Source organism: Pantherophis guttatus, chromosome 8 (assembly GCF_059756535.1).
Source record: "Pantherophis guttatus breed Tessera chromosome 8, ASM5975653v1, whole genome shotgun sequence".
Taxonomy (NCBI): Eukaryota; Metazoa; Chordata; class Lepidosauria; order Squamata; family Colubridae; genus Pantherophis; species Pantherophis guttatus.
Genome location: NC_142070.1, coordinates 22,956,355 through 23,182,587, shown reverse-complemented (window position 1 = coordinate 23,182,587; position 226,233 = coordinate 22,956,355). Strand labels below are relative to the sequence as shown.

The 226,233-nt window shown below is 38.3% G+C and overlaps 4 protein-coding genes across 8 annotated transcripts; 1 reads left to right on the top strand and 3 right to left on the bottom strand.

The window, feature by feature from the left end:
• Nucleotides 1–31,571: 31,571 nt before the first annotated feature.
• Nucleotides 31,572–100,531, bottom strand: NPNT (nephronectin). Of its 4 annotated transcripts, XM_060686925.2 has the most exons (14): nt 100,033–100,406; nt 89,251–89,351; nt 69,811–69,861; nt 66,233–66,325; nt 64,169–64,261; nt 59,185–59,304; nt 57,575–57,694; nt 53,921–54,055; nt 52,325–52,447; nt 50,819–51,280; nt 41,844–41,939; nt 39,796–39,894; nt 36,453–36,709; nt 31,572–33,033 (listed from the first exon to the last, which is right to left on the bottom strand). In XM_060686925.2, exons 1-14 carry the CDS (start codon nt 100,101–100,103, stop codon nt 32,938–32,940), a joined length of 1,917 nt encoding a protein of 638 aa, XP_060542908.1. In that variant the 5' UTR covers nt 100,104–100,406; the 3' UTR covers nt 31,572–32,937. The 4 variants fall into 4 exon arrangements, with proteins under 4 accessions (XP_060542908.1, XP_034298119.1, XP_060542910.1 ...); XM_034442228.3 differs by lacking the exon at nt 64,169–64,261 and having other exon boundaries at nt 100,033–100,399; XM_060686927.2 differs by lacking the exon at nt 69,811–69,861 and having other exon boundaries at nt 100,033–100,393.
• A 9,582-nt stretch (nt 100,532–110,113) lies between these two features.
• Nucleotides 110,114–155,000, bottom strand: GSTCD (glutathione S-transferase C-terminal domain containing). Of its 2 annotated transcripts, none has more exons than XM_034442224.3 (13): nt 154,772–155,000; nt 153,319–153,473; nt 151,081–151,497; nt 149,937–150,389; nt 141,727–141,981; nt 140,998–141,091; nt 124,881–124,996; nt 123,737–123,781; nt 120,947–121,075; nt 119,778–119,911; nt 117,829–117,859; nt 113,488–113,557; nt 110,114–110,744 (listed from the first exon to the last, which is right to left on the bottom strand). In XM_034442224.3, exons 3-13 carry the CDS (start codon nt 151,489–151,491, stop codon nt 110,608–110,610), a joined length of 1,875 nt encoding a protein of 624 aa, XP_034298115.1. In that variant the 5' UTR covers nt 151,492–151,497; nt 153,319–153,473; nt 154,772–155,000; the 3' UTR covers nt 110,114–110,607. The 2 variants fall into 2 exon arrangements, with proteins under 2 accessions (XP_034298115.1, XP_087731607.1); XM_087875481.1 differs by having other exon boundaries at nt 154,700–154,786.
• Nucleotides 154,831–168,110, top strand: INTS12 (integrator complex subunit 12). Its single transcript, XM_034442226.2, has 7 exons — nt 154,831–154,914; nt 157,124–157,293; nt 158,578–158,718; nt 160,091–160,278; nt 162,655–162,814; nt 164,076–164,228; nt 166,378–168,110. Exons 2-7 carry the CDS (start codon nt 157,138–157,140, stop codon nt 166,939–166,941), a joined length of 1,362 nt encoding a protein of 453 aa, XP_034298117.1. The 5' UTR covers nt 154,831–154,914; nt 157,124–157,137; the 3' UTR covers nt 166,942–168,110.
• A 1,014-nt stretch (nt 168,111–169,124) lies between these two features.
• Nucleotides 169,125–222,198, bottom strand: ARHGEF38 (Rho guanine nucleotide exchange factor 38). Its single transcript, XM_034442222.3, has 14 exons — nt 221,826–222,198; nt 207,772–207,962; nt 204,009–204,132; nt 199,276–199,423; nt 194,402–194,419; nt 188,298–188,497; nt 184,942–185,075; nt 181,886–181,990; nt 180,193–180,315; nt 177,730–178,065; nt 175,426–175,566; nt 173,984–174,182; nt 172,179–172,441; nt 169,125–171,487 (listed from the first exon to the last, which is right to left on the bottom strand). The coding sequence occupies exons 1-14, from the start codon at nt 222,028–222,030 to the stop codon at nt 171,302–171,304; spliced, it is 2,373 nt and encodes a 790-aa protein (XP_034298113.1). The 5' UTR covers nt 222,031–222,198; the 3' UTR covers nt 169,125–171,301.
• Nucleotides 222,199–226,233: the final 4,035 nt, after the last annotated feature.

Below are 226,233 nucleotides of genomic sequence, written 5' to 3'. Positions count from 1 at the left end.
TAGAAATTGCTTTTTTATTTGTATTATGGCTTACAAAGATGGCTCACACACACAAACACAGTAATGAAATATACAGAGTTGACAATACAGTGTAGCCAATGCCAAGCCACCAAATATTCCAATACCGAAATAATATTATAGGACAGGCGTATCCATCTTTCTAGTTCAATGTTGGGCTAGAGATGACTCTGATTTATTCCTGGTCAATCTCTAATAAAGTTGCTATGGAATAAAAAGATAATTGTATTATGATGATCATGATTTATTACTTGATTGTATATACTCTGAGAGCTTACACAGCGTACATACAATCAAGTGATAAATCATGATCATCATAATGACCAGAAACAAATTCCTTGTGTGTACACTCATACTTGGCCAATAAAGAATTCTCTTCTCTTCTCTTCTCTTCTCTTCTCTTCTCTTCTCTTCTCTTCTCTTCTCTTCTCTTCCCTTCCCTTCCCTTCCCTTCCCTTCCCTTCCCTCCCCTCCCCTCCCCTCCCCTCCCCTCTCCTCTCCTCTCTTCTAAAGAGAAAGTCCTGTAAGCTACATTGAGCAATTAAAGAAGTAAATAAATGCAGTAAATAAATAGCAGAAAGAAGAGATTGTGGTTTAGCTGTACAGCTTCTAAACTGTATATTGTATGCAGAGATTCCATGGGTCATTTTTTGGTATCAGCAATTAATAATTGATACAAATTTAGACACTTGAATTTCTGAACCATGATTTATGACTTAATATATGTAAATCAGGAGTGGGTTCTACTTACCTTTACTACCAGTTTGCAACGGGGCCGCACATGTGCGCTTGCTTTGCTCGTGCGTGCACGCTCTTCTGTGCATTTTGCGCAGAAGCATTTTGATGACGTCAGGGTCAGTGGGCGGAGCCTCCTGCCAGTTTTACTACCAATTCTATAGAACCAGTGCAAACCAATGGCAACCCACCACTGATGTAAACCCAGCATCTTCTACAAATTATAATTATAAATCATGGTGTAGCACACAAATATAATTGCTTAGCTCTTCTTTTGTTCTATATGTTTCAGATTCATTTCGTTCCTTTGGTTTCATGAGAATCAAACATTATACTTTTATATAAACTTTTTCAGAGTTTATTCCCTTTTTTTGGCAATAACCTCCCTTAACTGGACTCCTCAAGATGTACTGGATTATATCTCCTATTATCTCCAACCACCATAATAACTGTAATTTTTAGTCCATCAGATCTTGGCTCCAGATTGGGAAAAACTACTATAGCATTTGTGCCTGGAGCCAATACCACCAAACTCTCAGTTGCAGGAGTGGGTTCTACTTAACTTTACTACTGGTTCACAACAGGGCCGGGCGCGCGCTTCTGCGCGTGCGCAGAAGCTTCCTGATGACGTCAGGGTCGATGGGCAGAGCCACCCGTCGGTTTTACTACTGGTTCTTATAAACCGGTCCAAACTGGGGGCAATCCACCACTGCTTAGTTGAATAGTTAAGAATCTGCTGCCTTGCAAATTTTAAAAGGGGAGACATGATGAGATACTTACATGTCTACCTTTTAGAAATAGTTGGAAGGAGTGTCCCAATGACCATTGGAGCTGCTGAAAGTGCAGCCATCAAGAGCATTTTGAAATTATTCATTAAATCATTATATTTTGGAGACAGGTATAATTGATAATTGAGCCTTCACAAGCTCATATTTGTCTGATAGAAACCGAACACAGATTTATGTTAAACTTCGAATGTATTTCTTTAAAAAAAATGGTGGTGGATTAATAATAGTATTTCTGTTTCCAAGATTCCTTTCAGTAACCCATGACTTACCAAAACAGTACTGTACAAAGTGGATTTAGAAGCATGCTTATTATATTAATGAATATTAATAAGATCACTTTATAGACCAGATGATATAAGAATGACTTTGTTTTCTGTGCAATCTGATTTAATTTACACATCTTAAAAAACAGGTACTATTTCTTTTGGAGTAAATGTACAGAGTTTCTTAGTTTACTCCTAGCACCAGCTAAACAGCAACCACGTGCTTCCACCTTAAAAATAAACTAGCATATGAAGTCTCAGAGGTCTATTTAAATAACAACTTACTCCCCTATAACCCCATCCAAAATATCTTGGAAGTATCATTGGATCAAACACTCACCTATAAGATGTACTAGTGAGAGAATTCAGAAAAGTTATGAACAACTCAATCCTACTAGTGCAAGCTGACCTTCATCACTAAAATTCAAATTCAGGAAGCCCATACTGACACTTGCACAACATCTGTCCAACAACTTTACTATCTATTCCCAATGGAAAGCCAAATAGGTCGTTGCACAGCCAGACATAGGAAGACATATAAATGACTCCATAAAAAAGGTGCCAGGCTTTGAACTACCATATCAATGGATAACCCTGAATAGGATTCATATCTCACACAATATCTGTATAAATGGGGCATCATATCCTTCCCTCGTGACCATGGGATCCCATATCAAAATATAGAGCAGACCATGACCGGCTGTAAACTGAGGGCATATACTGGCCCAGTACCTGACCTTTTTCCATATAAAGGATGAGGCACTTCAATGGTTATATGGCCTAAATATTGGTATTTGAACATAGATCTTTTTAACATTTATATTTTTTGTGTTTGATTAATTTAGGTCAGTGACGGCTAATCTTTTCGGCACCGAGTGCCAAAACTGGAGCGTGCATGCACGCCGGAGCACCAGAACCCGGAAGAGAGCAGCTGGCAAGTGCACATGTGTGCGGCGGCCAGGTGCTCTTACAGGTTCTGTCATGCACATGCGCGCCAGACAGATGGTCCACAGAGAGGACTCTGCATGCCACTTCTGGCACACATGCCATAAGTTCACCATCACGGATCTAGTTGAAAGGTTAATATATATAGCTAGTCCATGTATGTAAGGTAAAGGTAAAGGTTCCCTCGCACATAGGTGCTAGTCGTTCCCAACTCTAGGGGGCGGTGCTCATCTCCGTTTCAAAGCCGAAGAGCCAGCGCTGTCCGAAGACGTCTCCGTGGTCATGTGGCCAGCATGACTAAATACCAAAGGCTCACGGAACGCTGTTACCTTCCCACCAAAGGTGGTCCCTATTTTTCTACTTGCATTTTTTATGTGCTTTCGAACTGCTAGGTTGGCAGAATCTGGGACAAGTAACAGGAGTTCACCCCGTTATGGGGCACTAGGGATTAGAACCGCTGAACTGCCGACCTTTCGATTGAGAAGCTCAATGTCTTACCCACTGAGTCACCGCGTCCCTCCATGTATGTATGTTATGCTAAATAAATAAATGTGTGGAACTTATATCTTCACTTCCTAGATATAAGTTTTGAAGTTTTATTAATAGAAACAGCACATAGATAGCAAACTGGAAAAAAAATTGGAATTAGTAAGCCTTGTTATACTTTATGTATGTATGTAAGTAAGTCACTAGCAGTGGTTGTGGTTGATTCACGTCAAATGGTAGTACACTGTAGTTAACTAACTTTTCCACTTTTCTCCATAATCCATAATTTGGGAGTTACCGTAGTAATACTCTTGCACTCTCTCACTGAACATCTCATTAAGTAATACTTTAGTAAGTTATTAGGAAGCAGTATTGTGGCTATTACTGAAAGCATCTATAGTTGTCACATTACTTTATCACTTGTTATTTCTTGGCACATCAAGCTATCGAAAACTCTTTTGTGCCTAATTGTTCTTGTCATAAAGGATTCTTTATGAACTTGTGAATGTTTGATGAACTGCAGTTGACTATTTTGTTGCTGCCTCTAGATCCTCATGACATGCTGCTTTTGGCTAAAGATATATGTGACCATGCATCAAATAATGGCACAAAGTCCAATGAGGGAAAGGAATTTGTTCTTTGTTTGAAAGTCAATTTTTTCCTTGAATGAGCACACTTGAAATGGTACATTGTTTTATGGCCGGCTTTAGAAACTTGTATCCTCTACGAAATCTTGAAGAATAAATTTATTCAAATGCAATTAACAAGAAAATGGTAAAGGAATTTGTTTCTAACTTGACCTTATTCTCTGTATGGAGGTAAATCTGTGTGAAGGTGAATCCAAGATCATCCATTGAATTCATAGTTTATTGAGAAAAGTAACTGTAGGTATCTTGTGAGGAGACTTGTGAGGGGAATATCTGGTCACTTTTTATTTGCCAACTATGTATCTAGGTAAGTTTCCTCTTCAACTCAACTTGCTGTTCTCCTTGAGAAATAAAAGAAAGAAGGGATTGTTTTTACAGTATTTTAAAAGGAAGGAGTTGTAAGGATAAACCTTGGGGAAAAAAATAGTTTGGTATTTGTTCCCTCTTCCAGATCCACTGTTTTGTAAATGAAACTTCATTTCAAAATTCAGATAGGGGAATATTTAATCTAGAATTATACATATTTAGAAACAAAGTTTTTAAAAAAGGAAAATCTAATATCTTGGTACACCACTGTGCTCAGATATATCCTTTTTTACAACCAGCAAAATCAAATATAGGAAAAAATTATATAACTCTGTATATAACTCTGTATATAACTCTGAAATGAAATAATTAGAATGCTATCTAAATTTAACATCATGTAGTGTTTTTTATTTATTTTTTATTTTTTTAATCTCATTAAATGTCTTCCTCTGATGGATCACTTGATTTGGAAGAATAGTGAGAAACAGCCAGTGTGTTTAATTACTATTTTTATATTGTCAATGCACATGTTCACTATGCCTTGTAATTTAAAAACAACATATTTGCCTGAGACACAGAAGTCTGATTGATGGGTAATACTCGGTATGTTTTGTGAAATTTACAGATCAGTATAATACAGGCATTCTTAAGCAACTGCAATTATCTTTATTAAAGTAAAAACCGTAGAGAAAGAAACTGTCTTAAAACCTAAGACTTTGACAATGACCATTTTTCTTAAAAATCTAAAGGAATCTAAAGGATGAAAGATTGATTGGAATGTAACTTAATATTTTTTCAATTAAATGGCACCAGCCTGTTGAATATGAAAGCCATGATCAGTGATTAGTGATAGAAAACTTTACTCGCATTCTGGAGTTCTCTAAACCAGATCTTCCTACCACCAGAGTCTCCTTTCCCAATACTGGGGACTATTTATTTTATTTATTTATTTATTTTTATTTATTTAGTTTGTCAAGTATGTATGCGAAAATAAGTGTAAGTATGAACTTAACATATAAACATATAAGTATAATCAGGTATAAGTATATACATAAGAAATGAGTATGTGGGAAATGGGAACAGTAGGACAAACTAGGACAAGGTTTGGTGGAAGAGCAAAGATTTGAAGTCCTCTACAGCTCTTCAATTTCCAGCATCTCTGGATGCTTTCAATAGGCCTGGAAAAAAACTTACTCAGAATTCCAGACACCCATTGCTAGGGAATGTGGATAATTGTGAGCTAAGTGGACTAATGGCAGTAGAAATATTTGTCATGTGAACTTTGAGAATTAGAATTCCCATTTTTCCTAATTCAGAGAAGCAATGGAAGCTAACCCTTAGACTCTCAGATTCCAAGATTTTCCAATAGATGTATGACATAAGTCAGGGATCCCCAACCACTGGGCTATGGACCAGTCTCAGTCCATGACCCGCTGGGAAACAGGCAATGCAAGCAGTGGGCAAGTGTAAGATGCCTCATTTGCGCATGTGAAGGAGTTAGGTGTGCGCATGAAACTATCTGTTCTGCCCCAGCTACGGACCCCAAAGAACACAGCACACACAAAGTCCGTTCAAACCTTAGTTTACTAAATAAACCATTTTTTTACAACAACGGCTGTTAATTAACTGCATTAACAGCCGCCAAGAATTCAAAGAATAATCCTGAAAGCTTACTGTTTTTGGCAGAATGCCCAGAAGCAATTTGCAGGAAGCTGATAAAATAAGCAAGACAAGACATGAAGGTATGTGAATGGAGTTGTTCCCTGCAAATTGCTTCAATCGGCATTCCTCCTTAAATAGGCTAAGGGAATGGCCAATTAGCCCCAAGCCTTACTCTTGAGGAAGCCTCCTCCTGAGGAGTCACTCCTGCCTTTTGGCAGCTCTGCGCACCCATGCATCGAGAAGAGGCTCCTCCTCTTCATCCTCTTCACTTAAGGGAGCTTCTGGAGGTTCTGAAGGCCCTGACTGAATCCCCGCCCCTGGCACCACATCTTCTCCAGCCTCCTTTTTGTCCTACTCGAGTGCCAGCTGCACGGGCTGCTGGTGCAGCACCACACCAGCCTCCTCACTGTCGGAATCAGCTACTAGCTGCACTGGCCACTGACGGGCCACAACACTACCCCTCCCCCTGCTGCCATGGCTGCTGCCGCCGGTCCGGGAAGGCAGAAAGGTTTAAGACCGCTGACATAAGTGAATAGACATTAACACTAAAATATTAACAATATGAATATATCTCTCGGCATCATTTTTTTTTCTTTTACTGGTGCTTCTTCTTTATAACTGCTTTTATTTCAAGAAATTACAACCTAGACTCAATTTTTTAAAGGATCATTTTCCATATGTAGGTTTTGGTATTCCAGTCCAACATTTCTGAATTTCAGTGCTTAAAATACTCTGCATTTTGTCCACAATACTACCACAATTTGTCAGTTACAACCCCCTGACAGACTACTTATTCATTTTAAAACTGTACACATGTAATATCTAATTATTCCTCTTCTTGTTTATGAAGACCAGGGGTGTCAAACCAAGGCCCGCGGGGTGTTTAGATCTGGCCTGCAGGACCACCCTGGAAAAAGCAAAGGATCAGCCTGTGGTGCCTCTGCCAGCAAAAATGGAACTCGGCCCTCCTGAGCTCCATTTTCACTGGCAGAGGGTTGCAGGAGACCGTCACAACCAAAAACTGAGCTTGGGAGCCTGTTTTCGCTGGCAGAGTGCTCAAGCCACCACAGGTGCCCCGAACACAAGTGATATCAAGCTGGCCACACACACTCCTGCTCCCCCAAAGGTCAAACACAACCCTGATGTGGCCCTCAAATGAAATCAAGTTTTTAAAAATGTGCTTCTTTTGTCATTTTGTTCATTGGTTCCTTTTTCAAGGAGACCTACGTTTAGCCTATAGCAGAATGAAAATCTTGTAAATTTGGTAAATACTGAAATTACATAGCTGCAGTTACCCAAATCAGCACTGGAATAATAACATCCTTGTTTTAAAATGCTGTGGACTATTCATAAAGACTAGGCATGCTTTTGAAATTGCTTGGGAGAAATTATTTGAGCAAAGCAACTTTCTGCTATTCATTGAAGGACTCTTACCATTGTCATGGATCTGAAAAAAAAGGTTGATGCTTCTTTTAAGGGCACCACTCATTAAAGTTAACTGTTAAAGCAATGTCTTCTTTTTCTCAGATTCACATGGAAATCTGGAAAACGTTCCCTTAATAATAGCAATAGATAGTGTATTTGCATTTATCCATAGTCTAAAACGGCTAAGCCAGCTTCTAATGAATCCAAGCCAGCAGACAAAGAAAGGTTTACTTTTGTATTAACTGGTTTTTCTAATTGATCTGTACCAGTGGTGGGTTCCTACCGGTTCACTCCGGATCTTGTGAACCGGTAGTAGCAGCGGTGGGAGGCTCCACCCACCCGCTGTTCTGTCCCCGTCGCACGCACACACACAAACAGATAGCCAGGAGTTAATGAATCAAACAGTCAGGAATTCCTTTAAGATAACAGTCTTGGCAATGACCCATGAACTGCCTGCCAAGAGATTTTACTCACTAAGGAAGGTTTTTTCTCCTCAGTCCGATATACCAAATTAATTCCACAAAGCAAAGAATTCTTAAAGTCCAGTCCGAAGAAATCCAAAAAGAGATTCTAACAGGGTTCTAGAAACACGATATGACTTCTGAGCTTTTCAATTTGTCCATCACAAGGCCAGAATAGCCAACACACACCCTTTTATCCCTTGTGGGGTGTGGTCCAGTGACTCAGCTCAATCTCTGGCCCACCTATGCCTCTTTCTCTGCTGCGCACACTTATCCTTCCGACGCTGTCTGGGATCCAGCCAAAACTCATCCCCTCACTCTCTATCTGGGGCTGCTCCAAAGTGCCTTGCTCCTGGCATATCTCTTGGCCTTCGGAGGAAACCTGAGGCATTGCCAGAGAGGAGGGTCCTGGAGAGGGAGGCCTTGCCAAATCCTCTCCTTCACCTTCTGAGCCCCCTCCCTCTGTTAGGACAGGCTCGGGGGTCAGAGTCACAACACCCACCCGGACATCATCACAGATGCTCTGTGCATGTGCAGAAGCTTCTGCACATGCACAGAAGCATCACGTGTGAGCGAAGTGTGCATGTGTTCTCCTGTTGCGAACCAGTAGCAAAAGTAAGTGGAACCCACCCCTGATCTGTACCAGCTTATAATTTTTATAAATGAGTCATCAAACTCTACGATTCACAACTTGTTTTCTTGCCTTTAACATCATAAAGGATTTGACCAACATTTCTAATGGGCTATTTTCTTCTGCCCCCATATGTAATAATCAAGAAGCAGACGTTCTGTTCTGTTGCTCTCGCTGAAAAATGAGAAGGTTGATAACAAAGTTTTTTGGCCAATGGAACTCCAGTAATGAACTTTAGCACTTAGTTAAAAGTATTTTTAGAGGTATTCAGGCAACTTTGTTTAAATGGGTGAGATTATGGAGTGAGTATAGGATATACATTCTTCTTCAGCATATGTTACTCTTAATGTGCTGTTAGTTTGCAAAAATGGCCTTGTTTTATTTTTCAAATAGTTTACAGGATGGAAAATGAACCTAGATACTTTCATAAATGAATTAATTTATGCTACTAAAACTTTGTAGAAAATTGGAAGTGGATGTAGACACTTCCAATTTCCTACAAAGTTTTAGTAGCATTTTTGCTCATTAAAAGTGAAAGAATAAATTATACAATCTAGTCTAGTTGTGTTTTTTCTCTCTCGCACACAAAAGGCATTTGAAAGGACAAGAGTCCAATCTTCTCTAGACTGCTCATCAGCCAGATGATGATCTCCAGGTTTCTCCTAAGAACTAAGAGTTAAAAATTGATCTCATTAGAAGATATGATTAACCATTCTTTGTCCAAAACACTTTCTCTTCTGCTGCTTCAAGAGGTAAGTTACAGCAGTTACGTTTTTGTGGGGCTCTGCATAAGTAGGAACTCTACACTTTATGTCAGTCCTGGGATGATGCTATTAATAATACAACTATTGTTTTCTTTTGTGATTCTATTATGGGCTCCTATTTCTGACACTGGTACATTTTATAGCTGTTTAGTCACTTCAGAATACCCACACACGCACACGCACACACACTGCAAACAAGGAATGGGAAGAGATTTTGACATTTGATAACATTATTTCGGAAGAAGAGGATTTGAGCTGGCTGCAAAGTTTTTGTAGGCTGAGAAGATAATTGAGGCAGACTAGGCTCAAATTCCATGCAGTCTTTGAAACATTTGTTATGCTGTTGCTATCAATTCACCTGCAAGTCAAGTTAGTGCATAATAAAGTGGGTACTACAAGAAGGCAATTTTTAATGGCTCCTCACCAGTGGTGGGATGCGGCTGGTTTAACAACCAGTTCGGTGAGCGTGTGCGCGCATGCAGCGCTGAAAATGGAGCATTTAGAAACTCATCTGCTTACCTTCTAAGTCAGCAACGGTACGTAGAACAGCAGGGGGGCGGGGAAATCAGCTGTGCCACACGATTGAGATGAGCTACAAAGCAGGAAATGAAGGACATGATAGAGTCGGGGTGGGTGGGCAGGGCCAACTGATCGTTGGCGCTACCAGTTTGGCCGAATCAGTCCAAACCAACTGAATACCACCTCTGCTCCTCATGCTAGGTTCATCTGTTATCCCACTTGGAGACATTATGTAACGACCTAACTCTCTGGAGAAGGCTCTAATGCTGGGAAAAATGGAAAGAAGAAATGATGACTACCAGAAGCATGATGACTGGACTCAGTTATATTGGTAACAATATTGAAAGACCAGGTTAAGGAGAGATCATTATGGGGGAGAAAAGTGGTCTCCAAGAGTAAACACTGACTTGAGGACAAATAATTAATCAATCAATCAATCTGTAAATCATCAAAGTTTTTCTTTTACGCTACTACTTGGAACATCCATAGTGGTAACAGTCACATTTATTTCTGTTATATCATAGATATATCAACATCTTGGAACAATTTGTTATTCCATACAAATTTTCATGGAAGTTGACAAACTGGATTATCGCATTGTGTTCAAGCACAGTTTGTTGAATCTTGTATCACAATAAACTGGGTTTACTAAATTTACTAAGCCAAATCATGGACTATACAACACAACGTCTGTCAGACTACAGTTTTACATATTGCTGACGATGCTATCTGTTAATCATGCCTAATATGTCTCAGCAATTCTATGGACCAGCAGTATTGTGTGGTTTATTTCACTTGTTTTATTTTCTGACTGGTGTTAATTTGGATATTGTTATAGCCACTGCGTTTTTTGGGCAGCCTCATTCCTTTTTACCATTGACCACTCTGAGCATAACTGACTTTCCAGTGAATTTGATCATATGACATAGCTGAAATAAGACAGAATTTTGTGAGTTGGCCTTACTGTGATATGTCTGGTTTTATACATCCCATAACTTGATGGTTTGTCACCTTTGCTGTCCAAGGAATGCACAAGAGCCTTCTCCAACACAAATCAAATGAGTTGATTTTTCTCCTGTCTAGTTTTTTCATGATCCAACTCTTGCCCATGATCCAACCATAGGTAGCGATTGAAAAACATGGATTAATCTACATTTAGTTTCCAGGCTGATGTCCTTCTTTTCCATGCTCAATTATTTCTACTCAGCTGTGTGACCCAGTGTGATTTGATGCTTTATTTCTGGACTACATTCACAGCTTTGATCTTTCATTTGATTTCCTCACTGTCAGTTGTCATTTTGACATTTCCATTCCTTACAGAAATCACAGGCTTCATTTTTCTTTTGATATTTAAGAGGAGACCCAGTTTCTCACTTTCTTTTTTAATCTGTTTGATCAGATGTTTCAGGCCTTATTTGGATTCTGACAGGAAAATTGTGTCATTAGAATATCAAAGATTGTTGACATTTCTTTCTCCAAATTTTACTAGCCAAAACAAATGCCATTTTAGGGCCTGGTTGAAAAATGCCCAAGCTTTTCAGGCCAGTGAGCAGCTTTTGACAGTATGCTTTCAGCACATTCATAAAATTATTACCATAATGGAATAGTTCTTCAGAAAATACACATTTTAATTAGAAAACAAAACAGTAAAATTGGTCCCCACAAATACTTGCTACCTTCCAGGATATCATTCTACCACTGAGCTTCTATAATTCATGCTTTTTCTAGGCAAGTAGATAGTCCTTCAAATACTACAGTGGTCTGGAATATCATTTTTTTTCTAACTCCACATCTGGGGTATATTCAGATACCATGAGCATTCTTAAAAATAAAGAGGATATTTGAGGTGGTGCTTCAGAATGCTAGCATTCATTTTAATTTACAACAGTGTTTTAAAAATTAGGAGATAGCCTGGGATTAGTTTAATGAGTACCTAAATAAGTCTAAAGAAGAATTTAGACTTTAACCCCATCTACCCCTATCTATGGCATTCTGAACTACAGTCAAAATACGTAAACACTGGAGGGCTTTGACTCTGGGATAATGTCACAACCTTCCCCTCAGCTGTCTTTGAAAACTGATACCGGAACATTCCTTACCTGGAGAAACAATGTCCCTGTGACTCTGGAGATACAGAAACAACAGAGCATTTAAGTCTTCATTGTCTGTACTTCAGAGACATTCATAATAGTCTCATTTTACCATTATCCATTAAATACCCAGAGTGCATAAGACCATGCTAGACCTTCCTGCTGCTTTCAGATATCAACCATGCTACAACATACCATTGTTACTAGGTTCTGTGCAACACCACTTAAAATTTATTGGATTACTGTGCCATAAACAAGACTTAATAATCACTCAGTTTGACATACTAGAATGCTCTGTAATTTGATAAATATAATCTTCCGGGTGATAATCTTTATATTCCCCTATATCCATCCAATGTTCCTATCCCACCTTTTAGATTTTTAGGCTCTTTTTTATATATATTTTAATATATTTTACATCTTTTAGCTTTTCATAATTGCTATTTTTAGACTCCCATATATCTTCTATGCTTTTTAACTCACTGTACCCCATCCTTCTTATGCTGGTCTATGACCATAATAAAGATTTGATTTGATTAGGCTGATTATAAAATATTTTTCAAATTAATAACAAAGCTTCTTCTTGCTTAAGCTTTCACAGCGTCTATCTGCTTCTTCAGGTATATGAAAGATTAACCTTAGGAGGGATTTTTTTCATTCATCTAATGCTGTAGAAAGGGAGAATAATCAAAGAAGTTCACTGTTTAATTTTTAAGAAATTGTGTTAAGCTTCCAATCAATTCAGGTGGAACAGTCTCGTGATAAAACAAATCTCTTTGTTCACAAATAAACACCTGAAGGACAATAACAGTTTGTACAATGATTGCATATACATCTCTGGTGTTAAATTTGTGTGTATACTTTCATTCAACTCTCGCCAGTTTATCCTAAGCCAGTGATGGCTAACCTTTTTGCCGTTGTGTGCCAAAAGTGGGGGGAACGCGGGGAGGTCGCCCACTTGCCTGCCCCCACCCATAATTCAATGCACCATGAGCACATGCCCTCCCGCTTTTAGCATACGATGGCCCAGTGGGCCCGGTAGGCTGGTTTTTCACCCTCCCCAGGTGCCAGAGGATTTCTAGGAGCCTGGGGAGGGCAAAAACAACCTTCCCCACCCTCCTGGAGGCCCTCCGGAGGCCGGAAACAGCCCATTTCCCAACTTCCAGTGGGACTGGAAGGCCCAAAAATCAGCTGGCCGGTGCACAGATGCACGCTGGAGCTGAGCTACTGCAACACTCGTGTACCCACTGATATAGCTCTGTGTGCCACCTGTGGCACCCGTGCCATAGGTTCGCCATCACGGTCCTAAGCAGAGTGGAATGTGGCAGGAAGATTATGGACTGCATTAAAATAGAAAATGACCTAATATATCAAGTCTTCTCTTGTGAATAATGTTATTACATCCTGCTGCCAAGGTAGACATAGCAAGGGAGCTGTGTAATTTGAAGAACACATTCTTCAGTTCCAGATTTTATAATTTGAGCCAGCAAAATAATAATGATTAATTGGCAATTAAATCATTTATTTCATGATAATATATTGCATTCTCATGGTCATTACTGTATACTTGCTTCAGTAAGATGCTGTACAATCTAGAAGTAATGCTCTTCACCATAGGAATCTGTTTCTAACCATCGTGATCCCCAAATGATTATATATGCATCATGATCTTATAATTCAAGCTCTGCTGTTTTGTACTTGTGTCACCAAGTCAAAGTCAACTATTCAAGGAGTGGAATTTTTGCTGCAGTGTCTGGTTTGTCCTATGCCCATCCTTGCCCTTCTTCCATAGATGTCTATACAGTATTCTTTATTTAATTGAGGCCCGGCAGTAAGATAATTGACATGAGAGCATTTTGTATTATTTCTGAGATCCTCTTTCTGGAGCAGGAGGGTTGAGCATGGTTTGCAAAGCAGATTCAAAAAGGTGTTTTTGAAAATGTAATCCATTGCTTCCAAGCTTCACAAGCCCTACTTTTTTTTTCTATAAATTAATAAACTGCAAGAAATTCAGAGAGATTATATTTTTTTCATCACTTTGTTTTCACAGCAACTCTACAGTTAAGTTGCCCCAAGAGGTAGTGAGTTGCTTAAGTCTTTCAGTCAATTTCAGAGTTGTGTACAGATGTCCCAGTCCTAATCTGATTCTCTAATATATGGCGTATAAATTCTGCTTGCAGGACCAGAAACATCCATAGACTTAGGTGGCTTTCTAAAGTCAAACAACAGTGATATTCAGACTGGCTGTCCACCCCGCTTCCCCTTTAGCAGCCTTATTCCGTGATTTATTCATTAGATCAGGAGTGTTCAAAAAGGAAGTGAATAGAGATCATTTATGCACTAGCTAACCAAGAACAATGCATTCTTTCTATTTCCTGCGAGAAAGTTGGAAAGAAAATCTCTTTTATGAGTAGCTAGACAATATTGATGGCTTGTGGAGAAAATTTAAATGCTCTTCAGGTTGCTAAAAATTGTCTCCCGAACCCAGACTTTAGATTTTCAAAATTTGGAGATGACCAGGTTATTTAGCTTTTGATTAAAAGAGGCCTGTGAGAAGAAGTCTAGTCATAATCAGATGGTCCACTGCAGCGCCTTCAGAATTTCCTATAGGTAAAGCCCAGTTTTGTTTCAATATGTTAGAAACAGTGTCAGCAAAGATTTATTTTTAGAAAGCATTACAAAAATAATTGCTTTAAGTAGTTGATTTATCAGTAATTCTCATCCTTTTTTTCTTTTCTTTTTCCTTTCTCCAAAGGTACATACTTAATGTAGCAAGGCTTTAGTCAGACAACTGTTCTGACCTAGGCTTGCCCAGCAGCACAAAGCCTAGTCCTCCTCCTGATAAACCCCTTTTATTTAATTTACAGTGAATTCCTCTCCAGCAAAGTCATTCCTCTCCCACAGTCTTTCAAGATAGTTGACAATTATCGACCTTTATCAGGCTTGTAGAGTGGCCAGGCCGATATCTTTCAGACTCCACACTGTAACCGACAATACTTGGCAAGAATGCAGGAACAGATCTTCACCCAAATGAACTCCCCTCCCCTTCACTCAGCTTTATTCCCTATGGGAGGGGCCATTCACCATTCACCTGTGGCTTTACTCCTGAGTCGACCCTTGTTCCTTAGCTGTTCCCTTCTCCTGGCAATTCTGAGCATGTGCATACTGAGAACAGGATCCAGCTGTTCTTCTGCCTCACTGATGTCCGACTCCAAAAGCAGCTGACAACTGTCAGACCGCCCTGGTCCCATCTCTGCTTCCGATGCAGAGCCAAACTCCAGGACTGGCCCATGTTCCTGCTCAACCTCCTCACTGTCCAAATCTGCTGCCAGATCTGCTGGCTGCTGGCTGGCCACAACAACAGAAAAATTGAACAGGTTTGTCTGTTTAAGTTGTGGGTTTGTTTTTTTTTACCACGTGCGCTCTAATCACATAGAGGATTTGTGTTTAGGCTATTTAACATTAAGAGTTTAAAGCATGGGAAAATACATGTGCAAAATGTTACAATATGATTTGAGTGCCAGTTGGTTTCAAGACAGGATCTCATCTCTTTATTCCATTCTCAAATATCTAAGGAGGGCCAGGCCAGTTGCTATCTTGGCAGGAAACTACCAGAGACTGGGAAGTTGCAAAAATAATAACGACTTCAAATCATGTCCACATTTTTGCCAAAACTCCCTACATGGATGTCAAGCTCAGCTTAAAGAAGATTTGACCCATACTTTTTCAGGGCTACCTAATTTTGCTGCATCAAGGGACAGTACCAGGATGACCTTATCTGAAGCTAAGCAGGGCCAAATATGGTTGTTTTAATACATAGATTACCAACAAATCCCAGGCTAATTTAGGAATTTGAAATTATATTATAGAAAAATGCAATGGCAATTTTTTTTTTCTTCCATTCAATCGTGCCCAGTTCTCCGAGATTGTCTGGACAAACTGCCTTGCAGGTTCCTTGGCAAGGTTTTCAGATGTGATTTGCCTCCATCCTAGGAGGCTGAGAGAAATTGACTTGCCTAAGATCATCTAGCTAGATTTGTGCCCAAGGCAGGACTAGAAGTCATGGTCTCCCAGTTTCTAAACACTACACCAGAGGTGGGTTTCAGCAGGTTCTGACCAGTTCTGGAGAACCAATAGTGGAAATTTTCAGTAGGTTGGAGAACCGGTAGTAAAAATTCTGACTGGCCCCGCCCCCATCTATTCACTGCCTCCCAAGTCCCAGCTAATCAGGAGGGAATGGAGATTTTGCAGTAACCTTCCCCTGGAGTGGGGTGGGAATGGAGATTTTACAGTATCCTTCCCCTGCCATACCCACCAAGCCATGCCATGCCCACCAAGCCACACCCACAGAAGTGGTAGTAAAATTTTTTGAAAGCCACCACTGCACTACACCAAACTGACTTCTACATTATTACTTCTACTTTATGGCTAAAAATCCCTACTTGAACCTAACTGTGAATTCAGCTTAACTCAGAGGAGGTCTATTCTGTGACCGATTCCAAATGTCAAGATAACCAGAGTAGAGTGTGGTAAGAAACCATTCCCTTCCTCTGCCCCCTTCTGTATAGTCACAGGAAACAAGCTTTTGTTTTCAACCCCACATTAAACCAAAGCCTGTTGTCACCACAATGAAATATGACTTTGACCAGATTTCATTGTTTGTTTGTTCATTTTAATAAAAATAACCACTGAAAACAAATTGCTACATGCCTCCTCCGCCTCCTGAATAAACTACAGCAAAGAGAGATTTCTCCGGGGCCAAATAGAAAGCATTACAGAGATGATTCTTCCCAAGAGCTGTGGGAGGATTTAGAATTCCTGGAGAGCCTGCAAGGCCAAATGCACCACATACCATAAGGAAAAATGCGCATGTCTAATACAACCTTTCCTTTAGATCTGATTATTCCATCAACATCTAAACTTAAAAGTAAAGGTTCCCCTCGCACATATGTGCTAGTCGTTCCCAACTCTAGGGTGTGGTGCTCATCTCCGTTTCAAAGCCGAAGAGCCAGCGCTGTCTGAAGACGTCTCCGTGGTCATGTGGCGAGCATGACTAAATGCCAAAGGCGCACGGAACACTGTTACCTTCCCACCAAGGTGGTCCCTATTTTTCTACTTGCATTTTTTACGTGCTTTCAAACTGCTAGGTTGGCAGAAGCTGGGACAAGTAACAGGAGCTCACCCCGTTATGCAGCACTAGGGATTTGAACTGCTGAACTGCCGACCTTTCGATCGACAAGCTCAGCATCTTAGCCACTGAGCCACTGCATCCCAATTTATGATATACTAATTACATATGTCAATATAAACAAACCCAGAATTTGTCTAGTTGAAGGACCTGTTTTAGGCATCTCTCATATCTGCCAGGTAATAGCATTTGACTGATCTCAGAAAAAGCTGGTTGGGGAATTCTGGGAGTTGAAGTCCTCCAGGCTTAAAGTTACCAAGATTGGAGACCCCTGCTCTAAAAGACCATAAATATACTTTGCTTTTAGGAGAACTTTTAAGACATTACTCTTGGCTGGGCTTTCAATCCTTGATGAGTTTTATTGATATCCATCTTATGGACTTCAGTTGCTTGATATTGTTTTTATTATTATTGGCTTTTTAAAAAATATATTTTAGATTAGTTCTATTGTTATATTTATAACAATAGATTAATTATAATTAATAGCCAGGTGGAGACAAAGCACTGACTGATTTGTGTACTCAGAATCCCAAAGTTATATGGCAGAAATCAATTTATATCCCACTTTAGATTGCTTTGGACAAATTGGGATGTGAACGTTGTATTTTGTGGAAGTGTCTCATCCATTCTCACTGTAGATGATGGCTAAAAGAGGACACCAAAAAGGAGATGTATCAAATTTAGCAAAACAACAAAAAAACATAAAATCTTGAGTTAGTAACTCATAGAAACTTTGAACAGTAAGATTTATATAAAAGCTGTTAAATGTCTTTTTTTTTTGGGACAGGTGAGTAATCTTGGAATGGAACGCAAGAACTGAGGTGAGATAAATATTGTAATAATACCTTGGCAGAATGTTTGGGTATTTTACTTCTATTCATGATTTTTTTTAAAAAAGGAATTAGCTTTTAAAGAAATAATTTGGCATGCCATGTGAAACGTTAACATGATGGGATCTACAGGTAGGTTTCCTGTATCGAATAATTCCTGTTTATTTGACAGCCCTGTGAAAGTAAGTTGGTTACTCATGCCAGAACAAACATCCAGGAAATTATTTTGTGTCCCAAGGACACAAAACTGATGTTATTGTTAAACATTGGATCAAGCAGAACCTATCAGATATAGCACACATTAAGATAATGAGCTGCAAAGATAAACTCTTAATTTTTAAATACACACCCTTGTGTATAAAAGCTTTAATAAATCTTTTTTACACTTCTTCAAAATGTGTGTTTCTTTATCACCACCATAAATCATGACCAAAAAAATCATATAGAGCCATAAATGCTTGGCCTTCTCAAGACGTTTAGTATAAGGTGGTCACATTAACCTTTAATTACTGTTAATACTACTTTATAATGCCTTGGTAAGGCCACACTTGGAATACTGGTTTCAGTTTTGGTCGCCATGATGTAAAAAAGATGTTGAGACTCTAGAAAGAGTGCAGAGAAGAGCAACAAAGATGTTTAGGGGACTAGAGGCCAAAACATGGGTATGTCTAGTTTAATGAAAAGAAGGACTAAGGGAGACATGATAGCAGGTTTCCAATATCTCAGGGGCTGCCACAAAGAAGAGAGAGTCAAGCTATTCTCCAAAGCACCTGAGGGCAGGACAAGAAGCAATGGGTGGAAACTAATCAAGGAGAGAAACAACTTAGAACTAAGGAGAAATTTCCTGACAATTAGAACAACGAATCAGTGGAACAACTTGCCTCCAGAAGTTGTGAATGCTCCAAAACTGGAAGTTTTTAAGAAGATGTTGGATAACCATTTGTCTGTAGTGGTGTAGGGTCTCCTGCCTAAGCAGGGGTTGGACTAGAAGACCTCCAAGGTCCCTTCCAACTCTGTTATTCTAATTAAATAATAGACAGGAACAGCTTCTTGGCATTATTATTTATTTTAAATATATACATAGATATCTCCACTGTTCCTTACATAATTCCAGATAAATTGTAATAGGTAGCAATATATCTTTAGCCTAAATACAAAACATCAGCAGGATAACCTATCATTCCTGATGTTGTCTGTTGGTCTAGCTAGACCAGTCTCAACTTTTGACAGCTTGAGGAGTGTAGACTTCAACTGCCAGAATTCCCCAGCCAGCCAAATGCTGGCTGAGGAATTCTAGAAATTGAAATCCAAACCTCTTCAAGTTTCTAAGATTGAGAAACACCAAAGCTTTATCCTTTGACAGCAGCTCTTCAAATCACATTTCTTGCCTGCAGTGATATTATTGGCAATGCTGAGTTCTTTACATTAACTTTCATGTCTTCTTCAAATGAATCTTCAGTCCTCAGGAACCTACCGGCTTAAAACACTAAACAGCCTTATACTAGAACTGCTTGCTGACCGTGAAATCCAGCTAATTGGGACGTGAAAAAGGCTTTTTTCAGTGCCATGAAAAAGGCTTTTTTCGGTGCCATGAAAAAGGCTTTTTTCGGTGCCATGAAAAAGGCTTTTTTCGGTGCTCACTTGGCCCTTTCTGTCAGCTCTGTATTACTGCTGTCAATGATTAATTATTGTTTTTACAATATTGGACTTCATTTTTATTGGTTCCATTTGAACACTAACTTTTTTTCATTATTGAAAAAAAGGGAGCATTTTTCCTAAAAATGGTGGCAACATGTTGCATATTCTGCCACAGAATAACCAACATTTACCCTTATTTGAAATTAATAAGCAACCTTCTTTAATGCTATATCATAGAGCAGGGGTCTCCAACCTTGGCAACTTTAAGCGTAGCGGACTTCAACTCCCAGAATCTGGGAGTTGAAGTCCGCCAGGCTTAAAGCTGCCAAGGTTGGAGACCCCTATCATAGAGAACAAAATTGTCTCTAAGCAAAGTATTCAAATAAATGCATTCATTTTCAAAGAGCACAAGTTCAGTTAACATGAGAACAAGGATTATATGTACATTCTCTACTATATGTAAAAATAAAAAGATTATGGGAAAGACTGAGGATAGCATTCTTTTCATGAGCAGCATCTTGATCAATCACTTTTCCATCATTTTGGAATTGCAAATACTTGAATTTAGACTTAGAATAACTTATTGTCACTTTGAATGTACACTAATCTGCATACATTAAAATGAAATTTCATTGCATACTGCAGTATAATCCACTAGCATTGATGTCCCAAAGGTGCTTTTTCAAGAGGCAACTGGATTTTCTTGTTTTCCTTTGAAGACGTTTCACTTCTCATTCAAGAAGCCTCTTTAGGTCTGACTAGATTGTGGAGAATGGAAGGATTTGTACTCCTTTCAGACAGCTGGTCATTATAGCATCAGTAGCATTGATGTTTCAAATGTTAAGTTGGCCTTTCTGACTTTAATTACATTATACTTCTTAACAATCATATTGATTTTATACATTCTATACATTATCATATTCGTTCTTTCCATTTTCAAATTCACCCCTATTTTTATTATCCATTATTTCTAGTCCCTAGCCACCTATATCATTTATTCCAGATTATATAATATTCCGTATCTTCTTTTTCTTTGAGCTCTTTTGTTAATTTGTCCATCTTGGCACATTCTAGGATTTTTTTATCAATTCTTCTTCTGTTGGTGTGTTTTTCCTTTTCCAGTTTTGTGTGTATGATATGCGTGCAGCTATTATAATATGTAAAATCAAATATTTTATTTCTTTGGTGTATTTTTCTGTAAATATTACTAACTAGCTGTACCCGGCCACACGATGCCGTGGCTCAGTCTTGTGGGTATACAATATTTTTTGACCAAGTGCCAATAATTTCCCTCTGTAGCTGAGGTCACGCCTACTTTGCCTCCATCCCACCGATCTTTTCACTCGATCGATTGGATTCAGACCTGAGTTGCCTTTCTCTATGTTTCTTTTTGGACTTTAACGTCACTTAATCAATTGCTTTTTGGACTTTAACGTCGCTTAATCAATTCTAACCCTAACCCTAACCCTTTAGACTTTACCTATTTGGTGCTTGTATTGGGAGAGCTGCGCGTCGTGGGATTGGCGGAGGCCTCTGGCCAGGCTGGCATCGATGAGTTTGCATTCCTGGGGCTCCGGGACGGTGGCCGCTGACAAATATTTTGAATCCAGCAGCCATCCGGAGGTTTGTCTTTGGACGCTTCCGAGGATACTTTGCTGCGGATGAAAGAGCTGGTTTCCCAACTTGGCGGTATAACCGCCTTCACCTTCGCAGCTCTCCACACCACAGGTGGCATCAGGGTCCCTGCCAAAGGTACGGCATACTCCGTTAGTCGTGAAGATGTTTGTGGGTTTGGTGGCGGCGGTGCTGAGGGGAAAAGACCCGGCTCACGCCTGCCATTGTGGTGCTGTGACATTAAAGTCCAAAAAGAAACGTAGAGAAAGGCAACTGAGGTCTGAATCCAATCGACTGAGTGAAAAGACTGGTGGGCTCTGCGTATAGCGTGTGTTGCTTTTACATCCAACAAATGGCGCTGTTTTTCAAAAAAGCATGTTTTTACCTATCACAGGTGTGACATCTATATAATATAGGTATATAAAAACACGCACATATTCGAATGCAACGTCGTGTCAAAATTTCAAAGCAATTGGTGAAGAACTTTCGGAGATTTAAGATTTTGAACAAACGAACATTTACATTTTTATTTATATAGATAAGAATGTCTCTGGTTTTCCATCCATAGTTTGCTCTGTTATTTTTTCTAACCATTTCTTAATCTTAGCCCAGAATTTTTTTTTTCAGCCGGACATGTCCACCAAAGATGGTAATATGTTCCGTAGCTCTTATTACATTTCTAACATACATTTCCGAAATTTATTTGGAAACATCTTCGCAAGTCTAGCCGGAGGTAGATGCCATCTATAGAACATCTTCAACTGGTTTTCCTTGCATGCCGCGGACATGGTTAATTTTGTATTTATTTGCCACATTGTTTCCCATCTCTCCAATTCTACTGTATGATTTAAAAATTTTGCAGGTTTTTTTTTTCCATACTAAGAAGAACTTTAGTTCTGCCTTAGTTGATAACTTGGACATTACCAACCACACAACCATATATTTTCCAAAAAACACTCTGAAGGCATATATACCTCAGCTACATAGCCATTTATTTCTTTACAGACTACTTCAATCACCAGATTCTACACAGTGTATAACAAAGCCAGAAAAGCAGAAAATAATAGAAACAAATTATAATCCAAAAATGAAATGATCACAATTAATTGATTAGCACCAGTGGCACAGTGGAATAAGAATGTTTTCACCAGCTTGTGGAATTCAAGAAAAAAGCACTACATATACTTCTGGGAAAAGATTTTAGAGAGTATTGGGGCCACCATACACATCAAGTCTGCCCTCTGATTTAGGTCTCATGTGCTTCCTGTGAGCGAGAGGTCTCTTGGAAGACTCACTTGATGTATTTGGACCAGATGAACAAGATCAATTTGAATAACACAGATGTAATCCATTAATATGCTGCAATAGGTCTTTGTGGGCAATAATTTTGAATTGGACACAGAAGCTTATTAGAAACCAATGCAGGAATGAAATCAGTGTTATCTTGCAATGGTGGAGTTGTGCACCAGCTGTCTGGCTACCACAGCTTCCACATTGCCTTCAAAAGCTGCCTCATGTGCATTGCAGTACATTTGTTTGATTGTTCATTTATTAAAAACATTTCCATGCTACCACAGTGAAAATGACTCTTGGTGGCTCACCTAGAAAATACTATTTACTATCAAACATATCCAATAAAAAATAAAAGCACAACAACATGGTAACAATACACAGACAGAAGAAGCTAGAAAAGATGGCAACATCAAATCAAACCAAATCAGATTGTCTAAAATAGGTTGGGATTGGATTAGATTAGATTAGATTAGATTAGATTAGATTAGATTAGATTAATAGAGTTGGAAGGGACATTTTGTAGGTCATCTAGTCCAACCCCCCACCTAAGCAGGAGACCCTACCCCATCCCCAACAAATGGCAGTGCAATCTCCCCTTGAAAGCCTCCAGTGATGACGCTCCCACAACTTCCAAAGGCAAGCTGTGTTCCATTGGTTGATTGTTCTCATTGTCAGAAGATTTCTCCTTATTTCTAGGTTGAATCTCTCCTTGGTCAGTTTCCATCCATTATTCCTTGTCTGGCCTTCAGGTGCCTTGGAAAATAGTTTGACCCCTTCCTCTCTGGGGTACCCTTCAAATATTGGAACACTGCTATCATGTCTTCCCTGGTCCTTCTCTTCACTAGAATAGCCATGTCCAGTTCCTGTAACTGTTCTTCATATGTTTTAGTCTCCAGTCCCCTAATCATCCTGATTGCTCTTCTCTGCACTTTTTCTAGAGTCCCAACATCTTTTTTATGTGTGGTGATCAAAACTGGATGCAGTATTCTAAGTGTGGTCTTACTAAATCTTTATAGAGTGGTATTAGTTTCCAAGAGGTTTTGAATGACCATCAAAGAGGAAGCTAACCTGATCAAGAGGAGGCCATTCCACAGTGTCCATGGCCAACAGAAAAACATTGCCTCCTTGCCTCAGCTCCCTGAATCTTCTGAAAGTGTAGGTTTTGGAGAAGCTTCTTCCTGGTAGATCTAATCAGGCCAAAACCGGTTAGTGAAGACAGTTGTGTAGTATCTGGGAACCAAGTCCTTTAAACTAGGCCCAGAAACTAATTGGTAACCAATGCAGGGTCAATAAAGCTGGTCTGAGATACTCTCAAAATCATGTTTCCAAAGCGGTACGAGCTACTACATTTTGCACAACTGTAGTTTCTGAACAATATTTAAGGGCATCCCCATGTAAAGTGCCTTAAAGCAGTTTAGGCCGAGGTGATGGGAATAATGGCATGGGTTTGCATGCCAAGAAAGAGCCTATCATGTAAGGAGCAAGCATATTTTTGGCCCTTTTGAATGTAATTTCATTTCCTCCTCAGCCGCTGTTGCTGATTTTAGGGAAATTAAAAAAATAATAATACAACATAACTGGAAAAGAGCAGAGAAAATGGATTGTAGAGCACGTTTAGGTTAATAATTTAAGAAAAATGTGAGGTTTTCCTGCTTTTTTTACCATGTTCATATCAATTTTCCTTCTTATCTGTACGCAAGTGACATATGTATGGTGGTTGATCAAAAAATATCCTCTCATTGACCTTCACGGTGTTCTCCAGTTACTAAATATATTGCCTCTACTCCATGCAGGGAAATCTGTAGTTCAAAATTATTATTTTTTTCTTAATAATTCACCCTAACAGAACAGTGAAATTCAACTCTTCCTCTGATTCTCTTGTATATTACCTTTTAGCCTCAATTTAATTGTCCAAATTAAATTAAGTCCATAGTCACAAAATCCCACCAATCCTGCAAAGATATCGGTACTTTGCAAACAACTCACAGCCTGCATAATGTTTTAATGCACGATTAATTTAATAGCTCCCCCCTGAAGAAATTAGAAACCAGCACTGCCGTTCAAGCAGCCATAATATCTCAATTATAAACAAGGCAAGCTGATAGAATGGTAGATGGAGGTGGCGGTTTCATTCAGTCATGGTTTAATGGGGCTCATAAATACTGTAATAAAGTCAATGTGTCTGGCTTTTATGTAAATTGCTGCCCAGGTTCTTTTCTGCCTTTAGCTTGAATTACATAACACTTTTTAGAAGTATGCTAGATTATTCTGCAAGAGCACATGGGAAATACCATGTGGTTAATACTGCCCATGTCCCCCATTAAATATGAAGAATTAAGTGTGTCATTTGTCCAAGGAAATTTCCTGTAGAGATTTGCAAATTGTTTTTCCTGGCTCACAACAATTTCTCAACTGGTCTAGGGCAAGGATAGAGTAGAAAGACTTGAGCTGCCACTGCAATATATTCATTTTTTGCCATGTATAAAATCTGTGACATTTCTGCTTCTTACTACATTTGTCTCCCTGTCACAATATGATTACACTCCTGTATGTTCCTGCATTGTTATAATGCAAAATTGTAACCTGGTGTCAGAATTTTGGATCTAAAGCAACATGATTCAACATTTGGCTCCACGCAATTCATAAAGTTCACCCATAATAATATTCTTTAAAAAAAAAAAAAAACTGCTTATTTAGCAGTCTGGAAAAAAAAGTCTAATCTTCCTTATTCTTTTTTTTTTTTTTTAATTTGATTTATATGCCGCCCTTCTCCGGAGACTCGGGGCGGCTTACAATGCGTTAAGCAATAGCCTTCATTCTTTTGTATATTTTATACAAAGTCAGCTTATTGCCCCCACAAACTGGGTCCTCATTTCACCTACCTTAGAAAGGATGGAAGGCTGAGTCAGCCTTGAGCCTTGGAGAGATTCGAACCATCAGAAATTGCAGGCAGCTGTGTTAATAACAGGGTGCACTAAACCACTGTACTATCAAGGCTCTTTTCTTGCAATTTAATTCTTGCAATTAATCTCAGCCTGATTTGGGATTATTGAAAGGAATGAAGAAACATCTGCTTGCCTAGAACCTTGCATATTTCTAGAGTTTTGACTGAAAGAACGTGTGTTACGGCAATGACTATTTACTTGTGATTATGGTAAAAAGAACACTTAAGAAACGTAAGCTCTTTAGAAATGTCAACTGAAGCCCAGCACAGCATTCAGCATGCTGAAGCCTATTCAGATCATGATTCTTAAGCTTAAATCTTAAAATATACAGTTGGGAACTATATGCCTGAAGAAATAGCCTCGTTAGCAACTTTTAGAAAACCATTGCAGTTAATGTATGTCTATTAGAATTAATGTTTCCAGAGTTATTGCTTCTCTTAAATTGGTTATCCTTTTATATCAACGGGCCATGTTCACAAACCAATCCAAAACTAAGAAAAATAAAACTTTTTTGGTTTTAGAAATTTTATCATAATTTTTTATTTTAAGTTGCTGTAAATTGAGTTCATTTCTTCAAACTTATATATCCTCTGTAGCAGCCTCTCTCTCTCTCTCTCTTTTTCTTCTCTCCTTCTGAGAGAAAGGAAGAGAGACGAAGAAGGGAGAGACACAATATTCATGAGTGCCCAGCATTTCTTCTATATCCAAAATAACTATCTTGGGACTCCATGAAACCTTTTTCTTTGCCTCTTCCAAAGCCTCTCTACCTCATAGTGACTAAAAGTTGATGGCACTTTGTTCTGCCATTTTGGGTATAAAATATCATTCTGAAAACAGTTCTAGGGACGCGGTGGCTCAGTGGCTAAGATGCTGAGCTTGTCTATCGATAGGTCGGCAGTTCAGTGATTCGAATCCCTAGTGCCGTGTAATGGGGTGAGCTCCCATTACTTGTCCCAGCTTCTGCCAACCTAGCAGTTCGAAAGCATGTAAAAAGTGCAAGTAGAAAAATAGGGAACACCTTTCCTTTCTGTTCTGTGCAACTTTGGCGTTGAGTCATGCCGGCCACATGACAATGGAGACGTCTTCGGACAGCGCTGGCTCTTCGGCTTTGAAATGGAGATGAGCACCGCTCCCTATCTGCTAGGGGAATATTTACCTTTAAAAACAGTTTTACTAACCTTTAAAAAGACAAAAGTAATCCATCCTCAATTCAACTCACTTTCTATCATTCTTCTTCTACTATCATCTTCATTTCAAAGCACAGTAACAAGAACTACATCATCATCATTATCTTGGACAAAGATCAAAGGAAAATCAAGCAAATGGCCCTGCAACCCTTACAGTAACTCTTCAAACAATAGTTGAGGAAGAAAAAAATAGTCTGTGATAGAAATAAATGAATTTTAATTCAAAAGATTTAAAAACTGGTTGAGCCGTTAAAGAACTAACCTCCCATTACTGCAAGACAAAACTTAATCAAGAAGTACAGTTTAAGAAATACTGTTGATTTTATGGTATCTTTTGGTTGTATCCTTCATCCAAAAATATCCAACATATAAAACAAGTGAAACTATGTTATGTTAAAGCCTTATTCCCACCAATAAAGGAAATAAGAACATCAGGACATTGATATTAATGTCAAAGTATTGGATAACCTAAAGGCAAGAAAGGTTGTGTGGCTATGTGCATGGGTGTTGTGTATTCTTTGAACTGATTCCATTTTTTAATACTCATATATAATCCAGATTTAACAGACATACTTAATACCTATCCACACTGTTTGCATATAGTGAGAAATTCTTAGTATATTGTTTTGTATAAAGTTCCTGTGTTAGTTCATGGTTTATGAATGTGTCTTGCATATCTGAACAACTGAGTAAAACATAATTAGATTAAACAAGGATACCATATCATTTTAATAGGGTGTGTATATCAAAAAACTATTTTGACAGTTATGAAGACAGTAATCAAAAGAAGAAAAGATAGATAAGTTATTATATAGATGCACCTAGGTGCCATTAATTAATCATGGACTTTAGGCATGTTTAAATACTAACATTTCTCAAAAAAAAGAATATATGCCAATTAAATATAGATGAAAGATTCAGATGTGCATCTTTTAGATATAGCTCAATTTGTTGCTCTGGAGCATTTTCTCACCTTCATAAATGATGATTTAAAAATCCATCTACTGCACATAACATACTCTTTCTAAGACCACATATACGGTGAGAGTCAGGTAGGTCTGTATAAATTATCATAAATATTGTGTGACACAACACCATGTTCCTTAAATATATATGTATTCTACTTATTTATTTGTATACTTCCACAAATATACCTACAACTTAGGAGTAATAGCTTACATGAAAATCCATTATTGCTGCTTTTATGAATTCGGAGCATAACAAATAATTTTAGAAATTGATGCATTAACCTGTCACAAGAAGTTTCCAGAAAATAATTCTCAACAGAAAATCTTTTGACAACTCAACAGACACTGAACCAAATATATGCATGTGACTTTAGCATCTGCTCTTCACATTGGTTTGATCATTCAAAGGGAAGGGCATTTCTCCAAACACTAAGTCCATTAGTTATCTTCGCATATGGTGCTCATGTGATTCACTCAAGATTTACGAGTTCCTATTTTGCTATGATTCTATAAGCAGGACAACCAAATATGGAAGCAATTCATGCCTCTGTGAGTTACATTTTACTTTTTCAGAAGCCAATCTCTTTCAATTCATTGCTATTAGAAGCAGCAACCCATATCTTTATTGGGGAATTGTTTCCATCTAGAAAATAGTTAACAGTCTGCCTATTGAAAGAGGAGCCTGATATAGATGAGGTGTATAAGGGCTGAATCATAACACCTTCATTTTGAATTGCCTACATATTACAACACAAACATGACATTCCTAGCTGATCTTATATCTTATTCACTCCAATAGAAGCCCATTAAGTGGAATTAAGATTGAGTAGATTCATTGGAAAATCAAGGATTATATCAAAAAAGTATACATTCTTATTTAATTAAATAATTTCTAAGTCTGCACTACTATTAATCTTCTCATCGTTCCTATCACCCATCTCCTTCCACTTATGACTGTATGTCTGTAACCTTGTTGCTTATATTCTTACGATTTATATTGACTGTTTCCTAATGATTTGATTGCTTATTTGTTCCCTATGACTATCATTAAGTGTTGTACCTTATGATTCTTGACGAATGTATCTTTTCTTTTATGTACACTGACAGCATATGCACCAAGACAAATTCCTTGTGTGTCCAATCACACTTGGCCAATAAAGAATTCTATTCTATTCTATTCTATTCTATTCTATTCTATTCTATTCTATTCTATTCTATTCTATTCTATTCTATTCTTAGCTTTAGAAAATATAAACATGCATATAGTTTTCATATAGCATGATCAAGGCATAATTTAAAGAGAGTATTATTTAATACTGCCAGCATAATTCAGGAATAATATAGAAGTATTTGGCCAAATATGAAGCACTTCCTCATTCTATATCCAGATATCAAGTGAAGATTTCTTTCTCCATTGCTCTTGATAAAACCAATTCACTTAAAGAGGATTTTGGGCAGGGCTGTTCTCCTGTAGCTTGCATTCCAAATCTATTTATTCTACAAAACGCTTCGTTTACTCCATTACAATTGTTATTACGTCAAAAATGTTAAGTTTTTGTAACATATTCAACGCTTTCAACTCTGTGAAAGAGGACAAAATTCTTACTTTCCCAGAGTCATAGTTGATTATCAGATATGCAAATCCACTGACACTGAGGAGCACTAGTTTGATTCAGATTTGCATGTCTATCTTCTCTGCATTGTAGTGTGTAACAATAAATCTGTGGTCTCTGAAGCTTTTATAGAGCTGTACATATGAAAAGGACTTTAAAAATCAGTTTCAGTTTATAAACATGTAGCTTTTGTTATTGTTTCATTTGATAAATTTAAATTGATTTTTTCTTTTAATGACCCTTTAATCTCTTGCATCGGGTGGAGTATGGGTGACTAAACAGAGCTCAAGCATTTACTGGCCAGATGCCTTTCCTGACACCTACGTGGAGTTCACAGCAGACAATTATTTGTTGCACCCAGAGTGTGATGACCCAGGGCACGGCACAGAGATAACACAAACAGCTGGCAGCTCCTTTACTGCTCCAAATCTCCCCAAATGCTCCCACATTACGGACAAGTCCTAAAGCAGAGTGAGAACAACACCCACACAAACCTCAAACAGCCTGTGGCTGCAATTAATCCAGCCTAGCGCTGTCTGCACCAAGGCTACACAACAATAAATCCCAAATGTATTTTGGCAAACCAAGAGCCAAGTAAGGAGTTCAGGGAGCAGAAGATCCAGATAATTAGTCCAGAACGCCAATAAGGAATGCAAGGACTCTTGGCAAGTTCAAAAGTTGGCACACAACACTTCAGGAACTCGGTGTTTGTTCCCGATAAATGCCCCTCCCCTTAAGGTGTTCCTGGTGAAGCTAGGTGGGGCACTCTCTTCTCTGCCTGCACTGATCCTGCCTTCTCTGCACTCTCCTTGCCCTTGCATCAGGAGGGAGTGGTTCTTGCTCCTCGTCTCTGTCTATCCCTCCTCCCTGCAGGCCTTGCTAATTCCGAACAGCCTTGCCTGGACTGACTCTGCCCTTCCCCAGTTTCCTCCAAGGCCAATGGAGCTGCCCTCTCACTCGCTATCAGTTTTTGTTCCAGCTCATCTTCCTCCGCAGATTCAGACTCCGATAGGGGCATGACATACAGAGAGAAATATCTACCGCTACCTAAGATCGAACTCACAGCCTTCTGATTGTGAAGCAAGAGCTCCACCTCTAGGCTACCATGCCCTCATAAATTAAAATTGATTACAAGTAGTGTAATATAGTAACTATATTACTATTACAACTCTAACTCCAAAGGAAATCATAGTTATATCTGTAGAGGGGTTCATTTATCATTTTTAGAGATTTACGCTTGATGGTCTTGTACTATGACAATATTGAAACGTAACAATTTTACTTTTTTAAAAGTTTTAAAACAAAAATTCATTATTTGTCCAACTGAAAAAATACATTTAGGATATCAGTTTTTTCTTATTTAAAATAGCATCCTTTTGATCAGAGAAATGTAACTTGCCATATTGACATTCTACATGCCGTATTTTAGAAAGCCATACAATTAGAAGAAGAAAAATCTTGCCAATAGCTTGAGTAGGTCTAAGACAGGGGTGTCAAACTTGCGACGACAAGTTGTCATCACATGATGTATTGCCACATTTTCCCCCTTCGCTAAACTGGGGTGGGTGTGGCCAGCGCATGATGCACTGTGGGCCGTGAGTTTGACCCCCCTGGTCTAAGATATTTCTGCTAAAAACATTGGCTTGACTAAACAGGCAAATTGCAATTACAACTGGGGGAAAAAACTGCTCAGCTGTTCCAACGACTGTAATGGAATGTATTAAAGACCATTGATTTACTTTTATAGTGCTTCTTTTCAAAGTACTATGCCTTAATAAACTCTTTTTCTGTCAAAAATTATCATATCTATAAATGGTTTAGTCTGGATGTTGCGAACTTTTAATAAGTGTAAAATTTTAATGACTTTAACTCTTAGATATCCTGCAATCTTATCCAAGAATGTCCCTGTGAACTAATTAGACTTTGATCCTTGAATATATTTTAGAAATAAATATATATAATTAATTGGGTGAGAGGGGTGGTTGAACAGCTTTTAGGGGCACCATATTGTTGACCTCTGGTGTATTGTGAGAAATACAGGAAGAAATCACATGTTAGTAAGAAGCAACTTCAGATATGGAGTAAGTTGAGAAATAGAGCTAAATTATTTTGGACTTATAAAATGGGATAGGTTGGCCACCTCTTTTGTTTCTATCAAGCCACACTGGGAACAGCTGAAGATCTACTCATTTTGAGGCAACGAAAAAGAGGATTTTCCATGGCAGTCCCCACCACCTGGATAGCTTCTTGGGGAGATTAACATGCCAGCAATGTGATTGCCATCTGGATGCAAGGGGAGACTTTTTAAACTTTCCATTTTTGCAAATAAGAATTAAAAGATCCAAATTCTAAGGCATCGAAAGCTCTTTGGCTTTTCTACCTCATTTGACTGCATTTTTGTTGTGTGTTTTTCTCTATGCTATACTGTGCAAGACGGATTTTTGATCAATCTGAAACTGAGCCATTTTGCAACCCTCCTGTTATGTTCAGGAAACAATTTTTCTTCCTTATGATGTGGATTAAATCATCTGCCCAGAAATAAAGACAACACCGTCTGAAAAGAGGACACAGTAGATAGAATTTATGCAATAATGTACAGGTAGTCCTCGATTTACGACCACAATTGAGCCCAAAGTTTCTGTTGCTAAGTGAAACTTTTGTTAAGTGAATTTTGCCCCAATTTAGGTCTTTTCTTGACACAATTGTTAAGTGAATCACTCCAGTTATTAAGTTGTTAAGTGAACCTGGCTTCCACATTGACTTTGCTTGTTAGGAGGTCGGAAGAGGTGACACTGCAACTGTCATAAATATGAGTCAGTGGCCAAGTATCCAAATTTTGATCAGGGTTGCTGCAACGCTTGTAAGTATGAAAAATGACCACGAGTCACTTCTTTCAATGTTGTTGTAACTTTGAACGGTCATTAAATGTACTGTTGTTAAATTGAGGACTACCTATATAATTCTGGTTAATACATGACCAGTCATTCTGCGTTTCTTTGCTTATGAACCACAAAAACCTATTTTGTTTCTTACGAGAATATGAATAAGAGAGGAAAAATTGCTATCTGAGAAACTTTCCTTGAATATATTAAAAAAATTAAAATCCATTAAGGCCAAGTTGAGCTGCTGATACCAGTCATGAATGCTTTTCTTTTCAGAACAGGATTGCTGAAGTCTAATTCTCCTGAATCTGGTAATACTTACATTATATTCATTTTTGCAATCATGTAAAATATTCTACTGTTTGAGTTTAGAAAGGCAAGGAACATTGCTGGGTCTTATATATTTTAAAAAGAACTGGCTATTGGACTACCAGTCTGTTTTGCTGGTTTAACTGTAACGTGCGCAAATGCTATTTCATCTTACAACTAGAGTTTGCAAATATACAACATATATAAATACATTAATAATAATAATACATATTTATACAGAACACAGCACTACCTATATTAAGGATTGCAGTGCTACTCTTTAACTGCCTTTTGCAATAAGATAACGGGATAAATGTTATTTATACACACAGAGACACACAAAACACTCTACTTTAAAAATTGATGCAGTACAATAATAATGGGTGTAACTTCAGCTCGTGACACAAAATGAACCATAATCATCCAATGGAAAACACAAAGAAGACATGGATTCAGATGTTGACTCTTTTTGAGGACGTTTAGGCAGTCTTTTCTTCATAAAGGACATGTATATATCCTCCATTCAGAACCTCCTAAAGCACAGGCAATGTTAACCAATGTTAATGGCTTCTTCTGTTTAAGCTTTCTTTGCTAATACAGAAAATCTGAATTATTTATATGGAGATCCACTGTGATTTCACAAAGACAAAGGAGAAGTTATAAATCATCCACATGTCTCAAATGATAGGCATGGACAACGAAAGTCTGTTCTCTTCACCCATCTGTACCACTAATGGTCCTGAGAACATTGGCCTTTTCTCAAACTTATATCATCCAAACCAATTTCCCCAGTTCTTCCTTTTCCTTTTTCGCCTTTAAAAATAACCTGAGAAAGGAAAAATGAAAAAAAATAATAAAATAAAGACATATGAGATTGATTGGCTTCATGTATCATGTTAAACGGTTGCTTACTTAATAAGTAACAAAGGCTTTAGCTATGAACCATGATTTATGAAACACAACAATTATGCTCACATATTATACTAAGCCACACTGAATTTTGGATAAGTAATGTGTGAACTTGGCAACTTTCAGTTTATAGATTTTTGTTCCTTTAGTTTGTTATATGATCTAGGATGTTTAGAGAAATATGGAATATAGCAGCCAAATACATTTGCATTTACTTATGATATACATTTATTTAGGTTTAGCTCTAAATTAATCACAGATTATGATGGATTTATAACAATAAGGGAGGTTTCTAAATCTTCTTTATAAAAAGATTAAACTAGGAAAGGTGTCTGGACCAGATGAATGATCAGGTTCTTATTATAAATTATTGGAGGATGAACTTTTACAACCTTTACAAAGCATGATTAATCTTACAGAGAGGAAAGATGCCAGAGAATTGGAAAGAGGCCAATAGAGCATTAACATCCAAAGAGGGACAAAATTTGCCTTTAACGAGAAACTATAGGTCGATATCATTATTGAATAACAACTACAAGTTGTGTGCAATTATTTTGGTTAATAAAATAATTTTCAGTGATTCACTGAAATAATTTTCAGTGATTCACTGAAATAATTTTCAGTGATTCAGTGAAATAATTTTCAGTGATTTTCAGTGATTCACTGAAAATAATTTTGCAATAATTTATTCATGGAGATCAACATGGGATTTTACTTGAAAAAGAGTTAAAGGACAATTTTAGAAAACAACCCACCAAATCTTTCCATATGCATGTGTGCACTAGTTTTGCTGTAGTTTTCATATTCAAGGTTCCCTTAATTTTTCTAAATGTTGGTCCATTGGTCCCAAAAGAAAGACGTTTGGTCTCAATTGTATATTAATCTTTAAAATATTCTAAATCAGTTTATATACTTGAATCCACAATATTGTAGGTTTTTTTACATGTCCACCAAATACAATAAAATGTCTCTGCTGTTCATATTTCCAACATGTATTTGAAATGCTTTCATACATTTCTATACTTCTAGACAATTTTTCCACTATCATATACCAGCAGTACATAATTTTGTAAAAATTCTCTTTAAGATTATAACTTAATGTAAACTTCAATCACCTCAACGACCACCCCAACGATGCCCTTGAAGTGATGTCCCGGTGCCTGGAGGCCGTGCAGGTCTGGATGGGGAGGAACAGGCTCTGACTCAACCCCTCCAAGACTGAGTGGCTGTGGCTGCCGGCGTCCCGATATAGTCAGCTGGTGCCATCGCTGACTATTGGGGGCGAGACATTGGCCCACACAGAGAGGGCGCATAACTTGGGTGTCCTCCTGGATGCCCAGCTGTCTTTAGAAGAGCATATGACGGCCGTGGCCAGGGGGGCTTTCTATCAGGTTCACCTGATACGTCAGTTGCGCCGCTTTCTGGATCGGGACTCCTTATGCACGGTCACTCATGCCCTCATCACTTCCTGCCCAGACTACTGCAACGCTCTCTACATGGGGCTCCCCTTGAGGAGCACTCGGAGGCTCCAACTGGTGCAGAATGCGGCCGCGCGGGTACTTATGGGAGCGACATGGTGCTCCCCCGTGACACCTCTCCTGCATGAGCTGCATTGGCTTCCAGTGGTCTTCCGAGTGCGCTTCAAGGTATTAGTTCTCATTTTCAAAGCGCTCCATGGCTTAGGGCCCGGTTATTTATTTACGAGACCACCTTCTGCCACCGATAACCTCCCACCGGCCAATACGCTCCCACAGAGAGGGCCTCCTCAGGATGCCGTCGGTCAGGCGATGTCGGCTGGCGACCCCCCCGGGGAAGAGTCTTCTCTGTGGGGGCACCCGCCCTCTGGAACGAGCTACCCCCAGGGATACGACTGATCCTGGACCTCCGTACCTTCCGCTGGGCCCTGAAGACTTTTTTATTTCAGCAAGCCGGGCTGCGTTAAACATTTTTTAATTGGGGAATTTTATGGGTAAGGGGTTTTTAAATTGGGGAAGCCAAATGATAAATTTAATTTTGTTTTATAGTATTTTAATGTTTGTATTGTGTGTTTTTAATTTTGGCTGTTCACCGCCCCGAGTCCTTCGGGAGAGGGGGCGGTATAAAAATTTAATAAATAAATAAATAAAATTCTTTCAACCACTTATTTATCCCATTGTTCCATATATATAAATTACTATCAAAAGTTTAACTCCCTGTATACAGTAATTCTTTTCATCATTCTTTCATTTGCTCTGTTTCAAATTTCAATTGAAGTGTATACATTTTAAAATTCCAAGTCCATCCTTTGTACACAATTCCATTTCAAACTCTGTCTTACAATATTCAAAAGAATTAACTCCTTTTTGTCTACTTTAAATATTTCTATCAACTGTAAATAAGAAAACCATTGGCAACTGTCTCTCTGTCACCAATTGCTCTTTTGATTTTATTTTGTATTCTCCTTGACAAGTTTCTAATTTTTCACTATAAGTTAGCCATTTATATTTGTTTATTTATTATTTCTTGTCTATCAAATGCTTCTTATGCTGAGAGCCACAGAAGTGTTTTCAGGTACAACCTGATTTTTTATCTATTCAATTTTCTCAATAGGGCACATCTAACATAATGATTTTTAAAATCCACATTAACCTTCCTTCTATCATACCACAAATAACCATGCTACCCGCAGCTCTGTAGCCACATGTGGCTCTTTTATCCCTCTGCTGTGACTCCCTGTCAATGGTTGGTGCCACAATTTGGAGAGGAGCTTCCAGTTAAGGGGAGGAAAGCATGACGTCCCAGGAGAAGACTCTCTGGCCAGGGGTGGCCAGGGGTGAGTTTTCTGGTCGGCTCCACAATTGATAGGGCTTTTGGTTAGGACAAGTAGAGGAAAAAGGGCACCACACTAGGAGGAGACTCTATAGACTCTATAGTGGGGGACCCCAACTTCCGGTCGGCTCAGGAATTGAAAGGGGGGTTCCTGTTAGGACCTTTGTGGCTCTTTGAAGGTTTAAGGTTGCCGACCCCTGCCCTATGACTATCATTAAGTGTTGTACCTTATGATTCTTGACAAATGTATATTTTCTTTTATGTACACCGAGAGCGTATGCACCAAGACAAATTCCTTGTGTGTCCAATCACACTTGGGCAATAAAGAATTCTATTCTATTCTATTCAGTGCAGATACTATTTTGATAATTAACATTAAACAATCAAGACATTCATTGAAAAAATTGTAACACATATAGAGATTAGAAGGAAATGTAACTATTGAATATACTAAATATAAATAATATTGTTCTCTCCCCCTCTCTCTCTCTGTTTATTTTTTCCCTTAGATCCCAGAACTATACTCACACTTTTGATGCCAGGTCCTTTCAACGTTATATGCGTCTGACTCCAACCATGACCTCTGTTCCTTCCCCAAATTGCTGGCCCATGAATACCGGTCTTCCTTAGGAAGACTTGAAGCAAACCGGAGTGTAATCCAGACACTTTATGCTGAAAGGATAAGCACAGATCTTCGGAGCGAGCTAAATGGCCAAGTGGGAGAACCAAGCGGGCAAATCGACCTGCCTTCCCTTTGGGTTGAGAAATAGATAAATATTGTCCACCTGTTTAAAACAGAGTAGGAGGAGAAAACAAATTATTTCAACATGCCCTTGGAAAAAAAAGGAACGTGATAACAAGGAATTAAATTTGTGGCTGCCACAAAAGGCTAATACTGACCACCCAGCTGTAACACTGTAAGTAATGTGAATGCAGCACTGATTTGATTGATTGATTTCAAATTATTTATACATTTCCAGGATATAGAAATAAAATAAAATAAAATAAAATTAAATAAATAAATAAATAAATAAATAAATAAATAAATAAATAAATATGGTCTACCCTAAAGTGTATGTGTATGTATGTATATACTCTTTTGGATGTATATATATATATCCAAAATATATACACATACATACATACATACCAGGGGTGAAATCCAGAAGGCTCTAACAGGTTCTGGAGAACTGGTAGCGGAAATTTTGAGTAGTTTGGAGAACCAGAAAATACCATCTCTGGCTGGCCCCAGAGTGGGGTGGGAATGGAGATTTTGCAATATCCTTCCCTCGCCATGCCCATCAAGCTACGCCCACAGAACCGGTAGGGAAAAAGTTTGAATTTCACCCCATACATACATACCTACATACATACATACCAGAGGTGGGTTTCAACAGGTTCTGACCAGTTCTGGAGAACCGGTAGCGGAAATTTTGAGTAGTTCGGAGAACCGGTGACTGGCCCCGCCCCCATCTATTCTCTGCCTCTCAAGTCCTAGCTGATCGGGAGGAAATGGGGATTTTGCAGTAACCTTCCCCTGGATTGGGAAGGGAATGGAGGTTTTACAGTATCCTTCCTCTGCCACGCCCACAAAGCCACACCCACAGAACCGGTAGTAAAAATTTTTGAAACCCACCACTGGTACATATGTATATATATGCCCTGTTTCCCCCAAAATAAGACATCCCCTGATAATAAGCCCAATCGGGGTTTTGAGCACATGGCATTAAGGCCAAGAGCTTATTTCAGGGTTCAAAAAAATATAAGACAGGGTCTTATTTTGGGGGAAACACAGTACATAAATTCAGTTAAAAATAATAGAAAAATTGACTCAGATCTGAGAAAGCGTAAGTAGAATAACATACTGTATATATGAGTGCGATCATCTATGTTTTTCTATAATTTTACAGAAGATACTTTATCCAATTCAGATAATTGGTAAATGATAAACACTTTTTTAAAAAAATCCAAGCTGCAATAACTGAATGTTGGGTCTTGAGAAACATTTTTTGCAAAAAAAGAAAATTAAATAAATCTTTTCTCATCAATATTCTTTAATTATATTTGATCCTATGATTTTCCATTGATGGAAGGACATTTTGGGGATCATATTTCCCAAACAAAACTAGGGCTGCAACTAAAGAAATGATACCAAAGTATTAATAATTTGGACTCATTCAATGAACTTCCATTGTTTACTTTAGAATGTTCATACACCATTTATTCTAAGAGGGAAGATAAGAGCTTTGCATTTGAAACTGTAATCTTAAAATATTTCTTGCTGGAACAATTCATGTTTCTGAGGAAGTTAAGAGTACAGAAAATCTTCCACTTTCTCTTTTGGATGTATGCAGGGTTGTATCCATAGATTTCAGATAACTTTAAAACATTGGTGGGTTTCAAAAAGATTTACTATCGGTTCTGTGGGTGTGGCTTGGTGGGCATGGCATGGCTTGGTGGGCGTGACAGGGGAAGGATACTGTAAAATCTCCATTCCCACCCCACTCCAGGGGAAGGATACTGCAGAATCCCCATTTCCTCCTGATCAGCTGGGACTTGGTAGGCAGAGAATAGATGGGGGCGGGGCCAGTCAGAATTTTTACTACCGGTATTTCCGTTACCAGTTTTCCAGAACTGGTCAGAACCTGCTGAAACCCACCTCTTCTTTAAACATGTCCATTTATGCAAACATCATCCCACTTCCTGTAAACATAGTATCTAGAGCCATAATTCCAGAAATATACCTAACATTTGCCATTAGTTTCTCATCCATATACTTCTTCATGCCAGGATAAATAATAGGTTGTGCAAAAAGTATCAACTGGAAGACTGGAATGAGTCAAAAAGGTAGTAATTTATTTCACTGTCTTTTGAGAATTGAGAATTCAAAAGTCTATTAAAGTTGCCATGCCACATAAGCATGCTATCAATATAATAAATGCATTTATTTTTTGAATGTATTTTTAATATTTCAAGTTAGAAAAGTTCTCCAAAGAATGTATACTTTTATACAAATGTGGTACTAACAAAACAAAGGCATATAATTAAAAGGCATAACATCTTAACTAGCCTTCCATACAGTATATACTGTACATACTGTACTTGTAGTGTGGCTATATTATTTAGTTGAAATGCCCAAAGTGATTCTTTTCCAAGCCCTATTCAAGTGATTTGAGATGTCTCAGTGCAATTAATTATATAAATCTGTATTCAGAATCACAAATTATTAGTAAGTAATTTTCCAAAGCTTCAGCTTCATAATAGGCCATACATACAGTATTTAGATTTAGATATATAGCCCTCATCAAACACTGACAGTTACAAAGAAAAAAAGTAAATGTTAATATGATTTAGGAACAAAAATATGAATGAACATGCAAGAAAATTGCCTTAAGAGCAGTGGTGGAATTCAAATTTTTTTACTACTGGTTCTGTGGGCATGGCTTGGTGGGTGTGGTGTGGCTTGGTGGGCATGGCAGGGGAAGTATACTGCAAAATCTCCATTCCCACCCTACTCTGGGGGCAGCCAGAGGTGTTATTTGCCGGTTCTCCGAACTACTCAAAATTTCTGCTACCGGATCTCCAGAACCTGTCAAAACCTGCTGAATAGCACCCCTGCTTAAGAGGTATTACCATGTTCACACACTGCTTTTCAAATGTTTTCCATTCAGGGAGCAGTCCAAAGAAAATGGCCCTTGAAAATTTACATACACAGGAAAGCTAAAACAAAACTTTACATTCTAACAGAACACTCCTCAACTCCAAATAAATATCAATTGCCAGAAACTATATGCCAATATTTTTTTTTCTTATCTCTGATTCTTTGCTTATCATATAGCACTATCTTAAATGGAAGGAAATCGAGCAATACCTGAGGAGTCTTTAACAGGTTCCCAGTGTAAATCATCATTTTTTTGCTTGATCCATCCACACAAACCACCATCAAAGTTGCAACTATTGATCAGAATACCTAGAGAGATAAAAAAAAAAAAAAGGCCTTCAAACTTGAGACAGGTTAACTCACTCCTCTGTAAATATGCTGGAACTTTCATTCCAATACTTTGAAGGTCCTAGATTGGTAGAAGCTAAGCTAAGTGTGAGGTTATTTATGTGTAGTCACTTTTCACACAAATAATGTAAAAATATATCAATCACATTTCCAAAAAGGAGAAGCTTTTATTAATCCATCAGTTGATGAAGACAAAGGAATTCTAAGACATTTTCTTGCTGTGCTCTTCTCTTCATTTCTGCTTTTAGAAAAGTATGGGATACCCAATTTAGTTAAAATTTATCATATTGGTGCAAATTATAAAGTTGTGTAGGTTTCATTAGATTTATCTTACTATTTTCATTCTATCATACCACAAATATCCATCCCACCCAAATTTTGTGCACAAAGAGGAAATGTTTGAGATTTTAAAATCACGAATTCTTGCAATTGATGTGGGGAACTTCAATTAGTGGACCAGAGGAATGCTGTCGATATAATTTACTTGGACTTCAGTAAAGCATTTGATAAAGTAGACAATAACCTACTACTAGATAAAGTAGAAAAATGTGGGTTAGACAGCATCACCACCAGATGGATTTGTAACTGGCTGACCAACTGCACTCAACATGTAGTCCTCAATGGAACTGCATCTACATGGAGGGAAGTATGCAGTGGAGTACCCCAGGGCTCTGTTTTAGGCCCAGTGCTCTTCAACATCTTCATCATTGACTTGGACGAGGGGATAGATGGGAAACTCATCAAATTTGCAGATGACACCAAGCTGGCAGGAATAGCCAACACTCCAGAAGATAGGCTCAAGATACAGAAGGATCTTGACAGACTTGAACATTGGGCGCTATCTAACAAAATGAAATTCAACAGTGAAAAAAGCAAGGTTCTACATTTAGGGAAGAAAAACAAAATGCACAGGTACCGTATATGTAGTACCTTGGTCAATAGTAGTAACTGTGAGAGGGATCTTGGAGTCCTAGTGGACAACCATTTAGATATGAGCCAGCATTGTGCAGCAGCTGCCAAAAAAGCCAACACAGTTCTGGGCTGCATAAACAGAGGGATAGAATCAAGATCACGTGAAGTGTTAATACTGCTTTATAATGCCTTGGTAAGGCCACACTTGGAATATTGCATTCAGTTTTGGTCGCCACAATGTAAAAAAGATGTTGAGACTCTAGAAAGAGTGCAGAGAAGAGCAACAAAAATAATCAGAGGACTGGAGGTTGCAGGAACTGTGTATGTTTAGTTTAATGAAAAGAAGGACTAGGGGTGATATGATAGCAGTGTTCCAATATCTCAGGGGTTGCCACAAAGAAGAGGGAGTCAAACTATTCTTCAAAGCACCTGAGGGTAGAACAAAAAGCAATGGGTGAAAAGTAATCAAGGAGAGAAGCAATTTAGAACTAAGGAGAAATTTTCTGACAGTTAGAACAATTAATAAGTGGAAGAACTTGCCTGCAGAAGTTGTGAATGGTCCAACACTGGAAATTTTTAAGAAGATGTTGGATAACCATTTGTCTGAAGTGGACTAGAAGACCTCCAAGGTCCCTTCCAACTCTGTTATTCTATTCTATTCTAACTGCAATTTAACTAGTGCTTTCAAATCTAATCAATAGCTGAAGAAAAATGGTTACTGTGGAAAGATCAGTATTTTGAGGAATCTGGGGAAGAAGATATGTTTTATATGTTTCTTTTACTACTTTCCTCAGAATTCAAAGAATGGCTTTCAGTAAGTAGAGTTCTCATTTTATACTGCAAGCACAACTGGTTTGTACACTTTATTAAAGTACACATACTGTATGCTTGATGGTGCACATATTCTTAGGAATGTGGTACATAACAAACAGTAATGTTTTCCTCTTAACAGTGCTTTCTAGAATGCTAGCTAGAATCCAAAGTGACAAAGTGCTTACCTGGATCATCATTTGCTTCATCCTCATTGGCACTTATCCCTTGTTCAATTTCAAATGTTTCTAAGAGATGATTGTTCACTCCAGGCTGGCGGGGAACTGGAAGAGGAAACCATCAAGACATTAAAGAAGAAACAATAAAACAGAGAAGGAAGTAAACCGGAGATTATTACATAGATTACCTACCAACCTATTGTCAAGTTTCACTGCAAAAGCCATTTGGGTGAGCTTGTAAGAAATACAAGGATTTCAGCTAAGTAATAATTATAGAGGCCACAACCAATTAGTATGACTCATGAAGAAGACTATAGAGCACGGGTGTCAAGCTTGCGGTATCATGTTGCCGTCATGTTATCGCGATGTTTTTCCCTTTCACGGAGCTGGGTGGGCATGGTCTGCATGTGATGCATCCGGCCTGTGGGCCGCCATTTTGACACCCCTGCTAGAGAAGAGAGCCATATTCAGGTCCTCTTGTATTTCCTTCCTAACTGCTTTTGAACAGGCTAGTTCACTTCAATCATTGTTTCTGCTTCCATTGTCTGCTCTGTTTTCATTTTTTTTTCTTAATATCCTACCACATTACAGATAATCAGCCATATTGCTAGAAATATTTTTATACAAGTGAGATGTGTCTTCTAATCTGTTTGATGCTTCAACAACTAAGATGACCTTTTCTCCCTATGAAAGAGAAGCGATGATATGAACTCCCAATTTAAACAACACAATAGTGATGTTTTAATGAAATACTGAATATTGACGTAGACATTGCTTAAGAATTTTGAGCTTGTCAACACAAAGGAAGAAATTCTTGTACTTACGCCATTTTAATTTTCTGGAAAAACATAAATACTATAATTTCAGTACAGTAATGATATCGAATTTATTTTTAGTGGCACATAGCATTATTTATTTCTTAGATATATGTGCTGTCAGCACAACCCGCAAGGTAGTTTGCAATAAATATAATTGATACTAAAACCAGAAGTAAATAATAAAATCAACCTCTGGTATTTAAAATGATGGAAGATGTGAATCATTAAAAAAAAACCTGAATAAAATATCAGTAATTAGCCTGTCTTAAAAGCCTTGTAGAAAAATATGTTTTTAAAGATCCTTTTTATTGGGGGAGAAAAAATCTGGAACATCTGCTGTTCTCACTGCTAAAAAGAAAAACTTGAAGGATGCCAAGGCCTAGATAATTCATGGAAACTGTTCTTTCACTAAGATAGTTTTGATTTTTAGTTGTAACTGTTCAGACACAGGCCTGATTGAGAGCAGTCTGCTTGAACATCTAATATGTGATAGGCTTTTATTTGGTATCTGGGTCAGGGGTGAAATCCAGCAGGTTCTGACAGGTTCTGGAGAACTGGTAGCGGAAATTTTGAGTAGTTCGGAGAACCGGTATGGGAAATTTTGAGCAGTTCGGAGAACTGGCAAATATCATCTCTGGCTGACCCCAGAGCAGGGGGGGAATGGAGATTTTGCAATATCCTTCTCCCAGGAGTGGGGTGGGAATGGAGATTTTGCAGTATCCTTCCCCTGCCACGCCCACCAAGCCACGCCCATAGAACTGGTAGCAAAAAATGTGGATTTCAGCACTGATCTGGGTAAGAATTTTGCCCTTCAGTATCCCCCACTGTGATGTGATATGAGGCACAATAGTTTTATTTTCCATTATTTTGTATAGCATGCATTTATGTTTTAAAATTAAGACATGAAAGACAAAATGCACATCCAATGAGCCATTTTAAATGGCAAACTTGTTCTAGCAAAGGCTATCTGGTGAGCCATCACTGGAGAATCAGTTGCCTGTGGGCCTTCTCCCTTCCAGGACAATCCTTCCTCTCTAATGCTCCTTTCCAATTTTCAGGAAAAGGAGAGGGACTGTCATTGTTCCTACTCTACTCCATATGCAGGAATGATCAAATCCCAATCCTGCAGTATTCCTCAGAATTTCTCTTTAGTTTCTCCAATAACAATTAACAAATGGATTTTCTACAGGGAAAAGGAGAATGGGAGGGTAGCTACAGTGACCATTGCTACTTTTCTCTTTTGCCAGTAATGTCTTGAACCTTCTCTAGAGTAAAACTGTAGTTGGAGTTGGCAACCAGACATTTTGGAATTCAATTTATATCAGCTAGTACAAGTATCCTTGTCTTACAACCATTTGTTTAGATCCCTGGTAGCACAGTGGTTAGAATGTGATATTGAAGGCTAACTCTACCCACAGTCTGGAGTTCAATCCTGATGGGGCTCAAGGTTGACTCATCCTTCCATCCTTCCAATAAAATGAGGACCTAGATTGTTGGGGACAATATGTTGACACTATAAATCACTCAAAGAGTGCTGTAAAGCACTATGGAGTGGTATATAAGTCTATGTGCTATTTGTTTAGCAACCATTCAAAGTTATGACACAGTTGAAAAAAACAATTTACAACCGATCCTCACACTATATGATTGTTGCAGTGTCCCTGTAATCATGTAATCAAAATTTGGATGCCTGGCAACCAGCATGTATTTACAATGGTTTCAGCATTCTGGGTTCATGTGATTGCCATTTGAAACCTTTCCAATCACTTTCTGACAAAGCTTTGCTTCTGATTCAAGGCTAAGTTAATGGAGGAAGCCAGTGTGGGTGCTCCATCACTGGAAGTTTTTAAGAAGAGCTTGGATGGCCATTTGTATAGGGCAGTGATGGTTAACCTTTTTGGTGCCGAGTGCCCAAAGCCTCCTGCACCAATCTGGAAGCCAAAACGGGACCCGGGGGCATCGTGTGAGGCCCCCCGCACCCCATTTTGGGCCTGAAAAGCCTCCTGCACCAACCTGCACCCCCATGCATGCATCCCACCCCTCCATGCATGCACACGTGCATCCCCGATGCACCCCATCCCCCACGCAGCATAGACCCGCTGGTCAGTGGTGGAATTGGGCTGGGGCGACGGCTGGCATGCCCGCAGAGAGGGCTCTGCATGCCATAGGTTTGCCATTCACGGGTATAGGGTCTCCTGCTTGAGCAGGGGGTTGGACTAGAAGATCCCCCAAGCTCCCTTCCAACTCTGTTATTATGTTATTTACTTAACAATTGTGTGATTCGTTTAACAACCAGGGCAGAAAGGTAACAAAAACTAGTGTGACCCACTTAATGCCTGTCTTGCTTAAAGACAGGAGTTCTGGTCCCAATTGTGTTTTTAAGCCAAGAATTACCTCTATAGTAAACCTAACCCTAACTGTATGTAACACATACCCTTATACATAGTCATCATAAAGTTTGTGACTTTGTTGGGAATCAAGATCTGTGTATGTACAAAGTATGCTTCCTAAGGCTACATTCTTGTTGACAATACAATAGAAGAGGCAAACAATATGCATACTAGAGGTAAGTAGAGAGAACATCTTTCCCAATTAAATCATTATGACATTCTCTTTGAAAAAATAATCTAATTCTTTGTAACAATAATAGCATCAACACATTTAAATTTAAAATTACCTTTCAATGACGACAACTTTTATCTCAAAGTCCCTCCTAATTTGGAGCTAGACCTACAAAAAGATCCAAACCTTTTGAAAGAATAATGCCTTAGGGCCTTTGCCACATGAAAGCTTGACAAATTGATGTAATCCAAAACACGAAAGGAATTTCACGTGCAAACTGTAGAGCTGGGCCTTTGATTTCATGTATAACAACTAAAGAATAACATGCAATTATTATAGCTTTAGACTACTCATATCAATATCTCTAAATGCCAAACTATTTGTGCTGTGTAACTAATATTTCCCAGACAAACCAGCAAAAACATGAGTGTTGAGCCCTTGATATTAAGGTTGTAATTCTTTCAGATTTACAGTCTGGATTTTTTAAACTTCTGAGCAGACATGCCTAGGATCTTACAAGATAGGGACAATAAGCCTATGCTGATATGTATATATAATGAAGCCTTTACAGAAAAAAAAAAAACCCTTTTCCTTTGGCTATAAAGGTAAAGGTTCCCCCGCACATGCATGCTAGTTGTTTCCGGCTCTAGGGGGTGGTGCTCATCTCCGTTTCAAAGCCTAAGAGCCAGCGCTGTCCAAAGACGTCTCCGTGGTCATGTGGCCGGCATGACTAAATGCCAAAGGCACACGGAACACTGTTACCTCCCCACCAAAGCTGGTCCCTATTTTTCTACTTGCATTTTTTACGTGCTTTTGAACTGCTAGGTTGGCAGAAGCTGGGACAAGTAACGGGAGTTCACCCCATTACGCGGCACTAGGGATTTGAACTGCTGAACTGCCGACCTTCTGATCAACAAGTTCAGCGTCTTAGCCACTGAGGAATTCACTATTCTACACTAAAAAACACAGTAGGTAAAGAGCACCTAGCTATATATAAAAAGGAGAAGACTGCAGAATGAACTAATTTGAGTGATTTATTAGCTAACATTCTGTGGATTCATTAAAAGGGTTTCCTCAATTAATTAAGCATCCTTGCATCTCTAAGCAACTTAATGGATTTCTAAGTAGCAGGCCATCTCTTCCCCCCTCCCCCATTCCCCAAGCCCTGTTATTTCACCTCATTCTGGTAGTCAAGAATGACTGGTTTCTGGGGATATGAATGAAAAACACAAGGAGTATATATGAAAAATAAAAGCTGATATGAGAATTCACCTACAGTATAAAAGTCATCACAGCTGCCTAGCTAAAGCAAGCAGGCACCCATATTGGACAGTAGCAATATGGGAAGATGAAGGAGGTATATGATCTTTTTAGAGACAACAGCAAATCTATTATTTGAATTGGTATGCTAAGAGTCACAAGGTGCATGATTCAGAGAAGGAGAAAAAAACCAGGATGGAAGCATGGTGAAATTCTGTATGGTAGAGATGTCAACATCCAAAATACTTTAGAAGATATTCCCTATTCACAAGGACCTGTACAAGATGAAAGATGAAATTTGACCGACATTTTTATTATTACAAAGTTGATGACGGGAAAGAACAGAATGATCAACAACAAGCTACATGGATATAATTACAACAGTGATAGGTATATTGCAGGGGTGAAATCCAGCAGGTTCTGACAGGTTATGGAGAACTGGTAGCGGAAATTTTGAGCAGTTCGGAGAATAGGCAAATGCTACCTCTGTCTGGCCCCAGAATGGGGTGGGAATGGAGATTTTGCAGTATCCTTCCCCTGCCATTTCCGCCAAGCCATGCCCATCGAACCGGTAGTAAAAAAATTGGATTTCACCCTGGTATATTGTGAGGAAACCTGAAAAATTAGGATGGGAACAGATCATCTTGGTGGATGGCTACATGTGTGGTTATTAAGATTAGATGCTGACTTGAGGATGCATAATCAATTGATAAGTCAAAGCATTTCCAGTTCTTCCAAGCTCATCCTAGTCTGCCTGGCTAAACAGAAAGTGACGAACCTTAATGTTTATCCATTATGAAGCAGGAACATCTGTATACATGGAATTGGAAAGATAAACCACTGTCAATTGTAAGCACTTTCAAAAGCCAGAATATAGTTAATTTCACTGCCCTTCATTCTGAAGGAAAACATTTGCTTAGATTCATAAAAGTAGTCAGAAACTTAAATTGTGAGTTCCAAACCTGTTCCAACTTGATATGTTCTCAAAAACCTTTCCACAGGCTATAATATGTATTATATTGAGACAAAATGTGTGTGTGTGTGTGAATTATTTTTAACCCAATATAGTGCACGTATCTTCCTTTTTTTCCTGTTCACTTACGTCCAATTCTCAGAGACCACCTGGACACATCCCTGCAGTTTTCTTGGCAAGGTTTTTCAGAAGTGGTTTGCCATTGCCTCCTTCCTAGGGCTGAGGCAAACTGACTGGCTCAAGGTCACCCAGCTGGTATTGGGTCTAAGGCAGGACTAGAACTCATGGTCTCCCAGTTCTAGCCTGATGTCTTAACTACTACACCAAACTGGCTCTCTGTACCTATCCTGCCCAAAAAACATGATTTACAAACCAGTGGATATGTTTATACAGCATGGTAAACAGAAAATATATATATTGCAAACTCAGTCCTTGATTTTAATACATCACTTTATCATTTGAAGATAAGAAGCTATATATTAAATTCTGGAAAACTGAAAGAATGATTGCAAGATATGCACATGATGAAAGATTAGAGCAAGTAAATGAAATTGTGTACCTAGGTGGGATGCCTATTAAAAACAGGGAAATGGGTAGAGAAATTTTCGAAGATGTGTCCATATTGATAGAAAAGAATGGGTAGCAACAACAACTTATTTAATTTATTATTTATGAATCGTCCAAATTCAATATTGGACTAAAATAGAATAGTATTATTAGCATGTACTGTATGTATGCAAGTATAATTAAAGAGAAGGAGGAGAGGAGAAATATTGTGATGCTGTTGCATCAAATGATGACTTCAGCCTAGAAAATGTTTTATAGACTCTTTAGATTTTAGCTTTACAGATAGATTTATGTCCGTCCATATGTCCGTCCGTCCGTCCATCCATCCATCGTTAACCATCCATCTCACAAGCAAGTGAACCTGGGTGGTATACAACAAAACTAAAAAAAACTTATCTAAAAACAATTTAAAAATACTAAAACCATTAAAGAACTGTAAAAACAGTAAAAACAAGACTGATAGATGCAGGGATGTTAATAGTAATGGAGGTACCTCATTAGTTCACCTGTCTCCTGCGGCCTTAGGCCTCCTGGCATAACTAGATCTTGAGGGACCTTCAGAAACTTAGATGTAATGAAGCCATCCTCACCTCAGGAGGGAGGGAAACAGCGTAGGGATTGTAAATATTCTAACAGATTTTCCTGAACATTAGGTATTTTGTGAATGTGCCATATTGCCAATCATAGTTCAGATTTGTTGAATAGGGAGGATCTAGCCCAATAACTCTCAATGCAGATTAGTATTTGTTGAAATTTATTTACAGCTTAAATATATCACAGGCTTAAACATACAAAGTAACTGACCTAAGTCATTTCCTTTCAGGTGTGTATCTAGAACTGCCCGATGTCCATGTGGCTGGTGCTTTTGTACCCAGGGGGAGGAGTTAAGGTAAGGTGGGATTGTGGGAGTTATGGGTTATGTGGTGATGTTAACCCTTGGTGAACCATGGAGTAGTGGGAATATGTATAGGTTAGACATTTTACGTGACAAGATTTTTTTCTATCATAAATACAAAATAAGCATCCACTCGCATTGCACATTAGACAATATGAGCAATGCAGAACAAAACAATGATATCTGTGCAATTTACATATTATTCACTTTTTCATTCACTGGATTTATGTACAGTATTTATTTATTTATAAAATATATTTGCTGCCCATCTTGTATCCAACAACTCTGGGTGGCAGAGTCCTATCCTGAATGTTTGGTAACAATGTTTGCAAAATAATTTCTAAAGAACCCTTAATAATTCTTACAGAGGATTATGAAGTAATACATCTTTTCCCCCCGAAAACATTGAGTATTCTTAGATAATGCCTTCATCTTCCTCAAGCGGAACTGCTGCGTTTTCTGCCCCTAATTTATGAGGACTTTATACCTATAATATATATTAAAGGTGGGAGATTCAAACAAACTGCTTTTTTGGTGGAGGAAGAAAACTGTCTTAAGAAAGTATTTCACTAGGAGTTGCTGAAATCCAGCCAAAATCACTCCCAAAGTTATTCAGGAATGCACTTGTCCATGCAAGATAACAAAATTCATATTCTATTAGCTATGCAATGTAACTGTTCTGGGCACCAAAGACTTTTCGAAATATACTACAAACTCTATAATTAACATCAGTTGAGATGCTAAAGATGAAACAGAGCACTGGAGTATTTCTTGGCATGCATTGCAAAACATGCAAGTCATCAAATGTAATTTGTGGCACGAAGCTGGCTTGGCATGAAAGTACTGTAATATTTGTAAGACATCTCTCTAAAATGATGCTCCCTAATGAAGGAGCACCTTTGGAACCACCTTGGGAAGCCTAAATGTCTCCCATTTGATGAGCAGATTTCATAAAGCAGAAATCAACAATTACCGGTAGATTTAACTTGACTTTACATTTGATTCTTGAGCAAGTAGCCACAAGATGGCTTTGAAAATTGTCATGAAACAAACATGTCTCTCAAAAACTAAATTAAACTTGGATCCAAAATATTAACCCATTACATACTTGGTATTGTTTTTTTTTTATTTAATTCATAGCCAAATTTCCCATATCACAGAATTCCATTCAATTTTCAAATGTCCATCTCTTATGATTGGACATGTTGAACTAGATTTTTCTAGAACAGACCACAAGCTACAAGTCCAGCATTCTATTCCCACAACAAACAAATGCCCAATGTCGGAGAGAAGTCAACATACAAACAAAACATGATGAAAGTAACAGCATCCCCCAACACGTGTCCCTTACCACATAATATTCACATTGCCTCTGATAGTGGAAGTATATAACTATCATGATTAGCTGCTATAGATTCTCTTATTCTCCATAAATGTGTCTACACTGTTTGTGACAGTATGGGAAATCTTATTTTGAGCATCAGGAAAACATAAAGTTATACAAAATCTTGTGATAACAATATTCCAAATAGTAATTATGTGCTTTTAAAACCATCCTTCAGTGCATAATCCTGGTATGTACTAAGAGGGATAGAGAAAAGGTTTTTACTACACCAGACATAAATGTATTCATTTGTATTATTCCTTTCTTATTCACTCTTTAAAAGTAGTTTATAACAATAAGTGATAGTATAGAAATACCGTGAAACATAATTTAGAATTTTAGATTCTAAAATGTCACCTTGTGGATCAATATTAAAAACAGGTTGTTTAACCCCCACAAATAGTTTTGTCCTAACCCATCACTTTCTCCCTCTCTTCTCCTATTCCTGCTCCCTGACTGATGAATTTAATCTAGTTAATAAACTAGATTTCACATGAACACATAAGAAAATCTAGCCTTACTTACTAAATACATCTCCTCGGGGTTTCTGTGGCTCAATTGGGATCCAATTGTCAACTGTAAATCCTGGTTGTGGTGTTGTTTCAGTAGGAAAAGGCAGAGGCTCCTCAGTTACTACTTGTGGCATTGATGTTGTTATTACAGGCTGAAATGGTACTGTGGGTTGTTGGGGAGGACTTGTCACTGGTGGAGATCTTGTCACTGGCCTGAAAACTGATCTTGTCGTGGCAGGTTGTGTTGCCAATCTGGTATATGGTTTGTATGTTGGTTTCACAGTTGCTCTAGCTGTTGTCTTCACATAAGGCTTTGGTGTAATTACATATGGTATATATGGCAATTGGATGGGATATTTTGTACCACCAGATTCAGGTATTCTGTTGGTCATGCCACTGCTTCCTTTCAGAAAAGTTGAATTGCTTTTAAATACACTATAGGGGTTAGATGGATCAATCATAACTTTAGGAATCCCTGGAAAGAAAGAACCGAAAAATGTGCAAAGTTAAGAAATGATGCAGTGTTAACTCTAACAAAAGCAACAACAAAACAAAACAAGAAGCAGGATTTCTAGATTAATATCAATATTATGATCCTTGCTTATAGCTCTGTGGATATCATTTTCTATCTTTAATTCATGAGTACAATTTTCATATCTATATGGGATTATCGAATATTCAAAGGAATGCATTTTTCCCCATAAGTTGGATATGTAGTCTTCAAAATAAATAGGACATCTGTAGTTCCAACAAAACTAGATAGTACCAGTTCGTAGAATTTTCTTGAAAACTACTGCATTTTAATAGTAACAGAAATTATTCAGGTGTATCCTTGTAAACATGAGGCTTCACAGTTTTAAACTTGTAAAATGTATAAGCAAATACACATGGACTTAAATCAGTGGTGGGTTGCCCCCGGTTTGCAAGAATTGGTAGTAAAACCGGTGGGAGGCTCAGCCCACTGACCCGGACGTCATCATAGGTGATCTGCACATGCGCAGAAGAGCACATGCGGGCGCCATGCGAACCAGTAGTAAAGGTAAGTAGAACCCACCCCTGGCTTAAATATTATGAAATATGAAATATTAAATGGTTGAGTTATTGGTTCAATAGAAGAAAGCACATTCTTCTTGGCGCATACATTGCTCAAATTACCTGATCACAGAACCTTAGTATTCCAGCCACTACAAACATCCTACCAACTTTGAAAAATATATTTTTACACCAGCCTTTTAATATGGCTACCAAAATGGTATAGATGTCCAGGTGGCCACCGGATAGTGGCAAAGATTTGGGAGTTTACAGTGTTTTCCTATGACCACCCAGTGGTTATCTGGATTTAAGTAGTCCAAATGTCATAGTCTAATATTAAGGCTCTTAAAACTTTCAGAATACTCTTCTTTTCTTTACCAGTGTTAGTGAAACTGAGATAACCACAAATGGATCTAAAAATTAGCTTCACAAAGAGGTCATGTCTAATTTGGATTCAGAATACAAGATTAAAAGGATCATTACATACTTATGCAGTTTAATCCATCACCTCTGTACCCTTCTTTGCATTTACATTTGTAAGACCCTAGTGTATTGTAACACTGGGAATAACCTCCACACTGATATTGGCCGAGAGAGCATTCATCTATGTCTGTAAACAGAAAAAAAAGAGATAAATTCCATTTTAATGATAACAATCACGCATTTGCATTTTCAAATTAACATTCTTTCTTGTAAAAAAAATTGAAATAAATCCCATTCAGTATTAAAATGCTGAAATGCTAACAGTGGAAATTAAGATAGTAAGCAAATTATTTGAAGAGCCTTGAATGTATCTGAAATTTTAAGAAGGTCTCAGGGGACTTATACAAGCAACAAAATAATAAAAGGTCAGAAGTTTTAGATAGTTGAGTTTTGACTTCTAAGCTTTTCTGTGATAATAGAATACTACAGGCTACAAAAAAGAACCACATATTACTGGATGGATTCACATTGCTTGAAATTAATGGCCATACTGTCTGGTGATCTTAAAAGTTGAATCCTAAATGTCTAGATCGCTGGGAAAAATTCTATGAACTATGGTTTACTAAGCATAGTGGCTGGGTTTCCAGTTGATGGTATGCAAAATTAAATATAACCACGCTTTATCTTTTTGAGATATTTGAATCCAGCCAAAATTACCTTATCCCCATCAGCCTGGTTCTAATAGGACTAGTTTTTAAGTTCCCCTTCACTTTCTCCATAATTCAGGTCTGTGAGATCTGGGCAGAAAAAGCCCATATAATCAGTAAAAGGTAAAGGTAAAGGTTCTCTTCGCATATATGTGCTAGTCGTTCTCAACTCTAGGGGGCGGTGCTCATCTCTGTTTCAAAGTCGAAGAGCCAGCGCTGTCCAAAGACGTCTCCGTGGTCATGTGGCCGGCATGACTAAACGCCAAAGGCGCACGAAACGCTGTTACCTTCCCACCAAAGGTGGTCCCTATTTTTCTACTTGCTTTTTTACGTGCTTTTGAACTGCTAGGTTGGCAGAAGCTGGGACAAATAACGGGAGCTCACCCCATTACGGGACACTAGGGATTCAAACAGCTGAACTGCCGACCTTTCGATTGACAAGCTCAGCGTCTTAGCCACTGAGCCACTGTGTCTCCAGCATATAATCAGTAGATGATGGTAATGAATGTAAGTCTTCTATAGCCCAAATGACTTTCATGAATTTTACAGAAGATAAGGAAGTTACCTCCTACAGCTCTCAATTTAGTTCTGGCATAGATAAATGTGAGTTCACTTTGATAATTCAAAATACTGGCTATAGTGGAGATCCAAAGAGCATAGATTCAGAATTCTACAGTTCCTGAAATGTGAAGTGAAGTTGCAAATGCATTTGGCTAAACATGGTTTCTGAATTTTTGTAGAAGAGATGTCTGATACAAAATAGGATGACAATATTCAGGCAAATACAGGTGTCAAATCCCTTCAGAGCTTCCCTGTTGCCCATGGCAGTTGAAGAAAGAGAGAGCAGAGCAATCCTGCTTCTCTTTCTGACTTATATTTTTCAAATGTGTGAAGTTGACTTTGGTGCAACAAATGTTTATAAATGGTTTTCTTTTATGAATGATTTTCATTACCATGGCATTGGTATCTGCCTCCAATGTACATCAAATCAAAGCCTTTATGACACTTGCAAATATAACTTCCAAAAGTGTTGACACATTTCCTGAATCGGGGACAGGTAACGCTCCCAGTGATGCATTCATCCACATCTACAAACAGAAGTCCATTAATAATCTGTAGCAATGAGTTTGATGTATTCAAATTCAAAAACACATTTATCTTGGATAATCTGAAAGGATAATAGTCTTCTGGGACATTACTTTTTATGTATTATTAGTGCTGTGCAAAAATTACAGTTAAATTGTAAGATAAATATACGGATAACTCTACTTTTCCTCCATAAAACCCATCTTTTCATCCCTAATGTGGCATAACTTTATAAAAAGCAGGTTTAAATCCTGTGAAGAACAATTGTGTGCAAAACATTCTGAATGTTAGAAAAGGAATGGTAAAGGAAGAAAATAGAACACTGAAATGTTTAATTTAAGAAGAGGTAACTAAAATCTAGTATCCTTCAAAAGCACGATTTCTTCTGATTTATTATAATTTATCCTGTTGCACAAGTGAACTTTATTGGCAGATCTCCATGCTGAAAATAAAGTTCAGCCAAGGACACTAAATGGCTATTGAAAAGAATTGGTTCAATCCAATCATTGGGAGGTTACATACCCAAACTATAATGCTTGTCAAAATCTTTATTAATTGTTTCTGGAAACTATTACAAAATGGAACTATGTATTCACATAATGATTTATAGAGAACATTTCCAAGACTCCATGCATACCAGATTCTAGGGATCAATATATGAAAAAATTTCACAACACTGAAAGCAGGGATTTTGGCTACTGAATTCAATTCCCTGCTTTATTATGAATCCAACTGAAAATATCTGCGATAGATCTTTATCCAGTTTCTGTCTGAGCACAATAATATTAACCCCATCAAGTGACAACATCTGACTATAAATCAGCTGTGGTGGTCCCCGTGGCTTTTGGCACACTGGGTGCTATAATAAATAATCCTAGATAGCACTTAGAAAATCAGCGTATTGACAAAATTTCCACCTGTCAATTACAAAAGGCCATACTCCTTGGATCCGTACATACAGTATACTGCCCCGATGCATTATGATATCCTAGGTTCTTGGAAAGAACTTGGTAAACCAATACCAACTAAATAACTGGCAACTCTGATTTCACATTGCTGTGTATATAATATAATTTGGCTAACAGTGCGACCAACCACAATAATTTTTTTAAAAAAATTTGATTTATATGCCGCCCTTCTCTGGAGACTCAGGGCAGCTTACAATGTGCTCAGCAGTAGCCTTCATCATTTTGTATATTTTATACAAAGTCAGCTTATTGCCCCCACAACTGGGTCCTCAATTTATCTACCTTAGAAAGGATGGAAGGCTGAGTCAACCTTGAGCCTTGGCTCATACAATTTAACTTGTATGCTATCTGATTCTAAATGACTCTGGGCTGCTCATAACAGTCACACAAAGGAATTACAATAAAATTGATAAAAAATAAAGATATAAGAGGGCTAGAGCGATGAAAAGTGGGGTTTCACTTTTCCTCACCAAAGAGTCCTCCACTCCTCTGTTCGCAACAGAATACCTTATGCCACCAGGCTTGAAATTTTGGGCTTAGACAATTTAGAACTACGCCACCTTCGGTCTGACCTAAGCGTAGTACACAAAATTATCTGCTACAACATCCTACCTGTCAATGACTACTTCAGCTTTAATCACAATAATACACGAGCACACAATAGATACAAACTTATGGTAAACTGCTCCAAACTCGATTACAGATAATATGACTTCAGCAACAGAGTGGTCAATGCCTGAAATGCACTACCTGATTCTGTGGTTACTTCCCCAAACCCTCAAAACTTTAACCTTAGACTGTCTACTGTTGACCTCACCCCATTCCTAAGAGGTCTGTAAGGGGCATGCATAAGTGCACCAACATGTCTACCGTCCTTGTCCTACTGTCCCCATTTATTCATATCCATTTCCTCTACTCATAATCATGTTTATACTTATATCTGTTATCTTATACATGCTTGACAAATAATAAAAAAAATAAAGAGTCATGTCTTCATGTCTCTATTAATCAAGAGCAGGTGGGGGTATCTTTGGAGGAACCTCATTCCAGAAAGCAGGGGCAGCTACAAAGAAGGCACAACTCCAGGGTTCTAAGAGATGACTTCATTTAATTGAGGGAACCCACTGAATGGTTCCTTCAAAACTGGTCCATTATCAAACTGCCCTTAGCATCAAGTTTTTCCCAATTTTCAGTCAGAATCTGCCTTTCTGAAGTTTAAGTTCACATTGTAATTGTAAATGGCCATAGGAGGAAGCAATGAGGAGGAAGGCATAAAATGAACCATACAATCCCAAAGCAAACTCTGCTTCTTGCATACTACATCACAACACAAGTATAAAAAGGCAGAGATTTCGTCTTGATGAACCAACACACATTTCATCATTTTGGCATCATCATAGGAACAGATACCTATTTCTGTAATAGTTTCTAAAAACAGTTAAGTTTTACTTCCGATAAATATTGTGATATGGAGAAAGTACTTAAAATGATGTGATGATTTTCTATAATATTTAAAGTGAACAAATTCATTTCACTGGTCATGAGATGTTCTCCTTTATATTCTTTCAGTTGTATAATGCTCTTTATTTCCAAAATCTATTTCTGAATGAGCTGTTGAAAATCCATGAAGATTCTTTACACCAAGAGCCTTGGTGGCACAGCAGACTAAAGTGCTGTTAAATAGCACCAGCTGCCTGCAATTACTGCAAGTTCAAATCTCACCAGGCTCAAGGTTGACTCAGCCTTCCATCCTTTTGAGATAGATAAAATGAGGACCCGGATTGTGGGGGCAATAAACTGACTTTGTATAAAAAAGAACACCGCTTGGGGGGGCCGAAAGCCCTACTAAGCAGGTATATACAAAAGTATGAAGGCTATTGCTTAACGCATTGTAAGCCGCCCTGAGTCTCCGGAGAAAGGGCGGCATATAAATCGAACTAATAAATAAATAAATAATACTTCTTAAAAATCTTTCAGGTAATTTAACATTTTCAAGAACCGGAATGACTTTTTGCTTCTCTTTTTCCGCCCCACATCATTATTGAATTTAAAACAAAAATGACACTTTTTTCCAATCTTTTTTCACTACAGATATCACTAACTCTAAGAATGTTAGTATGGTTTTTTTTCCATTTTATTCTTCTATATTGTTTTAAAAGTTCAACATGCATAATAATTAACAGAATTCTAACACCCAGGAATATTTAAAAAATCGCACTAGTATATAAAGAATGGAGAACTGTTGTTTCTAAGAATTTGACTTTGCTTGAATATTATTTTGACACAAGTGTGATTTGTGCTCAACATTACCTAGTAAATATATTATTATAAAGGAGGGATATCCAACCTTGCCCACTTTAAAGAGTGTGAACTTCAACTCCCAAAATTCCCCAGCCATCATGTCTTAAAGTGGCTAAGCTTAGATACCCCTGTTATAAAGGCTTCTTTAGTTTCTAAAATTCCCTCCTTCAAACAAAATTTATACTGAAAGGCTGACCAGAATTCCCACATCTTGTGGAAGAGAGAAAAAAAAAATTTTTTTTTTTGACTCACCAATGCATGTTCTGCCATCTGGTGCTAGCTGTAACCCTGGTGAAGGACAGCGACAATGTATTTCCCCCTTAACCACATCACAGCCATACTGACAGTTTGCCATTGAACACGTGAGAGCATCTATGGAGAAATTAATATGCTAATCAAATGCTTCAGAATGTTCCACGCTGTCAAGTTATTTTTAAAATAGGTTGCCATGCACTTTTCCAACAGAAAAAGCCAATGGAAATATTGCTGTGCTTAGTTTGCTGAGATCTTTCCTTCCTGATTGCAGACAAAACTCTGTTATTTTTCCCTGATGTACTAAAATATAGTAGTCAAATTTATTATTATTTTAATAATAGAAAGGTGGAACTTCCTTTCTACTATTAAGACTTGTAATGGTGCAGTGGTTAGAATGCAGTATTGCAGGCTAACTCTGCATTCCCACTTCCTGAACAGCTCAAGGTTGACTCAGCCTTCCATTCTTTTGAAGTCAGTAAAATGAGGATCCAGATTGTTGGGGGAAATATACCAGGACAAAATTTTCATGTCATAATGCATTGAGTACCAAATTTGATGAGTTTCAAAGCAGTTGAGTAACAAGGTACCAATGTATTCTGGGAGAAAGGAAAAATTAGAGTAGTATGTTATTTTAAACACTCAGCACAGGTGGGGCAAGCCTGAATATTTGGAAAAGCTACAAGGACACAGAACATTCTTGGCAGAAAGTAGAAATCAACTCTTTTGGTAGATCTGTTTCTGATATCCTCTCAAGTCAAAATTACCTAATTGGTTGAGCTTTAAAGTTTTTAAACCTGATTTTGACTCTGATCAGGGTGAATAAAGATTGAGAAGAAGCAGGAAAAGAGAAATAATTGCAGAGAGAAATACAGGGAATGTTTCACCTGAGACTGAAAGTCAAATTACTGAAATGTGTGTAGTGGGGAGGAGAAAAATAGAGATGGAAGAAGGGGACAATCCCTCACAGCCAGAAAGAGGGACAGGGCGAGTGAGTCATACGGTGGTGGTGGGGAAGTCAGAGATAGACAATAGATTTGAGGGTAGACAGTAGTTAGCGGTTTACTTGCCGAATATGTCAGTCATATAATAGAATTCCTTGGGTTCAAGGCTACGAGCACTACATTAAGAGCCTATTAATTCTTGGGTTGGGCAGGAAGAAATAAATTTATATTATTCAATGTATATACATAATTTGTGTAGTCTGACCAACAATGATTAACTATTTTGTATGGTTTCATTACTGTCTGCAATAAATATTTATACCTAGCGGAGATGTGTATCTACTGCCAAGATAAGCTAAGAAGCCAATCTGTGTCAGAAGATTAATCAATTATTGTCAAGACCTGGCCATGGAATTCTAACAGCAATATTGCAACTTAACAAACATCATTAATTCTTGCTATGTTATTGCATTCCAAATATGGCAATTGTGAGTCACATCAAAAGTGACTCTTGTATCTTGTGAAAATAAAACAAATGGAATGCTATTTGTTCTTTTTGTTTTGTTTTATGGTCTCATTACTAGATCCTTTGCTTAAGGCAAATTAACTCCTGCTTCCAAGGAATTCCACTGTAAAAAAAATTGAAACTATAAGAAGTTAACCTACTAGAACAGGATCCATCAGGCATAAGCATGTACCCATTCAGACAATAACATTTGTAGCTTCCATAGGTATTCATACATCGATGTTTGCAAGGCCTTGGTTTCAATCCACATTCATTGAGATCTAAATAGGATATAGGGAGGGTGAGGAGGAAGAAATAAAAACAAAGAAAACATTAAATGTGAGCATTTTGAAGTTTCAGGAGTTTCAAAGTCAGTTCTTTTAGAAAAACAAGCCTGCATTACATAGTAGCTGAGGTTTGTTTGTTTTTTTATGTATTTATAGTTTGTTGAATGGACCAGAGTGGGCTAGCTTGTACAGGATCTTAAGCAGTAAATGTTGGCTTGTTTAATACAGTAAATGTTGGCTTGTTTAATTTTATTTTTTATATATTGTTTTCATATTTTGAAGTTTTATTGTACACCGCCCAGAGTCCCTCCTTGAAGGAAATGGACAGGTCAAAAATGTGAAAAATACATACATAGATACATAGATACATACATAAACCAAGCAAGCCACATAGTATCTTAGAATGACATCATCTGAGCTAAGGCAGTGAATAGTTTTAAGCTTGCTACCTTTGTCTAATATTCCCAATAACAAATGCTAATAAAATGTCTTTTATGGAAGTTCTGTTATTTATTGTTAGAACCAAGCATACATTTTGATTTCCATGACTATGTCTAGTTAAACTGATGTAGTATGTTCTTTTTAGAAAAAAACTTCACTTTGGTTAAGTGGTTGTCATGAGGAATTTAATCATTACTGGACAACATAACCCAAATTTAGTAAATAGATATGAATATATACAATATATTGTAGGAAAAATGCAATAGTTTATTGAAACTTTTACACTTTTCAGATTCAGAAAGTGTAGATTATGACACAGTTTGCTACACATGGTTTGGTACACGAATGTAATGATTTTGACAGTTTTAGGGCACAATGTTAAAATAAATCTTAATAGGGGAAATATATTAACACTATTTCATTAAGCTTTTTACTGCTTGCTTAATTTTAATTAAACATTAATTGTATATTTTTGCTGACTTTGTTCAGTAACTTTGAGAAGAGTTGGATTTTATTGTTTTAAGGTTCAAATCTTGCAGACTGCACTGGAAATAAGACATTCCACATCAGCTTCATTGTTTCTGTACTGGTATTCCATTCAAGCTAGAAGCAATGAATTAGGGTTCTCAATATAACTTCATTAAAGGGAGTGGTGTGGTGGCCTAAAGGTGGAGCTCTTGCCTCACAATCAGAAGGCTGTGAGTTCGATCTTAGGTAGCGGCAGATATTTCTCTCTCTGGGCGCAATGAGTAATTGTCTGCTATGAACTCCATGTAGGCATCAGGAAAGGCATCTGGTCAGTAAATGCTCAAGCTGTGTTTAGTCGTCCCTACTCCACCCGATGCAAGAGATTAAAGGGTCATTAAAAGAAAAAATCAATCACAGAGGCTGTGGGTTCAATCCTGGTAGAGGCAAGGGATTATGAGGTTGTTAAAAGAATATAATTTCATTAAAGAAAAAAAAATCCTTTTTTAAAAAAAACCAACTGTTTTACTGTAACAACATCTCTAATAAACTGCCTTTCTGTTTACATTCTGTAACAGCTTTCTTAGATTGGATATATACAACAATATTTTTATCCGCAATATGGTATGATAATAATATGAATATCAAATGCTCCACTGCAAGGGATTTCTCAAGTAGAAACAATTGTCTATAAATGGGCCATAGACTTATTTTGAGCATTTGGAATATAATTTAAGGCCATTAAGGCAGGCGTAAGGTCGCAAAGGGTTTTATACAATAACCAGAGGGCAACCTTTGCTCTGAGTTGTGTTTTTTTCAGTGACCTCAGTACCTTTGATCATTTACGTCAGAGATCTTCAAACTTGGCAGCTTGAAGACTTGTGGACATCAACTCCCAGAATTCTCCAGCCAGCCAGCTGCTGGCTGGAGAATTCTGGGAGTTGATGTCCACAAGTCTTCAAGCTGCCAAGTTTGGGGACCCTTGATTTATGTGAACCATGCAGACAAAGCAACAGGAATGCACACATCTTCACCTGCCTTACAAATACACTGAATACACATTTTAGAAACACACAATCCTGTGCAGCGTTCCGGTTACAAGCCAGCCACTCTCAGAACTAATTTTGAAGCCCACACTAGTTGTAGTTGTTATCTACACCATATAATCCTGTTTTGTTTTGTTTTTAAACTCTATTCACGCACAAAACTGTAAGATATATCACATTCTTCTTCAATTCCAAGGTTTGCCTAAGATTGAAATAAGAATGATTAGGGCAAGATTAAACATTTTTATGATACAGTTTCATTTTCTTGTCCCCAAAGTTTCCAATTTTAGCTCACTGTTTTAGCCAGTGATGTTATACCAGTAGAGTGGAAATTATATAAAGGGAAGGACTAGTTAGAGCTAAACACGTCAGTAATTAGTTTAGCCAAAAAAGTGTTAGTATTTTAATAAACTGGCATACATGTTGCATTTTTCAAAATGATCAGAAAATGTTTTCCATAAACATATTGCTTAGAACACTCTATGAACTAAAAAGGGTAAATCTAGCAAGTTGGATTGAATGTAACAAAAAGTTACAAAAACATTAATTATCAAAACCTTTTTTAAAAATAATCCACTTCAGTCTTCCATATTTCTTTGCACTTTGAAACAATTTAATGAGAAGTGCTTTAGCAAGCTTTGTTTTTGTTGGTCGCTGAGATTTTCTTCATAACCAGAGGCTACAGATACACACAAAAAGGGTACCACTAAAATAATAACATAGGAATATTGTCATCATTACAACTATATATAGAGAAAGCTAGAGGTTGAAGCAGCCCTTTAAAAAAGCCAGTCTCAAAAGCGCAGGCTGCCAAGCTTAGCTACTGCATTATAGGAAAAGGAAATGGTTAATGCTTTTCTTACAAAGCAAAGGGCTTACGTGTGCTATCATTGCAGAGCAGTTCCTAGCTAAAACATACAATGAAGACTTAACAGTTACACCTAACAATGAGATATAACAGTTGCCTCTAACAATGAAATATAAATCTGCTTTTCAGATTTCATAAAATCAAAACTTTTAATCACTTTCAGCTAGATGAAGTGAAACTGTGCTTCCAGGATGAGGCTTGGAGGCATCATAAGTGCTGAGATCCACCCACAGAGGTGTGGAAGGACATGGCAACTCTGCAATATTTAAATTCTTTTCAACATCTCTTTGTTCTTGCCTGCCAATATTTCTGCACATGCTCCAAACAAAAGTTCAGCTAGGGACAAGACAGCCATCTTCCCAACCATCAAAGGGATCTAACTGTAGGGACCATTCTCCCACTGATAATTACAGACTGCAAGTGCACCAGCGGAAAACAAAGGAGCTATTACCCTCAGTTCAGCAGGTAACAATAAAAATGTTTAAAGAACCTTAAGGACAATTTCCACACCGGAAGATGTGGTAAAATATTGATCCCGGGTTAATTATTTATAATTAATAACTTACATGGGTTATAACCTGAATCTTGTGAGAGTGATAGTTCCAGTCAATATAATAACCCTTAACAAGTCACACTGTCTGATAGTTTTCCTGTTGCAAAAGTCATATGTTCTGAATAAACTCTATCAAACATGCAGCATTATTCTAAATGAACTTGCTATTCTCAAGATATGATGGGACTCCAGAAAGCCCTACTGGATGGGATTTCTAGAAGTATAATCCTAACATCTATAGTAAGATAAAGGTAAAGGTTCCCCTCGCGCATATGTCCTAGTTGTTCCCGACTCTAGGGGGCGGTGCTCATCTCAGTTTCAAAGCCGAAGAGCCAGTGCTGTCCAAAGACGTCTCTGTGGTCATGTGGCTGGCATGACTCAACGCCAGAGGTGCACGGAATGCTGTTACCTTCCCACCAAAGGTGGTCCCTATTTTTCTACTTGCATTTTTTACATGCTTTCGAACTGCTAGGTTGGCAGAAGCTGGGACAAGTAACGGAACCTCACCCCGTTATGCGGCACTAGGGATTTGAACCGCTGAACTGCCGACCTTTCGATCAACAAGATCAGCATCTTAGCCACTGAACCTCCGCGTCCCTAACATCTATAGAACTTCAGGCCTATAAGCATTCAGCCTCTGATTACTATTGTCCCATGTACATTGTGCTATCTGAAAAAAAATGCACCAAGGACCTGCTCAATTGTCACAGCTAGCAGACTTCTGGGAATAATCTAATTATCTTCTTGAATAATATATTGCAAAGCGCTAAGAAGTCTGCTGTACCTCTTAATCAAATATATCAAAGATTAGATCTATCCATTCTTCCAGCTCAAGTTTTCCTATTCTGCGGCATCTTAGGGATACAATAGTTGTCTTTCTTATCTTTTGATATTTGCTAGGTCTGACATTATCCAGGTGTAGCACTTTCTACTTATGTTCTTCTCAATCTCTAGATGGAGCATCAAATCCTCGATTTTCTGCCAATCATAAGCCTTTTTCTTAAATTGTCAAGAGATGTTTACAGTAAATCTTTAAAGCTTCAGGATTGCCTGTAAATTATATTATTATTGCCATTGCTCATACTATATTGTGCATGCATTTTACATGCTAATACTAGCACTACTGTTCCTGGAAGAGAGGCTGCCAGAGACATTAACAATTATTACAATTATGTTTACTTAATCTTATATAAGCAAGCAGCATTTTATCAATTAAAAAAGAGTGTAGAAAAAGTAGCATACATCTCAAAAGCTCTGAGCAGGAGAACTACCACAGGAAGAAAGTTGCGGAAGAGAATTGTTTGGAAGGTAGGGTAACCGTCTTAAGGAAGTGTCAATGGTCAGTCTAATTGCATGCTGCCTATATTGCAGGCTTCCTTGTGGCAGCCAGGAGTTTGTTATCCTTTCAGCCTGTTTGCAAAAGAGGTTTCCATTGGTATTGAAGCCGTGCAGGTGGACCACCTGAAATAAAAGGATTGTCCTCACCCCTCCAAGGCAAATATGTGGCATGATCTTCCGCAGTGGTGAAAAAAGGTGATTCACTGGACCAGTGTGCAGAGGTTGCAAACAGGTGTGCAGCTTCACAATGGAGGAGAAGGCATAATAGAAGTCAAATGACATGGCACTTTATTAGATGAAATACCATTTTTGCATGTTACATTCAACTATCTCGGTTCTCTTTAAAAGAGGAGCAGCAGCAGTTTAGATTCAGGGGAAGAGATAATCTAGCTGAATTTGCAGCATTTGCCTGAAAAAGCTGAACGTTCAACTGAGGTATAGAGAAGTCGCTGCTATACAAACCTTGAGAAGGTGAATCTTCTTGTAAATCCAAAGTCAGAAATTATTTGAACAGATGAGCACATCTACTACTGGAGCACCCACCAATGATACACAGTGCAACAGTTCAGATTTAAATGAATTGAAAGCTTAAATTTAGAGAGAAACACAAGCTGAAGTGGTAGAGAGTACCTGCTACAGAAACAGTTTTGTGATAGGCCCCATTGCATGCACTCAGAATTTCCAAAGTTCTGGGAATTCCTTTAGCCCCAAACTTTTGGCAATTCTTACTCAGATTAGAAAGAAGGCTACAGTATAACATTAGTCATACTACCAAAAGTAGAAGGAAATATAACAATATGATGTATTATGGGAAGGGGAGAGGGAGGGGATAGGGCAGGGAAGAGGCTAGGACCGGGATGGTGAACCTATGGCACGCCAGAGGTGGCACGAAGCGCCCTCTCTGATGGTACATGAGCTGTTGCCCCAGTTCAGTTGGTCAGCTGGTCTTCGGGACTCTGCCGTGCATGCACAGGGGGCAGGGCGTGTGCAGAGAGGCCGCACGTGCATGCAAGGGGGGCTGGGGTGCATGCGGGAGTTGCGCGTGCATGTGGGGGGGCGGGTTGGGGGGCCACACATGCATGCAGGGAGAGCAGGGAGTTTGTAGGGGGCCATGCACACATTGCATTTTGGGGGTTTGGACATGCGTACACGCGCACTTTCGGCACTCGGTCCAGAAAAAGTTAGCCATCACTGGGCTAGGACAAAATGTGAGATCTCACAAGAATCTTTCAGGCAAAGTTTAATATATCTGAACAAGTAAGTTTTTAAAAACATTTAGAATTCACTAAGCTATGGAAAGTGGGAAACAATTCCCAGGAAACACATTTCCTGTTTCACCAACTTTCTCAAGTTGTCAGATATTCTAAAATGTTAATTTGATTTTCCATCAGAAGCTTCAGAAAGCTTTATTAGAATTCATGAGTGTAACTACACCTTTAAGCACTTGAAAACAGAGAATAAACAGGCATACGTGTCACTTGGTTGGACTTTTCTTCATTTGATGGAATGAATTTTATTTCTATTTAAATTATTTTAGCATATGGATTTCTTTCCTTATTTTTTGAGAAAGGAGTCCTGATAATAGCAATTTGTGTTAAGTTCCCACAGCTTGCTTAAACTCTAAATATTTATGAAGGGTTGTGTTTGGCTGAGCTCAGCAACAAAAATTTGAACAATTTTTTTCTAAGAGATAATACAATTTCTCACTCAGTTCAAATTGACTAAGGGGGAAAATAGTGTGGCCTATAAACCACATATATCCTGCCAAAATCCCCCCTTTTCTGTCCTAAGATTACCAAAAAGTGGGTAGATTACCCTTTAAAAAAATACTCCCTTTTTCTATTTGGGGTAATCAGGATATTTTAAGTGGGAAAAATAAAAATTTTCTATCCTCAAGCTTACTTTGGGAGTGAAGATTTTAATGTGTCCTTAAACCAATGGAAATAAGGAAAAGATATCAAAGATTCCATAATTGTTCACTTTCATTTGATAAAAAATACTATTGATCTTGACTATCATTAAATCAAGTGGCTAATATCTTAGTCCCAGAGAATGAATGAAGCTGTACCTTTGCAGTATACTTTTCCTTTATAATTCTGATAAGGACCAGACAACAGCTATTAGCTACAATGAAAACAAAGCAATTAACTGAACTTTTATAAAGAAGTTTGAGTTTTATTTGTTTTTCTTTCCGTCTTTTTGTTTCCTTACCTTGGTTGCATATTTTCCCAGTGTATCCTGGATGACATTTGCATTTGTTTGGACCAATACATTCTCCATGCTTACATCCAGGTTGACAAACAGCTGTGAATACCCAAAAAGAAGGCTATTATTTTTCTTTCAAATCAAAATACACACAAAATTAAAAATATTAAATAAATTTTCACTGGTCTTTGTAGCTGTTGTATTTTGTTACCTGCTTTTATTGTTCTTGTTGTTTTAACTTTGTATTATTTTGAGAAGTTAAAAAATAGAACAGCAAGTCTTCACTAATTGTTATAAAAATATATTCAATAGTAGCCTTTATTAGAGTTAGAGCAGTGAAGTAGTACAGCCTTCCAGTACTGTATGTTTCTACTACAAAACTCCACCACTAGACACATTTTCCCAAAGAAAAAAAAAAATAAAGCTGAGTTATTTATATAACAAAAAATCATAAACAAAACTGGTTTCTTGCTAAAAAATGTTATCTTTTTGCCACAAAAAGGAAGCATCTTTTTGTGGTATATGTATTTAAATATGAAATCTTAGCTATATTTTGCCATGTAAAGAAATAAAAAAATTGTAACCAATGCAAGTTGATAATCAAGAGTGTCAGAATTAAGACTCTTTGAGTTGGGTGGGGGGGAGGGGCAGGGGCTGCTCCCAAGAAAATTACTATAAGGTTGCAGCCTTTAGTGCATAACTAATCCTTCTGCCATGGTGAATAAACAGAAACTGCAAGGAGACTGCTTTTAATTAAATGCAAAGTAAGCTTATCCTTCAACGCCACTTTGTTAGGCTCGCATTTTACAAGGTGGCAAGTTCTGTCAAAAACATCCCAATATATATGATACGAATAACAGAAAAAAATAGAATGCTGTGTAAATATGACTGTATGAAGAATCATACCTCCAGATTAAAGGATTACTGTAGTGTGGGAGCAACTTAAAGCAAGGACTGACCTCTGAAAACTAAATGTTCTTTCTAATTATGGAGCTACCTGATAATCTTTGCTTGCTGACAAGAAATACTAATATAACTAATAATAATTTGTTTTACTGATTACATTTTAAATGGAATGTATGACCTTATCAAGGGTATTCTTTATTCCAGATAAGTTTATTATCCCAAAATTACAATGGCTGGAAGTGCACATTTACAGTTTGTTAACATGCTTTCAGAAATCTTTACTGTAGGCAGGTGGTTTTTAATCTTTGAGCAGTTCAATATGCAATCTTTTCTTCTATCATCTTGGAATGACAGTGCCAAATGCAGGGAAAATAATATTCTGCCTATTTTAAATATAGCAGACATTAGAATTCCAGAGAGATTTTCAACTGGTTAAATCACTGCCACTTTAGATTAGAATTGTGTATGAACCAGTCACTGCAAATAATGCACTGCTTTACATTTTGAAAGTGTTATTTTCATGGACAAAAATACCTCCAATGCCCAGAAGTTAAGCTACTTGGATTTTTCATGTAATAGTACATTATGCTGTAAATCAAGATAATATATGATGAACATTCCTTAGTGTAGTACATAATATTGGAATGCCTCCAGAAAGTTCAGTGGAATTATTCAGACAGTAATGTCTGAAGCAGATTCTCAAATACTATGGCAAGCAAACAAGTTGCCACAAGGGAGGTTGACACTGATTTGGAAATAAAGCCACCCATAATTTTGGCCTGAGAATTGGAAATATCCAGATAACTTAAAATCTAATTTTCTCTTGAAATATCTGGGCATGGACTTCAGCCCAGATAAGCCCTGGGCTGAAGTTCATTCTAGAATTCCTTGCTCTATTTTCTGCAACAACTAGAAGCTTGGGAGAAATCTCAAAATTATCAACATAGCCCATAAAGGAACAACATTATTCCTGTAGAAAATCCTCATTTAAACTTCTTTATTACGGTAAATATCAATGTAATTTTTTAAAGAATGATTATTATAGTAACATCCTATATAGGTGGAAGTATAGGGACTGGCATTCCACTCATAGGCAGTCTCCTGCCCCAGAAAATACTGGGTATTTTACATTCAGTCCAAATGGCGCCCTTGAGGTAGCAACCCTATTCTATACATAATTGTATGCTTGTAAGCCAAATTCCAATATTCACTTGGATGTATCAAAAGAATAGTATAAAGAATCTTTCACAGGAATATAACCCAGATATCAAATCTGTTGGATACCTTAATCTGAAGGAAACGTATTGAGAAGTAATTCTTTAGTGAGGTAAATGCCTAGATAGGTATTTGCTCAGGAACTCTTAAAGTGCTATTGTAATTACAAATATTCTTAACCATTGTCAATTAGTTCTAATTGAATTAGTAAATGTATTTCAGATTCTACAGCAGAGGGTCTTGTCTTGAGTTATATACCTGTATTACATAAATCAAGGCACAGTGCAGCTAGATTAATTTTATGCGCACTGGGTTTTCTCACTGTGGTTCTTTCTAGGTGTGTTGGGACTGCAACTGCTAGAAATTCAATCCTAACAGATCTGGAAAGCCACTGGTTGAGCATAGCTATTGTGTGTTATTGGGCAGTTGCAGATGTCATGGGAATCAAGAGCTATTAGTTTGATGGCAGTGTGACTGCCACTGAAGGCCAACTGCGGGCAGATAGTGGGCTTTCCCATGTAGTTGGTTGGCAAGTGTGAGAAGAGTCTGCTGTACTAGATGGGCCAACGGTACAATCCAGCAGGACACCACATATGCTATGTTCTCCTCTGGATTTTGGACCTAGCCAGATACAATAAAAAATATTTATAAGGAAACATACATAGAGGTGCAGTGCAATCGTAACAAGATTTGCTCATAAAGAAGTCTCACAGTATTCCCAGGTAAGCATATACAACAGGGGTGTCAAACGCAAGGTCTGGGGTCCAGATTTGGCCCGCGGGGTGCTTAGATCTGGCCTGCAGGACCACCCTGGAAACAGCGAAGGACTCACCCACAGGCCCTCTGCCAGTGAAAACGGAATTTGGGAGGGCCCTCCTGAGCTCCGTTTTCACTGGCAGAAGGTTGTAGGAGGCCGTTGCAGCTGAAAATGGACCTCGGCGGCCTGTTTTCGCTGGCAGAGCACTCAGGCCAGCACCTGTACCCCCGACATGAGTGACGTCAAGCTGGGGATGCCTACCCTGGCCTCCTGAAGTCAAAAACAACCTTGATGTGGCCCTCAATGAAATGAAGTTTGACACCCCTGATATACAACATTGCTAGCTTGGTCATTATTTCTGGCAGTGATTTATATAGATATCTACATACAATAACACTGAAATAAAACAACCATATTGCAGTATAGCATTGTTTAAAATTATAAATTGATAAACAATGTAAAACAGATTTTCCCGATATCTTATCTATAAAACTGAAAATGATGCCACAATTGATTCATATTAGTTAGGAAATCCTCCACTGTATGGGAATGCTTCAAAAAAAAGTGTTTCATTGTCTTAAAATAATAAACAAAATAAATACATATTTCTCCTGAGTTTACATAAAACGTTATTTCCCCAAATTATTAGTTACAGCTTCAAAACACTGTTGTGCCAAAATTATTTTAAGAAATATGTTCCGCTAACCTTTGGGTTGGCACCTTATCCTGGCTATTCTCTGCCTTAAGATGTAGAAAGCTGCAAAACAAATTTCCATAAAAAGCAATTCAAGCTGTTTTTAAAAATTATTCCTGAAAGGAGGGTGAACTTGGATGGGATTTTATCAACTTGCTACATTCCTACAGACTTACACACACACTGAACATTCTTTTTTTTTTCTGAAACAAAAAAAATAAACAAACTGGGACACATGTAAAAAGAGAATACCTTATATGTCATTAACTTGCTATGAGGGTTTGCAATGAGATACATTTTGTATAAAAATTAACAAAAATAAATTGTCATGTGGTTCCTTTTTGACCTACCATGTTTCCCCGAAAATAAGACCTTGTCTTATATTTTTTTGAACCCCGAAATAATTGCTTGGCCTTATTTTCGGGGATGTCTTATTACTTTGGGGCACGTGGAGCAAGATTGGGCTCCTCTTGCCGTCTTATCTGATTTCCAGGTCTGTCTCCCTAACCCTAACCAGAGGAAATGGCGGGGACCAGCTGCACATGTTTAAATATTTTCAGTGAGGGCTTATTTTCAGTGGAGGGGCTTACTTTTAGCGCATGTGCTCAAAAGCCCGATTGGGCTTATTATCAGGGGATGTCTTATTTCAGGGGAAACAGGGTAATAAACTCCAAAGGTAGTGAAATAGACTTCCTAACCTCACCACACAATACACTGTGGTAAAACAGTCTATTCCAAAATCCCAGTTCAAATGCAATTGAAATGTTCAGAATAATTTTTCTTTTAAAGAAACAGTATCCTTTTCTATCCAACTATAGCATCAATTTTTGGCCCAATTGACATCACTTACAAATTTAACAAAAAAAAAATTTAGAATCTTTGGGCATCTTAGAGACTACAAGTGCACAAAAGCTCAAGACAACAAACTTAGTTACTACTAAGATGCCATAAACCCCTTGACAGTTTCTGCTGTAGAAGATTAACACAGCCATTCATTTAGGAATTTTGGTAGAATAGTTTATCAATTGTGAGGCAATTGATAATTAAACTCGTTGCATTTTTAATACTTTGGATTACAGCAGTTTATGGATTGGTTTTTTGTTTGTTTGTTTGGTGTTGGCTTGTGTGATATGTGAACTTAACCACTGTTGTTTGTAAACTATGATTTATGCTTTAGTATTTTTTTCTGAACTAGGCTATTATGGCTTATTCAACAATTCATAACTTTGTCATAATTAAAAAGCCAAGAGTTAAAAAGCCAGGAGCCTGGATAGCTCAGCAGACTAATGCATTGTAATTTAACTCCAGCTGTCTGCAATTAGTAAGTTCGAATCTTGCCAGGCTCAAGGTTGACTTAGCCTTCCATCCTTCCTAAGGTAGGTAAATTGAGGACCCAGTTTGTGGGGGCAATAAGCTGACTTTGTAAAAATATACAAAAGTATGAAGGCTATTGCTTAACGCGTTGTAAGCCGCCCTGAGTCTCCGGAGAAGGGCGGCATATAAATCAAATTTAAAAAAAAAAGAGTTAAGATGTTTGTCTAGAATTGGGAAGATCCAGTATCAATTGATGCTAAGATGCCCATGAAAATTCACCTTTAGCTCCTAGAGATAAAGTGGGATAAAAATAAAAAAAAATGTTAGCAGTAATGATAATAGGGCACTCCAAGGTCAAGGGGGTATGCAACCCAAAGTAGTTTAAAAGGCTGCAATAACTAATTTGCTGCAGTTGTAGCATTGCGTGATTTTAGCCTTTCAAGCTATGATGTCCCAAAATTGAAATTAAACTGAAATGCTAGAGAAGAAACACAATAGCAACAGCACTTATATACCACTCCATAATGCTTTACAGTCCCCTCTAAGCGGTTACAGAATCAACATATTGCCCCCAACAATCTGGGTCCTCATTTTACCCACCTCAGAAGGATGGAAGGCCGAGTCAACCTTGAGCTGTGACAATCAAACTGATGGCAGTCGGCAGAATGCAATATTGCATTCTAACCACTGCACCACCACAGCTCTGTAGCATTTCAGTTTAATTTCAATTTCAGTTATTAAAAATAATGTAATTCAAGATCTAGGGAAAAAAGAGTAAGTTCTGACCTAGATCTTGTTTAGGCAGAATAGCAAACCATGGTCCAATGTTATGTGAACCAGCAATGAAGAAAAGGCAGTTGCCTGTTCTTTCTCCCTCTCATGTATGAAGAGAGTTTGCTTGCTCTTTTTGTTTACTTGTGCATCATGAAAGTAAAACAGAAAAGCAAAATTCCTAACGAGAACAAATCTTGTCACAATGGATACTGTTTCCTTAAAAATGCAATGCATATTCCCTTTGAAATTTTTCCAAAGTACATCAGACTTTTTCAAAATATCATTACAGAGGAGGAAAAGAGAATTAACAGAATCTCATTCTTTTCTGTGCAAACAAAATAATGCAGTTCTGTATTAGTTCAGCATATAATATTTCAGATTCAGATTCATAAACAGATTTGTTCAGATTCAGATTCATGAACTAAAACTTAAAGAGTGAAAATAACCACCACATATTGTACTTTTTTTTTTTGAAATGGAAAAGTTTTATACTCTGGAACAGACCATGAACAGAGCCAAAAAACCTGATTCTCAGAATAAGCTACCTTAAATTAATATACAGAATTGCATTAAAAAGCATAACAATTCTTCTCCCCACCAAAATAATGTTTTCCCCTTCCGTGATATCTTTTGGCAACACTCAAAAACAAATTCCACAGTTAATAATAAACATGCATTAAAAGGAACATTAATATTTCGAAAGGGCAGAATTTAGCAAGTAGTTTTAGCCCCAAAGCATAAAAAAGAAACAGTATTTTCTCAAGCATTGTTTTTTTTTCTGCAGCTGCAGCGAAAGGGCAGAAGCATGCAAAGGGTTAAGTTGTAATGTTTCCTGGGCTCTTTTTGATGAAGCTCCCTATAAAGTTTGTCTGCGTTTTAGTGAAGTAGTTAAGCAAAGTCAGTGTTTTGGAAGCATTTTCATGATCAAAGGGGTTTTCATAATGTTGGCTTAGGAAGTAATTTTAGGAACAGAAGTGGAAAATGAGCATTCTTTGAAGCTGAAAGCAGCTTTCTGACTGTGGCAAACTACTGTAGTCCTGCTATATATTGCCTTAAATTTCTGGGCTGGCAACGAAGTCTTTAAATCTGATCGCAGGTAGTCTTCGCTTACCATCCACATGAGAGGCCGGCAACTCTATTATTAAGTAGCATAGTCATCAAGTGTGATATCACGTGACCGTGACTTGCAACTTTCTACTAGCTCCCCCATCAAATTTGCTTGTTGCAAAGTGGCTGTGAACCAGAGGTTGTATTCAGCCAGTTTGGACCGGTTCGGGCAAACCAGTAGCGCCGATCAGCTGGCTCCGCCCAATTGCCCTATCCTGTCCTTTATTTCCTTCTTTCTGGCTCAGCTGATTCGTGCGGCACAGCTGATTTCCGTGCCTCCGCTGTTCTACTTACCAGGGCTGCCTTAGAATATAAGCAGCTGAGCTTCAAATTGCTGTATTTTGAACGCTGCGCGCAAGTGCGTTAGGCACGCTCACTGAACCAGTTGTTAAACCAGTTACATCCCACCACTGCTGTGAACATTGCAAATGGCGATCACATGACCACAAGATTCTACATGCATATTGTTGACAAGCATCTATATCAGGGGTGTCAAACTCACGGCCTGTGGGCTGGATGCATCCGACACTGGCCATGCCCACCCCCAGTTTAACAAGGGGGGAAAGTTGTGATACGTCACGTGATGACGTGTCGTCACAAGTTTGACAGCCCTGATCTAAATCATGATCACTGTAAAAGCCACAAGATCTTCTTTTAAGAACCGTTATAATTTCAAATGGTCACTGAAATTATGATTGGTAAAGCATGGACTATCTGCAATGTCTGTGGACCTTAAAACATATGAAATGTTCTTAGGATACTTGTATTAATGTGAAATATGCTTGAAAAGCCAGAGAGTGTTTTTTTGTGCTTTTACTACAAAGTGTGCATCAATAACCATGCAATCATAAACAGATTTGTTCAAAAGGAAGTTTTAACAATTAGATTCGCTTATCTTGCTTAGACTTGGTTTGTTAAGCGACGATTTGTTGAATAAGCCACAATTTGCTGAGTAGAGTATATACAATGTGTTAAAGTTAACCACATGGGTTACAACTTGTAATAGTTGGATTCATGCAACACAGCAAGTCAAACCAATCAAACAAATGAACCATATTTGTGTTAGCACACTTTACTTCTTTATAATTCACATTTCAATAATATACATGCTTCACCAAAACAACTAAACCATATTCAGGCTTGGAATGTTTTATAACTGAAGCCACTTGTAGCTTCTTGTAACTTGTAGCTTCTTCTCTAAGTGTTTAGCTAGATTGAAAAAAAAATATGCAATTTTATTCTGCAGAAATGTAGATATTTCCAATAAGTGGGGTTTTATTCTAAAAAAGAAAAATATCCATAGAAGAAAATTTTTTAAAAAATTAAAAAAATTCAGAAACTAAACTCTGACTATTTCCTGTACATATTTGCTTTCCACAAATTACTTTAGCCAACTCACAGTTAGCTTTAAATCAGGCAGAGAATCACACTAAAGGTAGGATTGGTTGATTGACAAGTGTGGAAACTATACTGGAAAGCAATTCATGATTTTATAATAAAGGGAGCAAAACTACATCCTATGATAACTCTTCATAGGAGGGGGTACAATGGGTCAGAGCTTATTAGGGAGCCATAGTGACGCAGTGGTTAGAATGCAGTATTGCAGGCTAACTCTACCCACTGCCAGCAGTTTGATTCTCACCAGCTCAAGGTTGACTCGGACTTCTATCCTTCTGAGATTGGTAAAATGAGGACCCAGATTGTTGGGGGCAATATGCTGACTCTATATACAGCTTAGAGAGGGCTGCACTATGAAGCAGTATATACGTGCTAGTGCTCTTTCACTCTTTCTAAATTTTTGTAACCTTCTTGCTTATCTGAATGGAGTTGTACCTTTAAAATTATCACCTCTGCAAACTGAATAATCTGTCATGCATCATAAAAGCCAATAAAAGTCCTGCCAATGTAATTTATTTATTTATTTTCATCTTGAGCTGGTTTTCATAATTGTGAGAACACCCTTCTCTAAAGAGTTTCTAATTTCCTTTCAAACCAATCAATGGTCTTTGACCAAGTTAACAAACATCACGGAGATCTTTGCACACATTCATAAACACAAACTTGCTACAAAAATAAACAATCTACATGTAGCTGAATAACCCAGAAGGTAAGTTTGAAAAACACACTCCCAGCCACAAAAAAGACTTTTCCAGAGGTTATAATCATAGCCAACTACAAAGAACAGATGATACAGTAATTATCTTTAGATAAATTAGCCCCCAAACATAACTTAGATATTGTTCTCAGCCCCTTTGATCTTTTTGAAGTAATTTAAGCAAAGCTATCTTGTGTTTTAAAATAACTGATTATGTATTTTTAAATTCCTAAATCAGAAGACTACCCTGTTATGCAGAAGTTTTAAAAAGGAGCATTTTACATCTCTGTTATTGCTGTACTTTCAGAGTCCATAGAGAAGATCGCATGTAATGCAGCTTAACATTTGTATAAGATGGTATACATAAAAGAGCAGCAATCAAGTTTAATAAGAATATGTTGAGTGATACCCTGTTTCCCTGAAAATAAGACCCAACCAGAAAATAAGCCCTACCATGATTTTTCAGGATGCTCGTAATATAAGCCCTACCCCCAAAATAAGCCTCAGTTAAGATCGTCAGCCAGACAGAGGCGTTTACTACTGTATTTCCCTCCAAATAAAACCTAATCAAAAAATAAGCCATAATGTGTCTTTTGGAGCAAAAGTTAATATAAGACCCGATCTTATTTTGGGAAAAACACGGTACATCAAATATCTTTCTATGGGTTGTGGAATAAAGAATGGTGGAGGTCATGTACTTGGGATATATTCAAGTTATTTAATGACACACTGGGATTCTTTAAGAAAACATGGAGGGGTACCAATACTTTGGGTCACATCTTTACATACATAACATTGAAGCATAAAGGAAATTAAACCCAACACATATCATATTTAGGACACCTATTTACAGGTAATCCTCAACATAAGACCATATTTGAGCTCAAAATTTCTGCTGCTAAGCGAAAATTGAGTCTTGTCCCATTTTGCAACTGCAGTGAATCACTGTAGTTGTTAAGTTAGTAACATGACTGTAAAGTGAATCTGGCTTCCCCGTTGACTTTCCTTGTCAGAAGGTTGCAAAAGTGGATCACATGACCCTGTGACACTGCAACTGTTGTAAATATGAGCCAGTTGCCAATCATCTAAATTTTGATCATATGACCATGGGGATGCTGCAATGGTCGTAAGTGTGAAAAACATGAAAAAATGTTTTAAGTCATAAATCACTTTTTTCAATGCCATTGGAACCTCAAACGTTCATCAAATGAATGGTTGTAAGTCAAAGACTACCTGTACTGATAAGTGATCCAGGGTATCTACCAGAGGTGGTCTTCAGCAGGTTCTGATCATTTCTGGAGAACTGGTAGTGGAAATTTTGAGTAGTTTGGAGAACTGGTAAATACCACCTCTGACTGGCCCCGCCCTCATCTATTCTCTGCCTACCAAGTCCCAGCTGATCAGGAGGAAATGGGGATTTTGCAGTAATCTTCCCCTGGAGTGGGGAGGGAATGGAGATTTTATAGTATCTTTCCCCTGCCACGCCCACCAAGCCATGCCATGCCCACCAAGCCACGTCCACAGAACCGGTAGTAAAAAAATTTGAATCCTACCACTGGTCTCTACATTTCCCTAGTAATGATGTTTACCTAACCTACCTTATAATTGTTGATCTAACAATCAACAGAAAGGTAAAAACTCAGAATAAGGTCGAAAGGTTGGAAAGGCATGAAAGATACAGCAAATGCAGTTGCTGTAATCTAGATTTCACTGTATTTCTTTTCCTTTACTCAGTGTTTTTGATTTCTTCAATGCAATTAGTCATCACTTCATATCTGCACTTTCTATAGTGTTGTCCATCCCAAAAGAGAATATTGAAGTGTGATATAAATGTTTGTATACTATTTCCTGCAAAAACAATGAAGCTAAATTAAATGCTTTTATTTACAGCCACCCAGTTAATAGTCCTGCCTTATACCATTAACTTCAAGACGTATAATCCAAATTGCCAGCCTAACTATATTAGGAAAAGATGGCTGCTCCTTAGGAGTGATTTTGGCTGGGTTACCTCTACTTTAAAGAACCAAATTGGTTCCAAAATGGCATATGACCTAAATGTTTATTACGCAGGAAACAACAACAATTTCGAAAAATATCCAGAAATGCAAGTTCACAAGTGGCCAGCCTTCTCCAATTTTCATAAAAGTCAAAATTTCAATTATATATTTAAAGATATAGAACTTCATCTTGCCAAGGTAAAGAATGGTACAGTATGTGCCTTTGGACTTTTCATATTAACCACATCAAATCTGCTACTTGAATTTTCTTTCATTTTAATAGAGCAGTGCTGGTTATTGTCAACTTTACTAGGTAGATTAGACAAGAGACACAACCTGATGAGCCAGTTCTATTTTACCGTAAAGCTACATTAACAGAACTCTGTAAGTTTGAAAGTACAATCCCCCCCACATCTCCTTTACAGACAAAGAAACTAGAGAGGGTCTCTTTTGAAACTCTTGATTTAATGGCTATCTAGTTGCAGACTATGCCAGGGATCTGCAACCTTGGCAACTTTAAGCCTGGAGGACTTCAACTCCCAGAATTCCCCAGCCAGCAATTGCCAATTCGAGACTGGCAATCCCTTCCACACTGAGGGCAGATACATTCTGTCCCCTGCCCAGCCCCCAGATTTCGCTAGTTCCGGGACTGCCTCTTTGCCTCAGCCTGCCGAACAAGTGTCTCTTCGAATTGGAGAAGGCCATGCTGCGTCTTTAGCCTCCAAGCTGAACGATAGGAGGTCAAGGTTTCCCAGTTGTTAATGTCCATTCCCAGGGCCTTTACACTGCAACCATCATAAATACGAGTCAGTTGCCAAGCATCCAAATTTTGATCACATGACTGTGGGGACCCTACAATGGTTGTGGTGTAAAAATTTTATTTATTTGTTTATTTTTATTAGTTCAATTTATATGCTGCCCTCCTCCGAAGACTCAGGGCGGCTTACAATGCACTTATAGCAATAGCCTTCATTCTTTTGTATATACCTGCTTATTAGGGCTTTTGGCCCCCTATAAGCGGTATTTCTACAAAGTCAGCTTATTGCCCCCACAATCCGGGGCCTCAATTTACCTACCTCGGAAGGATGGAAGGCTGAATCAACCTTGAGCCTGGTGAGATTTGAACTCGCACTAATTGCAGGCAGCTGGCAGCTAAGTGCTACATAACAGGACTTAGTCCGCTGCACCACCAAGGCTCTCATCAGTCACTTTTTTTCAGTGCTGTTGTAACTTTGAAAGGTCACTAAACGAACTGTTTTAAGTCGAGGTCTGCCTGTAATACGTACAGTTTAAACTGAAATATTGTCTCCAGGGTTTTTGAACAATCCTATTTTTTTTCCTGATGTCTGTCTACCTGATAGAACTGATATCTAGAAGTGTAGATAGTCTATCTACACCTCTATGGATTGCAACTCTCCTCTGGATGGAACTGTGATGAATTTCCCCCAAAGCTGCTTACAGATGTCATTTTGGGGGGTTCAGTCTCGCTTCTAAGAATCTCTGGAATTAATTAACCCTGAAAAACAGACACATCCTGCTTCCGGTGTGCCTGTATTACAGAGTTACTACATAAATGCAGTGTCATAAACCCAAATTAAGCCTCTAGGATACAGGCTCCCTCCCTGCAGCTGGCAAGGTTATTTCTTGAACTTTAATGAAGTTACTATCAAGCAAATCTTTCTAGCCTTTCCAAAGAATATTTTTAAATCAGAGCAGGCTAGGCTGATATGGTATAAATAAACCAACCAGCCAAATACTGCAAAGTATGTCTATAAGAAGTAACTAAGAGTTGGTTGCTCAGGCTATGATCTTATTCTGCAAATAAGCAGAATGATCCCTCCTTCCTTATGTTACATATCCAATGTCTCTTTTCCAGAGTAATTTTCCTAGGCAGTTATATATGTATCAATAAAGAGGAATATTTGTAGCTCAGGGTTGAAATGAAAGGGTCCTTGGTGCTCTCTGAGCTTGCCTGTTTTCTTGCAAACATTTCAATACCCTAACTCGGTACTATTGAGCACTGATGATGTTACCTAATTAGGGTAATGAAATGTTTGCCAAGAAAACAAGCCAGCTCAGGGAGCACCAAGGAGCCCTCAGTTGTATATGTACCTACACTCATGCACAAAGAGCAATCCTCAACATGCCAGTCATTAACCTCTTTACCTCAGGGATGAAATGCTCCCAGTTTGGACTGGATCAGGCGTTCCAGTAGCGATTTTGGCAGGTGGTTCGGAGAACTGGTAGCGATGGCGGCGCGAGGCTCCGCCCACCCGCCCGGCTGTCACTACTTCCTGGTTTTAACCAGGAAGTAATGTGTTTATTATCTGCTGTGCATGCGCAGGTTTTGCACATGCACAGAGGGTCTGTGTGCGCATGTGACCCTCTGTCTGCTCATGTGACCAGCGTGGCGCATGCACTTCCGAACCGGCAAGGAAGGTAAGTAGATTTCACCCCGCTTTACCTTAGGGGAAAGTTATTGCACATGAGAAAAACCCAGATTAATATCTTCCAACAATTAACAGAGTAAAAATATATGTTTATATATTCAGAATCTCCCCAGCTACCCAATTCATCCACTGTTATGCTATGTCGCTTTACTATGAAGGAGAGTGTCCTGAGCTATCAATAAAATTAGTTAAAATCCCAAGGTAGGTTTAGTACAGTTAGTCCTCAAGTTACGACCACACTTGAGCCCAAAATTTCTCTTGCTAAGTAAAACATTTGTTAAGTGAATTTCCCCCTATTTTTACAACCTTTCTAGCCTCAGTCATTAAATCACTGAATCACTGCAGCTTTTAAGTTAGTAACAAAGTTGTTAAGTGAATCCGGCTTCCCCACTGACTTTGCTTGTCAGACTTTGCTCGCCAAAGGGGATCACAATTCCTTGGAACACTGCAACCATCATAAATAGGAGTTAATTGCCAAGCATCTGAATTTTGATCATGTGACCATGGGGATGCTGCAATGGTCATGTGAAAAATGGTTGTAGGTCGCTTTTTTCAATGCCCTTGTAACTTTGAACTGTCACTAAATGAACTGTTGTAAGTCAAGGACATGTAGTTATTAAAAATAGCTTGTGCGCGCACACACGTACACAAGTCACAGCTACCAATGTTAATTTCTTGTGTACTGGCCTGTGTCTATATTAGTTTTTCCCTTTTGACTCTTTTCAAGTTCTTTAGATAAAATCTAAGATCTATAAAACATTATCTAATCTTTACCCTTTTCCTTTACCTTTGATGTGAATAGTCACATAAAACTGGGAAAGGTTGGGAGTGAGCTCTTTCAGACAGCACTAATTTGTTGCTAAAAGAAATAATAAAAATTTGCTTTAACATTATGGGTTGAACTGATCCAAAGATGGCTGTCCTATGGCTAAAAATGAGAAGGATATTATGGTGACCAGTGTCAGCCTACAGTTGCCATTAAGACTGCATGCCACGTACCCATCACCTGTTACTTTCTAGTGGTCACTGAAGAGGATGCTTCAAGTGCTACAGATTTGACTTCTAGGCCAAGCTCCTTCTTGGAACTGGAAGATCATATTGCACAAAGGGAGTATTTAATTCTTTGCATCTGTTGCATTGAAGTCAATGAAATCCTTTCTTCTCTTCCAGTCTTGGAAATCATAAGTAGACATTTCAGTAGTATGAAGATAGGAGGGAAACTTTTTAAAACAGCTCCCATTTTTGATACCCATCCACTGTTCTGTTTCTACTGTTGTTATCTAGTTTGGATAATTAAACATCTGCAAGAAAACAACCAAATTCAGACAGCACCAAGGACACCTCTTTTTAACCCTAAAATACCAATATTTTCTATCAGTAAATACTCAGTATTTCCATATCTTTTAATTGGAAAAAAATGCTGGCTTCCTCTTGAGCTGTAAAGAATTAATTTTTTATATAAACTATGCTACTTATACAGAACTTGATACCTTAATCAGGGCTGTGGCCTTTTAATTTAAACACACACAAAGACCCAGAAAAAGATATGAAAAGACTATTTTCATATTAAACTGAAGTCAGGAAATCAGAATAGTTTTGTTTTTGTTTTATTTTGTTTCATTGTATTGAGAACTCTATCCTCCCTCACACATTATTGGAACTAAGCTGAATGGATAAAATCCAAATAGATTTTTAAAATGTTTTTCATTATAAATTTTAATGACTTTAATACTAGTAATTTGGCTTCTCACAGGAATTAAATGGGCTAGTGCTGGACCTGCAAATAGGTGCGAGATGAAGATAAGAGTGATTGCTGTTTCTGCTTTTAGCAGTGTCTCCTAAACTGCCATTCTGTGCTGACTGGAAAATGTGGAGATAGCTGAGCAGTTCTGAGAAGATAGGAGGGCTTGGAAAACTACATTCCTGTGGAAGTTAGGAGTTTCCTTCCTCTTTAGCTTTTCAGCTGCTGTGTTCTACTTACACTAACAAAGTAGCAGTGGGAAAAGCAGACAATCAAATGTGTGCAATTATGAGACCATAATTATATACATTTTGTGGTACAAATCCATGACTGGAATGAGCTTGAATCAGCTTCTGAACCTTGGCTCACCTCAAACCCTGATTGTTTTCTAATCAAACAGAAATAACTTACCGAATAATAAAACTCACGACATCTAGTTGAAATCTTGAAAAAACGTTCAGAATTAAATTTCCAGCCAGGACAAAAGCAAAATAAATCTACATAAATATATGGAATTAATCAGAATTGTCTATCAGGATTTAGTGAGCTACTCTGCCGTTATTGTCTTCAGGATGATTAATGCACTGTATATAATACAGATGGATAATCTGTTCAGTAAAATTTAAAATTGGAACAATGCTAGAATTTTCACACAGATTTGACTGTTATCATCAGCTTTCTGGAAAGACTAAGAAGAAAGTAGCCAATATAGAACTGAAAGTGAGGTGGAAACTATTCATACATGCATACAAGAAAATAAAGAGTACCCAGGATGAGAGGTCCTTGGTGCTCTCTGAGCTTGAGTGTTTTCTTGCAGACATTTTATTATCCAAACTAGGTAACATTTATTAATGCACTGATGATGCAAAGCATCAATGTTATCTAGTTTGGGTAATGTGCTCTCTGAACAACCAAGTTCAGAGAGCACCAGAGACACCTCTTTTCAACCCTAAGGTGTAAATATTCTTTATCAGTATTGCACTAAGTACTTTACCTTCACACGTTATGGGAACTAAACTGAATGGATATAATCCAGATAGATTCTAATTTATGAATTGGCCTTAAATTTTTGAATTTTTAGCAAACAGAATCCAGAGTGTTTATAATGCCGGACAATATCATTTAATTAATTTTAGCTTAATCTGCTATGTTTCTGATTTTTTTCCCTTTTTCCTTAATTTGTCCTAAATTTCACTTATGACTTTCCAAATTACTTTTTATTTTATTTTTATTTTATTAGATTTCTATACCGCCCTACTCCCGAAGGACTCAGGGCGGTGAACAGCCACAGAATAAAACACATAAATACAAAAATACTTGCTGCCTAACAACTGCCCTTTCTCCTTGTAGCAAGGCAACTCAGCTGAGTGGAATTATTAAGAATATACTCTACCTGTACCAGAGTTCATAACAGTTTAATTCTTTCTCTCTCCATTGTAGTGCATTATTGTTCCAAGGTCATTCTTTTGAGCATATTTGTGAAAATTCAGAGGAATGGCAAGGGGTCAAAGAAACACGGAAAAAGCAAACATGCCAGTCCAAATGGCAGACTGATTACTGTGCAGACATGGCAAACTGGTAAATTTATTCAGGAACCGTTGTAAGGGAATACTTCAAAGCTTAGATCATAATCTCCTAAAATTTGTCTAGACATTGTGACAGATGTTGAGAGAAACCTAGCGTTGACCTTCTTGTGATAACCTGAAAGAGGATAATTAATCAAAGATATTAAATAATAGGATGGGATGCTCACTTATCCAGCTGTTCACAATATCTTCTACAACAGCTAATGCAAACATCTTTTAACTGAGTAGTCTCTAGCTATTAAGAAACAGTATTTCAGTCACCATCTTGTCGGTCCTGATATCTTCAATGACACTCACAATCACTAAGGTATCTGTGGACTTCTTTGGTGTCTTTCTTATCCCATTCTACTTTTCAATGTTTTAAAGTATTATTTTGATATTAAATAACTATTAAAAGGAATCGGTCAATCTGAAAAGCAAAATGTGGCCCCAAAATTGGATCCTGTATTGACTCCATAGGGCAGTTTTAGAAATTAAAAATGGTGAATGATGCTAGGACAGTACTGCATTTTTTTGTAAAGTGACTACTGACTAGTAAATTGTTGACCGTGATTATCCTGAAGAGATAGAGAGGACAACAGAGAACAACCTCACTAGCTTGTCTTCAGAGGTGGTATTCAGCCGGTTCGGGGAAACCGGTAGGGGAGATCGCAGGTGGGCCCACCCACCTGCCTACCCACCCCTATTCCGTCCTATTTAAGCATATTTTCGAGGCCGTACGCATGCGCAGAAGGTGCGCGAGCAAGCAAAGCGCATGCACGGAAGGCCAGGCGCATGAATGGAAGGCGCGTGAGGCAAACCAGTGGTAAGACTATTGAAAACCTATCGCTGCTTGTCTTATGATAAATTGGTCTCCCCAGGATAGCTGGATCAGCTGTGATAACCATTTTGTGAATGGGTGTGTATTTGTGGCAACCATTTCCTCTGATGACAGAAGATAGCCTTAAAATGGTCAAATATAGAAAAAGATTACAGTACTCTGGTCCTTTTCGTGGAAAGGTTAATATTAAGACTAGATGGATCTGTAATCTGGCTAAGTCAGTCATCCCCCAACCTCCACCTATTAATTTACTTACTTAGTTAGCATTTTAAAGAGATATATAAGCAGACATAAGAAGAGATAAAAAATACAAATGCATAAATATGAGATACAAAATTATTCTAGACATTGAAGCGTTCTCTTGCAACTTAGCCTTTTGCCAAAGTGTTGGGGTTACTGGGTAGTTAGAAATTCTGGGAGGTTCAGTCCCAGTACATGAAGAAGTTAACCAAGTTGGAGAAGGATAGACTAAGAGCATTTTCACTTTTGGTAATGGATGGTTTTGAGGCAGTATTATGTGCCTCACTATATCCAGAAGAATCCTTGCAAAGATTTACACCACCTTTGTCAAATCTCACGTTCTGCTGCCAGAGATTACTTTTATAAAAACGGAGGTATTGATTCAGTGAAACAGTTTGACCTCTACTAATTTCAATGGGATCTCAATAAGAAAGTAAAAGAATAGAGAGAAAAATCAAAAGAATACCTTGCTATTGTATAATAGCAATAACAAACCCACAGAATTTTGATGTACAACCCAATCCTTCAACTCGGCATTATCCCGGTATTATTTGAAAAACACCTGAAAGAAAACTATGAACCTATGTAATTTGTTTAACACCCCACCTAAGAGACTGAAGTTCTCTTTCCATCCCACAGCACAATAGGTATTTTTTCTTATGGAGCTAAGGTTGCATATTAACTTTAAAGTGATGTGCTATGTCTTAGCAGTCTATGCAAAATGCCAAAACATACTGCTTGTTTGCTAAGATATTCTGCTTAGATATTCTGCTCTAAAGCTCAAAAAAACCAGTCATCTCCCATGTACGATAAGAAAAAATTATGCCCTCTGCCTTTGGTGTTATTGATTGAGCAAGTGATATAGAGATGCACATTTCATATCTGCTTCATGACTCATCCACCATGATGAGTTGGTCCCAATCTACTCTGGATATTTTGAATAGAATAGAATAGAATAGAATAGAATAGAATAGAATAGAATAGAATAGAATAGAATAGAATAGAATAGAATAGAATAGAATAGAATAACAGAGTTGGAAGGGACCTTGGAGGTCTTCTAGTCCAACCCCCTGCTTAGGCAGGAAACTCTACACCACTTCAGACAAATGGTTATCCAACATCTTCTTAAAAACTTCCAGCGTTGGAACATTTACAACTTCTGGAGACAAGTTGTTCCACTGATTAATTGTTCTAACTGTCAGGAAATTTCTCCTTAGTTCTAGTTGCTTCTCTCCTTGATTAGTTTCCACCCATTGCTTCTTGTCCTACCCTCAGGTGCTTTGGAGAATAGCTTGACTCCCTCAATCATATAAAGAATAAGCAATCATATCCCCAGTCTACCTGTATATCTTGATACAGGCTACTTATTAAAAAATACAGTGAATTTTTGCCATTTTTTTCTGTTATAATATTATTTTGCCAAAATAATGCAAACTCTGTCACTTCTGTTCTATAGTAGTGCCCTTTATATCACTTGGGGCTACTTTTAAAAGTGGTTTGGAAATTGTAGCTGGTCAGAAGGAATTCCCAAGTTTATTGATGTGATTGAATGTTTTAATCACAGTGTATCCATAGAGTGTCAGATAAACAGTCTTCCAGCCTTTTCCCCACAGGTCTTAATTTATAAAGCCCTGGACAACTTTAATGTATACGGAGAGTCCTCGACTTCATTTAGTGACCATTAAAAGTTATAACGGCACTAGAAAAAGTGACTTATGACTGTTTTTCACACTTATGACCATTGTAGATCCCCATGGTCACATGATCAAAATTCAGATGCTTAGTGACTGATTCATATTTATAATGGTTGCAGTGTCCCAAGGTCATATGATCACCTTTCTGTAACCTTCTGATAAGCAAAGTGAATGGAGAAGCCAGATTCACTTAACTGTGTGACTAACTGAATAACTGCAGTAATTCACTTAACAACCGTGGCAAGAAAGGTTGCAAAATGGGGCAAAACTCATTTAACAAATGTCTCACTTAGCAACAGAAATTTTGGGCTCAATTGTGGTCGTAAGTCAAGGATTTATCTTGATTTACAAGGACTATCTGTAGTTGAAGAACTGCCTTCTCCATCTTTTCCTTCTTCCTAGCAAGCAAGCAAGCTAACCAGCCAGCCAGAGTTTCTGAATTTTAAGATCTTCTTTAAGGCCTCAATGTGCCAAATCATTGCGATCACAATTGGGACTGGAACTTGATTGTTATGTGAAATGGTTGCTAAGTGAAACTACTATTATGTTTGAAATCCTACCTTAGCTTTCCTTTTACGTTACAGACCTGCAAAGGTCATAAATGTAAGAACTTGATGGAACTAATGAAAATTACCTTTTTATCACCATCATTACTGTACACTCTCACTGTCTGCGGCAGTTGCTAAGCGAGGGCTATCTCTAAAGAGATATCTGACCATATGAAACAGGTGTTTGTGGGGTAGGCACCTGATCTGGTGAAATCATCTTTATTTATGAAGCCTCTTTAAATTATATCTTACTTGATTTTTTCCGTTGCATTAAATTTCAGCATCCTAAAATGGGACATTTAATTTAAAATATGTTTGTTTGTTTTCCTAGAGCCTAAATAACAGCTATTATAGATGGTCTATATAAAATACAATATGCATATCATATGGCTTGAAAAATGAGACTTGTTCATGCTGGATTTTGAAAAAAGTACGAATTATTTCAATGAAATGCTACTGGATCAGATAGATGCATTCCAATTTATTTCTACTTAGTTCTCATCAGTTGCACCATTTTGCAATTATAAACAAGTCTAAACAGAAGTCAGCTTTAATTTACAGAAATTAATATTCAAGCAGCACCACAATTAGGAAAACATTCACAAAGATGCATACAAAAGGCAAGCAATCCCACCTTCTCATACTCTCAAATATATATATATATATTGGTATGGGAAAAATAAGCAAATATTAATTTTGCTTTTTCTGAATCTTTTTGCTTCTTCTTAGTTCTTCCTCTTTTTTTCATTTAACTTTTCGTTTATTTTAAGAGGTTTATATTGCCAGATTTGCATGTAATTTAACTTGTAATTTGGAGAAGAGGCTAAGAATAAAAAGATGAAAAAAGATGAAAAAGGAGAAAGAAGAAAAAAGGCATTCAATGATTAAGTATTTAAAATTCAAATTGATTTCAGTAGATAATTAATCTTACATGCAGTTTGTTTCATTTAAAAATAACCCATGAGAGATGCAGTTCTGAAGTCTTGATTGCACTTATGTACATTTATAATTGGTGAATAACATTCTGATAAGGCAACTACCAAATGTTGGTCAACAAAAGAATATATTAATTTGGCCAAGAGAAAAACTGATTTCTGCCACATATGTAACTTATCTCAATGGGGACTAGCCCATCCCACACAGGCTGGCAGAGAGGACCTACTGGGGATCCTATCAGTCAAGGGATTACAGCTGGGTTCGGGAGAAGGGCCTTCTTTGCTGTGGCTCCTGCCCTCTGGAACATCATATCCTCAACGTGAGATTGAGTCCCACCCTCCTGACTTTTTGTAAGAGCTTTAAGACCTGACTCTGCCAGATGGCAGTGGGAGAGCTTCACACTGGAAGTGGTTGACTAATTAAAAGCTAATTCCCCCCTCTCCCTTCTTGTGTATCCGGTTCCCTCCTTTGCCATCTTGTGTTAATGAATTTAATTAATCTACCTTTTCATTTTATTTATATCTGGTGATTTTAATGCTTTTATGCTGTGAGCTACCCAGAATCGTTTGAAACGAGATGGATGGCAAATTAAATGAATGAATGAATGAATGAATGAATGAATGAATGAATAAATAAATAAATAAATAAATAAATAAATAAATAAATAAATAAATAAGTGTCACACTACTATACAAGCAGCTATTCAATATAATACTGAGGACAAATTATGGTTCTAAAAAATATACGTTTAATGAGGATATTATTATTATTATACCCACATTAAAAACTACTGGTATATTTCTTAAAGCTACAATTTGTTCTCAATATTATTGAATAGTTGTTTGTATAGTAGTGTGACGCATCATCAATTATTATTATTATTATTATTATTATTATTATTATTATTATTATTATTATTATTATCATCATCATCATCATCATCGTATGGCATAGTTACAGTAGCCAGGAGACCGCAATGCTATTGCAGAGTAGTAGTCTGGTTTTCCAAGGTACCATCCCTGTTATCGGACAAACTTGTGTGCTTCCCAAGGTACACCACAGGAAGGCGAGCTGGCTTTGCACCACAGAGTGGTTCTTCCTGCAGCGTCACCCAAGGCCCCGTCTCTTCCCGAAGCTGGCTTGCAAACGGGAGCTACAACTGGGAAGGTTCAGAGCCGTCGGGAATCTGACTGCCTGATCAAAGCACAGCTAATCTCCCCACCGATGTGGTACTTTCATAGAACATACTTTTAGACTGTTAGGTGGACAGAAGCTAAGGCAAGTAGCAGGAGTTCACCCTCCTCATAGTACCTGGGCTTGAACGGCCAGAGCTGAGACAAGCATCATGAAGTCACTGAGCTCCATGCCTCCTTTCATGAGGGTGAAAAAATTTACCTATAGATTACTAGATGATTATGACTGTCATATGCTTCATAATGTGGGGATCTATGAAGATCACATATCTAACTTTGCAACAATTTGTCAAAAGTATAAATATCTAACATATGTATTTGCTGTATGAAGACTATAGTGATTTAACAAGCTAACTGTCTTAATTCAATTAATAGCCAGCATTTTTGTATCTTTATCACTTCCATAGCTTCTAACATACTTTTTCAGAGGGGCAATTTATATGGTTGATAGAACAATGAAAAAGTGAGAAATGTTATTAATAAATTATCATTACAGGACACTGTCAGGATAAACAGAAAAATGAAAGATAAAAGATGAGCTGGATTATTTTTGTTGTATTTTAAAAAAAATATTAAGTAGGATATTTCCACAAAATTCCATTTAAAGAGCAATTGCTCATGCACAGTACATGTGAATTGAAAATTTGTTTCAAATAAAAATTAATTGGACAACTAAAGCTGATAGACCAAATTTAATACTGAGGTTAAAAAAAAGAAAAACAGTTGATTCCATTGTTTATTTCTGCCACTTACAGTACTGTTTGTATGAATACTTGGAGTTTACAATGGGCAGAGTTTTTAACCTGTCAGTGTCCCTCCAGAAAAAAGAAATAGCCAGTATGTATTGTAAGCCCTTCATCAGGTGAGTGTCCATGATTTCAGAAAAGCTATTACAGTATTAGAAATGTCCAAGCCCCATAAGGAATGGCTCAAAGCCCCAGCAGTAGTGATACTCACGTTGGCAGTGGCCCCAGGCGTGGCGAGCCCAGCCCCAGCAGCAATCCACTCTGCTCCCAAAACGACATAATCCAGTTGTGGAAAGGATCTGCCTGGGCCACCTGCACCAGCACCAAAAATAAGCTTTAAAGAGTAAGCCCAATGAATCAATTCGCATTAAGTTACAGATCAAGGGTGTCAAACTCAAGTTCGCGGGCTGGATCTGGCCTCTGAGGTCCTTAGCACTGGCCCGTTGGGCTGACCTGGAAACAGTGAAGGACTGGCCCACGGTGCCTCTGCCAGAGAAAACGGAGCTTGGGAGGCCTGCATGCGGCCCTCCCGAGCTCTGTTTTCAGTGGCAGAGGAGGCTGTTGCAGCCAAAAACGGAGCTCGGAAGCCCATTTTCACTGGCAGAATGCTCGGGCCACCACAGGCACCCCCAACAAGAGTGATGTCGAGATGACCATGCCCACCCCGCTATGCCCACCCCAGTCCCCGAAGTTGAACACAATCCTGATGTGGCCCAAATCGAGTTTGACACCCCTGTTACAGATGGTCCAGTGGTGCTGAACTGAATAAACCTCAATTGGCTGGGTTCACACAACGAACTAACTTAGGATACTAGAAACCAAATGGCTGAGTTTACCCAATATGCCAAGTAGAACTATATGCACAACACTTAGTTTCGTATAATGTTTGGATCCAATTTTCACCCTGACTGAAAGGAAATGAGTGCACTGCAGATCTTTTGTTCAATTACACTACACCAATATTTTTGCCCAGGTTTTTTTTAGAAAGAAACAAATCATTGCATTTCTGTGTCCTTATTCTATTTTTGTGAGTTTTTCTTCTTGCAGAAGAGATATCTTGCTGTTGTGATGGCTAACCTTTTCCGGACTGAGTGTCTAGAGCATGCACATGTGTGCGCAAAAGCACGTACATGCACACAAACCCCCAAAATGCAATGCGTGCATGGCCCCTGCATGCCCCCCCACCATGCGTGCAGCCCCCCGCATGCACCCTGCCCCCCCGTGCTTGTGTACACGGCCACCCGGCACACACCCCATTCCCCACGCGCATGCGCAGCACAGACCCGATGACCAGCTGGCCAGTGAAAGGTGTGCGCACACATGCATAGCAAAGCTGAACTGGGGCAACGGCTCGTGTGCCCACAGAGAGGGCGCTGCGTGTAACCTGTGGCATGCGTGCCATAGGTTTGCCATCACAGCCTTATATCTTGGCAACTTTAAGAGGCATGGACTTTAACTCCCAGAATTCTCCTGTCAGCTCTGGGGAATTCTGGGAGTTGACGTCCATGCCGCTTAAAGTTGCCATGGCTGAGGCACACTGCTCTACTGGATAACGGCAACATCAAGTAACAGGCCACATATAGTATATGTTGGTTATTGCAGATGTTAATTCAATAGACAGAACTTTCAAACTATTTCATTGCATCCCAAATGCTGTATTTTTAATTGGAACTGGTTCAGACATTCAGCTGTCATTTATTAAATAATATTTTTAAGCTTCCAGATTTTATCATTATTTGGAAAGCATGTTTTTACTCTTCTTGTTATCTTGATAAGCCATCTTTAAACCATCTGTCATAAAGTTTTCATATGTTTTTGTACTACTGTTTCATCCCATCTTTAAATGGTCTGGGAAACTATTTTTCCTTCTTAGGCTAGGGTTTTTTTTTTTTGTTTTTTTTTTTTGTAGTTTCTCTTTCCTTCCATCTCTTAATAGCTCAACATATCCAATGCCATGTAGGCTTACTATGGGAATCAAATCTTTATTGTGCTTTTTTGTAAAGATAACTCAACCACATAAGCCAAAGTTTGATAAGGGGTCTTAAAACTCAAGTTGCATGTAAATTCTTCAAGGTAATCAGCCTTTACTTCTAGCTATTCACCACAAAATCAACAGGAAGATATTGATATTACAGAAAGATCAGCTGGAAGATATTGATTTCTAGGCAATTCCCCAGATCTAAAACTAGGATAAGGTCAACATTCTGTGTACCATCCTGCATTCTAATTATATATTGGACATACAACACGCCAGAGATAAGATCAGACGTTCTATCTATGGAGTTGAGCTAGAAAACATTTCTTCCAACATGCTAAAAGTTACAGCAATATATTTTCAAGATGAAGACACTGTATCTCAGTAAAGGGATAAAGTTGGAGCAGCTACAAATACTTTACGATGATGTGTTGTTCCTTTGATTAGCTATAGCAATATCTCTTTGATTACCAATGCTATTCAAAGTTTGCACACCTCTCCTGTTAAAGCACAACACACTATAAAGTAATATAAAGCACACTAGTAAAGCACAGTAGTAGTAAAGCACACTATAAAGTGTGCTTTACTTGAGCAAATCAGTTGACTCCATGGAATAAATAGTGATTACTCAACAAATGGTGAAAAGGATAGATAAAGGGTAAGCTTTAAACTAAGATCCCATCCAGCATATTTTCTTCTAGTCTGTATGACTTATTCCCTAATTTGCATCAACGTTTTTCATCAAATTTTGACACATTATAACTGTAGCAATTACATGCACATTCCTGCTTTTCAGCCCTTGCTTTCAGATTTCATTTATCTACATTCATGTTTAAACTTGAGCTGCAAACTTGTCAGCATGCTATTTCATCAACTTTGTGCTCAAATCATTAACTTCTGACTTATTCAGCATTAATTGAGGTTTTTTTACTATTTGATAGACCTACTTGATAGCAGCAATAGGGATTACAAAGACAAGACATTTAAATGGTTCTTCCTGTAATATTCCTGCAATCTACGTGTGTGTGTGTGTGTTATATACACACTAAAGATCTGATGGCAGCAATTTAGCACCTTTCAGATGCCTTGCATTCTCATAGTCCTCAACAGACACTTTTCCGTTTTCTGAACCATCATAGAATCTTTAGTAAACTGCTTATTTGAAATCAGGGGCAACAGAAAAGATTCATAATTGTCCATTTAACCTACATCGGCAAACAGATTTCTGGATGAGCATCTTATAGTTGTCAAAACAACTAGAGGCATAAATTTGATGCTCATCCTAAGGTGACATTTAAACTGTCAGAGTGTTGAAGGATTCTGATACAGAAGGTTCAACCAGTAAGTGTATTAAAAATTGGAAAGCTATATAAACAAACGAATTCTTTGTGTAACAGCATCCCAATATCTTCCCATGTAATAATATTAATAAAGGTAAAGGTATCCTCTGTCCAATTGTGTCCGACTCTAGGGGGCAATGCCCATCTCTTAGACAAGGAAGTGAGAGTTGTCCAAAGACACTTTCGTGTTCATGTGGCCAGCATGTCCATATGCGGAGGTGCACAGAATGCTGTTACCTTCCCACCGAAGTGGTACCTATTTATCTACTCACATTTGCCTGCTTTTGAACTGCTATGTGGCAGGAGCTGGGGCAGGAATGAGAGCTCATCCCATTGGGCAGTGCTCAGGTCTCAAACCCAGGTTGTCAGCTTTTCAGCTGACAAGCTCAGTGTCTTTAACTGATGAGCCATCACACCCCCTTTTAATAGGCAGATTTAAATCCTGGGCCTTTTCCATTTGCCTTTTTAGGAACATGTCCCTTCTCCTCCCCACTCTGCTATGTGGGGAACTATGAAGAAAGAATTATATTACTCCTTTCATTTCCATTTTTTTGTCAACTAGACCAGATAAAGCCTCTCCCACCGTTAACCTTCTGAACTCTTCCCCCACTCCTGGCCAAGGATCTCTGAAAGAATCAATCTCCAACTCCTTTTTTTAAGTGGAGTGGAAATGATTCTAATAATAAATAAACGATGGATTGGATTCTCTCCCTTTCGCTCTGTCAACTCTTTCAAGCTTCCCCTCCCTGAGATCTCTGGAGAAAGGGGAATGTCCATTACTTCTTCTGGAAAGAATTTCCCCCACACACGCATTCACTCTTGCACCCTCTTGTCAGGCACTTGTCTATTCCTGAATTCATCCCTCTGTTATAAGGGGGTTAATCAGCATAATTTTATCTTCCCCGTTCCCAAATCAGCCCTCTTCTATCTCAAAATCAAAGCTGCTGGAATGCACCAAAGGTGAAGGATATAATCAACTGGTGAGGGCAATGTATTGATTATTATTTTGATAACTTAATTTAAATGCCTAATACTCCTTTCTACTCTTATTTTCCGCACAACAGCCTTGCACTGAGAGTTTGTGACGAGGCCAAAGTCAAACAGTCAGTGTTCATTGCTAAGGTGGGATTAGAACAGCGGTGGGTTTCACATATTCTTGCCATTGGTTCACTCCGTGCGCACATGCTCACTTCCCATGCACACGCCTTTTGCATATGCGCCTGGCCTTCCGTGCATATGCTTTGCTTGCATACGTGGCTTCCATGCATGCGCCCGGCCTCGAAAATGTGGCTAAATAGGACGGCATTATGACGGGGCGGGTGGGCCCTACTGGTTTGCCCGAACTGGCTGAATACCACCTCTGGACTAGAACTCAAAGTCTCCTGGTTTCTAGCATGATGCCTTAAGTACTGCACCAAATTACACTAAATCAAAGGAATGTCAAAGGAAGCAATCCTTGGCTATTTCCCAGGATATCTCTCTTCTATGTATCCTTTCCAATGGATCAAGTATTACAGAACGCTTCTCCTGCATCAGGGGTCTGAAAAAAGGTCCGCTTTGAATTCTTCATCCCTACTTGAAAAGATGGAATAAGCACAATAGAACAATGATACAGAAGGCTGAGGTTCCAAAGCTCAAATGGTAACAAACAAATGTATGTTCAGTGCAGCTTGAAGCTGCTGATAAAAGGCTGCAGGATTGGTACAGGAAAAGGTGTCACATGAATGGTCATATGACAGAGAGAAATCTCTGTTAAGCCTCTCCCTTACTAGACAAGGGAGAGACTTCAGCAATGCAGGTGATGTCAGTTATCAGAACATTTGTTAGTGGTCTTGGCTTGATACAACTGACCCTTGAGGAGATGTTGATCTGTCTGCTACTCTGGACAAAATAGAAGCTCTCAGGGAAAGGGGACAAGCAGGAAACTTTAAGCAACAGTCATGGACAGTAACTGTGTATGATCTAAAATGGCAAACTAGTGTTGAGACATAAACTGACCTATTAAATGAGAACCCGTCCCAGGCAAAATATCAGTCCAATGATCTTGCTGGTGGTTAAGACAGCAATGGAGGAATTCCGTTTCATCATCTAAATATAGGTGACAGGCAGAAGATAGTTGGAACTGTACATCCAACAGATGAAACAAAACGAACTGTTGGCTTTTATCAGAAATTAAATGAATTCATAACATGTGGTTCTGGAAAATCTGCTTGAATGAGCCGATAATCTCTTTCCCGAGCAGAGGAAAGGCTCTAACAGGAAATGAAACGGGCCATTGTGGAGGGAAAATAAAATACCACTAGAATGGCATCCAGATCCTTGCCATAAGGTCAGTCAATAATAAAAGCCAACGAAATGGTGTCTCAAGGCCCCTGAAAGAGACAAACAGTGCAGACAGCTTCTGGTAAGAGATTTGGCAAGTTGACAAGGGTAGCAAAAAGAAATGTTGACTTTCATACATGCTATTCCAAGAAGCCAGAAAAAGCCACAGAGCCGTAGAAAAGAAGATAAGTTATTTTAAATAGAATGAAATGTCCAGAGCAACAAGATTTCTTCTCTCAAGGAAGAATGTATTACTGATCATTGTGAAGCAATTCACCCACTTGGAAGAAAACAGGAAATGACAGAGGCCCCCTTAAAGTCATCTATTTGAGCCTACATGCATTCGTGGTTCCTGCTATTGTGCAATTATGCATGAGGTCAGTTAGGGAAGGCATCTTCCATCATCCTCCAAGTCTCACATAGGGCAGGGAAGATTCTAGATAGAAGGAGGAGAATTACATTTTTAGGAGCCGAATGGATATGGTAAGAGGGCTTTGGGGTTAATAAGTAATTATGTGGCAGAAGATCAGACCACTTGTTTTGCAAGGTACATATAGAATGGGAAAGCAGAGACATCACCCTGCCAACAAAAGTGCGTATAGTCAAGACTATGGTTTTCCCAGTTGCAATGTATGGATGTGAAAGTTGGACCAGGGGTGAAATCCAGCAGGTTCTGGAGAACCGGTAGCGGAAATTTTGAGTAGTTCAGAAAACTGGCAAATACCATTTCTGGCTGGCCCCAGAGTGGGGTGGGAATGGAGATTTTGCAATATCCTTCCCTCAGGAGTGGGGAGGGAATGGGGATTTTGCAGTATCCTTCCCTTGCCATGCCCACCAAGCCACACCACGCCCACAAAGCCACGCCCACAGAACCGGTAGTAAAAAAAATTGAATTTCACCACTGAGTTGGACCATAAGAAACCCTAAGTGCTAAAAAATTGAGGCCTTTGAACTATGGTGCTGGAGAAGACTCCTGCGAGTCCCTTGGACTGCAAGGTGATCAAACCGGTCAGTCCTAGAGGAGATCAACCCTGACTGCTCCTTAGAAGGCCAGATCCTGAAGACAAAACTCAAATGTGTTGTGCCTTCAGATATGATAGCAATTCCAGTGTTGGAAACTATCTCTGGGAGCCAAAGGCTTTCTTTTAAAAGAAACTTCAGTTTGCTTGGCAGAAAAAGATTTGGGAAGAAAAATGTACAGCAAGCTCTCATTAAACTTTTAATCAGATTATAAAAGCACAGCACTCAAAGCAAAATCAGAGGTATCAAACTAAGCTATAGAGAGACATAAGGGATCTAGATAATGAAAGGTATATTGAAAAGTGAATGTTCATTTGAATAGACAAAAGCTCACCTTTCTTAGTAAAACACACAAGCAGTGCGTGTATATCAGCAAATCTGCCAAAAATGTAAGATTAAAAAAATGACTAAGTCCATTACAGGTCGTCCTCAACTTACAACCACAATTGAGCCCAAACTTTCTATTACTAAGTGAATTTTGCCTCATTTTATGACCTCTTTCTACATTTATTAAATGAATTACTGCAGTTGTTAAGTTAGTAACACTGTTTTTAAGTAAATTTGGCTTCCCTATTGACTTTGGTTATCAGAAGATCACAAAAAGGGATCACATGACCCTGGGACATTGACACCATCATAAATATCAGCCAGTTACCAAGCGTCTGGATTTTGATCACATGACCATGGAGAGGCTACAATGGTTGTAAGTGTGAAAAACGGAGATAAACCACATTTTTCACTGATGTTTTAACTTCAAACAGTCATTAAACGAACTGTTGTAAGTTGAGGACTACCTGTAAAGGATTATGTATCTGTGGGAGATTTCCAAAATAGACTAAATTCATCTTTAACTGAATCCATCTGAATTCTCCTTGAGGAAATATAATAGTTTAGACCAGTGGTCACCAACTGATGGTCCATGGACCACTGGTGGTCCGCGAGAAAATTTTGGTGGTCCCCAGAAAAATTATTTGCATTTTTTATATTGCACTAAATCAGGGGTCCTCAAACTATGGCCCCTGGGCCGGATACGTGCAATGAACGTTTGTGTTGCTGCAGAGAGTCTCCCCCTTTGGGGTCTTTTTGTGCAGGTCAGAGGGGGGGGGCAGAAATTCTGACTTGGGATCTGCTTCAGCCTCCTGGTGCGGGGCTTTGGGCGAAGGCTGGGGGGAAGCGCCGCTGGTGGTGAAGAGCCGGAGGGCTTGTTCAAGTGGGACTGCATCATGTCCTGAAACTGGCTGACCATCTCAGCCCACTGAGCCTCCAGGTGCCGGTACCTGGCCTTGCACTCCTGCAGGTCTTCCCTCTGCTTGGAAAGCCTATGCTTGTAGTCCTCAGTGAGGCGCTTCTGCTGAGCCTCCTTCTCGATCATATCCAATTTGAACTGAACTCTTTCTCATGGTAGCTGTTTAGCTTCCTGTTGGGGCCCTAAGGAGCCTGGGTGGGCAGGTGAGGAGTAAGTAGAGGCTGGCAAGGCATCCCTCAATGTGAGTGACACCCAGTTACATGACCACCTTGCCATGCCCACCCAGCTGGTCATTAGGCAGATCATATTAGTGGTCCACGGGATTATGAATTTAGTGGTCCCTGAGGTTTGAAAGGTTGGTGAACCCTGGCTTAGACCAGGGGTGAAAAACTTGTGGCCCGTGGGCCAGATGTGTCATGCACTGGCCACGTCCACCCCCAGTTTAGCGAAGGGGGAAAAAGTTGCGATACATCATGTGACGACAATGTGATGCCACATGTTTGATATCCCTGGCTTAGACAGACAGATCAAAGAAAGGCCCATTTCTTTAGCATAGTTTAGAGCAGAATTCCCCAACCTTTCCGGTTTTGGGGACCAGCTGGGAAGGGGAGAGTTCCGAACAAGTGGCGAGCAAGCGCACACACACGCATGGGTCCATTTGCACCAACGGTGGGCATACACACACACTGCTCACGCGAATGGAGCGTGCTTGCTACTCATGCAAATGGAGTGTGCGTGCATGTACTTGCCCTCTGGCTCACGCAAGTGGGGATGCACGTGCACTCCATACCCAGAGACCAAAGAGCTAGTATAATATTAAAGAAGGATTTGCTTTTTACAATGAGATATGCCTACCGGTATAGCCATAAGGTCTGTTATTCCTCACCATTCCTAAATGTCTCCATGAATTACAAAAACCAAGTAAGTCTGGAGACTTATATCAGTTCCAGTCAATAAACAGAGCAGGTGTGCATTCTTTTCATGGCTTCAAATCACAGGGAGAAATAAACACTTCCCATGTGCAGGATCCCATTTAGAGTTGTTCCTCCTGACTGTTTGCATTGCGATACCTAGTTAAAAAACAGCTCTGTATCTATTATTCGGTGCTCCAATGAAAATGACTTGATAAATGAGGTCAAAGTACTGTACTTATGATCTATTCAACAATTGCAGAAAGATAATATATCTAATAGGTCTATCAGTTACAGAAGGGTTGCCGCAACTAAGCAATGTATTTCAAAAGAAACCTGGACTGCCTAAACCTGTCAAGGCTTGCCTATCATGCATCTTTACACAACTGAAATATTTGTATTGAACGGTGGAATATAATTGTGCCCTTAATGTTACAGCTTGTCTGATTAATGTTTATTTTACATATGTGTTTAGAGATATCTAAGCATTCCTAGAAAACATAACAGATATAAAAAGAAATTAAAAGTTTTACAAGATTATAAATAGTCCTTGGTTTACTGTCAACTGCATAATTTATCTGACAGGAGATAGCCATTCTTATCTCATGTCACCCCCCCAAACACTGAAGTTACACGGATGCTTAAACATAAGAGTTCTGGAGTCTGCAGTTACTTGGTATGACAATCCATATAATTATACATGAACAGCGGGGAAATCACTACTTCAGCAATTAAAGAATTTTGTTTTAAAGCTCTTTCTTCCATGTTTACCTTTTGTGAACATGTTATTTTCACAAAGTACAAGCAACAGAATATGATTAATATACCTAGAATATAATCATATGTTATATTTACCATCCCTACAGATGTAGTAACACAGCTCTCAGTAGCCTACCAATTAAAGTAGAACAATTTTCCTTGCTAGTATTCTTCCTGCACATTCAAATGCAGATCAGAATTCTTTCCATCTACGCTAATGTGCAAAGCTCCCAACCCTATCAAAAATCTACTGTACTGTTGGTTTCTGTTACTAGCAAGGATGTTTAAAGTAAGAGACTAAGCTTGATGGGTTATTTACAGAAGATTGTAGACTTAAGCCCTGACATCTTCACCTAATAACAGAGAGTTCCTATCAGTCAGTTTAGACATTTAAAATAATCCAACTGTCCAATGATCTGTTTAGGACTATTACAGTTACCTGTGTCAAGAAAAAAATCAGTTCAGATTAGGACTCAGGGCTGTTCACATTTAATTAGAGAGAAGTTCCATTGGAAGGAATGAAATGACTTTCAAATAAATGCCAAGGTGCCAGCTGTAAGCCTTCCTAGTTTCAGATGGTTTCCTCCTCAATGAGAATCAGTGCAGTGCAGCAGTTTAGAGACCAAGCTAGAAACCAGAAAACCTGGCGCTGAATTAGTTTCCCATTCACAAAGTGGCTTTTCCCCTGTGTTAGGAATTTGAAACTGACCAACTTCAAAGGATTGCTGGAATCCTTGTGACAATTCAAGGTTTATGATTTCCAGAGGGGGATAGCCTTAAAATAGTGGAAAACGAAACCAAACCAAAAATGCTAAATAACAAACTGGAGTCTTCCTAGAACTTTAAAGAGGTGTATGGACTACTATATGGAAGTACCTGCCAATCATTATGTCACAAGTCTTTTAGGCATATGAACTGCTTCCTGCACCTAAAGGCTATGCTTTTTTATTACAAAAGAAAGGAGCACAAAAATAAAACCCCGTTTCCTTTATCTATTTAGGGTTATTATTATGGTCTTGTAAACTTCTAACTGCAGGTGCCTCGGCTACTGATACGTCCCAGCTCTGCTTCCTCGAGTAAGGGAAAACTTTTTACCGTTGTGTTTTGTGCAAAGTGCTCGATTTTGAACGGAGCGTGTATCTGATCCCCGTGCACAGAAAACGGAGTGCAAGTCTGATTCCACCACCAACAGGTTTTCTGCAACCGCCTCAGCCACTCTTAGATGTTAGTGGGGGAAAAAACAGAAGAGCCGCCTCAAAGGTTGTGAACTGTTTCCTTCCCTTAGCAAATTGGACAATTTCTCCTTCTCCCTCAGCTCGGAAAAGAAGCGTGGGCTTCGGGTTGCCGTCCTTTCTTTCGTTTCCACCCCACCCACCCACCTACCCACAACCTTTTCCTTCCAGGAAACCGACCGACTCACCTTCCGTCGAAGTCCCCTAAAGTCTCCAGGTAAAGCCAGGATAAAACGAGGACCCTCAAGGAGAATTCCATGTCGAGAAGGGAAGACAGACAGACACAGACAGAGGGGGGAAAAAGAAAAAAGAAAGAAAAGAAGAGGGAGAGGGAGAACAGCCCTGGGTCTCTCGACCACCGGCGGCAACGGCAGGTTGGGAAGAGATGCAAGAGGGGAAGGGAGGCGCCCTCAACTCAGCCCAACGCGCCGGGAACTGAACGCCAGCTGGGGCCTCCGGGGGCGCCCCGGCTGCAGCTAATCCGAGTCCTCACAGGAGGCGAAGAGAAGAGGTCGGCAACGAGGCAAGCGGCAGGAGGGAGTCTCTCCCGCCCCCACTGCCCTCCCCCCCCTCCCGCGCGTCCCTGCCTGGCGCTCCCCTCCCTTCCCCTCCAGCTCTGAGGCGGTCAGGCCGCCCGCTGCCGGGAAGAGTCTGGGGCGCAGGCGTGCGCGTCTCGGCTCGCCCTTCGGGGTAGCGTGGGAGAAACGCGGCGGAGACCCTTTGGCCGATCCCAGCGCTGGGGAAGAGAGAGCGGCCGTTTCAGACGGCTTTCTTGGAAACCAGCGGAATAGGGGAGCAAAAGCGCGGGGGCCGCGGATCGTGTTTACTGGTGGATGTCCCGAAGGAAGGTCACCTTTGATGAAGATTTCAATTGCCCGTGTCGGGATCTGTTTCTTTGGGGAGGGGGAGGGGATCAGCCCCGTTACACTTGATGGAGGAGCGTGAAGTAAGGTAAAATATAAAAGGTAAAGGTTCCCCTCGCACATATGTGCTAGTCGTTCCCGACTCTAGGGGGCGGTGGTCATGTGGCCGGCATGACTAAACGCACGGAGCGCTGTTACCTTCCCACCAAAAGTGATCCCTATTTTTCTACTTGCATTTTTTTTACGTGCTTTCGAACTGCTAGGTTGGCAGAAGGTGGGACAAGTAGGATTCGAACCGCTGAACTGCCAACCTTTTGATCGACAAGATCAGCGTCTTGGCCACTGAGCCACTGCATCCCTGTTAAGCTAAAATATAATAGGAAGCAAATAATGGGTAACAATCACATTTTATTTCATGTACATCCCAACACTTCAGATGATTCCCCCCCCCCCCCCCCCGCATTTCTTTCCTGTCAGTTTCTGACTCCTGATTAGGGTTAGGCTGAATTAGTCTCTGCGGTTTTCCTGTCAAGATCAAGATTTCGGAAGTGATTTGACATTGCCTGCTTCCTAGGGCTGAGAAAATGTGAGTGGCGAAAAGTCATCTGGCTGTAAAAATAACTCAGGGTGTCCAAGTTTCTAGTCTGATGCTTTTAACCACTACTACACCAAACTGACTCTCTGGATGTCTTACCATGATGTAAAAACTAGAAGTGTAAATAAATATAACACAATCCACTCGTTAAAACAATTAACAATGAAAAGCTTGCTGAAGAGGTGCTTTGGGCTATCTTCCTAAAAGTTTTGAGTGTAGGAGTCAAGCTAGCTCAATAGGGAGTACATTCCATAAGTTCAGAGCGGCAGGAGATTCTTTCCCACAGGTCTACAGCAAAGGTTCAGGCAGGGGGAGAAGGCATCTTCAGAAGAATTCCAGCAGATTTCTGTAAGCAGGACATAAACTAATGAGGTCCTAAGCTACTTAGAGCTTTAAAGGTCCATACGAAGACCTTAAATTGTGCCCTATAAGTAATGGGCATTAGTCCAGATCATGCACCACAGGATCCATATTATAGTAGCTTGACCACAGAATCCACATTATGGATTCTGCTCAGACTTGATGCTCGGGTTGTATTTCAGTTGTAATTTCCAATCACTTTAAAGGGTAACCTACAAAAGGAGCTTCGCATTAATCAAGATGGGTTGTAACTGAGACATTGATCAGTGTTGTGTCAAAGCAGCTCAGGGAGTATTGCACTTGATGCACTGACTATAATTGTGCAAATGTGTTCCTTGGCAAAGCTGGCACTTGCAAATCCAGAGTCAGCTGGAGATCAAAGAGCAATCCCAAACTGTGAGCCTGATTTTTATGGGGAGATGCATTCCCACCCAGAACAAGCTTCACTTTGATCCCAAGTTTAGCACCTCGTTGTTCTTTGCATTTTATTTTGGCAGCCCATCATTGAGACAGCATTCAAGGGTACTGATTGTCTTTTGGAGTTAAAAAGTAGGTAGAAGGATAGAATTGTCATTGGCATCCTGATACCATTTCTCCAAAATGGATACACTTAGATATTAAACATCATAGGAGACCTGAAAGAACCATGTAGCATTCCATAGGTCAATATCTAGTGGTCAAACAATATTCTTCCAGCACCACCTTCTGGACACATTCTGAAATAAAGTTTGGTGTCCCTCCAAAACCATGTCCCCAAGGCCCAACCCATTAGAAAGCCCAGAAGATAGAAAGCAGCCAAGAGGTCCAATAGAAGGTACACTTTCCTCCGGCTATGATCTCTAGAATAGATCATGTTTCCAGATGACAGAGGTGTCTTAATATTTTATCTTGGAAGGAACGCTACTGAAATGAATATGATGCATCTGGAATTGTGATGCTATCACTTTATCAATACCTTATTCAAGAGTAGAATATTTAAGTAACCTTTAATTATGAAGATTTTTCAGGAAAGGAGGTCTTTTTAAATAACTACTTCTGGCTACATTTAGTATGCAGGTCACATTCCACACTCGGGAAAGAATTGATCACCTGCCTTAATTATGAAGTCTGTTGGAAAGTGGCTGTTTTATTCTGCTCTGAAGAATAAGGAATGAACAAGTAAGTGGTAGCTTTCATTGCCACACATCCTCTCCTTATCCTCAGATGAAAAGAATATGAGCATGACTTGTCTCAAGAGCAGAGTCCAAACTGAAGCAAATCTGATCAGTTTTATTTGCAGAAACAAAGCAAAGCGAAAATTCCTGAGCTGAATTCTGAATTTGGCACTCACAAAATCCTGATGGAGTTGCAGCATTTTTTTTCTACAGCAGAAGACTGTTCTGCACAGACATAATGGAGGGAGAGAGGCATGTCCTTATGGCAATTGCTGCTGCAGATATTAGTTCAAGTATCTTAAGAGTGCAGCAGTCTAAAAATTAAGTGATAAATGGGCCTAAAAATACCCCTATGGTTCAGCCTGATTGCTCATTATATTTCCTCTGTTTGTTCTTTTGTTTGCTTAAATGTTCTCAGTTCTCTGATAATCAACTTGTCAACTGACTTCTGCTGAAGAGAGGAGGGCATTTAGATGCTATAGTACCAACTATTTAGGCCGTTACTATATTCTACAGATCAGGATTTTGATAATAATAAAGACCGATTAGATGGGATATTCTCCAACTTCATCCCCCCAAAAATATATATATACAGATTTGTTTGAATTTTTAAACAAAGGTTTATAGCAGTTGCTATTCTAAATATGTTCAGAGAATAATCTGCCCATTAATCTGGAGTTACAGAATGATCCTCTAGCACAGGGGTGTCAAACTCGATTTCATTGAAGGCTGAATCAGGGTTGTGTTTGACCTTGGGTGCTGAGGTGGTTGTGGCCACCTTGACATCACTTGTGTCAGGGGCACCTGTGGTGGCCCAAGTGCTCTGCCAGCAAAAACGGGCTCCCAATCTCGTTTTCAGCTGGGACGGCCTCCTGCAACCCTCTGCCAGCAAAAACGGAGATCGGGAGGGCCACACACAGATGCAGAGGCACCGTGGGCTGGTCCTTTGCTGTTTCCAGGGTGGCTTGTGGGCCAGATCTAAGCACCGCATGGGCTGGATCCGGCCCGTGGGCCTTACATTTGACACCCCTGCTCTAGCAGATCATTAGCCAAACAGAATAGCCAAACATAAATCCACTGTGCATCCTGCTGGATATGCAGATTCAGATACTAAACAGGTCCATGAAATCCTAACCATTTCTCAGGCAACATCAGCATGGATGTTGGAATTCTCAGGATAAAAAAATATAAGTTATTCTAGAGCGATAACTATCATCCTGGCTAGTTTGTTGATCAATGGTGCACGGTATCCTGAGTGTATCTGTTGTGACTCCAACTCCCGAGCCTGTCCTCATGGAGGAAGAGGACTCAGAAGGTGAGGGGGAGGAACTGACAAGGCCTCCCTCTCCAGGACCCTCCTCTCTGGCAATGCCTCAGGTTCCATCCGAAGACTAGGAGGAACAGCTGGGATGGGCCAGGAGGAAGGCATTTTGGAGCACCCATTGATAGAGAGTGATAATGATGAATCCTGGCTTGATCCCAGGCAGCGTCGGAGGGAGAAGCGTGCACAGCAAAGGAAGAGGCGTGGGATTGAGTTGAGTCACTGAGCCACGCCCCACAAGGGATAAAAGGGAGCGTGATTGCTCGGCAGGCTTTGTGACGGACAAAAGTTTAAACTCTAAAGAGTCACATCGTGAATCCTGCACTTTGGCTCAGATATATTTTGGACTAAATTCTTGTGGATAATTTGTCGCTCTGGAAACGGACTGCAGATAAGGCCTCCTGCTTTTTGGGAATACTAATTGGACTTGGCAGGCGTTTTACAGTTAGCTGCCAGAACTCTCATCTGCCAGGAATTCTGGTCTGTTTATACAATAAATTATTGGCAGGGGTGTTTGATACTGCATTTGTCTGTGTGTGGACGGGGGACAGAACAGTATCCTTACATTTTCTCAGCTGCCTGAATGCAGTAGCAAATATAGAAAATTGGCAGACGTGTTAGATGGCGTTTGACCAATAAGATGAATATAGTTACTGCACCTGCTGGCACCTCTTTAAAGAGTCTATGTCTTCCTTTGATTTTGTCTGATAGCTGCATCATCCCAGGAAAATGTTTCCATTAAAGAAGTGTTAAAAAGGCACATGTCTTTGCCACCACCTCCTTAACATTTCTTTAACTCAAACACATTCTTTCCTGATATCAGGAAAATGTGTAGCAAGCCATAATGACATCACTTCCAAAGCATTTTTTTCTATTTTAGATCTGAATAGCTGCACAATCCTGTAAGATTCCCATAACATCTACTGTGATCAGATTAGCTTGGAAATAAGGACTCTTCTAAAACTCGTCATCCCTAAAAGGAGACCTATTTTAAACTATCTGGTGTTGATTGAAATTGCAGTCCCCAAACATCTGAAGGCACCAGATTGCCGCAGATAAAACAAATCTATCTTGCTGGCAAATTTCATATCTGCACATCTTTGGACCATACTTACAATTTCCCTCCTCTATTATTCATTTAAATTACTGTACTAACTATAATTTTCTACTGCTTTTCAGTTATCTGATATACAAAGCAGTTCGCATCAGTAAAAGGAAGACCACTGACATAAAGTAAGAATTATGCACATCTTGAACAACAGGAAATCAAGTCAAGAGGTGCAGCTGTCTTTTCCAGGAAGATAGAGATGGGTTGAGCAACTGCAGCAATGATGGTGTCACGGACAGAACTTGGAAAAGACAGCACCAAATCCTGCAGCTGCTTTTGACAGAATCCCTATCATTCATGCTATTTCTTACTCTGAAAATTTAGCAAACTCCATTAAACCTCCTTCAAGTTAAGCTCAACTTCTGAACAAACATCATCCACTTTTGTCACTGTCTTTTTCTTGGATGGGTTTTTGACTTCCAGAGTAACTTATGGCTGGTATTTCTGGATCGGGGTGAAATCTACTTACCTTTCCTATTGGTTCGGAAGTGCATGTACCACGTGTGTCATATGCGCGTATGGACTCTCTGCACATGCGCAGAGGGTAAAAAACAAATTTAAGCCTTTCTTTCCCCTTCTAAATACTTAATGAAAATTATTCTATAAAAGCACCATTTGAATTAAGAAAAAAATATTCGTATCAACTGAAATTTTATCTAGGTAGAAACCCACATTCAGCAGAGTAATTTTCATAAGGGTTGAGGGAAGGAATACTACATTCTCCATCTTTTCTGCTGAAATTTTGATAACTTGCTATCCCACAGCAATTATTTGCATATTAAAGGGCATGCATGTTACATACAAAAATTAATTTAGTAAATTATTTGGATTCCATGTTACAACTGAAGAGTTAAATATATAAATGCCATTGTGGCATTTATTTACAGTCCAACCTGCCATAAAAATGCAAATATAAATTGTTACACAATTATTGAAGAATAATTGGAAGATTAATTTTATACAGTTTTTTGTACTGATTAACCTAAAAATCTCTTCCAATACTGGAATTGGAATGAAGTAGCTGCACTTGTCTATTCAGCAACAATATTCTTAACAAATTCCCCTTCTAGGAAGCTGATATATAAAGGACATCTAAGAAGCAAGTAAGTGAAGAATGTTCAGACCTCCCTCTTTCCTTATTGCATTACAATTCTTTGGTGTAATTTTTATTTAAAATTTGAGTAAATGAGTTAGTAAACTGAAAATCACTGCTTTTAATAAAAAAAAAACCCTTACCAATCCATCTGATAAAATGAAATACTAAACCAGGGGAGTCAAACTCAATTTCATTGAGGGCTACATCAGGGCTGTGTTTGACTTTGGGGGACCGGGGTGGTGATGGCGTGGCCAGCTCGACATCACTTGTGTCGGGAGTGCCAGTGGTGGCCCGAGCGCTCTGCCAGCAAAAATAGTCCAACGGACTCCCAAACTCCATTTTCGGCTGTGATGGCCTCCTGCAACCCTCTGCCAGCAAAAATAGAGATGAGGAGGGCTGCATATGGCCTTTCCAAGCTCCATTTTCACTGGCAGTGGCACCGCGGGCAGGTCCTTCACCGTTTAAGCTTTAAGCACCCCATGGGCCAGGTCCATGAGTTTCACACTCCTGTATTAAACCATACTGTTGATATATGGGGCCTATGGAAACTAATTTTAAAAACTAGTTAAATCTGCATGTACACATACAGCATTTAAAGTAACTGGGTTAGCAGGCCTAGTCAGTTCTGTGACTCTGTTATTTGGTCTTTATCAGATAAATCTGGCACGGTTGTCACATCGGTCTCTGTAACACATACTTGCACTACTAAACTTTATGCCAGCAAGAAAGTTAGAAGCTAAAAATAAAGCATGAAAAGTGTTGTGACCTTTTTGAAGAGAAAAAAAAGAATGAATGCATGAAAGCTGATTGCCAATTTGAAAACAATTTGGAATGCTTTGTTAATACACCCTAAACCATGACCCCATTTAGAACATCACAATCTTAAAGAATAAATTAGAAACCACAGTTGAGCAGATAAAATTACAAGTAGCATAGATTGGGAAACTATGTAATAATATATGCATCAGCTCTAGTTGTTGATACACAATGGTGAACAAATGCCGAGTATCTCAGAGAGCTTCCAATAATAGTTTTGATTAGAGTAGAATAACTTATGGGCACCCTGAAAAGTTTGCAGCTTCATACTGATTTTCATCTATTTATTTTGATAATATTCAGCAGATGGTGATTACCAAACTATTACTTTTAGAGAAAATGTTTATTTCTACTCCCAAATGGCTCTCCCTAACCATTCAGACTGAAATAAAGGGAAATTTATTTAGGCAGGAATCAATGTTAAATAGAAACATATAAGGGAAGATTTGTCGTCATAGGAAGAAGAGATAATATTGGCAATATTCTTTTTTGGCTCCTTATTCACATATCAAATTAGATTTGTTTTTGCCCAATTAAAAATAAGTTTAATACAGTAAAATAAAGTGTTTCTTGCCCAGAAACACTTATGATTGGGCAGGATTCTAATAGGTGATGGTAATCAAGTTCTGATCACATACTTATTTGGACTAAGCAATGCACTTCGGAGCTACTATTAAAGATGACCCAGAAGTTACAACAATGTAGCGGGTAAGTTTCCTGATAGGTCAACTCCATTGTGTGAGAATAACACATCTATTAAGAGATCCAATTGAATTCAAATCTGCAATTTGAATTCAAATCTGCAATTTGCCAAAATCTTATCTCCTCACCTTGTCTCCTCATAACGAGGTAATAGTGAAGTTTTTGAGCCAGAGATCAAGTAACAGATTTTCCCACTTTTATCGACTTTTCTCCAATCTGGAAATGCAGACAGCCTCTACACTACAGGCATTTCTAAAACTAAGCAAAAAGTGCAGTTCCAAGAGATATTTAGCCTTTACTATAGTTTAACTGAATGGTATTTACAATTTGTTAGTTTGGTATTAACTGTAATCTTTAATACATTTGGATTGTGGCAGATTAAAAATATTGTTAAATAAATAAATATTTATTATATGAGGTATCCAAAATAAAGAGTCTGATTCATTTTTCCATGTTGTATCACTGTTGTGGATAGGCTGTGACCAATGTACAAGAAATCCTCTCACTAGCATCTACTGAAGAACTTCCAGAGCACTCGTAGGCTTCATTTTCTCCAACTATGATCTTGCTACTTATGAAACTTCATTATTAGCTCATAAAATGTCTTTTGAGCCCTTTTGCTTAGCCATCTGCTTCTTTTCCTTTCTCCCACTGACAAGGGAAAAATGACATGGTACTTTTCAGGGTTTCCAACTGCTTCCAAATTCTAGCATTTTTCCATTTCAATGTATGAGTTCGTTTTGGATAATAAGCTTTTAGAGGTTTTTTTTTAAAAGCTGATCTTAGTAATTACCTATCAAATTTCTCTCTGAAGCACTCAGTTCTGTAACACTGTATTCACACCTTTGTCACTTATGATTTGGTAATGAAACAAAATGGTAATACCAACGATATTTCCTTTAAGATTGGTTCATTTATATTCTGGAATATCAAAGGTGCACATTTGGGTCTTTCTGCCTTTTATCATCACAGGAATAAAATGTGAACAATTGCCTTGGGACTGTTTGTCTTGAAATTCAGTTGTACTGAACTCTCTTAAACATACAATATAAAGTATTACAAGCAAAAACTATCATTAAATATGCAAGGGACCATCTTAAATGTTCAATAGTAAATATTAAATTTCTTATTGAAAGAATCCAAGTGTCTCAAAAATACATTACACTGATATTATACTGACATTAGAAAGCTAACACGATATAATAATGAAAAGATATGCTCATTGTTATGCCATCGTCATAGTAAACTGTTATAAAAACCACTAAAACAAAATGTTTCTTAACAGAAGTATTACATATATTGCTCTCCCCCTGATTAGCTTTGAGCAATCTGTTTAATTTTTCAGACAAGAACTATGAGAGAAGAAACATAATCAAGCCTGAAATATTAGAGATTTCTGAGCTCTGTATATGATAAGGACTTTGAATATTTTATCCAGCCCTAACATTAATGGAGGAACAACTAAGTCTACTCAAATGAATTAATTCTGGAGGTGGTTTACAGTTCATTGCTTGAATAAACCAAGCAGAACCTAAACATTGTAATAGTTTGGAAAGTGTTATGAATCTGATTACACTACTTTACCAGAATCTGTCTGGATGGTTTATGACAACATAAGTTAAAATGAGTTTTTTTTAAAAAAAATGAGCTGAAGCCTGAAAAAGGAGTACTATTTCAGTGTTTTTTCAAGTTACCAAACTGTAACTTACACCTGACCACATATCTCAAAATAAAAACAATTAGTTTTCTTAGAGACACAGATCTCAGGGGTGGGGGGGAAATGAAGTATGGGCATGTGGCTTTTTTCTACTGAAATTGTCATTCCAGAGTTGTTGTTTTTTCCCTATCCTCTTCCTCCCCAGCATTCATGTGGCCAAAGCAAAATATAATCCTCACAGGAAAACATTAAACGATTCTCACACTAAAGGAAGATAAAGAGAAATAACAGGTAAACATACACATGCATATTTAAATAATTTCTTGCAAGTTTGCTTTGTCCTACAAAGGACAGTAATCAAAGTTAATGTATAAATCTACTTGTAAATTACATGCTGTAAATACTGTGAGTAATTTGACCCGAAGCATTCTCTAGATGACTTTGGCTATCTTGAAATAAGTTAAGAAGTTGTGGACCTGGTTAGTACTTTAATGGGAGATTACCAAAAATATTAAAAAGCTTAAGATAGGCTGGGAAATTGCAAATAAACAAACCACAATTACACAATTGTTAAGAAAACTACATGGCTATTGACCATACAATCATCATAAATTTTATTTAGAACATATTTTTCTAAAAAAAAATTAAAATATTTGAGCAAAGTGATAATTCGTTATTTACAGCAATATAGTTGTAACTGAGCACAGAAAGTATAATTGTAAAACATTGAAAAGAAGATACTGTGAGTTGTTCTTTAGATTAATACTCAGGAACCCAGAACCCTTGCAAAATATGTTTTCCATCATGTAAGACCAATTTTCATAGAAAAGGAAATCATTCTTCCAAGGATGTATTGGTTGCTCTTATAATGTAGATTGATTAACATTTTGGAAGAGCCAGATGTCATTTAATCACATATTTCAAGCAGGAATTAGGAACCTTTGCAAGATAGCCCCTACCGTGTTTCCTTCCTTTTTCTGGAGACAACTGATTCAAGATGTACAGTGCTTCCTTTCCGGTCTCCAAAATGTTATTTGCACTTTGATCAAGAGAACTAAATATTAATTCAACTTGATAGAAAAACCTTTGAACTAAACCGGGATACCGGTTATCAAATTATTCTTTGGGGAACACGACTGTGGTTCCATGGTTATCACTTGGACTGAGTAGTTGCTTCTTTCCACATTCCAAGCCCTGTCAAGATCCACCAGTCCCATGCATTGTTTACCTAAAATATACAAACAGGATATATGTATATATTTCGAATTGTTATAATATTATGTGATACAGAAACAAGCACTTTGGCAGCAATTACATTATAACATTTTTTAATGAGATAATTCATATAGGAATATTGCTTTCTCTGGGTATTCTAGGACCAAACTCCATAGAACTTTATAGCAATTAAAGCAATCTAAATGGTGTTGTATCTGTTATCCTTTTCAAATTCTGAAAGCCAGATACGATGGTAGATTTAGGCTTGGGAAGACCCTAATTCCAAATCTCCCACAATCATGGAAGCTTACTGATTAACATGGGCCAGAAATTTCTCATCGTCACCTGTCCTATAAGGTTATTGTTGGGAGGAAATTGAAATGTATTTTGGGTTTCTGGAGGTATATAATAATGATTGACAAAATACTAATACCTTTGAATGCTACTTTGTAATCTATCTTTGGTCTAAATAAAATTTTACACACTGACTAATTTTATACATCTGGTAACTACCACGCTTTATATTGTACACAGAGGTAAATCCCTATAACAATCATATCCAGAGACAGAACAGTGTATAAATTATTTTTATTTTGTTAAGAAACTGAGAAAGTAGAAGTAACAGAAGAGTAATAAAAAGAAAATGTATTGGTTGGAAGAGTAATTTGGGTTGAAAATATAACAAAAGTCTTAAAGGGAAAAAGTGGAGGACAAACTTAAGCATTCATTGGTAAATATTCAAAAGAGAGTCCCGCCAGTTCAAAAAGCATTACTTCCTGGAAGGACTAGTTAAGATTAAATTTAACTGCACCCCAGTGTATTTCAGTGCCTGTTTTTAGGGAACATGTGTTTTGTGCTAATCCGATCTGACCGCCCCCCCTCCCCCAGTCATCTGAAAATAAAACTACACACCCATTAGCAAGTTTAAAAGGTGAAGAAAGATGACTGAAATAGAAAAGATTTTTAATGGAGCCTAATGTCAAGTATGACATCAGAACTAACAAGTCAAGAATAAGAACACAAAAGCTAGAGGGAGGGAAAGAAAGTGTTTGAGGTTCAGAAATGTCTCCTTTCCCTATTTTATTCATGAAGGGAGAAAGGACTGCTGAAATGCTGAATCAACATTTAAAAGCGCGCAAAGACACAGCCATTCCACCCATCCTTATGTGACACATTTCCTTTCTATATCACCAAAGTATTGGAAAAGGTGCTCCCAATTGGTGAATGACACCTTTCAAATGCACAGCTGTGTTGATAACAGCATAATTTGGCTAACTTTAAAATCTGCCAGATTTACTGAGAATATACAAAAGGTTAAAATATCTTGGAATTTCCTTATGTACTCTGAACCACAGAGACTGAATATTTTATGCAGGTGTCAAAGCAAACACTTGTACTGTTGTTAATACCTCTGTGATACAGCCTGTAACTAAACACTTAATTGTTAGAACAATTAATCAGTGGAACAACTTGCCTCCAGAAGTTGTGAATGCTCCAAAAGTGGAAGTTTCTAAGAAGAGATTGAACAACCATTTGTCTGAAGTAGTATAGGGTTTCCTGCCTGATCAGGGGGTTGGACTAGAAGACCTCCAAGGTCCCTTCCAACTCTGTTATTGTTACTTTCATTAATATCCATCCTCATTTTTCTCCTAATTATGCACCATCAAGTCTTTGTTGACTATTAGCAACCAGATAAATTTTTCAGTTACACATTGCAAATATTTTACTTCAAATATTTATGGTTCACTTTTCCTAAGCATGGCTTCCTAAGACATTTAATACTGACTAAAACATAAAATAAGCTAGAATAAAACTACAGACCTTCATTTAAAGTTTTAAAAATAGTCAAATTAATCAGCATTAGAATAAGGTCAACTGTCATTTTTTTCAAGGCAGAACAATTAGTTTTGATATAATCAAACAATCAACAAGCTCCAAGACTAATAGGCATAAGGCAAAGAGTTTGTTACAGAGAACCCAAGAGATAGGAAAAAGAAGTACTGTAACTAAAATTAGAGTGGGGATAAATAGGGAGCTGTATTTTCATGCTAACAGACAGCAATCAATCCTTAGTGAGTTATTGGTATGCAATAAAGATTCCTAACTAGCTATGCCTGTCATATGTCTTAAAGACATAAACTAAGGATGAACTTAGAGCCTGGTCAAGCTATGCCATCAACTATTTGAGAACTGCTGGGATCTTACCAGTAAGATTAATAATTTCTGTTCCGTTCTGCCTTAAAGTGAACCTATTAATTTCTGCTGGTTGGCCTACCTTTTGTCTTTTGTTATTGTAAATAATACCTCATTTTTTTTAATTTTTAACTTCATAGTGCTATGTCTGATTTATCGATTTTGATAGTATGATTTCCATACTATCCATACTAAAGCACATTATTGTTGCTTTTTTTGAGTCATTGACCATTTTGGATATCTATCTACATATTATACATAATTAAATTGTTCAATGTTATAAGCGTTTAGGACAAGGAAGAGTCTGGCTGAGTTTGATATTATTTCCAGAAAATCAATTTCACAAATAGCACCTATTGTACATCTATCAGAAGAATCAGGAAACAGATTTTGAAGAGAGAAGGAGCGAGGGAGGCATGGTTGATAAGAGATTGGAATAGTACATACACTATTATAACTTCTTGTTAATGAACATGTCACAACCACCCATTAATAGCAAGCTAATCACATCACCAAATACAGTGTATATAATCCCATAACAGCTGTTCTACAGAAAAGCATACCTATTTGCCTGCGTTCAGGGGGCAGCTGGACAGCTGTCTGATCAGCAAATCTGCAAAGAATCATGTGCTCCTAGAATAAAACATACACACACAAAAGGTCACAAGCAATTTTTTTTACTCTACAAAAATAATTATTTTAATAGGAGTATCCAAAAAAGAAGGTTTATCTGTGGTTCTATTAAAAATGATTATCAGAAAATTTTCGGTTATATTTTTGGATTATACTGAAAATCAGTGAAAGGAGGCAAGGGAAAATTAACTCAATGTTCCTCTGACTCAGTCAAAACTGGACACAGCTACTATAATTGCAAATGAAAATTACAGGATTTCTCCACTGACAAATATTCTTTGGAAAAGGGAAGGAAACATATCCTGGACTGTATTTTTGTCTCTTTGCTTTTACTATTAAAGCATTAAATGACTTTAGCCCACTTGTAATACCTCCTGTATTATTATTTTGTGCCTTCACCTCCATTATTCCTGACACTTGGATAAGCATACTACTTTGAGATTGAGTACAAGACTGTACTGTCTTGAATACAAGACAGTACAACTTGTACTGAATTTTGTGCCTTCACCTCCATTATTCCTGACACTTGGATAGGCATACTACTCTGAGATTGAGTACAAGACTGAGTACTAGATGAATTCATAATGCTGTACTTTTATACCATGAACTTTTGAAGTTTTGATTTGTTTGGCTATTAAACTTTACCAACAGAGATTAACTTTCTCCCTTGAGTCTGGAACTGAGATTCATTAATGTCAGTCACATGCTGTAATTGACTTAATACATTGTGCATAACATGCTTCCTGCAGAGAAGACCTTAGAAGTGGGTATATAGGGACTACTCCCTGTTAAATGAAAAGATAAAGATTAATGCCATGCCAACAGATGTATTATTTTTATTTTTTCAATGTATGCTTTATTTTGTAGAACATCTGTTGTGTTTTGTTCTTAAAACTACACTGTTTGAAGCTACATTGATTTAGGTGAAAATTATTAGCCCTGAGACCGGCACAGCTAAAATTTGAAATCCATAAATTAACATTTATATTTTATTGTGTTTTACTAATCTAGGTGAAATGTTAATATATATTACTAGCCCCTGTATGAAATGCCGCCCCACACCCCTATATATAATGTACACATAGCCTGATTTTTAAATCTCAGTGTTTTTGTTTCTATGTTTATTTAACAGTGTAATTCAAAATAGAATTAAATAGATATAGAATTTAATTTTCCTACCATTGGCAGAAATAACACTAACTAGCTATTTTCAATTCTACATGTCTGGGAAACAGAAGATAAATGTAATATGTAATCAATGCCGTAATTGGAATAAAGCCTCCCTAGATGCATTAATGGCTTTATGTGTGGAAAGTGGTCCCTCTTAGGAAACATTAGCTTAAGTGAGAAAACTGGTTATTTAAACTAAGACTTTCTATTCATGAAAAAAAAAGTTTTGTCTGGATATTTATCCCCTTAATGGAACAAAATCATTTTATTAAGTTGTACAGCAGGTTTTCCTAATTTCTCTGGTACCCTCTGCATACATACATGATATCACAAAGCTCATGCTCTTAAGTGTGGAAAAACTGATTGAATGCCTCTATTTTCAAGTGTATATCTTAAGATGAATCAAATGTTGCATTATTTTCAATGCAGACAAAGAGATCACTTTATCTGAAAGGCCTATAAGTGAAAAAAAATGGTAGATTAATGAAAAATTAATCATTCCATCATTTTCCCCTTGTTCCTCTTTTCTAAAAAGCACTATTTTATATTACATATATGTGCATTTAATATTTAAGTAATCTCATTTAGTGATACAAGGAATTTTCTTTAAGAAAATTCACATACTCTCAGCGACCAACAATCACTTCTTTACTCTGGGTTGTTGGTACTACCATTTTGAACAAAAAAAATTGAAGGATATGAATTCTTTTAGTTTCATTTGATAAATAAATTAAAAAAAATACCACGTTGGGATAATCTATGGTGTGACAATGTCTAGCCACCAAGTTGGCTTCATTGGGATAATTAAAAGCATATCAATCCAAACTGGAAGGGTTTTCATTAGTGCTGATACATCTAAGTTATAAGATATAAACTTGGAATTGGGACACCATCTGGTATAGATTTACATAAAATGCTACAAATAAATTGGACTGATTTTGGAATGTCTTCCTGGCACAAATGTCCTTTTTTTAGAAAACAAAAACCTGTTGCCCATTTATGAAAACAATCTGTTTCTTAGAACCTGCAATGTTTCACTATGACACATCTTCTTGACTTCTGAATTTGCTATTTTCTTATCATTGCAATATTCAATGAAAGAAGAAGTTTCAGAAATTTAAGTAGAAAAATATACTGCGCCCATGATAGAAAAAAAAGTTTAAAGTAATTTTCATTAGTAGTGTTTTATTTTTTCACTGGTGTAATACTTCCAGTCCAAACTGGAAGGTGTGAAGTAGAATGTTGTCAATAAACAAAAATAAAGGTAGAATGTAGTCTTTACATCTTATAATTTTTTTTTATTTCAGGACATGTTGAGGTTATGGACATGGCCATTGCAGTGAATATATGTAGAAAATAACTTTTGTAAATGAAATGCCTTTTAAGTGGTTTCATCTAAATAAGTGTTCACAATAATTGAATAAATTATGTGAAAAGATTTAATCCTCTGTTCTTCATCTTACTTTCTTAGTTGTGAGTAAAGAAAAAATCATGTTCCATATGAATTATTGATTTAAGGAGTGGCATGTATTAACTCTTTAAAATATATTTCATTTATTAGAAACTTTAAAACTATTTGTTAATATGGTTCAATTTCAATTTTTTATTATGGTCACAGAATACCAAATAAAAACATTAAAACAATACTAATAGTAAATAATAAAAATAAAAGAATATTGTGATTAATGGTAGATTAATAGTTGGCCGTTAAAGTTGATCTAATTTTACATACAGCATAGCAGAATTTAGCCACGTTCAGAGAAACTACTTTATACTGATCAGATAACAGTTGCACTTAAAAAAAGATCAGACATTTTAGTAGGTAAGATGTTATGAATTGAGTCAGTCAGTCCTTATAGAACAGGGCTATCAAACTCAAGGCCCGTGGGCTCGATCCGGCCCGTGGGGTGCTTAGATCTGGCCGGCGGGCCTCCCTGGAAACAGCAAAAGACTGGCCCATGGTACCTCTGCCAGCAAAAATAGAGCTCGGGTGGACTGCCTGAGGTCTGTTTTCAATAGCAGAGAGTTGCAGGAGGCCATTGCAGCCAAAATGAAGCTCGATGAATGATGTTGAGTTGGCCACGGCCCCTGGCCACACACCCCAAGGTCAAACACAACCCTTATGTGCCCCTCAATGAAATCCAGTTTGACACCCGTTATAGAAAATGCAGTGTAGCAGGATGTGAGCTTTTTTCAATGGCCCATTGTCCACAGGAGCACAATTTCAGCTCATATGGTATTTTTTTTTATGTCGGTCCTCCAACACTGCTATAGGAAGCGTGTTGCAGCATGCTAAGGTTAATGCCTTTTGGATTTGTGAAATGGTTATTTGATACAAATATCTCACTGCTTTAAAAGACCCTTTGAGACCTATATGCAACAAAATTACATTTTAATGTATGTCAATTAGTGTACATTTAAAGTGATAATAAAGTTATTCTAAGTCTAAAAGAGAGATCATTAATATGTTATATATTTGGCTCTTTAAATAAAGATTTGACATACAACTCCAAATACTGTAGTATCAAACTGAGAAATACTTATTAAGAAACTATCCCTGTCCAATTTCAATCTGGAGAGAAGACCAGGAGGGAACAAAACCATATGGAAGCAAAATGGTTGTTAAAACAGGAAACTGTTTCAAGGATGCACATATCTGTATCTGGCCTAATACTACGGGATGGGCTCAAACTGCCTCCAGACATTTTTAAGATACCATAGAAGACATTAGAAAGAAACTTCCTATTTGACAACTATTCTTTGTACATACAATTGATGGATGAATATAGTTTTTTAAAATATCAAAACTAAGGGTTTTTTGGGCCCATGTTTTAAATTATTGATAGCTGTTCTAAACTCTATTTTATGACCTGCCTTAGAGATTCTTGGATTTGAAAAACAAGATAAGAAAATAAATTAAAAATAAATTAATATTTACTAAATGTTTATTCCATTAGTAAAAGGAGAATAAGACATATGCATTTTAAAGTTTGCTATTTTGATATATTTTTAATGGGATATTTCTTTTATAGTAAAAACTAAACTAAACAAGAAAGATATGCACAATGAAATTCTAAACCCAAAGCTTATCTTTTCCTTACCTTGTATGACAGCACTTTCTTGAACTGATGGCTATAATAGAAAAGAAGATCTTATTTTAAATTCTAAACAAATTCTTAATCAAGTGATTATGTTGTTGCATATAATATAAGTGAGAAGCACCCTAAACACATTTGATTTAGTAGACTACCTTCTAAAAATGAATTAGTAGTTCAGTTTGTTTTTAACTATGTTGCACTCTTAAAAACTTAGATTGGAAATGTTCCTGGAAAAAAAAACAAGAATACTTTAGAATAGTTGCACTTATTGCCTTATCTTTCCATAGCTATACAGATGATAACATCTGCAAGGATCACATTCCCCAAAGATTGCAACAGAAGAGTCTGGAGAGGAAAATTAGAAAACCACAAGTGAAATGATTGGCTATGCAGGGGAAAATGGTTTGGGGGACCATAATCTGAATTATCTAAATAATGGACTGCTGGCACAAGGTTTAACAACTTTCAAGAAGTAGCAAAAAACTACTTTGAATACATGTTTGATTAGAAGAGCTTTAAAACTGAATCCTGGGGTGGGATGGGTTAAAAATGTGAATATTTGTAGCTCAGTTAAATATTTATGTACTGTAGAAGTAACAGAAGTAATGAAATATTCACTCCTGTGTACAAATCCAAGTGAATCAACAGGGCAATGCTATAGAGACCATCTTGATTAAAATAAGTGGAAGAGCAAATATGCTTAGAAGATTCTGCAAAGCACCATGAAGGGTTATATAAGTCTATTGCTATTATTCTTCCTGGTGTCTCCAAACGTCTAATGATTCAAAGAGAAAATGTGAACAACTTCTTTTAAAATAAATCTCAAATCTTTCAAAGAGCGATAATAGGATTTCAACCATCAGACATCTGTTGGAAGACTATGGTCATTTCAGAAGATTCTTTATTTGTCTTACTTGTCTTAATAACCGAGGGAGGAAACCCTTCCTAAATTCATACCAACCAATAGGAAAAAAAATTCAGGAAATAATAGGAGGAGGAACATGGAAGAAAGTGACCATGTAATGTTGGGGTTCTTAATTTTAAGGGAAATTAAAGCTTAATAAAATCAAATGGGAGATATCACACTAGTAACACTACTTGTGGAAAACATCTTGAGATAGTAGTTGCAAAAAAATGAAGTGTAAATGAGGAGTGTGACATGACTGAAAGAAAAAAGGGCAATGTAATTTTAGGCTGCCTCAACAGAAGATGAATTTCCAGATAGCAGGAAGGAATTTTCTGCCATATTATACACTGGTCCAACCACACTTTAAATATTGTACCTAGTTCTAGGCATCACTTTAAGAAGGAATGGGTTCTGAGAAGGAATGATCAGAGGATCCCCTAAGCCTGCTATGAGATTTAAAAGAAATTGGGCCTGTTTAGCTTTGAGAGGACAGTGGAAGGATAGCCTGCACTCTTCGTAAACATGAAAATACATCACAAAGAGAGACAAGGATCTGTTGGTTCTGATTGCAGAACCCAGATGAACAGATTTAAGGTACAGGAAGGTAGAATCCAACTGAAAATTAGAAAAAGATTTCTCAAAAATAAGACCAGTGAACTACACTGGATCTCTTCAAGTGGAAATCAGATAGACATTTATCGGGATGCTTTAATTGAGATTTCACCATTGAGCAGATGGATTTTATAAATAAAATGACTCTTTCCAATTATATGTTTTGGGATTCTGTGATTTGGGATTGTGTATTGCTTTTCTACATAACACACAACATTAGTAACTTGTATTTTTCTTAACTAACACAAGCTGAAATACTTGGATATAATTTGTAAGCAACTTTAAACATTTTAAAATACCAGCTGTTAAACATAATGCTTAGCTTTTTTGTTTTCTCTATTATGTGAGAAAGCTTTTACCAGTGTACCCAAAATGCAGTTTCAGATGTTTGATAAAATGGTATACATTTTAACAAATTGGAAAGGCAACTGACCTTTGTGGAAATGCAAACTTGGATGTATTCTGTATGAAACCATAACAGCAAGGAGAGATAACAAATGCTGCACCAACTTTGATACAGTGTTCAATGACCATGTCCGTTGCCACTCCACAAGCATGCAGTGCCACCTGAAAAAAACCTCCAAATATTTATTTTATTTGTTCAATTTCTATGGCCACCCATCTCGGTAATGACTCAAATGTGAGTGGAATATACTGCCCCACTAGCAAACTTCCATGAGAAATAAAGGCTTTCTATTCATATTCTACAAAATTAGAGGGTGCACTGAGCATATTTGGAGGGTGCATGAATCAGAAAGGGAAGAGTTTCAGTGTCAGTGATAAATGTTTCTATGAATGAAAGCATATAATGAATACTGCTCATTAAGGAACCAATCATTCCCATATTATTTTCTCAACATCTGAGTTATCTACTGGAACATCAGCTCTCATTAATTGTGTTTTTATTATTCATACTCAAATTAGAAAAAAATGTTATAGAAGTTGACATGAGAATGAATGTCAACATGAACTCAAATTAAATAATGAGAGTAATCACTCCAACATGAAGTAATCCATATTCCAAGCATTGGTCACAATTCTACAAATTTAACAAAATAAACCTATTTCCTCAAACCTGGTAGTGAGACAGTCTTTAAAGAATGCTTAGATTTGGTTGGTAACATAAAATAGCATGCACCTCCTACTCCCTCCTGAAGAGTATAGTATACTTTTGCAGTTTACAGATTGTTTCAACTAATTTGTAAGAAAAGAATTTCCTAATGGTAATCCTTGAGTACAACAACAACATTATTGGGACCAGAATCGCTTTTGCTAAGCAATGCAATATTGTACAACTGCATCACTTAGCATGATTTTAAACTGTTTTAATCTGCTTTAATATTTTAAGAGGCAGCAGAGACATAGTTTAGACAATGAGCATAATGTTGGAGAATCAATAATTTGGTAGCAGTTCCTTTCTGAATTTTGAATCTAAAAGTTTGAAATTCCTCAATTGTCATTATTCCAAGTTTAACAAAACTCCCAGCTATTTTAGAAATTTGTAAATTTCTATAAATTTCCCTAAAAAAACAGTGTTTTAAGAGAGTATCTTTAGTTTTCAAGTGCAAAGAAGGTTATAGTTTTAATTCTAAAGTAGCTCACCCCAATATTAAAACTTCCTTTAAAATTGTCCATATTTGCTTGGATGAACCAAATATTATGTAATCCTAATTCATCACTTCTTTTTTCGGCACATATGAGTGACTGTTCCTTATTTTCCACCAAAATTATCTACATTAAAAAAGAAAAAAAATAATCCTGGTCAATTTCTGGATTAAAAAAACAACACATATATATTTACAAACAAAAGACTGAAGCGCTTGCACAAAGTTTCCTTGAACAGAAATGTTTCCATTATAAACATAAGTGAAATGCAATTAAGCTTGACCTGAAATAGCTTTTTAAAAATGCATTCAAAAAGTTCAAAAAGGACGGTGTATTTCTTAAGGTCAAAGGGTTAAGGAATATTCTAGCTGCAGTTCTCAGAACTTAGTATTTATTTTTGTATGCAGTTATTATTCTGCAGTGCCATCCAAAACCACTTTAATAAACACAGTGTAAGTGCCAAACCTACAAAGGTTTTATCCAGTTAGCTTATAAAAACAAAGAGTAGATGTTTGCTAGTTACTATATGCACTGTCTTTCATATCAAGTGCATCCATGACCACATTTCTACCAGATGAGCCCAGTTAAGATCATTTTCACATTTTGCAGAACTTTGCAACTGCAGTTCCAAAATAATTTGTGAGCAAGGCCTCTTTGGTTCATTTTCAAGCATTTGGAAAGAAGCTGTTTTTTTCAGGTTCACTTGCAGGCCTCAGAATGTTCAACACAGATTTCCAAGGAAAAATCTCTCTGAGGCTTAAGAAAGAGGCATATCGTTCAGAGAAGCAGCACAATTCTGTGAGCTAGTAACTAAATATAGTTACTATATATTTAGTAACACTTCTATATTTAAGGATATTGAATAAGAACAGAGATTTATATTTTAAAAAATTGAGGGTTTTTTTGCACAAGACTTCCAGTTTGCCAACAGGTTTGAGATTATGTAAAGTTTTGGAATGGGTTAGGCCATTGGCTAACCTTTTCCGGACCGAGTGCCCAAAGCAGGTGTGCGCGCACATGAATGCGTGTGGCGTGCACGGACCCCCAAAACGCAACACATACACAGGTCCTCCCCCACATGCGTCCTGCCTCCCTTGCATGCGTGGAACAGACCTGAAGACTAGTTGTCTGATTGGAGGCATGTGTGCACTTGTGGCGGAGCTAAACTGGGGCAACAGCTCGCGTGCCTACAGAGAGGGCGCTGCGTGCCACCTCTGGCACGCTTGCCATAGGTTCACCATCACAGGGTTAAGTTATAAGCTAAAGCATATTCAGGCAATTGCTTTAGCTTTTTTATTAGATTTATATAAATTTATATAAAAGTTTACAACTAATGTCCCAAAGGTGTTTTTCCAAAAGGCGCTTTTCTTGGTTTCTTTCCTTGAAAACATTTCACTTTTCATCCAAGAAAAGTTCAGTGTTGGCAAACCTTTTCGACACCAAGTACTGAAATGGGAGCGCGCACACCTGGGGGAGCACCTGAAACCAGAAGAGCAGCTCCCCAGCATGCACGTGCGGGAGTGCCGGAAACTGGAAGAGCAGCTCCCTAGCATGCATGGACAGCTGGTCTTCGTGCACACATGCGCACCACAAACTGGAAGACCAGGTGATCAGCTTCTTGGCGCATGCATGGGAACTGCTCTTCCAGTATCCGGCACTCCTGCGCAGGTGCGCCAGGGAGCTGCTCTTCCGGTTTCCAGTGCTCCCCCCGGCGCGCGTGTGCTCCCGTTTCGGCACTCGGTGCCAAAAAGGCTCACCAACACTGCAATAAACAGTTCATTAAAATTACAATCAAAATGTGGAGTCCTTGGTGCTCTCTGAGCGAGTGTGAGGTTTGCTTCCTTCTATATGCAGTAGCATATTCTGCCAGTGTTGTCGGAGTTGTGTGATTTTCTCCTTGGTAGTTCCTTGACAAATGCAGCAGAGAAGCGGTATTTTGTTGTGCATATTGTATTTACATAGACTGTTGCACCAGGTTGTGAGAGGACAGATCTCCAAAGTTTTATTAGAAAATCTTCTGAACTTGTTCTAATATTGCTAATTAATTATTAAATTGATATCTTCCCACAATCAGCTGATCACTTATAGATAAAATCTGTCATATTTAGGCTAACCTAAATGTTACCTTTGCTTTGGGCCTGGATATACTAATTTTCTATAGGAATTACTTTAAATGGGAACCATTAAGTAAAAATATCTATTCTCAGAAACATTATTATTTATTTTAAAAACATATAGAAAACTGATAATTTTTTTCTTAGAAATAATGTTCTACAAACTTGGAGAGCATTATCATTGAAGGATGGTACATTATGATCAGTTAGAAAAAGGTGAATAGGTACTTGAAAAACATACTACTGTATATAATACGTATGTCAGCACTTCAACCTGCATTTACTCTAGTGCTGACATAAGAAGGAGAAGCGAAGGCATCTGGAAAGGGACGGCTGACTTTTCACCTACTTATTTTCCCTGGAGATAATGCTTCCAAGGAGATGAGATGGGAGGGGGGAATTCCTTTGAGTTGGAGTAGATTAGGGGTAGAATGACTTGGAAGATGGCCAATGAGTGCAGGGGAGTAGGGAACGGAAAGGGAGGGTTTTGGGGCTGGACGTCAGTGTTGGCTTCGTTTGGACTCAGGTTAGGATGTCGTGCTCAATAAAAAGGATTTTTTTCTTCAAAGATTTTGTTTGAAATGCATTTTATTCGAGACGACCACGAAACTTGACAACGTAATTGCAGAAATGAAATTTTGAATAAGCAATATTTATTTTATTGGTACTTTACCTGGCACAATGGCAATATATAAGCAAGAACAATTCCAACATGGCCCTGTTAAAGATAAGAAATGAAGAAGTAAATCTTAATTCTACACAGCCACTATTTTACAAATGGGCGTGTGCTTAAATGGAAAATATGCTTTATTTTGAATTTAGAAGAACACTACATAAGTTCCAGAAGAATTTTGGAATAGCCATGATTCATCATAAAACAAAATCTGGAATGTTTTCGTTATTTAAGGAAACAAAATCTGGAGGATCTCAAAATGATTTTACAGGATAAGTAAGGTAAGGCTGGTGTGCCTGGGACTTCTCTCTCTCAGGAAATCATCTTACTCTGGACTCCAACCCTCTTAAGATTCTCTTCCTTCCCCCAGACACCTGCAGTGCCAATATACTGGCTTCAGGGGTGGGCTTCAAAAATTTTAGTGAGGGGTTCTCTGCCTGGTTGCTGGGTGGGCATGGCCATGGTGGGAGTGGCCTAGCTGGCTTCCTGCACCATGGCAGGGGAGGGGGGCGTTTTTGCCCTCTCCAGGCTCCGGAGGCTTTCCTCGAGCCTCCAGGAGGGCGAAAACGGCTTCCCCAGACTCTGGAGGCCCTCATCCCAAACTTCCGGTAGCCCCGTTTTCCCCCCTTCCCCAGCCTCCACGTGCACCCTGCACTTATCTGCATCCAAAACGGGCCGTGTAGGGACTTGTGGGTGGGGCCAGCCAGGAGTGAGATTTGGGGGTTCTCCGAACTGCACAGAATCTTAGCTAGAGGTTCTCCCAAACTCCTGCAAACTCCAGGCAGTCCACCCCTGACTGGCTTGTGCACTTGTTCCTTCTGGCAATGGTTTTTTACTATATATTTTCATATCACTTCTGCTCTGAACCTTAGAACAACCACTGTCTCTGAAAAAATACTCTTTTGCTCAATGTATGGTTCAAGAGATGTATGCTTCAGCTTGGGCATGGAATATTGAAATCTGTGGTACAGGTATGGAACATTTTGCATATCCTTATATGCAATATATTGCAACAAAATATTGATAGAGACATGAAAGCCAATGAATCACTAATTAATTTGCCTCTGTCTTGTAGCTTGGTAGTATACTTGCATGTATATGTGTATATGTGAAAAGTAATTGAGATTGCATGTTACTATATTACCCCACCACTGCAAAAATCCACAATTACATCTCCAGGTTTAGCCAGTTTTGTTACTAAAGCGATTAGATTGTTCAGCTGCTGTTGTTTCCTCAAAGCACGATCAGCAGACATCTTTCCTAAGAATAAGAAACAGAAATATAAAGACTGAAGAAAAAATGGTTTCTTTTTAGAATCATTTAACTGAGGGGTGTCAAACTTGCGTCGTCCCGTGACGTATCGTGACTTTTTCCCCCTTTGCTAAAATGGGGGTGGGCGTGACGCATCTGGCCCATGGGCCATGAGTTTGACATCCCTGATTTAACTATTTATTCTGATTGGCAATTGATTTATTTTTAAAGTTTAGTTTTCAAGGTTGACTCAGCCTTCCATCCTTCTAAGGTAGGTAAAATGAGGACCCAGATTGTGGGGGCAATAAACTGATTTTGTATAAATATACAAAAGTATGAAGGCTATTGCTTAACACATTGTAAGCCGCCCTGAGTCTTTGGAGAAGGGCGGCATATAAATCAAATAAAAAAAAAAAGTTTAGCAGGAGTAGTTTGGATTTCATATGGTGAAAAAAGGAGAAAAGAATAAACTTGCTGAAAATGGCTTGTACCATAAGTCAGCTTTCCAAGTAAGCTTAAGTTCTGTTGATTTCTCTGACACATCCGTATAATTTTCTTGCAAAAAAAAAGTAGTTTGGCACTGCATTGTTCGAAGATATCTACTGACTTCCATTATGGTCTATATCTTTATTATTTTCTGTAGAATCCCCACACAAATTCTAAGTGTGATCCCGATTAGCACTTGACAGAACTTCCTTCTCTCTGCTACCCTGGTTTCATCAGACAATGTAATCTGATACGACAATAATCTGCACACAAATAAGTTTATTTATGTGCTTTCAATTTACTAAGGATTAAATGTCAGCCTCTACTATTGTTGCTTCCTTACGCAACATTCAGAAGTCATAAAATACACAACATGGCAGATTACAATATTTCCTATTTCATTTTAAAGAAGAAATGTTTGTTCATCAAAATTAAGGTCCAGTTCACTTTCATTTCTTTTATTCAAGAAACCCACAATTAACAAAAAAACCAGAAATTATTTATCTCTAGCAGAGGTCCCACTCTGCACAGGTTCTCTTTAATCGAAGAAGCCAAGTTTTAGCTGCATCAAGATATGCACGAAACACATTGTCTACACTTAATTATAAAGGTAGTCCTCGAGTTACGACCACAATTGAGTCCAAAATTTATGTTGCTAAGTGAAACATTTGTTAAGTGAGTTTTGCCCCATTTTACGACCTTTCTTGCCACAGTTGTTACATGAATCGCTGCAGTTATTAAGCAAGTTAGATGGCTGTTAAATGAATCTGACTTCCCCATTGATTTTGCTTGTCAGAAGGTCACAAAAGGGGATCATGTGACCCTGGGACACAGTAACCAACATAAATGTGAGTCAGTTGCCAAGGGTCTGAATTTTGATCACATGACCTACAATGGTCATGTCACTTTTTCAGTGCCCTTTGAACGGTCACTAAATGAACTGTTGTATGCCAAGGACTGCCTGTAATCACTCCACTGAAGCTTATATATTTCAAACATGAAGCTTCCAAGCACTACTGAACAATAATGGCTTACAAAAAGATCCTCAGAAAAGATGGAAAGGATATATTCATCCAACTTTCTATTTCATATCCTTGTCACTCTCGTTGTAGCAATGAGCATATTATAGAATATAATTCAAAACTATTTATTTTAAAAATGCATTGTCTTGAGGCAGCAGAACCAATATGAATAGTATAAAACAGATTTTACATCCCTATAAATACAAATTTGATAAAATATCAGAGTCAGATTAAAAACGATGGCAACAGCAACAGTAGATTTTTTAAAAAAAAACCCTTCCAGAGCAGCCTCAATAGGTTTTCTTTTCTCTCCCATTGGCTTTATGAAACGCTAAACTTTTACTAAGTTTGGCGGTGTTCTGCAAATGGCTATAATTTATTGCCAAAACACAACCCATATTTAATGTTTGGATTTTTTGTGAAAAGCAGAATTTTCCTTCACAAACCTACAGCAATTTAGACAATGACCATAAACAGGAACTGTAATTTAAATCCATAAGAATAAAAACCAGACTTGCATATTAAAAGAATAAATTGGCCCCTAAGATAAAACATTTTATTTCTGTAATTCCTTCTGATTTAACTTGTCATGCAAGAACAACAGCCAATGTATCTAAGTTAACTATATGTTGTGACTGTCTTTAACAATTTGAGGAATTTCCCTTAAATTAGTACCACACCTCCTAAAGTATGGAAGAGGGACCATGAGAGACAATCAATGCTTGAAAAGCTGATTTAAAATGTAATTCAGGACAGAATGGCATTACAATGAGTCTGTTTTTCTTAACTCTTATTGTTTGCTTTAGTTATTCTAGCCAAATTGTTTTCTATTAAGGTAAGTTCTTAAAAGATTTCAAGCAGGAGAAAAATGCTTTTTCCTATACAGCTTTTTTAATTATTTCCTGGAAAGGCCAAATGGTTATTAAAATACCTTGACACATCAAGAAAGAGAAGAGTATAAATCTAACAAATAAAATAAAACAATGTCCTGACTAGGTTCCCTTTCATAAACTTTATTTTTAATCTGGGAAACTAATTGAAATAAAATCAAAACAAACTTTATGAAAATAGCAATCAGTGAGAACTTCACTGAAGGGACAGTTTAATCAATTTTCTCCCCTTTGGTACATAATGTTATTTAATTCTCAAGAGACATTTCTATAACATCTGATAAAGCAATACATCGCAACATACTTCTAATGCTAATTTGAGTCATTCAATCTAATGCTTTTAATTTAAAAGTCCAAAAAGAAATGAACTTTCTTTCTAACTCTTTCTATTTAAAAATATTTGAAGATCTGACTATAAAAGTTTTTAAAATTGTTTTCTGTTTTCCTTTTTTGTATTTCTTAGTAACAATTTCTCATTTTAATTTTTTCAATTAAGCTGTATTTCTTAATTTTTTGATCTTGTCACTTTAGGTTACCAATGAGATAGCAAATAGTTTGGACAAAGATTCATAAATAGCAAGAAGAACATATTAGATATACCCATCCATTATAACCAAGCCCCAGACCAAACAATAAAACATTCCCTTTTTCTGGTTTGCTATACTTACCCTGTTTTCCCCAAAATAAGACATCCCCTGATAATAAACCCAATCGGGCTTTTGAGCGCATAGCAATAAGGCCAAGCACTTATTTCAGGGTTCAAAAAAAATAAGACAGGATCTTATTTTTGGGGAAACTTGGTACTATATAGTAAATGAATACATGTTTTAGGCAATTTTTTAGATATCATAGATTATTATTTATAGTAGTAAATAATAGAAAACAATAAAACTGTTGTAAAGTTTCACAAATAATATCCCTTCAGTTACCCATCTTCCCTCTCACTTTAGAATTGAAATTAAAAATACAAGAGAGAATCACTAATGGATCATTGGAAAACTGAGGGAATTCCTAGCCACTGTGGCTAATCATGTTTTGTTAGGTAATTAAAAGGCATTTTCAAAGTCTGTGGGAAAGAACAATTCACCTTGTGGGAGTCATTTTACAATGAGTACCATTTTAACTCATCATACCTTTAAAAGTGTAAGACAAAATAGTATGGTGAAGAACACAATCTCTAAAATTCTGTCCCTGAGAATCAAGTAATGTTTCTTACTGACCACAGCCAAGAAGAAAATGATATTGTCATCATAATTAGTAACAAAATATCCCTACAATGCCAGCAACTTCTGACATCCCAAATCCAACTGTCACAAGAAAAGATAGTTTCTGGGTGAACTTTGGCTATATATAAATAGCTGATTTTAACAGATAAACATAAAACCAAGGACAACATAAATCAAAATGATTGATTGACACCTCTTTCAAGAAGACTTTTAATGTCAGAGAAAAAAAAATTACCACAAAATCAGAGAGCTTTAATGGCATTTTGAAGTTCTTGTTCTTGTTCCCTCCCTCCCTCCCTCCCTGTCTTCTCTCTCTCTGTCTTCCTCTCTCTTCTGCTCTGGAGAGAGCACACAAGTGACAATATTATGATCAAGATTTACGAAGTAATTAAAATATGGAATGGCTATTGTAATAGTTAAAAAGTTCTGCTTTTCACTATTCAAAAGATTGTAAATAGAATATATATTTATTTTAAGAATGTAGAATATATATACATTACTTATATTTCCAAATGACGGCTACATTTTATCTCAATAGTTTTATAAATGTTTTAATATTCAGATGGATTTGCAGAAAACATGACAAAGTGGAATGATATTATACTGCAACACAATACAGTATCTAAGGCAAGTTACACACACAAAGCTCTTCTCAAACCCAGGATGGTATTTCTAAAATGTACTATAAAATCCGAGCCAAGAACCTGCTTATTCCTGAATGTTCCATACATGCAGTGGTAATTTATGATATGAACATAGTATAGTTACAATTACTAACTAGTGCCCAAGAACTAGCCAAAAACATAGGTTTCAATTGTATGCACGGACTACATTTTAAAAACAACAGCTCTACAGGTAGTCCTCCACTTATGAAAACAATTAAGCCCCAAGTTTATGTTGCTAAGTGGGACTAAGTAAGTTTTGCCTCATGTTATGAGTTTTCTTGCCACAATTGTTAGGTGCATCACTGCAGTTGTTGAGTTAGTAACACAGTTGTTAGGTGAAACTGGTTTTCCTACTGACTTTGCTTGTCAGAATGTCACAAAAGGTGATCACATGACTTCTGGGACACTGCAACCATCATAAATATTAATCAGTTGTCAAGCGTCTGAATTTTGATTACGTTGACCACAGGGTTACTGCAAAGATCACAAGTGTGAAAAACAATAATAAGTCACTTTTTTCAGTGCCATTGTAACTTTAAACAGTCACTAAATGAATTGTTATAAATCCAAGTCTACCTGTACTAGACTTCAGCAGTCCAAAAACTTGTGAATGACCTACAGTTCTGTGGTTTAAGTAGATTTAATTTATAACACTGAACAACTATATGGCCTTTCTGTTTCTAATCTGGTCTATAAGGTACATATTAGAATGCTTTTCTTTTACTTATATTAATGGAAACAATAATTTATTACTTAAACTCTAAATAGGTAATCTCACAAATACACATAAGAAGATACCCATTGTTTATAAACACCAATAAAAAATTTACAAAATGTTATTTTAATTATATCATATTATATCTACTGTATCTATTTCCTGTGTTATGTCTGGACCATGGAGGCTTTTAAATATGTTCAGTCTGTTTTCTAACTACTTTTCAGGGCACTAATCTAAACAGGATTGTTAAATGTTAACTGGCTGTATTTAAATTAATAGTACAGTCTGTTCTTATAGATATTAGGACATGACTACAAAAGAAAGTAACTATTTTGGAAGTTTAGGATATCTAGTTAGTTTAATATTCAATTTGCATATTAAAATAAAGAGCTAAGTTTGGTATTTCTTAGTCTTTTTGTGGTCTAAACTCAACAAGATACTGATAATTCCACTGATTTGGTCTGCAGACCTATTTCATATCAGAAACACAATGCAACAGAGACATTTTAATGCTTTCCCTAATGCAATTTCTAAATAAAAAATCCATTCCTTGAAGCTATTTTCCCCCCATTTTGTAAACTTAAAGGCAGTTTTGGAAACCAAACAAAAACAACCTACTTAGGCTTCTAGATCATTCTATTTTAAAGCACCATAGCATTTAATCCTGTTTATACTTGAACAGCTAATATGAAAGGCAGAATCAAGCTTGCCAACTATGATGTTACTGTGTGAACTTTTGCTGCTGTGCTTATGAATTAAAAAAAACAGCAGGAAATTGTGTGAATACAATATGCCAAGAAATTTCTTTCTTGGCTTACAATGCGTTAAGCAATAGCCTTCATACTTTTGTATATTTATACAAAGTCAGTTTATTGCCCCCATAATCTGGGTCCTCATTTCACCTACCTTAGAAAGGATGGAAGGCTGAGTCAACCTTGAGCCTGGTGAGATTTGAACTTGCAGTAATTGCAGGAAGCATATGTAAGTGGATGTTAATTAGTCTGCTGAGCCACCAGAGCTCAAGGATTCAACTAGGTATTGATAATTATCCTCTACTTGCATTGCTTATAAAGATTATAAAGTTGAAATGCATTTGGGTAGACTCAGATACTTGCTTTTTCCAGTGCATGTGTGGGGAACTGCTGTAACCTTACCTGAATGAAACCTTAACAATAATTTTATTTATTTATTTATTTATTTATTTATTAATCAAATTTCTATACCGCCCTACTCCCGAAGGACTCAGGGCGGTGAACAGCCAAGATAAAATACAGACAATACAAATATTAAAAATCCCTTAAAATTATTAAATATTTTGGCCGAAACACAGATTAAAACACCCAATTTATAAAATCACGAATTAAAAAATTTAAAATTTAAGAATTTAAAAGAGGGGAGTTAGGCCAGGCCAGCTTGTTGAAATAGAAAAGTTTTGAGAGCACGGCGAAACGTGCGCAGGTCCGGGATCTTCCGTATCTCTGGGGGGAGCTCGTTCCAGATGGTAGGTGCCCCCACAGAGAAGGCTCTCCCCCTGGGGGCCGCCAGTCGACACTGTTTGGCCGACGGCACCCTGAGGAGCCCCTCTCTATGGGAGCGTACTGGTCGGTGAGAGGCTATTGGTAGCAGAAGGCGGTCTCGTAGATACCCCGGTCCGATGCCATGGAGCGCTCTAAAGGTGGTAACCAAAACCTTGAAGCGCACCCGGAAGACCACCGGGAGCCAGTGCAGCTCGCGCAGGAGGGGGGTCACATGGGAGCGCCACGTCGCTCCCATAACCACCCGCGCGGCCGCATTCTGGACCAGCTGGAGCCTCCGGGTGCTCCTCAAGGGGAGCCCCATGTAGAGAGCATTGCAGTAGTCCAAGCGGGAAGTGACAAGAGCATGAGTGACCGTATTTAACGAGTTATTATTATTTAATAATAACAAAACAATAATCCACATAAATGCAGCATACATCAAGCTCCTATGCCCAGTTGATAATGTTTAATAAAGGATGAAGTCAAGCCCAAATAGCAGCTTTCAAGATGTCATGTAACAAAATACCTCAAAGAGCTGCAATAGATATAATGACATATCTAGGAAAAGAGATCCACTATTGTATCAGTAGCAGACAATTGGATAATAGAAGATTTTGCAAATATTTAATTCAACCAATATATTATATGCTATGGTAAAATTGATTAGGCATGCCATGACAAACAAAAAGATGCCAAGACCCTTACCTTAACTTTAACCCTAACCCTAAGTTGGAAACAACTTCAGCAAAAAGTTAATGAGTAATCTCAAATCCACTTTTCTCTTTAAAAATTCATAGGAGCTATTCTTAATCCACAAATTCTAAATCATTACTGGTTGTGCAAAGGCGATCACTAGTAAAAACCCTAACCAGATAGATGTCTGATAAACTCCAAGTTGAAAAAACTGGGGTATGAGGTAGACATTTTGCAAACCTTTTAAACAGGGGTGCAATCAAGCAGATTCTGGAGAACCGGTAGCGGAAATTTTGAGAACTGGCAAATACCACCTCTGGCTGGCACCAGAGTGGGGTGGGAATGGAGATTTTGCAGTATCCTTTCCCTGGAGTGGGATGGGAATGGAGATTTTGCAGTATCCTTCCCCTGCCACACCCACCAAGCCACGCCCACCAAGCCACACCATGCCTACCAAGCCACGCCCACAGAACAGGTAGTAAAAAAATTGGATTTCACCATTGCTTTTAAGAAAGTGCTGCGGAAAGGAATGGAGAAAGCAGTGGACTGTAATGCTCCATAAGAGCATAAAATGTATCGTATTTTCCGCTCCATAAGATGCACCTGACCAAAAGATGCACTTAAATATCAGGTGGAGCCTGAGAGGACCACAGATAGGTGTCCTTTCATGTGCCAGCTCTGCCTATTGACTCCTGCACTGTGGAAAAAAAACAGAAGAGGCAGGCAATGACAAAGACAGAAGAGGCAGGGTTAAGTACTATAAAAGGACCCGGCTGCTAGTCACCAAAGGACTGGCACCGTCCACCTTTTTTTGGGGGGGGAGTGCATCTTATGGAGTGAAAAATATTGTAATGCTAAAAGGTAAATTGAAATGGATAAAAAATTAGTTTATGAGAATCGTGAATGGAAATCTTTTGTTTCACTTAAAGTCTGAAAAGTTTCCAGCTGGCATCATCAATGGACTGAGTTTTAATTTAGTTTCAGTCATAAATTTCCAAAATATTATTTATGAAAATATAGGAATTTCGATCTCCCTGCTGTCAAATATAGGGAAGAGTGCTTGATAATATCTTGATTCTCAATGGACCATGTGAGAATGGGGCTGATTGAATAATTGTATTCTAACTTATAGACCAGAGAAAAGTATGGTTATGGGTCACCATGAGTTACCATAACATGGCTTGACCTTACAAGCCAGTTTTATAAAGTTCTGGCAATGAATATTAGAGTCTTACAAATAATTCTCTTTCAATAAAGTTGTATGAAATAACACCTGAATGAATCCCACTGCAGATTTTTTGAGCAGTCATTACCTATCATAGATACACTATAATGTTGGCCATACAGAAGAACTGGCACTAATAGGAACATTTTTGATAGACAACATAACAGAAATAATGGACAGAATAATTAAAAGGAAATAAACAGCTCAAATGAAGTGAGTTATTAAGGAAAAAGGGAGAGATTGTTCTTTCATGTATAGCATGGCTATTTCTAATCAATTGTCCTTTGTATTCACTTTGTCACATGAAATAGTCTTGGATGAGAGATTGAGCAGCAGACCTCTATTAAATTTCAAATCCTTTAAATGGAAACGGAAAAGAATAATCCTTGAATGAGATTAATTATCCACGTAATAGTGTGTGGGTCCTTATTGTAAGATATGAAACTATTGTGACATATTTTATTCATAAAGTGTATATCACATGGCACAGCCTGCACAGTGGTTATGTTGATTTGTTGTTTCTTTTATACTGACCGTAGTTAAAGACCATATGTACTGTATGCTGTTTTTATTGTTACATGGTTTTGTACAGTTTGTTATTAGATATGCAGAGTCATAAATTCACGCTGTGCAGAGTCATGAAGTTGCAATGGGAAGCTATATGATTGGAAACAATAATTGAATAATATAATTTGAAGAATCCATTACAGAAAACATTATGAGATCGCTAAGATTGTGACTAGTCACTATGTAAGACTAGACACTATGTAAAACAATATTTGGTCTGACTGTAGAACAACAATCTTATTACAATTGTGAACATCATGTAATCTCCCAATCGCGAAATAAAAAGATTCTATTTAAACCTTGTCTCAGTTACACTTGAAAATAAATTAGGGCAACAGACTTTAATAAATAGGGCTAATCAGCCTTCTCTATTTACATGGTCTGGGTGGAATTCAAGCCCTAGAATTCTCATCAATAGCTATTCTACTCAGAGATGCTAATAATTGATGTTCAAAATACAACACTCAAGAATTGTTATTAACAATTATGAACTATTTCTTAAGATCATTAAAATGTTGCCAATTTTTTAAAATAATCATATGTATGATTATGTATCTGGGGCGGTGTGGTGGCTCAGCGGTTAAGATGCTGGGCTTGTTGGCTGGCAGCCCAGGTTTGAGATCCGAGTGCCAAGCAACAGGGTGTGCTCCCATTCTTGCCCCAGCTCCTGCAAACCTTACAGTTGGAAAGCATGCAAATGTGAGTAGATAGGTACCACTTCAGTGGAAAGGTAACAGAGCTTTGTGACATCATGCTGGCCACATGATTGTGGAAATGTCTTTGGACAGCTCTGGCTCAATGGTCTTGAAATGGAGATGAACACTGCCCCCACAGTTAGTAACGATTAGCAGAATAAAATCCGCAGGGACTCATTTACTTTTTTTTTATGATTATACATCACATATATGACAAAATATAACTAAGTCATCATTTAATTGCTTGTATGTGTCCATTAAACTTCTGAATATTAATACACATACACAATTCTTGGAAACAGTTGGAAACAAACTTGATTTTTTAATAAAAGATTTGGGACAGGCTGGGGTTTTTTTAAGGAAATATTTTTGCCTTTTTTTATCTTGCAACTAGAGTTTTGACTGACACCTAGAAGTTCATCATAAAACCATCACTAAAAATGGCAATAAGGATATGTTATGCTAAACCAATTGGGTTATATCCAACTTTACATGAACAAACTTTTGCAAGTGCAACACAATTTCCTCTCTCTATGTTCCTCCCTGCTTACCATCCGACTTAAGCAGAAATAAACTCAAATCTTCCTACCACAAAATTGTGCAAGACAGACTTGGAAGTAACTTTGCATTTTACAGATGCCAGTTAAAATAAAAGAGAACTAATCTCTCCAGGAACATTTTATCTGATTCTATCAAACTTGCTGAAATGCAGCCAAAAAAAATCAACCAAACAAACAAAAACGTCTGCATTTTTAGATTTGACCCATGATGGTGATGAAAATATAAGAATGGTAACATGAGTTTGGCAAATATTTTAGTAGTATAGAATTAGAATATTGAGTGAAATATGACAGATCCAAAATTTCCGGAAGATCCTTATTCAGAAGTGATAACATGGAACCATGGAAATGTCCTTCTAAATGCATAATGCAGAGCTACAGATGCTGTTCCATGGTTCTGCTCTTTTGTAAACCAAAGATGTGAAAAACTTGTACAGAATGAAATGTAACTCACTTTTAATTTCTCATTCCTCCTGTACCAGGAAAGGCGAAACACATCAGACTGACACACCAAGAGAATGTTGCCTGCATGTAGACAGTTTTTAAGTTTTTTTTCCTGGATTTTTATTGGGAATTTCTCATTTCCTGCTCTTATATTTGCATTAAGCTTAACTTGCCAAAATGACCCTATGTAACAAGAGGGAATGCCACAAATCCCTGACCACTGAGATATATGAAAAAAAAAGAGGGTTTGGAACTGAGCATGTCTTATGACAACCTCCTTGAGCACTTTTTATGACAAACAAAAAATTGCACTTGTTTGCAATTTCTGGCCTCATCCCTAATATCTAAAATAGTGTTAAAGCACTGCATTTCTGCAATATTTGAGCACTGATAATGTTTTTATAACTAGCATAGAAACTTTTACTGTTATGAGTGTTGGGTTATTTGGATTTGGATATTCATTGAAGCAAATTACCAATGTTCTGATTCATTATAGAGTCCATTATTGAATATGTTTATATTGCATTGTATTGGATTGTGTAAGTTTCTTAGGAATCACATGTAGTATTTAAGACTTAATAATAAATAGTACATAAAAATGTAATCTGACTATTAAAAAAAGCAATGGTTTACTTTGGATTCAGTAAATGGTTTTACCATTTTAGCTGTGATAATTGTAACCAGATGCTTCCTATAATTGATATTCTCTCACAACACAGCAGAAAAAAAATCATGTTGCATCTCCCTTCATTTCATTCTCACAAAAACAAGTCTGTGAAATAGGCTGGATTAAGGGAGTATCATTGGCCCCAAATTACTAAATATAATTTTATGGTTAAGGGTGGGCACACACCTATTTTTAAAGTTAATCCTTCAGCAAGGTTATTAATTTCAAAATTGTGTTATCTCATGGATACATTTGTGTGCATTTATACTTTCCTAACTATTTTAGTACATTAAAAACTATATCCTAGTATTAATGTAATTTATCTTTATTGAAAAATATACTGGTAAGTATAAAAAATGTTTCATAGGAACCTTCAAAATGTATTTTTATGACACTGCAGTAATTAATCACTTTTCTCTTGGCTTCATCTTGGCTCTATTTTCAATTTGGGATTATTATTTTACTTTTTGCTTTCTGTAACAGTTCTCTCTGGTGGTGTTATTTATTCATTCTATTTACTACATGTGATACATTACTGATGATTACTGATGTAATTGCAGACATCTTTAATAGAATCTGCTCCAATAAATGATTTGGAGAAAAGATTAGATAGCTTCATGTCAGTTCTCCCAGGAGAATTACTACAGTTCTCAGTGGATTCAATGGATTCTAAAATTATACTGTAAGTATTAATCAAGGAATTCACAACAGCACATCCATCATTTAAGATTGTTTTATCTCCCAGGGAAGATAACTCCAGTTGAAGAACTTAGAGGGTACAGTTAGAGAAGACACAATTCTTTGTTCCATGTCACATCACCACCCTTTACAATTCTTTGCATGCTTGAAGACAAAAAGTGCTGACATTTATCAGTTTTTTCTTATTGCAACGGATGTGGAATTTGCTTGATCATAAATTTCCTTGGGAGCTGTACCTGAATCTGTATCATACAGTCTACTATGTGCTGTGCTACTAGGATACCTGCTTAATTTTATTCTACTAATCATTTTTAAAAATATTTTTATTTATATATTTTTTAATAAACATAAAAATTCAATATCTACATGAACAGTGTGTTGTCTGGGTACAGTTAATTTTGAGAAATAATAATAGTAATACTAACAATAATATTCCTAGCATTGATAATAATCACATAATAATGAAAATATTTGCTTAGCCATACCAATAAACCTTCACTGTATAATTAATCATTCTCTTAAAGTTTTAAATTTCTAACTTTGGTTTCTGTTAGCTAACCATTGGTTATTATATTTTAAATAATATTTTAAATATTTTTTAATTATACTTTCATCTGTAGGGAACTCTTCATTTTTCCATGTTGTGCAAAAATAATTCTTGCTGCTGTTAATACATGTAAAATTAAATATGCATTCCCTTTATTGTACTTTTCTGGTAAAATACCCAACAAGAATATTTCTGGTTTTAGATCTATATGTTGCCTTATCATTTTTTCTAGCCATGTATGTACTTTTGTCCAGTATTTTATTTTATTTTTTTGCCTTTGAACATGTCCACCACATATGATAATATGAACCCAGTATCTGATTACATTTCCAACATTTGGCGGATATGTTTTTAAACATCTTTGCTATTCTTGCTGGTGGTAAGTGCATCTATAAAACATTTTATATAAATTTTCCTTATATGCAGTTGACATTGTTAATTTTATACTATCTAAGGATTTAGTTGGGATTATGCTTAGCACTGTTAAAGACATATATTTAAAAAAGGACCAGCTACTTTACAAAAGTATGTGAATATCTATTTTAAATATTTATATTTTATAATGTAAGGAAGTAAATGACTTTTCAGGCTAACCATCTTTATTTAATCTTTGTATATATACAGTTGCCTAACTTTAAATTAGAATAATGAAAAACCTTACAGCAATGATGCTTCTTCAGAATCTGCTAATAAATTTTATGAAATTGAATTTACATTATCAAATAATATAATTTTTAAACTTTAATAGATTTTAAATCTGAAGGAAGAATGAAGATAAATGTCTGATGTTGTTAAACACTGAGTTGGTTCCAATTTGCATTTCTTAATTTGGATAGCTAAACCTGCTACAGAGGCAGATGGAAACAACAACTGCAGCAGATATGATTTTCTTTATCTCTGTTTTAACTCTAAATTCCTGAAGACCAACATATAATGACAGAGTGCCAAAATAGAGCCTATAATGGAGACTTTGCCGGTTTCCTGCTGAGACAAATGAAGCAAAAAATTATATCTGTAATCAAGATATATGTTTATAATATTTTAGATTTATATTGCATATTGCATATTTTATATTTTTATGCCATATGATAAATAATATACCATACAATAATAAATATACTGTTCTTCTCCTGCCAAAATATTCTAACCAGTTTGAAAGTTCTTTTTAATCATTTTTAAGCAAAAATCTAAAAATCATAATTAGAGTCTATTGCCATGTTCTGTCAAAGCACTTAGAGGCCTCCAACACTGCCAAAGCCCTTCTGACAATAAATCAGGAGGTATGAAGTGATGATGGTGCACAACTTGTTGAATCTCATGATTTTTTTTACTTTCCTGAAAGAACAACAAACTTCCTACAGATCACAGAGAGCTTAGTTGAAGTCAATGGTTCTTGATTTAAAACGTGCTCAATCAAATGTTTAGAATCAGCCACAATAACAACAAAAAATTATTTATACTTGCTGATCTGTAATCTAATTAAAATCATTAAGAGGAAGAACACTTGCTCTTATATAAAGTGTACACTTGCCAATGTTTCCCTGATTGATGAGTTATGATCCTATCTAGGATATAAACAAAAAGAGCCATTCAGGAAAATTCACACTATTCATGATGCGTTAACAGAATGCTAATGTGTTTACAGTAATTTATAGAGAGTTTCTGATCCATCTAAGCTTACACACATGGACTGTAGTTCACATGATGGGACTTTTCTCCGTTTCCTTTTCTTACGCACTCAAAATTTGCTCCAGATGGTCCCCAACTCCACTGAAATAGGCTACATAAAGTAAGGAGGGTGAAGAGGCATCTTTCTTGCTAGTGATAGTATTCCGTGGCTGGATGACTACCACTGGACATAATACAATGTTTTTATATAGTATTCACTGTGCTATAAGATATCTGTACATTTTGTGCATAGAATTACTGCGATACAATTATAGGGCGTAACTCATCTTAGAATACTGCATCATTTTAGAAGATATCTTCTTTCTAGGCATACGTTTGCCATAATAAAGCAAGGCCTTAAAAATTGTTGCCCAATAGGAAATTGCTGCGTTTATTTCATTAATATATCACAAAAATCATACAACTCCTGGCATGATACAATCAAATTACTTTTAAAAAAATTCAGTATATCTCATGACTTTGATTCTTTTCATGCATCTTTTTTTCCTATTTTTAACTAATTCAAAGAGTTTGCATCAACCAGTTCTTTACATAATGTGAAGTTAATCTTATCAAATGTTATTTATTTTTGGAATACTGTAATTACAAGGAATAACTACAAGGAATAAGTCACTATTTCTACATATTTTACTGCCCTCTAGCGGTCTACAAATGCTGCAAACTGGTAAGAAAAAAAAAACAGCAATGATTTGTCCCAAAAATCCCAATAAAGAGAAATTATATTTTCAAAAATTCTGTAAATCATCTCTGAAAATTTACTACCTTACTTCCAAAGGTATAATTTTTTAAATTGTTTTCTTTGACTTAAGTCTATCTACAAGTTATTCTAACTCAAGATGTAAGCCTGATGCTCCTTTGAACCATCCACAAATGAGCAACCCACTTATGGTGGCTTCGTTAAATTCTTAATAACAAGAATATTTTCAATTAACAGACCATTCATTTTGGAAAATATAATGAACTTCACTGACCAGAAGACAAAAAATATTAAAAGCAAATATTGTGAAACAGAAGTTTTGCAGTCAGCCAAATATTATTTTAATGATAATGTGATGGAATATAGTAAGGACGTTGATTCCCAGGAGGGAGGGGATGCATTCCAGAGGAGTAAGAGGCAACTCAGCCCAAATATTATGTGTGAGAGAAATAGGATGAACACAGCCTCTCCCTAAGAATTCACAGAGTATATTGTAGATGCAGACAGTAGAGTGCTCAGTCTGGCAAGATTTTGTCTACAGATGTGAAACATTAAAGAACTCAGCTTGGAAGAATCACCACATTTCATTCTTGGTTTGGGGCCTGATTTTTAATGCCTGTTAAGGAACCTATATATAGAAATGAAATACATGGTGGAACATGACAACAAATGGTTTTCTTAGATGAGCTAATTGATTGACTACATGCCATCAAGTGGTTTTAAGACTGTGTGGTTGCTTGGAATCAAAAATAATTTGATGGCATGTAATCAATCAATCAATCAATTCATCTAAGAACATTCTTAACAGGACACAATCATTATCGTATTTGTTTTCAAATATATTATTTATGGTTAATTAGTAGCTTCACTGCTAACAGCAACATCCTACATTCTCTCAATTATTTAAAAAAATATATAGTTTTTTTCAAAAAACAGTTTATGAGTGTGGAATGTGACAAATGAATGAAAAAAAATGATTTTATAGGAATATCAAGATTCTTACCTTTTCCTGGGTTGACTGCACCAGGTAAACTGTCCCAATCTAGAGCCCATTTAGGGCAAGGGTGAGGAGAAAACATTGCCTCAATCCCCTTTTCCTGCATTTCAAAGAAAAGAAAGGATTAATTCAGAAATCTGCTTGAAAGTTCAAAATACTCTATCTGTACAATGTAAATCATTTAGGCATTAATGATATCCTGATATTAGTTATGTTTGAAATACAGGACTATTATAAACAAATTAGTCCTGGCTTTTCTATTTTATCAAACTAGATGCCCCAGAAAAGATTTATAGTTGAGCTAGCTAAAACTGGAATTGTTTTCTTATCACAGGAACCAAAACATTCTCTGTTCAAATCATCACTCAGCCATGAGGTTACTCTTCAGATTATGTTTCTGCTTTATAAAGTTTACAAATTTAAGTTCAAATAAAATATTTTTATCACTTAAGAGGGACGTAATTATGTAATTAAGCAAGTAATACCTCTTCCATTATAGTACAAGAATTTCTAAAGCAACCCAAACTCAACCCATTTTCTGATTAAAGTTTCATTGTCATTGATGCAGAAGCAAATTATTTTATTTTGCAGGGAATAATTTAAGAAAAAATTAGAAACATTGCAGACATGATAAAATATAATCAATTCTCCAAACTATTTTTACTGGTAAATTCTTAAAACATAAGGAAATATTTTTATAGTTAATAGATCTAACCTAATAAAATAATTACCTACCATTAATTTTGTTATTGTTGGTCTTGGTCCACCTATAAACTCAATTTCCTCTGGAACATTTTCTGGCTCTTTAAAAGCTGTGAAAGTATTCAGCTGGCATTCATTTGGTAAAGAGTATAATCGACAATCCGGGATATTTTTTATATTGCATTTGACAGTGGCTTGCTTTATTCCAGGTACTTCCAGAACCCTTTTGTACCAGCTCAATATTAAAGGCAGCTGTAGTATGTTGTTTTGGTGTTTCTTGCAGGCAGCCTTAAAGTGATAGATGAAACGTTTATGCACCAATTTGATGTACAAAGAGTGCCTTTCCTACTAAATATATATTACATGTACAATATATATAACTATGGATGTTGGTTTTCTTGATAGACATTCTCACAAATGGCTAACAATGTAGGCAGTTTACAATTCCAAAGAAAGTTGGAGATTTTGAACTCACTCCTAATTAAATGTCTAGGACTCCAAAATATAAAGAGATTGAATTGCTTAAACCCTACAACTATCAGAGTTTCCATGTATTTTTGTTTTCTCCATGAGATATTCAAAGTAAGCTACCATTCAACACTTATATTTATGCTGTATTTACATTTCATTGACTGTTTTGCTTTTGCAGGGGGGGGGGGCAAGGCAAATATTTCTTAATTTAACAACTATTTTATTTTTCCTATGGATCCAATTAGGCTGTCTGTGTTCCGACTGACGAACCCAAGCAAGCAAGCACTGTCGAGACAAGTGACAAGCTGAGAAGTGAAAAGGATCGTTGGTCTTACCTGATACGTTCCTTCTCGTTGAGTGGAGACAGCAGCCAGCGTGGGTAGTGCCCATCCAATCAGCTTGAAGGACTGAGCCTGCCAATGATTTTTAGTCCCGCCTTGTTGCCGGGCATGCCCAGCTTTTGGTGAAGAATGGAAGACAGGCTCGGTGTGTGGGACAAAGGAAAACAAAGACAGAAAGACAGAAAAGGTTCCTATATCGATTCCAGCGTGAAGAAAAGGGAGGGTCTGGCTGCTGTCTCCACTCAACAAGAAGGAACGTATCAGGTAAGACCAACGATCCTTCTCCATTGAGAGTGGAGACAGCAGCCAGCGTGGGACATACCCAAGTTCACTGTCCCGATGTTAGGGGGGGATCACGCTGGATTGTAATGTCCTCTCCGGCAACAACCCTTTGTAGAACCCGGCGTCCAAATGAAGCTTCGGCCGATGCAAACTGGTCGAGTTTGTAGTGTCGGATGAAAGGACTAGGAGACGTCCACGTGGCCGCCCTACAAATTTCCAGCAAGGAAGCCTGCGTCGCCCAAGCTGCCGTCGTAGCTGCGCTGCGGGTGGAGTGAGCTGTTAATCCTGAAGGACGCGGAAGGGATCTGACATCATAAGCCGTGGCGATAGTTTGTCGAATCCAACGACCGATGGTGGAGGATGAAACTTTACTGCCCTGAGAAGTAGGTAAGAAGGAGACAAAGAGAGACTCCGTGCGTCGGAAAGGAGCCGTCCTCTTCAGGTAAATCCATAGTGCCCGACGGACGTCAAGGGAGTGCCAACGACGTTCCCGTGGGTGAGAAGGCCGAGGGCAGAAATTAGGCAGGATAAGCTCTTGGGTACGGTGGAACACAGAATTGACCTTCGGGACGAATGTAGGGTCCAAACGGAGTACCACACGGTCCGTGTGGAACACGCAAAGGTCAGGACGAGTGGACAAGGCAGCAAGCTCAGATATGCGGCGAACTGAAGTAATGGCCACTAGGAAAGCAACCTTGCAGGTGAGGAGTCTGAGGCTGGCAGACTGAAGAGGCTCGTATGGAGAACTCGTAAGAGACTGCAAGACGAGAGGAAGATCCCAGGTGGGGTAGCGATGCAGAACAGGAGGACACAAATTCTTTGCTCCCCGAAGAAAACGGCGGATCAAGGGATGTTGAGCCAGAGACGACAAGGATCCGCAGGTAAGGACCGAAGATAAAGCTGCAATGTGCCGGCGGAGGGTGTTAGGGGAGAGACCCCGGGAGAGGCCTTTTTGCAAAAACATCAGGATATGAATGATAGACGGGTGAAGAGGGCTGACATCGGCCTGATTACACCAGGTACAGAAGTTCCGCCAGGTGGCAGAGTAAATGCGTTCCGTAGAAGGACATCGGGAGGAAAGTAAGGTATGTACTACATCCGCCGGGATTTGTACCTCTCTCAAAGTGCACCGCTCAACCTCCAAACGGTTAGATTGAGCCAAGCCGGGTCTGGGTGCTTCAGGGTGCCTTGTAAGAGAATGTCGTCCGAGAGAGGAATGCGCCACGATGGGGTCACCGATAGTGACACGAGGTCCGCAAACCAGGGTCTCCGAGGCCAATGAGGAGCTACAAGGATCACTTCCGCTCGCTCGGATAGAATCTTGCGGATGACCTTGGGAAGGAGAACCGTCGGGGGAAATGCGTACAGAAGGCCCGACGGCCATGGAGTTCGAAGGGCGTCGACGCCGGCCGCTCGAGGATGTGGGTACCGGGAGAAAAACAGCGGAAGTTGAGTGTTTTCGTGAGTTGCGAATAGGTCGATTACAGGATGACCGAAGCGAAGAGACAGCTCTTGGAAGAGGAGCGGAAGTAGACGCCATTCTGCATTGTCTATCTGCCGTCGACTCAACCAGTCTGCTTGAACATTCTGTACCCCGGAGATGTGTTCCGCCCGAAGTGAACACAGGTGGCGCTCTGACCAGGCTCCCAACGCGACTGCCAGGGTCAGCAGAGACTTTGATCTGGTGCCCCCCAGTTTGTTCAAATGTGCCTTTGCGGCGACGTTGTCCGTGAGAACAAGGACGTGGGCACCTGAGACTAGATGGTGGAATGCCCTTAGAGCTAGAAACACCGCCTTCAGTTCCAGCCAATTGATGGGATGTCGAGCTTCCGAGGCAGTCCAAGTCCCTTGAGCCAGTTGACCTTGGCAATGGGCCCCCCAGCCCTGAAGACTGGCATCTGTTGTCACAACCACCCTCGAAGGTTCGAGGAAAAGGCAACCCGCCGAGAGAGCAGGGGAGCGCCACCAGCGGAGGGATCTTTGTACCGCAGGAGGGAGTGGAATCGGCTTCAGTGAAGTGCCTCTGCCGGCCTTCTGCAAAGGTAAGAGAAACCATTGTAGTTCCCTGGCATGAAGCTGGGCCCAGGGAACGATAGCTATCGCTGATATCATCTTACCTAAGAGTTGAGACAAGACATAGGGGGAAACCACCCGACTCCGCTCAACTTGGGAAATTAACTGCCTCAGACTAGCTTGCCTATCGGGAGAAAGAAAAACTTTGCCCTGAAGAGAGTCAATCAGGGCACCCAGGTGCACTAATCTAGTGGAGGGGGAGAGATGACTCTTCTCCAAATTAACGGAGAAGCCGTGAGCCGCTAGCGTCTCAACTGTCAAACGAATATCCGAGGCAGCCTGCTGCACAGAAGGAGACAATAGCAGAATATCATCTAAATAACACATGAGGCGAACTGAACGTAGACGGAGTCGAGCCGCCAAGGCAGCCAGTACCTTCGTAAAGGTGCGAGGGGCAGAAGAGAGACCAAACGGGAGAGCCCTATACTGGTAGTGTGCTCCGTCATAACAAAACCTCAAAAACTGTCTATGGGATGGGAGGATAGGGATATGAAGGTAGGCCTCAGTTAGGTCAATGGAAGAGAGGAGGTCGCCCCTCCGAACGCCGTCGAGAATCGACTTTAATGACTGCATTTTAAACTTTCGGTACACAACATATCTGTTCAAACGTTTGAGGTCCAGAATGGGGCGCCACCCACCTGAAGATTTTGGGACTAGAAACACTCTTGAATAGAATCCCGAACCCTCCTGACCGGGAGGTACAGGTTGAATAGCCCTGATAGTCAGAAGATGCTGAACCGATGAATCCATAAGGGACCTCCTGACAGGATTACGAGAAATCGGACAGCAAACAAAAGTGCGAGGAGGGGGCGCAATAAATTCAATGGCCAACCCGGACCTTAAGGTGGCCTGGACCCACTTGTCCGAAGTGGATTCTTCCCAGATAGCGGCAAAAAGACCCAATCTACCGCCAATGGGAGGATCCAGAAGGCAGTCAGCGACGGCGACGGGTGAAACGACCTCCTCCCCCTCGAAAGGGCCGCTTAAAGTTAAAGGGGCGCCCTCTAAAGGACCTGTCGGAAGAACCCCGCAATCTGCTGAAAGACCCATCTCTCCTAAATGAGGGAAAAGGAGAAGAAGAGGAGGACCCCCCATCCGCACCTCTGGAGTAAGAACGAGGAGGGAAAGGTGAGAAACGGGGCGGTCCTCTCTGGAAGGCAGCTGCTAACACCTTCTTTTTGTCCCTAGTTTCTGTGAGGAAAGGATCTAAGGCGTCCCCAAAAAGCTTCGTGCCTTTAAAGGGAACCGAAGCCAATCGCCACTTGTGTCTGGCATCTGCCTGCCAGTGACGGAGGTACAACAAACGACGAGCCGTGACTGTCGAAGCTAAAGATTTTGCGGAGAACTTGGCAGCATTTAGAGTAGAGTCAGCTGAAAATTGAAGAGCAGCCACAATTTTATTCAGGTCTTGCTTGATACGAGTATCCCCGGGGGTTAGCTTCTCTTGTAACTGACGCAACCAAAGCAACGTTGTCCGATTAAAGAAGGAAGCCGTAGTGGTTGCTTTAATCGCCCAGGAGGAACTTAGAAAGGCCTTTTGGAGAACCTGATCAGATCTGCGTTCATCAGGTCGAAGACCTTCGTCCGGCTCACCCGGAACATTGGAGTTAGGAAGAAGAGCGGCTACTGGGCCATCCACCGAAGGGATTTGAAGAAGAGCCTCGAGATCCGAGGAGACCTGAAAGTTTCTCTTGTCATTAGATGAAGGTAGGGGAGCAGATGCCGGGGATTCCCACTGTCGTTTCACTACGTCCAGAAAGAGAGGAGGAGTAGGAACGGATGTTATAGGTCTAGCTGGTTCCGCGAACATCGGGTCCAAGCATCCAGAGGAAGATGAAGGGGGAACCGGATCAGCGTTTGGAGAGGAAAGACGGGCTGTGTTAACTGCCTTGAAAAGCAATGATTTGAACAAGGCTTGAGGAAAAAGACCCGTGAAGGCTGGCTGATCCGGGGGAAGATTCTCATCCTCCGACAGGTCAGAATCAGGATCTCCTTTGTCGATAAAGGCAGAAGGATGACTGTAGTGGGAAGAAGTAGGAGAGGTGGAGCGAACTGAATGAGAACACCCTTCGTCACTGCGGCCCGCTGAAAAGGGGGAAGCCTCTCTTACCGACCCCTGTCGACTGGACAGACCTGAACGGGCGGCCAAGGACCTTTGAACCGCCGCCTCAATCATTTGTTGCAGTTGGTCTGGAGGGACCACTGAATCCAAAGCGGGGGCAGGCACAGGGTCAGATGAAGAAGCCGTCTGTGTCGTTGGTGGATCAGGGACCGGTTGATGAGCCACTGAGTCAGCACCCCACAAATTTTCCTCAGAGATAGTCACTGGACAATCTTGCAGAGATAGCTGGTCAGGAGAAGGCGAATGTGGTACGGAGATTGGAGGTGGAATAGAAGGGGCGGGTTGAGGAGAGGGGGGAGGCAACTGGGCACATGCCTTGTCACATAATCTGGTCAAAACTTTGTCTCTACGTTGTTCCGCTTTGGAAGAAGAGGATGACAGGTCACGAGAGGAAGACTTGTGATGAGAACGAGAGGGTTGAGAGGATCTGGACCGAGGCCTAGAATCTTCCATGGGAGATTGCTGGGTAGCAGACATGGAGTCTGATTGGCCAACCTCACGTGCACTGGCCTTCCGGCCGTGCTTGGACTTAGAAAGAGCCTTAGGCATGGCAACAATAAAATTGAAGTAACACCCCCACACACCGTTTATATTTAATGTGTCAGTAATCAGGTTCTGAATTGGCTGAGGGAGCGAGAGGAACTCCACAGAAGGAATTTCCAAATAAATAACACTTATCGATACCAATTAAGGCCAGATCAACTAAGTTGGGAGCGAAAAACTCCACGAACTGGAATTATGGTGGTAGTGGGGGGGGGGAGGAGGAAGGCCTTTGAAATGTTGAAAGGAGGCAAGACCAATCAAATAAATAAACAAATAAGTCACAGACTTGTGACCGTTGTAAATGGAGCACTCTGGTGGGGGCGTGAAGCTCCACTAAATTTTAATAGCCAGCAGCTAACGATAACGGCTGCACAGAGTAAGGGGGCGTAAGGCTCCACTGGGCTGAAGTAAACAAACCTCCGGATCAAAGCCCTGCAGCACGGGAGGTGGGGGGGGGGCGCGAAGCTCCTCAGCTGCAATCTTGCCGCCAGTAATAAATTCGGAGTAGAGCGGCCACGAGTCAAATTCCAACAGGCCGCAACTGCCGGCTAGTAAGCAGAGGTGGGGGCGCGAAGCTCCTCAAAGGAATTATCCAGCCCGCCACGCTCAGCAAGTAATTGAGGCAGTCCGAGCCGAGCGGCTGCAAAAGGAAGCGTTTCGGCAGTAATAGAGTGAGGAGGAATGCAGGTCGCCAATCTAGAGCACTCCCCCAACGGCGGCAAAATGTTTTTAAAATTCAAAATGGCGGGCGCCGCTCTGGAATGCCTCCCGAAACGGCCGATAATTAACGGAGGCGAAATAAGCGAAGGGGCCAGGGGAACGCTATAGCAGAGAATATCCCCCGAAGATCAAATGCCCAAAAAACCCTCCCTTGGGGAGATCGAGGGCAAAGAACCCCACGCCCTTAGCAGGGGCAGGAGAGATCGCTGTTAGCTTAGGCCTGGTTCTTTACTCAAACTCACAAATACGAAGTCCAGACGGTCCAAGTCAGCCAGAATAAATCAGTCAGTGTCCCAGTCGAATCACGAAGGCAAAGTCAAACAGTCCAAGTCAATTTTCCCGAAAAAACACCAATATTAAAGGCAGAAAAAAAGAATTTTTGGCCAGAGAAAAGTCCCACACACCAGTCAGCGCTGAAGGACTGAGCCAAAAGCTGGGCATGCCTGGCAACAAGGCGGGACTAAAAATCATTGGCAGGCTCAGTCCTTCAAGCTGATTGGATGGGCACTACCCACGCTGGCTGCTGTCTCCACTCTCAATGGAGAATGGCTGCAACAGCATAATCACACTTTGAACTTGATATAGGCATTTCCAAGCTAAAGTCACACAGACAGGATATGTTAACTTTGCAAAAATCTTGGTTGGAATTATACTTATGCCTTACTAAATAATTCAATAATTAATACTGTTCTTGAATAAGTGCTACTGAAAGAAATAAAATAGGTATTAATTACTAACATATGAGAGTTGATTGGATGAAATGCTGTATGGTCTAAATAGAATGAATATGTTGACTTTTATTAAACAGTATGAAATACACAACTAAAATGAGCAAACAAAAATGCTAAAGGAAAAGTTTTTTTTATTTTAGAAATAAATAGTTATAGGGATGCATTTATGGGAAAGTTACACATGCATATTTACTGCATGTATAGATGGCAGTATAATTTATACATAATGTATATATTAGGATTAGTTATAAGAAAATGTCCCAAAGATGCTTTTTTAAAAGGCAACTGGACTGTCTTTCTTGAACTGAAGGAACTTCTTGGATGAGAAGCGAAACATCTTCAAGGAAAAGTCCAGTTGCCTTTTGAAAAAGCACCTTTGGGACAACCATGATCTGGATGACTGAGAATCTCCATAGATTTATAGGAGAATGTCGTTATAGTTTTCATTCATGTAAGAATTTGTTTCAAGCAGGATTATCAACGAGAATTTATGATCTACTTGGAAAATATTAGAAGTTATAAATCCTGTTTATACAAGCTGTCCCAGGCAATTGTAGACAAAGGATCTAAAATTCGGATTACCATATATTAATCTGTGCAGTAACAGCAATTTTAAACATACTTACATAGAAGCTATATTTTAGTAGACTAGTACTTATCAGTCTTTACTTTCAGATGTGAATATATAGAAGGAAGAGACTATCTATAGCAGGGCTATCAAACTCCCGGCCCACAGGCCGGATGCATCACGCACTGGCCATGCCCTTGCCCAGTTTAGCAAAGAGGGGAAAAGTCCCAATACATCACATGACGACACCATGACGATGTGAGTTTGACATCCCTGATCTATAGGCTAAAGATGAACAAATCCAGGAACAGACTGCAAAGGTTGAGCACTTCCCACCACTTATCATTGTTCAGGTTTTACTTTAAAAAAACAGATAAATTATTCATTCTTACCAAAAAATGATGGACGCATGGCATGAGAACTATGTCTGTCAAAGTGAAGTAAAGTCCTTCAGCAAATATATGCTCCAGAGGTGGAAGTTCAGATGTTTTTATTTTCCTAATGTGAGAGGGCTCCCTGTTGGTAGCAAGTGGCATCTTCTGCAAAGTTAGTTTAGAGAAAGCTGTCCTCAGTTCCAAATCTGCAGAAGCAGGTCCCTGATTTTCCATAGTCCTATCTTCTTTTAAGGAAATATCAGCGCTTCCTGTCTTGTCAAGCATCTTTTGCTGTTGAACTTTCTGTCTTCTAATTTTATCATCGTTGTGCACTCTTACAGGTTCTCCCAATTTGTTTTCAAACAGCAGTATCTCTTTGGGAACATTCTCATGCAGATTATGAGATACTTTTAGAAAGTTTTCAACTGCCACAGGAATACTGATCTCACAAAGCCTAGTCCATTCACTAACCTAGAAATAGATAAGGTTGATGCAACAGTTAAAGTGCTGGATTACGACTGGGAATATTCAGTTTTTACCCCACTTTCAACTGAATAAATTCAATAGGTGACCTTGGGGTAGACCTTGTCACTCAATCCAGCCTACTGAAAGGTAAACAGAGTAAAATGAAGGGAGGTGTAGATGAGATCCTGGAAAAAATATTGGATATGTCATCATCATCATCACCACCACCACCGATGTTATAAAGAGACTGACCATGTAGCTGAGGATTAGTATGATAGTGACAATCCACTATTAAACATAAGGATTCTAACAAATTGATTGAAATGGCATACATAAATTATTTGTTTCTGAAGCTACAGAAATAAATATCTACTCATACATACCGGATCAGATTCAATTGCTAGCATTGTATACCTAAAATAACTCCAAGTTTGTATTCTTCAAAAAATAGTTTTGTTTTACCATACAAGAAGTTGGTTTTGAAGACTTTTAAGATGTAGCATTACGCCTAACATTCAAAGAAAAACAGGACTCCAGGGGACATTCTATGATAGTATAGTTAGCTATTTTATACAGCTTGTTCTAGACATCTATTGATGTGCTATATAGATATATCTTTTGCTTTTATATAAAGTAGTTTAGAAATATATTTGATCTTGAGTGCAAAGCACATTCTAGATTTTAATAATAAACTCACTTCAGCACAAGCTTTCAAGCAGGTCCTTTTAAAGCCCAAAAGTTCCAAAACACCTTTCTTTGAGGGATCTGCCTCGTGGGTTTTCTGTACTATATATCTCAATACCACAGCAAGTCCTGCACGACAAAATCTTCCATTCTTTTCAACAACAGCAGGTAAACAGCAGGTCTGAACCATCACAGGAATTTCAGATCTTTTGATGAAGCTAATCTCTGGGTACTTTGACAATATTTCCTCTGTCTGTTGTATATCAGAAGTTATTTCATTTGGAGTTACTAAAAATATTCTGAAGATCTTACAATCACAATATGCCAACAGAAACAAGGATATAGATGTGTGCAGAGGGTAGATACAGTCTTCATTATGACCGAAGTAGTCTAGATATAGGTGGTCTTCGTTTTCACTTTTCATTTTTTCCTTAAAAAATAAAGAGGTAGAAAATTATCAATTTACAAATCAATGTACTATATCCTAGAATTACAGACCTCACAGAAAATAGATCATTTGGGGTTTTTTTTAGAACACGTAAACTAGAATTGATTCATGCTATGTATGGACTGCAATCCAATGCTGAGTTCTCTTCCCTGAAACATTTAGGATTTTTTTTTTTTTGTATCAGTATTGTTATTACCTTGTGTTGTTCCACCATTCGTATTACTGGTAACTATCAGAATCAAATTTTAAAAATATGGGTAAAAATTTTAAAAACATGAGTATATCCTTGTACATTTCTAGGAAGGTAGAAAACTCATTATTCAGTGGTGTATTAACATTTTATAACTTTCAAATGGTAATATGTTAACACTAGATGACATACCTTCTAAACAATTTTAGTTTAAGAATGTAAAATGCCATACACCTATGGTTTACACATTACCGGAATAGTGATTTATTATATTGTTTATATATTGTAAGAACAGCTCATTCAAGTGCTATTGGCAATTTTACTATAGATAAGGAATTTTCATCATCTGGGGAGAATGGCCTATTCACAATATGGCTGTGATATAAGTATCAAAAACACATGGCTAACACGTATGACTTATTTAAATTGAATTATGATTTGCAAAACTGCTGAGCAGTACTTCACTATTTTTATTTTACCAAGTATATTTATGAAGCCTGAGGAGGAAGGAGGCATTTTTAGAAATAAAAAATGAAATAGAACTTTTTTATCAAAACTTCATGTCAAATTTATAGCAGCTTGGTATAATTAAAATATCAATAGTACATTATTTTAAAAATAATGTTTTAAAAATAAAATTGCCTAGAAGTAAGGGAACTGCTGGTTTCAGAAGGGGTATTTGCAGACATACTGAGGCCAAGAAACAAAGCTTGCTTACCCCAACATGTACAATACATAACTGTTCTTAAACATTGCTCATAAAACATTCTTTAATGGTTTTCAGAACTTCACTACATGATATTGCAATTCTAAGTACTTCAAGTCCCAATAAATATTACAGCATTTATTCATGAATAGATATGTCCAGAACTGAACAGATGAATAGCAACCCAAAGCATTTTTAGAATAAATTACACTAAATCAATGGGATACACTTTCAAGTAAACACAAAGATGTAATACATAGGTACATGTTCTTAAAGCAGGACCCCATTATTGAATAGAATACTGTAAGGGATTCACTGACTTAATTAACAATTACTAATTAACACTAACAAGTTTCCGCAAAAATATTTTGAATCACAGTTCCAGTATTTTCATTATTAGTTTTTTCTTTTCTTGCTTAATATTGCATGAACTATGCAATTAGTTTCTTTCCATTAAGTCTAAGGATATGATCATCTTACATCTATAACTACAGCCTGAACTTCATAGATGATCCTTTACAGCCAATGCATCAACTCCAGTTTTCAGAGTTAGTTGAAGATAGAAGCTCTCTACACTACTTTTAAACTCGTTTTGTAGAAACAAAGAGGTGAAAATCTCAATTAAAAGCATGCCCAAGGCAACTATGTTATTCCTTATTTACATCTGGGTTCCAACAATAAGAACTCAATAGAGAAAAAATATTAAGAGAATACATGAAAACATTAGAAAGGGTTTTCTTCATCTCATCTTTCTAGATTTGATTTCTTGGGGTTACCTAAATAACTGCAATTCCAATTTTTCAATTCCATAGTAGGTATTTTATTTGCATTTCTTTCACTTCTTGTACAGATTCAGTATGCAGAATTGCACATAATTTATACAAGTTTTAATCTGCTGGTATTGTACCTATCAGTAGTTGACTGGTCAGCTGCTGTTTTTCCAAGAAAGTGAGAAAGGAACCACATCTAGATAAACTGTAATCTCAGTACAATTATTGAAATAAACCTGAATTGAATATGTGGCTGACTGTATATGCACAAATCACAATGGCGGTGTCTATCCTGTACAGGGAAAAAAGAGCAAATAAATCGTACTATGGCTTCATATATAATGTAGTGTGAATAATCACTCCATTAGTTGCCAAAAGTCATTCTGCCCTCATACCCCAGCCTCAAGGATCATTTGAACTCTAAGCCTTTGTACAAAAATTAAGTAAATCCTCAAATTGAGTTTCTCAATGACTAGCAACAGCTTTATAGCTTTTTTTGTTTCTAATGGAGGTTCTACTGAATAGTCAGCACATCACACCAGCTAAATACACACTATACACTGTACACAATGGGTATGAACTCAGCCAATGAGAGCTTAATAATTATTCTGGCAATCTTATAGTCCTCAGGAATTCTCAGATGTGAACTTCAACCTTACTTCAATCTGAACCCACAATCTCAATTTTGAAAAGCAAAATATAGTTATCTTCCCGAGTATTCTTAATTTTGGCTGATATGGAAAACAGGATCAGAGCCAGTCATTATCTGGATGGGTGACCACAAGGAAATCTTGCAACTGTCAGACTAGAAAGTTAAAAAACAACAACCAGAAAAGAGCAATAACAAACCATTTTTGTTGATGTATATATATATATATATATATATATATATATATATATATATATATATATATATATATATATATATGTTATATCAACCATTTTTGTTGATATATATATATATATATATATTGAGATATATATATATCAACAAAAATGGTTATATATATATATATATATATATATCAACATCTCTCTCTGTGTGTCTATATCTATATCTATCTATCTATCTATCTATCTATCTATCTATCTATCTATGTCATTAGGTCAGCTCAAAGGAGACATTAACCTATATAACACCACCATCCCCCCCAAAAACCCAACCTATGGCTATGGAAAGGAAATACCGCAGCGGCACATAATTGAAAATAAGAAATCATATTTTAATTTCTATTTTATACTTCCACTAGCCACCAAGCATGCAGTCAACAAAGGAAATAAAGACTGATCCCGATTGGGCAACCATCTATCTGGAATGGTACAAGGTTTCCTGCTCGAGCAGGAGGTTGGACTAGAGGACCTCCGAGGTCCCTTCCCCATCCTATGTTCCCCTTCTACATGCTTTTAAAAATTATTCTTATTCTTATTCTGAATGACATGTGGCGATAGGCATGGGGGGGGGGGAACCACATCTGCAGGTGCCTCCTAATCGAGCGCCCAAGCCCTTCAGCTCCCAACCTTGAACCGGGACGAGGGAAAAGGGGCGGCTCGGGGACGGAGAACGTTGCTCTCCCTCCGGGTATCCCTTACCGAACGGCTTCTTGTGACCACCCCCACACCCTCAACCGAAGCTCCACCCTTTCCTCCGCTTTGTCCGGGTTGGAGATCACCGCTTCCGGCGCCAGGCCCAGGAAGAGCGGCCGACCGGCATCGGCAGGGAGCTTCCCAAAGCGGTAACCTGCAGGGGGCCGCGGCGGGGCTCGATTTTGGCGGGGGGAAAAAAAGAGGGCGGCCTTGTATGTAGTGTTCCTATAAGTCAGAGCGAAGCGTGAGGCGTTGGGGGTTTAGGAGTAGCCGCGTGGGGTGGGGAGGTGGGAGAGAGGGAAACGGCGCGAAGGCTCGATCCGCTAATGCGGTCGCTGCCCCTCCGTGGTTTTATGAATGAAGATTTTTTTTAAAAAAATTACTGTTGTACCCGTGATGGGCAATGAACTGGGCAGCAGAAAGGCGTGGGAAAATGACCCTTTTGGGGAGAACGACAGGTGTCTGGAGATGATAGATAGATAGATAGATAGATAGATAGATAGATAGATAGATAGATAGATAGACAGACAGACAGACAGACAGACAGACAGACAGACAGACATGATGAAGATAGATAGACAGACAGACAGACAGACAGTGATGATGAAGATAGATAGATAGACAGACAGACAGACAGTGATGATGAAGATAGATAGACAGACAGACAGACAGACAGACAGTGATGATGAAGATAGATAGACAGACAGACAGACAGTGATGATGAAGATAGATAGACAGACAGACAGTGATGATGAAGATAGATAGATAGATAGATAGATAGATAGATAGATAGATAGATAGATAGATAGATAGATAGATAGATAGATAGATAGATAGATAGATAGATAGATAGATAGATAGATAGATAGATTAGATAGATAGATAATGATGATGAAGATAGATAGATAGATAGATAGATAGATAGATAGATAGATAGATAGATGGATAGATTAGATAGATAGATAGATAATGATGATGAAGATAGATAGATAGATAGATAGATAGATAGATAGATGATAGATAGATTAGATAGATAGATGATAGATTCCCTATAAATTCATTCATTCATTCATTCATTCCTATAAATTTATTTATTTATACCACTTCTCCCATATTGCGTAGTATTCCGAATCTATTTGTTCTTTCAGTTCAATTGTTAATTTATCCATTTCAGCACCAGTCGAATACTTTTTAAAAAAAATTACTAATTGGATTGAGAACAGAAAAAAGAAAAGAGAAGAAATAAGACAAAATAGAAGTAGAATTAAAATGTATAGTAAAAGAGTGGATTTTAATTGGAATGTTATGGTATGGAAATGGTCGCAGTTGCGCATAAGATGAATAAGATGTGTTTATCTGTAAAAACGCAATAAAAAGGTTAATTTAAAAAAATATTTATTTATTTTAGTTATTCATTTATTCGTATCCATTTCATGTATTCATAATCATGTTTATACTTATATCTGTAATCTTATATATGCTTGACAAAATAAATAAATAAAATAAACAAACCAAAGGTTATTTGGCCCTTGTGAGATAGGACCATGGGTCCTTATCTGGTTTGTTCAGCATTTTGGGTCAATCCAGCCCTTTTGTTTTATTAGTAAGCATTTCTGGCTTGACACAAGAGGAGAATCCAGATCAGCTTTTAAGATGTATTATGGTTAACCAGGCTGGGAATTAGCATGGGGAAAGAAATCCCCCCCCCAAATAGTAGATATTATGAAATTGAAAAAAAATGATAAAATTTCTATTGTGAAATCTTATTTGATGGTGAGATTAGCAAAATATACAAATATATAAAGTGGCTGCAATACTCTCAAATTGTAATACTGGACAGAGCATGAGCAATCTCACTTTTCAGAGTTCAGAACAACTCAGGAGGGAACTGTCAAATTTCTGCTGTTCTGTAACTGAGACTTCTAAAAAGCTTAATGAGTATTCAAATTCTGTGGCAGCTCTATCATCAGCCCAAAACAGATGTAAGATAAAATGCATTGAAAGTGAATTCTCTATATGGCAAGACCAAGTGTATTATCTGCATATTTCTCAATGCCTTATTCCCTCTGCTGTTGCTAACTGCATTATAGCTTCCAGATGAGCCTTTAAATGAGGCTATCCTAGCTTCTGAAAACAACATTGGGTTTCTTAAATTTATAAAATCAGAAATTGTATCTGAACTGAAGAATTAATTGCTTGCATTAGTTTAAGCTGTAAAAAGTACAATAAGGGAAGAAACCTACTTTTCTTCAAACAGGAATTATTTTACTAATATAATTGTTTCCAAACTGTCTTAGAAACATGTGAGATCTGAGGGCCAAATGTATACTTAAAATTAACATTTTATTTTCTTTTTAGTTAAGGATTCTACTATGGCTGCTACTGTGAATTTGGAACTTGACCCTGTATTCTTGAAAGCTCTGGGCTTCTTGCATTCAAAGAGCAAAGATTCTGCTGAAAAGTTAAAAGCACTTCTTGATGAATCTTTATCTAGGGGAATTGATTCATGTTATCGTCCACAACAAAAGGTACTGAAATTTATGAATAAAATTATATGTTGTCTTACATGGTATATATTGTAACAATAAATGAGAGCCATTTTGATTTAATAGTTAAAGGTCCCAGACTAGTAGCAGGAGTTCTAGTGCTACTTTAGACCCAAAGCTAGTTAGATGACTTTGAGCCAGTCATGTACTTTCAGCTGTAGGAAGGAGGAAATGGCAAACCATTTTTGAAAGTCCTCCAAGAAAACTGCAGAGACTGGACTACTGTAATGCTCTCTACATGGGGCTCCCCTTGAAAAGCACCCGGAGGCTCCAACTGTCCAGCGCGGTTGGTTATGGGCGCAACTCGTTGTGCCCACGTGACACCCCTCCTGCGCGAGCTGCACTGGCTCCCAGTGGTCTTCCGGGTGCGATTCAAGGTGTTGGTTACCACCTTTAAAGCGCTCCATGGCATTGGACCTGGGTACCTTCGAGACCGTCTTCTGCCACCAGTAGCCTCCCACCGGCCAGTCCGCTCCCACAGAGAGGGTCTCCTCAGGGTGCCATCGGCCAAATTATGTCGGCTGGCGACACCCAGGGGGAGGGCCTTCTCTGTGGGAGCCCCAGCCCTTTGGAATGAACTGCCCCCAGAAATACGTAAGATCGCTGTGTATTTCGCTGTGTCCTCAAAACCTTGTTGTTCCGCCAGGCCGGGCTATCAATGTAAAGGTTTTAATTGGTTTTAAATGTGGGATTTTAAATTTGGGGGTTTTATAATTGAGCCAATTATTTAATAATTTTAATAATTTTAAATTTTGTCTGTCTTTGTGCTTTTAATCAGGCTGTACACCGCCTTGAGTCCTTCGGGAGAAGGGCGGTATAGAAATAAAATTATTATTATTATTATTATTATTAGTAGTAGTAGTAGTAGTAGTAGTAGTAGTAGTAGTAGTAGTTTAGAAAGTCTCCAGGAATCAATATTAATTCAAAGATGGATAAATAATGTGCCCTATCCTATGCTATGTTTTCTTATCCTACCGACTCTATCCAGAATATACCGTAGCCATATTAAAGGACCTGGTTTAAGACAAATCATTCGGGGGGGGGAACTATGATAGGTGTATTTATTACCTATTTCAAAAGTAGATCTGGTTTACATACCACACTAGTCCATCAAATATTTTTTTTATTTTAATTTGGCAAGTTCTGTGAACATAGCCATTTTGATTTATTCATATACAGTATAACATCAACCTTAAAAATTCATGTATTTATGAGATGTATTATCTCCAGTTTTATTCTTAATATGACATTTTGTGCATTTTTTAGGAAGTAGATCAGCCCAAAGTATCCATTCCAAAACCAGTTTCTGTTAAGACCGCTCCAAGCCTCCCTACAAGTAACAATAATGGGAAACCCACCGTAGTTGAAAAGGTGAAAAAAGAGGTGGAAAAGAGAATTGTGGATAAGGTAAGTCCCTTGTTACACTTTGAACATTACATCCATTCCTTATTTAGTAACCGAGTTCCATTCCATCAATCAATTTGTAAGCAGAATGGTTGCTAAGTGAACATTAGAGAGAGAGAAAAAATGCTATAAAGGCCACTGGTTGCCGCCTCCTCGTTCAGTTAAAGCTCTCATACACACTTATGCCAGCATTACTGTCACTCTGTTGTTAGGCACCCAAAATGAGCTTATTGGCCAGAAAATGTTTTTTATTACCATTGTATTTGAAGTGGATGTATTGAGAAAAGAGGTTCTAATAAAGTTACATATTTTAAAAAATAATATTTTTTGCTAGCTTTCAATCAGAGGTTTTCAACCACTGTATCATGCACATTTGTGTGCCACAAAAAGTCCACAAGAGCACTTCAGTGAGCCAAAATATATAACTGGAAATGCTGTGCACCCAGAATCCTGTTCCATGACATTACTGGGATGGACTCTATTTCATAAGGTGGAAGTCCCACCTATGAGATATGTGTATGAGATGAAAGAGACTGAAAACTACTTTAAATACATATTTTTGTTTTGCAAACTATGTCGTTCCCATATGTTACATAACAATAGTTAATTTATTTCAGAAATATAGAGTGTGCTTTCCTCTGCCAGTCATTTAAGTTTTAAAAGGGTGCTCTTCTCCTTGTCTACAAGTTACTTTGTTCCTTTTCAGTGATTAAGAGAACATATTACTTTATTCAAACTATGTTTATTTCGTCTTCTCTTGCAATTTCACTGTGCTATTTTAACAGCAGACTTTCAACTTTATAGAAGACTACCATAATTAAATTAGTTTGTCTAATATGGTGGTTCCTTGATTGGAATATTGTTGGTATTAATCCTGATGCTAATCTCGGCTTAACTGAGTGCTGATTGCTGGTGAAAAGCTGCTGTGGTCTTCTAGCTTTTTGACTGTCCCTTTTGAATGATGTGTAGATGTAGTTTATCTCCATGTGCCTATTGATGGCTGATTTGTCAGAGTGTAAGGCTTCCTGGAATTCTCTAGTGTTTTTACACATAGTGGCTGTTGCAAGCCTTACACGGTATATTGTAAAATAACTTTTTTTCCTGGAGCTACTGGGTCTTTTGTTCAAAGGCATCTATTATTAGTACCACATACATCTTCAGTTTCCTTATCGATGAAAAGGGCGGCATATAAATTTAATAAATAAAAATAAATAATTGTACCCCTTTATTATCAGCAGCTTCTTTTAGCTTATATAGCATACTTTTCCTTCCCCTAAACAGAGATAATTACTTGGGACAAATATGTGACAGAATGTATTAAATATTTATTTGCTCAGAGTTTACATTTTTTTGTTATGTGAATATCATTTGCTAGGTAAAAGTGGAAATCAGTGAAGGAATTGACATCGCAAAAAAACCAAGACTAGAAAAGCCAGAAGCTCATACTTCATCAATCACAATTCAGACAAGCAAGGATTTGCCCATGGCAGACCTTTCGAGTTTTGAAGAAACTAGTGCTGATGATTTTGCAATGGAGATGGGTCTGGCTTGTGTTGTTTGCAGGTAAGTTTTTAAAATTTACTAGTTATAGCATATATGAAGACCACAATTAAATATTAATTGAATCTTGTCTATATAGAGATCTTGATTCCTTAAACAATTCTCATAAGTTGTGAGATCTAAATACTTTTGATTTCTCATACATTATGTGTATCTACAGCACATCTGTTAAAAGATATTCACATTCCATGGCAGTGAGATTATAAATAAAATACTTACCAAAAGGTAAAGTTTATACATAGAAAGGTTTCTAAATCATAACTTGTATTTTAACCTGTCTTCAGGATTTATGACCATTTTAATTGTGTTCATTTGAAAGGCAACTTTAAAAATGTCTTTAAAAGATTTTCTTTATATTCCATTTATTTTTTAAGTTTGTCAAAATTACCCTTTATATTATTTATATTATTCCCTTCTATTATGTTACTGGGAAATAATCACTCTTTCTGATTCAATTAATTTTGAAAAATTAATTCAGTTATATTTTGAATCTTAGTTCATGTTCATAAGACCAATTACTACAGAATCAAAGCTGCTTACTCCTGAGTAAAGTTACGTAGAATCACAAACTATGTGGGATTTTTTTATGCCTTAATTTGGTTTTTATGGCAGCAAAATGTTCCCAAAGCCAGTATGTTAACTCTAATTTTCCTATTAAATTAAAAAAAATATTTTTACCTAGCCTTCTGCAAATAGTTTCCATGGTTACCTATGTACCTGTCCAATGGGGATATATATACAAAAGCAACTTACTAATTAAGTAACCTGATTTGTTATCTAAAAATAATAGCCATTAGGGAAATGGTGTTTTGCTAATCTGGTTAAGGTACGTTTCTGTTCGTAAATAGGATTAATATTGTAACATATATATTTCCAGTAGAATAAAATTTAATGCATATGATTTTCCTACTAATCTACGACATTCTTATCTGATGTATCCTTACTCTTATGATTTAAAGGCCTAACTTTTCTTCTGATTCAGTAGGTAATTATAAACTATATTTATGTTTACTGTATAAGTTGAAGGAATATGATTTGGACAATGTTATTGCACAATTTAACATTTAGAATTCCCTATTAAATATATGCTGCAATTGGGATTTATTTCCTGTTTGAATTAATCGGGACTTGGAAGAATGGTTACTTTGATTTTGTTAAAATTCAGTCATTGACCACTCTGGCTGAGTCTACCGGAATTGCAGGTCAGCAACATTTAGAGAGCAACAACTTTTTAAACATCTGCTTTAGGTTAAAACCTTTGGCTTATGATTTTGTTGACAAATTTGGTCTCTTTTTGTTTTGCGTGTAACTAAGATAGGAAGAGAAGAGCATATCTTCCCTCTTATCTACCAGGTACCCTGTCTTGTGCCATATATTCCCTTGCAGCTTTCATATATGCTTAAGAGAAAGAAGCTCAGAGTCACTATGAACTACAAGATAGGTAGCATATAAATTTAAAAAATAAAATTCCAAAATAGCATGATGAATTTTGGTAACTATAATGTTGCTTTGACCTGTAAACATTAGATTATATGCTGACAGGTAATAAACATTATACCCATTGATAAACGTATGGTAGACCATTGGTTGAAAGAACTGGGCCTAGGCTTGCAGGTTTGTTATGTGGAATTGGAAAGCACTAATTTGGCCTCCACTGCTCACTCTATACATCTGTCCATCTTTTCCAATTTCACACTGTTGTGATCTTGTAGCTACTCTTAATTCTCTACAACAAAAGATACAGAATCAAAGAATCATAGGGCTGGAAGCTTGGAGGTCTTCTAGTCTCTCTGTCCAAGGCAGGAGATCTTATTGCATCCCGGACAAATGGCTGTCCAATCTTGAAGACCTCCAGCGATGAAACACTCACAACTCCAGGAGGCAAGCAGTTCCATTGGTTAATTATTCTCACTGTCTGGAAATGTCTCCTTAGTTCCAGATTGGATCTTTCTTTAATGAGCTTCTACCCATTGCTTCTTGCCCTGCCTTCAGGTGCTTAGGAGAATAAGTCAATCCCCTCCTCCCTGTGACAGTTCCTCAAGTATTGAGTGACAGCTATTCCATCACATCTAATATTTCTCTTTTTTAGACTAGACATGCCTAGTTCCCATCATATAGTTTAGCCTCTAGTTTAGCCTCTCTTATCATACTTGTTGCTTTTCTCTGCACTCTTTCTACAGTCTCAGCATCCTTTTTGTACTGTGGCAACCAGAATTGTTTGCAGTATTCCAAGTGTGGTCTCACTAGTGCAGTATAGAGCAATACAATCACTTTTTTGTAATCTTGATGCTATCCCTCTATACTGACAAATTTGTAAAAATATGTTTCAAGAGATTGCTTGAAGAAATAAGGTTTAATTGATTACTTTGTGTTTTATAGACAAATAACAGTGACTTCTGGAAATCCATTAGTGGAGTGCCAGGAATGTCATAACCTCTATCACCAAGACTGCCACAAACCTCAAGTTACAGATAAGGAAATGAATGATCCACGGGTGGTGTGGTATTGTGCCCGATGTACCAGGCAAATTAAAAAAATGGTAAGATTTTTTTTCTATATCTGTGAGGAAATATTTTAACTATTTAAGGAAGAGATTCCTTAATTCACTAGAAAATGAAGATTAGAAAGAAGAGTTTGCTTTAATAAATTAGGCTGACCGCTATAAGGCTCTTTTTTTCCTAATGTTATTTTCTTATAAAATTAAAAAATATCCTTAAAATGTTTTGAAATATGCTGTTTTGTTTTTAAGCTGTTGTTGTTTTGATTTTAATAGTTTAATACCACTTTTACAAAAATAGTTACAGCAATAATGTTTTTTTTAAAAAAAACAAAGGAAATTAAATAATTACACTGGAAAAAAAATTCAGCTCAAAAAGTTTATGCTAAATCTGATTCACCAACCCATGTTCTTAAACCCAGTAATGATGATGATTTTGTAAACGACTTTAACAAAAGTCTGATTTTTATTAGATCAGATTAAGAATATTTAAATCTCATAACAAATGAGGTACTATATCCTATATTGATTTTCCTGAAAAGGTTTTATTTTCATGTAAGTTATTGTTGATTTCACATGTATTATACTTGTATTGGTAAAATTGAGATATAAGAACCATTTTATTATTAGTGAAAATACAGAGTATTTTTTTTTAAAAAAATCAAAATATTACAAGAAAAATCAAGTAGATGTCTTTGAAATTAATAGTTTGAAAACTAGGTATACTGTAATGGTTCATATTCCATTTTGTCAAATCAATTGATGAAATTTTATGAAATTTTAAATGTTTATTTCCATATATGTAAATTCAAATATGTACATTAGATATATAAATTAGCAGCTGCCTAGTTGTATGAAACAAATGAAACATGTTGATGAATAAATATTGTAATAGTTTTTATAGTAATACAAGCGCCAGTTTGTTCTAGTGGTTAACGCATTAGGCTAGATTTCTAGTCCCACTTGAATGCTGGCTGGATGACTTTGGGCCAGTCATTCTTTCTTTGCCTACATCAGACTTGGGCAACAAGCTGACTGGTCAATTCCTGTCACAACAAATGGATCAACACTTGATACAAAAAAAATAATGGACGTTGCACTTTGGGGGAAATTCTCAGAAGAAAAAAAATTATAGTAGTAATACATTAGGCTGTTCTATAAGATCTCCTGCAAACCTCTTAAATTCCTTTATTGTGATTTCCCAATGTTACTTTCCAGAATGTCTAGTAGATAGTAGTGTTAAAGCAGAAAGCTATTTTTTATTTTAACATTTTTTCATATGTACAATATGTAATTTACACAGGCTCAGAAAACACAGAAGCCTTCCCAGAAGCCAGCTCCTGCTGTAGTGTCAGTAGTTCCAGCTGTGAAAGATCCACTAATAAAGAAACCAGAAATTAAGCTAAAATTGGAGACTACCCCAGCCTTCCTAGCATTTAAGAGGACTGAGGTCAAGGTACTGTGCAGAGTGTACTGTGAAATATTGATAGATTGATTGAATTTATAGCTTTGTTTTTAGTTTAATTTTGTTTTGTTTTTCTAATGAGGAGTGTTTTGTTTTGGTAATGTTCCTAACCTCATAATATCATCCTCCACTTTCACTTCGAATTCCACGTTAAATATTTTTATTTTTAATTTTTTTCCATTTTGTTACTGATTTTGAATAAATTACATAATTTAAGTAACATTATCAATAAAATTACATTTAATAAGATTTTGTTTTAAAAACAGGATGCTACAGGTTATTTTCAGATATATCTATATTTATTTCTAGATTTAGATAGGATATAATAGTAGTGTTATCTCTGTAAATTTCTAATTGTTCTTTCTTTGCATTCAGATTAAAGACTGTAGTAGGAAGTTTATTTATGGGGAAAATCACATTTTTACACCTAAAAGTTGTATAAAGTAAAATAGGTTTTAACAATAAAAATGTTAAAATGTTATGTTTCTCTTTTAGTGCAGTATGAAAGGAAAGCAAAGATTACAAAAGGAAATAACCAATAACATTTGTGCTAAAGTTACAGGTAGTTCTTGACTTATGACCATTTAATGACGGTTTGAAATTATGACAACCTATCCTCAAAATTACAACCATTGCACCACCCTCATCAGACAAGCAAAGTCAAATGGAGAAGCTGGATTTGTTTAATAACCACAATTCACTTAATAACCACGTGATTCTCTTAACAACAACGATAAAATAGTAAAATCAGATCCAGTTGCAATGACTCAGTTAAAGACTGCATCAAATTCCACTCCTAATTGTGGTTGTAAGTCAAGGAGTACCTGTATTTGCTTCTGCTATTGCAATTTAGGAAGATTCTAGACAAATTCCAGGGCCATGGTAGTTAAGTTTCTTAAAAGTTTAGAAATATCACTGGCCTTGACTACCAGCCGCAAAAAATGCAGAACCAAAATTAATGTGTGTTACTTTAGGTTTTTAAAAAAATGATAGTATTTTAAACCAATTAATATGCAGGACACATGGTTGAATTTTATATAAGTTCTTTTATATTTGTAATAGATAAGAAAATTCTGAATCAGTTTGGCAGGATTCTGCCCTTCTCATCAGAATCAAAAAGCGCAATCCATTTTTCATCTTGTGCCATTTAGAAAACACTTCATGCAATCCTAACAATTTTAGTGAGACTTGTACAGCACCATTTGTGGTTTACTGTGTCAAACAATTGCAAATAACTGTGATGGAAACCTATACATGTACTATGTACTATGTCCTTGATGGCAAACCTATGGCACGCATGCCACAGGTGGCACACGGAGCCATATTGATGGGCATGCGAGGTCAGCTCTGGTGCGCATGCATGTGCCAGACAGCTGATTTTCAGGCCTTCTAGGCCCAGTGGAAGTCACCAAAGGACCATTTCTGGCTTCTGGAGGGTCTCCGGGGCAGGGGGGAGGCCGTTTTTGCCTTCCCCTGACTCCTAGAAAGGCGCTGGAGCCTGCGGAGAGCAAAAAATGGGCCTACCGGGCCCACCATGCCATCGTGTGCCAAAAGCGTGGGGAGCGTGGGGGAGGTCATGCACGCATGCGTGGGGGGTGCATAGAATTATGGGTGTGGGCATGCATGCACGCTCTCCCCCCACGCTCCCCCCACTTTTGGCACGTAATGGCAAAAAGGTTAGCCATCACTGTACTATGGTAACTTACACATCTACTATTAATGTGCCCTATTACATTTAAATGCCTAATTTTGTCCCAATAACTACAAATTATAGTCCTGAGATCCATCATTTATTTTCATGTTAAAAGTAATTTTTGATTTAAAAAAAAACATAGGTATGGATCCAGCAAGTTTTCTTACTTGAATAATTCTGAGATTTTTGCCTTATGAGGATGGAATATTGAGCTACTGTATTTTGTACCTACAAGAAAAAAGTTGATGCTATGGTTATGATTGGCCTGGAACATTATAAAGAGATTAATGTGCTTCTTTTTGTATTCTGAGACTTTGAATAAATATTAGAGTCCACTGAGTTTTTCATCGAATAATGATAGGAAGGTAACTGCTTGGTCCTTTTGCTTTGCATGCTGATCTCTGCTGAATTGCATGTAAGGTAACACTTGTTTCTGTCTGATTTTAGACTTCGGCAACAATGTCAGGGAACTCAACCGCCGCCAGTGTTTCCTCCTCCTCAAACAGTGGCCTTACGGGATGGGCAGCTTTTGCAGCAAAGACATCTTCTGCAGGCCCGTCAACAACTAAGATGGGGTCTGCCACCCAGAGTACCAGTGGCAAGCCCGTCACTGGTTCAAACAATCAGAAACCCACTGGTTTGTCAGGCCTGGCCACAACCAAAGGAGTAGGGTCAAAAATAACAGCTGCCAGTAGCACAAACCCTAGCCAGTTGAAGCCATTACCACCTCTGACATTGGGGAAAGTTGGTCTCTCTCGGTCTGTGAGCAGTGACAACGTAAGCAAAATAGGCCTTCCTAATGCAGGCAGTTCAACCCCAGGCAACAGCCCAACTATTGGTGGAAATGGCAGCAGCGTGGCAGCAGGGAGCAGCGCTAGCAAATCAAGTACAGAATCGGGCAACCAGTCCCCATCGCTGAAAGGTCCAACGTCACAAGAATCTCAGCTCAATGCTATGAAGAGGTTACAGATGGTCAAAAAGAAAGCGGCTCAGAAGAAGCTAAAAAAATAAACAGGTCCATTTTTAAAACAATAGATAATGCTATCATTAGTTCTAGTCTGCAAAGTGCTAACGTGTCATTCAGCTCTAGCCAGATAACAGTCAAATCAATGATCTATAAATTACTGTTGTGTTTTCATTTGGCACCCATGTGTGTAGTCACAAGAATTAATATATTAGTAAAAGGTCCCGTTAATTTACAAGCTGTCTTGTTTGTACCTTTCTCATTAAATTAGAGTTATAAAAATCCAGATACTACCGGTAGATGGTAGTAATTAGTGTTTGTAGTCCAGGAACCATAGCTCTAATTAAATACAGTTATTAAATGCAATTTAACAATATTGATTCTTTTAAAATATATTTGATGCTTTACTCTTCTTCAAATATAGACCTAAAAACCATTATGAATGCTAAGAAATTTGTGTGTGTGTTGGGAGGGGGCTCCTTTACAATGGTGATACATGGGCTCCATTTGCCATTTCTAGTGGAATAAACAAGGTTGTGTGTTAGTCCCAGTCCTACTCAATCTCTTCTTCATTTGATGTTGTCCAGGGTCTGAAGGAAGGAATATGTGTACATCAGGTACCAATTGCAAAGCTCCCTCTTTGGCAATTTGAATGCAAACAGTGACTCTGTAGAGTCATTCAAGGAACCCTCTTTACTGATGACTGTGCACTCCTGGGACATAAGGACAGTGATCCTGAACAAATTCTCAGATGCTGTTTTGGCCTAATTATCACCCTGAGAAAGACTGAAATACTCATCAGCCTATGCCAAATCCCAAGACCATAGAACCACTGTTGATAGCACCTAGCTGACAAATGTAAACAGCTTCAAATATAGTTTGGAAGATGCATCTCAAGTGAAGGTTCTTTGGACATTGAAGTCAGATCAGCAGGGCAAGGCAAGCACTAGGGTGCTCCATCAACACAATATCCATCTCTCCAGAACGCTGAAAGTCTTCAGAGCTGTGGTTATCCCTTCTCTCCTATGAGGATGAGTACTGGACTCTACTGAAGGTACAGCAAACAAAAGCAGACATTTCACATGAGTGCTCCATCCTCGACATTTGCTGGCCAAGACCATGTCTTATTTTATAACTTATATCCTATCTTTTAAGTTACACATCTTTCCAAAGAATATCTAACATATTCTGTATATACAATGCCTTAAAACCAAAATCTTGTCTCCCTTTTCTTTTGTGCTCTATAGAAATCAGGTAAGCCGATGTTTTCAATCTGTTTGAAATTTAAACTTTAACCAGCATCACCAACTCTGTAATTCTGGAAATTTATCCAAAATATCTTACCAACTCTTGGGTCTCATGAGACGAAATATCACTGTACAATATTTTTAGCCACTTACACAATTCAGGTACTTCTGGAAGGCAGATCCATGTTAATTTTATATGTAAAATATCTCAAAAGGAAAGGAAGTGATTCTATTCATCATAAAAAAAAAAAAAGTTGGCAAGGTACGATTACCCAGTTTAGAAACTACTTCACTAAGCTGCATCACTTGCAATAAGTCTGACAAAAAGAAGCAATATTTATTTCTTGCTTTCTTGCTGTTTCTTCATAGAATGGCAGGAAACTTAGAACTTTGAAGTTATGTGTATGGTAAAAGAAAAATCAGTTCTGCGAGCATTTTATTAGTCACAAAATTGCAAAAGAAAGCTTATGTACCACACAAAGTATAGATGTCTGTCTGAAAATCAGAAAGCAATAGAAAGATCAATAATTCATGGAGTATTTGCCACCTTATTATGTGAGGGGTCATTGAAAAAGTCATATTGCTGAAGTTCTCAACCCAGCAATGAAATATATGAGACTGACATGAAGGCAAATATACATGCCCCAGGGTAATGTTGCAGGAGCCAATCTGGGTCAGTCATTGGGACCAGAGATACAATTTTCCAAGCTTTTGGCCTCATGGTGGAAACTCAGACTGATCTAAAGTCTGTTTGTAAACTATCCCTACAGGATTGATCCTAGAGACCATTTATAAATAGTTTCTTGAACTCTACTGACATATACTTCACTAGTTCTTAATATATGGAAAATAGCATCAGATTTAATGACTTCTGTATTTGTATTTTTAAGTGATTTGGAAATTGCCTAGGAGGATATCATTTATCATGAATGAAGGCAAATATGTGCTGTGCTGTCCCACCCACTCACTCACACACACACATAACTGGTTTAGTGAGTTTATTAACATTCCCCACCAATTCTCTTCATCAAAAACCCAGAACTGTCCCAATTAAGTCCATCCACAAGCAGACCAATGCTAGTCCATGGAGCAATGGTCAAAAGAGTCTACAAGGCACTTGAAAGTTTCTCAATCAAAATAAAGCCACCAGGCAAATTTAAATCCACAACACGAGAGGTCACAAGGCAAGAAAAGTCCAGAGTTTCCAAGGCATGATCCAAGTCAAGGCACAGTATCAAACCAAGGCAGGAATCACAACAACCAGAAAACACACAGCTAGGAAACAAACACGTTCCCAGCAGCGCCTTCATCTGTCTGCTGTGCTAAATAGCCAACTTTCGGTGCAGTGCATCTGCCTGACCTCTGCTCCTGCCTTTTCTCTGTCTTATGTGTTATTGGATCAGGTGCAGAAGGCAGTTCCTCTTCCTCATCATTGACTAGCTGCAGCTGCATGCTTTCCCCACCTGGCGTCTCAGGATTGTTCTGTTGCAGCTGTGCTTCAGCCAAATCCCTCACAGACAGCAGCTCGGAGCCATCAATCAACTCAGCTCCTACCGTGCCAGGAACTGGTTCATCTTCCCCCAAGCTGACCTCTAGTGGGGTATCTGGGGGAGTCATCAGTTTCCCAGGATAGTGTTGCAGGATCTAATCTGAGTCGTTCATCAGGACCAGAAGTTTTGTCTTCTGACTTGTGCTGGAGCCCAACCTCAGGGAAGTTCTCTGTGACAGTTCAAAAGCTCAGAAGACAAACCTCTGGTCTTGGTAGCCCGCGCAGATTGGATCCTGGATATCATTTGTGTGTATATTGAGTATTGCACAGAAATTTTGCTTTTAAAATAACCTAATGGTTTGGGACAATAAAATATTGTATTAATTTAGACATCTGATTTAAAGAAAATACTGAGATTTCATTCTAATGACTGCCTTGATCCGGTGCTCCAAACTTTGGTTCCCAGAGCACCCAAGTTTGCTTCATCATCACCAATTCTATCCTGTTACTTGCTCTTGGGGAACATGTCCTCTGGGCCATTGCAGAGTATGTAAACACAGTATAATCCTACAGATGCTTCATTGGAAGCGAGCACTGCTAAATACAGTGGGATTTATCCTTAAAATACAATTCTGAAACAAGAAATGGGTCCCATTAGAATTTATGAAGCATAATTCCTGGTGTATACAGAATTGCATTTATCTCTCCATTGAGGTTAACAGCTGTCACTTAAAATAAATTTCAGGAAGCATTTTCAGCAGAACTACAGTTCTGAGATTACAGTTCTTAATCTGAGATTAAAAAGTAATATGTTGAAAGGTCAACAAAAAGTGCATTCAGTTCTTTACAAGCTTGGAACTAGAAATGTCTTGCATAACCAAAAAGGTACTTCCATGTGCAAGAAATCTCCAGTGAATTTTCTCAACTTCTCTGTACCATTTTAGTTCCTTATATCTGAGTCTAAACTGTTTCTAAGAATATATAGAAACCTGAGAACATTCTTGGACAATATAGGGTTCTTCTTGCCCATTCCTGATTAATTCACAAATCTACAAAAAATCAAACATCGAATTTTATAACTGTCATAGTTGGATTAGTTGGGTTAGGTTTTCACAGCAAAGATCAAGTCATTTTGTGGCACCTAAAGGACCAAGTAGATTATTATGTCATGAGATTTTTGTTGTTATAGATGGTTTAGTGCAGTCATCCCCAACCTTTGTGGCTTGGCGAGCCGGCTGGGGGGCAGAGGGGAACCGGGTCATGCACGCAGTGGACTAACATGCACACACAGCTCAACTTGCATGAGCGATGGGCTAGCACGCAAGTGCACACACACAACTCTACTTGCACAATATAATGCTCGCAAAGCCTGATTCCAAATAGACCACGGCCTGGAGATTGGGGCCCCTGGTTCAGTGGATGAATTCAATATAATTAAATTTCTCAGAAATCTGTGAAAGGAATTACAAGAGTTCTTGTCCAGTCCACTGTGACAAAAGTAAAAGTAAATATACGCATTCCATCAAAAATTCTTCTTCACAAGTACTTCAATTCCGGATTTTAGAAGCTCTTAGCTTATTGCATTTTTAAGGCACAAAAATTCATGGGTGATAATATCACAATAAAAGTCTTCTGGCTCTGAGAATTTATTCCGTAAAATTAATCTGATATTTATGTGTATGTCATCTTCCCAAGATAATTAGCTGGCACATATCCTTTTTGTCCTTCGGCTTCAGCTAACCACCATTCTTTATTGCCACTCAGGTCCGAAAAACGAAGGATTTGAACTCGCTGATACTCATGAAGACTGAGTTCCTGCTTACTCCTTGCTTGAAATGCATGAACAGCATAGAAAGTCTAAGAGATAGGAAACATAAGAGAGAGAGAGAGAGAGAGAGAGAGAATGAATGAATGAATGAATGAATGAATGATCCTACTCCCTATTTCAGTGAAAAACTGGGGGGAAAGCACCCAACCAAATCAGCTCAGCTAATCAAGCAACATCCGACTACGCTTGTTTCTTTAAAAAAAATCTTGTGTCAGTTTTGGAATAATGTGTTTGAGTAATATCACTAATATTAGGCCCAAATCCCTAAATTTATAAACTCTATACTTATTTCCCAATGAGATAAGTATGAAGTCATGAAACAGTGGCATATTAAAGTTACCTCCTGGGTCTTGGAATACTTTTCTTGATTATCACTAAGAACCATAAAATGTGATGTGCTCTAACTTAAAATAATTTTGCAGCAGTACAGTATCAGCTCCAGATTTGGGAAAAAAACAAGACCCAGAGCCCATATTTTAAGTAGGCCTACTTATTTGCCTTTGTCATAACTGATCATTTGCACCTCTTCCTTCTCTGAGATCAGACTATACAAAAAAGAGTTGGCAAGATTAGTAGACGCTGTAATTCCTTTATCTGGAGAAGAAAAATGATTAGGCAGCTACAGTTAGAAAGTGGTGACCAGCAACTACAGGTAACTCATCCCTGAATTCATCCCCTCTCCTTTTTTAATAAAAGGACTGGTCATGAAATCATGCTTACGTGTTGCTCATCTGTTTCATAACAGCTGTCCAATTCTGAGCCATTCACAAATTCTTTTTCACACAGGCTATTATAGGAAGAGTCACTGCCACTTCTTTTGTGTTCTGTGGGTTTTGTACTGTTGTCATCCAGTTGTCGCGCAGAGACAAAAAGGCTGATGTTATCAAAGTCACCGTCACAGAAATGGATTTCCCCAGGATTTTTTGATTCCTTGGCTGGTTTATAGGGTTTCAGGAAGGAAGAATAAACGTATCCTTTAAGAACTATACATAGGGGAGGGAGGAAAAAAAGGCCAAGAGTATCAAAAGGTTGAGTTTTTTATTTTATTTTAAGTGCCTTAAATTATTGCAAGTTAAAAAGAGAGACAGAGAGAGACATTGCAATCTGAAAACCCACTGAAGGAGGAGTCATGAAAATGCTCTAAAGTATTGCAAACTATACAATCTAATTAACATTATACTATCAATTGTGTTTTGTTTTGTTCTGTTTTGGCAAGTCCTTATCCCATACCAATATTCAGGTTAGCTAGGCTTAGTACTTGTGATGCAAACTCTGACATGTTCACTAGACAGACTAGATTACTTCTTCCAAGTTCTACAAGGCACTGCCATAGAGTTGAAAAGAAGACAATCACTAAAGATGGGTAAGAACCAGCCATAAATGCTGGATCAGTTTAACATGGACTGCCTTCTGGTTAAGTCAGGAAATTTCACATAAATCTCAAGTCAGTGGCTGCCAGGAAGTAGAAGTTCATGAATCTTAAAGTTGCAGGGGATGAGAAACAGAGGTGGGTTTCAGCAGGTTCTGACCAGTTCTGGAGAACCGGTAGCGGAAATTTTGAGTAGTTCGGATTAGCGATAAATACCACCTCTGACTGGCCCCGCCCCCATCTATTCCCTGCCTCCCGAGTCCCAGCTGATCTGTAGAAAATGGGGATTTTGCAGTAACCTTCCTCTCGAGTGGGGAGGGAATAGAGATTTTACAGTATGCTTCCCCTGCCATGCCCACCAAGCCACACCCATAGAACTGGTAGTAAAAAAATTTGAAATCCACCACTGATGAGAAATATGGCTCTAGAGCAAGGGTGTCAATCTCGATATCATTGAGGGCCACATTAGGGTTGTGTTTGATCTTCGGGTGCTGGGGTGGGGTGGGCATGGCCAGCATGCCATCACTTGTGTTGGGGGGCACCTGTGGTGGCCCAAGCACTCTGCCAGGGAAAACGGGCTCCTGAGCTGTTTTCAGCTGTGAAGGCCTCCTACAACCCTCTGCCAGTGAAAAAGGAGCTCGGGGTGGCACGTGTGACCCTCGCGAGCTCCATTTTCGACGGGCAGAGGAACCACAGGCTGGTCCTTTGCTGTTTCCAGGGTGGCCCCACAGGCCAGATCTAAGCACCCCATGGGCTGGATCCAGCCCACAGGCCTTGAGTTTGACCTCCCTGCTCTAGAGAGCTGAATACTTCAAAAACTTTGAAAGATTCCAAATGCATGTTGAACTGGATTCAGAAGAACTGGAAGATTAGTTAAGATGATTTTAATACCTTAATTTGTTTTAATGTATTTAATTGTTGGCCATTCATTTTCACTGGACTGATGGCTAGCACAAACAAACAAGATTATTATTTAAGTCAAAAATCCATAGCCATTTAAGAATAGCAATGTAGAAATGAAAACGAAAAGAGGTGAAACAGTGATTAAATGGAAGTGTCCGTTAACCCCATATCTAAAACCAAGAAGGTAATGTTAAAGATCAGGTCTCTGTAACTAGGGCATATCTATGCTGAGAGTACAATATGAAGTACTTACTTCCAGTATCAACAAGCCACCTGCTTGTAGAGCCAAAAGGATCCTTTTGGTCTATGAGAGCCACCACCTCTCCTTCATAAAGATCAATATCCAACTCCTGTGTGGCATTGCATTTACGCTTGGCTTGGTATAGCAAGTCCACGTTGTACGTAGAAAGTAGCATTAACCGGTGTACTTCTTTCTGACGGGGAAATTCAGGCTGTAAACAAAAAGCTGATTGAAAGAACTAATATACCATGGAACAGCATGCTCACTGTTAATTGCAATTTTCTACATAATGTGATTTCAGTCCTGGCCTGGTTTAAAATAAGAAAAGCCTTATTTAGCTATGATCTGTCAAATAAATCACAATTAGCCAAAGCCAAATTCAAGTTCAAAATTATTATTATGGTTTAGTCCAGGGGTCAGCAACCTGTGGCTCTGGAGCCGTATGTGGCTCTTTCACCCCTCTGCTGCAGCTCCCTGTCACTCAAAATATGCATCATAACCACCAATGTGAGACACCTGCCAGCATGTGATTTATTGAACTTTTCAACTCCCAGTAGGCCAACCATGGATAAATCCAAGAAATGAAAAGTTTCAGAAGAAAACAGAACATTTAATTCAACTACATATGCTAGTTTTGTGGCCGCTCAAGAAATAGTCAGGCATGGGAAGGTTTTGTGGCTCCCGGTGTTTTCTTTTCTGTGGGAAAATGGGTCCAAATGGCTCTTTGAGTGTTTAAGGTTGCAGACCCCTGGTTTAGTCCAATGTATGAATCCAGTCTTATTATTCACATACTTGTACTGGTTCATATTTTTGAAGCTGAGAGATTCCTCTTACATAAAGAAATTCCTCTTCCACAAAATTTGTCTGTTTCTCTTGTTTTAATACATTCATTCGGTGAATTAATATAAGGCATTTGAACTTATCCTTATCCTATAGTGATTCACATCACAAGGCCATCCTTTAGAGATTAGCTATCCATGATAATACTATTTTATGCATGGAATGATATACATCAGTCAAATGGTAGATATACATCAAGATTTAGCTGCTGCTTCCTAAGCATCTGATATTGTTAGCATGAAGCAGACCGGAGTGAAAACTGGGATCCATACATCACCAAAAGCAATGTCTATTTGTTAGAATTGTATCCACTTCAGTGCAGATTACTCAGTCATGGTTTAGCATGTATGCACTTAGCCATAGTAGATTTTACAATATACCCAAGGGAGATCTCAGCATCTCTAGATTGAATATAAAGATGGTGAATCCCTAGCTTCACGGGTGTCAAACTCGCAGCGTCACGTTGCCATCATGCAACCTTTCACGAAGTTTTCCCCTTTGCGGAGCTGGGGTGGGCGTGGATTGTGTGTGACGTATCCGCCATGCGGGCTGCCAGTTTGACACCTCTGCGCCTAGCTTGACATAATTACTCAATTTAATGGCAAATTGCATACCTGGAGAGAGACAGGCCTCTTTTTTTCAAAACTCAGCTTTCTTTCAATAAAAGTTACACAGTGGTTTTCCTTGATACAATTCAAATTGTGAACATCTTCAAGAACCTGATCTTGTATTTCACTGATACTGGGAGAAGTTTTCTGCAAATGGTAAAAGAGACTCAGGGTTACCTAATCATTCAACAGCTTCATGTAGGAAGAAGCTTCTACTAAGATCTATATCTCTATCAGAGATCACAATAGACACATATTAACACAATTAACACATTGTAACTACATGTGCTTACCGGTCATTGTGCAAGCACATTTCCAGTTTCCAACATCCTATTGCCTAACAGTGCTGAATCAGAAAACAATGGATCGCAAAAGACCCAGCTGAGCGAATTTAAATGTCATATGCAAGAGATATGCCACTTCCAGATAATGCAATCCGCTCTGCTTACTTAATTGGAGCTTTTTCACCAAAGGGATGTGCAGAGAATTGCTCTCATAATTTATTAGCTCCTAGATTTAAATACGGTTCATACACTGATGTGCAACTTCCCTATAAGAGCACAGTGGTTCATGTGGTTGGATGCTGCGGAGGAGGTTAGCTAGCCCACGTTTGAGATCCAAGGGCTGCCATGGTGTAGGGTTGAGCTCTTGTCCTTCACTCCAGCTCTTGCCAAGGACATGAAAAGGACCCCCAAATTGGGCATGCCCAGGGCAGCTGTAATGACACTGGCTAATAGCAATAGCAATAGCACTTACAATTTATATACTGCTTTACAGCCCTGTCTAAGCGGTTTACAGAGTCAGCATATAGCCCTCAACAATTTGGGTCCTCATTTTACCCACCTTGGAACGATGGAAGGCTGAGTTAACTTAGAGCCTGGTGAGGTTTGAACTGCCAAATTGCAGGCAGCTGACAGTCAGCAGAAGCAGCCTGCAATACTGCACTCTAACCACTGCGCTACCGTGGCTCATCCTTAATCCTTTCAATCTGGAAGTGCCTCAAGGCTTATAACTCAATACTCATAACTTTCCCTAGAAAGAGGGATCAGTAACTCATGGGCGCCAGTTTACACACAAGCACCCAACTTGATTTGTGTTCCCTTTTCCAAAGTCTTCATTTTTCCAGCAAAACAAAACAAAAACTATCCACATTTCAGCTTTTGTTTTGTTTAAAATGTTAATAGTATGACTGGGGACAAGTATCCTCTGGGATGGGACCATCGATCCCATTTCTACCCTTAACTTCTTCGAACCTTGAAAACTAAATTTTGGTTGTGGAATTATGGGAGAGATTTAATCAGTTGAAATGAGAATTATGTGGCATCTCATTTCCATATGGTATTACCTTTGAAAAAAAATCTCAGAAGCAAAAATGACCATCCACTTTCTGGTGACATCACTAAGCTTTTCTGGGATGCCTTTGAAAGTGAAAAGTGCAGAGCCAGTCTAAAAAAACTCTTCATTCCTATCAATATTTCATCTACCAGCAAGACAGTACTAATTCTTCAAAAAATTTCTCCAATATTTTTTAATTATTCAGTTGGATAAGGGTGAATTTGCTTTTATTAAATTTTCTTTCAGAGGCAAAGAAAACCTTGGTGAAATTTTCATGGATGGAGTTTAATTTTGTTGCGTTTACTCAATGTCCTGTATTCTATTATCAATGTCCTGTATTTTTACTAATGCAAGAATCTTATCAGTACTGTAGTCACAGCCTCCCAGGCTTCCTATCCTTTAGTTTAAACCAAGGGTGGCAGCTTTAAGACTTGTGGACTTCAACTCCCAGAATTCCCGAGCCAGCCATGTTGAAGTCGGCAAATCTTAAAGTTGCCAAGATTGGACACATCCCAATATTAAACCTCATATATTTATGCTCAGTTTGGAAGTGTGTGTAGCCAGGGACACTTTGGAATGATGGAAAATATGTAATAGAAACCACAGCATCAATATTAATCCTTCTTCCAACTCATTTCCATACTACCTTTGAAAAAATTGCAGAGGTGAAATTTCCTGTGATGCCTTTGAAAATGGAAAGTGCAGACCTAATCTAAAAAAAAAAAAAAAACCTCCATCCCTATCAACATTTCATCTACCAGCAATGTAATATCACTTCTTCCAAAAGGTCTCCAGTATTTTTTTTATTATTCAATTGGATGAAGGTGAATTTGCTTTTAAATTTTCCTTCAGAGACAATCAATTCAGCTCAAAAATCGCTGGTTAAAACGTGAAAGGCATTTTGAATTGCAAACATAAGAAGCCTGCCTTCAAAGAAGAAAGAATCACAAACTACTTTCAGCAGGGTGTTAGTACCTCCGGTTTAATTGCTAGTAATTGGGATTCATTGTGGATGAAGGATTGTGATGCTGATGACATCATGTCTTTCAGGAGAGTGATGAGACAACATAGGCAACTGGTTACAATTTTCTTTGCTGCTTCATTGAACCGCTGGAGTTCCTCCACCAGCTGTGCATTGAGAGCCTCATATTCTTTCTTGGCCAGGTCAGTATCATCCCCTGAAGCTTTTTGATACAAGCTACTATAATCCAGAAGTTTGTCATAACGCTTTTGGATGAGCTTCTGAGGGCCGAGGAAAAGAGAGTGCAATGCAGTCAATGGAGTCAACACCAACTTCTCTACTTGATTCAGCTTTGTGCATTGGAAGAAGGAAAGGCAAAAGATATATATCAGAGCAAAGAAATCATCAACATCCCCGTTCGTTAAACAACATTAGCATAACTTTGACGTAAGGATTGCATCTCAGTCCTTATCTCCCATATTTCCAAGTATGTCAGCACACTCAAAACGCCTCCCAGTTGACGGCAACAGACAACAGTATATTCCCAAACAAGGCAGTCTATATCTTGCATATATTAGCCTAAGTAATTGAAATTGAACTTTGTATTTGTGCCATAAAGGTAAAGGTAAAGGTTCCCCTGCACACGCGTGCTAGTCGTTTCCAGCTCTAGGGGCAATGCTCATCTCCGTTTTTAAACCGAAGAGCCAGCGCTGTCCAAAGACGTCTCTGTGGTCATGGGGCCAGCATGACTCGATGCCAAAGGCGCACGGAGCACTCTTACCTTCCCATCAAAGTGGTCCCTATTTTTCTACTTGAATTTTTTACATGCTTTTGAACTGCTAGGTTGGCGGAAGCTGGGACAAGTAATGGGAGCTCACTCCATTACGCGGCACTAGGGATTCGAGCTGCTGAACTACTACCTTCTGCCAGACTTATGACCGTTTTTCACACTTATGACCATTGCAGCATCCCCTTGGTCATGTGATCAAAATTCAGATGCTTGGCAACTGACTCATATTTATGACAGCTGGAGTTTCCTGGGGTCATGTGATCACCTTTTGCGAACTTCTGACAAGCAAAGTCAATGGGCAAGCCAGATTCACTGAACAACCCTAACCCTAACTTAAAACTGCAATGATTCACTTAACAACTGTGGCAAGAAAGGTCATAAAACAGGGCAGAACTCACTTGACAAATGTCTCACTTAGCAACATAAATTTTGGGCTCAATTGTGATCGTAAGTCGAGGATTACCTGTATATCCTAACTGATTAGTACCACTTTTACAATTAGTGGGGAGAGATACATGTGGCATAGGGACAATTAAGGTTTGTATTCAATTTTAATCTTGCCTATCTTGCTACAAAGCATTATGTGAAAGTCTGAACTGAACCCTGGATGGCAGCAGAGATCAATATCTGTGGGATCAGATCATGAAAAGAATGTCACATGGAGAATTATAATGAGAGAATTATGAAGGAATTAAGTGAAGGAAGGAAGGAAGGAAGGAAGGAAGGAAGGAAGGAAGGAAGGAAGGAAGGAAGGAAGGAAGGAAGGAAGGAAATCTATGTACCCAGGGAACTAAGAGAAAGGACAATGTATCTGAATGAAGATAATCTGTTCTCATAGTGAAGACATTTCAGGATGTGAAATAGTAAAGCTATTTATATCCTATATTTACTAGTAATAAATACCTATTATTATTATTTAAATTTATTCTTCCAGTTTGGAGAATCTTGCTAAATTCCTGGTTCATTTGGGAGAATCAATTTAGATAACGAATAATAAGATGAAAACCTAATTCAAAAATACAGAATTTTCCATGCCATAGATTTAAGTTACAAACCTAGGGCTGAAGTTTCTGTTCAGGTGTAAAATTTACTGGGTGAGTCACATTTTCTATTTTAATTTACCTTGCAAAGTTGTTGCAAGAATAAAGATGGGGGAAAGACATACTAGATTTTCTTCCTTTTGAAAACCACAAGGTAGATGGTTGACATGGCTTTTATCCTCAAAACAGCCATGTGTGGTGGGCCTATGCCTTGACTCACCAAGTCAGGTTTGTGGTTGAGCAAGATTTTTTTTTTTTAAGTCTTCCTAATCAGAAGACTTAAAATTCTTCATTTACCTTCTATTCATTCTCAGTTCATACCTTTTGAATTATTCTTCCGATAAGGAAGGCTGGCTTTTGTATATACTTACAGCAGTGCTGTCAAACTTGCGGCCCGCAGGCCAGATGTGTCACGCACTGGCCACACCCACACCCAGTTTAGCAAACGGGGAAAAAGTTGTGATACGTCACGTGATGATGCTCTGACGATGCAAATTTGACACCCCTGACTTACAGTAAAATGGAATCTGTGGTAACTAGGCTAAAAAACAAACTACTTTCTATTAGATTTGTTGTGCAATATTACACACAGCAGATTTCACAAAATCTATTCCAATCCTTTTAAAGCTATATATTCAAGAACTTACAAAGAGTTTGCTGGGATGCCCAGCATTAATCAATGCGTCTGAGGACCCATTAGCTCCGTCTTCATTCTCATGTAGTAGATCCTGAAGATCAGTTATGCACTGTGCTCCGAGAAATACAGAGTCCTGAAAAAAATGAAATAGACAAAAGAATGTTACATATACTCACAAACCACCCCTTTTCTTTCGTTGGGGGTGTTACTTGGAACCCTGACATTAACCTGAATGTCAGGCTTGGAAGCCATCTTGTTCATTGGGCCTTCAGGCCTGCCACATTTACTACTGTGGGAAACAGGGAGAGGGGATTGTATGGAGCCAGGGTGATATATAGTCATAATAACATTCCTTTCTCAAAAAGTCAAGGACATCTTGCCCTGCACCTGGAACTGGGAGGCATCTCCAGTTGGGAAGGTGCTTGGATTGGGCCACGTGATGGACATGTGGGTGCTGGGCAGGGACTTGAACTTTCCTTTGGGTGGGGAAAACCTGGAAGCTTTCAGATTCGGGTTTTCCCAGATGTGCCAATATGACATCTCTAATAAAATGGAACTTTGAGGAAACTCAAGCCTCGGAGTTTTCTTTTGTTGGGGGTGTTACTTGGAACCCTAACATGTACACTTGTTCAATAATATTTGCAGTAAGAAGTGAATACTTATTTATGAAACAATCTGCTTGCTACCATTTGCTACAATATTTATAAAGCTGCTATGTAGATTTGTTTGTAATAATCCAATTTGTCTTGTATTCGTGACATGCCTTTTTGGGTAGGTATACAAACACACACAGTTAAACCCCCAATAAAACCCCTGTATTCCTAACACAGGTTAGGAATACAGGAAACCAAAGCAAGATAAAAAGAATGTTGTGAATAGATATTGCATCTATGTCAGCTTTTGATCCTGCTTTCCATATTTCTTTGCAGCTGGACTCTGTTGTGGTAACTCTGACTTCTGCAGAGGAGTCTTCTCCAGAGCCTGCAAGAATGTGATTAGTCCATGAAAATGATCCCTTGGATGAGACCTGAAGCATAGATCTATAAAGAAATTGACTGGAGTTTTCAGATTCCAAATGGAAGATTTTTCAATAGTGCAGCATCAGTATTTAAAAGCTCCTTACAAATGAAAAAAAAAATCCCAACAGAAGAAGGCATTGTTTAATTGATCTACTAATTTAATTGTTGTCATTTATTTTAAAAAATTGAATAATTTATGTATTATATAAATAAATTATGTAATACGTAATACATAAATCTGAAAACTTTCTCAGATTATTTATTGTATCCACAATTCAGCATTCTCATACAACCCAGGCCCAAAGATTTATGGTCTGACTTGCGTATTAAAGTAAGCCATGAGCTGCTTAACAATTGTTTGTAATAGCTGAACAAACCAGAATTGATTGCCCAACAGATAGCCAAACTATTTTTTAACAATGGCTTCCCATACTTTACAAACACAATATAATCTTAAAGTGTGCAGTTGCCGGGAGACACACTAAGTGAAGTTTAAATCTTCATGTAATGGTTTGAGAATTCTGTTTCTGACATTTTAAATATGGATTAAGAGGAGAGCTTTAGTACTTTCTTCCCATCTGTGAGATCAATTCAGGATTTGAATCAGGTTTGACCAGTCAAATGTTGATTTGCAACTTGTGAACGGTTAGCACCAAGGTTGCAATGTTGTTATATAACACTTACTTCTAAATGCTGAAGAGACAATGGAATATTCTTCACACATAGTTTGACTGTTTTTTCTAAGCTTTTGAATAACTTCTCCTCTTTATTAAAAACTTCGTCTTTCACCTAAAGCCACAAAAACATTATAGTTAGGATAAGAACTTAATTGCTAATCGTAATGTTAAAATGCCTTAGAGTTCCTTCCCAGTGGTTTGTTGAGGCATCTTCACATAACAATAAATAACAGTTTAAGGGAATATTAAAATACCTTCACTGCCATTCTGATTACATTTCTTTAATTTCAGTCCTGTGGGGTCCTTGTCGCTCTCTGAGCTTGGTGGTTCTTGCAGACATTTTATTACCAATCTCGGTAACATCAGCAGTGCCCTGAGTATGTTATATAGTTTGGTAATGAAATGTCTTCAAGAAAAAACTGAGCTCAGAGACTAACAAAGACTCCACAGTTCAAATCACTGCTACAAATATTCTCTTCCATCATTTTCAGTCTTCTTCATCCTGATCCAAAAATGAATATTGACATGTTTCATAGACAGGCATTTTTAACTTCCCCTCATTGTTGGGGGCAATATGCTTATTTTATTATTATTTTTATTTATTTTTTATTTTGTTGAGTACATATTAGATAATATATATAAGTATAAGCGTGAATTGAATACATAAAATGAATACAAGGGAACATTAGGACAGGGACGGTAGGCACGATGGTGCTCTTATGCACGCCCCTTACAGACCTCTTAGGAATGGGGTGAGGTCAACAGTAGACAGTCTAGACTTAGAGAGGCTGTAAAGCAGGACCGGAGCATATAAAGTCATAATTTCTGTAAAAAAGATACTTAATTTAAGAAGCTTGTGTCTGTGGGGTCTTTCTGTGAAATAGTAATGTTGTGCTATCAGTGAGAAAGATGAAATTGGTAATTGACTTTAGCCTTATCTTAGCCAAACTAAGAGCCTTGGTAGTACAGTGGTCTAAGGCACCCTGTTATTAAGCTGGTTATTAAGACCAGCTGCCTGCAATTACTGCAGGTTCGAATCTCGCCAAGGCTCAAGGTTGACTCAGCCTTCCATCCTTTCTAAGGTAGGTAAATTGAGGACCCAGTTGTGGGGGCAATAAGCTGACTTTGTATAAATATACAAAAAGAATGAAGGTTATTGCTTAGCACATTGTAAGCCACCCTGAGTCTCTGGAGAAGGGCGGCATATAAATCAAATTAAAAAAAAAAAAAAACTAGGTCATACATGCACTCACAAACGTTTGGAATACTTGCGATTTGTACACTATAAAATACACCTCTTAAAAGCTTTTATGGAAAGAAAACCAAATCCTACTAGGACTGATAGAACTTACTTTGCTAACCAGAAGAGGGTCAGTAATTGATTAAAGAAGTTAGAAGCTGCTGCAAATGTCAGCAATGGAAAATGTGATCTGGAGCAATGAAGACCACACTTAGAACAAGTGTGTCAAATTCACGTCGTCATAGTGTTGTCACATGACGTATCGCAACTTTTCCCTCCCTTCGCTAAACCGGGCTTGGCCAGCGCATGATGCATCCGGCCCACGGGCCATGAGTTTGACAGCCCTGACTTAGAAGGAAAAAAAATGCTGAGATTTCACAAAAACATAACTCCATCCCAAAATGCTTCAGTGCTATTTGAGTTTGAAAAATGTTGACTAAAAAGAAACTTCAACACAGAGAATACCCTCTTCATCATGAGAGCCTTATCAAACTGTATAGAATTTTTTAAACCATATCATTCCGCGCAGCTGATAAGAACTGGCACAGAATCAAGATCTACAAACTTTGATTGTCAGTTCAGATTTCTGAATTTCATTGCTAACAAGTAGGGCAGGCTGTGTTAGAGAATCAGAATGGCTGCCACATGCTAATAATGTCAATATTGGCTGAGATGGAGAAGCAGTTAGCTAAGCTTTAGGTAGTTTCCTCTATTTTTTAGGCATTGATCCAAATGTGAGCTAGTAAAGCTTTGAAATTAATCGAGCTGCCAACTACAATAACCTCATCTGAAGCCCCATATTGACTTTTGTACTGTGTGTTTGGAGTCCCATCTAAGGCAGAACGTTTCACAGACTACGTTGTTTAGTTCTGGCTTCCATTAAAAGATTAGTAGTAAACCACAGAAAAATGCAATTGCTTTTTTTTTGTAGTCAGATACATTCTGAAGCGAACTCTCATCAATAAATAGCACATACTTATGAAGTCAGTCACAGGCCCTAACATAATATATATTTCATGAGTAAGCTCCCGGTTAGCACTACTTTGCTAATCAGACTGGCTGGAATCAGAAAGCAAAGAATTAAAACAAACAACCTGATCACAGTCCCTAATTTATATATAGCAACTGCAGTATTGTGACTCTGGCATATAAAAACATTCTCGTTAAAGTAAATTATGTGCTCCAGATTTCTTAACACCTTGAGAAATGCATGTGCAGTTGATAAAATCTGTTTTGGAATGGGCAAATAATAAGGACATTAAGAGGAGGAAAAGGAAGGATACCCAATGAATGAAAATGCGTAGTACACTGACCAATAACTCTCTTAAAATCCTTGTAAAGCACTGGCTGGATTTACGTGTTGCACTAAGCTAGGGGTGTCAAACACAAGACCCACGGGCTGGATCTGATCCATGGGGCCGGCCTGGAAATAACAAAGGACCAGTCCGCGGTCCAGCCAAAGTGTTTTGGCCAGCCAAGTGCTGCAGGAGGATGTCAAGGCCAATAACGGGGCACAGGGGTCCACTGTGCCCCGTTTTGGTGGGCAGGGTGCTCCAGGAGCATCCATCCCGTCTCCCCCCTCCTGGCCGGCCCATTGAGAAGTACAATGCTGATCCGGCCCTCGAAGAAATCCAGTTTGATGCCCTTGCACGAAGCCATAACATAGTTGACTTAGTTGCGGCTTAAGCATGTTGCATGAAATCGGCCACTGTGGATTGCAAATTATTGATGTGAGTAAATCCAGCAAAGGTTTGATTACTTAAGAAATCATGTCTAAACACACCATAGCTTAGTATGATGTGCAAACACAATGAGTGATTTACCTGAGGCTCTCCTCCTGTCAGAATCTTCAGGTGACCAGTCACTCTCTTGGACTTTTTACTAATTGAATGAATATTTAACCTTGAAAATTTATCCTTCAAAGATTCATCTTCATCATTCTTCTTATACTTAAGCACTGTAATCAGACAAACCATATTAAAAATAACAATGTAGACCACAGTGGTGGGTTTCAAATTTTTTTACTACCGGTTCTGTGGGTGTGGCTTGGTGGGCATGGCATGGCTTGGTGGGCGTGGCAGGGGAAGGATACTGTAAAATCTCCATTCCCACCCCACTTCAGGGGAAGGATACTATAAAATCTCCATTCCCTCCCCAATCCAGGGGAAGGTTACTGCAAAATCCCCATTTCCTCCTGATCAGCTGGGACTTGGGAGGCAGAGAAAAGATGGGGGGGTGGCCAGTCAGAATTTTTACTACCGGTTCTCCGAACTACTTAAAATTTCCACTACCGGTTTTCCAGAACTGGTCAGAACCTGCTGAAACCCACCTCTGGTATACCAGTAGTGAAATCCTATTTTTTTTACTACTGGTTCTGTGGCCGTGGCTTGGTGGGCATGGTGTGGCTTGGTGGGCATGGCTTGGTGGGCGTGGCAGGGGAAGGATACTGCAAAATCCCCATTCCCTTCCCACTCCTGGGGGAAGGATATTGCAAAATCTCCATTCCCGCCCCACTCTGGGGCCAGCCAGAGGTGGTATTTGCTGGTTCTCTGAACTACTCAAAATTTCTGCTACCGGTTCTCCAGAACCTGTCAGAACCTGCTGGATTTCACCCCTGATGTGTACTGATAAGGCACCAGCGAAATTCAATCTACTTTTTTTTTTAATGCTATCACAGATTAGAGAAATAAAGAAACAGAGGCTACAATTTGTTTTACTGACGGAAAGAAGAGATAATTAAGTCCTGATGGCCACATAAATTTTTAAAAAGTTTAATTTCACTGTTATTTTCAATAGCCGCCTTGATTCTATTTATTGCAAAATGCATAGATGCTTGAATTCTATAGCAATTTTCATGTGTTTGCAAAGCAAAATTCTTAGTGAATCTATCAGGGAGAAGCTCAGATACAATAAGAAAAAAAATGCTTAATTTTATTTATATGCCTTAAGCAAATGCAAACATCTAATACTAAAGCTGTAGCAATTTTTTCAGTCTTCTCATGCAGTAAGATAAATAAGATGGGAACAAAATGTGCTTTTTAGTTCTGGGATTTAATGATTTTTTTTTTGGCCTATGAATAAGCATATATTGTTCTTTATGAAGAACAATAGCCCAAGGGAATTCCCGTATAAAGAGATGAGATACCCATGAACTCTAAATGCAAGGAATGTCTATCACTTTGAAGCTAGTAATTGTTGAAAACTGAATTGTGAACCACATGAATATTGCTTTGATCCTACAAAGAACATGCTATAATATGTTTAAGGATCCAGTCAAATATCATCACCATTGCCTGTATTTCAACATCACAATAAACTATTTTCTCATAATATGAATATGCTTAGCTTTTTTTCAGGGTTATGGGCCCCTTCCTATGTCTTCCTCAAGCTTAGCCCCTGGGAAGTGTTTTTATTGGACTCCCAGATCTGAGTTGTGAAATTCCAAACAATGTGTTGGATAGAAACAGAGATTTAGAGATAACGCTAACAATTTGCTGCCATATAATAGTTGCTTAGATTTTTGCAGCCCTACTTTGTGATCAGATAAAGTTCTGTGTATGGCGTCCAAATACAGAACATGCCTATCCAAAAATAAGCCAAATTCAAGCTGGACACTATGTGTGAAACCAGCCTCTTGTAGTTTGTTTGATAGTTTAATTTAATTTAATTTAATTTAATTTAATTTCCAATTTATATACCGCCCTTCTCCCTGAGGACTCAGGGCGGTATACAGCCAAGATAAAAAAAACATAGAATACAAATATTAAAACATTTAAAAATATATATAAATTTTGGCCCGAAAGTTAAGAATCACAGACTAATTAAAAGAATTTAAAAATTTTAAAAATTTCTTCTTAAGCCAACCCGGCTTGCTGAAAAAGATAGGTTTTCAGGGAACGACGGAAGGCATTGAGGTCCTGGATTCTTCTTATCTCAGGGGGCAACTGATTCCAGAGGGTGGGAGCCCCCACAGAGAAGGCCCTCCCCCTGGGGGCCACCAGCCTACATTGTTTGGCTGATGGCACCCTGAGGAGGCCCTCTCTGTGGGAGCGCACGGGTCGATGGGAGGTCATCGGTAGCAGCAGGCGGTCTTGGAGATAGCTAGGCCCTATGCCATGGAGCATAGTTAAGCAGATTAGGGCTCTTGTACAAGTAGTCCTCGACTTAGGACCACAGTTCAGAGCAAAACTATGGTCATACGTCATTGCAGTCATTAAATGAGATGCCCACTGAATTCCAGCAATCCCTGCTGCAGTTATTATTTTGGAGCATGTGGGACCTCAAGTAATGGGGGAGGTCCTGGATTGCTGAATGGTCATAAGTCGAGGAGTGCCTGTATAACATTTGGAAAGGTATCTGAATCCTGGTCTTATGTCTTGTTACATTTTTGAGCTTAATAAGTGGATGTTGATTCTTTCACATTTCTTTCAGGAATGCTTTGTACAACACAAATGAATTTGAAAAATTAATGCTAAGTGTAATTATTGTAGCTTGAAGTTGATTTAAGTTCCTATCTGAATGCCTTTCTTATAACAATTTTCCTTCCGAAATATGTATGACCTCTGCAAATTCGTTTGGCATATTTTCACTGCGCAGAACAATCGTTCTGAAATCGGACAGATATTAAAGTGACAGAACCATTTTTCTAAAACTAAAGCTCCATAAAATAAGAATTCCACAGGAACAGGTCCACTGTCTTCCATTGCCCATATTCATTATAAATCAATCCATGGCTTAATTTGTAAATAAATAATTTGGTCAGCTCTTTAGATCAACCCAGATTAATGTGGGATGAACAAACCCTCTCAGGAAAGGTATTTCAGTTGTATATCTGAGCTTTCACCACAAGAAAATTCCTAGATGATTCAGAAAAGATTTGTTTGGTCTAATACTTTGTTTTCGTAGTGGCCAAATATATTGGAAGCTCACAAGAATGGAAACGAGGAGAATGTTGCTCTTTCACAGTCATTCCTCAGGTACTTATATTTAAAACAAAGCTGCTTGCTGCTGCTTGCTGCTGCTTGCCATGTATGCAAGCTTCAAATTTCATTCCATACAGGGAAAAAAATCAATATGGTCCAGCATCTTATTATTTTCTATAATGGTCATTTCATTGTTCTGAAAAGGTCATGCAAGCAGGTCCCGTACAAATATCCCATATTGTTTGACTTTCTCTTACCTATATCCTTTCTCCTTTTAAGTTCATTTATATTCATATTCATATCTTTCATAGCAACCAAGGCATCCTGCAGGGCTTTGTGGTCGGGATGAGACCTAGGAGTGGCATTCAAGAGCTCACACAATAACAAAGGATACTTCATTACACGTTGTATTGGTTTGATCATCAGAGATCCCATATCTAGTAGATTTGGTTTTCCCCTGAAATTTAAATTAAGCCATGTTAAGTACAAAGGAGAGTTCTTGCAAAATAGGGAAGAAGACGATTGCATTTCCTTGTAATAATTAGCTTTCACAACAACCCCACACTAACAGCAATTCTTACCGTAACAAGCTTAGGAGTAGCGGGGAAATGTTAGCATGAATATTTGATTATTACAATTGTAGATACGCCTAGTTCTGCAAATGCATTAGCATCTTTGTTGTTTAGTGTGCCAAATAGTCAACACCTTCCATGGTTTTATGAATGAATCTCGGAGGGCACAGAAGTCTAATTCCCTTCTGTTATAATTCTGACTCATCTACATTTCAATGATTGTGTTGTCATAGCATACCAAACCACAAACAGAGAACCACAGTTTAACTCAGCATGGTGAGCAAAGCCAGCTTTCTGGCTAAAGGAAAAGATAAAGGTTTCTCTTTTCTAGTCATGTCTGACTCTAGTGCTCATCTCTGTTTCTTAGTGAAGGATGGTTATGTGGCCAGAACATGCTGAGGCATATGGAACACTGTTATCTTCTCACTGAAGTGGTACCTATTTATCTACTCACATTTGCATGCTTTTGAACTACTACGTGGGCAGGAGCTTGGGAAGTAACGGGAACTCACCCCGTCATGCGGTGCTTGGGTCTCGAGCCGAGGTGGTCAGCTTTCCAGCTAACAAGCTCAGCATCTTTGACAACTGAGCCATCACAGCCCCTAGCTTTCTGTCTACTTTAGCACAAAGTGCAAGCCCACCGTGTTTGCTTAATTTAGTTAAGTTAGCTGTGGCTAAGCAGATTGCTTAAATACAGCTGCAAATGGCAAGAGATATTTGTCTATTTATACAAACAATACTTTTTTGAATAGTGGCATGCAAAAGGCTATTCCTGAGCTAATTTTGAACCTAGACTTAATAGCATTTGTGGTGATTATGCAGAGTTTAGGGAATGCTCCCGTTACAGGGAGCAGAGACTGCCTTTTGCCAATCAGGGCATTTTACCATTTATTGTATACTAGCACAAAACTTCACTGTATCAGACTGGAAATAAAACTTCACTTGCAATTAATCTAATATAACTAGTACAATCAGACTTTGACCTTCTTTCTACTTACAAAGCAGATTAGTTTAGCAGCTGCAAATCTGTTTCTTCTGTGACTTGGGAAACCTTGCTTGTTTCTTTCTATAAATCAGACTATCATTATGGTACAAGAAATGGACAGGATACTACATCTTTTGCAATCTTTTGATTTTTTTCCTGGGAGTTTTCTCCTGGAAGCCAGCAGCCCAATTATAGATTGTATTGTATTGTATTGTATTGTATTGTATTGTATTGTATTGTATTGTATTGTATTGTATTGTATTGTATTGTATTGTATTGCATTGCATTGCATTGCATTGCATTAGATTAGATTAGATTAGATTAGATTAGATTAGATTAGATTAATAAACCGTTGATGACCTTGTTATCCTTCCCTGTTGACTCACTGGCAGTATACAGTATAGCATATTTTGTTTGCTTTTTAAAGTTGGAATTGCTATTATTTTTCCCAGGTATACATCTTATCTTGGCAGGGATGCAAAGATAACATGGCTGCAAACCATACTAGAAAACAACAAAATTTCAGATATTCGTGGCAAGCCACTTTTATATTATCTCCAGGAAAACTACATGAACTGCAGTACATGTCTATGAAGTCATCAAGGATTCAAGCTCAACCTGAAGAAGGCTTTACTTAAAAGCAAAACAAAATAAAAGGATCAATGCTGCAGAATGCGGAAATTAATTTCTGCCAGGAACTCAGTTGTCTAAGCAGAGTTATTCAAGCCGTATCTGACAGCTTGGGGGAGCTCCTACTTCATAGTACAGAGAACTCTGTTTCTCTGTTTAAACTAAAATGCAAAAGCTTCACGCAGAAGGGTTCTCATTTCTTTGCAGCTATATATGTGTGTGCATGCCTAAATGACTCTCAAAATTATTCATAGGATGTCATAGAGCTATTATCCTGCTAATCACCAACATACTGTCTTTTCTATGAGTTAAGGGCTCTGGGTAGAGCTTAAAGAAAAGGGTTATTGTGGAGCTGGAACATCGAGTAGACAGATGTGCAGAAATCCACATGCCAAAATGCTCATTAGGATTCCCAAAAAAGAACAGAGCCTTTTATTGTCTCTGGATGCTTGGAGGTTACATGAATCCCCTGTATCTAGTCCAAACAGCACCATCCATAAATTATATTTTGAAAGGCTAATGAATTATTGACCAATTTATAATCGGTGCAATTCACAGCTTTTGGCCTATACTTTAACAATGATAAGGGCACATCAATTTTCAGAAATTCAGCAAGAGTAATTTAATGCACATCTGCTATTAATATGCCTAGGTATGATCTCTTTTTGTCTTTTGATATTATTTGTATAAGCACAACCTTAACTACATTTGATTGAGACAAGAGCTTTATTATGCCAACTCAGGATCACAAAACCATGTGAGCTTTCTAATTAAGGAGTTTTCATTGGCCAAGGAAGGGTAGGTCAACTGTTGAAACTGTGTCTGTGTTTTGTTATAAGACAAGTATATATATTATGCCAGGTCACAAACAAATTCCGTTCGTGACCAGAGGTAAGGCACCAATAATGATTAGGTTAAATTGGGTAAGCTGAAAAGTGTTTCCTGATTTTTTCTTTAATTATATGGATGCTGTATTTAGAGTTCAAAACTATAGTATACACACCCAATTGTTCAACAGTCAACAAAAAACTGGGTTTACCAAAGCTGTTAAGCCAGAACATGCTTTACTTATTTATTTGGCTTTCATATGTTGTGTGAAGCCAACAAACTGCACTTTATTAAATAAATCTTGTTTAAACCAGCACTGTATGTGGAGACCATGAGCAGAAGGCAACAAAGTGACTGAAAAAAAAGAGGAAGTCATTGGAAACTTATCTTATCCTGCCTATCTTTGACATCACCACTCCTATCATCATCAGTCCCCATCGCTTTTATAGCAGTCAGACTGGACTTAGGAACAGGATGAGGGTATTGACATCAAGTCTTCACTACCCATTCCTTAAAGACCTGAAGGTCTTTATCCTCAGGCTACTGATACCATTACAGGCAGATTCCATGTAGAGCTTCATGGATAGCATGGCCTCATGGATGTTTAATGCTATAAAGGAGGCATGAAGGAACATGAAGGTGTGAGAAGGTAGGTGTCATGGCCCCATCGGCGTTTGGGTCCAAGGAGACGAGACGGAGCTAGGGCTGATGGAGGAATGACTGGAGGAGCAGGACAAAGCAGTCCCAGGTCCCTCGGGCCTGGGAAGGGTCACCAGTGAAGGAGGGAGGGCACAGGATGACCGGGGGGGAGGAGAGGGCAGGAAGCAGAGCAGAGGAGTGACGGAGCCCCAACAACGAGCAATTACCTGTCTCCCCTGATCTCCAAGCACGGAGAATGGAGAGGAGGCAGGATCAGTGCAGGGCAACCCAACGACTCGGGAAGAGGGTGCCCTCCTCTCACCTGGGGAATGAGATTTAAAGAGACACTGTTGGGAGGGGCACCTATTGGGAACAAGTGTTGTCTTTTTCCAGTCTCACGTGCTGTTACCAACATCTGGATACTTTGCTTGCCTTGTCCTGTTTGCCATGCCCTATTTGTCTTGCCCTGCTTGCCTGGCCAGGTTATGTGCGAGTTTGCTCATAGAACTGGCGAACTATGTGCGAGTTCGCCAGTTCTGCTCCAGGTTGTGTTGCAGTCTCAGTGAACTCTTCCTGTGATGAGGACTCCTTGGAACCACATTCCCTGAACTGTGGCTGCTGTCAGAACTGTGCTGCTCCTCTGGACTAATAGCAGCCAGGAACTATTGGAGCTGCGTGTTTAGAGTTTTGTTCCTGGACTTGCAGTGAACAGTGGGGCTTTTGGGGCAAAGTTGGAGCAATAAAGGGGAGTTAAGCCTTCGTTCTGGCTATGTTGCTTCTGTGACCAGCCCTGGGTCATCACAGTAGGTCTTTCATCTTTCCAGTGGATGAGAGTGAGTTAGTTGACTTTATCTAAGCCTGTCATATACTGTATGAATGTTGGCTTGAGATTTAAAAAATTTGCTTGATTATGTTCTATCATGTCATTTTTTTATTCTTAGTCCTCCAAAGGTCTACCGTACGTGATGCTCCTCACCATATATATGTGTTTTCTGAATGAACTGCCCCTAACCTGCTCAGTTTAAGGTTTTTTTTTAGTTTAATGAAAACAAGGATTAGGGATGACATGATAGCAACGTTCCAGTATCTGCCACAATGAAAAGGGAGCCAACCTATTCTCCAAAGCACCTGAAGGCAGAACAAGAGGCAATGGATGGGAACTAATCAAGGAGAGAAGCAACCTAGAAATAAGGAGATTTCCTGACTGTTAGAACAATTAATCAGTGAAATGGCTTCCCTTCAGAAGGTGCTTCAGTGCTCCATCACTTGAGATTGAGATTGAACAACCATTTATCTGAAAGGGTATAGGGCAGTGATGGCAAACCTTTTAGGCACAGAGTGCCAAAACCAGAAAGTGCGCGTGCACCAGGGGAGGGTTCTACTTATCTTTACTACCAGTTCGCAACATGCATGCACGCCTTGCTTCTGCGCAAGCGCAGATCGCCGATGATGACATCCGGGGCAGTGGGCGGGGCCTCCCGCCGGTTTTACTACCAGTTCTTGCGAACCGGTCTGAATCGGGGGCAACCCACCACTGGTGCGCGGGCGTGCACATGTGCAAGCACTTGCACCAGAGTGCTGTAAACCCGACGACCAGCTGGCTGAGCTGGGGCGACGGCGTGTGTGCCCACAGAGAGGGCTCTGCGTGCCACCTCAGGCACGCGTTCCATAGGTTTGCCATCATGGGTATAGGGTCTCCTGCTTGAGCAGGGGGTTGGACTAGGTCCCTTCAAACTCTGTTATTCTGTTATGCCACTGTAAATCCATCCACTTTGCTGCTGGCCATCCTCTTCTTTCCTTTCCTTCCACCTTTACCACTGTTACAGCCTTTTCTGTATAATGCATAATGTGGTCAAAGTAGGGTAATTTGAGCTTGTTCATTTGTACCTGTAACAAAATTTGGACCAGTGGTGGGTTACCCCTGGTTCGGACCGGTTCTCAAGAACCGATAGTAAAACCGGCAGGAGGCTCTGCCCACTTCCCAGATGTTATCATAGGCGATCTGCGCATGCACAGAAGCTCGGTGCGCACGCGATCCCATTTGAAACCGGTAGTAAAGATAAGTAGAACCCACCCCTGCTTTGGATTGATTTGTCTGACAATCCCTTTGTTTGTTTTCTTGGCTGTTCATGGTTTTCTCAATACTTTTATTGATTTCCAAAAAAAAAGTGGAATACAATAACATATTCACTGATTTATGTACATAATAAGGTATAATAAGGTTCTTACAGGTAGCCCTTGACTTACAACCCCAGCTGAGCCTAAAATTTCTGTTGTTAAGTCAGACATTTGTTAAATGAGTTTTGCCCCAATTTTACGACCTTCGTACAATTGTTAAGTGAATCACTGCAGTTGATAAGTTATTAACCCAGTTGTTAAGTGAATCTGGCTTCCTCATTGACTTTTCATGTCAGAAAGTCATAAAAAGGGATTGCATGACTCCGAGACACTGCAACAGTTATAAGTATGAACCAGTTGCCAAGCATCTGAATTTTGAGCTCATAATCATGGGGATGCTGCAGTGGTCATAAGTGTGAAAAATGGTCATAAGTCACTTTTTTCAGTGCCTTTTTTCAGTGCCGTTGAACAGTCACTAAATAAATTGAGGACTACCTGTATTATACATATAAATAGGGTTCACAATTAGCCATCCCAAATGCAGGACGGATGTAATACTGTAATACATGTAAATAAATGTATAACTTACCCTTCTTCATAGATCTTTCTGCAAAAAGAAAAAGAAATACGGAATCATTAGCAGTCTCTTAAGAAAAGCAATAGCAATAGCACTTAGACTTATACGTTGCTTTACAGTGCTTTACAGCCCTCTCTAAGCAGTTTACAGAGTCAACCTATTGCCCCAGTTGTGAAATTCAATTTTTTTTACTACCGGTTCTATGGGCGTGGCTTGGTATGGCTTGGTGGGCGTGGCTTGGTGGGCGTGACAGGGGAAAGATACTGCAAAATCTCCATTCTCGCCCCACTCCAGGGGAAGGATACTGCAAAATCCCCATTCCCTCCTCACTCCTGGGGGAAGGATATTGCAAAATCTCCATTCCCACCCCACTCTGGGACCAACCAGAGATGGTATTTGCCGGTTCTCCGAACTACTCAAAATTTCCATTACTGGTTCTCCAGAACCTGTCAGAACCTGCTGGATTTCACCCCTGTATTGCCCCCAACAATCATTTTACTGACCTCGGAAGGATGGAAGGCTGAGTCAACCCTCAGCCTGGTGAGATTCAAACTGCTGAACTGCTGGCAGTCAGCAAAATTAGCTGAATTAGAGAATATTAGTAGACTGATTCTAGTTCAGATATCTTTGATTTTTTTTTTTTTTTTGAGCCAGCGGGCATTAAGTATTTTGAGAACTGTCCCAGGCATCTAATGAAATGGCTATCACAGAGAATCTAACCAGTCACAACATACCAATTTTCCAGAGCTGTTGAAATTATTTTTTCCATGATACACAAGTGCATCTTTAAGTCTCCCAGATGCATTCTATCAGCTTACCTTTGTAATTTTTCTTGGCAGATAAACACACATCCTAACAAAACAGATTCGAGCCACCCACCACTTTTATTGTTAAGATGAATAAAAGAATATATAAAAGAATAACAATAAAAGAATAAATTATTTATCATTAAAAATAAAATCTAAAAGACCCACGAGGAATCCAGAAGCCATTTTGTAGACCTTGAGTGCTTAAAACAAACTATATCTTGATTTAGTATTATTATAATAAGGCAGTAACTTTTTCAATATTATATATTCCTTCTGGCGCAATGGGACTTTCAGATCTTCACTTCAATTTTAGATTCATCACAGTTTGATATTATATTGTCATGTTGTGGGAATAAAATTAAGGGAAAGTTCTATTTGTGTGGCCCCAAGAAAAGATGAGGCATTTAACAAACAAACAAATGAATAAATATTGATGAATAAATAACTTGGTGCTCCCATGTGACACCTTACCTGCGCGAGCTGCACTGGCTTCCAGTGGTCTTCCGGGTGCGCTTCAAGGTATTGGTTCTCACCTTTAAAGCGCTCCATGGCTTAGGGCCCGGTTATTTGCGAGACCACCTTCTGCCACCGATAACCTCCCACCGGCCAACTCGGTCCCACAGAGAGGGCCTCCTTAGGATGTCGTCGGTCAAGCAATGTCGACTGACGAACCCCAGGGGGAGAGCCTTCTCTGGGGGGGCACCCGCCCTCTGGAACGAGCTACCCCCAGGAATACGACTAATCCCGGACCTCCGGACCTTCCATCGAGCTTTGAAGACCTTCCTATTTCAGCAAGCTGGGCTGGCTTAAAATTTTAATGGGTTATTTTAAGGGTAATGGGTTTTAATGTTTTGGGAAGCCAATTCGATTTAATTCTGCTTTTAAATTATTTTAAATTTTGTATTGTATGTATTTTAATTTTGGCTGTGCACCGCCCTGAGTCCTTCGGGAGAAGGGCGGTATACAAATTTAAATAATAAATAAATAAATAAATAAACTTCTAGGTACTGCTTTGTTGAAGAACAATGGAGTATTAATTAAATCATGCAATTTTATAAAAGGTGTTTCACTTTATTGATTCGTCAATGAATTATTTGTCAACCCTGAAGCTGGCCTGACTGAGGCCATTTTGAGACTTCAGTGCTGATACATTGGAGAAGAGGGATAGGGAGGGGGGAATAGAGATAGTTGGGGCCTTGTAGTCAAAACAAAATACTTTCTCTTGGGAACCAAGGACATTCCTGCAGGTGCTCGGAAGGAGGGAACTGGAATAACCCAGCAACTGGACAGTATCATGATTGGACCATGTGATTGATTGTTTTGAGAAAGTGGAAAACTTTTACTTTTAATGAGGTGAAAACTGTGGGAATAATCAGAGTCGGTTTTCATCAGCCTGTGCCAATATGACTGTTGCAATATTTTTAGGATCAGACTCAATAATAATAGTAAGAGTTAAAGGATTAAATATACTTCCTTTTATTTACAATAGGCATTCTATATTCACTGAATATTCACAGATAGAAGCAAGGAAAAGGGTGAAGGTGGCTCCTTATATATACAGTGGGTGGAGCTATATGAGGGAGTGGTGAAATATGAATACATTAAGAATAGAAGGATAAATTAACCCCTGATATCCCATTCATATACTATTTACACATTATAGAATAAGGCATTTACATCTGACAATGACATATCCAATAAACCTATTCTTTGAGGAATCTATCTGCTTCAGAGTTTTGTTTGCTATGGGTATGTTACTTGGAACCCTGACATTATTCCTTTGTAATATACTTCATGAAGCCATACATTCCATTTGCTTCTAAGAGTCAAGCAAAGCACTCACCTTTATGGCTTCTCTTCACTGTCTTGTATCAACCCTTCCAAAAATTTCAAAAGCTGGAAGAGGCTAATGCCCAGGTGCTTCCATTCCTTTGCTGGAATTTTCACAATCCCAGTAAATAGAACTGTGGTGTAGTACTTACACATATGAATTCTTGGGCCTTACTGCATGAATAATAAGGAAACCTATTCTTAATATTCCATTTTTGGACTTTTTTGGACTCCCCCTAGGGGGAGAGCCTTCTCTGTGGGGGCACCGACGATCTGGAATGAGCTCCCCCCAGAGATACGGAGGATTCCGGATCTGCGCACCTTCCGCCGCGAGTTGAAGACGCTTTTGTTTCATCAAGCTGGCCTCGCCTAAATCTTCTCCCTTTTAAGTGTAAATTCTAAATTTTTAATGGATTTTAAAATATGGGTATTTTAAATTGGGTATTAATTCAGCCAAATTTATTTAATTCATTTTATTCGATTTTAAATTTTGTATATCTATGTGTTTTATTTCATGGCTGTGCACCGCCCTGAGTCCTTCGGGAGTAGGGCGGTATAGAAATTCAATAAATAAATAAATAAATAAATAAATTGAAAGCTCTGCTAAAAGTGGAACCAACAACTGCGATGGAATGAAGAACTGGCAAGTGGACTGGCTCTTTGTAATTCTCTTCTGTATGAGGAGAATACCTGAAATCACCCACAAGTTCTCCTTAGAGTTGCTCCTTGCGAGAAGACTGCAAGACAGTGATATTTGGCATGTTTATGCTGTAGGGGATAAGGGAATAGGCATCTTGCTCAAGCCATGGTTGGCATCTTTAAGGGCATTGGATTTACATATTTTTCTAATCACTTTTGGAAATTGCTTGTTAACTGATTTTCGGATATTAGAAATCTTTGGATTGACATGTTTACAGTGCCAGGTGAGTTTCCTTCAATCCTTAGCCACGGACATTTTAAGTACAAGTTTAATTTTTTTTTTAAATAAACAGCAAAAGTGTAATTAGAATTTTGATTTTGGAAGGTTACAAACAGACCAGATGAATTTGAAGTAAGATTTTGGAATTAATTATGAAGAATCTTTCCCGTGGGAAAATATTTTTTCTTTGAATTATTAAAAAAAAAACATACCGCTAATAAAAGTTTAACTAATAGACAATAGAGAGAACTGGAAGGAACTAAATGTTACAGTCAAAAGAGACAAACACTCAATTTACTAATACAGAATGAAGCAAAATATTTTAACATTAAACTTATTGAAAAAAATGTTTTGAACAATCAACTAGTTTTAAAAGTATGAGCCTCTATGGAATATACAGTATTTAAAAGATGCTATGGAAATGAAACAAGTGTTACCTGACATGATGACAATTGATTTAAATTTGATTTTAAAATGACAGGTTGTGACATGGAAAAACATGATATAGTGGACGTGTAAAAAAATTGGCTGATATCTTAATAATGAAAAGGTACTGTAGATACAAATAACAAACCAAAAGAATAACCTGGATAATTTTCCTATATTGGATTTACAAAAGAGGTTAAATCTTTAAAGAATTTTGTGAGAAGAAACAAACAAAAAAAAATATGAAAAGAAATCAAACTCCAGGACATTATTTCAAGATTATTAAAAGGGAGGAATATAATGTTCATTTATTTGATTAAGGTTAAATAAATATGTTGCTATCTCTGATAACCTTTAATGGACTTTTGCTGATCAGTACTGATGAGGCTTTAATGAGGATTGTTTATAGATAAGATATGGGATATGAGAAAAAGATATTGTTGTATTTTATAAGAAATTGATAAGTTATTGAAATTGTTTATACTCGTGATAAAAGGGTAAGTTATTTCTTTATATAACTTTTCTTTTTTACTGTTTTCTTTCCTCTTTTCTATTTTTCTTTTCTGCACTTTATATGATTTATTTTTATTCTTTCATTTTTTTAGTTTGTATTAGTTTTTATCTTTATAATAATAAAGCAAAAGTAAAATAAAGATAAAAAATAATATTGTATTTTTGCTAACATTTTTAGTTCTTTGAAGTCATGCAAAAGGAATCAAAAGCATTAGATAAATCTAATCAAGTAACTTCTTGAAAAAACAGGAACACCCTTAATAAAGCAAACTTTTGAAAATATAATCCTCTCCAATTCCCACATAATTTAGGATTTATAATAAACATTAGCTCTCGCATATGTCGTACAATAACAAAAAAATGAAAACAATGTTTTCTAAAAATCTTACTTCAAGGACTGTAAACAGTCTTTTATACATTGTTTCAACTCCTCGTCCTTTTCATAGAATTCCAGAAGAAGGTGAGCATCATCGTGATGGTAACAGTAGATTTTGTATGCTTCTTCTAGTACATCTTTAATCTGTAGAAACACTTGACCTGGGAAAGTCAAAAATACATATAAGTCAAAATAAAACCACTGTCAGATGATACATGATCTCCCTAAAATTTGTAACGGGATATATTGTCTCCTCTAAAATCTGCAGGACACTTACAATTGGTCTTGGAAATTCTGTTTCCTGCTTTGGAATCTCAGTTGGCCTTTTCAGTGGTTGTGCTGCAATTATTGAATATTGCACTAAATCAGTGGTGTCAAGCTTGATTTCATTGAGGGCTGTATCAGAGCTGTGTTTGACCTCCGGAGCGGGGTGGGTGTGGCCAGCTTGAAAACAGAGCTCTGTTTTCACTGGCAGATGGGGGCAGGATGCCGTTGCAGCTGAAAATGGAGCCTGGGAGGGCCGCACGGGGCCCTCCAGAGCTCTTTTTTCGCAGGCAGAGGCACAGCAAGGTGGTACATTGCTGTTTCTAGGGAGGCCCCTTGGACCAGATCTAAGCACCCCATGGGCTGGATCCGGGCCCCGGGCATTGATTTTGACACCCCTGCTCTAAATGACATCCATTAAGGTCTCTTTTTTAAGAGAACCTATTTTACACAGGACAGCTCTTTGACTCAAGTCAACTACAGAGAACTATAAGATCAAAGCGTTGTCAATTTTAGTCCTTGTCTTTATAAGAAATAATTCCTAGCTCCCAGCGACCAGTAAGATCCCACAGAGTTGGTCTCCTCCGGGTCCCGTCAGCTAAACAATGCTGGCTGGCGGGCACACGGAGAAGGGCCTTCTCTCCGGCTGCCCTGGCTCTCTGGAACCAATTACCTCCTGAGGTCCGGATCATCCCCACCCTATTGGCCTTCCGAAAAGCGGTGAAGACCTGGCTTTTCCGGCAGGACTGGGGCCGTTGATCTCGCTCTTGTGATCTGGTGAGATCCGGCCATGAATGGCGTGAATGAGTTTTTAATGTTTTTAATTTTTAAATGTTTTTTGTGATGATTTTTTAAAATGTATTGTGAGCCGCCCTGAGTCTTCGGAGAGGGGCGGCATATAAATTGAATTAATTAAATTAAATTAAATTAAATTAAATTAAATTCTTTAACATATTAGCTGCATTAGGAATCTTTCCTTGTCATTCTCACTTAAGTCGTGATGTGCAAACCAATTTTTATTTATGTTCTTGGTTTGAAAATAAAGCACAGCACTGTTGGGCTCCTTGATTTATAGTGGACACTAAATTAAATCATTCTTGGTTTGTTCAATAGTCACAATAAGGATAGGAGCCCAGTGATAACCAGCTTCAGGGGCACACAGAGACTTTGCCTGATTTCGAAACACCAAGCTGTTATGAAAGGTAAACCCTAAACAAAGAAAAGCACATACCAAAAAGGAAGTCAGTCTTTGACTTCTTGAAAGCAACTAGAAAGAAACTTTCTGAAAGAATTTACTTCTCATTAAGAGTATGATGCAGATACAGAAATGCGAAAGCATAACACATGGTCTTATTTGATACCTCAGCTGCAAAAACATATCTGGAAAAAGCAGCACCTCTGTGCAATGTATTTATTTCGGCTTCTAGCTAAGTTGGGGACAAAACAATTCAGTCTTTGATTTTTCCTTTGTGTCTAGTAGCTAAGATAAATGCCAAACACAGAAAGGTGAACTGGGTTGACAAGAGGCTAAATGCACAGCTTTCATTACAGATAATGTGCACATGGATATGATTAAATGGAGGCATGTCCTTTTTACTGCATGCATAAGAAAAGGAAACCTCCTCTTTCCTCAGCCATTCACATCATTTACTTTAATAACAGTACTAAGAATACGAATCAACAACCTATCAATCAGAGTGTCCTTGGATGCTGCAGAAGGCTGTCTCAAAAAAGCCATTCAACTTATAATTCGATATAATGAAACATGACTATTTTTCTACCTTGTTGCTTCTAAACCAGGAATCACATAGCAACTGTTACAGTCAACAATAATATTCTTGTTTCTTCTAAGATTAACTGTGCATTGGCTGGTTTCATTAATCCCTTTAAATCATGAAGCACTTCCTTTTGTTTCAGTGTTCTGTGTCATTTGTGCTAAGACCTAACTTTAGGGTGCGGCATCTTGTTTAAACCCAGCCAATCTCCCAGTCAACAAATCATGATTTGTTATGTTTTATTTGTTTTTGTTTTTTTAAAAAGACAAAATAAAGCTTTATGTAGTGTGAACCCAAACACTCAGAAAGCTATAGGTTACATAAAGCACTGTGGACATTTTGATGCTTTTCTACTAAGCATAGGTTTGATATATTTAAGAATTACATCTTCAAACTCAAATGCTCCAAAGTAAATCTTGCTATCTTCAGATTTCTAATCACAGTTTGGATGTCAAATTTGAACCAGATCTTCACCCTATATTTGTGTGCCTGTATGTCACGTGTGCATGTGCATACATGTTCATGGAGGTGAAACACTGATTCAATGTGACTAAATATTCAGCATTGGTTCTGTTTAGAATTTGGATGGGTGATCAGATCAAATCTAAGAGCTACAGGCTAGATTGAGAAGTTGAAAAAGCATAGGAGGATGACAATGACAAATCATTCCTCATAGCAAGAAAACGCATGAGTGTGTTCTAGATAGATGTCCTAGCCCATTCCTCCTGACCTAACATATTATTTATAGAATATTGAATTACATCATAACATAAATGATGACCAACTAAAAGATCAAAAAGTTATTTAGCTTTTGCATTCATAAGAAAAAAGCAAAAAAAAAACCAACCCCAAACAATAAAAAAACTCATGGTGAAATCAGTCATTGCAAGGAATATTAGATATTATAATTCAGAAACACATGGAAGGTCAGTTATGTTTGCTTTATATGACATCAAATAAAGCACAATTTGGGAAACTTTTAAAACCCTTGTTTTAATCTGTGTGAAGGTGTTCTTTTTATGCAGCTTTGTCCTTTTTTTTTTCTAGGCAGATCCAGTGGGATGTAGTAACTGAGGTGTTGGACTGGAGCTGCAGGAACCTAAATTCAAGCCCAATCTTAGCCATGGAAAGACACCTTTGTTGTGAAAGTAAAATAAAAATACCAGGGGTAAGATTGCCTGATCTGGTAGCGATGGCAGCGGGTGGTTCGGAGAACCGGTAGCAAAAATCCCTGCACCCCGCCATGCCCAGCTGAGCCATGCAATCATCAGAGTCTTTTTAAAATTATTTTTAAAAGCATTTTTCTACAACCTCTTCAGCAGAAAAAATGCTTTTAAAAGTAAAAAAAAAAAGCCTCAGATGATCGCGCGGCTCAGCTGGGATCGTCAGAGGCTTTTAAAAGCATTTTTTCTACAACCTCATCGGCTGAAGAGGTTATAAAAAAATGCTTTTAAAAGCCTCTGACGATCCCAGCTGAGTTGCCTGATCGTCAGAGGCTTTTAATAGAAAAAAAAGCCTCTGGCGATCAGGTAACTCAGCTGGGATCGTCAGAGGCTTTTAAAAGCATTTTTTTACAACCTCTTCGCCGAAGAGGTTGTAGAAAAAATGGTTTTAAAAGTTAAAAAAAAAAGTTGGCCACGCCCACCCAATCACATTACTCCACCACCACCACGCCACGCCCACAGAACCGGTAGTAACAAATTTTAGATTTCACCACTGAAAAATACCCATATACTGTAAACTGCTTTGAGCTCCTGGATGAAAGACAGAATATAATCTAATAAATATACAGAGTTAGTGGAGGTTTAGAGTGCAGTTAGAACAAGACAACTCATCTCTGGGTGGTTCATTTGAAAAGGGTTAAATAACACAGTCCAGTCACCTGTATCCTAGAAACTCCTAGAGCCAGTCAATTGATCTGTTTGAATATCCTCTAAGAAAAAGAGCTACAAAGCAACCCTCTCCATTACAGAACATACTTGACAGCCAGGTAATATGAAACACAGCTCTTGACAGCCACATCCTGAACAAGAGGTCAAAAAAAGGAAGATGACAGTTTAGCACTTAAAAATACAACCCGTTTGTTTCAGCCCCAGATAAATGTTCTGCTATGTGTTGCCTTTTTAGGCCCCCGCAAGTGGATATCTCTGCTCTCAAACACTGATTGGCAAACAGGCCAGCGGTGGCTGCGGGAGGCTCCACCCACCCACTCGGGCGTCATCACGTCCCGTTTTTGACGCTCTGTGCATGCGCTCCCATTTGTGAACCAGTAGCGAAGGTAAGTGAATACCACCCCCAAACAGGCTTACTGTTTCCAGCCTGACAAATCAGGTAGGGCCTAGTAATGACAAAACCTTATTACAGCTATCCTGATGCCCGGGGCCTTCCCACATCCTGGGGCCAGGACTCTCCAAAATAAAAGATATTTGACCCAGTTAGTACAATTATATGCTGCTGGAAGAGCATCGGTAAGAAAGTCTGATAGGAGCTGATGCCACCTGGATTAAGGTGTGTATGATGTTGCCGGTTGATTATGGGCCTGATTCTCCATCTTTCATTTGTACACTACATGGAATGGTAGTTTGGAAAAATAAACAGGTAAGTTTGACTCTGGCTGGGGCAATGGGCAAATTATAGAAGCATTATTATTACAATTGTTGTTATTGCTGCAGGTAGCACTGTAGAATTCAGGAAGACAACAACATACCGATTATTTGTATGTCTGGTTCCACAGCTGATGTTGCTTCTTCCAACAATGACAACAGTTTGGATGATATTTCATGGACCGATTCAATGTTGCTGAATAAGCTGTCCACATCAAGTCGAGCAATCTAATGAAACCAAAACAATGGGCAAAAACTTGAGGAAAAAATGGGATGCTACTATTGTCAACCTACTCTTTGCTCAGAAACACAATCTACATACTCGCTTTTCAATGGGTTTTCTCATGATCAGATGAAAGAGAGGTTTAAATAAAAGGACAGTTGGAATAAAAACAAAATAAAACTGAATTTGAAATAATTCTCTATAAATGATGAGCATATAATAAGCCAAAATGTATACATTGCTACTAAGATTTGAAACTAACAGGTTAAAGAACTGGATTGAAAAGGATGGGATATTTTTATTACAATATAAATACAATATAAATACATAATATAAGAAATATGTAAAAGAAATATAAATGCAAACAGTTTCAGCTGATATATTTTCATGGCAGGATATGTATAGATCGGTCTTCATTATTTTTTTTAAGCAGTGAAGTCAAAATCATACTGGCTGGAAGACTATGGGAGCTGGAGGACAATACAACTAAGTAACACAAGATTGGAGAATGGTTAATACTCTCTCTCCCCTCAGAGCAACCTCCCAGTAAAGAAATTTTTCCTATCTTAAGGTACGTTTCTCAAACATAAATGTGATAAAACTAAAGGTAATCATGTAAATAATTTAGATTATCTGCTTGATTATTAATTCCTAATGGTCTATAAAAGTTATCCCTTTTTGTTGCAATGCTATATATATACAAAGCAGCCCTACAGATCCACTTAATAATAAAAAAAAATAAAATGTGCAAAATTAATTCAAATGTGCAAAAAATAACAAAAAATATTTTTAATAAAGCGGCCTGCCTGTTTTGCTTGAAAAACAAAACTCAGAATGTGTCGTTTAAGTGGTAGCCAGACGTTTCTGAAGTGCCAGCTGAACAACAAACTGACAGAATAAAACCTGCATGAAAAGATATAATTGTAATAAGCACTTCCATTAGCATCGCTGCCTCAGATGTAGTACCCTGCAGTCTGGGTCTACAAAGCAAATTTACTATAAAATATTGTTAGCTATCTGCATGAGCAAATGCAGCCTCTATGTCTCTCTGGCTTTATTTATTAAATTTCTACGCTGCCCACCTCAACTAAGGGATTCTGGGTAATTTACAACAACATAATAAATAAAACCTGAACAAAAGCACAGACAAAAAGTTCAAACTTATAAGCTTGAAGTGAAAGTCAAAGTTAAAAAATTCAGAAGGCTAAAAAGTTAATGAGAGTGTGGGAGTGCCCTCAAGCCACCAGCTACCCTCAGGGCTGCCTCACACACTTCAGAAGATTGAGGGTAAAATTTCTAAAGAACAGGGGTAACAGCAGAGAAGGCCCCCTTCCTGGTTCAACTGGTTTTGCCAGTTGAAACTCCTTGACTAATGGGATATGAAACATGACCTCCCTGCTTGACTGAGTGGAATGGATTGATGTAGTGGGGATGATAGGTTCCTCAGGTTTTATTTATTTATTTAGCATATGGCATGTGTTAGCCAGGGATCACCGAAGTGGCTGGCTATTCCTCAGGTAACCTAGACCCTTGCCATGAAGTGCTTTAAAGTAAGGTGACCAGATTTTAACATTGGTAAAGAGGGACACTGTGGGTGTGGCTTATTTTGTGGGCGTGGCTAGCTGGTCATGTGACCGGGTGGCCATGGCTATGTGTATAGGGTAAGGTGAACAGATTTTAACATTGGTAAGAGGGACACCATTGTGGGCGTGGCTTATTGTGTGGCTGTGGCTTGGAGGCCATGTGACTGGGTGGGCGTGGCTAGCTGGTCATGTGACCGGGTGGCCATGGCTATGTGTATAGGGACTACTCAGAGGGCTGGAAAGTCATTTCAGCCCTCTGAGTAGTCCATATGCACAAAAGGACTAACCAGAGGGCTGAAAAAGTCATTTCTGACAGGTCCTCGCACTTTTGACTGGTCCTCACACTTATGACCATCCTCACACTTATGCCCATGCAGCATTCTTAACAACCATGTCACTCACTTCCCAACTGCTTCTCTTCACCATGATGACAAGATAGGGGAAAAATGTAAAATGTGAGGACAGTCGTAAGTTCGAGGACTGGTCAAAAGTGTGAGGACCAGTCAAAAATAACTTTTTCAGCCCTCTGAGTAGTCCATATGCATTAAAGGATACAGCAATAGAGAGGGATGAAGGAAGGGAAGGGAAATTAGAGGAGGAGTGACGGTAAGAGAGGGAGGAAGAGAGGAGGAGAAGGAGAAAGGAAGAGGAAATAGGGAGGAGAAGAAGAGGGTGGGGGGAAGAGAAAGTAAGAAGGAAAGAAAAGAGAGGTGGGAGGTTTGAGGAGAAAGATTGCTGTACAATAAAAAAGATGAAAGGGAAGAAAGCCAACCCCAAACAAATATAAAGATATTAAGATAAAGAATGAATTGTTAAACTTTAAAGAATAAAAGAGAACAAATATGAATAAATAGCAATAATTAGAAACACACATACAAACATACAATGTATTTTCTTTGAACAGAATATTTGGCTGGTTCACAAATTTAAACAGCGTTTAGTCATTTCAATTAAATTTACAATTTCTATATTTCCTTTTTGCCATATTTATTCCTCATCTATTTTTTTAAAAAAACAATATTACCCTTCATCCTCATCTCTAATCTTAATCAAATTCAATTTTTCCCTTCTATTCTATATTATACCCCTTCCCATTGTCATCTATTTTTATATCCATCCTCACATTGGTTAATTATGTAATTATGTAATACAGTTGTTTAATACAAATTCAACATTTTAATATAAATCAATTAGTTATATAACTATCTTTTTTGTATATTAATCAATATGAACAGGAATATTCCAGTTATTTCCATGCAATCCAATTTCTTACAAATCAATTAATTATACTTACCAATAATAATAAACCAAATAATTTCCCCCATATATTCCTCCAAACCACAACTTAACCATTTCTGCTTTCAACACAGTATACAATTAACAGTATCTCAATTATTACAATTCCCTAGTTAAAAAGAGCTTTTTTTTCTTTTGTGTTTTAAAATCTTGAACTCTCCTCTTTTGCCCTAAATAATTTCCCATTGTTTGCACCTACCTTTTTTGGTGAGGAAAAGGAAAATAAATCTGCTGCCTAATTTTCCAAGGTTGCAAGCAAACAGCAAAGCCAACAGCCTGTTTTACTTTCAGTTTCGTTTTGAGCTTGGTTTGCACAAAGAGAAAAAAAAACTGCTGAGCAATTTAGCAAGAGCAGAGCCTTGCGCAAATCAGCTGAGAGGGGGACCTTTGAAGCCCCGCGGCAAGAGTTTAAACAGGTTTTTTCCCTCTAGCCATCAGCTGGGACTCAGGAGCAGCCGGGACTCAGGAGGCAGAATGAAAAGTCGGGACTTTTTAAAAACGCTGCGGGACGCGAGACAAATTGCTCAAAAGCGGGACTGTTCCGCCAAAAGCGGGACGTCTGGTCACCTTACTTTAAAGGTGATGACCAACACCTTGAATTGGACCTGAAAGTAAACTAGCAATTGCATCTAGCTTCTTTGCTTTTCTCAGGTAGAAAAAGAGCAAAAAGGAAGGGAGGGAGGGAGGGAAAGAAGGAAAGGAAGGAAGGAAGGAAGGAAGGAAGGAAGGAAGGAAGGAAGGAAGGAAGGGCCAAAACTTTCTTACCTGCCTTTTTTTCAAGGGCTCAACCACTATTCTGATGCAGAGTTCCAGATCACTAAGATAATCTCTTTCTGTTTGAAGTATTTCTGCAATTATCTTTTGCCTTCTGGCCATCATTCGCTTAATCAGTTGTTCTTCAGTTTCCAGGGGTAAACCAACTGGTCCTACAGATCCCGTATGGGGTGCCATCTTTTCTGTAAACAAACAAACAAACTTTTGTTTTACAAACAGGTTAACAACTTGTTTAGGGCTAAATGACCTACGCAAAGGAACAGCTGCACATGGGAACGGCACACAAATCCAGAAGTTTGCAGCTGATATTCTACCAATGGTCATGAACATGATCTAGTGGCTTACTTCATGCCCAGCTTGGATTGGTTTAGTTTATACATAGCGTAGCACTAAGCCATACTCTGATTTTCTTTGATTAGATTCATCAGGTGAAGCTAGCTACTACAACTTGCTGACTGTGAATTATGGCATAGCACATTGTGAGATCCTAACTACTTGGGTGTTGTTCCATAAAACATGGTTAATGAAAACATGATTTGGCTATATATATTTAATAGGAACTGTCATATGAACAAAACTGATGTTTCTGAATTCAAAGATAAGTACAGGTAGTCCTCATTTAGTGACTGCCTCATTTAGTGATACTTTGCAGTTGTAACAATGATGAAAAAGTAACTTTATGATCAATCGTCACATTTACAACTCTCACAGATCTGCAAAGGAAAGATGAAGAAAGATCACAAGGACAATTGCTGTTTCACTTAATGCCTGCTTCACTTAACAACCAAGTGATCAGTTCCAATTGTAATTGCTAAATGAGGACAACCTGGACACATTTATGGCAACAGTCTCATGAAAGGAAAGCTAATCTTAGTTTCCTGTTTCTTTCCTGAGCTTATGTTATACTGATCTTTCTGCTCTAATACTTTGAAACAATACTCAGGATATTCAATATTATTTTTATACACTTACTTGGACTTAACACTTTAGTCTTCATTAAGTGATATGAACACCCAGATTTATCTACCTGAATTAATATCCTCAACATTGCTGTTTCTCTGTTTCTTTCCTCCTTCCATCCCACTTATTGTTTCCCCTCCAATCTGAATTATATTTTTCAGTACAGAAAAGTATTTTCTTTATGTTTATTTATTTATTTATTTATTTATTTTTCAAATTTCTATACCGCCCTTCTCCTTTCGGACTCAGGGCGGTGAACAGCCAAGATAAAAAACATTTATACACAAAAGTTAAAAATAGATTTAAAATAATTAAATAAATTTGGCCCGTAATTTAAAACTTTTCAATTAAAATCCATATCAAATTTTAAAACCAGCCATAAAATCAAGACAGCCTGGCTAACTGATGTTACTTTATAAAGCACAAGTAGTGTAAATGAGAAACACCTATTGTCAAAGAGAAGGCCTTATTTTGTATTGCATAAATACATACATATAAATACATAAACATTTGAAAGTAAGTCAACAGGGATGTCCACAAGATATGCTTTAAAAAAAACAATATTGCAACGAAGAAAGTGCAATTAAAGCTCTGCCTATGTTCTCTGTCAGACATCCCTGTAAATCAGTTCCCATCTGTTTCAGTACTTTATTTTCTTTTAATTTTATTTTTTTTATCCCACGTTTATTGTTTTTAAGAAATGATTCAAGGCAGAGAACATACCTAATGCTTCTTTCTCCTCCTATTTTCTCTACAACCAGCTCCCTATGATGTGAGTTGGATTGAGAGAGTGAGTAACTGGCCCAAAGTCACCCAGTTGGCTTTCATGCTTAATGCTGGCCACACCATAATACAGAAGAGTGCTGGTTGGCTGTCATATAAGCCACCTAAAAACAATTATCTGAGTGAAGTATACATTAATTTATTAAATTTTAAAGCTGATCAGCAGCTTCAGTTTTCCAATAAGAAGAAAATTGTGTTTAAAAATGCAGTGTTAAATAAATCAATGTAATAAAACCACAGGAAGCATTCATACAATTAAAAGCAACAGCGCCATTTCTAAAATGCCAAAAAACTAAAGAGATAATCATCTCAGTTACCACGGCCCTGGTAATTAAATCTCTGCTCACTTCTGTAAAAAACTTTGGCACTAGTGGGATGCTTCTATGATCAGATGCCATTGTCACTGTTGGACCATTGAGTCTATTTACTTCCCAATCACCTGCAGTACAGCAAAAAGAGCAGATTTTATGAGGTGGTACATCGGGGAGTCAGAATTTCTGCTTTTCGTGATCTCTTCCAGTCTCTGTCAGCATCTTGAGAAAGTTTGGGCTGAATAGCCATTGTTGACTGGGACTTCCCATTGTTGAGTCCCATCCACCTGTAGTAACGGCAGCGATATTTTACAAATCTGCCAATAAAGAAAAATTGAAGGTGGAGCCAAGACTGGATTTTGCCCACCAACGGTGACCTTGAAGGAATTCTGTGGGACTTACGTTTGTAGGCTGAGAACAAATGGCAGTCAGCCTCGAATGTTTCTTAGGACAAGGGGAGTGAAAATTGTGGCACTTTGAAAGTAAATTGACTCATTTTGCAGTGTAATAAAATGTGTAATTGTATTATCTTATCCAGTTTTAAAGATTAAATATTTTAATTATGACTTAGAAGTTTGGATGAATGTTGATGCTCAGCAACCATTTGAAATGACAATGGACCTCCCAAGAGCTATTTCCCAAGAAACTTCGAAACTCTGACCCAATTTCAAAGTCCCAACACCCCCAATCCTGCAGTCACATGATCACATGGGCCCTTGGCACCCTGCCCACATTTATGACTGTTTGCAGTACCCCACAGTCATGTGACTGTAATTTGTGACTTTTTTGCCGGATATTGGTGTTTACTTTGGTATGATGGGTTCATTTAAGGAGTGGGCTGTTTGTTTAATGATTACAACATTCATTTAATGACTACGGCATTTGTTTAACTGCTACAAAAAGGATTGTAAAATTGGGCACAGTCACATGTTGACCCACATAATGACCAACATGACTTGCAACTGTAATTCTCGGCTCACTCACAATCATAAGTTGTGGAGTACCTTTCACACACACAGAGACAAATCTACAAAAGAGAAACATCTTCTGTAACACATATAGGATTTCACGTCCTATCTGTACAGATACAAATATTGTTATGTTGGGAGTAGAAGTAGGGGTGAAATGCTACCAGTTCGCTCCAGTTCAGGCAAACCGGTAGTAATAAAAGCTACCAATTTGGGTGAACCAGTAGTTAAAAAAAGCTACCAATGGAACCGGTATTTCCGACGATCAGCTGTGCAGCATGGTTTAGCTTTGCTAGAAAGTAGGAAATCCTGCTAAATCACACACCACAGCTGATCCCCCCTCGCTTCTACTTACCTTCCCAAGCCTCCTTTTTGTGTGCATGTGGTATTTCCGAACTGGTATTTCCGACGATTGTGTATGTGGTACGATTGATGTGCATGCAGTATTTCCAAACCGGTATATCCGACAATCAGCTGTGCAGTGGGGTTTAGCTTTGCTAAATCCTGCTAAATCGTGCACCACAGCTAATCCCCCCCTCGCTTCTACTTACCTTCCCAAGCCTCCTTTTTGTGTGCATGCAGTATTTCTGAACCGGTATTTCCGACAATCGTGCATGTGGTATGATCAACGTGCAGGCGGTATTTCCGAATCAGTATTTCCGACGATCAGCTGTGCAGCGGGGTTTAGCTTTGCTAGAAAGTAGGAAATCCTGCTAAATCGCGCACAACAGCTGATTCCCTCCTCACTTCTACTTATCTTTCCAAGCCTCCTTTTGGTGCGCATGTGCATGCGGCATGCGTTTGGCACGTGGTGCGCATGCGCAGCCAGCGAACCGATAGCAAACCAGTTCGGATTTCACCACTGAGTAGAAGGTGTGATTTCTACACCTTCTATCTTCAGATAAGATTGGGAATACCAGGGAAATTTCTGAAAATGTTAAAGCATGAAATTTGGACAAATGTCTCTGAGAGCCTATTGCAGACGCAAAGCAGGAAACCACCTTTCTCTCCTTTGTGTTTTCAGCAGAGAACACTGGAAGAAGGTGAGATTAGCTGTGGCCACCTTCTATTGTGAAATACAACAGGAGCTCAGCTTGCTTGTCCTTGGAGGTGCCAGGTTACCTGCCTGTCAAGCTCTCCCTGGAGGAAAGACATTACAAATAAGAAGCCTCAGGGAAACATAAAGAAAGCTTTGTGTCAGGAATCAGGCTAGATTTTAATAATAAAGTCATTCCCTACATTTTTCTTAACAGGTTCAAAGGAAGAGAGGTCTATCTGAGCAAGGAGAGGACAAAGAAAAGGGCAAGGGAGGGCAAGTGGGTTGCCAGGTGGGAAACTCCAGGTTCTGCAACATATCTGTGGGAATCTGCTTGAGAGATTTGTCTGAGGGAGGACAAGAGCTCAGAAAGGCCCTGAGGGAAGGCTTCTACAGAGGAGAAATGCTAAGGGTGTGGATTTTCTACTCTTTTAAAAAGAGGAATTAGTAAATTGCAGAGGAATATACTTCCAGTCCAAATAAACAAGCCCCTTTTAAAGCACCCAAAGATCTTTAAAAAAAAAAAACCCACTAGACTCCTTTGATAATTTAATATTTGAAAATATATATAGAGATAGATATATTTGTCTAGCCATTTTTTTCCAATTTATTTATTATTATTTTTTGAAAGACAGATAGTTTACAGGAAAATCAGTTTTTGTGACTTGTGTTTGCAGGTTAACATTAATGATTTGATGCTTTGAACTATATAAAATGTATTTCACTGGTAACATGAACAGTTAAATTCCACATTAATTTCTCCTAGAATATAGTCCTTCTCACTAGTACTATAGTGGTTGGAATTATACATCCTAATACATTCTGGTATTATTTATTGAATTAGCCACAAATGATTAAGGTCATAAATAAGCCTATCTATCAACTATGATTTACCAACCTGCCTTGATTTGGTTCAACCAATTTGCTAATCCAAAAGCAAACTAACTACATCATTAGTTTAATGTGACATGGGAACGCAGTTGACTACCAACAACAATCCAGGGTGTCATATAGAAGTTTTCCAACCTTAAATATTTATTTTCTTACTTCTACAATTTTTACACTGCCTCAGTTATAAAAAAGCCTCTGAGAAATATACAAAGATGTGTTGTGACACATTGTGCAGACAAATGCATAATAAATAACCAAAAGAATGTAAATCCAAAATTGTATTATCTATTATTATTATTAACAGTTACACGTTCAAACAACTGTTATCAGTTTTTACCAGCTTGTAGAGAGGCACAAGAATAGGAGATACCTTTGAGAGGGGGAAGGGGGGAGGGTAAGCTGTTCTAAAGGAAGAAAAGACCAAAGGACTCCATCTTTCTCTCTCTTACTAGGCAATCTCTCTCTCTGATCATTCAGATTGGGCAGACAGAAAATTTATGGAATAGAAAACCAGACTCTGAACTACAGAAGATCTTATGGAAGTACCAGAAATTGAATCTGAGATTGTCATCATGAAAAAAATGTGCACTGTGCACTAAGTTATGAGTTTCCTTTCCAAAGCTGAAAGAACTCAAAATTCTGGACTAGCAGAAATACAGGGAATGAACACAATTGGAAATCATAACTAAATAGAATTCATTTGCAGAATATCCTATACCCGTAATGGCGAACCTATGGCATGCATGCCCGAGGTGGCACACAGAGCCATCTCTCCGGGCACATGAGCTGTTGCCCAACTCACCTGCAGCTACGCACGCGCCCCAACAATTCAGGGGACCCAGCTGCTCTTCGGAGCTCTCCTGCGCATGCACGTGCATTTGCACATGCATGCGAGAGTACTTGCGTGCAGCATGCACATGCATAGACATCATTTGTGCATGTGCATTGCGCATGCAAAAACCATGTGCATGCACAGATGGTGCAATTGTGCGCACAGTGCACAGGGGGAGCCACGCAAATGCGCACGTAGTGCATGGGGGAGCCACATTAAAGCCGCACACATGTGCAGATGGTGTGGTGTCACACACAACGCATGGGGGAGGAGCTGTATGCACGCACGCAAAGCACGTACCTGTTTGGCACTCGGTGAGTAAAAGGTTTGCCACCACTGTTTAAAGCACAGTATGCTTTAAAATGTTTACGCAAATGAACTGTATGTCTGAATTGTAGGAATATATGCAAATTCTCCACCTTCTCAACTGCTATTCATAAATGTCTTTCCCTTCCTGATTGACTCAAGGATTCGGCCATGACTGATTTAATCATGATATGATTAACACAGTGGCTTGGTTTACATATAATTCTAATTCATAATGATGATCATAAAAGCAGCATTAATGAAGGAAGCAAACCATATCATGAGTTAACACAATGGGTGAAACATCTTACGGAGGGTGTTTCACCTCACAAACAGTAATAATGGCTAATGCAAATAGGTAGGTTCTCTTTGAACAGAATAGGGAAACCTTGCTAGTCTTAACCTCATTAATATAACTGTTGATCTGTTATAACCTGTTATCTGACTCCCTTTAGAAGCAAATGCTGAAATTTATGCCATCTGAGAAAGCTTCCCCTCAGTATCAGATTTCCCATGTATTTCAGGCAAAGAAACATTATAGTCACTATAACCTTGCACAAACCACTAGAGAATTTGACACTGCTCAACTATTATCAAGTCTATCCAGCGATACCTATTTAAGTAATCCAAAACTCCAGTTTTTTGTTGAACCATATATTGCAAGTAGCTATGAAAAAGGCACCTAACTTTTACAGAAAATATTTGATCTCCATTCCTTGACTTTAGATTCTTTTAATGATTGAATTAATGTTTTCTGGAATATTGAAAAAAATTCAATTAAAAAAATTATCAAAGATAAAATAATATCCTTATTGTGAATGCTTCTGATGGGCTCAGGTCAGGGGTGGGTTCTACTTACCTTTACTACCGGTTTGCAGCGGGGCCGTGCATGCTCGCTTCGCTCGCGCAGAAGCATTTTGATGGCATTGGGGTCGGTGGGCGGAGCCTCCCGCCGGTTTTACTACCGGTTCTATAGAACTGGTGCGAACCCATCACTGGCTCAGGTGAGTAATGTCTGTCCTACCTTGGTTGTGAATTCTAAAGTTACTACATAAAACAATCTCTGAATTAATTCTGTAATATAATTCCTTCCCAAGTGTGATTCCTGTAGCACCTCCGGGTATTTCACTGTGCACTGAAGACCCTGTTGTTCCGCCAGGCCGGGCTATCGACATGATAATTTTAAATTGGGGTATTTTAAATTTCTGGGGTTTTAAATGGAGCCAAATTTATTTAATAATTTTAAATTTTAAATTGATGTTTGTCTTGTGTTTTTAAATAGGCTGTACACCGCCCTGAGTCCTTTGGGAGAAGGGCGGTATAGAAATATAATAATAATAATAATAATAATAATAATAATAATAATAATAATAATAATAATAATAATAATATCTTCAGAGAATACTTCTCCAAAGCATAGTAACTGAAAAATATTAATATTCTAAATCTTCCAAGTAAAATATAAAATGATTTATTCCTATAGTAATAGGGTAAAACTGTGATTCATTAACTGAAAATATATCGGGATCTCTATACTGTTAAGTGCAAATCTTCTCTACTGTATTTGCCATCAATAACCATTTATAACCTTCAAATAACTATAAGATGGATAGAAGGTAGTTAAAAAACCCATCTAATCCAAGAACAGCCATTTCAGTTAGGCTCTGCAGCATTCAAATGCTACTAATGGAATAAACGTTAAGCCAATATTCATTTCTTAACAGTATCTCAACATAGTTATGAAAGGCAGAGATATTTTTTGATACTGGCTCCTTGGCTCATCTAATCTACTCTAGAAGCTATTCAGTATGTTGCAGACAAGAATGGTCCATCTCCTAATAGAGGACTATGTTTACAGTCTTGCAGGAGTATCTTCAGACTATGTTCAAAAATGTCAAGATTGGAGCTACAAAGTTCCACCTTCACATAAAAAAACCCGGCAGAAGTTTGCTTGCACTAGTTGCCCTCTTGACTTTTTTTTTACTGCAGTCTTGGAGCTCATAAGTATCACTAAAGGCTTAGGTATCTTCCTGCAGTTTCCAACAAAAATGGACAAAGCAAACATAATTTCTCCTGGCCAATTCTATCCGCACATTAGTCAATTCACTTGGTTTGCGAAAGGATGATTGAAAATGATTCAGAAATATCAAACAATATAAAACACAGTTGCTGGGAGGCAGATTAAGACAGAGCTACACAATCTACAACTATCTAAAGTTTACAATACCTTTCCAAAAATTACGACTGGGTTGCAATCTTCATTCATGCACTCATTTGAATTATAAGACACAAGAACAGTTTTTTCCCGAACGCCATCACTCTGCTAAACAAATAATTCCCTCAACACTGTCAAACTAGTTACTAAATCTGCATTACTAATAATCTTCTTGTCATTCCTATCACTCATCTCCTCCCACTTATGACTGTATGATTGTAATCTTGCTGGTATTCTTAAGATTTATATTGACTGTTTCCCTATGACTATCATTAAGTGTTGTATTTTATGATTCTTGACAAATGTATCTTTTCTTTTATGTACTCCGAGAGCGTATGCACCAAGACAAATTCCTTGTGCGTCCAATCACACTTGGCCAATAAATTCTATTCTATTCTATTCTATTCTATTCTATTCTATTCTATTCTATTCTATTCTATTCTATTCTATTCTATTCTATTCTATTCTATTCTATTTCAAAGTTACCTTTAGGAGACACCATCTCAAGGATTTCCCCTGTATTTTATCTTCACCATAGCATTCCTCTTGAGGTAGGTTTGGCTAAAAGAGACTGATTGGCTGAAATCATCCAGTGAATTTTTTGGTACATTTCAACTTGGTTTCTTTATCCTATACCAACATCTTAATCACTATAACCCCCGGCTACATGATTAAAGAAGGACACTATTAGAAGAGTAATTCATTATATGTATTTAATCAATCAAATCGCATAAACACTGTCCACCCCAAATCCATTGGAGTGAGGTAGCTAATCAATTTAAGCAAATAAATAAAATTGTTTATCTGACCATTCCCTTAAGGCTTTAAGGTTGGTTCATAGGTTTGCATTTACTATACATTACAAGTTAAAAAGTAAGGCAAGTTGCCTTCATTGTACTACATTTTAAAGAATACATAATTAAAATGATAAATATATCAGTTCCCACCGTTGCATCAAGTTTAGATTGATGACAGAATGGAAGATGTATAAATAGATGCTACATTCTTCAAAATCAAACTTCAAGTGATGCTCATTGGGTCTTTTTTATTCTTAACATCTCATTTTGTACAATTATTAAGCTGTACTACAGTATATCTATTTGATTAATAGGATATTTAAGGATCAGTTTTCACAGGGAGTTTAGTTATACAATATAAGTATTTGCTACCTGATAAAAAAAAATAGGGAGAGTTTTTAGGCTTTCAAAAATACTAACCAATTTAATTAACTATGATTGCCTAGAGCTCCAAGAGAATGACATCTGAATAGAGTGTTTAACATGAAAAAGGAAGTTATAAAGGTCAACAGATATTTACATAAGCATTGTTTTTCCACTGTGATAATTATGTCCTGTTATACTCCTATTTGTAACTTGATCTATCCAGACCAAAAAAACATCCAGTCATTCCAGAGGGTTTATATTCCTACAGGGTTGGTGCATTAAGCAATAAATAAAACATATATGGTAAATAATTTATAGGAGAGTTAGATATAATGAATGGCAACTAATATAAAAAGGATCACTATACATCCATTTAGGCCACAAATAACAAAAAAGTCCTGCCTTCTGCAAACATTGGCTTAAGGAGGAAAACTGTAATCCATTATGTTAATTCTAATAAATTCAGTTCCTGTTTAAATTGCTCATGGGATCACCATATGCAATCTTCTAACAAGCAAAGTCAGAATTGTTAGTAATTGTATTACTAACTTAACAACTGCAGTGATTCACTTAACAACTGTGGCAAAAAAAAATGAGGCAAACTCACTTAACAATTGTCTCACTTAGCAACAGAAATTTTGGGCTCAATTGTGGCTGTACTACTCGTACTATGAAGCTGAGGATGTTGTCAAACCTGGTTAGAATTATTTATATATATTGTGCTATATAAGCCAGGTGAATAAGTCCAACCAACTAACATTATCCAGAGGTTACTTGGTTGTGAAAATCCAGCCACAAGAGATTTCCTACTCTGAGGAAATCCCACGGGAGGGGCTGATAGCAAGAGCAGCGAGGAGAACTGAGTCTAAATCAGATAAACAGGTAATATAGCTCAAGGCAAGGTTTTCATCCAGAGGCCTCACTAGAATCTGAACAAATTCTGTGATTTCTCTTCAGGGACTCAAAATATTTTTAATAACTGATTATACTGATAAAATTAAGTTTACATGTTGTTCTAACCCTCTTGGCCTTATTCACATATACTACTAAGCCATAATCCATCAACTATAGTGGCTGGGGTCATACATCACTCTAAAATCAAAGCAAATAAAATAGATTATGGCTTGTTGCAAATGCCCATATAGAGGGTTCAACAAAATGGTCTCCTTTTCCATCCCTCCAGTTACATGTGCAGAATGGAGGAGGAATTGCCTTTTCCAGGACCTCGGAGCCGCAGTGGGCCAGGAACAGGGCTCTTCTGCGGTCATTGTCCAGGTCTCTGAAGTTGTTGCCGCTCAGAAATTGCCGGAACCTGATCATATATGACTTCCATTTCCCCTTCCTCGGTCGGAAAGGGGCGATGGCGAGCATTGCGGTCTCAGGTGCTGCCATGCTGCTGGTAGCCTCGGCTTCAGTGACTTCAGCTCTTTGTTCGGTTGCTGGTGTCTCGAGGTTCTTCGCTCTCATTCTTGAATCCTTTGTCGCCAGTATTAGATCAGGCGCAGGGAAAAGAAGATGCAACCAGCGTGGTCCATTCAGTACTTTATTGATTACAGGAACAGACTGGCGGCTGAGCTGCCGGAGCTCTCCTTTTAAGCGCTCCGGCAAGTTGCACCGCCCAGAGACAGCGGTTTGAATTTCCCGCCGGTGGATTAGCCAATCCCCGGCGGATGTCCTTATAAGGACATAACAATCCTATTTTCCATCTCTATTCTGCTGTCATTATATACGTACATAAAAGGCTTAAAGCTAGAATAACCGAAGGCCAGTTCTTTTGGGACCATCCAGTGATTACCCAAAGTATTGTTTGCAGAAGTTTGGGGAAGTTCTGTGCTTTTGAGATATAGCTATAAGAATAATGTAAATTTATTAACTGCTGCCAGGAATGCCTATGCTCAATGTTGGAAACAGCCATGTACATCCGCAGAGAAAGTGGTCATACAAAAGATCATGAATTGTGCAGAAATGGACAAATTAACACTGAGTTTAAAAGATAAAGAGACATCGATATTTTACAATGTGTGGGAACAGTGGTATAACTGGATAGAACGGAGATAGATTGAAGATAGATAGTTATTAAGTACAAGTAATAGATAAAATAAGAATGTAAATACGCGCAGTTTAATTTTTGTAAATAATGCATGAATTATTGTCACAAGAAAAACACCACAATTAGCTGTTTTTTAATTTTTTATGTTTTTAATGTAATAAAAGTTTGATAAAGTGTTTATAAAAAAAAGAATAATGTAAATTATTTTCCTGTTTTTTCTTGCCTTTCTCTCACTAATGGAATATAACGTAGATCCTATAAAATGATCCTGTATATTGACTAAAGCTGGGAAATGGAAATGGGCAGAAAAAGTATTTTCCAATATCAGTTTCCTTTTGTAGCTAACCAGAAGGTAGCCTTAACAAACGAAGCATCTAGCAATGCTTTCTCACAGGGAAATTCTTCCTGATTAATTGCTCTGTCAATCCCATACAATCCCTTTGCATATAGGGAAATACAGCCTGTATCCTATAGGAAGGTTCTTGGAAATGAAAAGGGTGAGTTTTACATCACAGGCTACTGTTTGTGACTGAATTCCACTGTTCCTGGGAGTAAAATGCTCCTGTGAGGTTGCTTTAGGGCAAGGTTACAAACCTGTTCAGCATTATAACCTACATTCCACCAGCAGAGTGGATGTGAGGCGGTATTATTTAAGCCACTTTGGCAGCAATCCAAAATGATCATTATCTAGCCTAACTTTCTCATACAGAATTAGGAAAGGTCCTTTTTAGGAGTAGAAGCTCCCCCCCCCTTTACAGAGAGTTTGCAACTTATGACCATTTGTTTAATGATTCAAAGATGCAATGGCATTGAAAAACTTACGATGGGTTTATGACAGTGGCGGGATTCAATTTTTTTTACTACTGGTTCTGTGGGTGTGGCTTGGTGGGTGTGGCATGGCTTGGTGGGCGTGGCAGGGGAAGGATACTGTAAAATCTCCATTCCCACCCCACTCCAGGGAAAGGATACTGTAAAATCTCCATTCCCACCCCACTCCAGGGGAAGATATTGTAAAATCTCCATTCCCTCCCTACTCCAGGGGAAGGATACTGTAAAATCTCCATTTCCTCCCCACTCCTGGGGAAGGATACTGTAAAATCTCCATTTCCTCCCCACTCCAGGGGAAGGTTACTGCAAAATCTCCACTCCTTCCCCACTCCAGGGGAAGGTTACTGCAAAATCCCCAATTCCTCCCCACTCCAGGGGAAGGTTACTGCAAAATCTCCATTCCCTCCCCACAATCTCCATTCCCACCCCACTTCAGGGGAAGGATACTGTAAAATCTCAATTTCCTTCCCATTCCAGGGGAAGGATACTGTAAAATCTCCATTCCCACCCCATTCCAGGGGAAGGTTACTGTGAAAACTCCATTCCCACCCCACTCCAGGAGAAGGATACTGTAAAATCTCCACTCCCTCCCCAGTCCAGGAGAAGGTTACTGCAAAATCCCCATTTCTTCCTGATCAACTGGGACTCGGGAGGCAGAGAATAGATGGGGGTGGGGCCAGTCAGAGATGGTATTTACCGGTTCTCCAAACTATTCAAAATTTCGCTATCGGTTCTCCAGAACCTGCTGAATACCACCTCTGGTTTATGACTGTTGTGGCATTTCCATGGTCATGTGATCATGATTTGAGTGTTTGGCAAGTGGCACGTGTTTAATGGTTGCAGTGTCTCAGAATTATGTGATCACCATTTATGACCTTCCCAAGGACTTTCCGACAGGCAAGGTCAATGGAGGAAGCCAAAGTCGGTTAACAACAATGTGATTCCCTTATGGCAAAAATTCAGGTGAAACCCAATGACAGTGTCATTTATCAATGAATATTCTGGTCCCAACTGTAGTTGCAAATTGAGGACTTACCTATATATCTGTATATGTGTCTATACATACACCCACACCTGCATGCAGTTATTTTAAAGGTATAGAGGTTAGAGTTGGACTTGCCTTGTTCTGAGAATAACAAATTAGTGTTTTCTTCATTTATGGCCTCAGGGACAGAAGCCTGGAAAAATCAATACTCTCACTTCGCTTGTTTCAGATCCAAACACGAACATAATGAAGCAAAACTTTTTTTCTCTTTCCAAGACAAACCTTCCCCCGCTTACTTCCTATTATTTCACTTCACGTGTCCCATAAAGTCTGTCCTTTTCGCAGAATGCATTTTCCACACTGAAAATAGGGTACTTCGCACCTGTCTAAAATGTGGCTTTAAAGCATTGTATAATTGTGAACAAAGTTAATGTGTCCTTTAATTAAAATCTTCCCTTCAGTGTAATGAGATAAACTAAGTACCTTTCGCGGTGTTTCTATCTTATTACTCTTTCTGAAACAATAATAAAAAAGTATTAGCTGCCTTAAGAATCTTCTAGGTAGAACATCCTCCTCTTCTTCCTGATCATTGTTTCCAAGTATATGGATTACTCCTGCCATCATTGCACATTGCTTTGAGATGGTTGGACCAAATATTAAGAAAAGCAGCTTGATATTTTTCCTTTCTCCTCCCTCCCTCCCCTGCCCAATTTTTACCTTGCAATTTCAGGTTGTATTCACTCCTGTCTGACTGGCTCCTCCTCAAGGTTGCAGAGCTGCTGTTGTGGTCTCCTGCAACGCTGCTCTCCACCACCGTGTCCGTCTTCCTCCTCTCCAGCATGTACAATCTCTGCTTGAGGAAAGTCAGGTTCTTTTTCTTGATCCCCGCACTTTCTTTTCCAGTAGGATCTTTGGTTTCCATTTCCAAGCAGGTGTTTCTTTTCCCAGTGGTTGGGAAAATAATAATACAAGGAGCTTAGCAGGGAGGGGTGCGTGTGCTTGTTGCGTGGGCAACAGGATCGGCTTCCTTCAAGGAACAGCTGACGTGCTGAAGAGACCCGCATAAGTTCACTTCTTACCTGGCTCACCTGAGTGCCACCTTTACAGTGTAACCGGGCTCCACCCCTATGAAGTCATCTTTTAGTACACTGACTGGGGAACCAGACACCTGTTACCTGAGAGGTTTGCGGCAGCAGGTATATGTATAGCATAGCAGCAGGGACCAGATCTCCCTTATTAACTTCTTTTTAGAAGTCGGTGTTCATCTATTTGCATTTCTCCTTTTCATTTACTTTCCTCTGGTTTTTTTTTTTTTTACAAGTTGCAGAATATCTACTTGGTTTTATTTTTAATTATTCATACAAAAAACAGACAAGGCATGCTTTAAAGGCTGCTGGCCAGAAAATCCACCTAAGGCCCTATTTATTTTCCCCTGTAGGTAAAATGTATGGAGGTCTCTGAAGCTTATTTCTCTTGAAGGGTTCTGTCATGCAGATCAAGCTGAGAGCTCTTCGATTGTCCTACTTTAATACTTTCTTATTAAAAGAAAGAAGTTAATTCTTTGAGGATTAAGGGATTTTGGTGTTGGGGGTGGGGTGGATGGGTGGGGTTGAGCAATAAATCTTCCCCAACCCCCAATATGTAAAACATTCAAAAAATGAATTTGCCAATCGGGAGGCAGAACTTTCTCTCTCTCCCTCCCCCTCCCTCTCTGTCTTGGCAGGAAATCAAAGCACATTCAACCCCCCCCCACACACACACATTTTGTGGCACTATCCAAGTTACCTCAAAGGACGGCAGTCCTGAAACCCCAGGTGTGGGTTTAAAGACCTGGAAGCCAGTTTTTCTCCAGAGAAAGAAGTATGAAGTGCCTTCTTCCATCCGATCCTCACAAAATCTCAATCACCCTCTTGATCTTTGTAGGGCAGGGGAGTCAAACTTGATTTCATTGAGGGTTGTGTTTCACCTTGGGGACTGGGGTGGGCATGACCAGCTCAAGGGCATTTGTGAGGTGAGGGGGTGTCTGTGGTGGCCCAAGCGCTCTGCCAGTGAAAACGGGCTCCCGAGCTCCATTTTTTACTGCGATGGCCTCCTGCAACCCTCTGCCATTGAAAACGGAGCTCAGGAGGGCTGCATGCAGCCCTCCTGAGCTCCGTTTCCGCGGGCAGAGGCACCGCGGGCCAGTCTTTCGCTGTTCCCAGGGCAGCCCCACAGGTCAGATCTAAGCACCCCACGGGCTGGATCTGGTCCCCAGGCCTTGAGTTTGGCACCTCTGTTGTAGGGGGACCCAATTTTGAATCTGTATCACCATGATTTTAATCTGACCTAACATGCCTGACTGTTCGGCAGATCATTCTGCAAAAAGTGAATCAGTAACATGGTGTGATCAGGAAAAACAACATGGGCAGATTAACTCAATGAGCTGACCCCTTCCAGATGATGATGATGACTACTATTATTTTATCTCTCCCTCTCTGGTAGGGACAGCAGTATCTTCAGAAGTAACAGACAGAAGTAACTTCAGTCAGGGAAAAGAAAAGGCTTTGAAATGCTGATTTAGATCAGATTGCTTGAAGCTTGCATAAATGAGGGAGCACTTTTCTCATTAAGAAGCTGAGGACAACATCCTGTGTTTTTCTCAAAGAGTAAAACATATTTTCTTCTGTAGTCATGATTCATCCTTTCTGTTACTACTTTCAGAAAATGTGTCAGAATTATTTTAAATTTGGTTTTAAAATCCAGCTTTTCAAATTTGTACCATTTAGTTGTTGTTTTTTTAAATAGGTAAACAAAGTGGATTCTAATTTCTTACATACAAGAGTCAATTTGGTAGAGTGGTATAGGAACCAGGCTAGAAATGGCAGACTGCAAGTTTTAGTCCTGCCTTAGGCGCCAATGGCCAGTCACTCCCTTTCAGCCCTAGGAAAAAGGCAATAGCAAACCACTTTTGAAAAACCTTGCAAAGAAACCTGCAAGAATTAGTCCAGGGAGTTGCTAGGAGTCAAAAACTAACTTGGAGACAACACACACACACAAACTTTATATAATACTTCACTTTTAAAAAGACACTCCACAAATATTCTAAAAAAATAAATAAATAAACTTTGTGAGCTCCCGTTAGTTATTCCAGATTCTGCCAACCTAGCAGTTTGAAAGCACGTAAAAAATGCAAGTAGAAAAGTGGGAAGGTAACTGCGTTCCGTGCGCCTTTGGCGTTTAGTCATGCCGGCCACATGACCATGGAGACATCTTGAGACAGCGCTGGCTCTTCAGCTTTGAAACGGAGATGAGCACTGCCCCCTAGAGTTGGAATGATTAGCACATATGTGTGAGGGGAACCTTTACCTTTATTTTACAGTTCTATTTACCCAGCCATTTTGACCTACCATCTATCTACTATAAAAAAAGAACAGTTAACAGGTAAACCCAACAGCAAAACTAATCTTATTTTGCATCTCAAAAGACTCCACTGTATCTAAACAAGAGAGTGGTCTCCATCCCTTTCCCACTTTAGAAATATTGTTCCAGATTTTAACTTGTTCTTACTAGACACAGATACGACCCCAAAGAGTTGGGCTAAAAATAAGCCCATTATGATAGGAAAATAGGAAATTCTCATTTTACTATTTTATGCACATGCTGGTATGTATAAAACTTTATAGAAGATTATATTTCCATTTTGCACAGACAGTGAACCCTTGAATAGGTACAAATGAGCATCAACTGGTAGAGAGAATGGACTTAAAACATCAGAAATAACAGATGTTTGTCTTTGGGGAAGAGTAATAAAATAACCATTAACCAGCTAAACAAATTATTAGGAATGGAAGATAAGATACAGTACACTGAACAATGTGTTTACTGGCTTCCACAAAATAGTCATATTTCAGAGTGAGACTATAAATCCATGAGCAAAATATATTGTCTTCCCATTAATTTCAGCCCCACTGATGATGCTTATATAAATGTTCAAAACAGGATTTCCCCCCCCTCCCTAAGTGCAGAAACAGGAGCTAAACTCCACGTAGAAAATATTGGTAATATGTTCCTAAGCAACGCTATTAGAAGCCTATCAGTTGCAATTGTTCTATGGCCCTATACTAATCTTTATCTGTATCTCCACTGACGACTGTGCCAAAAGCATTATAGCGCTTCCAGTGTTTGTTGAATAAACCAAAGGTTACTTGTTCTTTGAAAGGAACCGCTTCAATACATATTATTAAAAATAACCTTTTGGTATGATGCATTTAATTTTTCTAAGTAATTCTAGTCCGGTGACTCCATTTGCAAAATCGGATACAATCATAAAAAAAATCTAACAATCATTAAGGGTTCCAGGGCAGCCCAATAAAGCATAGAAATATACAGAAAGAGACTTCTCTTTCTACAATGAACCAGAGGTGGTATTCAGCAGGTTCTGACCAGCTCTGGAGAACCGGTAGCAGAAATTTTGAGTAGTTCGGAGAACCGGTAAATACCACCACTGACTGGCCCTGCCCCCATCTATTATCTGCTTCCCGAGTCCCAGCTGATCGGGACAGAATGGAGATTTTACAGTATCCTTCCCCTGCCACGCCCACCAAGCCAAGCCACATCCACCAAGCCACGCCCACAGAACCGGTAGTAAAAAAATTTGAATCCCACCACTGCAACGAACCTTATTTTCTTAAGATGTAGGAAGGTTTTCAATCTGAACAGTTTATTCATTGCTGGATTAATTGCTTGAGGCTACTGCTCCAGCATATGAATCAATCAAGTGATATGCTTTACGTATCTGTTGAAAGTTTGCAGAGGACAAAACTTGAACAAGCAAGGTCTACAGTACCCAGGAGAAGTAATGCATATTTTTTAGGCTTCTATGAAAAAGGACTTGTATGTTTACCCATCTACAAGTACTGAATGTACTGTATATATATAGACAGAAGGTGATCTGATTATCAAAATAAACAACAAAGGAAAGAAACACATTAGATGCTGAGTGGCAGAGAGAAGGGCGGCCAAATTACCTCAAAAACATTAATGGAACATTTTATTTCCAAAAAAACCAAAACCAACCAACTCTTGGGAAAGGAGTACTAAAAAAACAAAGCTACTAAAAGATGATTTCTGAATTACTGTAAAACTG

Bases quoted from the DNA above. Each gene is read 5' to 3' on its own strand.
- GSTCD (XM_034442224.3), bottom strand. From the start codon at position 151,491: ATGAAAAGTGAAAACGAAGACCACCTATATCTAGACTACTTCGGTCAT. The intron at 150,390-151,080 runs GTGAGTTTATTA...ATCTATTTCTAG, and splicing joins GCTTGAAAGCTTGTGCTGAA to GTTAGTGAATGGACTAGGCT. The intron at 119,912-120,946 runs GTGAGCTACTTT...GGTTTTTTTCAG, and splicing joins AAGGAAGTTTTAATATTGGG to GTGGCACTGCATGCTTGTGG.
- ARHGEF38 (XM_034442222.3), bottom strand. From the start codon at position 222,030: ATGGAAACCAAAGATCCTACTGGAAAAGAAAGTGCGGGGATCAAGAAA. The intron at 204,133-207,771 runs GTAAGAAAGTTT...TGGTTTCATTAG, and splicing joins AGCCCTTGAAAAAAAGGCAG to ATTGCTCGACTTGATGTGGA. The intron at 181,991-184,941 runs GTAAATCACTCA...TTGTGGCTTTAG, and splicing joins TGACAGGAGGAGAGCCTCAG to GTGAAAGACGAAGTTTTTAA.
- NPNT (XM_060686925.2), bottom strand. From the start codon at position 100,103: ATGGAATTCTCCTTGAGGGTCCTCGTTTTATCCTGGCTTTACCTGGAG. The intron at 54,056-57,574 runs GTGAGTCAAAAA...TTCTGTTTGTAG, and splicing joins AGATGGCAGAACATGCATTG to ATGTGGATGAATGCATCACT. The intron at 33,034-36,452 runs GTGAGTATAGTT...TTCCTTTCTCAG, and splicing joins AAGGACCTGGCATCAAAAGT to GTTATTTTTAAAGGCGAAAA.
- INTS12 (XM_034442226.2), top strand. From the start codon at position 157,138: ATGGCTGCTACTGTGAATTTGGAACTTGACCCTGTATTCTTGAAAGCT. The intron at 160,279-162,654 runs GTAAGTTTTTAA...TGTGTTTTATAG, and splicing joins CTGGCTTGTGTTGTTTGCAG to ACAAATAACAGTGACTTCTG. The intron at 164,229-166,377 runs GTACTGTGCAGA...GTCTGATTTTAG, and splicing joins TTAAGAGGACTGAGGTCAAG to ACTTCGGCAACAATGTCAGG.